Source organism: Siphateles boraxobius, unplaced genomic scaffold (assembly GCF_051911475.1).
Source record: "Siphateles boraxobius isolate OS27281-9 unplaced genomic scaffold, OSU_SipBor_1 41, whole genome shotgun sequence".
NCBI lineage: Eukaryota > Metazoa > Chordata > Actinopteri > Cypriniformes > Leuciscidae > Siphateles > Siphateles boraxobius.
Genome location: NW_027509042.1, coordinates 26,645,684 through 26,934,041, shown reverse-complemented (window position 1 = coordinate 26,934,041; position 288,358 = coordinate 26,645,684).

The following is a 288,358-nucleotide window of genomic DNA, read 5'->3' as shown; positions in this document are numbered from 1 at the left end:
GTCTACGAGGACATCATTTAGCTTTTAGACGTTCTGGGGACCCTCTGAGCAGAAATAATGTTAAATGGGTCCCACATGGACTAATGTCTGGAGGACCTGATTTGACTTTTTAACATCAGAAAGAGTCTATGAGGACATCATATAGCTTTTAGACCTTCTGGGGACCCTCTGAGCAGAAATAGTCCTATATGGACTACTGTCTGGAGGACCTGACTTGACTTTTTAACATCAGAAAGAGTCTATGAGGACATCATGTAGCTTTTAGACCTTCTGGGGACCCACTGAGGAGAAAAAAGTTCAAAAGGTCCCACATGGACCACTGTCTGGCGGACTTGACTTGACTTTTTAACATCAGAAAGAGTCTATGAGGACATCATGTAGCTTTTAGACCTTCTGGGGACCCTCTGAGCAGAAAAGGTCCCATATGGACTACTGTCTGGAGGACCTGACTTGACTTTTTAACATCAGAAAGAGTCTATGAGGACATCATGTAGCTTTTAGACCTTCTGGGGACCCTCTGAGGAGAAAAAAAGATCAAAAGTTCCCATATGGACTACTGTCCGGAGGACCTGACGACTTTTTAACATCAGAAAGAGTCTATGAGGCCATCATGTCACTTTTAGACCTTCTGTGGACCCTCTGAGCAGATAAAAAAGTTCAAAGGGTCCCATATGGACTACTGTCTGGAGGACCTGACTTGACTTTTTAACATCAGAAAGAGTCTATGAGGACATCATGTATCTTTTAGACCTTCTGGGGACCCTCTGAGCAGAAATAGTCCTATATGGACTACTGTCTGGAGGACCTGACTTGACTTTTTAACATCAGAAAGAGTCTATGAGGACATCATGTAGCTTTTAGACCTTCTGGGGACCCACTGAGGAGAAAAAAAGTTCAAAAGGTCCCACATGGACCACTGTCTGGCGGACTTGACTTGACTTGATTTTCTTATTAACATCAGAAAGAGTGTGTAAGGACATCATCTAGCTATTAGACCTTCTGGGGAACCTCTGAGCAGAAAAAAGTTCAAAAGGTCCCATATGGACTACTGTCTGGCGGACTTGAATTGACTTGAATTTTTAACATCAGAAAGAGTCTTTAAGGTCATCATGTAGCTTTTAGACTTTCTGGGGACCCTCTGAGGAGAAAAAAAGATCAAAAGGTCCCAAATGGACTATTGTCTGGAGGACCTGACTTGACTTTTTAACATCAGAAAGAGTCCATGAGGACATCAAGTTGCTTTTAGACCTTCTGGGGACCCTCTCAGCAGAAAAAAATTCAATGGGTCCCACATGGACCACTGTCTGGGGAACCTGACTTGACTTTTTTACATCAGAAAGAGTCTATGAGGACATCATGTAGGTTTTGGACCTTCTGGGCACCCTCTGAGGAGAAAAAAAGTTCAAAAGGCCCCACATGGAGGTCCTGACTTGACTTTTTAACATCAGAAAGAGTCTATGAAGACATAATGTAGCTTTTAGACCTTCTGTGGATCCTCTGAGGAGATAAAAAGTTCAAAGGGTCCCATATGGACTACTGTCTGGAGGACCTGACTTGACTTTTTAACATCAGAAAGAGTCTATGAGGACATCATGTAGCTTTTAGACCTTCTGTGGATCCTCTGAGGAGATAAAAAGTTCAAAGGGTCCCATATGGACTACTGTCTGGAGGACCTGACTTGACTTTTTAACATCAGAAAGAGTCTATGAGGACATCATGTAGCTTTTAGACCTTCTGTGGAACCTCTGAGCAGAAAAAAAGTTCAATAGGTCCCATATGGACTACAGGAGGACCTGATTTGACTTTATAACATCAGAAAGAGTCTATGAGGACATCATGTAGCTTTTAGACCTTCTGGGGACCCTCTGAGGAGATAAAAAGTTCAAAGGGTCCCATATGGACAACTGTCTGGATAACCTGACTTGACTTTTTAACATCAGTAAGAGTCTATGAGGACATCATGTAGCTTTTAGAACTTTTGGGGACCCTCTGAGCCGAAAAAAGTTCAATGGGTCCCACATGGACCACTGTCTGGCGAACTTGACTTGACTTGATTTGCTTATTAACATCAGAAAGAGTCTGGAAGGACATTATGCAGCTATTAGACTTTCTGGGGACCCTCTGAGCAGAAAAAAGTTCAAAAGGTCCGATATGGACTACTGTATGGCGGACTTGACTTGACTTTTTAACATCAGAAAGAGTCTTTAAGGACATCATGTAGCTTTTAGACCTTCTGGGGACCCTCTGAGGAGAAAAAAAGATCAAAATGTCCCATATGGACTACTCTCTGGAGGAACTGACGACTTTTTAACATCAGAAAGAGTCTATGAGGACATCATGTAGCTTTTAGACCTTCTGTGGACCCTCTGAGGAGATAAAAAGTTCAAAGGGTCCCATATGGACTACTGTCTGGAGGACCTGACTTGACTTTTTAACATCAGAAAGAGTCTATGAGGACATCATGTAGCTTTTAGACCTTCTGGGGACCCTCTGAGCAGAAAAGGTCCCATATGGACTACTGTCTGGAGGACCTGACTTGACTTTTTAACATCAGAAAGAGTCTATGAGGACATCATGTAGCTTTTAGACCTTCTGGGGACCCTCTGAGGAGAAAAATAGATCAAAAGGTCCCATATGGACTACTGTCCGGAGGACCTGACGACTTTTTAACATCAGAAAGAGTCTATGAGGACATCATGTAGCTTTTAGATCTTCTATGGACCCTCGGAGGAGAAAAAAAGTTCAAAAGGTCCCACATGGACCACTGTCTGTCGGAATTGACTTTACTTGATTTGCTTATTAACATCAGAAAGAGTCTGTAAGGACATCATGTAGCTATTAGACCTTCTGGTGACGCTCTGAGCAGAAAAAAGTTCAAAAGGTACCATATGGACTACTGTCTGGCAGACTTGACTTGACTTTTTAACATCAGAAAGAGTCTTTAAGGACATCATGTAGCTTTTAGACTTTCTGGGGACCCTCTGAGGAGAAAAAAAGATCAAAAGGTCCCATATGGACTACTGTCCGGAGGACCTGACGACTTTTTAACATCAGAAAGAGTCTACGAGGACATCATGTAGCTTAAAGACCTTCTGGGGACCCTCTGAGCAGATAAAAAGTTCAAAGGGTCCCATATGGACCACTTTCTGGAGGACCTGACTTGACTTTTTAACATCAGAAAGAGTCTATGAGGACATCATGTATCTTTTAGACCTTCTGGGGACCCTCTGAGCAGAAAAGGTCCCATATGGACTACTGTCTGGAGGACCTGACTTGACTTTTTAACATCAGAAAGAGTCTATGAGGACATCATGTATCTTTTAGACCTTCTGAGGACCCTCTGAGCAGAAAAAAGTTCAATGGGTCCCATATGGACTACTTTATGGGGACCTTCTGGGGACCCTCTGAAGAGAAAAAAAATTCAAAAGTGTCACGGGTCAGGGTGTGTCACCGGTCCCTCTCTGTTGTTTGTTTTGGTCCTGTCATTTCTGCAGCTTGTGACGGTGGCAATTAGCACAATCACAAGCTGATCTTCCCCACCTGTCTCTCGTTTCCTCTACCCTTTATATACCCAGCTGTGTCTACCAGTGTTTGTCAGTGGATTGTTTTATGTCGCGTGTGCTTTTTTCTGTCTGTGTGTGTTCGCTATTCTACTTACCAGTATCTTTGATTCAGGAAGCCTAGACGTGGGGATCGGTGTAGGTCTGTTCACCTGCTGGATCCTGTTCTCTTCTCTGGCTGGATATTCCTGGACTCTCCCTGTCAGTCGGTGGTCTCCTCCTCACTACACGTCCGTAAGAGTGCGGGCTGTCCTCACCGGAACCACCTATCAGAGAGGCTTCACCTTACTTCACTGTGTCACAAGGACTATACATTGTTCACAAAGTTTTGTAATAAACTTGATCCACTTCTCACCACTGCTTTTGAATCCTTCTCATCTCTATACCCCAGAGCTCACGACAGAATCCACTGACCACGATGGACTCAGCAGAGGAGACGGAACTTCTACTAGGACGACAGCAGGAGGAATTAGCAGCTTCTCGCCAGGCCATGTCAGAGATGTCACAGCAGCTAGCTGTGATTACTCACCGGCTCGAACAGTTGCAGACCAGTCCTCCTGTGGCGCCTACAGCACCTGTTCCACTTAACGCTGAGGTGGCAGCGCCTCGCCGGTCCGAACCTCGACTCAACCCACCTGCTTCCTACTCTGGTGAGCCTAATTTGTGTCGCTCATTCTTCTCGCAGTGCTCATTGACTTGTTCACTCCAGCCTTCCCGTTTTCCGACGGAGAGGTCCAGGGTTGCGTTTGTCATCATGCACCTAGCGGGGCTTGCGAGAGAGTGGGGAACAGCCATGTGGGACAATGAGAACGAGTGCTGCAGATCTTATGAGGAGTTTTCTCAGGAGCTTCGCAAGGTTTTTGATCGGTCAGCATTGGGTACCAAGGCCGCCCGAGCGTTGTCACTGTTGCAACAGGGGACTCGCTCCGTGTCGGAATATTCAATCGATTTCCGTACACTCGCGGCTTCCTGTGGGTGGAATCCCAAGGCACAGTGGGACCACTTTCTTCACGGTTTAGCGGAATACATCAAGGATGAGATTTATTCCTTGGAACTGCCCACATCACTCGACGGGTTGGTTGATCTCGCCATTCGGGTCGATAACCGGATCTCCCTTCGTGCTCAGACTCTGAGGAGGGGGTTTCCTCATGATGTCAGCAACAGCACACCAGTCATGAGAGGGGCTGCTTCACACCACGTGGGATCCTCGGAGGAGGAGCCCATGCAGATTGGGAGAGCTCATCTCACCGTTACAGAGCGCCGTCATCGCTTGACTAATAACTTGTGTCTCTACTGTGGAGAGGCGGGACACATGGCGGCTGATTGTCCTATAAAGAAAAGACGGCCTACGTTTAAGGGACAGAGGACGGTGAGCGCCACCACAACACAATTCTTCTGGCGTTTCTGCAGTTGGAGGGGGTTAACCACCAGGTGTCGGCACTTATTGATTCTGGAGAAGAGGGTGATTTTATGGACATTGAACTGGCTGAGCGCTTTGGCATCACACGTTCGTTCCTGGCCGAACCGATTGCAGCCAGAACTCTATGTGGTACCCTTCTCACTGAGATTACCCAGGCCACTAGGCTAGTCAACCTTACTATTTCGGGCAATCATACCGAGGAGATTCATTTCCTCCTCATACATTCCCCTTCAGCTCCAGTGGTGTTGGGGCACACCTGGTTGGTTAAACATAACCCGCATATTGACTGGACACTTAATTTAGTGTTGGTATGGAGTCCTTTCTGTCTGTCTCATTGTTTAATGTCGGCATCATCACCTTTAATGTATGTTTCTACCCTACAGGAGGAACCGGTGAACCTGGCGGGTGTACCGGAGGTTTACCATGACTTAAGAGCGGTGTTCAGTAAGTCACGAGCTGCATCCCTTCCTCCACACCGCCCATACGACTGTGCGATTGAATTATTTCCTGGCACTTCTCCGCCTAAGGGGCGCTTATACTCGCTCTCCGGTCCTGAGAGGGAGGCCATGGAAAGATACATCAATGATTCTCTGCGAGCCGGTATAATTCGACCCTCTTCCTCTCCTGCCGGGGCAGGGTTCTTCTTCGTGGGGAAGAAGGATGGGTCGCTGCGGCCCTGTATAGATTTTCGAGGGTTGAATGACATCACGGTAAAGAATAGCCACCCTTTGCCATTGATGTCTTCAGCGTTCGAACTCTTGCAGGGGGCGACTATCTTTACGAAGTTGGACCTACGCAATGCTTATCACCTGGTTCGGATTAGGGAGGGGGACGAATGGAAGACCGCTTTTAATACCCCCACAGGTCATTTCGACTATTTGGTCATGCCTTTTGGACTCTCAAACTCCCCGGCGGTCTTCCAGGCACTCGTTAATGACGTGCTCAGAGACATGGTCGACCGGTTTGTATTTGTGTATCTCGACGACGACCATGTCCAGCACGTCAGGCGAGTGTTACAGCGGCTGCTTGAGAATCGTTTATATGCCAAAGTGGAGAAGTGTGAGTTTCACGCACGGTCGGTTCCGTTCCTGGGTTTCGTTCTGTCGCCCAAAGGCATCCGAATGGATCCAGCCAAGGTAAAGGCGGTTGCGGATTGGCCCACCCCAGAGAATCGCAAGGCGGTCCAGCGTTTTCTGGGGTTCGCCAATTTTTACAGGCGTTTCATTCGAGGTTTAAGTCAGGTCGCTCTACCACTGACAGATCTCACCTCCACACGAATTCGATTCTGTTGGTCAACGCAGGCTCAAGAGGCATTCGAAACCTTAAAGAGACGCTTTGTTTCGGCTCCCATTCTCACCAACCCTGACCCGTCTCGTCAATTCGTTGTGGAGGTGGATGCGTCGGAGGTAGGCGTGGGGGCAATTTTGTCTCAGAGTTCCCCTTCGGACGACAGAATACACCCATGCGCTTTTTTTTCTCATCGTCTAACTCCTTCGGAACGGAATTACGACATCGGGAATAAGGAGTTACTGGCTGTTAAGTTGGCGCTGGAGGAGTGGCGTCACTGGTTGGAGGGCGCGGGGGTTCCATTCATAGTTTGGACCGACAATAAGAACTTAGAATACATCCGTTCCGCTAAGAGGCTAAATTCCCGGCAGGCTCGCTGGGCATTATTTTTCGGCCGATTTGATTTTAACATCTCGTATCGCCCCGGTAGTAAGAACGGTAAGCCCGATGCGCTCTCACGGTTGTTTGAAGTAGAAGCTGGATCCACCTCTCCAGTAACCATCGTGCCTCCCAATCGGGTGGTCGCGGCGGTTACTTGGGGGGCGGAGTCCAAGGTCCGTGAGGCGTTACGCGACATCACTATTCCCGCGGGGTGTCCAGCGAGTTGTTGCTTGTGCCGGAGCCGGTCCGAACTAGCGTACTTCAGTGGGGTCACTCATCCAGTCTAGCTTGCCACCCGGGAGCTACTCGAACACATTCGTTAATCAAGCAACGGTTCTGGTGGCCTTCGATGGCGCGGGACGCGCGGCTTGTCCGGTGTGTGCGGTGGGTAAGGGCTCGAATCGACCCTCAGCACTGTCTATCCCTTCGAGACCCTGGTCACACATAGCCATGGACTTTGTCACAGGTCTACCCCCATCTAGTGGCAATACCGTGGTCCTTACTGTGGTCGACAGGTTCTCGAAGGCGGCTCATTTCATTGCCCTCCCCAAATTACCTTCAGCGAGGGAGACAGCGGCCATTGTCTTAGACCACGTTTTTCGCATCCATGGCCTCCCGGTGGACGTGGTCTCTGACAGGGGTCCCCAATTTGTGTCTAGGTTTTGGACAGAATTCTGTCGACAGTTGGGGGAGACTGCGAGTTTATCTTCCAGTTACCATCCGCAGACTAACGGTCAGGCTGAGCGAGCAAATCAGGACTTGGAGAGAGTCCTGCGCTGTGTGGCGTCGGCAGAACCGTCGACTTGGAGTTCTAGATTAACCATGGTCGAGTACGCACATAACTCACTCCGGGTCTCGTCTACGGGTTTGTCGCCCTTCCAGTGCTGTTTAGGCTACCAGCCCCCATTATTTCCCTCCCAAGAAACCGACGCCATTGTTCCATCTGCGCAGACGTTCATTCAGAGATGCCTTCGTACGTGGAGGCTCGCCAGAGAAGCCCTTTCCCGGACTGGCAAAAGGAAAAGGGAGTCGGGGGACCGTCACCGGTCTAGGCCCCCACTTTACGTGTGTGGTCAAAAAGTTTGGTTGTCTACCAAGGACATTCCCCTCAGACTTCCCGCACGCAAACTGGGACCCAAATTCATTGGACCGTACATTATAACCAAAGTGCTTAACCCGGTGACGGTTCGGCTCAAATTACCCCCCCCAATTTAAGAGAATTCACCCGGTGTTTCACGTTTCCAAGGTCAAGCCCATTATTCGCTCTCCACTTCAGCCCCAGACCTCTGCTCCGCCGCCTCCCAGACTCGTCGAGGGGTTGCCCGCCTACACGGTGCGTAGACTTCTTGATGTGAGACGGAGGGGTAAAGGTCATCAGTATCTGGTAGACTGGGAGGGTTATGGTCCGGAGGAGAGATGCTGGATTCCGGCTCGGGACGTGCTGGACCGCGCTCTCATTGACCAATTCCATCGGCGTCATGGTGAGTCCTCCGGGGACGCCAGGAGGCGTCCCTGAGGGGGGGGGGGGGGTTCTGTCATGGGTCAGGGTGTGTCACCGGTCTTCCCCACCTGTAGACAAGCTGATCTTCCCCACCTGTCTCTCGTTTCCTCTACCCTTTATATACCCAGCTGTGTCTACCAGTGTTTGTCAGTGGATTGTTTTATGTCGCGTGTGCGTTTTCCTGTCTGTGTGTGTTCGCTATTCTACTTACCAGTATCTTTGATTCAGGAAGCCCAGACGTGGGGATTGGTGTAGGTCTGTTCACCTGCTGGATCCTGTTCTCTTCTCTGGCTGGAAATTCCTGGACTCTCCCTGTCAGTCGGTGGTCTCCTCCTCACTACACGTCCGTAAGAGTGCGGGCTGTCCTCAACGGAACCACCTATCAGAGAGGCTTCACCTTACTTCACTGTGTCACAAGGACTATACATTGTTCACAAAGTTTTGTAATAAACTTGATCCACTTCTCACCACTGCTTTTGAGTCCTTCTCATCTCTATACCCCAAAGCTCACGACACAAAAGTTCCCACAAGGACCACTGTCTGGAGGTCCCGAATTGACTTTTTAACATCAGAAAGAGTCTATGAGGACATCATGTAGCTCTTAGACCTTCTGGGGACCCTCTGAGGAGAAAATAAGTTCAAAAGTTCACACATGGACCACTGTCTGGAGGTCCTGACTTGACTTTTTAACATCAGAAAGAGTCTAAGAGGACATCATGTAGCTTTTAGACCTTCTGGGGACACTCTGAGGAGAAAAAACGTTCAAAAGGTCCCACATGGACCACTGTCTGGAGGTCCTGACTTGACTTTTTAACATCAGAAAGAGTCTAAGAGGACATCATGTAGCTTTCAGACCTTGTGGGGACCCTCTGAGGAGAAAAAAAGTTCAAAGGTCCCACATGGACCACTGTCTGGCGGACTTTACTTGACTTGATTTGCTTATTAACATCAGAAAGAGTCTCTGAGGACATCATGTAGCTATTAGATCTTCTGGAGATCCCTCTGAGCAGAAAAAAGTTCAAAAGGTCCCATATGGACTACTGTCTGGTGGACTTGACTTGACTTTTTAAAATCAGAAAGAGTATTTGAGGAGAGCATGTAGCTTTTAGACCTTCTGGGGACCCTATGAGGAGAAAAAAAGTTCAAAATTTCCCACATAGACCACTGTCTGGAGGTCTTGACTTGACTTTTTAACATCAGAAAGAGTCTATGAGGACATCATGTAGCTTTTAGACCTTCTGGGCACCCTCTGCGGAGAAAAAAAGTTCAAAAGGTCCCACATGGACCACTGTCTGGAGGACCTGACTTGACTTTTTAACATCAGAAAGAGTCTATGAGGACATCATGTAGCTTTTATACCTTCTGGGGACCCTCTGAGCAGAAAAAAAGTTCAAAAGGTCCCAGTTTGGCGGACTTGACTTGACTTTTTAACATCAGGAAGGGTCAATAAGGACATGTAGCATTTAGACCATCTGGGGACCCTCTGAGCAGAAAAAAAGATCAAAAGGTCCCATATGGACTACTGTCTGGCAGACCTGACGACTTTTTAACATCAGAAAGAGTCTGTGAGGACATCATGTAGCTTTTAGACCTTCTGGGGACCATCTGAGGAGAAAAAAAGATCAAAAGGTCCCATATGGACTACTCTCTGGAAGACCTGACGACTTTTTTAACATCAGAAAGAGTCTGTGAGGAAATCATGTAGCTTTAAGACCATCTGGGGACCCTATGGGCAGAAAAAAGTTCAATAGGTCCCATATGGACTACTGTCTGGAGGACCTTACTTGACTTTTTAACATCAGAAAGAGTCTATGAGGACATCATCTAGCTTTTAGACCTTCTGGGGACCCTCTGAGCAGAAATAGTCCTATATGGACTACTGTCTGGAGGACCTGACTTGACTTTTTAACATCAGAAAGAGTCTATGAGGACATCATGTAGCTCTTAGACCTTCTCGGGACCCTCTGAGGAGAAAAAAAGTTCAAAAGTTCCCACATGGACCACTGTTCTGAGGTCCTGACTTGACTTTTTAACATCAGAAAGAGTCTAAGAGGACATCATGTAGCTTTTAGACCTTGTGGGGACCCACTGAGAAGAAAAAAAGTTCAAAAGGTCCCAAATGGACCACTGTCTGGCGGCCTTGACTTGACTTGATTTGCTTATTAACATCAGAAAGAGTCTTTAAGGACATCATGTAGCTGTTAGACCTTCTGGGGACCCTCTGAGCAGAAAAAAGTTCAAAAGGTCCCATATGGACAATTGTCTGGTGGAATTGACTTGACTTTTTAACATCAGAAAGAGTCTTTGAGGACATCATGTAGCTTTTGGACCTTCTGGGGACCCTCTGAGGAGAAAAAAAGTTCAAAGTTTCCCACATAGACCACTGTCTGGAGGTCCTGACTTGACTTTTTAACATCAGAAAGAGTCTATGAGGACATCATGTAGCTTTTAGACCTTCTGGGCACCCTCTGCGGAGAAAAAGAGTTCAAAAGGTCCCACATGGACCACTGTCTGGAAGACCTGACTTGAATTTTTAACATCAGAAAGAGTCTATGAGGACATCATGTAGCTTTTAGACCTTCTGGGGTACCTCTGAGCAGAAAAAAAGTTCAAAAGGTCCTAGTTTGGCGGACTTGACTTGACTTTTTAACATCAGAAAGAGTCAATAAGGACATGTAGCATTTAGACTATCTGGGGACCCTCTGCGCAGAAAAAAAATTCAAAAACTCCCATATGGACTACTTTATGGCTGACTTGACTTGACTTTTTAACATCTGAAAGAGTCTTTGAGGACATCATGTGGCTTTTAGACCTTCTGGGGACCCTCTGAGGAGAAAAAAAGATCAAAAGGTCCCATATGGACTACTGTCTGGAAGACCTGACGACTTTTTTTAACATCAGAAAGAGTCTGTGAGGACATCATGTAGCTTTAAGACCTTCTGCGGACCTTCTCAGCAGAAAAAAATTCAATTGGTCCCACATGGACCACTGTCTGGAGGACCTGACTTGACTTTTTAACATCAGAAAGAGTCTATGAGGACATCATGTAGGTTTTAGACCTTATGGGGACCCTCTGAGGAGAAAAAAAGTTCAAAAGGTCCCACATGGACTACTGTCTGGAGGACCTGACTTGACTTTTTAACATCGGAAAGAGTCTATGAGGACATCATGTAGCTTTTAGACCTTCTGGGGACCCTCTCAGCAGAAAAAAATTCAATTGGTCCCACATGGACCACTGTCTGGAGGACCTGACTTGACTTTTTAACATCAGAAAGAGTCTATGAGGACATCATGTAGGTTTCAGACCTTCTGGGGACCCTCTGAGGAGAAAAAAAGTTCAAAAGGTCCCACATGGACCACTGTCTGGAGGTCCTGACTTGACTTTTTAACATCAGAAAGAGTCTAAGAGGACATCATGTAGCTTTTAGACCTTGTGGGGACCCTCTGAGGAGAAAAAAAGTTCAAAAGGTCCCACATGAACCACTGTCTGAAGGACCTGACTTGACTTTTTAACATCAGAAAGAGTCTTTAAGGACATCATGTAGCTTTTAGACCTTCTGGGGACCCTCTGAGCAGAAAAAAAGTTCAAAAAGTGCCACATGGACTACTGTCTGAAGGACCTGACGTGACTTTTTAACATCAGAAAGAGTCTATGAGGACATCGTGTACCTTTTAGACTTTCTGGGGACCCTCTGAGCAGAAAATAAGTTCAAAAGTTCCTACATGGACCACTGTCTGGAGGTCCTGACTTGACTTTTTAACATCAGAAAGAGTCTATGAGGACAACATGTAGCTTTTAGACCTTCTGTGGATCCTCTGAGGAGATAAAAAGTTCAAAGGGTCCCATATGGACTACTGTCTGGAGGACCATACTTGACTTTTTAACATCAGAAAGAGTCTACGAGGACATCATTTAGCTTTTAGACCTTCTGTGGACCCTCTGAGCAGAAATAATGTTAAATGGGTCCCACATGGACTAATGTCTGGAGGACCTGATTTGACTTTTTAACATCAGAAAGAGTCTATGAGGACATCATGTAGCTTTTAGACCTTCTGGGGACCCTCTGAGCAGAAATAGTCCTATATGGACTACTGTCTGGAGGACCTGACTTGACTTTTGAACATCAGAAAGAGTCTATGAGGACATCATGTAGCTTTTAGACCTTCTCGGGACCCACTGAGGAGAAAAAAAGTTCAAAAGGTCCCACATGGACCACTGTCTGGCGGACTTGACTTGACTTTTTAACATCAGAAAGAGTCTATGAGGACATCATGTAGCTTTTAGACCTTCTGGGGACCCTCTGAGCAGAAAAGGTCCCATATGGACTACTGTCTGGAGGACCTGACTTGACTTTTTAACATCAGAAAGAGTCTATGAGGACATCATGTAGCTTTTAGACCTTCTCTGAGGAGAAAAAAAGTTCAACAGGTCCCACATGGACCACTGTCTGGAGGTCCTCACTTGACTTTTTAACATCAGAAAGAGTCTTTGAGGACATCATGTGCCTTTTAGACCGTCTGGGGACCCTCTGAGCAGAAAAAAAGTTCAATAGGTCCCATATGGACTACTGTCTGGAGGACCTGACTTGACTTTTTAACATCAGAAAGAGTCTATGAGGACATCATGTAGCTTTTAGACATTCTGGGGACCCTCTCAGCAGAAAAAAATTCAATGGGTCCCACATGGACCACTGTCTGGAGGTCCTGACTTGACTTTTTAACATCAGAAAGAGCCTATGAGGACATCATGTAGCTCTTAGACCTTCTGGGGACCCTCTGAGGAGAAAAAAAGTTCAAAAGTTCCCACATAGACCACTGTCTGGAGGTCCTGACTTGACTTTTTAACATCATAAAGAGTCTAAGAGGACATCATGTAGCTTTTAGACCATCTTGGGACCCTCTGAGCAGATAGAAAGTTCAAAGGGTCCCATATGGACTACTGTCTGGAGGACCATACTTGACTTTTTAACATCAGAAAGAGTCTACGAGGACATCATTTAGCTTTTAGACCTTCTGGGGACCCTCTGAGCAGAAAAAAAGTTCAACGGGTCCCACATGCACCACTGTCTGGAGGACCCTACTTGACTTTTTAACATCAGAAAGAGTCTATGAGGACATCATGTAGCTTTTAGACCTTCTGGGGACCCTCTGAGCAGAAATAGTCCTATATGGACTACTGTCTGGAGGACCTGACTTGACTTTTTAACATCAGAAAGAGTCTATGAGGACATCATGTAGCTTTTAGACCTTCTGGGGACCCACTGAGGAGAAAAAAAGTTCAAAAGGTCCCACATGGCCCACTGTCTGGCGGACTTGACTTGACTTTTTAACATCAGAAAGAGTCTATGAGGACATCATGTAGCTTTTAGACCTTCTGGGGACCCTCTGAGCAGAAAAGGTCCCATTTGGACTACTGTCTGGAGGACCTGACTTGACTTTTTAACATCAGAAAGAGTCTATGCGGACATCATGTAGCTTTTAGACCTTCTGGGGACCCTCTGAGGAGAAAAAAAGATCAAAAGGTCCCATATGGACTACTGTCCGGAGGACCTGACGACTTTTTAACATCAGAAAGAGTCTATGAGGGCATCATGTCGCTTTTAGACCTTCTGTGGACCCTCTGAGCAGATAAAAAAGTTCAAAGGGTCCCATATGGACTACTGTCTGGAGGACCTGACTTGACTTTTTAACATCAGAAAGAGTCTATGAGGACATCATGTATCTTTTAGACCTTCTGGGGACCCTCTGAGCAGAAATAGTCCTATATGGACTACTGTCTGGAGGACCTGACTTGACTTTTTAACATCAGAAAGAGTCTATGAGGACATCATGTAGCTTTTAGACCTTCTGGGGACCCACTGAGGAGAAAAAAAGTTCAAAAGGTCCCACATGGACCACTGTCTGGCGGACTTGACTTGACTTGATTTTCTTATTAACATCAGAAAGAGTCTGTAAGGACATCATGTAGCTATTAGACCTTCTGGGGAACCTCTGAGCAGAAAAAAGTTCAAAAGGTCCCATATGGACTACTGTTTGGCGGACTTGAATTGACTTGACTTTTTAACATCAGAAAGAGTCTTTAAGGTCATCATGTAGCTTTTAGACTTTCTGGGGACCCTCTGAGGAGAAAAAAAGATCAAAAGGTCCCATATGGACTACTGTCTGGAGGACCTGACTTGACTTTTTAACATCAGAAAGAGTCCATGAGGACATCAAGTAGCTTTTAGACCTTCTGGTGACCCTCTCAGCAGAAAAAATTTCAATGGGTCCCACATGGACCACTGTCTGGGGAACCTGACTTGACTTTTTTACATCAGAAAGAGTCTATGAGGACATCATGTAGGTTTTAGACCTTCTGGGGACCCTCTGAGGAGAAAAAAAGTTCAAAAGGCCCCACATGGAGGTCCTGACTTGACTTTTTAACATCAGAAAGAGTCTATGAGGGCATCATATAGATGTTAGACCTTCTGGGGACCCTCTGAGGAGAAAAAAAGATCAAAAGGTCCCATATGGACTACTGTCTGGAGGACCTGACTTGACTTTTTAACATCAGAAAGAGTCTATGAGGACATCATGTAGCTTTTAGACCTTCTGTGGATCCTCTGAGGAGATAAAAAGTTCAAAGGGTCCCATATGAACTACTGTCTGGAGGACCTCACTTGACTTTTTAACATCAGAAAGAGTCTATGAGGACATCATGTAGCTTTTAGACCTTCTGGGGAACCTCTGAGCAGAAAAAAAGTTCAATAGGTCCCATATGGACTACAGGAGGACCTGATTTGACTTTATAACATCAGAAAGAGTCTATGAGGACATCATGTAGCTTTTAGACCTTCTGGGGACCCTCTGAGCAGAAAAAAAGATCAAAAGGTCCCATATGGACTAACTGTCTGGAGGACCTTACGACTTTTTAACATCAGTAAGAGTCTATGAGGACATCATGTAGCTTTTAGACCTTCTGTGGCCCCTCTGAGCAGAAAAAAGTTCAAAGGGTCCCATATGGACTACTGTCTGGATGACCTGACTTGACTTTTTAACATCAGAAAGAGTCTATGAGGACATCATGTAGCTTTTAGAACTTCTGGGGACCCTCTGAGCAGAAAAAAGTTCAATGGGTCCCACATGGACCACTGTCTGGCGAACTTGACTTGACTTGATTTGCTTATTAACATCAGAAAGAGTCTGTAAGGACATTATGCAGCTATTAGACTTTCTGGGGACCCTCTGAGCAGAAAAAAGTTCAAAAGGTCCCATATGGACTACTGTATGGCGGACTTGACTTGACTTTTTAACATCAGAAAGAGTCTTTAAGGACATCATGTTGCTTTTAGACCTTCTGGGGACCCTCTGAGGAGAAAAAAAGATCAAAATGTCCAATATGGACTACTCTCTGGAGGAACTGACGACTTATTAACATCAGAAAGAGTCTATGAGGACATCATGTAGCTTTTAGACCTTCTGTGGACCCTCTGAGGAGAAAAAAAGTACAAAAGGTCCCACATGGACCACTGTCTGGAGGTCCTGACTTGACTTTTTAACATCAGAAAGAGTCTATGAGGACATCATCTAGCTTTTAGACCGTCTGGGGACCCTCTGAGCAGAAAAAAAGTTCAACGGGTCCCACATGCACCACTGTCTGGAGGACCCTACTTGACTTTTTAACATCAGAAAGAGTCTATGAGGACATCATGTAGCTTTTAGACCGTCTGGGGACCCTCTGAGCAGAAAAAAAGTTCAACGGGTCCCACATGCACCACTGTCTGGAGGACCTGACTTGACTTTTTAACTTCATAAAGAGTCTATGAGGACATCATCTAGCTTTTAGACCTTCTGGGGACCCTCTGAGGAGAAAAAAAGTTCAATGGGTCCCACATGGACCACTGTCTGGAGGACCTGACTTGACTTTTTAACATCAGAAAGAGTCTATGAGGACATCATGTAGCTTTTAGACCTTCTCTGAGGAGAAAAAAAGTTCAACAGGTCCCACATGGACCACTGTCTGGAGGTCCTCACTTGACTTTTTAATATCAGAAAGAGTCTATGAGGACATCATCTAGCTTTTAGACCGTCTGGGGACCCTCTGAGCAGAAAAAAAGTTCAACGGGTCCCACATGCACCACTGTCTGGAGGACCCTACTTGACTTTTTAACATCAGAAAGAGTCTATGAGGACATCATGTAGCTTTTAGACCGTCTGGGGACCCTCTGAGCAGAAAAAAAGTTCAACGGGTCCCACATGCACCACTGTCTGGAGGACCTGACTTGACTTTTTAACATCAGAAAGAGTCTTTGAGGACATCATGTACCTTTTAGACCGTCTGGGGACCCTCTGAGCAGAAAAAAAGTTCAATAGGTCCCATATGGACTACTGTCTGGAGGACCTGACTTGACTTTTTAACATCAGAAAGAGTCTATGAGGACATCATGTAGCTTTTAGACCTTCTGGGGACCCTCTCAGCAGAATAAAATTCAATGGGTCCCACAGGGACCACTGTCTGGAGGTCCTGACTTGACTTTTTAACATCAGAAAGAGCCTATGAGGACATCATGTAGCTCTTAGACCTTCTGGGGACCCTCTGAGGAGAAAAAAAGTTCAAAAGTTCCCACATAAACCACTGTCTGGAGGTCCTGACTTGACTTTTTAACATCATAAAGAGTCTAAGAGGACATCATGTAGCTTTTAGACCATGTTGGGACCCTCTGAGCAGATAGAAAGTTCAAAGGGTCCCATATGGACTACTGTCTGGAGGACCATACTTGACTTCTTAACATCAGAAAGAGTCTACGAGGACATCATTTAGATTTTAGACCTTCTGGGGACCCTCTGAGCAGAAATAATGTTAAATGGGTCCCACATGGACTAATGTCTGGAGGACCTGATTTGACTTTTTAACATCAGAAAGAGTCTATGAGGACATCATGTAGCTTTTAGACCTTCTGGGGACCCTCTGAGCAGAAATAGTCCTATATGGACTACTGTCTGGAGGACCTGACTTGACTTTTTAACATCAGAAAGAGTCTATGAGGACATCATGTAGCTTTTAGACCTTCTGGGGACCCACTGAGGAGAAAAAAAGTTCAAAAGGTCCCACATGGACCACTGTCTGGCGGACTTGACTTGACTTTTTAACATCAGAAAGAGTCTATGAGGACATCATGTATCTTTTAGACCTTCTGGGGACCCTCTGAGCAGAAATAGTCCTATATGGACTACTGTCTGGAGGACCTGACTTGACTTTTTAACATCAGAAAGAGTGTATGAGGACATCATGTAGCTTTTAGACCTTTTGGGGACCCACTGAGGAGAAAAAAAGTTCAAAAGGTCCCACATGGACCACTGTCTGGCGGACTTCACTTGACTTGATTTTCTTATTAACATCAGAAAGAGTCTGTAAGGACATCATGTAGCTATTAGACCTTCTGGGGAACCTCTGAGCAGAAAAAAGTTCAAAAGGTCATATATGGACTACTGTCTGGCGGACTTGAATTGACTTGACTTTTTAACATCAGAAAGAGTCTTTAAGGTCATCATGTAGCTTTTAGACTTTCTGGGGACCCTCTGAGGAGAAAAAAAGATCAAAAGGTCCCATATGGACTACTGTCTGGAGGACCTGACTTGACTTTTTAACATCAGAAAGAGTCCATGAGGACATCAAGTAGCTTTTAGACCTTCTGGGGACCCTCTCAGCAGAAAAAATTTCAATGGGTCCCACATGGACCACTGTCTGGGGAACCTGACTTGACTTTTTTACATCAGAAAGAGTCTATGAGGACATCATATAGATGTTAGACCTTCTGGGGACCCTCTGAGGAGAAAAAAAGATCAAAAGGTCCCATATGGACTACTGTCTGGAGGACCTGACTTGACTTTTTAACATCAGAAAGAGTCTATGAGGACATCATGTAGCTTTTAGACCTTCTGTGGATCCTCTGAGGAGATAAAAAGTACAAAGGGTCCCATATGGACTACTGTCTGGAGGACCTCACTTGACTTTTTAACATCAGAAAGAGTCTATGAGGACATCATGTAGCTTTTAGACCTTCTGGGGAACCTCTGAGCAGAAAAAAAGTTCAATAGGTCCCATATGGACTACAGGAGGACCTGATTTGACTTTATAACATCAGAAAGAGTCTATGAGGACATCATGTAGCTTTTAGACCTTCTGGGGACCCTCTGAGCAGAAAAAAGATCAAAAGGTCCCATATGGACTAACTGTCTGGAGGACCTTACGACTTTTTAACATCAGTAAGAGTCTATGAGGACATCATGTAGCTTTTAGACCTTCTGTGGCCCCTCTGAGCAGATAAAAAGTTCAAAGGGTCCCATATGGACTACTGTCTGGATGACCTGACTTGACTTTTTAACATCAGAAAGAGTCTATGAGGACATCATGTAGCTTTTAGAACTTCTGGGGACCCTCTGAGCAGAAAAAAGTTCAATGGGTCCCACATGGACCACTGTCTAGCGAACTTGACTTGACTTGATTTGCTTATTAACATCAGAAAGAGTCTGTAAGGACATTATGCAGCTAGTAGACTTTCTGGGGACCCTCTGAGCAGAAAAAAGTTCAAAAGGTCCCATATGGATTACTGTATGGCGGACTTGACTTGACTTTTTACCATCAGAAAGAGTCTTTAAGGACATCATGTAGCTTTTAGACCTTCTGGGGACCCTCTGAGGAGAAAAAAAGATCAAAATGTCCAATATGGACTACTCTCTGGAGGAACTGACGACTTTTTAACATCAGAAAGAGTCTATGAGGACATCATGTAGCTTTTAGACCTTCTGTGGACCCTCTGAGGAGAAAAAAAGTACAAAAGGTCCCACATGGACCACTGTCTGGAGGTCCTGACTTGAATTTTTAACATCAGAAAGAGTCTATGAGGACATCATCTAGCTTTTAGACCGTCTGGGGACCCTCTGAGCAGATAAAAAGTTCAACGGGTCCCACATGCACCACTGTCTGGAGGATCCTACTTGACTTTTTAACATCAGAAAGAGTCTATGAGGACATCATGTAGCTTTTAGACCGTCTGGGGACCCTCTGAGCAGAAAAAAAGTTCAACGGGTCCCACATGCACCACTGTCTGGAGGACCTGACTTGACTTTTTAACATCAGAAAGAGTCTATGAGGACATCATGTAGCTTTTAGACCTTCTCTGAGGAGAAAAAAAGTTCAACAGGTCCCACATGGACCACTGTCTGGAGGTCCTCACTTGACTTTTTAACATCAGAAAGAGTCTTTGAGGACATCATGTACCTTTTAGACCGTCTGGGGACCCTCTGAGCAGAAAAAAAGTTCAATAGGTCCCATATGGACTACTGTCTGGAGGACCTGACTTGACTTTTTAACATCAGAAAGAGTCTATGAGGACATCATGTAGCTTTTAGACCTTCTGGGGACCCTCTAAGCAGAAAAAAATTCAATGGGTCCCACATGGACCACTGTCTGGAGGTCCTGACTTGACTTTTTAACATAAGAAAGAGCCTATGAGGACATCATGTAGCTCTTAGACCTTCTGGGGACCCTCTGAGCAGAAAAAAAGTTCAAAAGTTCCCACATAGACCACTGTCTGGAGGTCCTGACTTGACTTTTTAACATCATAAAGAGTCTAAGAGGACATCATGTAGCTTTTAGACCATGTTGGGACCCTCTGAGCAGATAGAAAGTTCAAAGGGTCCCATATGGACTACTGTCTGGAGGACCATACTTGACTTTTTAACATCAGAAAGAGTCTACGAGGACATCAATTAGCTTTTAGACCTTCTGAGGACCCTCTGAGCAGAAATAATGTTAAATGGGTCCCACATGGACTAATGTCTGGAAGACCTGATTTGACTTTTTAACATCAGAAAGAGTCTATGAGGACATCATGTAGCTTTTAGACCTTCTGGGGACCCTCTGAGCAGAAATAGTCCTATATGGACTACTGTCTGGAGGACCTGACTTGACTTTTTAACATCAGAAAGAGTCTATGAGGACATCATGTAGCTTTTAGACCTTCTGGGGACCCACTGAGGAGAAAAAAAGTTCAAAAGGTCCCACATGGACCACCGTCTGGCGGACTTGACTTGACTTTTTAAAATCAGAAAGAGTCTATGAGGACATCATGTAGCTTTTAGACCTTCTGGGGACTCTCTGAGCAGAAAAGGTCCCATATGGACTACTGTCTGGAGGACCTGACTTGACTTTTTAACATCAGAAAGAGTCTATGAGGACATCATGTAGCTTTTAGACCTTCTGGGGACTCTCTGAGGAGAAAAAAAGATCAAAAGGTCCCATATGGACTACTGTCCGGAGGACCTGACGACTTTTTAACATCAGAAAGAGTCTATGAGGACATCATGTCGCTTTTAGACCTTCTGTGGACCCTCTGAGCAGATAAAAAAGTTCAAAGGGTCCCATATGGACTACAGTCTGGAGGACCTGACTTGACTTTTTAACATCAGAAAGAGTCTATGAGGACATCATGTATCTTTTAGACCTTCTGGGGACCCTCTGAGCAGAAATAGTCCTATATGAACTACTGTCTGGAGGACCTGACTTGACTTTTTAACATCAGAAAGAGTCTATGAGGACATCATGTAGCTTTTAGACCTTCTGGGGACCCACTGAGGAGAAAAAATGTTCAAAAAGTCCCACATGGACCACTGTCTGGCGGACTTGACTCGACTTGATTTTCTTATTAACATCATAAAGAGTCTATGAGGACATCATGTAGGTTTTAGACCTTCTGGGGACCCTCTGAGGAGAAAAAAAGTTCAAAAGGCCCCACATGGAGGTCCTGACTTGACTTTTTAACATCAGAAAGAGTCCATGAGGACATCATATAGATGTTAGATCTTCTGGGGACCCTCTGAGGAGAAAAAAAGATCAAAAGGTCCCATATGGACTACTGCCTGGAGGACCTGACTTGACTTTTTAACATCAGAAAGAGTCTATGAGGACATCAAGTAGCTTTTAGACCTTCTGGGGACCCTCTCAGCAGAAAAAAATTCAATGGGTCCCACATGGACCACTTTCTGGGGAACCTGACTTGACTTTTTTACAACAGAAAGAGTCTATGAGGACATCATGTAGGTTTTAGACCTTCTGGGCACCCTCTGAGGAGAAAAAAAGTGCAAAAGGCCCCACATGGAGGTCCTGACTTGACTTTTTAACATCAGAAAGAGTCTATGAGGACATAATGTAGCTTTTAGACCTTCTGTGGATCCTCTGAGGAGATAAAAAGTTCAAAGGGTCCCATATGGACTACTGTCTGGAGGACCTGACTTGACTTTTTAACATCAGAAAGAGTCTATGAGGACATCATGTAGCTTTTAGACCTTCTGTGGATCCTCTGAGGAGATAAAAAGTTCAAAGGGTCCCATATGGACTACTGTCTGGAGGACCTGACTTGACTTTTTAACATCAGAAAGAGTCTATGAGGACATCATGTAGCTTTTAGACCTTCTGTGGAACCTCTGAGCAGAAAAAAAGTTCAATAGGTCCCATATGGACTACAGGAGGACCTGATTTGTCTTTACAACATCAGAAAGAGTCTATGAGGACATCATGTAGCTTTTAGACCTTCTGGGGACCCTCTGAGGAGAAAAAAAGATCAAAAGGTCCCATATGGACTAACTGTCTGGAGGACCTTACGACTTTTTAACATCAGTAAGAGTCTATGAGGACATCATGTACCTTTTAGACCGTCTGGGGACCCTCTGAGCAGAAAAAAAGTTCAATAGGTCCCATATGGACTACTGTCTGGAGGACCTGACTGGACTTTTTAACATCAGAAAGAGTCTATGAGGACATCATGTAGCTTTTAGACCTTCTGGGGACCCTCTGAGCCGAAAAAAGTTCAATGGGTCCCACATGGACCACTGTCTGGCGAACTTGACTTGACTTGATTTGCTTATTAACATCAGAAAGAGTCTGGAAGGACATTGTGCAGCTATTAGACTTTCTGGGGACCCTCTGAGCAGAAAAAAGTTCAAAAGGTCCGATATGGACTACTGTATGGCGGACTTGACTTGACTTTTTAACATCAGAAACAGTCTTTAAGGACATCATGTAGCTTTTAGACCTTCTGGGGACCCTCTGAGGAGAAAAAAAGATCAAAATGTCCCATATGGACTACTCTCTGGAGGAACTGACGACTTTTTAACATCAGAAAGAGTCTATGAGGACATCATGTAGCTTTTAGACCTTCTGTGGACCCTCTGAGGAGATAAAAAGTTCAAAGGGTCCCATATGGACTACTGTCTGGAGGACCTGACTTGACTTTTTAACATCAGAAAGAGTCTATGAGGACATCATGTATCTTTTAGACCTTCTGGGGACCCTCTGAGCAGAAAGGTCCCATATGGACTACTGTCTGGAGGACCTGACTTGACTTTTTAACATCAGAAAGAGTCTATGAGGACATCATGTAGCTTTTAGACCTTCTGGGGACCCTCTGAGGAGAAAAAAAGATCAAAAGGTCCCATATGGACTACTGTCCGGAGGACCTGACGACTTTTTAACATCAGAAAGAGTCTATGAGGACATCATGTCGCTTTTAGACCTTCTGTGGACCCTCTGAGCAGATAAAAAGTTCAATGGGTCCCATATGGACTACTGTCTGGAGGACCTGACTTGACTTTTTAACATCAGAAAGAGTCTATGAGGACATCATGTATCTTTTAGACCTTCTGGGGATCCTCTGAGCAGAAATAGTCCTATATGGACTACTCTCTGGAGGTCCTGACTTGACTTTTTAACATCAGAAAGAGTCTATGAGGACATCATGTAGCTTTTAGACCTTCTGGGGTCCTACTGAGGAGAAAAAAAGTTCAAAAGGTCCCACATGGACCATTGTCTGGCGGACTTGACTTGACTTGATTTGCTTATTAACATCAGAAAGAGTCTGTAAGGACATCATGTAGCTATTAGACCTTCTGGGGAACCTCTGAGCAGAAAAAAGTTCAAAAGGTCCCATATGGACCACTGTCTGGCGGACTTGAATTGACTTGACTTTTTAACATCAGAAAGAGTCTTTAAGGTCATCATGTAACTTTTAAACTTTCTGGGGACCCTCTGAGGAGAAAAAAAGATCAAAAGGTCCCATATGGACTACTGTCTGGAGGATCTGACTTGACTTTTTAACATCAGAAAGAGTCTATGAGGACATCATGTAGCTTTTAGACCTTCTGGGGACCCTCTCAGCAGAAAAAAATTCAATGGGTCCCACATGTACTACTGTCTGGAGGACCTGACTTGACTTTTTAACATCAGAAAGAGTCTATGAGGACATCATGTAGGTTTTAGACCTTCTGGGGACCCTCTGAGGAGAAAAAAAGCTCAAAAGGCCCCACATGGAGGTCCTGACTTGACTTTTTAACATCAGAAAGAGTCTATGAGGACATCATATAGATCTTAGACCTTGTGGGGACCCTCTGAGGAGAAAAAAAGATCAAAAGGTTCCATATGGACTACTGTCTGGAGGACCTGACTTGACTTTTTAACATCAGAAAGAGTCTATGAGGACATCATGTAGCTTTTAGACCTTCTGTGGACCCTCTGAGGAGATAAAAAGTTCAAAGGGTCCCATATGGACTACTGTCTGGAGGACCTGACTTGACTTTTTAACATCAGAAAGAGTCTATGAGGACATCATGTAGCTTTTAGACCCTCTGGGGAACCTCTGAGCAGAAAAAAAGTTCAATAGGTCCCATATGGACTACTGTCTGGAGGACCTGACGACTTTTTAACATCAGAAAGAGTCTATGAGGACATCATGTAGCTTTTAGATCTTCTATGGACCCTCGGAGGAGAAAAAAAGTTCAAAAGGTCCCACATGGACCACTGTCTGGCGGACTTGACTTTACTTGATTTGCTAATTAACATCATAAAGAGTCTGTAAGGACATCATGTAGCTATTAGACCTTCTGGTAACGCTCTGAGCAGAAAAAAGTTCAAAAGGTACCATATGGACTACTGTCTGGCGGACTTGACTTGACTTTTTAACATCAGAAAGAGTCTTTAAGGACATCATGTAGCTTTTAGACCTTCTGGGGACCCTCTGAGGAGAAAAAAAGATCAAAAGGTCCCATATGGACTACTGTCCGGAGGACCTGACGACTTTTTAACATCAGAAAGAGTCTACGAGGACATCATGTAGCTTAAAGACCTTCTGTGGACCCTCTGAGCAGATAAAAAGTTCAAAGGGTCCCATATGGACCACTGTCTGGAGGACCTGACTTGACTTTTTAACATCAGAAAGAGTCTATGAGGACATCATGTATCTTTAAGACCTTCTGGGGACCCTCTGAGCAGAAAAGGTCCCATATGGACTACTGTCTGGAGGACCTGACTTGACTTTTTAACATCAGAAAGAGTCTATGAGGACATCATGTATCTTTTAGACCTTCTGAGGACCCTCTGAGCAGAAAAAAGTTCAATGGGTCCCATATGGACTACTTTATGGGGACCTTCTGGGGACCCTCTGAAGAGAAAAAAAATTCAAAAGGTCCCACATGGACCACTGTCTGGAGTTCCTGACTTGAAATTTTTAACATCAGAAAGAGTCTATGAGGACATCATGTAGCTTTTAGACCTTCTGTGGACCCTCTGGGCAGAAAAAAAGTTCAATAGGTCCCATATGGACTAATGTCTGGAGGACCTTACTTGACTTTTTAACATCAGAAAGAGTCTATGAGGACATCATGTAGCTTTTAGACCTTCTGGGGACCCTCTGAGGAGAAAACAAGTTCAAAAGGTCCCACATGGACCACTGTCTGGAAGACCTGACTTGACTTTTTAACATCAGAAAGAGTCTATGAGGACATCATGTAGCTTTTAGACCTTCTGGGGTACCTCTGAGCAGAAAAAAAGTTCAAAAGGTCCCAGTTTGGCGGACTTGACTTGACTTTTTAGCATCAGAAAGATTCAATAAGGACATGTAGCATTTAGACCATCTGGGGACCCTCTGCGCAGAAAACAAATTCAAAAACTCCCCTATGGACTACTTTATGGCCGACTTGACTTGACTTTTTAACATCGGAAAGAGTCTTTGAGGACATCATGTGGCTTTTAGACCTTCTGGGGACCCTCTGAGGAGAAAAAAAGATCAAAAGGTCCCATATGGACTACTGTCTGGAAGACCTGACGACTTTTTTTAACATCAGAAAGAGTCTGTGAGGACATCATGTAGCTTTTTGACCTTCTGGGGACCCTCTGAGGAGAAAAAAGTTCAAAAGGTCCCACATGGAGTACTGTCTGGAGGACCTGACTTGACTTTTTAACATCAGAAAGAGTCTATGAGGATATCATGTAGCTTTTAGACCTTCTGGGGACCCTCTCAGCAGAAAAAAATTCAATTGGTCCCACATGGACCACTGTCTGGAGGAACTGACTTGACTTTTTAACATCAGAAAGAGTCTATGAGGACATCATGTAGGTTTCAGACCTTCTTGGGACCCTCTGAGGAGAAAAAAGTTCAAAAGGTCCCACATGGACCACTGTCTGGAGGTCCTGACTTGACTTTTTAACATCAGAAAGAGTCTAAGAGGACATCATGTAGCTTTAGACCTTGTGGGGACCCTCTGAGGAGAAAAAAAGTTCAAAAGGTCCCACATGGACCACTGTCTGAAGGACTTGACTTGACTTTTTAACATCAGAAAGAGTCTTTAAGGACATCATGTAGCTTTTAGACCTTCTGGGGACCCTCTGAGCAGAAAAAAAGATCCAAAGGTCCCATATGGACTACTGCCTGGAGGACCTGACTTGACTTTTTAACATCAGAAAGAGTCTATGAGGACATCATGTAGCTTTTAGACCTTCTGTGGATCCTCTGAGGAGATAAAAAGTTCAAAGGGTCCCATATGGACTACTGTCTGGAGGACCTGACTTGACTTTTTAACATCAGAAAGAGTCTATGAGGACATCATGTAGCTTTTAGACCTTCTGGGGAACCTCTGATCAGAAAAAAAGTTCAATAGGTCCCATATGGACTACAGGAGGACCTGATTTGACTTTATAACATCAGAAAGAGTCTATGAGTACATCATGTAGCTTTTAGACCTTCTGGGGACCCTCTGAGCAGAAAAAAAGATCAAAAGGTCCCATATGGACTAACTGTCTGGAGGACCTTACGACTTTTTAACATCAGTAAGAGTCTATGAGGACATCATGTAGCTTTTAGACCTTCTGTGGCCCCTCTGAGCAGATAAAAAGTTCAAAGGGTCCCATATGGACTACTGTCTGGATGACCTGACTTGAATTTTTAACATCAGAAAGAGTCTATGAGGACATCATGTAGCTTTTAGAACTTCTGGGGACCCTCTGAGCCGAAAAAAGTTCAATGGGTCCCACATGGACCACTGTCTGGCGAACTTGACTTGACTTGATTTGCTTATTAACATCAGAAAGAGTCTGGAAGGACATTATGCAGCTATTAGACTTTCTGGGGACCCTCTGAGCAGAAAAAAGTTCAAAAGGTCCCATATGGACTACTGTATGGCGGACTTGACTTGACTTTTTAACATCAGAAAGAGTCTTTAAGGACATCATGTAGCTTTTAGACCTTCTAGGGACCCTCTGAAGAGAAAAAAAGATCAAAATGTCCAATATGGACTACTCTCTGGAGGAACTGACGACTTTTTAACATCAGAAAGAGTCTATGAGGACATCATGTAGCTTTTAGACCTTCTGTGGACCCTCTGAGGAGAAAAAAAGTACAAAAGGTCCCACATGGACCACTGTCTGGAGGTCCTGACTTGACTTTTTAACATCAGAAAGAGTCTATGAGGACATCATCTAGCTTTTAGACTGTCTGGGGACCCTCTGAGCAGAAAAAAAGTTCAACGGGTCCCACATGCACCACTGTCTGGAGGACGCTACTTGACTTTTTAACATCAGAAAGAGTCTATGAGGACATCATGTAGCTTTTAGACCGTCTGGGGACCCTCTGAGCAGAAAAAAAGTTCAACGGGTCCCACATGCACCACTGTCTGGAGGACCTGACTTGACTTTTTAACATCAGAAAGAGTCTATGAGGACATCATCTAGCTTTTAGACCTTCTGGGGACCCTCTGAGGAGAAAAAAAGTTCAATGGGTCCCACATGGACCACTGTCTGGAGGACCTGACTTGACTTTTTAACATCAAAAAGAGTCTATGAGGACATCATGTAGCTTTTAGACCTTCTCTGAGGAGAAAAAAAGTTCAACAGGTCCCACATGGACCACTGTCTGGAGGTCCTCACTTGACTTTTTAACATCAGAAAGAGTCTTTGAGGACATCATGTACCTTTTAGACCGTCTGGGGACCCTCTGAGCAGAAAAAAAGTTCAATAGGTCCCATATGGACTACTGTTTGGAGGACCTGACTTGACTTTTTAACATCAGAAAGAGTCTATGAGGACATCATGTAGCTTTTAGACCTTCTGGGGACCCTCTCAGCAGAAAAAAATTCAATGGGTCCCACATGGACCACTGTCTGGAGGTCCTGACTTGACTTTTTAACATCAGAAAGAGCCTATGAGGACATCATGTAGCTCTTAGACCTTCTGGGGACCCACTGAGGAGAAAAAAAGTTCAAACGTTCCCACATAGACCACTGTCTGGAGGTCCTGACTTGACTTTTTAACATCATAAAGAGTCTAAGAGGACATCATGTAGCTTTTAGACCATGTTGGGACCCTCTGAGCAGATAGAAAGTTCAAAGGGTCCCATATGGACTACTGTCTGGAGGACCATACTTGACTTTTTAACATCAGAAAGAGTCTACGAGGACATCATTTAGCTTTTAGACCTTCTGGGGACCCTCTGAGCAGAAATAATGTTAAATGTGTCCCACATGGACTAACTGTCTGGAGGACCTGATTTGACTTTTTAACATCAGAAAGAGTCTATGAGGACATCATGTAGCTTTTAGACCTTCTGGGGACCCTCTGAGCAGAAATAATGTTAAATGGGTCCCACATGGACTAATGTCTGGAGGTCCTGACTTGACTTTTTAACATCAGAAAGAGTCTATGAGGACATCATGTAGCTTTTAGACCTTCTGGGGACCCACTGAGGAGAAAAAAAGTTCAAAAGGTCCCACATGGACCACTTTCTGGCGGACTTGACTTGACTTTTTAACATCAGAAAGAGTCTATGAGGACATCATGTAGCTTTTAGAACTTCTGGGGACCCTCTGAGCAGAAAAGGTCCCATATGGACTACTGTCTGGCGGACTTGAATTGACTTGACTTTTTAACATCAGAAAGAGTCTTTAAGGTCATCATGTAACTTTTACACTTTCTGGGGACCCTATGAGGAGAAAAAAAGATCAAAAGGTCCCATATGGACTATTGTCTGGAGGACCTGACTTGACTTTTTAACATCAGAAAGAGTCCATGAGGACATCAAGTAGCTTTTAGACCTTCTGGGGACCCTCTCAGCAGAAAAAAATTCAATGGGTCCCACATGGACCACTGTCTGGGGAACCTGACTTGACTTTTTTACATCAGAAAGAGTCTATGAGGACATCATGTAGGTTTTAGACCTTCTGGGCACCCTCTGAGGAGAAAAAAAGTTCAAAAGGCCCCACATGGAGGTCCTGACTTGACTTTTTAACATCAGAAAGAGTCTATGAGGACATAATGTAGCTTTTAGACCTTCTGTGGATCCTCTGAGGAGATAAAAAGTTCAAAGGGTCCCATATGGACTACTGTCTGGAGGACCTGACTTGACTTTTTAACATCAGAAAGAGTCTACGAGGACATCATGTAGCTTTTAGACCTTCTGTGGATCCTCTGAGGAGATAAAAAGTTCAAAGGGTCCCATATGGACTACTGTCTGGAGGACCTGACTTGACTTTTTAACATCAGAAAGAGTCTATGAGGACATCATGTAGCTTTTAGACCTTCTGTGGAACCTCTGAGCAAAAAAAAAGTTCAATAGGTCCCATATGGACTACAGAAGGACCTGATTTGTCTTTACAACATCAGAAAGAGTCTATGAGGACATCATGTAGCTTTTAGACCTTCTGGGGACCCTCTGAGGAGAAAAAAAGATCAAAAGGTCCCATATGGACTAACTGTCTGGAGGACCTTACAACTTTTTAACATCAGTAAGAGTCTATGAGGACATCATGTAGCTTTTAGACCTTCTGTGGCCCCTCTGAGCAGATAAAAAGTTCAAAGGGTCCCATATGGACTACTGTCTGGATGACCTGACTTGACTTTTTAACATCAGAAAGAGTCTATGAGGACATCATGTAGTTTTTAGAACTTCTGGGGACCCTCTGAGCCGAAAAAAGTTCAATGGGTCCCACATGGACCACTGTCTGGCGAACTTGACTTGACTTGATTTGCTTATTAACATCAGAAAGAGTCTGTAAGGACATTATGCAACTATTAGACTTTCTGGGGACCCTCTGAGCAGAAAAAAGTTCAAAAGGTCCGATATGGACTACTGTATGGCGGACTTGACTTGACTTTTTAACATCAGAAAGAGTCTTTAAGGACATCATGTAGCTTTTAGACCTTCTGGGGACCCTCTGAGGAGAAAAAAATATCAAAAGGTCCCATATGGACTACTGTCCGGAGGACCTGACGACTTTTTAACATCAGAAAGAGTCTATGAGGACATCATGTCGCTTTTAGACCTTCTGTGGACCCTCTGAGCAGATAAAAAGTTCAATGGGTCCCATATGGACTACTGTCTGGAGGACCTGACTTGACTTTTTAACATCAGAAAGAGTCTATGAGGACATCATGTATCTTTTAGACCTTCTGGGGACCCTCTGAGCAGAAATAGTCCTATATGGACTACTGTCTGGAGGTCCTGACTTGACTTTTTAACATCAGAAAGAGTCTATGAGGACATCATGTAGCTTTTAGACCTTCTGGGGTCCTACTGAGGAGGAAAAAAGTTCAAAAGGTCCCACATGGACCATTGTCTGGCGGACTTGACTTGACTTGATTTGCTTATTAACATCAGAAAGAGTCTGTAAGGACATCATGTAGCTATTAGACCTTCTGGGGAACCTCTGAGCAGAAAAAAGTTCAAAAGGTCCCATATGGACCACTCTCTGGCGGACTTGAATTGACTTGACTTTTTAACATCAGAAAGAGTCTTTGAGGACATCATGTACCTTTTAGACCGTCTGGGGACCCTCTGAGCAGAAAAAAAGTTCAATAGGTCCCATATGGACTACTGTTTGGAGGACCTGACTTGACTTTTTAACATCAGAAAGAGTCTATGAGGACATCATGTAGCTTTTAGACCTTCTGGGGACCCTCTCAGCAGAAAAAAATTCAATGGGTCCCACATGGACCACTGTCTGGAGGTCCTGACTTGACTTTTTAACATCAGAAAGAGTCTATGAGGACATAATGTAGCTTTTAGACCATGTTGGGACCCTCTGAGCAGATAGAAAGTTCAAAGGGTCCCATATGGACTACTGTCTGGAGGACCATACTTGACTTTTTAACATCAGAAAGAGTCTACGAGGACATCATTTAGCTTTTAGACCTTCTGGGGACCCTCTGAGCAGAAATAATGTTAAATGTGTCCCACATGGACTAATGTCTGGAGGACCTCATTTGACTTTTTAACATCAGAAAGAGTCTATGAGGACATCATGTAGCTTTTAGACCTTCTGGGGACCCTCTGAGCAGAAATAATGTTAAATGGGTCCCACATGGACTAATGTCTGGAGGTCCTGACTTGACTTTTTAACATCAGAAAGAGTCTATGAGGACATCATGTAGCTTTTAGACCTTCTGGGGACCCACTGAGGAGAAAAAAAGTTCAAAAGGTCCCACATGGACCACTTTCTGGCGGACTTGACTTGACTTTTTAACATCAGAAAGAGTCTATGAGGACATCATGTAGCTTTTAGACCTTCTGGGGACCCTCTGAGCAGAAAAGGTCCCATATGGACTACTGTCTGGCGGACTTGAATTGACTTGACTTTTTAACATCAGAAAGAGTCTTTAAGGTCATCATGTAACTTTTACACTTTCTGGGGACCCTATGAGGAGAAAAAAAGATCAAAAGGTCCCATATGGACTATTGTCTGGAGGACCTGACTTGACTTTTTAACATCAGAAAGAGTCCATGAGGACATCAAGTAGCTTTTAGACCTTCTGGGGACCCTCTCAGCAGAAAAAAATTCAATGGGTCCCACATGGACCACTGTCTGGGGAACCTGACTTGACTTTTTTACATCAGAAAGAGTCTATGAGGACATCATGTAGGTTTTAGACCTTCTGGGCACCCTCTGAGGAGAAAAAAAGTTCAAAAGGCCCCACATGGAGGTCCTGACTTGACTTTTTAACATCAGAAAGAGTCTATGAGGACATAATGTAGCTTTTAGACCTTCTGTGGATCCTCTGAGGAGATAAAAAGTTCAAAGGGTCCCATATGGACTACTGTCTGGAGGACCTGACTTGACTTTTTAACATCAGAAAGAGTCTATGAGGACATCATGTAGCTTTTAGACCTTCTGTGGATCCTCTGAGGAGATAAAAAGTTCAAAGGGTCCCATATGGACTACTGTCTGGAGGACCTGACTTGACTTTTTAACATCAGAAAGAGTCTATGAGGACATCATGTAGATTTTAGACCTTCTGTGGAACCTCTGAGCAAAAAAAAAGTTCAATAGGTCCCATATGGACTACAGGAGGACCTGATTTGTCTTTACAACATCAGAAAGAGTCTATGAGGACATCATGTAGCTTTTAGACCTTCTGGGGACCCTCTGAGGAGAAAAAAAGATCAAAAGGTCCCATATGGACTAACTGTCTGGAGGACCTTACGACTTTTTAACATCAGTAAGAGTCTATGAGGACATCATGTAGCTTTTAGACCTTCTGTGGCCCCTCTGAGCAGATAAAAAGTTCAAAGGGTCCCATATGGACTACTGTCTGGATGACCTGACTTGACTTTTTAACATCAGAAAGAGTCTATGAGGACATATTGTAGCTTTTAGAACTTCTGGGGACCCTCTGAGCCGAAAAAAGTTCAATGGGTCCCACATGGACCACTGTCTGGCGAACTTGACTTGACTTGATTTGCTTATTAACATCAGAAAGAGTCTGTAAGGACATTATGCAACTATTAGACTTTCTGGGGACCCTCTGAGCAGAAAAAAGTTCAAAAGGTCCGATATGGACTACTGTATGGCGGACTTGACTTGACTTTTTAACATCAGAAAGAGTCTTTAAGGACATCATGTAGCTTTTAGACCTTCTGGGGACCCTCTGAGGAGAAAAAAAGATCAAAAGGTCCCATATGGACTACTGTCCGGAGGACCTGACGACTTTTTAACATCAGAAAGAGTCTATGAGGACATCATGTCGCTTTTAGAACTTCTGTGGACCCTCTGAGCAGATAAAAAGTTCAATGGGTCCCATATGGACTACTGTCTGGAGGACCTGACTTGACTTTTTAACATCAGAAAGAGTCTATGAGGACATCATGTATCTTTTAGACCTTCTGGGGACCCTCTGAGCAGAAATAGTCCTATATGGACTACTGTCTGGAGGTCCTGACTTGACTTTTTAACATCAGAAAGAGTCTATGAGGACATCATGTAGCTTTTAGACCTTCTGGGGTCCTACTGAGGAGGAAAAAAGTTCAAAAGGTCCCACATGGACCATTGTCTGGCGGACTTGACTTGACTTGATTTGCTTATTAACATCAGAAAGAGTCTGTAAGGACATCATGTAGCTATTAGACCTTCTGGGGAACCTCTGAGCAGAAAAAAGTTCAAAAGGTCCCATATGGACCACTCTCTGGCGGACTTGAATTGACTTGACTTTTTAACATCAGAAAGAGTCTTTAAGGTCATCATGTAACTTTTAAACTTTCTGGGGACCCTCTGAGGAGAAAAAAAGATCAAAAGGTCCCATATGGACTACTGTCTGGAGGTCCTGACTTGACTTTTTAACATCAGAAAGAGTCTATGAGGACATCATGTATCTTTTAGACCTTCTGAGGACCCTCTGAGCAGAAAAAAGTTCAAGGGGTCCCATATGGACTACTTTATGGGGACCTTCTGGGGACCCTCTGAAGAGAAAAAAAATTCAAAAGGTCCCACATGGACCACTGTCTGGAGGTCCTGACTTGAATTTTTTAACATCAGAAAGAGTCTATGAGGACATCATGTAGCTTTTAGACCTTCTGTGGACCCTCTGGGCAGAAAAAAAGTTCAATAGGTCCCATATGGACTAATGTCTGGAGGACCTTACTTGACTTTTTAACATCAGAAAGAGTCTATGAGGACATCATGTAGCTTTTAGACCTTCTGGGGACCCTCTGAGGAGAAAAAAAGTTCAATAGGTCCCACATGGACCACTGTCTGGAAGACCTGACTTGACTTTTTAACATCAGAAAGAGTCTATGAGGACATCATGTAGCTTTTAGACCTTCTGGGGTACCTCTGAGCAGAAAAAAGTTCAAAAGGTCCCAGTTTGGCGGACTTGACTTGACTTTTTAGCATCAGAAAGAGTCAATAAGGACATGTAGCATTTAGACCATCTGGGGACCCTCTGTGCAGAAAAAAAATTCAAAAACTCCCCTATGGACTACTTTATGGCCGACTTGACTTGACTTTTTAACATCGGAAAGAGTCTTTGAGGACATCATGTGGCTTTTAGACCTTCTGGGGACCCTCTGAGGAGAAAAAAAGATCAAAGGTCCCATATGGACTACTGTCTGGAAGACCTGACGACTTTTTTTAACATCAGAAAGAGTCTGTGAGGACATCATGTAGCTTTTAGACCTTCTGGGGACCCTCTGAGGAGAAAAAAAGTTCAAAAGGTCCCACATGGACTACTGTCTGGAGGACCTGACTTGACTTTTTAACATCAGAAAGAGTCTATGAGGATATCATGTAGCTTTTAGACCTTCTGGGGACCCTCTCAGCAGAAAAAAATTCAATTGGTCCCACATGGACCACTGTCTGGAGGACCTGACTTGACTTTTTAACATCAGAAAGAGTCTATGAGGACATCATGTAGGTTTCAGACCTTCTGGGGACCCTCTGAGGAGAAAAAAAGTTCAAAAGGTCCCACATGGACCACTGTCTGGAGGTCCTGACTTGACTTTTTAACATCAGAAAGAGTCTGTGAAGACATCATGTAGCTTTTAGACCTTGTGGGGACCCTCTGAGGAGAAAAAAAGTTCAAAAGGTCCCACATGGACCACTGTCTGAAGGACCTGACTTGACTTTTTAACATCAGAAAGAGTCTTTAAGGACATCATGTAGCTTTTAGACCTTCTGGGGACCCTCTGAGCAGAAAAAAAGTTCAAAAGGTGCCACATGGACTACTGTCTGAAGGACCTGACGTGACTTTTTAACATCAGAAAGAGTCTATGAGGACATTGTGTACCTTTTAGACTTTCTGGGGACCCTCTGAGCAGAAAATAAGTTCAAAAGTTCCTACATGGACCACTGTGTGGAGGTCCTGAATTGACTTTTTAACATCAGAAAGAGTCTATGAGGACAACATGTAGATTTTAGACCTTGAGGGGACCCTCTCAGGAGAAAAAAAGTTAAAAAGGTCCCACGTGGACCATTGTCTGGAGGTCCTGACTCGACTGTTTAACATCAGAAAGAGTCTATGAGGACATCATGTAGCTTTTAGACCTTAAGGGGACCCTCTGAGGAGACAAAAGTTAAAAAGGTCCTACGTGGACGACTGTCTGGCGGACTTGACTTGACTTGATTTGCTTATTAACATCAGAAAGAGTCTGTAAGGACATCATGTAGCTTTTAGACCTTCTGGGGACCCTCTCAGCAGAAAAAAATTCAATGGGTCCCACATGGACTACTGTGTGGAGGACCTGACTTGACTTTTTAACATCAGAAAAAGTCTATGAGGACATCATGTAGCTTTTAGACCTTCTGAGGACCCTCTCAGCAGAAAAAAATTCAATGGGTCCCACATGGAGCACTGTCTAGAGAACCTGACTTGACTTTTTAACATCAAAAAGAGTCTATGAGGACATCATGTAGGTTTTAGACCTTCTGGGGACCCTCTGAGGAGAAAAAAAGTTCAAAAGGTCCCACATGGACCACTGTCTGGAGGTCCTGACTTGACTTTTTAACATCAGAAAGAGTCTATGAGGACATCATATAGATCTTAGACCTTCTGGGGACCCTCTGAGGAGAAAAAAAGTTCAAAAGTTCCCACATGGACCACTGTCTGGAGGTCCTAACTTGACTTTTTAACATCAGAAAGAGTCTAAGAGGACATCATGTAGCTTTTAGACCTTGTGGGGACCCTCTGAGGAGAAAAAAAGTTCAAAAGGTCCCACATGAACCACTGTCTGGAGGTCCTGACTTGACTTTTTAACATCAGAAAGAGTCTATGAGGACATCATATAGCTTTAAGACCTTGTGGGGACCCTTTGAGCAGAAAAATAAGTTCAAAAGTTCCCAAATGGACCACTGTGTGGAGGTCCTGACTTGACTTTTTAACATCAGAAAGAGTCTAAGAGGACATCATGTAGCTTTTAGACCTTGAGGGGACCCTCTGAGGAGAAATAAAGTTAAAAAGGTCCCACGTGGACCACTGTCTGGAGGTCCTGACTTGACTTTTTAACATCAGAAAGAGACTAAGAGGACATCATGTAGCTTTTAAACATTCTGGGGACCCTCTGAGGAGAAAAAAAGTTCATAAGGTCCCACATGGACCACTGTCTGGCGGACTTGACTTGACTTGATTTGCTTATTAACATCAGAACGAGTCTGTAAGGACATCATTTAGCTATTACACCTTCTGGGGACCCTCTGAGGAGAAAAAAAGATCAAAAGGTCCCATTTGGACCACTGTCTGGAGGACCTGACGACTTTTTAACATCAGAAAAAGTCTATGTGGACATCATGTAGCTCTTAGACCTTCTGGGGACCCTCTCAGCAGAAAAAAATTCAATTGGTCCCACATGAACCACTGTCTGGAGGACCTGACTTGACTTTTTAACATCAGAAACAGTCTATGAGGACATCATGTAGGTTTTAGACCTTGTGGGGACCCTCTGAGGAGAAAAAAAGTTCAAAAGGTCCCACTTGGACTACTGCCTGGAGGTCCTGACTTGACTTTTTAACATCAGAAAGAGTCTATGAGGACATCATGTAGCTCTTAGACCTTCTGGGGACCCTCTGAGGAGAAAAAAAGTTCAAAAGTTTCCACATGGATCATTGTCTGGCGGTTCTGACATGACTTTTTAACATCAGAAAGAGTCTAAGAGGACATCATGTAGCTTTTAGACCTTCTGGGGACCCTCTCAGCAGAAAAAAATTCAATTGGACCACTTCATGGACCACTGTCTGGAGGACCTGACTTGACTTTTTAACATCAGAAAGAGTCTATGAGAACAACATGTAGCTCTTAGACCTTCTGGGGACCCTCTGAGGAGAAACAAAGTTCAAAAGTTCCCACATGGACCACTGTCTGGAGGTCCTGACTTGACTTTTTAACATCAGAAAGAGTCTAAGAGGCGACATGTAGCTTTTAGACCTTGTGGGGACCCTCTGAGGAGAAAAAAAGTTCAAAGGTCCCAAATGGACCACTGTCTGGCGGACTTGACTTGACTTGATTTGCTTATTAACATCAGAAAGAGTCTGTAAGGACATCATGTAGCTATTAGACCTTCTGGGGACCCTCTGAGGAGAAAAAAAGTTCAAAAGGTCCAACATGGACCACTGTCTGGAGGTCCTGACTTCACTTTTTAACATCAGAAAGAGTCTATGATGACATCATGTAGCTTTTAGACCTTCTGGGGACCCTCTCAGCAGAAAAAAATTTCAAAAGGTCCCAGTTTGGCGATCTTGACTTGACTTTTTAACATCAGAAAGAGTCAATAAGGCCATGTAGCATTTAGACCATCTGGGGACCCTCTGCGCAGAAAAAAAAACTGTAGTGACAATGAGTCTTACATTAAACTAGCTCAAATTATATATAGGGAATTTAATAATTAATCATGAATGATTAATATATTGCATATTACAGTTAAATTATCGAAGCTGAAAATAGATCGATTGTATATATGAATGATCACCATAATGGGTTATGGTTCGTCATTAAAATATCAATAGTCTTATTACAGATCGATTATATGAGATAACCTTAAATTGAATTAATTTAGTTATCGAACAATCTGTTTGTCCAGCAAACGGCCGTAAGATTAACTTATCAATTTTCAACAAAAATTATCTCTTTCTTATAATTCCAAAAAAGCTATTTTCTGGCCATGAAAAATCACCTTCTTGTTATTATAAAATTTAGGTTCCTGAAATAGTAACGAATTGTAAAGCTTTGTAGCTAAAGACTTTGTAAAAATGAGCACTTTAGACAATTAGCAATCAAGAATATAATGGTTTTAATAAAATGAAACTACGGATACAGAATTCTACATTTAAACCCGGGATACATGTATGTACAATAAACAGTAAAACTAACTAGACAAACGAATAACAACGGGAGTGAGAGAGGGAGAGATTGAGTGAGAGAGAGAGAGAGTGAAATATTTATATATATATATATATATAGAGAGAGAGAGAGAGAGAGAGAGAGAGATAGATAGAGGATGAGAAAGTGAAACTAACGGTCAGGATGAGAGAGATCACCGGGGTGATCGCAGCATGGCAAAAATCACAGACAATAACCCTTAGAGAGGCAAAAAAAAATCACATCAATCAAATCAAATCAATAACCTATACTTGCATGGTTCTCTTTGTGTGAGCTGAAGAACGCAGAGTCGTATGCGTGTTTGTCCTTCGGCGCAATAGGCTTGTTCTCTCGTTTTCTTCCGGGGCGAGCAGACTCGCGGGAAGTTTTAAAGGTTCACCGAACATGAAGTTACCAAGGAAATAGTTCAGAGTTCATCTCCCTCCGGAGGGAGAGGCAAAAAATGAAAATAAAACTTAGTAAAGAAAGAAAAAGAAAAGAAACGCGGTGTAAAGCTCCCTAAGGAGCCATGGGACCGGAAACCTCTCACAGGGAAAGTGCTCTCTTGAGAAACTCCTGTGTCAGTCTCTTATAGAGAGGAGGGGTTCACGCCTGCTTTGCGTATGTGAACCAATCATCTTAGAGCATCTCGAGCGGGAAAAGTTCTTCTTTGTCTTGTCAGGATAATTTACGATGGTATAACATTTTGTCATTTCTAGCCAGAAAGATTGTACACACAGAACAATACATTTTACTGTAATATCCTATGTATATCTTGTTTAGTCCGAACAAGACGGTCAAACAGGTACCAAGAATGGCCGGAAAGAGTAGAAGAAACATAAAGTTACATTCATATGCAGAATTACACACATTTAATGTTCACTCACACGACTATAAAGCCATAATACCGGCTACCATGACCTAGGAAAGATCAAATTCATGTTTATACATTTCTTAAGTGGTTATACTTATAGAAAATATATAATTGCAGAGTCTATTCCTCTTTCTTTATCAGAATTCAAGTGGGAGCTGTGATTCCCTTGGAATTCCTTTTGGGGGTCATAAAGTTTTATGACCTAGCAAGAGGGAGAGTTACAGAAGATGATACTGTTAGGTAATCTTTCTTTAGAAATACACTTAAGATTTGAAGTTACAGACCAGTCTCCAATTACATCTATAGAATAAGACAAAACTAATTAGATATGCATGCATACAGGAAGGTTAGATACAATTCTGTGTTATATACATTAAGGACATTCCTATCCTGAGTTGCAGACAAAGGACGTTTGTGTGCGGGTATGTGTGGATATCCTTATTTTCAGCATCTGTCCATCCGTGGTGTGTACCACATGAGGGTTTCGAGAACAACGGGGACCTGTTTCTTGATTGCGCAATGCGTCATAAATGGAGTTAATCAATGACCTGCTGGCAGACATTGGGGCACCATTTCACATGATTCAAGGTTTTGTGAATTAAACATATATGTGTTCATATTTGTTCAGTAGTGAAAAGAAAACAGGATTCGGTCAGTCGCTAAAAGATCAAAAGGTCACATGTGGACTACTGTCTGGAAGACCTGACGACTTTTTTACATCAAAAAGAGTCTGTGAGAACATTGTGTAGCTTTTAGACCTTCTGGAGACCATCTTAGGAGAAAAAAAGATCAAAAGGTCCCATATGGACTACTGTCTGGAAGACCTGACGACTTTTTAACATCAGAAAGAGTCTCTGAGGACATCATGTAGCTTTTAGACATTCTGGGGACCCTCTGGGCAGAAAAAATTCAATAGGTCCCATATGGACTACTGTCTGGACGACCTTACTTGACTTTTTAACACCAGACAGAGTCTATGAGGATATCATCTAGCTTTTAGACCTTCTGGGGACCCTCTGAGCAGAAAAAAAGTTCAATAGGTCCCATATGGACTACTGTCTGGAGGACCTGACTTGACTTTTTAACATCAGAAAGAGTCTATGAGGACATCATGTAGCTTTTAGACCTTCTGGGGACCCTCTCAGCAGAAAAAAATTCAATGGGTCCCACATGGACCACTGTCTGGAGGTCCTGACTTGACTTTTTAACATCAGAAAGAGCCTATGAGGACATCGTGTAGCTCTTAGACCTTCTGGGGACCCTCTGAGGAGAAAAAAAGTTCAAAAGTTCCCACATAGACCACTGTCTGGAGGTCCTGACTTGACTTTTTAACATCATAAAGTGCCTAAGAGGACATCATGTAGCTTTTAGACCATCTTGGGACCCTCTGGGCAGAAAAAAAGTTCAAAAACCCCCATATGGACTACTGTATGGCCGACTTGACTTGACTTTTAAACATCGGAAAGAGTCTTTGAGGATATCAAGTGGCTTTTAGACCTTCTGGGGACCATCTGAGGAGGAAAAAAAGATCAATAGGTCCCATATGGACTACTGTCTGGAAGACCTGATGACTTTTTAACATCAGAAAGAGTCTGTGAGGACATTACATAGCTTTTAGACCTTCTGGGGACCCTCTGGGCAGAAAAAAAGTTCAATAGGTCCTATATGGACTACTGTCTGGAGGACCTTACTTGACTTTTTAACACCAGAAAGAGTCTATGAGGACATCATCTAGCTTTTAGACCATCTGGGGACCCTCTGAGCAGAAAAAAGTTCAATGTGTCCCATATGGACTACTGTCTGGAGGACCTGACTTGACTTTTTAACATCAGAAAGAGTCTATGAGGACATCATGTAGGTTTTAGACCTTCTGGGGACCCTCTGAGCAGAAAAAAATTCAATTGGTCCCACATGGACCACTGTCTGGAGGTCCTGACTTGACTTTTTAACATCAGAAAGAGCCTATGAGGACATCATGTAGCTTTTAGACCTTCTGGGGAACCTCTCAGCAGAAAAAATTTCAATGGGTCCCACATGGACCACTGTCTGGAGGACCTGACTTGACTTTTTAACATTAGAAAGAGTCTGTGATGACATCATGTATCTTTTAGACCTTCTGGGGACCCTCTGAGCAGAAAAGGTCCCATATGGACTACTGTCTGGAGTACCTCACTTGACTTTTTAACATCAGAAAGAGTCTATGAGGACATCATGTATCTTTTAGACCTTGTGGGGACCCTCTGAGGAGAAAAAAAGTTCAAAAGGTCCCACATGGACCACTGTCTGGCAGACTTGACTTGACTTGATTTGCTTATTAACATCAGAAAGAGTCTGTAAGGACATCATGTAGCTATTAGACCTTCTGGGGACCCTGTGAGCAAAAAAAGTTCAAAAGGTCCAACATGGACCACTGTCTGGAGGTCCTGACTTGACTTTTTAACATCAGAAAGTGTCTAAGAGGACATCATGTAGCTTTTAGACCTTCTGGGGACCCTCTGAGGAGAAAAAAAGTTCATAAGGTCCAACATGGACCACTGTCTGGCGGACTTGACTTGACTTGATTTTCTTATTAACATAAGAAAGAGTCTGTAAGGACATCATTTAGCTTTTAGACCTTCTGGGGACCCTCTGAGGAGAAAAAAGTTCAAAGTTTCCCACATAGACCACTGTCTGGAGGTCCTGACTTGACTTTTTAACATCAGAAATAGTCTATGAGGACATCTTGTAGCTTTTAGACCTTCTGGGCACCCTCTGCGGAGAAAAAAAGTTCAAAAGGTCCCACATGTGGACCACTGTCTGGAGGACCTGACGAGTTTTTAACATCAGAAAGAGTCTGTGAGGACATCATGTAGCTTTTAGACCTTCTGGGGACCCTCTGGGCAGAAACAAAGTTCAATAGGTCCCATATGGACTACTGTCTGGAGGACCTTACTTGACTTTTTAACACCAGAAAGAGTCTATGAGGACATCATCTAGCTTTTAGACCTTCTGGGGACCCTCTGAGCAGAAAAAAAGTTCAATAGGTCCCATATGGACAACTGTCTGGAGGACCTTACTTGACTTTTTAACACCAGAAAGAGTCTATGAGGACATCATCTAGCTTTTAGACCTTCTGGGGACCCTCTGAGCAGAAACAAAGTTCAATAGGTCCCATATGGACAACTGTCTGGAGGACCTTACTTGACTTTTTAACATCATAAAGAGTCTATGAGGACATGTAGGTTTTAGACCTTCTGGGGACCCTCTGAGCAGAAAAAAAGTTCAATGGGTCCCACATGGACCACTGTCTGAAGGACCTGACTTGACTTTTTAACATCACAAAGAGTCTATGAAGACATCATGTATCTTTTAGACCTTCTGGGGACCCTCTGAGCAGAAAAGGTCCCATATGGACTACTGTCTGGAGGTCCATCCTTGACTTTTTAACATCAGAAAGAGTCTATGAGGACATCATGAATCTTTTAGACCTTCTGGGGACCCTCTGAGCAGAAAAAAGTTCAATGGGTCCCATATGGACTACTTTATGGGGACCTTCTGGGGACCCTCTGAAGAGAAAAAAATTCAAAAGGTCCCACATGGACAACTGTCTGGAGGTCCTGACTTGAATTTTTAACATCAGAAAGAGTCTATTAGGACATCATGTAGCTTTTAGACCTTCTGTGGACCCTCTGGGCAGAAAAAAAGTTCAATAGGTCCCATATGGACTACTGTGTCGAGGACCTTACTTGACTTTTTAACATCAGAAAGAGTCTATGAGGACATCATGTAGCTTTTAGACCTTCTGGGGACCCTCTGAGTAGAAAATAAGTTCAAAAGTTCCGACATGGACCACTGTCTGGAGGTCCTGACTTGACTTTTTAACATCAGAAAGAGTCTATGAGGACACCATGTAGCTCTTAGACCTTCTGGGGACCCTCTGAGGAGAAAATAAGTTCAAAAGTTCACACATGGACGACTGTCTGGAGGTCCTAACTTGACTCTTTAAAATCAGAAAGAGTCTAAGAGGACATCATGTAGCTTTTAGACCTTCTGGGGACCCTCTGAGTAGAAAATAAGTTCAAAAGTTCCGACATGGACCACTGTCTGGAGGTCCTGACTTGACTTTTTAACATCAGAAAGAGTCTATGAGGACACCATGTAGCTCTTAGACCTTCTGGGGACCCTCTGAGGAGAAAATAAGTTCAAACGTTCACACATGGACGACTGTCTGGAGGTCCTAACTTGACTCTTTAAAATCAGAAAGAGTCTAAGAGGACATCATGTAGCTTTTAGACCTTCTGGGGACCCTCTGAGGAGAAAGAAAGTTCAAAAGGTCCCACATGGACCACTGTCTGGCGGACTTGACTTTTCTTGATTTGCTTATTAACATCAGAAAGAGTCTGGAAGGACATCATGTAGCTATTAGACCTTCTGGGGAACCTCTGAGCAGAAAAAAGTTCAAAAGGTCCCATATGGACTACTGTCTGGTGGACTTGACTTGACTTTTTAACATCCGAAAGAGTCTTTGAGGACATCATGTAGCTTTTAGACCTTCTGGGGACCCTTTGAGGAGAAAAAAAGTTCAAAGTTTCCCACATAGACCACTGTCTGGAGGTCCTGACTTGACTTTTTAACATCAAAAAGAGTCTATGAGGACATCGTGTAGCCTTTAGACCTTCTGGGCACCCTCTGCGGAGAAAAAAGTTCAAAAGGTCCCACATGGACCACTGTCTGGAGGTCCTGACTTGACTTTTTAACATCATAAAGAGTCTAAGAGGACATCATGTAGCTTTTAGACCTTGTGGGGTCCCTCTGGGAAGAAAAAAAGTTCAAAAGGTCCCACATGGACCACTGTCTGGCGGACTTGACTTGACTTGATTTGCTTATTAACATCAGAAAGAGTCTGTAAGGACATCATGTAGCTATTAGACCTTCTGGGGAACCTCTGAGCAGAAAAAAGTTCAAAAAGTCCCATGTGGACTACTGTCTGCCGGACTTAACTTGACTTTTTAACATCAGAAAGAGTATTTAAGGTCATCATGTAGCTTTTACACTTTCTGGGGACCCTCTGAGGAGAAAAAAAGATCAAAAGGTCCCATATGGACTACTGTCAGGAGGACCTGACTTGACTTTTTAACATCAGAAAGAGTCTATGAGGACATCATGTAGCTTTTAGACCTTCTGGGGACCCTCTGAGGAGAAAAAAAGTTCAAAATTTCCCACATGGACGACTGTCTGGAGGTCCTGACTTGACATTTTAACATCAGATAGAGTCTATGAGGACATCATGTAGCTTTTAGACCTTGTGGGGACCCTCTGAGGAGAAAAAAAGTTCAAAAGGTCCGACATGGACCACTGTCTGGCGGCATTGACTTGACTTGATTTGCTTATTAACATCAGAAAGAGTCTGTAAGGACATCATGTAGCTATTAGACCTTCTGGGGACCCTCTGAGCAGAAAAAAGTTCAAAAGGTCCCATATGGACTACTGTCTGGTGGACTTGACTTGACTTTTTAACATCAGAAAGAGTTTTTGAGGACATCATGTAGCTTTTAGACCTTCTGGGGACCCTCTGAGGAGAAAAAAAGTTCAAAGTTTCCCACATAGACCACTGTCTGTAGGTCCTGACTTGACTTTTTAACATCAGAAAGAGTCTATGAGGACATCATGTAGCTTTTGGACCTTCTGGGAACCCTCTGCTGAGAAAAAAAGTTCAAAAGGTCCCACATGGACCACTGTCTGGAGGACCTGACTTGACTTTTTAACATTAGAAAGAGTCTATGAGGACATCATGTAGCTTTTAGACCTTCTGGGGACCCTCTGAGCAGAAAAAAGTTCAAAAGGTCCCAGTCTGGCGGACTTGACTTGACTTTTTAACATCAGAAAGAGTCAATCAGGACATGTAGCATTTAGACCATCTGGGGACCCTCTGCGCAGAAAAAAAGTTCAAAAACTCCCAAATGGACTACTGTCTGGAAGACCTGACGATTTTTTTACATCATGTAGCTTTTAGACCTTCTGGGGACCCTCTGAGCAGAAAAAAGTTCAAAAGGTCCCAGTCTGGCGGACTTGACTTGACTTTTTAACATCAGAAAGAGTCAATCAGGACATGTAGCATTTAGACCATCTGGAGACCCTCTGCGCAGAAAAAAAGTTAAAATACTCCCAAATGGACTACTGTCTGGAAGACCTGACGATTTTTTTACATCATAAAGAGTGAGGTAGGACATCATGTAGCTTTTAGACCTTCTGGGGACCCTCTGGGCAGAAAAAAAAGTTCAATAGGTCCCATATGGACTACTGCCTGGAGGACCTTACTTGACTTTTTAACACCAGAAAGAGTCTATGATGATATCATCTAGATTTTAGACCTTCTGGGGACCCTCTGAGCAGAAAAAAAGTTCAATAGGTCCCATATGGACTACTGTCTGCAGGACCTGACAACTTTTTAACATCAGATAGAGTCTATGAGGACATCATGTAGGTTTTAGACCTTCTGGGGACCCTCTGAGCAGAAAAAAAGTTCAATGGGTCCCACATGGACCACTGTCTGGAAGACCTGACTTGACTTTTTAACATCAGAAAGAGCCTGTGAGGACATCATGTAGCTCTTAGACCTTCTGGGGAACCTCTGAGGAGAAAAAAAGGTCAAAAGGTCCCACATAGACCACTGTCTGGAGGTCCTGACTTGACTTTTTAACATCATGAAGAGTCTAAGAGGACATCATGTAGCTTTTAGAACCTTGTGGGGACCCTCTGAGGAGAAAAAAGTTCAAAAGGTCGCACATGGACCACTGTCTGGCAGACTTGACTTGACTTGATTTGCTTATTAACATCAGAAAGAGTCTGTAAGGACATCATGTAGCTATTAGACCTTCTGGGGACCCTGTGAGCAAAAAAAAGTTAAAAAGGTCCAACATGGACCACTGTCTGGAGATCCTGACTTGACTTTTTAACATCAGAAAGTGTCTAAGAGGACATCATGTAGCTTTTAGACCTTCTGGGGACCCTCTGAGGAGAAAAAAAGTTCATAAGGTCCCACATGGACCACTGTCTGGCGGACTTGACTTGACTTGATTTTCTTTTTAACATCAGAAAGAGTCTTTAAGGTCAACAGGTAGCTTTTAGACCTTCTGGGGACCCTCTGAGGAGAAAAAAAGGTCCAAAGGTCCCACATGGACCACTGTCTGGAGGTCCTGACTTGACTTTTTAACATCAGAAAGAGTCTATGAGGACATCATGTAGCTTATAGACCTTCTGGGGACCCTCTGAGCAGAAAAAAAGTTCAAAAGGTTCCAGTTTGGCGGACTTGACTTGACTTTTTATCATCAGAAAGAGTCAATAAGGACATGTAGCATTTAGACCATCTGAGGACCCCTGCGAAGAAAAAAAGTTTAAAAACTCCCTTATGGACTACTGTATGGCCGACTTGACTTTTTAACATCGGAAAGAGTCTTTGAGGACATCATGTAGCCTTTAGACCTTCTGGGGACCCTCTGAGGAAAAAAACAGTTAAAAAGGTCCTACATGGACCACTCTCTGGAGGTCCTGACTTGCCTTTTTAACATCAGAAATAGTCTATGAGGACATCATGTAGCTATTAGATCTTCTGGGGACCCTCTGAGGAGAAAAAAAGTTCAAAAGGTTCATATGGACTACTGTCTGGTGGTCTTAACATCATCATGTGACAAATGTATGAATAGTTTTGAAAATTTAATATAAATAAAGTTTATATTTATGAATGTAAGCATGTGTAGCCTACTCATTACACAAGAAAAGAAAGAGACAGAAAGGAGAGAAGCTAGAATCAGTGAACGTACACCAATACTGACTAAATTAGCAGGGCAATAGCAATGATTAAAATCATCTCGGTTTAAGAGTACGACATAGGCTACCTTAAAAAATGTTTTTAGTTTTATTATGAATAAAAAACGGAATGAGTTTTATTTCTTGAATCTTGAATGCATTGCAATGCAACAAAGTGTATATTACTTTTAAATGTTATTCTTCCATGCAAAACGCTTGTGCAATGCAACAGCACGCTGTTGCAATGTAATTAAACGCATTAGTTCTTAAATGCATTGCAATGCAACAGAGTGCATATTACATTTAAATGTTATTCTTCCATGCAAAACGCTTGTGCAATGCAACAGCATGCTGTTGCAATGTAATGAACGCATTAGTTCTTAAATGCATTGCAATGCAACAGAGTGCATATTACTTTTTAATGTTATTCTTCCATGCAAAACGCTTTTGCGATGCAACATCACGCTGTTGCAATGGAATGAAACGCATTAGTTCTTGAATGCATTGCAATGTAACAGAGTGCATATTACTTTTAAATGTTATTCTTTCATGCAAAACGCTTGTGTAATGCAAAAGCACGCTGCATTGCACATCTCTTCGTTGAACAATGGAAATAGTTAGTTATTGCATGCATTGGAAAGCGACAGCTTTGTGATGTTTTCTCGTGAGTACACAAATTAATGAGCTGTATGCAATGCGAAAAACAATATGCTGTGAGTTGTCTTTTCAACAGCTGATGCAATAATTTTCCTTCATTCCTTTGTGAATGATTATGGGTAGTTTGTTCATTTCACAAAGGAATAAGTTAGACCTGTTATGCGATGGAATGAATCAACAAAAGTGTTATTAAAACAGCAGATTTCTTTGCCCATCTCTTTAATGCACTACGGAATGGGCTATAGTTCTTGAATGAATTGCAATGCAAAAAAGTGCATATCGCTTATATGTTATTTTAACGCTTTATCATATGTGCAATGCAACAGCAGTTTTTTTAAGCGTTAGTTTTTTTTTCATTGCACAAAGGAATAAGTTAGTCCTTTTATGCAATGGAATGAAACAACAAAACATTTTTAAAACAGCAGATTGCGTTGCCCATCTTTCAATGAACTACAAAATGAGTTAGTTCTTGAATGCATTGCAATTGAAAAATAGTTCACAAGATCCCATATGGACTACTGTCTGGAGGACCTGAGTTGACTTTTTAAAATCAGAAAGAGTCAATGAGGACACCATGTAGTTCTTAGATCTTCTGGGGACCCTCTGAGAAGAAGGAAAAAATCTAAATATCCCATATGGACTACTGTCTGGCGGACTTGACTTGACTTTTTAACATCAGAAAGAGTCTTTAAGGACATCATGTAGCTTTTAGACCTTCTGGGGACCCTCTGAGCAGAAAAAAAGATAAAAAGCTCCCATTTGGACTACAGTATGACGGACTTGACTTGAATTTTTAACATCAGAAAGAGTCAATGAAGACATCACGTAGCTTTTAGACCTTCTGGAGACCCTCTGACCAGAAAAAAAGTTCAAAAGCCCCCTTATGGACTACTGTCTGGCGGACTTGACTTTTTAACATCAGAAAGAGTCTTTGAGGACATCATGTAGCTTTTAGACCTTCTGGGGACCCTCTGAGCAGAAAAAAAGTTTAAAAAGTCCCATATGGACTACTGTCTGGTTGACTTGATGACTTTTTTACATCAAAAAAGAGTCATTAGGGACATCGTGTAGCTTTTAGACCTTCTGGGGACTCTTTGAAGAGAAAAATGTTCAAAAGGTCCCATATGGACTACTGTCTGGCAGACTTGACTTGACTTTTTAACATCAGAAAGAGTCCATGAGGACATCATGTAGCTTTTAGATCTTCTGGGGACCCTCGGAGGAGAAAAAAAGTTCAAAAGGTCCCATAAGGATTACTCTCTGGTGGACTTGACTTGACTTTTTAACATCAGAAAGAGTCAATAAGGACATCACGTAGCTTTAAGACTTTCTGGGGACCCTCTGACCAGAAAAAAGTTCAAAAGCTCACATATGGACTACTGTCTGACTTGACTTGACTTTTTAACATCAGATAGAGCCTGTGAGGACATCATGTAGCTTTAAGACCTTGGGGACCCTCTGAGCAGAAAAAAAGTTCAACGGGTCCCACATGGACCACTGTCTGGAGGACTTGACTTGACTTTTTAACATCAGAAAGAGTCAATTAGGACATCACGTAGCTTTTAGACCTTCTGGGGACTCTCTGACCAGAAAAAAGTTCAAAAGCTCCCATATGGACTACTGTCTGACTTGACTTGACTTTTTAACATCAGAAAGAGTCTTTAAGGACATCATGTAGCTTTTAGACCTTCTGGGGACCCTCTGAGCAGAAAAAAAGATAAAAAGCTCCCATTTGGACTACAGTATGACGGACTTGACTTGAATTTTTAACATCAGAAAGAGTCAATGAAGACATCACGTAGCTTTTAGACCTTCTGGAGACCCTCTGACCAGAAAAAAAGTTCAAAAGCCCCCTTATGGACTACTGTCTGGCGGACTTGACTTTTTAACATCAGAAAGAGTCTTTGAGGACATCATGTAGCTTTTAGACCTTCTGGGGACCCTCTGAGCAGAAAAAAAGTTTAAAAAGTCCCATATGGACTACTGTCTGGTTGACTTGATGACTTTTTTACATCAAAAAAGAGTCATTAGGGACATCGTGTAGCTTTTAGACCTTCTGGGGACTCTTTGAAGAGAAAAATGTTCAAAAGGTCCCATATGGACTACTGTCTGGCAGACTTGACTTGACTTTTTAACATCAGAAAGAGTCCATGAGGACATCATGTAGCTTTTAGATCTTCTGGGGACCCTCGGAGGAGAAAAAAAGTTCAAAAGGTCCCATAAGGATTACTCTCTGGTGGACTTGACTTGACTTTTTAACATCAGAAAGAGTCAATAAGGACATCACGTAGCTTTAAGACTTTCTGGGGACCCTCTGACCAGAAAAAAGTTCAAAAGCTCACATATGGACTACTGTCTGACTTGACTTGACTTTTTAACATCAGATAGAGCCTGTGAGGACATCATGTAGCTTTAAGACCTTGGGGACCCTCTGAGCAGAAAAAAAGTTCAACGGGTCCCACATGGACCACTGTCTGGAGGACTTGACTTGACTTTTTAACATCAGAAAGAGTCAATTAGGACATCACGTAGCTTTTAGACCTTCTGGGGACTCTCTGACCAGAAAAAAGTTCAAAAGCTCCCATATGGACTACTGTCTGACTTGACTTGACTTTTTAACATCAGAAAGAGTCTATGAGGACATCATATAACTTTTAGAACTTCTGGCGACCCTCTGAGCAAAAAAAAAGTTCAAAAGGTGCCATATGGACTGCTGTCTGGCGGACTTGACGACTTTTTAACATCAGAAAGAGTCTATGAGGACATCATGTAGCTTTTAGACCTTCTGGGGTCCCTCTGAGCAGAAAAAAAGTTCAAAAGATCCCATTTGGACTACTGTCTGGAGGACCTGACTTGACTTTTTAACATCAGAAAGAGTCAATGAGGACATCATGAAAAAAGTTCTGGGGAACCTCTGAGCAGAAAAAAAGATCAAAAGATCCCATATGGATTACTGTCTTGCGGAGTTGACTTTTTAACATCAGAGAGAGTCTTTGAGGACATAATGTAGCTTTTAGACCTTCTGGGGACCCTTTGAGGAGGAAAAAGTTCAAAAGGTCCCATATGGACTACTGTATGACGGACTTGACTTGAATTTTTAACATCAGAAAGAGTCCATGAGGACATCATGTAGCTTTTAGATCTTCTGGGGACCCTCGGAGGAGAAAAAAAGTTCAAAAGGTCCCATAAGGATTACTCTCTGGCGGACTTGACTTGACTTTTTAACATCAGAAAGAGTCAATAAGGACATCACGTAGCTTTTAGACTTTCTGGGGACCCTCTGACCAGAAAAAAGTTCAAAAGCTCACATATAGACTACTGTCTGACTTGACTTGACTTTTTAACATCAGAAAGAGTCTATAAGGACATCATGTAGCTTTTAGAACTTCTGGCGACCCTCTGAGCAAAAAAAAAGTTCAAAAGGTGCCATATGGACTACTGTCTGGCGGACTTGACGACTTTTTAACATCATAAAGAGTCTATGAGGACATCATGTAGCTTTTAGACCTTCTGGGGTCCATCTGAGCAGAAAAAAAAGTTCAAAAGATCCCATTTGGACTACTGTCTGGAGGACCTGACTTGACTTTTTAACATCAGAAAGAGTCAATGAGGACATCATGTAGACTTTAGACCTTCTGGGGAACCTCTGAGCAGAAAAAAAGATCAAAAGATCCCATATGGACTACTCTCTTGCGGAGTTGACTTTTTAACATCAGAGAGTCTATGAGGACATCATGTAGCTTTTAGACCTTCTGGGGACCCTCTGAGGACAAAAAAAGATCAAAAGCTCCCATATGGACTACTGCATAGCAGACTTGACTTGACTTTTTAACATCAGAAGAAGTTTATGAGGACATCATGTAGCTTTTCGACCTTCTTGGGATCCTCTGAGCAGAAAAAAGTTAACAAGGTCCCATATTGACTACTGTCTGGAGGATTTGACTTGACTTTTTAACATTAGAAAGAGTCTTTAAGGGCATCATGTTGCCTTTAGACCTTCTGGGGACCCTCTGAGCAGAAAAAAAGATCAAACGCTCCCATATGAGCTACTCTCTGGCAGACTTGGCGACTTTTTAACATCAGAAAGAGTCTATGAGGACATCATGTAGCTTTTAGACCTTCTGGGGACCCTATGAGCAGAAAAAAAGGATCAAAAGCTCCCATATGAACAACCGTCTGGCGGACTTGACTTGACTTTTAACATCAGAAAGAGTCTATGAGGACATCATGTAGCTTTTAGACCTTCTGGGGGTCCTCTGAGGAGAAAAAAAGTTCAAAAGCTGCCATATGGACTACTGTCTGGAGGACCTGACTTGACTTTTTAACACAAGAAAGAGTCAATGAGGACATCATGTAGCTTTTAGACCTTTTGGGGACCCTTTGAGCTGAATAAAAGCTCCCATATGGACTACGGTCTCGCGGACTTTACTTTTTTAACATCAGAAAGAGTCTATGAGGACATCATGTAGCTTTTAGGGGGACCCTCTGAGGAGAAAAAAAGTTCAAAAGCTCCCATATGGACTACTGTCTGGCGGACTTGACTTGACTTTTTAACATCAGAAAGAGTCTATGAGGACATCATGTAGCTTTTAGACCTTCTGTGAACCCCCTGAACAGAAAAAAGTTCAAAAGGTCCCATATGGACTACTGTCTGGTGGTCTTGAATTGATTTTTAACATAAGAAAGAGTCTATGAGGACATCATTTAGCTTTTAGACCTTCTGGGGACCCTCTGAGTAGAAAAAAAGTTCAATGGGTCCCAAATGGACCACTGTCTGGAGGACCTGACTTGACTTTTTAACATCAGAAAGAGTCTATGAGGACATCATATAGCTTTTAGACCTTCTGGGGACCCTCTGAGCAGAAAAAAAGGTCAATAGGTTCAACATGGACAACTGTCTGGAGGTCCTGACTTGACTTTTTAACATCAGAAAGAGTCTATGAGGACATCATGTAGCTTTTAGACCTTCTGGGTACCCTCTGAGGAGAAAAAAAGTTCAAAATATCCCATATGGACTACTGTATGGCGGACTTGAGGACTTTTTAACATCAGAAAGATTCTTTAAGGACATCATGTAGCTTTTAGACCTTCAGGGGACCCTCGGAGCAGAAAAAAAGATCAAAAGCTCCTATGTGAACTACTGTCTGGTGGACTTGAATTGATTTTTAACATCAGAAAGAGTCTATGAGGACATCACGTAGCTTTTAGACCTTCTGGGTACACTCTGAGCAGAAAAAAAGTTAAATGGGTCCCATATGGACTACTGTCTGGAGGACCTGACTTGACTTTTTATCATCAGAAAGAGTCTATGAGGACATCATGTAGGTTTTAGACATTCTGGGGACCCTCTGAGTAGAAAAAAAGTTCAATGGGTCCCAAATGGACCACTGTCTGGAGGACCTGACTTGACTTTTTAACATCAGAAAGAGTCTATGAGGACATCATATAGTTTTTAGACCCTCTGAGGAGAAAAAAAGTTCAAAAGGTCCCACATGGAGCACTGTCTGGAGGTCCTGACTTGACTTTTTAACACCAGAAAGAGTCTATGAGGACATCATTTAGCTTTTAGACCTTCTGGGGACCCTCTGAGGAGAAAAAAAGGTCAATAGGTTCCACATGGACCACTGTCTGGAGGTCCTGACTTGACTTTTTAACATCAGAAAGAGTCTATGAGGACATCATGTAGCTTTTAGACCTTCTGGGGACCCTCTGAGGAGAAAAAAAGTTCAAAAGGTCCCATATGGACTACTGTCTGGCAGACTTGACGACTTTTTAGCATCAGATAGAGTCTATGAGGACATCATGTAGCTTTTAGACCTTCTGGGTACCCTCTGAGGAGAAAAAAAGTTCAATATGTCCCATATGGACTACTGTCTGGCGGACCTGACTTGACTTTTTAACATCAGAAAGAGTCTATGAGGACATCATATAGTTTTTAGACCCTCTGAGGAGAAAAAAAGTTCAAAAGGTCCCACATGGAGCACTGTCTGGAGGTCCTGACTTGACTTTTTAACACCAGAAAGAGTCTATGAGGACATCATTTAGCTTTTAGACCTTCTGGGGACCCTCTGAGGAGAAAAAAAGGTCAATAGGTTCCACATGGACCACTGTCTGGAGGTCCTGACTTGACTTTTTAACATCAGAAAGAGTCTATGAGGACATCATGTAGCTTTTAGACCTTCTGGGGACCCTCTGAGGAGAAAAAAAGTTCAAAAGGTCCCATATGGACTACTGTCTGGCAGACTTGACGACTTTTTAACATCAGATAGAGTCTATGAGGACATCATGTAGCTTTTAGACCTTCTGGGTACCCTCCGAGGAGAAAAAAAGTTCAAAATATCCCATATGGACTACTGTCTGGCGGACTTGACTTGACTTTTTAACATCAGAAACAGTCTTTAAGGACATCATATAGCTTTTAGACCTTCTGGGGACCCTCTGAGCAGAAAAAAAGATCAAAAGCTCCCATATGGACTACTGTCCGGTGGACTTGAATTGATTTTTAACATCAGAAAGAGTCTATGAGGACATCTTGTAGCCTTTAGACCTTCTGGGTACCCTCTGAGGAGAAAAAAAGTTCAATATGTCCCATATGGACTACTGTCTGGCGGACATGACTTGACTTTTTAACATCAGAAAGAGTCTTTAAGGACATCATGTAGCTTTTAGACCTTCTCGGGACCCTCTGAGCAGAAAAAAAGATCAAAAGCTCCCATATGAACTACTCTCTGCCTGACTTGACGACTTTTTAACATCAGATAGTCTATGAGGACATCATGTAGCTTTTAGACCTGCTGGGGACCCTCTGAGCAGAAAAAAGTTCAATGGGTCCCACATGGACCACTCTCTGGAGGTCCTGACTTGACTTTTTAACATCAGAAAGAGTCTTTGAGGACATCATGTAGCTTTTAGACCTTCTGGGGACCCTCTGAGGAGAAAAAAAGGTCAATAGGTCCCACATGGACCACTGTCTGGAGGTCCTGACTTGACTTTTTAACATCAGAAAGAGTCTCTGAGAACATCATGTACCTTTTAGACCTTCTGGGGACCCTCTGAGGAGAAAAAAAGGTCAAAAGGTCCCACATGGACCACTGTCTGGAGGTCCTAACTTGACTTTTTAACATCAGAAAGAGTCTATGAGGACATCATGTAGCTTTTAGACCTTCTGGGGACCCTCTGAGGAGAAAAAAAAGTTCAAAAGTTCCCACATGGACCACTGTCTGGAGGTCCTGACGACTTTTTAAAATCAGAAATAGACTAAGAGGACATCATGTAGCTTTTAGACCTTCTGGGGATCCTCTGAGGAGAAAAATAGTTAAACAGCACGCTGTTGCAATGTAATGAAACGCATTAGTTCTTAAATGCATTGCAATGCAACAGAGTGCATATTACTTTCAAATGTTATTCTTCCATGCAAAACGCTTGTGCAGTGTAATGAAACGCATTAGTGCTTGAATGCATTTTAATGCAAAAGAGTACATATTACTTTTAAATGTTATTCTTCCATGCAAAACGCTTGTGCAATGCTACAACACGCTATTGCTATGTAATTAAACACATTAGTTCTTAAATGCATTGCAATGCAAAAGAGTGCATATTACTTTTAAATGTTATTCTTCCATGCAAAACGCTTGTGCAATGCAACAGCACGCTGTTGCAATGTAATGAAACGCATTGGTTCTTAAATGCATTGCAATGCAACAGAGTGCATATTACTTTTTAATGTTATTCTTCCATGCAAAACGCTTGTGCAAAAGTTCCCATAAGGATTACTCTCTGGCGGACTTGACTTGACTTTTTAACATCAGAAAGAGTCAATAAGGACATCACGTAGCTTTTAGACTTTCTGGGGACCCTCTGACCAGAAAAAAGTTCAAAAGCTCACATATAGACTACTGTCTGACTTGACTTGACTTTTTAACATCAGAAAGAGTCTATGAGGACATCATGTAGCTTTTAGAACTTCTGGCGTCCCTCTGAGCAGAAAATAATGTTCAAAAGGTGCCATATGGACTACTGTCTGAAGGACCTGACTTGACTTTTTAACATCAGAAAGAGTCTAAGAGGACATCATGTAGCTTTTAGACCTTGGGGACCCTCTGAGCAGAAAAAAAGTTCAAAGGGTCCCACATGGACCACTGTCTGGAGGACTTGACTTGACTTTTTAACATCAGAAAGAGTCAATTAGGACATCATGTAGCTTTTAGACCTTCTGGGGTCCATCTGAGCAGAAAAAAAGTTCAAAAGATCCCATTTGGACTACTGTCTGGAGGACCTGACTTGACTTTTTAACATCAGAAAGAGTCAATGAGGACATCATGTAGACTTTAGACCTTCTGGGGAACCTCTGAGCAGAAAAAAAGATCAAAAGATCCCATATGGACTACTCTCTTGCGGAGTTGACTTTTTAACATCAGAGAGTCTATGAGGACATCATGTAGCTTTTAGACCTTCTGGGGACCCTCTGAGGAGAAAAAAAGATCAAAAGCTCCCATATGGACTACTGCATAGCGGACTTGACTTGACTTTTTAACATCAGAAGAAGTTTATGAGGACATCATGTAGCTTTTCGACCTTCTTGGGATCCTCTGAGCAGAAAAAAAGTTAACAAGGTCCCATATTGACTACTGTCTGGAGGATTTGACTTGACTTTTTAACATTAGAAAGAGTTTTTAAGGACATCATGTTGCCTTTAGACCTTCTGGGGACCCTCTGAGCAGAAAAAAAGATCAAACGCTCCCATATGAGCTACTCTCTGGCAGACTTGACAACTTTTTAACATCAGAAAGAGTCTATGAGGACATCATGTAGCTTTTAGACCTTCTGGGGACCCTATGAGCAGAAAAAAAGGATCAAAAGCTCCCATATGAACAACCGTCTGGCGGACTTGACTTGACTTTTAACATCAGAAAGAGTCTATGAGGACATCATGTAGCTTTTAGACCTTCTGGGGGTCCTCTGAGGAGAAAAAAAGTTCAAAAGCTGCCATATGGACTACTGTCTGGCTTCCTTGACGACTTTTTAACATCGGAAAGAGTCTTTGAGGATATCATGTAGCTTTTAGACCTTCTGGGGACCCTTTGAGCAGAAAAAAATCTCCCATATGGACTACGGTCTCGCGGACTTGACTTTTTTAACATCAGAAAGAGTCTATGAGGACATCATGTAGCTTTTAGGGGGACCCTCTGAGGAGAAAAAAAGTTCAAAAGCTCCCATATGGACTACTGTCTGGCGGACTTGACTTGACTTTTTAACATCAGAAAGAGTCTATGAGGACATCATGTAGCTTTTAGACCTTCTGTGAACCCCCTGAACAGAAAAAAGTTCAAAAGGTCCCATATGGACTACTGTCTGGTGGTCTTGAATTGATTTTTAACATAAGAAAGAGTCTATGAGGACATCATTTAGCTTTTAGACCTTCTGGGGACCCTCTGAGTAGAAAAAAAGTTCAATGGGTCCCAAATGGACCACTGTCTGGAGGACCTGACTTGACTTTTTAACATCAGAAAGAGTCTATGAGGACATCATGTAGCTTTTAGACCTTTTGGGGACCCTCTGAGCAGAAAAAAAGGTCAATAGGTTCAACATGGACCACTGTCTGGAGGTCCTGACTTGACTTTTTAACATCAGAAAGAGTCTATGAGGACATCATGTAGCTTTTAGACCTTCTGGGTACCCTCTGAGGAGAAAAAAAGTTCAAAATATCCCATATGGACTACTGTCTGGCGGATTTGACGACTTTTTAACATCAGAAAGAGTCTTCAAGGACATAATGTAGCTTTTAGACCTTCAGGGGACCCTCGGAGCAGAAAAAAAGATCAAAAGCTCCCATGTGGACTACTGTCTGGTGGACTTGAATTGATTTTTAACATCAGAAAGAGTCTATGAGGACATCACGTAGCTTTTAGACCTTCTGGGTACACTCTGAGCAGAAAAAAAGTTAAATGGGTCCCATATGGACTACTGTCTGGAGGACCTGACTTGACTTTTTATCATCAGAAAGAGTCTATCAGGACATCATGTAGGTTTTAGACATTCTGGGGACCCTCTGAGTAGAAAAAAAGTTCAATGGGTCCCAAATGGACCACTGTCTGGAGGACCTGACTTGACTTTTTAACATCAGAAAGAGTCTATGAGGACATCATATGGTTTTTAGACCCTCTGAGGAGAAAAAAAGTTCAAAAGGTCCCACATGGAGCACTATCTGGAGGTCCTGACTTGACTTTTTAACACCAGAAAGAGTCTATGAGGACATCATTTAGCTTTTAGACCTTCTGGGGACCCTCTGAGGAGAAAAAAAGGTCAATAGGTTCCACATGGACCACTGTATGGAGGTCCTGACTTGACTTTTTAACATCAGAAAGAGTCTATGAGGACATCATGTAGCTTTTAGACCTTCTGGGGACCCTCTGAGGAGAAAAAAAGTTCAAAAGGTCCCATATGGACTACTGTCTGGCAGACTTGACGACTTTTTAACATCAGATAGAGTCTATGAGGACATCATGTAGCTTTTAGACCTTCTGGGTACCCTCCGAGGAGAAAAAAAGTTCAAAATATCCCATATGGACTACTGTCTGGCGGACTTGACTTGACTTTTTAACATCAGAAACAGTCTTTAAGGACATCCTGTAGCTTTTAGACCTTCTGGGGACCCTCTGAGCAGAAAAAAAGATCAAAAGCTCCCATATGGACTACTGTCCGGTGGACTTGAATTGATTTTTAACATCAGAAAGAGTCTATGAGGACATCGTGTAGCCTTTAGACCTTCTGGGTACCCTCTGAAGAGAAAAAAAGTTCAAAATATCCCATATGGACTACTGTCTGGCGGACATGACTTGACTTTTTAACATCAGAAAGAGTCTTTAAGGACATCATGTAGCTTTTAGACCTTCTCGGGACCCTCTGAGCAGAAAAAAAGATCAAAAGCTCCCATATGAACTACTCTCTGCCTGACTTGACGACTTTTTAACATCAGATAGTCTATGAGGACATCATGTAGCTTTTAGAATTGCTGGGGACCCTATGAGCAGAAAAAAGTTCAATGGGTCCCACATGGACCACTCTCTGGAGGTCCTGACTTGACTTTTTAACATCAGAAAGAGTCTTTGAGGACATCATGTAGCTTTTAGACCTTCTGGGGACCCTCTGAGGAGAAAAAAAGGTCAATAGGTCCCACATGGACCACTGTCTGGAGGTCCTGACTTGACTTTTTAACATCAGAAAGAGTCTATGAGAACATCATGTAGCTTTTAGACCTTCTGGGGAGAAAGGTCTAAAAGACCTTTCTGGGGAGAAAGGTCAGAGAAAGGTTTTTCTCTGAGGAGAAAAAAAGGTCAAAAGGTCCCACAAGGACCACTGTCTGGAGGTCCTGACTTGACTTTTTAACATCAGAAAGAGTCTATGTGGACATCATGTAGCTTTTAGACCTTCTGGGGACCCTCTGAGGAGAAAAAAAAGTTCTAAAGTTCCCACATGGACCACTGTCTGGAGGTCCTGTCGACTTTTTAAAATCAGAAATAGTCTAAGAGGACATCATGTAGCTTTTAGACCTTCTGGGGATCCTCTGAGGAGAAAAATAGTTAAACCACGCTGTTGCAATGTAATGAAACGCATTAGTTCTTAAATGCATTGCAATGCAACAGAGTGCATATTACTTTCAAATGTTATTCTTCCATGCAAAACGCTTGTGCAGTGTAATGAAACGCATTAGTGCTTGAATGCATTTTAATGCAAAAGAGTACATATTACTTTTAAATGTTATTCTTCCATGCAAAACGCTTGTGCAATGCTACAACACGCTATTGCTATGTAATTAAACACATTAGTTCTTAAATGCATTGCAATGCAAAAGAGTGCATATTACTTTTAAATGTTATTCTTCCATGCAAAACGCTTGTGCAATGCAACAGCACGCTGTTGCAATGTAATGAAACACATTAGTTCTTAAATCCATTGCAATGCAACAGAGTGCATATTACTTTTTAATGTTATTCTTCCATGCAAAACGCTTGTGCAATGCAACAGCACGCTGTTGCAATGTAATGAAAAGCATTGGTTCTTAAATGCATTGCAATGCAACAGAGTGCATATTACTTTTTAATGTTATTCTTCCATGCAAAACGCTTGTGCAATGCAACAGCACGCTGTTGCAATGTAATGGAACGCATTGGTTCTTAAATGCATTGCAATGCAACAGAGTGCAAATTACTTTCAAATGTTATTCTTCCATGCAAAACGCTTTTGCAATGCAACAGCACGCTGTTGCAATGTAATGAAAAGCATTGGTTCCTAAAAGCGTTGCAATGCAAATGAGTGCATATTTCTTTTAAATGTTATTCTTCCATGCAAAACGCTTCTGCAATGTTGCAATGTAATGAAACGCATTAGTTCTTAAATGCATTGCAATGCAACAGGGTGCATATTACTTTCAAATGTTATTCTTTAATGCAAAACGCTGGTGCAATGTAATGAAACGCATTAGTGCTTGAATGCATTTTAATGCAAAAGAGTGCATATTACTTTTAAATGTTATTCTTCCATGCAAAACGCTTGTGCAATGCAACAACACGCTGTTGCTATGTAATTAAACGCATTAGTTCTTAAATGCATTGCAATGCAAGAGAAAGAATATTACTTTTAAATGTTATTCTTCCCTGCAAAACGCTTGTGCAATGCAACAGCACGCTGTTGCAATGTAATGAAAAGCATTGGTTCTTAAATGCATTGCAATGCAGCAGAGTGCATATTACTTTCAAATGTTATTCTTCCATGCAAAACGCTTTTGCAATTTAACAGCACGCTGTTGCAATGTAATGAAAAGCATTAGTTCTTAAATGCGTTGCAATGTAAAAGATTGCATATTACTTGTAAATGTTATTCTTCCATGCAAAACGCTTGTGCAATGTAAAGAAACGCATTAGTTCTTGAATGCATTGCAATGCAACAAAGTGCATCTTACTTTTAAATGTTATTCTTCCATGCAAAACGCTTGTGCAATGCGTTGTTGCAATGTAATGAAACGCATTAGCTCTTAAATGCCTTGCAATGCAACAGAGTGCATATTACTTTTAAATGTTATTATTCCATGCAAAACGCTTGTGCAAAGCAAAAGCTGTTGCAATGTCATGAAACGAATTAGTTCTTGAATGCATTGCAATGCAACAGAATGCATATTACTTTTAATGTTATTCTTCCATGCAAAACGCTTGTGCAATGCAACAGCACGCTGTTGCAATGTAATGAAACGCATTTTTTTCTTAAATGCATTGCAATGCAAAAGAGTGCATATTACTTTTAAATTTTATTCTTGCATGCAAAACGCTTGTGCAATGTAAAGAAACGCATTAGTTCTTGAATGCATTGCAATGCAAAATAGTGCATCTTACTTTTAAATGTTATTCTTCCATGCAAAACGCTTGTGCAATGCAACAGCACGCCGTTGCAATATAAAGAAACGCATTAGTTCTTGAATGCATTGCAATGCAAAAGAGTGCATCTTACTTTTAAATGTTATTCTTCCATGGAAAACGCTTGTGCAATGCAACAGCACGCCGTTGCAATGTAATGAAACGCATTAGCTCTTAAATGCCTTGCAATGCAACAGATTGCATATTACTTTTAAATGTTATTATTCCATGCAAAACGCTTGTGCAATGCAAACGCTGTTGCAATGTCATGAAACGAGTTAGTTCTTGAATGCATTGCAATGCAACAGAATGCATATTACTTTTAAATGTTATTCTTGCATGCAAAACGCTTGTGCAGTGCAAATAAACGCATTAGTACTTGAATGCATTGCAATGCAACAAAGTGCATCTTACTTTTAAATGTTATTCTTCCATGCAAAACGCTTGTGCAATGCAACAGCACGCCGTTGCAATGTAATGAAACGCATTAGCTCTTAAATTAGTTTTTAAATGCATTGCAATGCAAACAGATTGCATTTACTTGTAAATGTTTTTCTCCCATGCAAAACGCTTGTGCAATGAAACAGCACGCTGTTGCAATGTAATGAAACGAAATAGTTCTTAAATGCATTGCAATGCAATAGAGTGCATATTACTTTCAAATGTTATTCTTCCATGCAAAACGCTTTTGCAATGCAACAGCACGCTGTTGCAATGTAATGAAACGCATTAGTTCTTAAATGCATTGCAATGCAAAAGAGTGCATATTACTTTTAAATTTTATTCTTCCATGCAAAACGCTTGTGCAATGTAAAGAAACGCATTAGTTCTTGAATGCATTGCAATGCAACAAAGTGCATCTTACTTTTAAATGTTATTCTTCCATGCAAAACGCTTGTGCAATGCGTTGTTGCAATGTAATGAAACGCATTAGCTCTTAAATGCCTTGCAACGCAAAAGAGTGCATCTTACTTTTAAATGTTATTCTTCCATGGAAAACGCTTGTGCAATGCAACAGCACGCCGTTGCAATGTAATGAAAAGCATTAGCTCTTAAATGCCTTGCAATGCAACAGATTGCATATTACTTTTATGTGTTGTTATTCCATGCAAAACGCTTGTGCAATGCAAACGCTGTTGCAATGTCATGAAACGAGTTAGTTCTTGAATGCATTGCAATGCAACAGAATGCATATTACTTTCAAATGTTATTCTTCCATGCAAAACGCTTGTTCAATGTAATCAAATGCATTAGTTCTTGAATGTATTCTTATGCAACACAGTGCATATTACTTTTAAATGTTATTCTTGCATGCAAAACGCTTGTGCAGTGCAAAGAAACGCATTAGTACTTGAATGCATTGCAATGCAACAAAGTGCATCTTACTTTTAAATGTTATTCTTCCATGCAAAACGCTTGTGCAATGCAACAGCACGCCGTTGCAATGTAATGAAACGCATTAGCTCTTAAATTAGTTTTTAAATGCATTGCAATGCAAACAGATTGCATTTACTTGTAAATGTTTTTCTCCCATGCAAAACGCTTGTGCAATGCAACAGCACGCTGTTGCAATGTAATGAAACGAAATAGTTCTTAAATGCATTGCAATGCAATAGAGTGCATATTACTTTCAAATGTTATTCTTCCATGCAAAACGCTTTTGCAATGCAACAGCACGCTGTTGCAATGTAATGAAACGCATTAGTTCTTAAATGCATTGCAATGCAAAAGAGTGCATATTACTTTTAAATGTTATTCTTCCATGCAAAACGCTTGTGCAATGTAAAGAAACGCATTAGTTCTCGAATGCATTGCAATGCAACAAGTGCATATTACTTTTAAATGTTATTATTCCATGTAAAACGCTTGTGCAAAGCAAAAGCTGTTGCAATATCATGAAACGAATTAGTTCTTGAATGCATTGCAATGCAACAGAATGCATATTACTTTTAAATGTTATTCTTCCACGCAAAACGCTTGTGCAATGCAACATCACGCTGTTGCAATGTAATGAAACGCATTAGTTCTTAAATACATTGCAATGCAAAAGAGTGCATATTACTTTTAAATTTTATTCTTGCATGCAAAACGCTTGTGAAATGTAAAGAAACGCATTAGTTCTTGAATGCATTGCAATGCAACAAAGTGCATCTTACTTTTAAATGTTATTCTTCCATGCAAAACGCTTGTGCAATGCGTTGTTGCAATGTAATGAAACGCATTAGCTCTTAAATGCCTTGCAATGCAAAAGAGTGCATCTTACTTTTAAATGTTATTCTTCCATGGAAAACGCTTGTGCAATGCAACAGCACGCCGTTGCAATGTAATGAAAAGCATTAGCTCTTAAATGCCTTGCAATGCAACAGATTGCATATTACTTTTATGTGTTGTTATTCCATGCAAAACGCTTGTGCAATGCAAACGCTGTTGCAATGTCATGAAACGAGTTAGTTCTTGAATGCATTGCAATGCAACAGAATGCATATTACTTTCAAATGTTATTCTTCCATGCAAAACGCTTGTTCAATGTAATCAAATGCATTAGTTCTTGAATGTATTCTTATGCAACACAGTGCATATTACTTTTAAATGTTATTCTTGCATGCAAAACGCTTGTGCAGTGCAAAGAAACGCATTAGTACTTGAATGCATTGCAATGCAACAAAGTGCATCTTACTTTTAAATGTTATTCTTCCATGCAAAACGCTTGTGCAATGCAACAGCACGCCGTTGCAATGTAATGAAACGCATTAGCTCTTAAATTAGTTTTTAAATGCATTGCAATGCAAACAGATTGCATTTACTTGTAAATGTTTTTCTCCCATGCAAAACGCTTGTGCAATGCAACAGCACGCTGTTGCAATGTAATGAAACGAAATAGTTCTTAAATGCATTGCAATGCAATAGAGTGCATATTACTTTCAAATGTTATTCTTCCATGCAAAACGCTTTTGCAATGCAACAGCACGCTGTTGCAATGTAATGAAACGCATTAGTTCTTAAATGCATTGCAATGCAAAAGAGTGCATATTACTTTTAAATGTTATTCTTCCATGCAAAACGCTTGTGCAATGTAAAGAAACGCATTAGTTCTTGAATGCATTGCAATGCAACAAGTGCATCTTACTTTTAAATGTTATTCTTCCATGCAAAACGCTTGTGCAATGCGTTGTTGCAATGTAATGAAACGCATTAGCTCTTAAATGCCTTGCAATGCAACAGAGTGCATATTACTTTTAAATGTTATTATTCCATGTAAAACGCTTGTGCAAAGCAAAAGCTGTTGCAATATCATGAAACGAATTAGTTCTTGAATGCATTGCAATGCAACAGAATGCATATTACTTTTAAATGTTATTCTTCCACGCAAAACGCTTGTGCAATGCAACAGCACGCTGTTGCAATGTAATGAAACGCATTAGTTCTTAAATACATTGCAATGCAAAAGAGTGCATATTACTTTTAAATTTTATTCTTGCATGCAAAACGCTTGTGAAATGTAAAGAAACGCATTAGTTCTTGAATGCATTGCAATGCAAAATAGTGCATCTTACTTTTAAATGTTATTCTTCCATGCAAAACGCTTGTGCAATGCAACAGCACGCCGTTGCAATATAAAGAAACGCATTAGTTCTTGAATGCATTGCAATGCAAAAGAGTGCATCTTACTTTTAAATGTTATTCATCCATGCAAAACGCTTGTGCAATGCAAAGCACGCCGTTGCAATGTAATGAAACGCATTAGCTCTTAAATGCCTTGCAATGCAACAGATTGCATATTACTTTTAAATGTTATTATTCCATGCAAAACGCTTGTGCAATGCAAACGCTGTTGCAATGTCATGAAACGAGTTAGTTCTTGAATGCATTGCAATGCAACAGAATGCATATTACTTTCAAATGTTATTCTTCCATGCAAAACGAATTAGTTCTTGAATGCATTGCAATGCAACAGAATGCATGCAAATGTTTCAAATGTTATTCTTCCATGCAAAACGCTTATTCAATGTAATCAAATGCATTAGTTCTTGAATGTATTCTAATGCAACAGAGTGCATATTACTTTTAAATGTTATTCTTGCATGCAAAACGCTTGTGCAATGTAAAGAAACGCATTAGTTCTTGAATGCATTGCAATGTAACAAAGTGCATATTACTTTTAAATGTTATTCTTCCATGCAAAACGCTTGTTAAATGCAACATCACGCTATTGGAATGGAATGAAAAACATTAGTTTTGCAATGTAACAAAGTGCATATTACTTTTAAATATTATTCTTCCATGCAAAACGCTTTTACAATGCAACAAAACGCTGTTGCAATGGAAAGAAACGCATTCGTTCTTAAATGTATTGCAATGCAACAGAGTGCATATTACTTTTAAATGTTATTCTTCCATGCAAAACGCTTGTGCAATTGAATGAAACGCAATAGTTCTTGAATGCATTGCAATGCAACAGAGTGCACATTACTTTTAAATGTTATTCTTCCATACAAAACGCTGTTGCAATGGAATGAAACGCATTGGTTCTTGAATGCATTGCAATGCAACAAAGCACATATTGCTTTTAAATGTTATTCTTGCATGCAAAACGCTTGTGCAATGTAAAGAAACGCATTAGTTCTTGAATGCATGGCAACTTGACTTACTGTGCATATTACTTTCAAATGTTATTTTTTCATGCAAAACGCTTGAGAAATGCAACACACAAATGCAACACATTCCATTGCTGTTGCAATGGAATGAAACGCATTAGTTTTGGAATGCATTGCAATGCAACAAACCACATATTACTTTTAAATGTTATTCAAATGGACTAATGTCTGGTGGACTTCACTTAACTTTCTCACATCAGATAGAGTGTTTAAGGACATCATGTGGCTCTTAGACCATCTGGGGACCCTCTGAGTAGAAAAAAAGTTCAAAAGCTCCCATACGGACTACTGTCTGGCGGACTTGACTTACATCAGAAAGATTCTATGAGGACATTATGTAGCTTTTAGACCTTCTGGGGACCCTGTAAGCAGAAAAAAGTTCAAAAGGTCCCATATGGACTACTGTCTGGCGGACTTGACTTTTTAACATCAGAGAGAGTCTTTGAGGACATAATGTAGCTTTTAGACCTTATAGGGACCCTCTGAGAAGAAAAAAGGTTTAAAAAGTCCCATATGGACTACTGTCTGGTTGACGTCGACTTTTTAACATCAGAAAGAGTCATTAGGGACTCATGTAGCTTTTAGATCTTCTGGGGACCCTTTGAGGAGAAAAAAGTTCAAAAGGTCCCATATGGACTACTGTCTGGAGGACTTGACGACTTTTTAACATCAGAAAGAGTCCATGAGGACATCATGTAGCTTTTAGATCTTCTGGGGACCATCGGAGGAGAAAAAAAGTTTAAAAAGTCCCATATGGACTACTGTCTGGTTGACTTGTCGACTTTTTAACATCAGAAAGAGTCATTAGGGACATCATGTAGCTTTTAGACCTTCTGGGGACCCTCTGAGCAGAAAAAAAGTTTAAAAAGTACCATATGGACTACTGTCTGGCGGACTTGTCGACTTTTTAACATCAGAAAGAGTCATTAGTAACATCATGTAGCTTTTAGACCTTCTGGGGACCATTTGAGGAGAAAAAAGATCAAAAGGTTCCATATGGACTACTGTCTGGCGGACTTGACGACTTTTTTACATCAGAAAGAGTCCATGAGGACATCATGTAGCTTTTAGATCTTCTGGGGACCCTCGGAGGAGGAAAAAATTTCAAATGGTCCCATTCCATGCCAAACTGTCTGGCGGACTTGACTTGACTTTTTAACATCAGAAAGAGTCAATAAGGACATCACGTAGCTTTAAGACCTTCTGGGGACCCTCTGACCAGTAAAAAAGTTCAAAAGCTCCCATATGGACTACTGTCTGACTTGACCTGACTTGACTTTTTAACATCAGAAGGAGTCTATGAGGACATCATGTAGCTTTTAGAAATTCTGGCGACCCTCTGAGCAGAAAAAAAGTTCAAAAGGTGCCAATATGGACTACTGTCTGAAGGACCTGACTTGACTTTTTAACATCAGAAAGAGTCTATCAGGACATCATGTAGCATTTAGACCTTCTGGGGACCCTCTGAGCAGAAAAAAAGTTCAATGGGTCCCATATGGACTACTGTCTAGAAGAGGACCTGACTTGACTTTTTACTTACTATTTAATTACTATTTAAATACTTTTAAATTATATTCTTCCATGCAAAACGCTTGTGCAATATAACAGCACGCTGTTGCAATGGAATGAAACGCATTAGTTCTTAAAATGCATTTTCAATGCAACAGAGTGCATATTACTTTGAACTGTTATTCTTCCATGGAAAACGCTTATGCAATGTAATCAAACGCATTAGTTCTTGAATGTATTTTAATGCAACAGAGTGCATATTACTTTTAAATGTTATTATTTCATGCAAAACGCTTGTGCAATGTATAGAAAAGCACTAGTTCTTGAATGCATTGCAATGCAACAGAATGCATTTTACTTTCAAATGTTATTCTTCCATGCAAAACGCTTGTGCAATGCAACAGCACGCTGTTGCAATGGAATGAAACTTATTAGTTCTTAAATGCATTGCAATGGGACAGAGTGCATATTACTTTTAAATGTTATTCTTCCATGCAAAAGGCTTGTGCAATGCAATAGCACGCTGTTGCAATGGAATGAAACGCATTAGTTCTTAAATGCATTGCAATGCAATATATGCAAAAAATATTACTTTTAAATGTTATTCTTGCATGCAAAACGCTTGTGCAATGTAAAGAAACGCATTAGTTCTTGAATGCATTGCAATGTAACAAAGTGCATATTACTTTTAAATATTATTCTTCCATGCAAAACGCTTGTGCAATGGAATGAAACGCATTAGTTATTGAATGTATTTTAATGCAACAGAGTGCATATTACTTTTAAATGTTATTCTTCCATACAAAACGCTGTTACAATGGAATGAAACGCATTGGTTCTTGAATGCATTGCAATGCAACAAAGCATATATTACTTTTAAATTTTATTCTTGCATGCAAAACGCTTGTGCAATGTAAAGGAACGCATTAGTTCTTGAATGCATTGCAATGTAAAAGAGTGCTTATTACTTTTAAATGTTATTTTTTCATGCAAAACGCCTGTGAAATGCAACACACAAATGCAACATTGCTGTTGCAATTGAATGAAACGCATTAGTTTTGGAATGCATTGCAATGCAACAAACCACATTTAAATACTTTAAAACATTTAAAAACAAACATACTTTTAAATGTTATTCAAATGGACTACTGTCTGGCGGACTTGACTTAACTTTCTCACATCAGAAAGAGTCTTTAAGGACATCATGTAGCTTTTAGACCTTCTGTGGACCCTCTGAGCAGAAAAAAGTTCAATAGGTCCCATATGGACTACTGTTTGGCGGACTTGACTTGACTTTTTAACATCACAAAGAGTCAATAAGGACATCATGTAGCTTTTAGACCTTCTGTGGACCCTCTGAGCAGAAAAAAAGTTCAATGGGTCCCACATGGACCACTGTCTGAAGGACCTGACGACTTTTTAACACCAGAAATAGTCTATGAGGACATCATGTAGCTTTTAGACCTTCTGGGGACCCTCTGAGGAGAAAAGAAGTTCAATGGGTCCCACATGGACCACTGTCTGGAGGACCTGACTTGACTTTTTAACATCAGAAAGAGTCTATGAGGACATCGAGTAGCTTTTAGACCTTCTCTGAGGAGAAAAAAAGTTCAACAGGTCCCACATTGACCACTGTCTGGAGGTCCTGACTTGACTTTTTAACATCAGAAAGAGTCTAAGAGGACATCATGTAGCTTTTAGACCTTCTGGGGACCCTCTGAGGAGAAAAAAAGTTCAAAAGTTCACACAAGGAACCACTGTCTGGAGGTCCTGAGTTGACTTTTTAACATCAGAAACAGTCTAAGAGGACATCATGTAGTTTTAAGACCTTCTTGGGACCCTCTGAGGAGAAAAAAAGTACAAAAGGTCCCACATGGACTACTGTCTGGAGGTCCTGACTTGACTTTTTAACATCAGAAAGAGTCTATGAGGACATCATGTAGCTTTTAGACCTTCTGGGGACCCTCTCAGCAGAAAAAGAAAGGTCCCACATGGACCTTTGTCTGTCGGACTTGACTTGACTTGATTTGCTTATTAACATCAGAAAGAGTCTTTAAGGACATCATGTAGCTATTAAACCTTCTTGGGACCATCTGAGCAGAAAAAAAGTTCAAAAGGTCCCATTATGGCGGACTAGACTTGACTTTTTAACATCTGAACGAGTATTTAAGGTCATCATGTAGCTTTTAGACTTTCTGGGGACCCTCTGAGGAGAAAAAAAGTTCAAAAGGTCCCACATGGACTACTGTCTGGAGGTCCTGACTTGACTTTTTAACATCAGAAAGAGTCTATGAGGACATCATGTAGCTTTTAGACCTTCTGGGGACCCTCTCAGCAGAAAAAATTTCAAAGGTTCCCACATAGACCACTGTCACCCATTTTCCACCAAAAAAGAACGGGTTCGGAACTGGTGCTGGTTCAAAGTTGGTTCGGAGTTGGTTCAACTTGCGAACCTCCTCAGAACCTGTTTGTTTTTCCACTTCTAGAGCGCCCAGCGAACGACGTCGTTACGTCACTGTGTACGTCGCTTTACGTCTCAGCTAGAAACGCTTGCAAGTACAACATTACTTTGGGATTATCTCTTACTCGTGAACCAAGAAGGCTTTAAAAACAATTGAAATATGTAAGTCTTTTAATCTTTTCCTTTGATATGTAATCTTTTCTGATAAGTTATGTACACCTGTCTTGTCTTTTTTTTCTCTCCGTTTATTTGTTCTATTTTGTGACTGTTTTCTTCTTTGCTTACATAATGTTTTCAATAAAAAAAATTAAAAAAAAAGCTAGAAACGCTTGCGCCAACTTCAAGCATAACAATTACAATGCCGGACTACATCGTGTTTCTGCAAATGTTTCTCCTGGCTTTGCGGTCAGAAAAGATGTTTAGGACACATCTAAACCCGCCCCCAGCCCCCGACGTAAGCATGACGTGGTAAAAGAACGGTTCTCTGGTTCTAGTCCAGCAAAGAGTTGGTGCCGCTTTGGAACCAGTTTTCCTGGCCGAGAACCGGTTCTTTGGCTGTCGAAACACAAAGAACTAGTTCGCGCGCAGGCACCGGCTCCGAACCGGCTCTCAAAACGCTTTGGTGGAAAAGGGGTATGTCTGGAGGTCCTGACTTGAATTTTTAACATCAGAAAGAGTCTAAGAGGACATCATGTAGCTTTTAGACCTTCTGGGGACCCTCTGAGGAGAAAAAAAGTTCAAAAGGTCCCACATGGACCACTGTCCGGCAGTCTTGACTTGACTTGATTTGCCTATTAACATAAGAAAGAGTCTGTAAGGACATCATGTACCTATTAGACCTTCTGGGGACCCTGTGAGCAGAAAAAAAGTTCAAAAACCCCCATATGGACTACTGTATGGCCGACTTGAGTTGACTTTTTAACATCGGAAAGAGTCTTTGAGGATATCATGTTGCTTTTAGACCTTCTGTTGACCATCTGAGGATAAAAAAAGATCAAAAGGTACCATATGGACTACTGTCTGGAAGACCTGACGACTTTTTAACATCAGAAAGAGTCTGTGAGGACATCATGTAGCTTTTGGACCTTCTGGGGACCCTCTCAGCAGAAAAAAATTCAATGGATCCCACAAGGACCACTGTCTGGAGGATCTGACTTGACTTTTTAACATCAGAAAGAGTCTGTGATGACATCATGTAGGTTTTAGACCTTCTGGGGACCCTCTGAGGAGAAAAAAAGTTCAAAAGGTCCCACATGGACCACTGTCTGGAGGTCCTGACTTGACTTTTTAACATCAGAAAGAGTCTGTGATGACATCATGTAGGTTTTAGACCTTCTGGGGACCCTCTGAGGAGAAAAAAAGTTCAAAAGGTCTCACATGGACCACTGTCTGGAGGTCCTGACTTGACTTTTTAACATCAGAAAGAGTCTATGAGGACATCATGTAGCTTTTAGACCTTCTGGGGACCCTCTCAGCAGAAAAAAATTCAAAAGTTCCCACATAGACCACTGTCTGGAGGTCCTGACTTGACTTTTTAACATCAGAAAGAGTCTAAGAGGACATCATGTAGCTTTTAGACCTTCTGGTGACCCACTGAGGAGACAAAAAGTTCAAAAGGTCCCACATGGACCACTGTCTGGCGAACTTGACTTGACTTGATTTGCTTATTAACATCAGAAAGAGTCTGTAAGGACATCATGTAGCTATTAGACCTTCTGGGGAACCTCTGAGCAGAAAAAAAGTTCAAAAGGTCCCATATGGACTACTGTCTGGCGGATCTGACTTGACTTTTTAACATCAGAAAGAGTCTTTAAGGTCATCATGTAGCTTTTAGACTTTCTGGGGACCCTCTGAGGAGAAAAAAAGATCAAAATGTCCCATATGGACTACTGTCTGGAGGACCTGACTTGACCTTTTAACATCAGAAAGAGTCTATGAGGACATCCTGAAGCTTTTAGACCTTCGGGGGACCCTCTCAGCAGAAAAAAATTCAATGGGTCCCACATGGACTACTGTCTGCAGGTCCTGACTTGACTTTTTAACATCATAAAGAGTCTAAGAGGACATCATGTAGCTATTAGACCATCTTGGGACCCTCTGTGCAGAAAAAAAGTTCAAAAACCCCCATATAAACTACTGTTTGGCCGACTTGACTTGACTTTTTAACATCGGAAAGAGTCTTTGAGGATATCATGTAGCTTTTCGACCTTCTGGGGACCATCTGAGGAGAAAAAAAGATCAAAGGGTCCCATATGGACTACTGTCTGGAAGATCTGACGACGTTTTAACATCAGAAAGAGTCTATGAGGACATTGTGTAGCTTTTAGACCTTCTGGGGACCCTCTGAGCAGAAAAAAAGTTCAATGGGTCCCACATGGACCACTGTCTGGAGGACCTGACTTGATTTTTTAACATCTGAAACTGTCTATGAGGACATCATGTAGCTTTTAGACCTTCTGGGGACCATCTGAGGAGAAAAAAAGTTCAAAAGGTCCCAGTATGGCGGACTTGACTTGACTTTTTAACATTAGAAAGTTTTTACAAGGACATCATGTAGCATTTAGACCTTCTGTGGACCCTCTGAGGAGAAAAAAAGTTCAAAAGGTACCACATGGACAACTATATGGAGGTCCTGACTTGACTTTTTAACATCAGAAAGTGTCTATGAGGACATCATGTAGCTTTTAGACCTTCTAGGGACCCCCTGAGGAGAAAAAAAGTTCAAAAGGTCCCAGATGGACCACTTGCCCCTTTGACCAGAAAAAAAGTTCAAAAGGTCCCATATGGACAACTGTCTGGATGTCCTGACTCTACTTTTTAACATCAGAAAGAGTCAATGAGGACATCATGTAGCTATTAGACTTTCTGTGGACCCTCTGGGCAGAAAAAATGTTCAAAAGGTCCCATATGGACTACTGTCTGGAGGACCTTACTTGACCTTTTAACATCAGAAAGAGTCTATGAGGACATCATGTAGCTTTTAGACCTTCTGGGGACCCAATGAGGAGAAAAAAAGTTCAAAAGGTCCCACATGGACCACTGTCTGGCGGACTTGACTTGACTTGATTTGCTTTTTAACATCAGAAAGAGTGTATGAGGACATCATGTAGCTTTTAGACTTTCTGGGGAACCTCTGAGCAGAAAAAGTTCAAAAGGTCCCATATGGACTACTGTCTGGCGGACTTGACTTGACTTTTTAACATCAGAAAGAGTCTTTAAGGTCATCATGTAGTTTTTAGACTTTCTGGGGACCCTCTGAGGAGAAAAAAAGATCAAAATGTCCCATATGGACTACTGTCTGGAGGACCTGACTTGACTTTTTAACATCAGAAAGAGTCTATGAGGACATCATGTAGCTTTTAGACCTTCCGGGGACCCTCTCAGCAGAAAAAATTCAATGGGTCCCACATGGACCACTGTCTGGAGGTCCATACTTGACTTTTTAACATCAGAAGGAGCCTATGAGGACATCATGTAGCTCTTAGACCTTCTTGGGACCCTCTGAGGAGAAAAAAAGTTCAAAAGTTCCCACATAGACCACTGTCTCCAGGTCCTGACTTGACTTTTTAACATCATAAAGAGTCTAAGAAGACATCATGTAGCTATTAGACCATCTTGGGACCCTCTGTGCAGAAAAAAAGTTCAAAAGGTCCCATATGGACAACTGTGTGGATGTCCTGACTTGACTTTTTAACATCAGAAAGAGTCAATGAAGACATCATGTAGCTATTAGACTTTCTGTGGACCTTCTGGGCAGAAAAAATGTTCAAAAGGTCCCACATGGACTACTGTCTGGAGGACCTTACTTGACCTTTTAACATCAGAAAGAGTCTATGAGGACATCATGTAGCTTTTAGACCTTCTGGGGACCCAATGAGGAGAAAAAAAGTTCAAAAGGTCCCACATGGACCACTGTCTGGCGGACTTGAATTGACTTGATTTGCTTTTTAACATCAGAAAGAGTGTATGAGGACATCATGTAGCTTTTAGACCTTCTGGGGAACCTCTGAGCAGAAAAAAGTACAAAAGGTCCCATATGGACTACTGTCTGGCGGACTTGACTTGACTTTTTAACATCAGAAAGAGTCTTTAAGGTCATCATGTAGCTTTTAGACTTTCTGGGGACCCTCTGAGGAGAAAAAAAGATCAAAATGTCCCATTTTGACTACTGTCTGGAGGACCTGACTTGACTTTTTAACATCAGAAAGAGTCTATGAGGACATCATGTCGCTTTTAGACCTTCTGGGGACCCTCTCAGCAGAAAAAAATTCAATGGGTCCCACATGGACCACTGTCTGGAGGTCCATACTTGACTTTTTAACATCAGAAGGAGCCTATGAGGACATCATGTAGCTCTTAGAATTTCTGGGGACCTTCTAAGGAGAAAAAAAGTTCAAAAGTTCCCACATAGACCACTGTCTCCAGGTCCTGACTTGACTTTTTAACATCATAAAGAGTCTAAGAGGACATCATGTAGCTATTAGACCATCTTGGGACCCTCTGTGCAGAAAAAAAGTTCAAAAGGTCCCATATGGACTACTGTCTGGCGGACTTGACTTGACTTTTTAACATCAGAAAGAGTCTTTGAGGATGTCATGTGGCTTTTCGACCTTCTGGGGACCATCTGAGGAGAAAAAAAGATCATAAGGTCCCATATGGACTACTGTCTGGAAGACCTGACGACTTTTTAACATCAGAAAGAGTCTATGAGGACATCATGTAGCTTTTAGACCTTCTGGGGACCATCTGAGGAGAAAAAAAGTTCAAAAGGTCCCAGTATGGCGGACTTGACTTGACTTTTTAACATTAGAAAGTTTCTACAAGGACATCATGTAGCTTTTAGACCTTCTGTTGACCCTCTGAGGAGAAAAAAAGTTCAAAAGGTCCCACATGGACAACTATGTGGAGGTCCTGACTTGACCTTTTAACATCAGAAAGTGTCTATGAGGACATAATGTAGCTTTTAGACCTTCTGGGGACCCCCTGAGGAGAAAAAAAGTTCAAAAGGTCCCAGATGGACCACTTGACCCTCTGACCAGAAAAAAAGTTCAAAAGGTCCCATATGGACAACTGTCTGGAGGTCTTGACTTGACTTTTTAACATCAGAAAGAGTCTTTGAGGATGTCATGTGGCTTTTCGACCTTCTGGGGACCATCTGAGGAGAAAAAAAGATCATAAGGTCCCATATGGACTACTGTCTGGAAGACCTGACGACTTTTTAACATCAGAAAGAGTCTATGAGGACATCATGTAGCTTTTAGACCTTCTGGGGACCATCTGAGGAGAAAAAAAGTTCAAAAGGTCCCAGTATGGCGGACTTGACTTGACTTTTTAACATTAGAAAGTTTCTACAAGGACATCATGTAGCTTTTAGACCTTCTGTTGACCCTCTGAGGAGAAAAAAAGTTCAAAAGGTCCCACATGGACAACTATGTGGAGGTCCTGACTTGACCTTTTAACATCAGAAAGTGTCTATGAGGACATCATGTAGCTTTTAGACCTTCTGGGGACCCCCTGAGGAGAAAAAAAGTTCAAAAGGTCCCAGATGGACCACTTGACCCTCTGACCAGAAAAAAAGTTCAAAAGGTCCTATATGGACAACTGTCTGGAGGTCCTGACTTGACTTTTTAACATCAGAAAGAGTCTATGAGGACATCATGTAGCTTTTAGACCTTCTGGGGACCCTCTGAGCAGGAAAAAAGTTCAATGGGTCCCATATGGACTACTGTCTGGAGGACCTGACTTGACTTTTTAACATCAGAAAGAGTCTATGAGGACATCATGTAGGTTTTAGACCTTCTGGGCACCCTCTGAGCAGAAAAAAATTCAATTGGTCCCACCTGGACCACTGTCTGGCGGACTTGACTTGACTTGATTTGCTTATTAACATCAGAAAGAGTCTGTAAAGACATCATGTGGCTATTAGACCTTCTGGGGAACCTCTGAGCACAAAAAAGTTCAATGGGTCCCACATGGACCACTGTCTGGAGGTCCATACTTGACTTTTTAACATCAGAAGGAGCCTATGAGGAAACCAGGTAGCTCTTAGACCTTCTGTGGACCCTCTGAGGAGAAAAAAAGTTCAAAAGTTCCCACATAGACCACTGTCTGCAGGTCCTGACTTGACTTTTTAACATCATAAAGAGTCTAAGAGGACATCATGTAGCTAATAGACCATCTTGGGACCCTCTGTGCAGAAAAAAAGTTCAAAAGGTCCCAGATGGACCACTTGACCCTCTGACCAGAAAAAAAGTTCAAAAGGTCCCACATGGACAACTGTCTGGAGGTCCTGACTTGACTTTTTAACATCAGAAAGAGTCTATGAGGACATCATGTAGCTTTTAGACCTTCTGGGGACCCTCTGAGGAGAAAAAAAGTTCAAAAGGTCCCACAAGGACCACTGTCTGGCGGAATTGACTTTAAATGATTTGCTTATTACCATCAGAAAGAGTCTGTGAGGACATCATGTAGCTTTTAGACCTTCTGGGGACCCTCTGGGCAGAAAAAAAGTTCAAAAGGTCCTATATGACTACTGTCTGGAGGACCTTACTTGACTTTTGAACACCAGAAAGAGTCTATGAGGACATAATCTAGCTTTTAGACCATCTGGGGACCCTCTGAGCAGGAAAAAAGTTCAATGGGTCCCATATGGACTACTGTCTGGAGGACCTGACTTGACTTTTTAACATCAGAAAGAGTCTATGAGGACATCATGTAGGTTTTAGACCTTCTGGGCACCCTCTGAGCAGAAAAAAATTCAATTGGTCCCACCTGGACCACTGTCTGGCGGACTTGACTTGACTTGATTTGCTTATTAACATCAGAAAGAGTCTGTAAAGACATCATGTGGCTATTAGACCTTCTGGGGAACCTCTGAGCAGAAAAAATTTCAAAAGGTCCCATATGGACTACTGTCTGGCGGACTTGACTTGACTTTTTAACATCAGAAAGAGTCTATGAGGACATCATGTAGCTTTTAGACCTTCTGGGGACCCTCTCAGCAGAAAAAAATTCAATGGGTCCCACATGGACCACTGTCTGGAGGACCTGACTTGACTTTTTAACATCAGAAAGACTCTGTGACGACATCATGTAGGTTTTAGGCCTTCTGGGGACCCTCTGAGGAGAAAAAAAGTTCAAAAGGTCCCACATGGACCACTGTCTGGAGGTCCTGACTTGACTTTTTAACATCAGAAAGAGTCTATGAGGACATCATGTAGCTTTTAGACCTTCTGGGGACCCTCTCAGCAGAAAAAAATTCAAAAGTTCCCACATAGACCACTGTCTGGAGGCTCTGACTTGACTTTTTAACATCAGAAAGAGTCTATGAGGACATTGTGTAGCTTTTAGACCTTCTGGGGACCCTCTGAGCAGAAAAAAAGTTCAATGGGTCCCACATGGACCACTGTCTGGAGGACCTGACTTGATTTTTTAACATCTGAAACTGTCTATGAGGACATCATGTAGCTTTTAGACCTTCTGGGGACCATCTGAGGAGAAAAAAAGTTCAAAAGGTCCCAGTATGGCGGACTTGACTTGACTTTTTAACATTAGAAAGTTTTTACAAGGACATCATGTAGCATTTAGACCTTCTGTGGACCCTCTGAGGAGAAAAAAAGTTCAAAAGGTACCACATGGACAACTATATGGAGGTCCTGACTTGACTTTTTAACATCAGAAAGTGTCTATGAGGACATCATGTAGCTTTTAGACCTTCTAGGGACCCCCTGAGGAGAAAAACAGTTCAAAAGGTCCCAGATGGACCACTTGCCCCTTTGACCAGAAAAAAAGTTCAAAAGGTCCCATATGGACAACTGTCTGGATGTCCTGACTCTACTTTTTAACATCAGAAAGAGTCAATGAGGACATCATGTAGCTATTAGACTTTCTGTGGACCCTCTGGGCAGAAAAAATGTTCAAAAGGTCCCATATGGACTACTGTCTGGCGGACTTGACTTGACTTTTTAACATCAGAAAGAGTCTTTAAGGTCATCATGTAGCTTTTAGACTTTCTGGGGACCCTCTAAGGAGAAAAAAAGTTCAAAAGTTCCCACATAGACCACTGTCTCCAGGTCCTGACTTGACTTTTTAACATCATAAAGAGTCTAAGAGGACATCATGTAGCTATTAGACCATCTTGGGACCCTCTGTGCAGAAAAAAATTTCAAAAGGTCTACTTGGACTACTGTCTGGAGGACCTTACTTGACCTTTTAACATCAGAAAGAGTCTATGAGGACATCATGTAGCTTTTAGACCTTCTGGGGACCCAATGAGGAGAAAAAAAGTTCAAAAGGTCCCACATGGACCACTGTCTGGCGGACTTGACTTGACTTGATTTGCTTTTTAACATCAGAAAGAGTGTATGAGGACATCATGTTGCTTTTAGACTTTCTGGGGAACCTCTGAGCAGAAAAAGTTCAAAAGGTCCCATATGGACTACTGTCTGGCGGACTTGACTTGACTTTTTAACATCAGAAAGAGTCTTTAAGGTCATCATGTAGCTTTTAGACTTTCTGGGGACCCTCTGAGGAGAAAAAAAGATCAAAATGTCCCATATGGACTACTGTCTGGAGGACCTGACTTGACTTTTTAACATCAGAAAGAGTCTATGAGGACATCATGTAGCTTTTAGACCTTCTGGGGACCCTCTCAGCAGAAAAAAATTTAATGGGTCCCACATGGACCACTGTCTGGAGGTCCATACTTGACTTTTTAACATCTGAAGGAGCCTATGAGGACATCATGTAGCTCTTAGACCTTCTTGGGACCCTCTGAGGAGAAAAAAGTTCAAAAGTTCCCACATAGACCACTGTCTCCAGGTCCTGACTTGACTTTTTAACATCATAAAGAGTCTAAGAAGACATCATGTAGCTATTAGACCATCTTGGGACCCTCTGTGCAGAAAAAAAGTTCAAAAGGTCGCATATGGACTACTGTCTGGCGGACTTGACTTGACTTTTTAACATCAGAAAGAGTCTTTGAGGATGTCATGTGGCTTTTCGACCTTCTGGGGACCATCTGAGGAGAAAAAAAGATCATAAGGTCCCATATGGACTACTGTCTGGAAGATCTGACGATTTTTTAACATCAGTAAGAGTCTATGAGGACATTGTGTAGCTTTTAGACCTTCTGGGGACCCTCTGAGCAGAAAAAAAGTTCAATGGGTCCCACATGGACCACTGTCTGGAGGACATGACTTGATTTTTTAACATCTGAAACTGTCTATGAGGACATCATGTAGCTTTTAGACCTTCTGGGGACCATCTGAGGAGAAAAAAAGTTCAAAAGGTCCCAGTATGGCGGACTTGACTTGACTTTTTAACATTAGAAAGTTTCTACAAGGACATCATGTAGCATTTAGACCTTCTGTGGACCCTCTGAGGAGAAAAAAAGTTCAAAAGGTCCCACATGGACAACTATATGGAGGTCCTGACTTGACTTTTTAACATCAGAAAGTGTCTATGAGGACATCATGTAGCTTTTAGACCTTCTAGGGACCCCCTGAGGAGAAAAAAAGTTCAAAAGGTCCCAGATGGACCACTTGCCCCTTTGACCAGAAAAAAAGTTCAAAAGGTCCCATATGGACAACTGTGTGGATGTCCTGACTTGACTTTTTAACATCAGAAAGAGTCAATGAAGACATCATGTAGCTATTAGACTTTCTGTGGACCCTCTGGGTAGAAAAAATGTTCAAAAGGTCCCACATGGACTACTGTCTGGAGGACCTTACTTGACCTTTTAACATCAGAAAGAGTCTATGAGGACATCATGTAGCTTTTAGACCTTCTGGGGACCCAATGAGGAGAAAAAAAGTTCAAAAGGTCCCACATGGACCACTGTCTGGCGGACTTGACTTGACTTGATTTGCTTTTTAACATCAGAAAGAGTGTATGAGGACATCATGTTGCTTTTAGACTTTCTGGGGAACCTCTGAGCAGAAAAAGTTCAAAAGGTCCCATATGGACTACTGTCTGGCGGACTTGACTTGACTTTTTAACATCAGAAAGAGTCTTTAAGGTCATCATGTAGCTTTTAGACTTTCTGGGGACCCTCTGAGGAGAAAAAAAGATCAAAATGTCCCATATGGACTACTGTCTGGAGGACCTGACTTGACTTTTTAACATCAGAAAGAGTCTATGAGGACATCATGTAGCTTTTAGACCTTCTGGGGACCCTCTCAGCAGAAAAAAATTTAATGGGTCCCACATGGACCACTGTCTGGAGGTCCATACTTGACTTTTTAACATCTGAAGGAGCCTATGAGGACATCATGTAGCTCTTAGACCTTCTTGGGACCCTCTGAGGAGAAAAAAGTTCAAAAGTTCCCACATAGACCACTGTCTCCAGGTCCTGACTTGACTTTTTAACATCATAAAGAGTCTAAGAAGACATCATGTAGCTATTAGACCATCTTGGGACCCTCTGTGCAGAAAAAAAGTTCAAAAGGTCGCATATGGACTACTGTCTGGCGGACTTGACTTGACTTTTTAACATCAGAAAGAGTCTTTGAGGATGTCATGTGGCTTTTCGACCTTCTGGGGACCATCTGAGGAGAAAAAAAGATCATAAGGTCCCATATGGACTACTGTCTGGAAGATCTGACGATTTTTTAACATCAGTAAGAGTCTATGAGGACATTGTGTAGCTTTTAGACCTTCTGGGGACCCTCTGAGCAGAAAAAAAGTTCAATGGGTCCCACATGGACCACTGTCTGGAGGACATGACTTGATTTTTTAACATCTGAAACTGTCTATGAGGACATCATGTAGCTTTTAGACCTTCTGGGGACCATCTGAGGAGAAAAAAAGTTCAAAAGGTCCCAGTATGGCGGACTTGACTTGACTTTTTAACATTAGAAAGTTTCTACAAGGACATCATGTAGCATTTAGACCTTCTGTGGACCCTCTGAGGAGAAAAAAAGTTCAAAAGGTCCCACATGGACAACTATATGGAGGTCCTGACTTGACTTTTTAACATCAGAAAGTGTCTATGAGGACATCATGTAGCTTTTAGACCTTCTAGGGACCCCCTGAGGAGAAAAAAAGTTCAAAAGGTCCCAGATGGACCACTTGCCCCTTTGACCAGAAAAAAAGTTCAAAAGGTCCCATATGGACAACTGTGTGGATGTCCTGACTTGACTTTTTAACATCAGAAAGAGTCAATGAAGACATCATGTAGCTATTAGACTTTCTGTGGACCCTCTGGGTAGAAAAAATGTTCAAAAGGTCCCACATGGACTACTGTCTGGAGGACCTTACTTGACCTTTTAACATCAGAAAGAGTCTATGAGGACATCATGTAGCTTTTAGACCTTCTGGGGACCCAATGAGGAGAAAAAAAGTTCAAAAGGTCCCACATGGACCACTGTCTGGCGGACTTGAATTGACTTGATTTGCTTTTTAACATCAGAAAGAGTGTATGAGGACATCATGTAGCTTTTAGACCTTCTGGGGAACCTCTGAGCAGAAAAAAGTACAAAAGGTCCCATATGGACTACTGTCTGGCGGACTTGACTTGACTTTTTAACATCAGAAAGAGTCTTTAAGGTCATCATGTAGCTTTTAGACTTTCTGGGGACCCTCTGAGGAGAAAAAAAGATCAAATTGTCCCATTTGGACTACTGTCTGGAGGACCTGACTTGACTTTTTAACATCAGAAAGAGTCTATGAGGACATCATGTAGGTTTTAGACCTTCTGGGCACCCTCTGAGCAGAAAAAAATTCAATTGGTCCCACCTGGACCACTGTCTGGCGGACTTGACTTGACTTGATTTGCTTATTAACATCAGAAAGAGTCTGTAAAGACATCATGTGGCTATTAGACCTTCTGGGGAACCTCTGAGCACAAAAAAGTTCAATGGGTCCCACATGGACCACTGTCTGGAGGTCCATACTTGACTTTTTAACATCAGAAGGAGCCTATGAGGAAACCAGGTAGCTCTTAGACCTTCTGTGGACCCTCTGAGGAGAAAAAAAGTTCAAAAGTTCCCACATAGACCACTGTCTGCAGGTCCTGACTTGACTTTTTAACATCATAAAGAGTCTAAGAGGACATCATGTAGCTAATAGACCATCTTGGGACCCTCTGTGCAGAAAAAAAGTTCAAAAGGTCCCAGATGGACCACTTGACCCTCTGACCAGAAAAAAAGTTCAAAAGGTCCCACATGGACAACTGTCTGGAGGTCCTGACTTGACTTTTTAACATCAGAAAGAGTCTATGAGGACATCATGTAGCTTTTAGACCTTCTGGGGACCCTCTGAGGAGAAAAAAAGTTCAAAAGGTCCCACAAGGACCACTGTCTGGCGGAATTGACTTTAAATGATTTGCTTATTACCATCAGAAAGAGTCTGTGAGGACATCATGTAGCTTTTAGACCTTCTGGGGACCCTCTGGGCAGAAAAAAAGTTCAAAAGGTCCTATATGACTACTGTCTGGAGGACCTTACTTGACTTTTGAACACCAGAAAGAGTCTATGAGGACATCATCTAGCTTTTAGACCATCTGGGGACCCTCTGAGCAGGAAAAAAGTTCAATGGGTCCCATATGGACTACTGTCTGGAGGACCTGACTTGACTTTTTAACATCAGAAAGAGTCTATGAGGACATCATGTAGGTTTTAGACCTTCTGGGCACCCTCTGAGCAGAAAAAAATTCAATTGGTCCCACCTGGACCACTGTCTGGCGGACTTGACTTGACTTGATTTGCTTATTAACATCAGAAAGAGTCTGTAAAGACATCATGTGGCTATTAGACCTTCTGGGGAACCTCTGAGCAGAAAAAATTTCAAAAGGTCCCATATGGACTACTGTCTGGCGGACTTGACTTGACTTTTTAACATCAGAAAGAGTCTATGAGGACATCATGTAGCTTTTAGACCTTCTGGGGACCCTCTCAGCAGAAAAAAATTCAATGGGTCCCACATGGACCACTGTCTGGAGGACCTGACTTGACTTTTTAACATCAGAAAGACTCTGTGACGACATCATGTAGGTTTTAGACCTTCTGGGGACCCTCTGAGGAGAAAAAAAGTTCAAAAGGTCCCACATGGACCACTGTCTGGAGGTCCTGACTTGACTTTTTAACATCAGAAAGAGTCTATGAGGACATCATGTAGCTTTTAGACCTTCTGGGGACCCTCTCAGCAGAAAAAAATTCAAAAGTTCCCACATAGACCACTGTCTGGAGGCTCTGACTTGACTTTTTAACATCAGAAAGAGTCTATGAGGACATTGTGTAGCTTTTATACCTTCTGGGGACCCTCTGAGCAGAAAAAAAGTTCAATGGGTCCCACATGGACCACTGTCTGGAGGACCTGACTTGATTTTTTAACATCTGAAACTGTCTATGAGGACATCATGTAGCTTTTAGACCTTCTGGGGACCATCTGAGGAGAAAAAAAGTTCAAAAGGTCCCAGTATGGCGGACTTGACTTGACTTTTTAACATTAGAAAGTTTTTACAAGGACATCATGTAGCATTTAGACCTTCTGTGGACCCTCTGAGGAGAAAAAAAGTTCAAAAGGTACCACATGGACAACTATATGGAGGTCCTGACTTGACTTTTTAACATCAGAAAGTGTCTATGAGGACATCATGTAGCTTTTAGACCTTCTAGGGACCCCCTGAGGAGAAAAACAGTTCAAAAGGTCCCAGATGGACCACTTGCCCCTTTGACCAGAAAAAAAGTTCAAAAGGTCCCATATGGACAACTGTCTGGATGTCCTGACTCTACTTTTTAACATCAGAAAGAGTCAATGAGGACATCATGTAGCTATTAGACTTTCTGTGGACCCTCTGGGCAGAAAAAATGTTCAAAAGGTCCCATATGGACTACTGTCTGGCGGACTTGACTTGACTTTTTAACATCAGAAAGAGTCTTTAAGGTCATCATGTAGCTTTTAGACTTTCTGGGGACCCTCTAAGGAGAAAAAAAGTTCAAAAGTTCCCACATAGACCACTGTCTCCAGGTCCTGACTTGACTTTTTAACATCATAAAGAGTCTAAGAGGACATCATGTAGCTATTAGACCATCTTGGGACCCTCTGTGCAGAAAAAAATTTCAAAAGGTCTACTTGGACTACTGTCTGGAGGACCTTACTTGACCTTTTAACATCAGAAAGAGTCTATGAGGACATCATGTAGCTTTTAGACCTTCTGGGGACCCAATGAGGAGAAAAAAAGTTCAAAAGGTCCCACATGGACCACTGTCTGGCGGACTTGACTTGACTTGATTTGCTTTTTAACATCAGAAAGAGTGTATGAGGACATCATGTAGCTTTTAGACTTTCTGGGGAACCTCTGAGCAGAAAAAGTTCAAAAGGTCCCATATGGACTACTGTCTGGCGGACTTGACTTGACTTTTTAACATCAGAAAGAGTCTTTAAGGTCATCATGTAGCTTTTAGACTTTCTGGGGACCCTCTGAGGAGAAAAAAAGATCAAAATGTCCCATATGGACTACTGTCTGGAGGACCTGACTTGACTTTTTAACATCAGAAAGAGTCTATGAGGACATCATGTAGCTTTTAGACCTTCTGGGGACCCTCTCAGCAGAAAAAAATTTAATGGGTCCCACATGGACCACTGTCTGGAGGTCCATACTTGACTTTTTAACATCTGAAGGAGCCTATGAGGACATCATGTAGCTCTTAGACCTTCTTGGGACCCTCTGAGGAGAAAAAAGTTCAAAAGTTCCCACATAGACCACTGTCTCCAGGTCCTGACTTGACTTTTTAACATCATAAAGAGTCTAAGAAGACATCATGTAGCTATTAGACCATCTTGGGACCCTCTGTGCAGAAAAAAAGTTCAAAAGGTCGCATATGGACTACTGTCTGGCGGACTTGACTTGACTTTTTAACATCAGAAAGAGTCTTTGAGGATGTCATGTGGCTTTTCGACCTTCTGGGGACCATCTGAGGAGAAAAAAAGATCATAAGGTCCCATATGGACTACTGTCTGGAAGATCTGACGATTTTTTAACATCAGTAAGAGTCTATGAGGACATTGTGTAGCTTTTAGACCTTCTGGGGACCCTCTGAGCAGAAAAAAAGTTCAATGGGTCCCACATGGACCACTGTCTGGAGGACATGACTTGATTTTTTAACATCTGAAACTGTCTATGAGGACATCATGTAGCTTTTAGACCTTCTGGGGACCATCTGAGGAGAAAAAAAGTTCAAAAGGTCCCAGTATGGCGGACTTGACTTGACTTTTTAACATTAGAAAGTTTCTACAAGGACATCATGTAGCATTTAGACCTTCTGTGGACCCTCTGAGGAGAAAAAAAGTTCAAAAGGTCCCACATGGACAACTATATGGAGGTCCTGACTTGACTTTTTAACATCAGAAAGTGTCTATGAGGACATCATGTAGCTTTTAGACCTTCTAGGGACCCCCTGAGGAGAAAAAAAGTTCAAAAGGTCCCAGATGGACCACTTGCCCCTTTGACCAGAAAAAAAGTTCAAAAGGTCCCATATGGACAACTGTGTGGATGTCCTGACTTGACTTTTTAACATCAGAAAGAGTCAATGAAGACATCATGTAGCTATTAGACTTTCTGTGGACCCTCTGGGTAGAAAAAATGTTCAAAAGGTCCCACATGGACTACTGTCTGGAGGACCTTACTTGACCTTTTAACATCAGAAAGAGTCTATGAGGACATCATGTAGCTTTTAGACCTTCTGGGGACCCAATGAGGAGAAAAAAAGTTCAAAAGGTCCCACATGGACCACTGTCTGGCGGACTTGAATTGACTTGATTTGCTTTTTAACATCAGAAAGAGTGTATGAGGACATCATGTAGCTTTTAGACCTTCTGGGGAACCTCTGAGCAGAAAAAAGTACAAAAGGTCCCATATGGACTACTGTCTGGCGGACTTGACTTGACTTTTTAACATCAGAAAGAGTCTTTAAGGTCATCATGTAGCTTTTAGACTTTCTGGGGACCCTCTGAGGAGAAAAAAAGATCAAATTGTCCCATTTGGACTACTGTCTGGAGGACCTGACTTGACTTTTTAACATCAGAAAGAGTCTATGAGGACATCATGTAGGTTTTAGACCTTCTGGGCACCCTCTGAGCAGAAAAAAATTCAATTGGTCCCACCTGGACCACTGTCTGGCGGACTTGACTTGACTTGATTTGCTTATTAACATCAGAAAGAGTCTGTAAAGACATCATGTGGCTATTAGACCTTCTGGGGAACCTCTGAGCACAAAAAAGTTCAATGGGTCCCACATGGACCACTGTCTGGAGGTCCATACTTGACTTTTTAACATCAGAAGGAGCCTATGAGGAAACCAGGTAGCTCTTAGACCTTCTGTGGACCCTCTGAGGAGAAAAAAAGTTCAAAAGTTCCCACATAGACCACTGTCTGCAGGTCCTGACTTGACTTTTTAACATCATAAAGAGTCTAAGAGGACATCATGTAGCTAATAGACCATCTTGGGACCCTCTGTGCAGAAAAAAAGTTCAAAAGGTCCCAGATGGACCACTTGACCCTCTGACCAGAAAAAAAGTTCAAAAGGTCCCACATGGACAACTGTCTGGAGGTCCTGACTTGACTTTTTAACATCAGAAAGAGTCTATGAGGACATCATGTAGCTTTTAGACCTTCTGGGGACCCTCTGAGGAGAAAAAAAGTTCAAAAGGTCCCACAAGGACCACTGTCTGGCGGAATTGACTTTAAATGATTTGCTTATTACCATCAGAAAGAGTCTGTGAGGACATCATGTAGCTTTTAGACCTTCTGGGGACCCTCTGGGCAGAAAAAAAGTTCAAAAGGTCCTATATGACTACTGTCTGGAGGACCTTACTTGACTTTTGAACACCAGAAAGAGTCTATGAGGACATCATCTAGCTTTTAGACCATCTGGGGACCCTCTGAGCAGGAAAAAAGTTCAATGGGTCCCATATGGACTACTGTCTGGAGGACCTGACTTGACTTTTTAACATCAGAAAGAGTCTATGAGGACATCATGTAGGTTTTAGACCTTCTGGGCACCCTCTGAGCAGAAAAAAATTCAATTGGTCCCACCTGGACCACTGTCTGGCGGACTTGACTTGACTTGATTTGCTTATTAACATCAGAAAGAGTCTGTAAAGACATCATGTGGCTATTAGACCTTCTGGGGAACCTCTGAGCAGAAAAAATTTCAAAAGGTCCCATATGGACTACTGTCTGGCGGACTTGACTTGACTTTTTAACATCAGAAAGAGTCTATGAGGACATCATGTAGCTTTTAGACCTTCTGGGGACCCTCTCAGCAGAAAAAAATTCAATGGGTCCCACATGGACCACTGTCTGGAGGACCTGACTTGACTTTTTAACATCAGAAAGACTCTGTGACGACATCATGTAGGTTTTAGACCTTCTGGGGACCCTCTGAGGAGAAAAAAAGTTCAAAAGGTCCCACATGGACCACTGTCTGGAGGTCCTGACTTGACTTTTTAACATCAGAAAGAGTCTATGAGGACATCATGTAGCTTTTAGACCTTCTGGGGACCCTCTCAGCAGAAAAAAATTCAAAAGTTCCCACATAGACCACTGTCTGGAGGCTCTGACTTGACTTTTTAACATCAGAAAGAGTCTATGAGGACATTGTGTAGCTTTTAGACCTTCTGGGGACCCTCTGAGCAGAAAAAAAGTTCAATGGGTCCCACATGGACCACTGTCTGGAGGACCTGACTTGATTTTTTAACATCTGAAACTGTCTATGAGGACATCATGTAGCTTTTAGACCTTCTGGGGACCATCTGAGGAGAAAAAAAGTTCAAAAGGTCCCAGTATGGCGGACTTGACTTGACTTTTTAACATTAGAAAGTTTTTACAAGGACATCATGTAGCATTTAGACCTTCTGTGGACCCTCTGAGGAGAAAAAAAGTTCAAAAGGTACCACATGGACAACTATATGGAGGTCCTGACTTGACTTTTTAACATCAGAAAGTGTCTATGAGGACATCATGTAGCTTTTAGACCTTCTAGGGACCCCCTGAGGAGAAAAACAGTTCAAAAGGTCCCAGATGGACCACTTGCCCCTTTGACCAGAAAAAAAGTTCAAAAGGTCCCATATGGACAACTGTCTGGATGTCCTGACTCTACTTTTTAACATCAGAAAGAGTCAATGAGGACATCATGTAGCTATTAGACTTTCTGTGGACCCTCTGGGCAGAAAAAATGTTCAAAAGGTCCCATATGGACTACTGTCTGGCGGACTTGACTTGACTTTTTAACATCAGAAAGAGTCTTTAAGGTCATCATGTAGCTTTTAGACTTTCTGGGGACCCTCTAAGGAGAAAAAAAGTTCAAAAGTTCCCACATAGACCACTGTCTCCAGGTCCTGACTTGACTTTTTAACATCATAAAGAGTCTAAGAGGACATCATGTAGCTATTAGACCATCTTGGGACCCTCTGTGCAGAAAAAAATTTCAAAAGGTCTACTTGGACTACTGTCTGGAGGACCTTACTTGACCTTTTAACATCAGAAAGAGTCTATGAGGACATCATGTAGCTTTTAGACCTTCTGGGGACCCAATGAGGAGAAAAAAAGTTCAAAAGGTCCCACATGGACCACTGTCTGGCGGACTTGACTTGACTTGATTTGCTTTTTAACATCAGAAAGAGTGTATGAGGACATCATGTAGCTTTTAGACTTTCTGGGGAACCTCTGAGCAGAAAAAGTTCAAAAGGTCCCATATGGACTACTGTCTGGCGGACTTGACTTGACTTTTTAACATCAGAAAGAGTCTTTAAGGTCATCATGTAGCTTTTAGACTTTCTGGGGACCCTCTGAGGAGAAAAAAAGATCAAAATGTCCCATATGGACTACTGTCTGGAGGACCTGACTTGACTTTTTAACATCAGAAAGAGTCTATGAGGACATCATGTAGCTTTTAGACCTTCTGGGGACCCTCTCAGCAGAAAAAAATTTAATGGGTCCCACATGGACCACTGTCTGGAGGTCCATACTTGACTTTTTAACATCTGAAGGAGCCTATGAGGACATCATGTAGCTCTTAGACCTTCTTGGGACCCTCTGAGGAGAAAAAAGTTCAAAAGTTCCCACATAGACCACTGTCTCCAGGTCCTGACTTGACTTTTTAACATCATAAAGAGTCTAAGAAGACATCATGTAGCTATTAGACCATCTTGGGACCCTCTGTGCAGAAAAAAAGTTCAAAAGGTCGCATATGGACTACTGTCTGGCGGACTTGACTTGACTTTTTAACATCAGAAAGAGTCTTTGAGGATGTCATGTGGCTTTTCGACCTTCTGGGGACCATCTGAGGAGAAAAAAAGATCATAAGGTCCCATATGGACTACTGTCTGGAAGATCTGACGATTTTTTAACATCAGTAAGAGTCTATGAGGACATTGTGTAGCTTTTAGACCTTCTGGGGACCCTCTGAGCAGAAAAAAAGTTCAATGGGTCCCACATGGACCACTGTCTGGAGGACATGACTTGATTTTTTAACATCTGAAACTGTCTATGAGGACATCATGTAGCTTTTAGACCTTCTGGGGACCATCTGAGGAGAAAAAAAGTTCAAAAGGTCCCAGTATGGCGGACTTGACTTGACTTTTTAACATTAGAAAGTTTCTACAAGGACATCATGTAGCATTTAGACCTTCTGTGGACCCTCTGAGGAGAAAAAAAGTTCAAAAGGTCCCACATGGACAACTATATGGAGGTCCTGACTTGACTTTTTAACATCAGAAAGTGTCTATGAGGACATCATGTAGCTTTTAGACCTTCTAGGGACCCCCTGAGGAGAAAAAAAGTTCAAAAGGTCCCAGATGGACCACTTGCCCCTTTGACCAGAAAAAAAGTTCAAAAGGTCCCATATGGACAACTGTGTGGATGTCCTGACTTGACTTTTTAACATCAGAAAGAGTCAATGAAGACATCATGTAGCTATTAGACTTTCTGTGGACCCTCTGGGTAGAAAAAATGTTCAAAAGGTCCCACATGGACTACTGTCTGGAGGACCTTACTTGACCTTTTAACATCAGAAAGAGTCTATGAGGACATCATGTAGCTTTTAGACCTTCTGGGGACCCAATGAGGAGAAAAAAAGTTCAAAAGGTCCCACATGGACCACTGTCTGGCGGACTTGAATTGACTTGATTTGCTTTTTAACATCAGAAAGAGTGTATGAGGACATCATGTAGCTTTTAGACCTTCTGGGGAACCTCTGAGCAGAAAAAAGTACAAAAGGTCCCATATGGACTACTGTCTGGCGGACTTGACTTGACTTTTTAACATCAGAAAGAGTCTTTAAGGTCATCATGTAGCTTTTAGACTTTCTGGGGACCCTCTGAGGAGAAAAAAAGATCAAATTGTCCCATTTGGACTACTGTCTGGAGGACCTGACTTGACTTTTTAACATCAGAAAGAGTCTATGAGGACATCATGTAGGTTTTAGACCTTCTGGGCACCCTCTGAGCAGAAAAAAATTCAATTGGTCCCACCTGGACCACTGTCTGGCGGACTTGACTTGACTTGATTTGCTTATTAACATCAGAAAGAGTCTGTAAAGACATCATGTGGCTATTAGACCTTCTGGGGAACCTCTGAGCACAAAAAAGTTCAATGGGTCCCACATGGACCACTGTCTGGAGGTCCATACTTGACTTTTTAACATCAGAAGGAGCCTATGAGGAAACCAGGTAGCTCTTAGACCTTCTGTGGACCCTCTGAGGAGAAAAAAAGTTCAAAAGTTCCCACATAGACCACTGTCTGCAGGTCCTGACTTGACTTTTTAACATCATAAAGAGTCTAAGAGGACATCATGTAGCTAATAGACCATCTTGGGACCCTCTGTGCAGAAAAAAAGTTCAAAAGGTCCCAGATGGACCACTTGACCCTCTGACCAGAAAAAAAGTTCAAAAGGTCCCACATGGACAACTGTCTGGAGGTCCTGACTTGACTTTTTAACATCAGAAAGAGTCTATGAGGACATCATGTAGCTTTTAGACCTTCTGGGGACCCTCTGAGGAGAAAAAAAGTTCAAAAGGTCCCACAAGGACCACTGTCTGGCGGAATTGACTTTAAATGATTTGCTTATTACCATCAGAAAGAGTCTGTGAGGACATCATGTAGCTTTTAGACCTTCTGGGGACCCTCTGGGCAGAAAAAAAGTTCAAAAGGTCCTATATGACTACTGTCTGGAGGACCTTACTTGACTTTTGAACACCAGAAAGAGTCTATGAGGACATCATCTAGCTTTTAGACCATCTGGGGACCCTCTGAGCAGGAAAAAAGTTCAATGGGTCCCATATGGACTACTGTCTGGAGGACCTGACTTGACTTTTTAACATCAGAAAGAGTCTATGAGGACATCATGTAGGTTTTAGACCTTCTGGGCACCCTCTGAGCAGAAAAAAATTCAATTGGTCCCACCTGGACCACTGTCTGGCGGACTTGACTTGACTTGATTTGCTTATTAACATCAGAAAGAGTCTGTAAAGACATCATGTGGCTATTAGACCTTCTGGGGAACCTCTGAGCAGAAAAAATTTCAAAAGGTCCCATATGGACTACTGTCTGGCGGACTTGACTTGACTTTTTAACATCAGAAAGAGTCTATGAGGACATCATGTAGCTTTTAGACCTTCTGGGGACCCTCTCAGCAGAAAAAAATTCAATGGGTCCCACATGGACCACTGTCTGGAGGACCTGACTTGACTTTTTAACATCAGAAAGACTCTGTGACGACATCATGTAGGTTTTAGACCTTCTGGGGACCCTCTGAGGAGAAAAAAAGTTCAAAAGGTCCCACATGGACCACTGTCTGGAGGTCCTGACTTGACTTTTTAACATCAGAAAGAGTCTATGAGGACATCATGTAGCTTTTAGACCTTCTGGGGACCCTCTCAGCAGAAAAAAATTCAAAAGTTCCCACATAGACCACTGTCTGGAGGCTCTGACTTGACTTTTTAACATCAGAAAGAGTCTATGAGGACATTGTGTAGCTTTTAGACCTTCTGGGGACCCTCTGAGCAGAAAAAAAGTTCAATGGGTCCCACATGGACCACTGTCTGGAGGACCTGACTTGATTTTTTAACATCTGAAACTGTCTATGAGGACATCATGTAGCTTTTAGACCTTCTGGGGACCATCTGAGGAGAAAAAAAGTTCAAAAGGTCCCAGTATGGCGGACTTGACTTGACTTTTTAACATTAGAAAGTTTTTACAAGGACATCATGTAGCATTTAGACCTTCTGTGGACCCTCTGAGGAGAAAAAAAGTTCAAAAGGTACCACATGGACAACTATATGGAGGTCCTGACTTGACTTTTTAACATCAGAAAGTGTCTATGAGGACATCATGTAGCTTTTAGACCTTCTAGGGACCCCCTGAGGAGAAAAACAGTTCAAAAGGTCCCAGATGGACCACTTGCCCCTTTGACCAGAAAAAAAGTTCAAAAGGTCCCATATGGACAACTGTCTGGATGTCCTGACTCTACTTTTTAACATCAGAAAGAGTCAATGAGGACATCATGTAGCTATTAGACTTTCTGTGGACCCTCTGGGCAGAAAAAATGTTCAAAAGGTCCCATATGGACTACTGTCTGGCGGACTTGACTTGACTTTTTAACATCAGAAAGAGTCTTTAAGGTCATCATGTAGCTTTTAGACTTTCTGGGGACCCTCTAAGGAGAAAAAAAGTTCAAAAGTTCCCACATAGACCACTGTCTCCAGGTCCTGACTTGACTTTTTAACATCATAAAGAGTCTAAGAGGACATCATGTAGCTATTAGACCATCTTGGGACCCTCTGTGCAGAAAAAAATTTCAAAAGGTCTATTTGGACTACTGTCTGGAGGACCTTACTTGACCTTTTAACATCAGAAAGAGTCTATGAGGACATCATGTAGCTTTTAGACCTTCTGGGGACCCAATGAGGAGAAAAAAAGTTCAAAAGGTCCCACATGGACCACTGTCTGGCGGACTTGACTTGACTTGATTTGCTTTTTAACATCAGAAAGAGTGTATGAGGACATCATGTTGCTTTTAGACTTTCTGGGGAACCTCTGAGCAGAAAAAGTTCAAAAGGTCCCATATGGACTACTGTCTGGCGGACTTGACTTGACTTTTTAACATCAGAAAGAGTCTTTAAGGTCATCATGTAGCTTTTAGACTTTCTGGGGACCCTCTGAGGAGAAAAAAAGATCAAAATGTCCCATATGGACTACTGTCTGGAGGACCTGACTTGACTTTTTAACATCAGAAAGAGTCTATGAGGACATCATGTAGCTTTTAGACCTTCTGGGGACCCTCTCAGCAGAAAAAAATTTAATGGGTCCCACATGGACCACTGTCTGGAGGTCCATACTTGACTTTTTAACATCTGAAGGAGCCTATGAGGACATCATGTAGCTCTTAGACCTTCTTGGGACCCTCTGAGGAGAAAAAAGTTCAAAAGTTCCCACATAGACCACTGTCTCCAGGTCCTGACTTGACTTTTTAACATCATAAAGAGTCTAAGAAGACATCATGTAGCTATTAGACCATCTTGGGACCCTCTGTGCAGAAAAAAAGTTCAAAAGGTCGCATATGGACTACTGTCTGGCGGACTTGACTTGACTTTTTAACATCAGAAAGAGTCTTTGAGGATGTCATGTGGCTTTTCGACCTTCTGGGGACCATCTGAGGAGAAAAAAAGATCATAAGGTCCCATATGGACTACTGTCTGGAAGATCTGACGATTTTTTAACATCAGTAAGAGTCTATGAGGACATTGTGTAGCTTTTAGACCTTCTGGGGACCCTCTGAGCAGAAAAAAAGTTCAATGGGTCCCACATGGACCACTGTCTGGAGGACATGACTTGATTTTTTAACATCTGAAACTGTCTATGAGGACATCATGTAGCTTTTAGACCTTCTGGGGACCATCTGAGGAGAAAAAAAGTTCAAAAGGTCCCAGTATGGCGGACTTGACTTGACTTTTTAACATTAGAAAGTTTCTACAAGGACATCATGTAGCATTTAGACCTTCTGTGGACCCTCTGAGGAGAAAAAAAGTTCAAAAGGTCCCACATGGACAACTATATGGAGGTCCTGACTTGACTTTTTAACATCAGAAAGTGTCTATGAGGACATCATGTAGCTTTTAGACCTTCTAGGGACCCCCTGAGGAGAAAAAAAGTTCAAAAGGTCCCAGATGGACCACTTGCCCCTTTGACCAGAAAAAAAGTTCAAAAGGTCCCATATGGACAACTGTGTGGATGTCCTGACTTGACTTTTTAACATCAGAAAGAGTCAATGAAGACATCATGTAGCTATTAGACTTTCTGTGGACCCTCTGGGTAGAAAAAATGTTCAAAAGGTCCCACATGGACTACTGTCTGGAGGACCTTACTTGACCTTTTAACATCAGAAAGAGTCTATGAGGACATCATGTAGCTTTTAGACCTTCTGGGGACCCAATGAGGAGAAAAAAAGTTCAAAAGGTCCCACATGGACCACTGTCTGGCGGACTTGAATTGACTTGATTTGCTTTTTAACATCAGAAAGAGTGTATGAGGACATCATGTAGCTTTTAGACCTTCTGGGGAACCTCTGAGCAGAAAAAAGTACAAAAGGTCCCATATGGACTACTGTCTGGCGGACTTGACTTGACTTTTTAACATCAGAAAGAGTCTTTAAGGTCATCATGTAGCTTTTAGACTTTCTGGGGACCCTCTGAGGAGAAAAAAAGATCAAATTGTCCCATTTGGACTACTGTCTGGAGGACCTGACTTGACTTTTTAACATCAGAAAGAGTCTATGAGGACATCATGTAGGTTTTAGACCTTCTGGGCACCCTCTGAGCAGAAAAAAATTCAATTGGTCCCACCTGGACCACTGTCTGGCGGACTTGACTTGACTTGATTTGCTTATTAACATCAGAAAGAGTCTGTAAAGACATCATGTGGCTATTAGACCTTCTGGGGAACCTCTGAGCACAAAAAAGTTCAATGGGTCCCACATGGACCACTGTCTGGAGGTCCATACTTGACTTTTTAACATCAGAAGGAGCCTATGAGGAAACCAGGTAGCTCTTAGACCTTCTGTGGACCCTCTGAGGAGAAAAAAAGTTCAAAAGTTCCCACATAGACCACTGTCTGCAGGTCCTGACTTGACTTTTTAACATCATAAAGAGTCTAAGAGGACATCATGTAGCTAATAGACCATCTTGGGACCCTCTGTGCAGAAAAAAAGTTCAAAAGGTCCCAGATGGACCACTTGACCCTCTGACCAGAAAAAAAGTTCAAAAGGTCCCACATGGACAACTGTCTGGAGGTCCTGACTTGACTTTTTAACATCAGAAAGAGTCTATGAGGACATCATGTAGCTTTTAGACCTTCTGGGGACCCTCTGAGGAGAAAAAAAGTTCAAAAGGTCCCACAAGGACCACTGTCTGGCGGAATTGACTTTAAATGATTTGCTTATTACCATCAGAAAGAGTCTGTGAGGACATCATGTAGCTTTTAGACCTTCTGGGGACCCTCTGGGCAGAAAAAAAGTTCAAAAGGTCCTATATGACTACTGTCTGGAGGACCTTACTTGACTTTTGAACACCAGAAAGAGTCTATGAGGACATCATCTAGCTTTTAGACCATCTGGGGACCCTCTGAGCAGGAAAAAAGTTCAATGGGTCCCATATGGACTACTGTCTGGAGGACCTGACTTGACTTTTTAACATCAGAAAGAGTCTATGAGGACATCATGTAGGTTTTAGACCTTCTGGGCACCCTCTGAGCAGAAAAAAATTCAATTGGTCCCACCTGGACCACTGTCTGGCGGACTTGACTTGACTTGATTTGCTTATTAACATCAGAAAGAGTCTGTAAAGACATCATGTGGCTATTAGACCTTCTGGGGAACCTCTGAGCAGAAAAAATTTCAAAAGGTCCCATATGGACTACTGTCTGGCGGACTTGACTTGACTTTTTAACATCAGAAAGAGTCTATGAGGACATCATGTAGCTTTTAGACCTTCTGGGGACCCTCTCAGCAGAAAAAAATTCAATGGGTCCCACATGGACCACTGTCTGGAGGACCTGACTTGACTTTTTAACATCAGAAAGACTCTGTGACGACATCATGTAGGTTTTAGACCTTCTGGGGACCCTCTGAGGAGAAAAAAAGTTCAAAAGGTCCCACATGGACCACTGTCTGGAGGTCCTGACTTGACTTTTTAACATCAGAAAGAGTCTATGAGGACATCATGTAGCTTTTAGACCTTCTGGGGACCCTCTCAGCAGAAAAAAATTCAAAAGTTCCCACATAGACCACTGTCTGGAGGCTCTGACTTGACTTTTTAACATCAGAAAGAGTCTATGAGGACATTGTGTAGCTTTTATACCTTCTGGGGACCCTCTGAGCAGAAAAAAAGTTCAATGGGTCCCACATGGACCACTGTCTGGAGGACCTGACTTGATTTTTTAACATCTGAAACTGTCTATGAGGACATCATGTAGCTTTTAGACCTTCTGGGGACCATCTGAGGAGAAAAAAAGTTCAAAAGGTCCCAGTATGGCGGACTTGACTTGACTTTTTAACATTAGAAAGTTTTTACAAGGACATCATGTAGCATTTAGACCTTCTGTGGACCCTCTGAGGAGAAAAAAAGTTCAAAAGGTACCACATGGACAACTATATGGAGGTCCTGACTTGACTTTTTAACATCAGAAAGTGTCTATGAGGACATCATGTAGCTTTTAGACCTTCTAGGGACCCCCTGAGGAGAAAAACAGTTCAAAAGGTCCCAGATGGACCACTTGCCCCTTTGACCAGAAAAAAAGTTCAAAAGGTCCCATATGGACAACTGTCTGGATGTCCTGACTCTACTTTTTAACATCAGAAAGAGTCAATGAGGACATCATGTAGCTATTAGACTTTCTGTGGACCCTCTGGGCAGAAAAAATGTTCAAAAGGTCCCATATGGACTACTGTCTGGCGGACTTGACTTGACTTTTTAACATCAGAAAGAGTCTTTAAGGTCATCATGTAGCTTTTAGACTTTCTGGGGACCCTCTAAGGAGAAAAAAAGTTCAAAAGTTCCCACATAGACCACTGTCTCCAGGTCCTGACTTGACTTTTTAACATCATAAAGAGTCTAAGAGGACATCATGTAGCTATTAGACCATCTTGGGACCCTCTGTGCAGAAAAAAATTTCAAAAGGTCTACTTGGACTACTGTCTGGAGGACCTTACTTGACCTTTTAACATCAGAAAGAGTCTATGAGGACATCATGTAGCTTTTAGACCTTCTGGGGACCCAATGAGGAGAAAAAAAGTTCAAAAGGTCCCACATGGACCACTGTCTGGCGGACTTGACTTGACTTGATTTGCTTTTTAACATCAGAAAGAGTGTATGAGGACATCATGTAGCTTTTAGACTTTCTGGGGAACCTCTGAGCAGAAAAAGTTCAAAAGGTCCCATATGGACTACTGTCTGGCGGACTTGACTTGACTTTTTAACATCAGAAAGAGTCTTTAAGGTCATCATGTAGCTTTTAGACTTTCTGGGGACCCTCTGAGGAGAAAAAAAGATCAAAATGTCCCATATGGACTACTGTCTGGAGGACCTGACTTGACTTTTTAACATCAGAAAGAGTCTATGAGGACATCATGTAGCTTTTAGACCTTCTGGGGACCCTCTCAGCAGAAAAAAATTTAATGGGTCCCACATGGACCACTGTCTGGAGGTCCATACTTGACTTTTTAACATCTGAAGGAGCCTATGAGGACATCATGTAGCTCTTAGACCTTCTTGGGACCCTCTGAGGAGAAAAAAGTTCAAAAGTTCCCACATAGACCACTGTCTCCAGGTCCTGACTTGACTTTTTAACATCATAAAGAGTCTAAGAAGACATCATGTAGCTATTAGACCATCTTGGGACCCTCTGTGCAGAAAAAAAGTTCAAAAGGTCGCATATGGACTACTGTCTGGCGGACTTGACTTGACTTTTTAACATCAGAAAGAGTCTTTGAGGATGTCATGTGGCTTTTCGACCTTCTGGGGACCATCTGAGGAGAAAAAAAGATCATAAGGTCCCATATGGACTACTGTCTGGAAGATCTGACGATTTTTTAACATCAGTAAGAGTCTATGAGGACATTGTGTAGCTTTTAGACCTTCTGGGGACCCTCTGAGCAGAAAAAAAGTTCAATGGGTCCCACATGGACCACTGTCTGGAGGACATGACTTGATTTTTTAACATCTGAAACTGTCTATGAGGACATCATGTAGCTTTTAGACCTTCTGGGGACCATCTGAGGAGAAAAAAAGTTCAAAAGGTCCCAGTATGGCGGACTTGACTTGACTTTTTAACATTAGAAAGTTTCTACAAGGACATCATGTAGCATTTAGACCTTCTGTGGACCCTCTGAGGAGAAAAAAAGTTCAAAAGGTCCCACATGGACAACTATATGGAGGTCCTGACTTGACTTTTTAACATCAGAAAGTGTCTATGAGGACATCATGTAGCTTTTAGACCTTCTAGGGACCCCCTGAGGAGAAAAAAAGTTCAAAAGGTCCCAGATGGACCACTTGCCCCTTTGACCAGAAAAAAAGTTCAAAAGGTCCCATATGGACAACTGTGTGGATGTCCTGACTTGACTTTTTAACATCAGAAAGAGTCAATGAAGACATCATGTAGCTATTAGACTTTCTGTGGACCCTCTGGGTAGAAAAAATGTTCAAAAGGTCCCACATGGACTACTGTCTGGAGGACCTTACTTGACCTTTTAACATCAGAAAGAGTCTATGAGGACATCATGTAGCTTTTAGACCTTCTGGGGACCCAATGAGGAGAAAAAAAGTTCAAAAGGTCCCACATGGACCACTGTCTGGCGGACTTGAATTGACTTGATTTGCTTTTTAACATCAGAAAGAGTGTATGAGGACATCATGTAGCTTTTAGACCTTCTGGGGAACCTCTGAGCAGAAAAAAGTACAAAAGGTCCCATATGGACTACTGTCTGGCGGACTTGACTTGACTTTTTAACATCAGAAAGAGTCTTTAAGGTCATCATGTAGCTTTTAGACTTTCTGGGGACCCTCTGAGGAGAAAAAAAGATCAAATTGTCCCATTTGGACTACTGTCTGGAGGACCTGACTTGACTTTTTAACATCAGAAAGAGTCTATGAGGACATCATGTAGGTTTTAGACCTTCTGGGCACCCTCTGAGCAGAAAAAAATTCAATTGGTCCCACCTGGACCACTGTCTGGCGGACTTGACTTGACTTGATTTGCTTATTAACATCAGAAAGAGTCTGTAAAGACATCATGTGGCTATTAGACCTTCTGGGGAACCTCTGAGCACAAAAAAGTTCAATGGGTCCCACATGGACCACTGTCTGGAGGTCCATACTTGACTTTTTAACATCAGAAGGAGCCTATGAGGAAACCAGGTAGCTCTTAGACCTTCTGTGGACCCTCTGAGGAGAAAAAAAGTTCAAAAGTTCCCACATAGACCACTGTCTGCAGGTCCTGACTTGACTTTTTAACATCATAAAGAGTCTAAGAGGACATCATGTAGCTAATAGACCATCTTGGGACCCTCTGTGCAGAAAAAAAGTTCAAAAGGTCCCAGATGGACCACTTGACCCTCTGACCAGAAAAAAAGTTCAAAAGGTCCCACATGGACAACTGTCTGGAGGTCCTGACTTGACTTTTTAACATCAGAAAGAGTCTATGAGGACATCATGTAGCTTTTAGACCTTCTGGGGACCCTCTGAGGAGAAAAAAAGTTCAAAAGGTCCCACAAGGACCACTGTCTGGCGGAATTGACTTTAAATGATTTGCTTATTACCATCAGAAAGAGTCTGTGAGGACATCATGTAGCTTTTAGACCTTCTGGGGACCCTCTGGGCAGAAAAAAAGTTCAAAAGGTCCTATATGACTACTGTCTGGAGGACCTTACTTGACTTTTGAACACCAGAAAGAGTCTATGAGGACATCATCTAGCTTTTAGACCATCTGGGGACCCTCTGAGCAGGAAAAAAGTTCAATGGGTCCCATATGGACTACTGTCTGGAGGACCTGACTTGACTTTTTAACATCAGAAAGAGTCTATGAGGACATCATGTAGGTTTTAGACCTTCTGGGCACCCTCTGAGCAGAAAAAAATTCAATTGGTCCCACCTGGACCACTGTCTGGCGGACTTGACTTGACTTGATTTGCTTATTAACATCAGAAAGAGTCTGTAAAGACATCATGTGGCTATTAGACCTTCTGGGGAACCTCTGAGCAGAAAAAATTTCAAAAGGTCCCATATGGACTACTGTCTGGCGGACTTGACTTGACTTTTTAACATCAGAAAGAGTCTATGAGGACATCATGTAGCTTTTAGACCTTCTGGGGACCCTCTCAGCAGAAAAAAATTCAATGGGTCCCACATGGACCACTGTCTGGAGGACCTGACTTGACTTTTTAACATCAGAAAGACTCTGTGACGACATCATGTAGGTTTTAGACCTTCTGGGGACCCTCTGAGGAGAAAAAAAGTTCAAAAGGTCCCACATGGACCACTGTCTGGAGGTCCTGACTTGACTTTTTAACATCAGAAAGAGTCTATGAGGACATCATGTAGCTTTTAGACCTTCTGGGGACCCTCTCAGCAGAAAAAAATTCAAAAGTTCCCACATAGACCACTGTCTGGAGGCTCTGACTTGACTTTTTAACATCAGAAAGAGTCTATGAGGACATTGTGTAGCTTTTAGACCTTCTGGGGACCCTCTGAGCAGAAAAAAAGTTCAATGGGTCCCACATGGACCACTGTCTGGAGGACCTGACTTGATTTTTTAACATCTGAAACTGTCTATGAGGACATCATGTAGCTTTTAGACCTTCTGGGGACCATCTGAGGAGAAAAAAAGTTCAAAAGGTCCCAGTATGGCGGACTTGACTTGACTTTTTAACATTAGAAAGTTTTTACAAGGACATCATGTAGCATTTAGACCTTCTGTGGACCCTCTGAGGAGAAAAAAAGTTCAAAAGGTACCACATGGACAACTATATGGAGGTCCTGACTTGACTTTTTAACATCAGAAAGTGTCTATGAGGACATCATGTAGCTTTTAGACCTTCTAGGGACCCCCTGAGGAGAAAAACAGTTCAAAAGGTCCCAGATGGACCACTTGCCCCTTTGACCAGAAAAAAAGTTCAAAAGGTCCCATATGGACAACTGTCTGGATGTCCTGACTCTACTTTTTAACATCAGAAAGAGTCAATGAGGACATCATGTAGCTATTAGACTTTCTGTGGACCCTCTGGGCAGAAAAAATGTTCAAAAGGTCCCATATGGACTACTGTCTGGCGGACTTGACTTGACTTTTTAACATCAGAAAGAGTCTTTAAGGTCATCATATAGCTTTTAGACTTTCTGGGGACCCTCTAAGGAGAAAAAAAGTTCAAAAGTTCCCACATAGACCACTGTCTCCAGGTCCTGACTTGACTTTTTAACATCATAAAGAGTCTAAGAGGACATCATGTAGCTATTAGACCATCTTGGGACCCTCTGTGCAGAAAAAAATTTCAAAAGGTCTACTTGGACTACTGTCTGGAGGACCTTACTTGACCTTTTAACATCAGAAAGAGTCTATGAGGACATCATGTAGCTTTTAGACCTTCTGGGGACCCAATGAGGAGAAAAAAAGTTCAAAAGGTCCCACATGGACCACTGTCTGGCGGACTTGACTTGACTTGATTTGCTTTTTAACATCAGAAAGAGTGTATGAGGACATCATGTAGCTTTTAGACTTTCTGGGGAACCTCTGAGCAGAAAAAGTTCAAAAGGTCCCATATGGACTACTGTCTGGCGGACTTGACTTGACTTTTTAACATCAGAAAGAGTCTTTAAGGTCATCATGTAGCTTTTAGACTTTCTGGGGACCCTCTGAGGAGAAAAAAAGATCAAAATGTCCCATATGGACTACTGTCTGGAGGACCTGACTTGACTTTTTAACATCAGAAAGAGTCTATGAGGACATCATGTAGCTTTTAGACCTTCTGGGGACCCTCTCAGCAGAAAAAAATTTAATGGGTCCCACATGGACCACTGTCTGGAGGTCCATACTTGACTTTTTAACATCTGAAGGAGCCTATGAGGACATCATGTAGCTCTTAGACCTTCTTGGGACCCTCTGAGGAGAAAAAAGTTCAAAAGTTCCCACATAGACCACTGTCTCCAGGTCCTGACTTGACTTTTTAACATCATAAAGAGTCTAAGAAGACATCATGTAGCTATTAGACCATCTTGGGACCCTCTGTGCAGAAAAAAAGTTCAAAAGGTCGCATATGGACTACTGTCTGGCGGACTTGACTTGACTTTTTAACATCAGAAAGAGTCTTTGAGGATGTCATGTGGCTTTTCGACCTTCTGGGGACCATCTGAGGAGAAAAAAAGATCATAAGGTCCCATATGGACTACTGTCTGGAAGATCTGACGATTTTTTAACATCAGTAAGAGTCTATGAGGACATTGTGTAGCTTTTAGACCTTCTGGGGACCCTCTGAGCAGAAAAAAAGTTCAATGGGTCCCACATGGACCACTGTCTGGAGGACATGACTTGATTTTTTAACATCTGAAACTGTCTATGAGGACATCATGTAGCTTTTAGACCTTCTGGGGACCATCTGAGGAGAAAAAAAGTTCAAAAGGTCCCAGTATGGCGGACTTGACTTGACTTTTTAACATTAGAAAGTTTCTACAAGGACATCATGTAGCATTTAGACCTTCTGTGGACCCTCTGAGGAGAAAAAAAGTTCAAAAGGTCCCACATGGACAACTATATGGAGGTCCTGACTTGACTTTTTAACATCAGAAAGTGTCTATGAGGACATCATGTAGCTTTTAGACCTTCTAGGGACCCCCTGAGGAGAAAAAAAGTTCAAAAGGTCCCAGATGGACCACTTGCCCCTTTGACCAGAAAAAAAGTTCAAAAGGTCCCATATGGACAACTGTGTGGATGTCCTGACTTGACTTTTTAACATCAGAAAGAGTCAATGAAGACATCATGTAGCTATTAGACTTTCTGTGGACCCTCTGGGTAGAAAAAATGTTCAAAAGGTCCCACATGGACTACTGTCTGGAGGACCTTACTTGACCTTTTAACATCAGAAAGAGTCTATGAGGACATCATGTAGCTTTTAGACCTTCTGGGGACCCAATGAGGAGAAAAAAAGTTCAAAAGGTCCCACATGGACCACTGTCTGGCGGACTTGAATTGACTTGATTTGCTTTTTAACATCAGAAAGAGTGTATGAGGACATCATGTAGCTTTTAGACCTTCTGGGGAACCTCTGAGCAGAAAAAAGTACAAAAGGTCCCATATGGACTACTGTCTGGCGGACTTGACTTGACTTTTTAACATCAGAAAGAGTCTTTAAGGTCATCATGTAGCTTTTAGACTTTCTGGGGACCCTCTGAGGAGAAAAAAAGATCAAATTGTCCCATTTGGACTACTGTCTGGAGGACCTGACTTGACTTTTTAACATCAGAAAGAGTCTATGAGGACATCATGTAGGTTTTAGACCTTCTGGGCACCCTCTGAGCAGAAAAAAATTCAATTGGTCCCACCTGGACCACTGTCTGGCGGACTTGACTTGACTTGATTTGCTTATTAACATCAGAAAGAGTCTGTAAAGACATCATGTGGCTATTAGACCTTCTGGGGAACCTCTGAGCACAAAAAAGTTCAATGGGTCCCACATGGACCACTGTCTGGAGGTCCATACTTGACTTTTTAACATCAGAAGGAGCCTATGAGGAAACCAGGTAGCTCTTAGACCTTCTGTGGACCCTCTGAGGAGAAAAAAAGTTCAAAAGTTCCCACATAGACCACTGTCTGCAGGTCCTGACTTGACTTTTTAACATCATAAAGAGTCTAAGAGGACATCATGTAGCTAATAGACCATCTTGGGACCCTCTGTGCAGAAAAAAAGTTCAAAAGGTCCCAGATGGACCACTTGACCCTCTGACCAGAAAAAAAGTTCAAAAGGTCCCACATGGACAACTGTCTGGAGGTCCTGACTTGACTTTTTAACATCAGAAAGAGTCTATGAGGACATCATGTAGCTTTTAGACCTTCTGGGGACCCTCTGAGGAGAAAAAAAGTTCAAAAGGTCCCACAAGGACCACTGTCTGGCGGAATTGACTTTAAATGATTTGCTTATTACCATCAGAAAGAGTCTGTGAGGACATCATGTAGCTTTTAGACCTTCTGGGGACCCTCTGGGCAGAAAAAAAGTTCAAAAGGTCCTATATGACTACTGTCTGGAGGACCTTACTTGACTTTTGAACACCAGAAAGAGTCTATGAGGACATCATCTAGCTTTTAGACCATCTGGGGACCCTCTGAGCAGGAAAAAAGTTCAATGGGTCCCATATGGACTACTGTCTGGAGGACCTGACTTGACTTTTTAACATCAGAAAGAGTCTATGAGGACATCATGTAGGTTTTAGACCTTCTGGGCACCCTCTGAGCAGAAAAAAATTCAATTGGTCCCACCTGGACCACTGTCTGGCGGACTTGACTTGACTTGATTTGCTTATTAACATCAGAAAGAGTCTGTAAAGACATCATGTGGCTATTAGACCTTCTGGGGAACCTCTGAGCAGAAAAAATTTCAAAAGGTCCCATATGGACTACTGTCTGGCGGACTTGACTTGACTTTTTAACATCAGAAAGAGTCTATGAGGACATCATGTAGCTTTTAGACCTTCTGGGGACCCTCTCAGCAGAAAAAAATTCAATGGGTCCCACATGGACCACTGTCTGGAGGACCTGACTTGACTTTTTAACATCAGAAAGACTCTGTGACGACATCATGTAGGTTTTAGACCTTCTGGGGACCCTCTGAGGAGAAAAAAAGTTCAAAAGGTCCCACATGGACCACTGTCTGGAGGTCCTGACTTGACTTTTTAACATCAGAAAGAGTCTATGAGGACATCATGTAGCTTTTAGACCTTCTGGGGACCCTCTCAGCAGAAAAAAATTCAAAAGTTCCCACATAGACCACTGTCTGGAGGCTCTGACTTGACTTTTTAACATCAGAAAGAGTCTATGAGGACATTGTGTAGCTTTTAGACCTTCTGGGGACCCTCTGAGCAGAAAAAAAGTTCAATGGGTCCCACATGGACCACTGTCTGGAGGACCTGACTTGATTTTTTAACATCTGAAACTGTCTATGAGGACATCATGTAGCTTTTAGACCTTCTGGGGACCATCTGAGGAGAAAAAAAGTTCAAAAGGTCCCAGTATGGCGGACTTGACTTGACTTTTTAACATTAGAAAGTTTTTACAAGGACATCATGTAGCATTTAGACCTTCTGTGGACCCTCTGAGGAGAAAAAAAGTTCAAAAGGTACCACATGGACAACTATATGGAGGTCCTGACTTGACTTTTTAACATCAGAAAGAGTCAATGAAGACATCATGTAGCTATTAGACTTTCTGTGGACCCTCTGGGTAGAAAAAATGTTCAAAAGGTCCCACATGGACTACTGTCTGGAGGACCTTACTTGACCTTTTAACATCAGAAAGAGTCTATGAGGACATCATGTAGCTTTTAGACCTTCTGGGGACCCAATGAGGAGAAAAAAAGTTCAAAAGGTCCCACATGGACCACTGTCTGGCGGACTTGAATTGACTTGATTTGCTTTTTAACATCAGAAAGAGTGTATGAGGACATCATGTAGCTTTTAGACCTTCTGGGGAACCTCTGAGCAGAAAAAAGTACAAAAGGTCCCATATGGACTACTGTCTGGCGGACTTGACTTGACTTTTTAACATCAGAAAGAGTCTTTAAGGTCATCATGTAGCTTTTAGACTTTCTGGGGACCCTCTGAGGAGAAAAAAAGATCAAATTGTCCCATTTGGACTACTGTCTGGAGGACCTGACTTGACTTTTTAACATCAGAAAGAGTCTATGAGGACATCATGTAGGTTTTAGACCTTCTGGGCACCCTCTGAGCAGAAAAAAATTCAATTGGTCCCACCTGGACCACTGTCTGGCGGACTTGACTTGACTTGATTTGCTTATTAACATCAGAAAGAGTCTGTAAAGACATCATGTGGCTATTAGACCTTCTGGGGAACCTCTGAGCACAAAAAAGTTCAATGGGTCCCACATGGACCACTGTCTGGAGGTCCATACTTGACTTTTTAACATCAGAAGGAGCCTATGAGGAAACCAGGTAGCTCTTAGACCTTCTGTGGACCCTCTGAGGAGAAAAAAAGTTCAAAAGTTCCCACATAGACCACTGTCTGCAGGTCCTGACTTGACTTTTTAACATCATAAAGAGTCTAAGAGGACATCATGTAGCTAATAGACCATCTTGGGACCCTCTGTGCAGAAAAAAAGTTCAAAAGGTCCCAGATGGACCACTTGACCCTCTGACCAGAAAAAAAGTTCAAAAGGTCCCACATGGACAACTGTCTGGAGGTCCTGACTTGACTTTTTAACATCAGAAAGAGTCTATGAGGACATCATGTAGCTTTTAGACCTTCTGGGGACCCTCTGAGGAGAAAAAAAGTTCAAAAGGTCCCACAAGGACCACTGTCTGGCGGAATTGACTTTAAATGATTTGCTTATTACCATCAGAAAGAGTCTGTGAGGACATCATGTAGCTTTTAGACCTTCTGGGGACCCTCTGGGCAGAAAAAAAGTTCAAAAGGTCCTATATGACTACTGTCTGGAGGACCTTACTTGACTTTTGAACACCAGAAAGAGTCTATGAGGACATCATCTAGCTTTTAGACCATCTGGGGACCCTCTGAGCAGGAAAAAAGTTCAATGGGTCCCATATGGACTACTGTCTGGAGGACCTGACTTGACTTTTTAACATCAGAAAGAGTCTATGAGGACATCATGTAGGTTTTAGACCTTCTGGGCACCCTCTGAGCAGAAAAAAATTCAATTGGTCCCACCTGGACCACTGTCTGGCGGACTTGACTTGACTTGATTTGCTTATTAACATCAGAAAGAGTCTGTAAAGACATCATGTGGCTATTAGACCTTCTGGGGAACCTCTGAGCAGAAAAAATTTCAAAAGGTCCCATATGGACTACTGTCTGGCGGACTTGACTTGACTTTTTAACATCAGAAAGAGTCTATGAGGACATCATGTAGCTTTTAGACCTTCTGGGGACCCTCTCAGCAGAAAAAAATTCAATGGGTCCCACATGGACCACTGTCTGGAGGACCTGACTTGACTTTTTAACATCAGAAAGACTCTGTGACGACATCATGTAGGTTTTAGACCTTCTGGGGACCCTCTGAGGAGAAAAAAAGTTCAAAAGGTCCCACATGGACCACTGTCTGGAGGTCCTGACTTGACTTTTTAACATCAGAAAGAGTCTATGAGGACATCATGTAGCTTTTAGACCTTCTGGGGACCCTCTCAGCAGAAAAAAATTCAAAAGTTCCCACATAGACCACTGTCTGGAGGCTCTGACTTGACTTTTTAACATCAGAAAGAGTCTATGAGGACATTGTGTAGCTTTTAGACCTTCTGGGGACCCTCTGAGCAGAAAAAAAGTTCAATGGGTCCCACATGGACCACTGTCTGGAGGACCTGACTTGATTTTTTAACATCTGAAACTGTCTATGAGGACATCATGTAGCTTTTAGACCTTCTGGGGACCATCTGAGGAGAAAAAAAGTTCAAAAGGTCCCAGTATGGCGGACTTGACTTGACTTTTTAACATTAGAAAGTTTTTACAAGGACATCATGTAGCATTTAGACCTTCTGTGGACCCTCTGAGGAGAAAAAAAGTTCAAAAGGTACCACATGGACAACTATATGGAGGTCCTGACTTGACTTTTTAACATCAGAAAGTGTCTATGAGGACATCATGTAGCTTTTAGACCTTCTAGGGACCCCCTGAGGAGAAAAACAGTTCAAAAGGTCCCAGATGGACCACTTGCCCCTTTGACCAGAAAAAAAGTTCAAAAGGTCCCATATGGACAACTGTCTGGATGTCCTGACTCTACTTTTTAACATCAGAAAGAGTCAATGAGGACATCATGTAGCTATTAGACTTTCTGTGGACCCTCTGGGCAGAAAAAATGTTCAAAAGGTCCCATATGGACTACTGTCTGGCGGACTTGACTTGACTTTTTAACATCAGAAAGAGTCTTTAAGGTCATCATGTAGCTTTTAGACTTTCTGGGGACCCTCTAAGGAGAAAAAAAGTTCAAAAGTTCCCACATAGACCACTGTCTCCAGGTCCTGACTTGACTTTTTAACATCATAAAGAGTCTAAGAGGACATCATGTAGCTATTAGACCATCTTGGGACCCTCTGTGCAGAAAAAAATTTCAAAAGGTCTACTTGGACTACTGTCTGGAGGACCTTACTTGACCTTTTAACATCAGAAAGAGTCTATGAGGACATCATGTAGCTTTTAGACCTTCTGGGGACCCAATGAGGAGAAAAAAAGTTCAAAAGGTCCCACATGGACCACTGTCTGGCGGACTTGACTTGACTTGATTTGCTTTTTAACATCAGAAAGAGTGTATGAGGACATCATGTAGCTTTTAGACTTTCTGGGGAACCTCTGAGCAGAAAAAGTTCAAAAGGTCCCATATGGACTACTGTCTGGCGGACTTGACTTGACTTTTTAACATCAGAAAGAGTCTTTAAGGTCATCATGTAGCTTTTAGACTTTCTGGGGACCCTCTGAGGAGAAAAAAAGATCAAAATGTCCCATATGGACTACTGTCTGGAGGACCTGACTTGACTTTTTAACATCAGAAAGAGTCTATGAGGACATCATGTAGCTTTTAGACCTTCTGGGGACCCTCTCAGCAGAAAAAAATTTAATGGGTCCCACATGGACCACTGTCTGGAGGTCCATACTTGACTTTTTAACATCTGAAGGAGCCTATGAGGACATCATGTAGCTCTTAGACCTTCTTGGGACCCTCTGAGGAGAAAAAAGTTCAAAAGTTCCCACATAGACCACTGTCTCCAGGTCCTGACTTGACTTTTTAACATCATAAAGAGTCTAAGAAGACATCATGTAGCTATTAGACCATCTTGGGACCCTCTGTGCAGAAAAAAAGTTCAAAAGGTCGCATATGGACTACTGTCTGGCGGACTTGACTTGACTTTTTAACATCAGAAAGAGTCTTTGAGGATGTCATGTGGCTTTTCGACCTTCTGGGGACCATCTGAGGAGAAAAAAAGATCATAAGGTCCCATATGGACTACTGTCTGGAAGATCTGACGATTTTTTAACATCAGTAAGAGTCTATGAGGACATTGTGTAGCTTTTAGACCTTCTGGGGACCCTCTGAGCAGAAAAAAAGTTCAATGGGTCCCACATGGACCACTGTCTGGAGGACATGACTTGATTTTTTAACATCTGAAACTGTCTATGAGGACATCATGTAGCTTTTAGACCTTCTGGGGACCATCTGAGGAGAAAAAAAGTTCAAAAGGTCCCAGTATGGCGGACTTGACTTGACTTTTTAACATTAGAAAGTTTCTACAAGGACATCATGTAGCATTTAGACCTTCTGTGGACCCTCTGAGGAGAAAAAAAGTTCAAAAGGTCCCACATGGACAACTATATGGAGGTCCTGACTTGACTTTTTAACATCAGAAAGTGTCTATGAGGACATCATGTAGCTTTTAGACCTTCTAGGGACCCCCTGAGGAGAAAAAAAGTTCAAAAGGTCCCAGATGGACCACTTGCCCCTTTGACCAGAAAAAAAGTTCAAAAGGTCCCATATGGACAACTGTGTGGATGTCCTGACTTGACTTTTTAACATCAGAAAGAGTCAATGAAGACATCATGTAGCTATTAGACTTTCTGTGGACCCTCTGGGTAGAAAAAATGTTCAAAAGGTCCCACATGGACTACTGTCTGGAGGACCTTACTTGACCTTTTAACATCAGAAAGAGTGTATGAGGACATCATGTAGCTTTTAGACCTTCTGGGGAACCTCTGAGCAGAAAAAAGTACAAAAGGTCCCATATGGACTACTGTCTGGCGGACTTGACTTGACTTTTTAACATCAGAAAGAGTCTTTAAGGTCATCATGTAGCTTTTAGACTTTCTGGGGACCCTCTGAGGAGAAAAAAAGATCAAATTGTCCCATTTGGACTACTGTCTGGAGGACCTGACTTGACTTTTTAACATCAGAAAGAGTCTATGAGGACATCATGTCGCTTTTAGACCTTCTGGGGACCCTCTCAGCAGAAAAAAATTCAATGGGTCCCACATGGACCACTGTCTGGAGGTCCATACTTGACTTTTTAACATCAGAAGGAGCCTATGAGGACATCATGTAGCTCTTAGAATTTCTGGGGACCCTCTAAGGAGAAAAAAAGTTCAAAAGTTCCCACATAGACCACTGTCTCCAGGTCCTGACTTGACTTTTTAACATCATAAAGAGTCTAAGAGGACATCATGTAGCTATTAGACCATCTTGGGACCCTCTGTGCAGAAAAAAAGTTCAAAAGGTCCCATATGGACTACTGTCTGGCGGACTTGACTTGACTTTTTAACATCAGAAAGAGTCTTTGAGGATGTCATGTGGCTTTTCGACCTTCTGGGGACCATCTGAGGAGAAAAAAAGATCATAAGGTCCCATATGGACTACTGTCTGGAAGACCTGACGACTTTTTAACATCAGAAAGAGTCTATGAGGACATCATGTAGCTTTTAGACCTTCTGGGGACCATCTGAGGAGAAAAAAAGTTCAAAAGGTCCCAGTATGGTGGACTTGACTTGACTTTTTAACATTAGAAAGTTTCTACAAGGACATCATGTAGCTTTTAGACCTTCTGTTGACCCTCTGAGGAGAAAAAAAGTTCAAAAGGTCCCACATGGACAACTATGTGGAGGTCCTGACTTGACCTTTTAACATCAGAAAGTGTCTATGAGGACATAATGTAGCTTTTAGACCTTCTGGGGACCCCCTGAGGAGAAAAAAAGTTCAAAAGGTCCCAGATGGACCACTTGACCCTCTGACCAGAAAAAAGTTCAAAAGGTCCCATATGGACAACTGTCTGGAGGTCCTGACTTGACTTTTTAACATCAGAAAGAGTCTATGAGGACATCATGTAGCTTTTAGACCTTCTGGGGACCCTCTGAGGAGAAAAAAAGTTCAAAAGGTCCCACAAGGACCACTGTCTGGCGGAATTGACTTTAAATGATTTGCTTATTAACATCAGAAAGAGTCTGTGAGGACATCATGTAGCTTTTAGACCTTCTGGGGACCCTCTGGGCAGAAAAAAAGTTCAAAAGGTCCTATATGGACTACTGTCTGGAGGACCTTACTTGACTTTTGAACACCAGAAAGAGTCTATGAGGACATCATCTAGCTTTTAGACCATCTGGGGACCCTCTGAGCAGGAAAAAAGTTCAATGGGTCCCATATGGACTACTGTCTGGAGGACCTGACTTGACTTTTTAACATCAGAAAGAGTCTATGAGGACATCATGTAGGTTTTAGACCTTCTGGGCACCCTCTGAGCAGAAAAAAATTCAATTGGTCCCACCTGGACCACTGTCTGGCGGACTTGACTTGACTTGATATGCTTATTAACATCAGAAAGAGTCTGTAAAGACATCATGTGGCTATTAGACCTTCTGGGGAACCTCTGAGCACAAAAAAGTTCAATGGGTCCCACATGGACCACTGTCTGGGGGTCCATACTTGACTTTTTAACATCAGAGGGAGCCTATGAGGAAATCAGGTAGCTCTTAGACCTTCTGTGGACCCTCTGAGGAGAAAAAAAGTTCAAAAGTTCCCACATAGACCACTGTCTGCAGGTCCTGACTTGACTTTTTAACATCATAAAGAGTCTAAGAGGACATCATGTAGCTATTAGACCATCTTGGGACCCTCTGTGCAGAAAAAAAGTTCAAAAGGTCCCAGATGGACCACTTGACCCTCTGACCAGAAAAAAAGTTCAAAAGGTCCCATATGTACAACTGTCTGGAGGTCCTGACTTGACTTTTTAACATCAGAAAGAGTCTATGAGGACATCATGTAGCTTTTAGACCTTCTGGGGACCCTCTGAGGAGAAAAAAAGTTCAAAAGGTCCCACAAGGACCACTGTCTGGCGGAATTGACTTTAAATGATTTGCTTATTAACATCAGAAAGAGTCTGTGAGGACATCATGTAGCTTTTAGACCTTCTGGGGACCCTCTGGGCAGAAAAAAAAGTTCAAAAGGTCCTATATGGACTACTGTCTGGAGGACCTTACTTGACTTTTGAACACCAGAAAGAGTCTATGAGGACATCATCTAGCTTTTAGACCATCTGGGGACCCTCTGAGCAGGAAAAAAGTTCAATGGGTCCCATATGGACTACTGTCTGGAGGACCTGACTTGACTTTTTAACATCAGAAAGAGTCTATGAGGACATCATGTAGGTTTTAGACCTTCTGGGCACCCTCTGAGCAGAAAAAAATTCAATTGGTCCCACCTGGACCACTGTCTGGCGGACTTGACTTGACTTGATTTGCTTATTGACATCAGAAAGAGTCTGTAAAGACATCATGTGGCTATTAGACCTTCTGGGGAACCTCTGAGCAGAAAAAAGTTCAAAAGGTCCCATATGGACTACTGTCTGGCGGACTTGACTTGACTTTTTAACATCAGAAAGAGTCTTTAAGGTCATCATGTAGCTTTCAGACGTTCTGGGGACCCTCTGAGGAGAAAACGAAGATCAAAAGGTCCCATATGGACTACTGTCTGGAGGATCTGACTTGACCTTTTAACATCAGAAAGAGTCTATGAGGACATCATGTAGCTTTTAGACCTTCTGGGGACCCTCTCAGCAGAAAAAAAATTCAATGGGTCCCACATGGACCACTGTCTGGAGGACCTGACTTGACTTTTTAACATCAGAAAGACTCTGTGACGACATCATGTAGGTTTTAGACCTTCTGGGGACCCTCTGAGGAGAAAAAAAGTTCAAAAGGTCCCACATGGACCACTGTCTGGAGGTCCTGACTTGACTTTTTAACATCAGAAAGAGTCTATGAGGACATCATGTAGCTTTTAGACCTTCTGGGGACCCTCTCAGCAGAAAAAATTTCAAAAGTTCCCACATAGACAACTGTCTGGAGGCTCTGACTTGACTTTTTAACATCAGAAAGAGTCTAAGAGGACATCATGTAGCTTTTAGACCTTGTGGGGACCCTCTGAGGAGAAAAAAAGTTCAAAAGGTCCCACATGGACCGCTGTCTGGCAGTCTTGACTTGACTTGATTTGCTTATTAACATCAGAAAGAGTCTGTAAGGACATCATGTACCTATTAGACCTTCTGGGGACCCTGTGAGCAGAAAAAACGTTCAAAAACCCCCATATGGACTACTGTATGGCCGACTTGACTTGACTTTTTTAACATCGGAAACAGTCTTTGAGGATATCATGTGGCTTTTAGACCTTCTGTTGACCATCTGAGGAGAAAAAAAGATCAAAAGGTCCCATATGGACTACTGTCTGGAAGACCTGACGACTTTTTAACATCAGAAAGAGTCTGTGAGGACATCATGTAGCTTTTGGACATTCTGGGGACCATCTGGGCAGAAAAAAAGTTCAATAGGTCCTATATGACTACTGTCTGGAGGACCTTACTTGACTTTTTAACACCAGAAAGAGTCTATGAGGACATCATCTAGCTTTTAGACCATCTGGGGACCCTCTGAGCAGAAAAAAAGTTCAATGGGTCCCACATGGACCACCGTCTGGAGGTCCTGACTTGATTTTTTAACATCAGAAAGAGTCTGTGATGACATCATGTAGGTTTTAGACCTTCTGGGGACCCTCTGAGGAGAAAAAAAGTTCAAAAGGTCCCACATGGACCACTGTCTGGAGGTCCTGACTTGACTTTTTAACATCAGAAAGAGTCTAAGAGGACATCATGTCGCTTTTAGACCTTGTGGGGACCCTCTGAGGAGAAAAAAAGTTCAAAAGGTCCCACATGGACCACTGTCTGGCGGACTTGACTTGATTTGCTTATTAACATCAGAAAGAGTCTGTAAGGACATCATGTAGCTATTAGACCTTCTGGGGAACCTCTGAGCAGAAAAAAGTTCAAAAGGTCCCATATGGACTACTGTCTGGCGGACTTGACTTGACTTTTTAACATCAGAAAGAGTCTTTAAGGTCATCATGTAGCTTTTAGACTTTTTGGGGACCCTCTGAGGAGAAAAAAAGATCAAAAGCTCCCATATGGACTACTGTCTGGAGGACCTGACTTGACTTTTTAACATCATAAAGAGTCTATGAGGACATCATGTAGCTTTTAGACCTTCTGGGGAACCTCTGAGCAGAAAAAAATTCAATTGGTCCCACATGGACCACTGTCTGGCGGACTTGACTTGACTTGATTTGCTTATTAACATCAGAAAGAGTCTGTAAGGACATCGTGTGGCTATTAGACCTTCTGGGGAACCTCTGAGCAGAAAAAGTTCAAAAGGTCCCATATGGACTACTGTCTGGCGGCCTTGACTTGACTTTTTAACATCAGAAAGAGTCTTTAAGGTCATCATGTAGCTTTCAGACTTTCTGGGGACCCTCTGAGGAGAAAAAAAGATCAAAAGGTCCCATATGGACTACTGTCTTGAGGATCTGACTTGACTTTTTAACATCAGAAAGAGTGTATGAGGACATCATGTAGCTTTTAGACCTTCTGGGGACCCTCTCAGCAGAAAAAAATTCAATGGGTCCCACATGGACCACTGTCTGGAGGACCTGACTTGACTTTTTAACATCAGAAAGAGTCTGTGATGACATCATGTAGGTTTTAGACCTTGTGGGGACCCTCTGAGGAGAAAAAAAGTTCAAAAGGTCCCACATGGACCACTGTCTGGAGGACCTGACTTGACTTTTTAACATCAGAAAGAGTCTAGGAGGACATCATGTAGCTTTTAGACCTTGTGGGGACCCTCTGAGGAGAAAAAAAGTTCAAAAGTTCCCACATGGACCACTGTCTGGAGGTCCTGACTTGACTTTTTAACATCAGAAAGAGTCTGTGAGGACATCATGTAGCTTTTAGACCTTGTGGGTACCCTCTGAGGAGAAAAAAAGTTCAAAAGGTCCCACATGGACCACTGTATGGAGGACCTGACTTGACTTTTTAACATCAGAAAGAGTCTAGGAGGACATCATGTAGCTTTTAGACCTTCTGGGGACCCTCTGAGGAGAAAAAAAGTTCAAAAGGTCCCACATGGACCACTGTCTGGCGGACTTGACTTGATTTGCTTATTAACATCAGAAAGAGTCTGTAAGGACATCATGTAGCTATTAGACCTTCTGGGGAACCTCTGAGCAGAAAAAAGTTCAAAAGGTCCCATATGGACTACTGTCTGGCGGACTTGACTTGACTTTTTAACATCAGAAAGAGTCTTTAAGGTCATCATGTAGCTTTTAGACTTTTTGGGGACCCTCTGAGGAGAAAAAAAGATCAAAAGCTCCCATATGGACTACTGTCTGGAGGACCTGACTTGACTTTTTAACATCATAAAGAGTCTATGAGGACATCATGTAGCTTTTAGACCTTCTGAGGAACCTCTGAGCAGAAAAAAATTCAATTGGTCCCACATGGACCACTGTCTGGCGGACTTGACTTGACTTGATTTGCTTATTAACATCAGAAAGAGTCTGTAAGGACATCGTGTGGCTATTAGACCTTCTGGGGAACCTCTGAGCAGAAAAAGTTCAAAAGGTCCCATATGGACTACTGTCTGGCGGCCTTGACTTGACTTTTAACATCAGAAAGAGTCTTTAAGGTCATCATGTAGCTTTCAGACTTTCTGGGGACCCTCTGAGGAGAAAAAAAGATCAAAAGGTCCCATATGGACTACTGTCTTGAGGATCTGACTTGACTTTTTAACATCAGAAAGAGTGTATGAGGACATCATGTAGCTTTTAGACCTTCTGGGGACCCTCTCAGCAGAAAAAAATTCAATGGGTCCCACATGGACCACTGTCTGGAGGACCTGACTTGACTTTTTAACATCAGAAAGAGTCTGTGATGACATCATGTAGGTTTTAGACCTTGTGGGGACCCTCTGAGGAGAAAAAAAGTTCAAAAGGTCCCACATGGACCACTGTCTGGAGGACCTGACTTGACTTTTTAACATCAGAAAGAGTCTAGGAGGACATCATGTAGCTTTTAGACCTTGTGGGGACCCTCTGAGGAGAAAAAAAGTTCAAAAGTTCCCACATGGACCACTGTCTGGAGGTCCTGACTTGACTTTTTAACATCAGAAAGAGTCTGTGAGGACATCATGTAGCTTTTAGACCTTGTGGGTACCCTCTGAGGAGAAAAAAAGTTCAAAAGGTCCCACATGGACCACTGTATGGAGGACCTGACTTGACTTTTTAACATCAGAAAGAGTCTAGGAGGACATCATGTAGCTTTTAGACCTTCTGGGGACCCTCTGAGCAGAAAAAAAGTTCAAATGATCCTTTTTGGACTACTGTCTGGAGGACCTGACTTGACTTTTTAACACAAGAAAGAGTCAATGAGGACATCATGTAGCTTTTAGACCTTTTGGGGACCCTTTGAGTTGAATAAAAGCTCCCATATGGACTACGGTCTCGCGGACTTGACTTTTTTAACATCAGAAAGAGTCTATGAGGACATCATGTAGCTTTTAGGGGGACCCTCTGAGGAGAAAAAAAGTTCAAAAGCTCCCATATGGACTACTGTCTGGCGGACTTCACTTGACTTTTTAGCATCAGAAAGAGTCTATGAGGACATCATGTAGCTTTTAGACCTTCTGTGAACCCCCTGAACAGAAAAAGTTCAAAAGGTCCCATATGGACTACTGTCTGGTGGTCTTGAATTGATTTTTAACATAAGAAAGAGTCTATGAGGACATCATCTAGCTTTTAGACCTTCTGGGGACCCTCTGAGTAGAAAAAAAGTTCAATGGGTCCCAAATGGACCACTGTCTAGAGGACCTGACTTGACTTTTTAACATTAGAAAGAGTCTATGAGGACATCATGTAGCTTTTAGACCTTCTGGGGACCCTCTGAGCAGAAAAAAAGGTCAATAGGTTCAACATGGACCACTGTCTGGAGGTCCTGACTTGACTTTTTAACATCAGAAAGAGTCTATGAGGACATCATGTAGCTTTTAGACCTTCTGGGTACCCTCTGAGGAGAAAAAAAGTTCAAAATATCCCATATGGACTACTGTCTGGCGGACTTGACGACTTTTTAACATCAGAAAGAGTCTTTAAGGACATCATTTAGCTTTTAGACCTTCAGGGGACCCTCGGAGCAGAAAAAAAGATCAAAAGCTCCCATGTGGACTACTGTCTGGTGGGCTTGAATTGATTTTTAACATCAGAAAGAGTCTATGAGGATATCACGTAGCTTTTAGACCTTCTGGGTACACTCTGAGCAGAAAAAAAGTTAAATGGGTCCCATATGGACTACTGTCTGTAGGACCTGACTTGACTTTTTATCATCAGAAAGAGTCTATGAGGACATCATGTAGGTTTTAGACATTCTGGGGACCCTCTGAGTAGAAAAAAAGTTCAATGGGTCCCAAATGGACCACTGTCTGGAGGACCTGACTTGACTTTTTAACATCAGAAAGACTCTATGAGGACATCATATAGTTTTTAGACCCTCTGAGGAGAAAAAAAGTGCAAAAGGTCCCACATGGAGCACTGTCTGGAGGTCCTGACTTGACTTTTTAACACCAGAAAGAGTCTATGAGGACATCATTTAGCTTTTAGACCTTCTGGGGACCCTCTGAGGAGAAAAAAAGGTCAATAGGTTCCACATGGACCACTGTATGTAGGTCCTGACTTGACTTTTTAACATCAGAAAGAGTCTATGAGGACATCATGTAGCTTTTAGACCTTCTGGGGACCCTCTGAGGAGAAAATAAGTTCAAAAGGTCCCACATTGACTACTGTCTGGAGGTCCTCACTTGACTTTTTAACATCAGAAAGAGTCTAAGAGGACATCATGTAGCTTTTAGACCTTCTGGGGACCCTCTGAGGAGAAAAAAAGTTCAAAAGGTCCCACATGGACCACTGTCTGGCGGACTTGACTTTTCTTGATTTGCTTATTAACATCAGAAAGAGTCTGTAAGGACATCATGTAGCTATTAGACCTTCTGGGGAACCTCTGAGCAGAAAAAAGTTCAAAAGGTCCCATATGGACTACTGTCTGGCGGACTTGACTTGACTTTTTAACATCAGAAAGAGTCTTTAAGGTCATCATGTAGCTTTCAGACTTTCTGGGGACCCTCTGAGGAGAAAAAAAGATCAAAAGGTCCCATATGGACTACTGTCTTGAGGATCTGACTTGACTTTTTAACATCAGAAAGAGTGTATGAGGACATCCTGAAGCTTTTAGACCTACTGGGGACCCTCTCAGCAGAAAAAAAGTTCAATGGGTCCAACATGGACCACTGTCTGGAGGACCTGACTTGACTTTTTAACATCAGAAAGAGTCTGTGATGACATCATGTAGGTTTTAGACCTTCTGGGGACCCTCTGAGGAGAAAAAAAGTTCAAAAGGTCCCACATGGACCACTGTCTGGAGGTCCTGACTTGACTTTTTAACATCAGAAAGAGTCTGTGATGACATCATGTAGGTTTTAGACCTTCTGGGGACCCTCTGAGGAGAAAAAAAGTTCAAAAGGTCCCACATGGACCACTGTCTGGAGGTCCTGACTTGACTCTTTAACATTAGAAAGAGTCTATGAGGACATCATGTAGCTTTTTGCATGTAGCATGTAGCATGTAGGATTTTTAACATAAGAAAGAGTCTATGAGGACATCATTTAGCTTTTAGACCTTCTGGTGACCCACTGAGGAGAAAAAAAGTTCAAAAGGTCCCACATGGACCACTGTCTGGCGGACTTGACTTGACTTGATTTGCTTATTAACATCAGAAAGAGTCTGTAAGGACATCGTGTGGCTATTAGACCTTCTGGGGAACCTCTGAGCAGAAAAAGTTCAAAAGGTCCCATATGGACTACTGTCTGGCGGCCTTGACTTGACTTTTTAACATCAGAAAGAGTCTTTAAGGTCATCATGTAGCTTTCAGACTTTCTGGGGACCCTCTGAGGAGAAAAAAAGATCAAAAGGTCCCATATGGACTACTGTCTTGAGGATCTGACTTGACTTTTTAACATCAGAAAGAGTGTATGAGGACATCATGTAGCTTTTAGACCTTCTGGGGACCCTCTCAGCAGAAAAAAATTCAATGGGTCCCACATGGACCACTGTCTGGAGGACCTGACTTGACTTTTTAACATCAGAAAGAGTCTGTGATGACATCATGTAGGTTTTAGACCTTGTGGGGACCCTCTGAGGAGAAAAAAAGTTCAAAAGGTCCCACATGGACCACTGTCTGGAGGACCTGACTTGACTTTTTAACATCAGAAAGAGTCTAGGAGGACATCATGTAGCTTTTAGACCTTGTGGGGACCCTCTGAGGAGAAAAAAAGTTCAAAAGTTCCCACATGGACCACTGTCTGGAGGTCCTGACTTGACTTTTTAACATCAGAAAGAGTCTGTGAGGACATCATGTAGCTTTTAGACCTTGTGGGGACCCTCTGAGGAGAAAAAAAGTTCAAAAGGTCCCACATGGACCACTGTCTGGAGGACCTGACTTGACTTTTTAACAAAAGAAAGAGTCAATGAGGACATCATGTAGCTTTTAGACCTTCTGGGTACCCTCTGAGGAGAAAAAAAGTTCAAAATATCCCATATGGACTACTGTCTGGCGGACTTGACGACTTTTTAACATCAGAAAGAGTCTTTAAGGACATCATTTAGCTTTTAGACCTTCAGGGGACCCTCGGAGCAGAAAAAAAGATCAAAAGCTCCCATGTGGACTACTGTCTGGTGGGCTTGAATTGATTTTTAACATCAGAAAGAGTCTATGAGGATATCACGTAGCTTTTAGACCTTCTGGGTACACTCTGAGCAGAAAAAAAGTTAAATGGGTCCCATATGGACTACTGTCTGTAGGACCTGACTTGACTTTTTATCATCAGAAAGAGTCTATGAGGACATCATGTAGGTTTTAGACATTCTGGGGACCCTCTGAGTAGAAAAAATGTTCAATGGGTCCCAAATGGACCACTGTCTGGAGGACCTGACTTGACTTTTTAACATCAGAAAGACTCTATGAGGACATCATATAGTTTTTAGACCCTCTGAGGAGAAAAAAAGTGCAAAAGGTCCCACTTTGAGCACTGTCTGGAGGTCCTGACTTGACTTTTTAACACCAGAAAGAGTCTATGAGGACATCATTTAGCTTTTAGACCTTCTGGGGACCCTCTGAGGAGAAAAAAAGGTCAATAGGTTCCACATGGACCACTGTATGTAGGTCCTGACTTGACTTTTTAACATCAGAAAGAGTCTATGAGGACATCATGTAGCTTTTAGACCTTCTGGGGACCCTCTGAGGAGAAAAAAAGTTCAAAAGGTCCCATATGGACTACTGTCTGGCAGACTTGACGAATTTTTAACATCAGATAGAGTCTATGAGGACATCATGTAGCTTTTAGACCTTCTGGGTACCCTCCGAGGAGAAAAAAAGTTCAAAATATCCCATATGGACTACTGTCTGGCGGACTTGACTTGACTTTTTAACATCAGAAACAGTCTTTAAGGACATCCTGTAGCTTTTAGACCTTCTGGGGACCCTCTGAGCAGAAAAAAAGATCAAAAGCTCCCATATGGACTACTGTCCGGTGGACTTGAATTGATTTTTAACATCAGAAAGAGTCTATGAGGACATCGTGTAGCCTTTAGACCTTCTGGGTACCCTCTGAGGAGAAAAAAAGTTCAATATGTCCCATATGGACTACTGTCTGGCGGACATGACTTGACTTTTTAACATCAGAAAGAGTCTTTAAGGACATCATGTAGCTTTTAGACCTTCTCGGGACCCTCTGAGCAGAAAAAAAGATCAAAAACTCCCATATGAACTAATCTCTGCCTGACTTGACGACTTTTTAACATCAGATAGTCTATGAGGACATCATGTAGCTTTTAGACCTGCTGGGGAACCTCTGAGCAGAAAAAAGTTCAATGGGTCCCACATGGACCACTCTCTGGAGGTCCTGACTTGACTTTTTAACATCAGAAAGAGTCTTTGAGGACATCATGTAGCTTTTAGACCTTCTGGGGACCCTCTGAGGAGAAAAAAAGGTCAAAAGGTCCCACAAGGACCACTGTCTGGAGGTCCTGACTTGACTTTTTAACATCAGAAAGAGTCTATGAGGACATCATGTAGCTTTTAGACCTTCTGAGGACCCTCTGAGGAGAAAAAAAAGTTCTAAAGTTCCCACATGGACCACTGTCTGGAGGTCCTGACGACTTTTAAAAATCAGAAATAGTCTAAGAGGACATCATGTAGCTTTTAGACCTTCTGGGGATCCTCTGAGGAGAAAAATAGTTAAACAGCACGCTGTTGCAATGTAATGAAACGCATTAGTTCTTAAATGCATTGCAATGCAACAGAGTGCATATTACTTTCAAATGTTATTCTTCCATGCAAAACGCTTGTGCAGTGTAATGAAACGCATTAGTGCTTGAATGCATTTTAATGCAAAAGAGTACATATTACTTTTAAATGTTATTCTTCCATGCAAAACGCTTGTGCAATGCTACAACACGCTATTGCTATGTAATTAAACACATTAGTTCTTAAATGCATTGCAATGCAAAAGAGTGCATATTACTTTTAAATGTTATTCTTCCATGCAAAATGCTTGTGCAATGCAACAGCACGCTGTTGCAATGTAATGAAACACATTAGTTCTTAAATCCATTGCAATACAACAGAGTGCATATTACTTTTTAATGTTATTCTTCCATGCAAAACGCTTGTGCAATGCAACAGCACGCTGTTGCAATGTAATGTAACGCATTGGTTCTTAAATTCATTGCAATGCAACAGAGTGCATGTTACTTTTTAATGTTATTCTTCCATGCAGAACGCTTGTGCAATGCAACAGCACGCTGTTGCAATGTAATGGAACGCATTGGTTCTTAAATGCATTGCAATGCAACAGAGTGCAAATTACTTTCAAATGTTATTCTTCCATGCAAAACGCTTTTGCAATGCAACAGCACGCTGTTGCAATGTAATGAAAAGCATTAGTTCCTAAAAGCGTTGCAATGCAAATGAGTGCATATTACTTTTAAATGTTATTCTTCCATGCAAAACGCTTCTGCAATGCAACAGCACGCTGTTGCAATGTAATGAAACGCATTAGTGCTTGAATGCATTTTAATGCAAAAGAGTGCATATTACTTTTAAATGTTATTCTTCCATGCAAAACGCTTGTGCAATATAAAGAAACGCTTTAGTTATTGAATGCATTGCAATGCAAAAGAGTGCATCTTACTTTTAAATGTTATTCTTCCATGCAAATCGCTTGTGCAATGCAACAGCACGCCGTTGCAATGTAATGAAACGCATTAGCTCTTAAATGCCTTGCAATGCAACAGATTGCGTATTACTTTTATGTGTTATTATTCCATGCAAAACGCTTGTGCAATGCAAACGCTGTTGCAATGTCATGAAACGAGTTAGTTCTTGAATGCATTGCAATGCAACAGAATGCATATTACTTTCAAATGTTATTCTTCCATGCAAAACGCTTGTTCAATGTAATCAAATGCATTAGTTCTTGAATGTATTCTTATGCAACACAGTGCATATTACTTTTAAATGTTATTCTTGCATGCAAAACGCTTGTGCAGTGCAAAGAAACGCATTAGTACTTGAATGCATTGCAATGCAAATTAGTGCATCTTACTTTTAAATGTTATTCTTCCATGCAAAACGCTTGTGCAATGCAACAGCACGCCGTTGCAATGTTATGAAACGCATTAGCTCTTAAATTAGTTTTTAAATGCATTGCAATGCAAACAGATTGCATTTACTTGTAAATGTTTTTCTCCCATGCAAAACGCTTGTGCAATGCAACAGCACGCTGTTGCAATGTAATGAAACGAAATAGTTCTTAAATGCATTGCAATGCAATAGAGTGCATATTACTTTCAAATGTTATTCTTCCATGCAAAACGCTTTTGCAATGCAACAGCACGCTGTTGCAATGTATTGAAACGCATTAGTTCTTAAATGCATTGCAATGCAAAAGAGTGCATGTTACTTTTAAATATTATTCTTCCATGCAAAACGCTTGTGCAATGTATGGAAACGCATTAGTTCTTGAATGCATTGCAATGCAACAAAGTGCATCTTACTTTTAAATGTTATTCTTCCATGCAAAACGCTTGTGCAATGCGTTGTTGCAATGTAATGAAACGCATTAGCTCTTAAATGCCTTGCAATGCAACAGAGTGCATATTACTTTTAAATGTTATTATTCCATGCAAAACGCTTGTGCAAAGCAAAAGCTGTTGCAATATCATGAAACGAATTAGTTCTTGAATGCTTTGCAATGCAACAGAATGCATATTACTTTTAAATGTTATTCTTCCATGCAAAACGCTTGTGCAATGCAACAGCACGCTGTTGCAATGTAATGAAATGCATTAGTTCTTAAATGCCTTGCAATGCAACAGATTGCATATTACTTTTAAATGTTATTATTCCATGCAAAACGCTTGTGCAATGCAAACGCTGTTGCAGTCATGAAACGAGTTAGTTCTTGAATGCATTGCAATGCAACAGAATGCATATTACTTTCAAATGTTATTCTTCCATGCAAAACGAATTAGTTCTTGAATGCATTGCAATGCAACAGAATGCATATTACTTTCAAATGTTATTCTTCCATGCAAAACGCTTATTCAATGTAATCAAATGCATTAGTTCTTGAATGTATTCTAATGCAACAGAGTGCATATTACTTTTAAATGTTATTATTGCATGCAAAACGCTTGTGCAATGTAAAGAAACGCATTAGTTTTGCAATGTAACAAAGTGCATATTACTTTGGAATGTTATTCTTCCATGCAAAACGCTTGTGCAATTGAATGAAACGCAATAGTTCTTGAATGCATTGCAATGCAACAGAGTGCACATTACTTTTAAATGTTATTCTTCCATACAAAACGCTGTTGCAAAGGAATGAAACGCATTGGTTCTTGAATGCATTGCAATGCAACTAAGCACATATTGCTTTTAAATGTTATTCTTGCATGCAAAACGCTTGTGCAATGTAAAGAAACGCATTAGTTCTTGAATGCATGGCAACTTGACTTACTGTGCATATTACTTTCAAATGTTATTTTTTCATGCAAAACGCTTGAAAAATGCAACACACAAATGCAACACATTCCATTGCTGTTGCAATGGAATGAAACGCATTAGTTTTGGAATGCATTGCAATGCAACAAAACGCTGTTGCAATGGAAAGAAACGCATTCGTTCTTAAATGTATTGCAATGCAACAGAGTGTATATTACTTTTAAATGTTATTCTTCCATGCAAAACGCTTGTGCAATTGAATGAAACACAATCGTTCTTGAATGCATTGCAATGCAACAGAGTGCACATTACTTTTAAATGTTATTCTTCCATACAAAACGATGTTGCAAAGGAATGAAACGCATTGGTTCTTGAATGCATTGCAATGCAACAAAGCACATATTGCTTTTAAATGTTATTCTTGCATGCAAAACGCTTGTGCAATGTAAAAAACGCATTAGTTCTTGAATGCATGGCAATGTAAGTCAAGTCAAAGACTTGACTTACTGTGCATATTACTTTCAAATGTTATTTTTTCATGCAAAACGCTTGAGAAATGCAACACACAAATGCAACAAACCACATATTACTTTTAAATGTTATTCAAATGGACTAATGTCTGGCGGACTTCACTTAACTTTCTCACATCAGAAAGAGTCTATGAGGACATCATGTAGCTTTTAGACCTTCAGGGGACAATCTGAGCAGAAAAAAAGGTTCAATGGGTGGACCACTGTCTGAGGGACCTGACTTGACTTTTTAACATCAGAAAGATTCTATGAGGACATTATGTAGCTTTTAAACCTTCTGGGGACCCTGTAAGCAGAAAAAAGTTCAAAAGGTCCCATATGGACTACTGTCTGGCGGACTTGACTTTTTAACATCAGAGAGAGTCTTTGAGGACATAATGTAGCTTTTAGACCTTATGGGGACCCTCTGAGCAGAAAAAAAGTTTAAAAAGTCCCATATGGACTACTGTCTGGTTGACGTCGACTTTTTAACATCAGAAAGAGTCATGAGGGACTCATGTAGCTTTTAGATCTTCTGGGGACCCTTTGAGGAGAAAAAAGTTCAAAAGGTCCCATATGGACTACTGTCTGGAGGACTTGACGACTTTTTAACATCAGAAATAGTCCATGAGGACATCATGTAGCTTTTAGATCTTCTGGGGACCTTCGGAGGAGAAAAAAAGTTTAAAAAGTCCCATATGGACTACTGTCTGGTTGACTTGTCGACTTTTTAACATCAGAAAGAGTCATTAGGGACATCATGTAGCTTTTAGACCTTCTGGGCACCCTCTGAGCAGAAAAAAAGTTTAAAAAGTACCATATGGACTACTGTCTGGCGGACTTGTCGACTTTTTAACATCAGAAAGAGTCATTAGTAACATCATGTAGCTTTTAGACCTTCTGGGGACCATTTGAGGAGAAAAAAGATCAAAAGGTTCCATATGGACTACTGTCTGGCGGACTTGACGACTTTTTTACATCAGAAAGAGTCCATGAGGACATCATGTAGCTTTTAGATCTTCTGGGGACCCTCGGAGGAGGAAAAAATTTCAAATGGTCCCATTCCATGCCAAACTGTCTGGCGGACTTGACTTGACTTTTTAACATCAGAAAGAGTCAATAAGGACATCACGTAGCTTTTAGACCTTCTGGGGACCCTCTGAACAGAAAAAAAGTTCAAAAGCTCCCATATGGACTAATGTCTGACTTGACTTGACTTTTTAACATCAGAAGGAGTCTATGAGGACATCATGTAGCTTTTAGAAATTCTGGCGACCCTCTGAGCAGAAAAAAAGTTCAAAGGGTGCCAATATGGACTACTGTCTGAAGGACCTGACTTGACTTTTTAACATCAGAAAGAGTGTATCAGGACATCATGTAGCATTTAGACCTTCTGGGGACCCTCTGAGCAGAAAAAAAGTTCTAGAAGAGGACCTGACTTGACTTTTTACTTACTATTTAATTACTATTTAAATACTTTTAAATTATATTCTTCCATGCAAAACGCTTGTGCAATATAACAACACGCTGTTGCACTGGAATGAAACGCATTAGTTCTTAAAATGCATTTTCAATGCAACAGAGTGCATATTACTTTGAAATGTTATTCTTCCATGCAAAACGCTTATGCAATGTAATCAAACGCATTAGTTCTTGAATGTATTTTAATGCAACAGAGTGCATATTACTTTTAAATGTTATTATTTCATGCAAAACGCTTGTGCAATGTATAGAAAAGCATTAGTTCTTGAATGCATTGCAATGCAACAGAATGCATTTTACTTTCAAATGTTATTCTTCCATGCAAAACGCTTATGCAATGCAACAGCACGCTGTTGCAATGGAATGAAACGCATTAGTTCTTAAATGCATTGCAATGCAATAGAGTGCATATTACTTTTAAATGTTATTCTTGCATGCAAAACGCTTGTGCAATGTAAAGAAACGCATTAGTTCTTGAATGCATTGCAATGCAACAGAGTGCACATTACTTTTAAATGTTATTCTTCCATACAAAACGCTTGTGCAATGGAATGAAACGCATTAGTTATTGAATGTATTTTAATGCAACAGAGTGCATATTACTTTTAAATGTTATTCTTCCATACAAAACGCTGTTACAATGGAATGAAACGCATTGGTTCTTGAATGCATTGCAATGCAACAAAGCATATATTACTTTTAAATTTTATTCTTGCATGCAAAACGCTTGTGCAATGTAAAGGAACGCATTAGTTCTTGAATGCATTGAAATGTAAAAGAGTGCTTATTACTTTTAAATGTTATTTTTTCATGCAAAACGCCTGTGAAATGAAACACACAAATGCAACATTGCTGTTGCAATTGAATGAAACGCATTAGTTTTGGAATGCATTGCAATGCAACAAACCACATTTAAATACTTTAAAACATTTAAAAACAAACATACTTTTAAATGTTATTCAAATGGACTACTGTCTGGCGGACTTGACTTAACTTTCTCACATCAGAAAGAGTCTTTAAGGACATCATGTAGCTTTTAGACCTTCTGTGGACCCTCTGAGCAGAAAAAAGTTCAATAGGTCCCATATGGACTACTGTTTGGCGGACTTGACTTGACTTTTTAACATCAGAAAGAGTCAATAAGGACATCATGTAGCTTTTAGACCTTCTGTGGACCCTCTGAGCAGAAAAAAAGTTCAATGGGTCCCACATGGACCACTGTCTGAAGGACCTGACTTGACTTTTTAACACCAGAAATAGTCTATGAGGACATCATGTAGCTTTTAGACCTTCTGAGGACCCTCTGAAGAGAAAAGAAGTTCAATGGGTCCCACATGGACCACTGTCTGGAGGACCTGACTTGACTTTTTAACATCAGAAAGAGTCTATGAGGACATCGAGTAGCTTTTAGACCTTCTCTGAGGAGAAAAAAAGTTCAACAGGTCCCACATTGACCACTGTCTGGAGGTCCTGACTTGACTTTTTAACATCAGAAAGAGTCTAAGAGGACATCATGTAGCTTTTAGACCTTCTGGGGACCCTCTGAGGAGAAAAAAAGTTCAAAAGTTCACACAAGGAACCACTGTCTGGAGGTCCTGAGTTGACTTTTTAACATCAGAAAGAGTCTATGAGGATATCATGTAGCTATTAAACCTTCTTGGGACCATCTGAGCAGAAAAAAAGTTCAATGGGTCCCACATGGACCACTGTCTGGAGGACCTGACTTGACTTTTTAACATCAGAAAGAGTATTTAAGGTCATCATGTAGCTTTTAGACTTTCTGGGGACCCTCTGAGGAGAAAAAAAGTTCAAAAGGTTCCACATGGACTACTGTCTGGAGGTCCTGACTTGACTTTTTAACATCAGAAAGAGTCTATGAGGACATCATGTAGCTTTTAGACCTTCTGGGGACCCTCTCAGCAGAAAAAATTTCAAAGGTTCCCACATAGACCACTGTCTGGAGGTCCTGACTTGAATTTTTAACATCAGAAAGAGTCTAAGAGGACATCATGTAGCTTTTAGACCTTGTGGGGACCCTCTGAGGAGAAAAAAAGTTCAAAAGGTCCCACATGGACCACTGTCTGGCAGTCTTGACTTGACTTGATTTGCCTATTAACATCAGAAAGAGTCTGTAAGGACATCATGTACCTATTAGACCTTCTGGGGACCCTGTGAGCAGAAAAAAAGTTCAAAAACCCCCATATGGACTACTGTATGGCCGACATGACTTGACTTTTTAACATCGGAAAGAGTCTTTGAGGATATCATGTGGCTTTTAGACCTTCTGTTGACCATCTGAGGAGAAAAAAAGATCAAAAGGTACCATATGGACTACTGTCTGGAAGACCTGACGACTTTTTAACATCAGAAAGAGTCTGTGAGGACATCATGTAGCTTTTGGACCTTCTGGGGACCCTCTCAGCAGAAAAAAATTCAATGGATCCCACAAGGACCACTGTCTGGAGGATCTGACTTGACTTTTTAACATCAGAAAGAGTCTGTGATGACATCATGTAGGTTTTAGACCTTCTGGGGACCCTCTGAGGAGAAAAAAAGTTCAAAAGGTCCCACATGGACCACTGTCTGGAGGTCCTGACTTGACTTTTTAACATCAGAAAGAGTCTGTGATGACATCATGTAGGTTTTAGACCTTCTGGGGACCCTCTGAGGAGAAAAAAAGTTCAAAAGGTCTCACATGGACCACTGTCTGGAGGTCCTGACTTGACTTTTTAACATCAGAAAGAGTCTATGAGGACATCATGTAGCTTTTAGACCTTCTGGGGACCCTCTCAGCAGAAAAAAATTCAAAAGTTCCCACATAGACCACTGTCTGGAGGTCCTGACTTGACTTTTTAACATCAGAAAGAGTCTAAGAGGACATCATGTAGCTTTTAGACCTTCTGGTGACCCACTGAGGAGACAAAAAGTTCAAAAGGTCCCACATGGACCACTGTCTGGCGAACTTGACTTGACTTGATTTGCTTATTAACATCAGAAAGAGTCTTTAAGGTCATCAAGTAGCTTTTAGACTTTCTGGGGACCCTCTGAGGAGAAAAAAAGATCAAAATGTCCCATATGGACTACTGTCTGGAGGACCTGACTTGACTTTTTAACATCAGAAAGAGTCTATGAGGACATCATGTAGCTTTTAGACCTTCTGGGGACCCTCTCAGCAGAAAAAAATTCAATGGGTCCCACATGGACCACTGTCTGGAGGTCCATACTTGACTTTTTAACATCAGAAGGAGCCTATGAGGACATCATGTAGCTCTTAGACCTTCTGGGGACCCTCTGAGGAGAAAAAAAGTTCAAAAGTTCCCACATAGACCACTGTCTGCAGGTCCTGACTTGACTTTTTAACATCATAAAGAGTCTAAGAAGACATCATGTAGCTATTAGACCATCTTGGGACCCTCTGTGCAGAAAAAAAGTTCAAAATGTCCCATATGGACTACTGTCTGGCGGACTTGACTTGACTTTTTAACATCAGAAAGAGTCTTTGAGGATGTCATGTGGCTTTTCGACCTTCTAGGGACCATCTGAGGAGAAAAAAAGATCATAAGGTCCCATATGGACTACTGTCTGGAAGATCTGACGACTTTTTAACATCAGTAAGAGTCTATGAGGAAATTGTGTAGCTTTTAGACCTTCTGGGGACCCTCTGAGCAGAAAAAAAGTTCAATGGGTCCCACATGGACCACTGTCTGGAGGACCTGACTTGATTTTTTAACATCTGAAACTGTCTATGAGGACATCATGTAGCTTTTAGACCTTCTGGGGACCGTCTGAGGAGAAAAAAAGTTCAAAAGGTCCCAGTATGGCGGATTTGACTTGACTTTTTAACATTAGAAAGTTTCTACAAGGACATCATGTAGCATTTAGACCTTCTGTGGACCCTCTGAGGAGAAAAAAAGTTCAAAAGGTCCCACATGGACAACTATATGGAGGTCCTGACTTGACTTTTTAACATCAGAAAGTGTCTATGAGGACATCATGTAGCTTTTAGACCTTCTAGGGACCCCCTGAGGAGAAAAAAAGTTCAAAAGGTCCCAGATGGACCACTTGCCCCTTTGACCAGAAAAAAAGTTCAAAAGGTCCCATATGGACAACGTCTGGATGTCCTGACTTGACTTTTTAACATCAGAAAGAGTCAATGAGGACATCATGTAGCTATTAGACTTTCTGTGGACCCTCTGGGCAGAAAAAATGTTCAAAAGGTCCCATATGGACTACTGTCTGGAGGACCTTACTTGACCTTTTAACATCAGAAAGAGTCTATGAGGACATCATGTAGCTTTTAGACCTTCTGGGGACCCAATGAGGAGAAAAAAAGTTCAAAAGGTCCCACATGGACCACTGTCTGGCGGACTTGACTTGACTTGATTTGCTTTTTAACATCAGAAAGAGTGTATGAGGACATCATGTAGCTTTTAGACTTTCTGGGGAACCTCTGAGCAGAAAAAAGTTCAAAAGGTCCCATATGGACTACTGTCTGGCGGACTTGACTTGACTTTTTAACATCAGAAAGAGTATTTAAGGTCATCATGTAGCTTTTAGACTTTCTGGGGACCCTCTGAGGAGAAAAAAAGATCAAAATGTCCCATATGGACTACTGTCTGGAGGACCTGACTTGACTTTTAACATCAGAAAGAGTCTATGAGGACATCATGTAGCTTTTAGACCTTCTGGGGACCCTCTCAGCAGAAAAAAATTCAATGGGCCCCACATGGACCACTGTCTGGAGGTCCATACTTGACTTTTTAACATCAGAAGGAGCCTATGAGGACATCATGTAGCTCTTAGACCTTCTGGGGACCCTCTGAGGAGAAAAAAAGTTCAAAAGTTCCCACATAGACCACTGTCTGCAGGTCCTGACTTGACTTTTTAACATCATAAAGAGTCTAAGAAGACATCATGTAGCTATTAGACCATCTTGGGACCCTCTGTGCAGAAAAAAAGTTCAAAAGGTCCCATATGGACTACTGTCTGGCGGACTTGACTTGACTTTTTAACATCAGAAAGAGTCTTTGAGGATGTCATGTGGCTTTTCGACCTTCTGGGGACCATCTGAGGAGAAAAAAAGATCATAAGGTCCCATATGGACTACTGTCTGGAAGATCTGACGACTTTTTAACATCAGTAAGAGTCTATGAGGACATTGTGTAGCTTTTAGACCTTCTGGGGACCCTCTGACCAGAAAAAAAGTTCAGTGGGTCCCACATGGACCACTGTCTGGAGGACATGACTTGATTTTTTAACATCTGAAACTGTCTATGAGGACATCATGTAGCTTTTAGACCTTCTGGGGACCATCTGAGGAGAAAAAAAGTTCAAAAGGTCCCAGTATGGCGGACTTTACTTGACTTTTTAACATTAGAAAGTTTCTACAAGGACATCATGTAGCATTTCGACCTTCTGTGGACCCTCTGAGGAGAAAAAAAGTTCAAAAGGTCCCACATGGACAACTATATGGAGGTCCTGACTTGACTTTTTAACATCAGAAAGTGTCTATGAGGACATCATGTAGCTTTTAGACCTTCTAGGGACCCCCTGAGGAGAAAAAAAGTTCAAAAGGTCCCAGATGGACCACTTGCCCCTTTGACCAGAAAAAAAGTTCAAAAGGTCCCATATGGACAACTGTGTGGATGTCCTGACTTGACTTTTTAACATCAGAAAGAGTCAATGAGGACATCATGTAGCTATTAGACTTTCTGTGGACCCTCTGGGCAGAAAAAATGTTCAATAGTTCCCACATGGACTACTGTCTGGAGGACCTTACTTGACCTTTTAACATCAGAAAGAGTCTATGAGGACATCATGTAGCTTTTAGACCTTCTGGGGACCCAATGAGGAGAAAAAAAGTTCAAAAGGTCCCACATGGACCACTGTCTGGCAGACTTGAATTGACTTGATTTGCTTTTTAACATCAGAAAGAGTGTATGAAGACATCATGTAGCTTTTAGACCTTCTGGGGAACCTCTGAGCAGAAAAAAGTACAAAAGGTCCCATATGGACTACTGTCTGGCGGACTTGACTTGACTTTTTAACATCAGAAAGAGTCTTTAAGGTCATCATGTAGCTTTTAGACTTTCTGGGGACCCTCTGAGGAGAAAAAAAGATCAAAATGTCCCATTTGGACTACTGTCTGGAGGACCTGACTTGACTTTTTAACATCAGAAAGAGTCTATGAGGACATCATGTCGCTTTTAGACCTTCTGGGGACCCTCTCAGCAGAAAAAAATTCAATGGGTCCCACATGGACCACTGTCTGGAGGTCCTGGCTTGACTTTTTAACATCATAAAGAGTCTAAGAGGACATCATGTAGCTATTAGACCATCTTGGGACCCTCTGTGCAGAAAAAAAGTTCAAAAGGTCCCATATGGACTACTGTCTGGCGGACTTGACTTGACTTTTTAACATCAGAAAGAGTCTTTGAGGATGTCATGTGGCTTTTCGACCTTCTGGGGACCATCTGAGGAGAAAAAAAGATCATAAGGTCCCATATGGACTACTGTCTGGAAGACCTGACGACTTTTTAACATCAGAAAGAGTCTATGAGGACATCATGTAGCTTTTAGACCTTCTGGGGACCATCTGAGGAGAAAAAAAGTTCAAAAGGTCCCAGTATGGCGGACTTGACTTGACTTTTTAACATTAGAACGTTTCTACAAGGACATCATGTAGCTTTTAGACCTTCTGTTGACCCTCTGAGGAGTAAAAAAGTTCAAAAGGTCCCACATGGACAACTATGTGGAGGTCCTGACTTGACCTTTTAACATCAGAAAGTGTCTATGAGGACATAATGTAGCTTTTAGACCTTCTGGGGACCCCCTGAGGAGAAAAAAAGTTCAAAAGGTCCCAGATGGACCACTTGACCCTCTGACCAGAAAAAAGTTCAAAAGGTCCCATATGGACAACTGTCTGGAGGTCCTGACTTGACTTTTTAACATCAGAAGGAGCCTATGAGGACATCAGGTAGCTCTTAGACCTTCTGGGGACCCTCTGAGGAGAAAAAAAGTTCAAAAGTTCCCACATAGACCACTGTCTGCAGGTCCTGACTTGACTTTTTAACATCATAAAGAGTCTAAGAGGACATCATGTAGCTATTAGACCATCTTGGGACCCTCTGTGCAGAAAAAAAGTTCAAAAGGTCCCAGATGGACCACTTGACCCTCTGACCAGAAAAAAAGTTCAAAAGGTCCCACAAGGACCACTGTCTGGCGGAATTGACTTTAAATGATTTGCTTATTAACATCAGAAAGAGTCTGTGAGGACATCATGTAGCTTTTAGACCTTCTGGGGACCCTCTGGGCAGAAAAAAAAGTTCAAAAGGTCCTATATGGACTACTGTCTGGAGGACCTTACTTGACTTTTGAACACCAGAAAGAGTCTATGAGGACATCATCTAGCTTTTAGACCATCTGGGGACCCTCTGAGCAGGAAAAAAGTTCAATGGGTCCCATATGGACTACTGTCTGGAGGACCTGACTTGACTTTTTAACATCAGAAAGAGTCTATGAGGACATCATGTAGGTTTTAGACCTTCTGGGCACCCTCTGAGCAGAAAAAAATTCAATTGGTCCCACCTGGACCACTGTCTGGCAGTCTTGACTTGACTCGATTTGCCTATTAACATCAGAAAGAGTCTGTAAGGACATCATGTACCTATTAGACCTTCTGGGGACCCTGTGAGCAGAAAAAAAGTTCAAAAACCCCCATATGGACTACTGTATGGCCGACTTGACTTGACTTTTTAACATCGGAAAGAGTCTTTGAGGATATCATGTGGCTTTTAGACCTTCTGTTGACCATCTGAGGAGAAAAAAGATCAAAAGGTACCATATGGACTACTGTCTGGAAGACCTGACGACTTTTTAACATCAGAAAGAGTCTGTGAACGACATCATGGTTTTAGACCTTCTGGGGACCCTCTGAGGAGAAAAAAAGTTCAAAAGGTCCCACATGGACCACTTGACCCTCTGACCAGAAAAAAAGTTCAAAAGGTCCCACAAGGACCACTGTCTGGCGGAATTGACTTTAAATGATTTGCTTATTAACATCAGAAAGAGTCTGTGAGGACATCATGTAGCTTTTAGACCTTCTGGGGACCCTCTGGGCAGCAAAAAAAAAATTCAAAAGGTCCTATATGGACTACTGTCTGGAGGACCTTACTTGACTTTTGAACACCAGAAAGAGTCTATGAGGACATCATCTAGCTTTTAGACCATCTGGGGACCCTCTGAGCAGGAAAAAAGTTCAATGGGTCCCATATGGACTACTGTCTGGAGGACCTGACTTGACTTTTTAACATCAGAAAGAGTCTATGAGGACATCATGTAGGTTTTAGACCTTCTGGGCACCCTCTGAGCAGAAAAAAATTCAATTGGTCCCACCTGGACCACTGTCTGGCAGTCTTGACTTGACTTGATTTGCCTATTAACATCAGAAAGAGTCTGTAAGGACATCATGTACCTATTAGACCTTCTGGGGACCCTGTGAGCAGAAAAAAAGTTCAAAAACCCCCATATGGACTACTGTATGGCCGACTTGACTTGACTTTTTAACATCGGAAAGAGTCTTTGAGGATATCATGTGGCTTTTAGACCTTCTGTTGACCATCTGAGGAGAAAAAAGATCAAAAGGTACCATATGGACTACTGTCTGGAAGACCTGACGACTTTTTAACATCAGAAAGAGTCTGTGAACGACATCATGGTTTTAGACCTTCTGGGGACCCTCTGAGGAGAAAAAAAGTTCAAAAGGTCCCACATGGACCACTGTCTGGAGGTCCTGACTTGACTTTTTAACATCATAAAGAGTCTGTGATGACATCATGTAGGTTTTAGACCTTCTGGGGACCCTCTGAGGAGAAAAAAAGTTCAAAAGGTCTCACATGGACCACTGTCTGGAGGTCCTGACTTGACTTTTTAACATCAGAAAGAGTCTATGAGGACATCATGTAGCTTTTAGACCTTCTGGGGACCCTCTCAGCAGAAAAAAATTCAAAAGTTCCCACATAGACCACTGTGTGGAGGTCCTGACTTGACTTTTTAACATCAGAAAGAGTTTAAGAGGACATCATGTAGCTTTTAGACCTTCTGGTGACCCACTGAGCAGAAAAAAAGTTCAAAAGGTCCCACATGGACCACTGTCTGCCGAACTTGACTTGACTTTTAAACATCAGAAAGAGTCTTTAAGGTCATCATGTAGCTTTTACACTTTCTGGGGACCCTCTGAGGAGAAAAAAAGATCAAAATGTCCCATATGGACTACTGTCTGGAGGACCTGACTTGACCTTTTAACATCAGAAAGAGTATATGAGGACATCATGTAGCTTTTAGACCTTCTGGGGACCCTCTCAGCAGAAAAAAATTCAATGGGCCCCACATGGACCACTGTCTGGAGGTCCATACTTGACTTTTTAACATCAGAAAGAGTCTAAGAAGACATCATGTAGCTATTAGACCATCTTGGGACCCTCTGTGCAGAAAAAAAGTTCAAAAGGTCCCATATGGACTACTGTTTGCGGACTTGACTTGACTTTTTAACATCAGAAAGAGTCTTTGAGGATGTCATATGGCTTTTCGACCTTCTGGGGACCATCTGAGGAGAAAAAAAGATCATAAGGTCCCATATGGACTACTGTCTGGAAGATCTGACGACTTTTTAACATCAGTAAGAGTCTATGAGGACATTGTGTAGCTTTTAGACCTTCTGGGGACCCTCTGAGCAGAAAAAAAGTTCAATGGGTCCCACATGGACCACTGTCTGGAGGACATGACTTGATTTTTTAACATCTGAAACTGTCTATGAGGACATCATGTAGCTTTTAGACCTTCTGGGGACCATCTGAGGAGAAAAAAAGTTCAAAAGGTCCCAGTATGGCGGACTTGACTTGACTTTTTAACATTAGAAAGTTTCTACAAGGACATCATGTAGCATTTAGACCTTCTGTGGACCCTCTGAGGAGAAAAAAAGTTCAAAAGGTCCCACATGGACAACTATATGGAGGTCCTGACTTGACTTTTTAACATCAGAAAGTGTCTATGAGGACATCATGTAGCTTTTAGACCTTCTAGGGACCCCCTGAGGAGAAAAAAAGTTCAAAAGGTCCCAGATGGACCACTTGCCCCTTTGACCAGAAAAAAAGTTCAAAAGGTCCCATATGGACAACTGTGTGGATGTCCTGACTTGACTTTTTAACATCAGAAAGAGTCAATGAGGACATCATGTAGCTATTAGACTTTCTGTGGACCCTCTGGGCAGAAAAAATGTTCAAAAGGTCCCACATGGACTACTGTCTGGAGGACCTTACTTGACCTTTTAACATCAGAAAGAGTCTATGAGGACATCATGTAGCTTTTAGACCTTCTGGGGACCCAATGAGGAGAAAAAAAGTTCAAAAGGTCCCACATGGACCACTGTCTGGCGGACTTGAATTGACTTGATTTGCTTTTTAACATCAGAAAGAGTGTATGAGGACATCATGTAGCTTTTAGACCTTCTGGGGAACCTCTGAGCAGAAAAAAGTACAAAAGGTCCCATATGGACTACTGTCTGGCGGACTTGACTTGACTTTTTAACATCAGAAAGAGTCTTTAAGGTCATCATGTAGCTTTTAGACTTTCTGGGGACCCTCTGAGGAGAAAAAAAGATCAAAATGTCCCATTTGGACTACTGTCTGGAGGACCTGACTTGACTTTTTAACATCAGAAAGAGTCTATGAGGACATCATGTCGCTTTTAGACCTTCTGGGGACCCTCTCAGCAGAAAAAAATTCAATGGGTCCCACATGGACCACTGTCTGGAGGTCCATACTTGACTTTTTAACATCAGAAGGAGCCTATGAGGACATCATGTAGCTCTTAGAATTTCTGGGGACCCTCTAAGGAGAAAAAAAGTTCAAAAGTTCCCAAATAGACCACTGTCTCCAGGTCCTGACTTGACTTTTTAACATCATAAAGAGTCTAAGAGGACATCATGTAGCTATTAGACCATCTTGGGACCCTCTGTGCAGAAAAAAAGTTCAAAAGGTCCCATATGGACTACTGTCTGGCGGACTTGACTTGACTTTTTAACATCAGAAAGAGTCTTTGAGGATGTCATGTGGCTTTTCGACCTTCTGGGGACCATCTGAGGAGAAAAAAAGATCATAAGGTCCCATATGGACTACTGTCTGGAAGACCTGACGACTTTTTAACATCAGAAAGAGTCTATGAGGACATCATGTAGCTTTTAGACCTTCTGGGGACCATCTGAGGAGAAAAAAAGTTCAAAAGGTCCCAGTATGGCGGACTTGACTTGACTTTTTAACAATAGAAAGTTTCTACAAGGACATCATGTAGCTTTTAGACCTTCTGTTGACCCTCTGAGGAGAAAAAAAGTTCAAAAGGTCCCACATGGACAACTATGTGGAGGTCCTGACTTGACCTTTTAACATCAGAAAGTGTCTATGAGGACATAATGTAGCTTTTAGACCTTCTGGGGACCCCCTGAGGAGAAAAAAAGTTCAAAAGGTCCCAGATGGACCACTTGACCCTCTGACCAGAAAAAAAGTTCAAAAGGTCCCATATGGACAACTGTCTGGAGGTCCTGACTTGACTTTTTAACATCAGAAGGAGCCTATGATGACATCAGGTAGCTCTTAGACCTTCTGGGGACCCTCTGAGGAGAAAAAAAGTTCAAAAGTTCCCACATAGACCACTGTCTGCAGGTCCTGACTTGACTTTTTAACATCATAAAGAGTCTAAGAGGACATCATGTAGCTATTAGACCATCTTGGGACCCTCTGTGCAGAAAAAAAGTTCAAAAGGTCCCAGATGGACCACTTGACCCTCTGACCAGAAAAAAAGTTCAAAAGGTCCCACAAGGACCACTGTCTGGCGGAATTGACTTTAAATGATTTGCTTATTAACATCAGAAAGAGTCTGTGAGGACATCATGTAGCTTTTAGACCTTCTGGGGACCCTCTGGGCAGAAAAAAAAGTTCAAAAGGTCCTATATGGACTACTGTCTGGAGGACCTTACTTGACTTTTGAACACCAGAAAGAGTCTATGAGGACATCATCTAGCTTTTAGACCATCTGGGGACCCTCTGAGCAGGAAAAAAGTTCAATGGGTCCCATATGGACTACTGTCTGGAGGACCTGACTTGACTTTTTAACATCAGAAAGAGTCTATGAGGACATCATGAAGGTTTTAGACCTTCTGGGCACCCTCTGAGCAGAAAAAAATTCAGTTGGTCCCACCTGGACCACTGTGTGGCAGTCTTGACTTGACTTGATTTGCCTATTAACATCAGAAAGAGTCTGTAAGGACATCATGTACCTATTAGACCTTCTGGGGACCCTGTGAGCAGGAAAAAAGTTCAAAAACCCCCATATGGACTACTGTATGGCCGACTTGACTTGACTTTTTAACATCGGAAAGAGTCTTTGAGGATATCATGTGGCTTTTAGACCTTCAGTTGACCATCTGAGGAGAAAAAAAGATCAAAAGGTACCATATGGACTACTGTCTGGAAGACCTGACGACTTTTTAACATCAGAAAGAGTCTGTGAGGACATCATGTAGCTTTTGGACCTTCTGGGGACCCTCTCAGCAGAAAAAATTTCAATGGATCCCACATGGACCACTGTCTGGAGGATCTGACTTGACTTTTTAACATCAGAAAGAGTCTGTGATGACATCATGTAGGTTTTAGACCTTCTGGGGACCCTCTGAGGAGAAAAAAAGTTCAAAAGGTCCCACATGGACCACTGTCTGGAGGTCCTGACTTGACTTTTTAACATCATAAAGAGTCTGTGATGACATCATGTAGGTTTTAGACCTTCTGGGGACCCTCTGAGGAGAAAAAAAGTTCAAAAGGTCTCACATGGACCACTGTCTGGAGGTCCTGACTTGACTTTTTAACATCAGAAAGAGTCTAAGAGGACATCATGTAGCTTTTAGACCTTCTGGTGACCCACTGAGCAGAAAAAAAGTTCAAAAGGTCCCACATGGACCACTGTCTGCCGAACTTGACTTGACTTGATTTGCTTATTAACATCAGAAAGAGTCTGTAAGGACATCATGTAGCTATTAGACCTTCTGGGGAACCTCTGAGCAGAAAAAAAGTTCAAAAGGTCCCATATGGACTACTGTCTGGCGGACTTGACTTGACTTTTTAACATCAGAAAGAGTCTTTAAGGTCATCATGTAGCTTTTAGACTTTCTGGGGACCCTCTGAGGAGAAAAAAAGATCAAAATGTCCCATATGGACTACTGTCTGGAGGACCTGACTTGACCTTTTAACATCAGAAAGAGTCTATGAGGACATCCTGAAGCTTTTAGACCTTCGGGGGACCCTCTCAGCAGAAAAAAATTCAATGGGTCCCACATGGACTACTGTCTGCAGGTCCTGACTTGACTTTTTAACATCAGAAAGAGTCTGTGGTGACATCATGTAGGTTTTAGACCTTGTGGGGACCCCCTGAGGAGAAAAAAAGTTCAAAAGGTCCCACATGGACCACTGTCTGGAGGACCTGACTTGACTTTTTAACATCAGAAAGAGTCTAGGAGGACATCATGTAGCTTTTAGACCTTGTGTGGACCCTCTGAGGAGAAAAAAAAGGAGCCTATGAGGACATCATGTAGCTCTTAGACCTTCTGGGGACCCTCTGAAGAGAAAAAAAGTTCAAAAGTTCCCACATAGACCACTGTCTGCAGGTCCTGACTTGACTTTTTAACATCATAAAGAGTCTAAGACGACATCATGTAGCTATTAGACCATCTTGGGACCCTCTGTGCAGAAAAAAAGTTCAAAAGGTCCCATATGGACTACTGTCTGGCGGACTTGACTTGACTTTTTAACATCAGAAAGAGTCTTTGAGGATGTCATGTGGCTTTTCGACCTTCTAGGGACCATCTGAGGAGAAAAAAAGATCATAAGGTCCCATATGGACTACTGTCTGGAAGATCTGACGACTTTTTAACATCAGTAAGAGTCTATGAGGACATTGTGTAGCTTTTAGACCTTCTGGGGACCCTCTGAGCAGAAAAAAAGTTCAATAGGTCCCACATGAACCACTGTCTGGAGGACATGACTTGATTTTTTAACATCTGTAACTGTCTATGAGGACATCGTGTAGCTTTTAGACCTTCTGGGGACCATCTGAGGAGAAAAAAAGTTCAAAAGGTCCCAGTATGGCGGACTTGACTTGACTTTTTAACATTAGAAAGTTTCTACAAGGACATCATGTAGCATTTAGACCTTCTGTGGACCCTCTGAGGAGAAAAAAAGTTCAAAAGGTCCCACATGGACAACTATATGGAGGTCCTGACTTGACTTTTTAACATCAGAAAGTGTCTATGAGGACATCATGTAGCTTTTAGACCTTCTAGGGACCCCCTGAGGAGAAAAAAAGTTCAAAAGGTCCCAGATGGACCACTTGCCCCTTTGACCAGAAAAAAAGTTCAAAAGGTCCCATATGGACTACTGTGTGGATGTCCTGACTTGACTTTTTAACATCAGAAAGAGTCTATGAGGACATCATGTAGCTTTTAGACCTTCTGGGGACCCTCTGAGGAGAAAAAAAGTTCAAAAGTTCCCACATGGACCACTGTCTGGAGGTCCTGACGACTTTTTAAAATCAGAAATAGTCTAAGAGGACATCATGTAGCTTTTAGACCTTCTGGGGATCCTCTGAGGAGAAAAATAGTTAAACAGCACGCTGTTGCAATGTAATGAAACGCATTAGTTCTTAAATGCATTGCAATGCAACAGAGTGCATATTACTTTCAAATGTTATTCTTAGGACATCAAGTAGCTATTAGACTTTCTGTGGACCCTCTGGGCAGAACAAATGTTCAAAAGGTCCCACATGGACTACTGTCTGGAGGACCTTACTTGACCTTTTAACATCAGAAAGAGTCTATGAGGACATCATGTAGCTTTTAGACCTTCTGGGGACCCAATGAGGAGAAAAAAAGTTCAAAAGGTCCCACATGGACCACTGTCTGGCGGACTTGAATTGACTTGATTTGCTTTTTAACATCAGAAAGAGTGTATGAGGACATCATGTAGCTTTTAGACCTTCTGGGGAACCTCTGAGCAGAAAAAAGTACAAAAGGTCCCATATGGACTACTGTCTGGCGGACTTGACTTTTTAACATCAGAAAGAGTCTTTAAGGTCATCATGTAGCTTTTAGACTTTCTGGGGACCCTCTGAGGAGAAAAAAAGATCAAAATGTCCCATTTGGACTACTTTCTGGAGGACCTGACTTAACTTTTTAACATCAGAAAGAGTCTATGAGGACATCATGTCGCTTTTAGACCTTCTGGGGACCCTCTCAGCAGAAAAAAATTCAATGGGTCCCACATGGACCACTGTTTGGAGGTCCATACTTGACTTTTTAACATCAGAAGGAGCCTATGAGGACATCATGTAGCTCTTAGAATTTCTGGGGACCCTCTAAGGAGAAAAAAAGTTCAAAAGTTCCCACATAGACCACTGTCTCCAGGTCCTGACTTGACTTTTTAACATCATAAAGAGTCTAAGAGGACATCATGTAGCTATTAGACCATCTTGGGACCCTCTGTGCAGAAAAAAAGTTCAAAAGGTCCCATATGGACAACTGTGTGGAGGTCCTGACTTGACTTTTTAACATCAGAAAGAGTCTAAGAGGACATCATGTAGCTTTTAGACCTTGTGGGGACCCTCTGAGGAGAAAAAAGTTCAAAAGGTCCCACATGGACCACTGTCTGGCGGACTTGACTTGATTTGCTTATTAACATCAGAAAGAGTCTGTAAGGACATCATGTAGCTATTAGACCTTCTGGGGAACCTCTGAGCAGAAAAAAGTTCAAAAGGTCCCATATGGACTACTGTCTGGCGGACTTGACTTGACTTTTTAACATCAGAAAGAGTCTTTAAGGTCATCATGTAGCTTTTAGACTTTCTGGGGACCCTCTGAGGAGAAAAAAAGATCAAAAGCTCCCATATGGACTACTGTCTGGAGGACCTGACTTGACTTTTTAACATCATAAAGAGTCTATGAGGACATCATGTAGCTTTGAGACCTTCTGGGGAACCTCTGAGCAGAAAAAAATTCAATTGGTCCCACATGGACCACTGTCTGGCGGACTTGACTTGACTTTTTAACATCGGAAAGAGTCTTTGAGGATATCATGTGGCTTTTAGAACTTCTGTTGACCATCTGAGGAGAAAAAAAGATCAAAAGGTCCCATATGGACTACTGTCTGGAAGACCTGACGACTTTTTAACATCAGAAAGAGTCTGTGAGGACATCATGTAGCTTTTGGACCTATTGGGGACCATCTGGGCAGAAAAAAGTTCAATAGGTCCTATATGGACTACTGTCTGGAGGACCTTACTTGACTTTTTAACACCAGAAAGAGTCTATGAGGACATCATCTAGCTTTTAGACCGTCCGGGGACCCTCTGAGCAGAAAAAAAGTTCAATGGGTCCCATATGGACTATTGTGTGGCTATTAGACCTTCTGGGGAACCTCTGAGCAGAAAAAAGTGCAAAAGGTCCCATATGGACTACTGTCTGGCGGCCTTGACTTCACTTTTTAACATCAGAAAGAGTCTTTAAGGTCATCATGTAGCTTTCAGACTTTCTGGGGACCCTATGAGGAGAAAAAAAGATCAAAAGGTCCCATATGGACTACTGTCTTGAGGATCTGACTTGACTTTTTAACATCAGAAAGAGTGTATGAGGACATCATGTAGCTTTTAGACCTTCTGGGGACCCTCTCAGCAGAAAAAAATTCAATGGGTCCCACATGGACCACTGTCTGGAGGACCTGACTTGACTTTTTAACAACAGAAAGAGTCTGTGATGACATCATGTAGGTTTTAGACCTTCTGGGGACCCTCTGAGGAGAAAAAAAGTTCAAAAGGTCCCACATGGACCACTGTCTGGAGGTCCTGACTTGACTCTTTAACATTAGAAAGAGTCTATGAGGACATCATGTAGCTTTTAGACCTTCTGGGGACCCTCTCAGCAGAAAAAAATTCAAAAGTTCCCACATAGACCACTGTCTGGAGGTCCTGACTTGACTTTTTAACATCAGAAAGAGTCTAAGAGGACATCATGTAGCTTTTAGACCTTCTGGTGACCCACTGAGGAGACAAAAAGTTCAAAAGGTCCCACATGGACCACTGTCTGGCGAACTTGACTTGACTTGATTTGCTTATTAACATCAGAAAGAGTCTGTAAGGACATCATGTAGCTATTAGACCTTCTGGGGAACCTCTGAGCAGAAAAAAAGTTCAAAAGGTCCCATATGGACTACTGTCTGGCGGACTTGACTTGACTTTTTAACATCAGAAAAAGTCTTTAAGGTCATCATGTAGCTTTTAGACTTTCTGGGGACCCTCTGAGGAGAAAAAAAGATCAAAATGTCCCATATGGACTACTGTCTGGAGGACCTGACTTGACCTTTTAACATCAGAAAGAGTCTATGAGGACATCCTGAAGCTTTTAGACCTTCGGGGGACACTCTCAGCAGAAAAAAATTCAATGGGTCCCACATGGACTACTGTCTGCAGGTCCTTACTTGACTTTTTAACATCAGAAAGAGTCTGTGATGACATCATGTAGGTTTTAGACCTTGTGGGGACCCCCTGAGGAGAAAAAAAGTTCAAAAGGTCCCACATGGACCACTGTCTGGAGGACCTGACTTGACTTTTTAACATCAGAAAGAGTCTAGGAGGACATCATGTAGCTTTTAGACCTTGTGGGGACCCCCTGAGGAGAAAAAAAGTTCAAAAGGTCCCACATGGACCACTGTCTGGAGGACCTGACTTGACTTTTTAACATCAGAAAGAGTCTAGGAGGACATCATGTAGCTTTTAGACCTTGTGGGGACCCTCTGAGGAGAAAAAAAAGGAGCCTATGAGGACATCATGTAGCTCTTAGACCTTCTGGGGACCCTCTGAGGAGAAAAAAAGTTCAAAAGTTCCCACATAGACCACTGTCTGCAGGTCCTGACTTGACTTTTTAACATCATAAAGAGTCTAAGAAGACATCATGTAGCTATTAGACCATCTTGGGACCCTCTGTGCAGAAAAAAAGTTCAAAAGGTCCCATATGGACTACTGTCTGGCGGACTTGACTTGACTTTTTAACATCATAAAGAGTCTAAGAGGACATCATGTAGCTATTAGACCATCTTGGGACCCTCTGTGCAGAAAAAAAGTTCAAAAGGTCCCATATGGACTACTGTCTGGCGGACTTGACTTGACTTTTTAACATCAGAAAGAGTCTTTGAGGATGTCATGTGGCTTTTCGACCTTCTGGGGACCATCTGAGGAGAAAAAAAGATCATAAGGTCCCATATGGACTACTGTCTGGAAGACCGGACGACTTTTTAACATCAGAAAGAGTCTATGAGGACATCATGTAGCTTTTAGACCTTCTGGGGACCATCTGAGGAGAAAAAAAGTTCAAAAGGTCCCAGTATGGCGGACTTGACTTGACTTTTTAACATTAGAAAGTTTCTACAAGGACATCGTGTAGCTTTTAGACCTTCTGTTGACCCTCTGAGGAGAAAAAAAGTTCAAAAGGTCCCACATGGACAACTATGTGGAGGTCCTGACTTGACCTTTTAACATCAGAAAGTGTCTATGAGGACATAATGTAGCTTTTAGACCTTCTGGGGACCCCCTGAGGAGAAAAAAAGTTCAAAATGTCCCAGATGGACCACTTGACCCTCTGACCAGAAAAAAAGTTCAAAAGGTCCCATATGGACAACTGTCTGGAGGTCCTGACTTGACTTTTTAACATCAGAAGGAGCCTATGAGGACATCAGGTAGCTCTTAGACCTTCTGGGGACCCTCTGAGGAGAAAAAAAGTTCAAAAGTTCCCACATAGACCACTGTCTGCAGGTCCTGACTTGACTTTTTAACATCATAAAGAGTCTAAGAGGACATCATGTAGCTATTAGACCATCTTGGGACCCTCTGTGCAGAAAAAAAGTTCAAAAGGTCCCAGATGGACCACTTGACCCTCTGACCAGAAAAAAAGTTCAAAAGGTCCCACAAGGACAACTGTCTGGCGGAATTGACTTTAAATGATTTGCTTATTAACATCAGAAAGAGTCTGTGAGGACATCATGTAGCTTTTAGACCTTCTGGGGACCCTCTGGGCAGAAAAAAAAGTTCAAAAGGTCCTAAATGGACTACTGTCTGGAGGACCTTACTTGACTTTTGAACACCAGAAAGAGTCTATGAGGACATCATCTAGCTTTTAGACCATCTGGGGACCCTCTGAGCAGGAAAAAAGTTCAATGGGTCCCATATGGACTACTGTCTGGAGGACCTGACTTGACTTTTTAACATCAGAAAGAGTCTATGAGGACATCATGTAGGTTTTAGATCTTCTGGGCACCCTCTGAGCAGAAAAAAATTCAATTGGTCCCACCTGGACCACTGTCTGGCAGTCTTGACTTGACTTGATTTGCCTATTAACATCAGAAAGAGTCTGTAAGGACATCATGTACCTATTAGACCTTCTGGGGACCCTGTGAGCAGAAAAAATAGTTCAAAAACCCCCATATGGACTACTGTATGGCCGACTTGACTTGACTTTTTAACATCGGAAAGAGTCTTTGAGGATATCATGTGGCTTTTAGACCTTCTGTTGACCATCTGAGGAGAAAAAAAGATCAAAAGGTACCATATGGACTACTGTCTGGAAGACCTGACGACTTTTTAACATCAGAAAGAGTCTGTGAGGACATCATGTAGCTTTTGGACCTTCTGGGGACCCTCTCAGCAGAAAAAAATTCAATGGATCCCACATGGACCACTGTCTGGAGGATCTGACTTGACTTTTTAACATCAGAAAGAGTCTGTGATGACATCATGTAGGTTTTAGACCTTCTGGGGACCCTCGGAGGAGAAAAAAAGTTCAAAAGGTCCCACATGGACCACTGTCTGGAGGTCCTGACTTGACTTTTTAACATCAGAAAGAGTCTATGAGGACATCATGTAGCTTTTAGACCTTCTGGGGACCCTCTCAGCAGAAAAAAATTCAAAAGTTCCCACATAGACCACTGTCTGGAGGTCCTGACTTGACTTTTTAACATCAGAAAGAGTCTAAGAGGACATCATGTAGCTTTTAGACCTTCTGGTGACCCACTGAGGAGACAAAAAGTTCAAAAGGTCCCACATGGACCACTGTCTGCCGAACTTGACTTGACTTGTTTTTCTTATTAACATCAGAAAGAGTCTGTAAGGACATCATGTAGCTATTAGACCTTCTGGGGAACCTCTGAGCAGAAAAAAAGTTCAAAAGGTCCCATATGGACTACTGTCTGGCGGACTTGACTTGACTTTTTAACATCAGAAAGAGTCTTTAAGGTCATCATGTAGCTTTTAGACTTTCTGGGGACCCTCTGAGGAGAAAAAAAGATCAAAATGTCCCATATGGACTACTGTCTGGAGGACCTGACTTGACCTTTTAACATCAGAAAGAGTCTATGAGGACATCCTGAAGCTTTTAGACCTTCGGGGGACACTCTCAGCAGAAAAAAATTCAATGGGTCCCACATGGACTACTGTCTGCAGGTCCTTACTTGACTTTTTAACATCAGAAAGAGTCTGTGATGACATCATGTAGGTTTTAGACCTTGTGGGGACCCCCTGAGGAGAAAAAAAGTTCAAAAGGTCCCACATGGACCACTGTCTGGAGGACCTGACTTGACTTTTTAACATCAGAAAGAGTCTAGGAGGACATCATGTAGCTTTTAGACCTTGTGGGGACCCCCTGAGGAGAAAAAAAGTTCAAAAGGTCCCACATGGACCACTGTCTGGAGGACCTGACTTGACTTTTTAACATCAGAAAGAGTCTAGGAGGACATCATGTAGCTTTTAGACCTTGTGGGGACCCTCTGAGGAGAAAAAAAAGGAGCCTATGAGGACATCATGTAGCTCTTAGACCTTCTGGGGACCCTCTGAGGAGAAAAAAAGTTCAAAAGTTCCCACATAGACCACTGTCTGCAGGTCCTGACTTGACTTTTTAACATCATAAAGAGTCTAAGAAGACATCATGTAGCTATTAGACCATCTTGGGACCCTCTGTGCAGAAAAAAAGTTCAAAAGGTCCCATATGGACTACTGTCTGGCGGACTTGACTTGACTTTTTAACATCATAAAGAGTCTAAGAGGACATCATGTAGCTATTAGACCATCTTGGGACCCTCTGTGCAGAAAAAAAGTTCAAAAGGTCCCATATGGACTACTGTCTGGCGGACTTGACTTGACTTTTTAACATCAGAAAGAGTCTTTGAGGATGTCATGTGGCTTTTCGACCTTCTGGGGACCATCTGAGGAGAAAAAAAGATCATAAGGTCCCATATGGACTACTGTCTGGAAGACCGGACGACTTTTTAACATCAGAAAGAGTCTATGAGGACATCATGTAGCTTTTAGACCTTCTGGGGACCATCTGAGGAGAAAAAAAGTTCAAAAGGTCCCAGTATGGCGGACTTGACTTGACTTTTTAACATTAGAAAGTTTCTACAAGGACATCGTGTAGCTTTTAGACCTTCTGTTGACCCTCTGAGGAGAAAAAAAGTTCAAAAGGTCCCACATGGACAACTATGTGGAGGTCCTGACTTGACCTTTTAACATCAGAAAGTGTCTATGAGGACATAATGTAGCTTTTAGACCTTCTGGGGACCCCCTGAGGAGAAAAAAAGTTCAAAATGTCCCAGATGGACCACTTGACCCTCTGACCAGAAAAAAAGTTCAAAAGGTCCCATATGGACAACTGTCTGGAGGTCCTGACTTGACTTTTTAACATCAGAAGGAGCCTATGAGGACATCAGGTAGCTCTTAGACCTTCTGGGGACCCTCTGAGGAGAAAAAAAGTTCAAAAGTTCCCACATAGACCACTGTCTGCAGGTCCTGACTTGACTTTTTAACATCATAAAGAGTCTAAGAGGACATCATGTAGCTATTAGACCATCTTGGGACCCTCTGTGCAGAAAAAAAGTTCAAAAGGTCCCAGATGGACCACTTGACCCTCTGACCAGAAAAAAAGTTCAAAAGGTCCCACAAGGACAACTGTCTGGCGGAATTGACTTTAAATGATTTGCTTATTAACATCAGAAAGAGTCTGTGAGGACATCATGTAGCTTTTAGACCTTCTGGGGACCCTCTGGGCAGAAAAAAAAGTTCAAAAGGTCCTAAATGGACTACTGTCTGGAGGACCTTACTTGACTTTTGAACACCAGAAAGAGTCTATGAGGACATCATCTAGCTTTTAGACCATCTGGGGACCCTCTGAGCAGGAAAAAAGTTCAATGGGTCCCATATGGACTACTGTCTGGAGGACCTGACTTGACTTTTTAACATCAGAAAGAGTCTATGAGGACATCATGTAGGTTTTAGATCTTCTGGGCACCCTCTGAGCAGAAAAAAATTCAATTGGTCCCACCTGGACCACTGTCTGGCAGTCTTGACTTGACTTGATTTGCCTATTAACATCAGAAAGAGTCTGTAAGGACATCATGTACCTATTAGACCTTCTGGGGACCCTGTGAGCAGAAAAAATAGTTCAAAAACCCCCATATGGACTACTGTATGGCCGACTTGACTTGACTTTTTAACATCGGAAAGAGTCTTTGAGGATATCATGTGGCTTTTAGACCTTCTGTTGACCATCTGAGGAGAAAAAAAGATCAAAAGGTACCATATGGACTACTGTCTGGAAGACCTGACGACTTTTTAACATCAGAAAGAGTCTGTGAGGACATCATGTAGCTTTTGGACCTTCTGGGGACCCTCTCAGCAGAAAAAAATTCAATGGATCCCACATGGACCACTGTCTGGAGGATCTGACTTGACTTTTTAACATCAGAAAGAGTCTGTGATGACATCATGTAGGTTTTAGACCTTCTGGGGACCCTCGGAGGAGAAAAAAAGTTCAAAAGGTCCCACATGGACCACTGTCTGGAGGTCCTGACTTGACTTTTTAACATCAGAAAGAGTCTATGAGGACATCATGTAGCTTTTAGACCTTCTGGGGACCCTCTCAGCAGAAAAAAATTCAAAAGTTCCCACATAGACCACTGTCTGGAGGTCCTGACTTGACTTTTTAACATCAGAAAGAGTCTAAGAGGACATCATGTAGCTTTTAGACCTTCTGGTGACCCACTGAGGAGACAAAAAGTTCAAAAGGTCCCACATGGACCACTGTCTGCCGAACTTGACTTGACTTGTTTTTCTTATTAACATCAGAAAGAGTCTGTAAGGACATCATGTAGCTATTAGACCTTCTGGGGAACCTCTGAGCAGAAAAAAAGTTCAAAAGGTCCCATATGGACTACTGTCTGGCGGACTTGACTTGACTTTTTAACATCAGAAAGAGTCTTTAAGGTCATCATGTAGCTTTTAGACTTTCTGGGGACCCTCTGAGGAGAAAAAAAGATCAAAATGTCCCATATGGACTACTGTCTGCAGGTCCTGACTTGACTTTTTAACATCAGAAAGAGTCTGTGATGACATCATGTAGGTTTTAGACCTTGTGGGGACCCCCTGAGGAGAAAAAAAGTTCAAAAGGTCCCACATGGACCACTGTCTGGAGGACCTGACTTGACTTTTTAACATCAGAAAGAGTCTAGGAGGACATCATGTAGCTTTTAGACCTTGTGGGGACCCTCTGAGGAGAAAAAAAAGGAGCCTATGAGGACATCATGTAGCTCTTAGACCTTCTGGGGACCCTCTGAGGAGAAAAAAAGTTCAAAAGTTCCCACATAGACCACTGTCTGCAGGTCCTGACTTGACTTTTTAACATCATAAAGAGTCTAAGAAGACATCATGTAGCTATTAGACCATCTTGGGACCCTCTGTGCAGAAAAAAAGTTCAAAAGGTCCCATATGGACTACTGTCTGGCGGACTTGACTTGACTTTTTAACATCATAAAGAGTCTAAGAGGACATCATGTAGCTATTAGACCATCTTGGGACCCTCTGTGCAGAAAAAAAGTTCAAAAGGTCCCATATGGACTACTGTCTGGCGGACTTGACTTGACTTTTTAACATCAGAAAGAGTCTTTGAGGATGTCATGTGGCTTTTCGACCTTCTGGGGACCATCTGAGGAGAAAAAAGATCATAAGGTCCCATATGGACTACTGTCTGGAAGACCTGACGACTTTTTAACATCAGAAAGAGTCTATGAGGACATCATGTAGCTTTTAGACCTTCTGGGGACCATCTGAGGAGAAAAAAAGTTCAAAAGGTCCCAGTATGGCGGACTTGACTTGACTTTTTAACATTAGAAAGTTTCTACAAGGACATCGTGTAGCTTTTAGACCTTCTGTTGACCCTCTGAGGAGAAAAAAAGTTCAAAAGGTCCCACATGGACAACTATGTGGAGGTCCTGACTTGACCTTTTAACATCAGAAAGTGTCTATGAGGACATAATGTAGCTTTTAGACCTTCTGGGGACCCCCTGAGGAGAAAAAAAGTTCAAAAGGTCCCAGATGGACCACTTGACCCTCTGACCAGAAAAAAGTTCAAAAGGTCCCATATGGACAACTGTCTGGAGGTCCTGACTTGACTTTTTAACATCAGAAAGAGTCAATGAGGACATCATGTAGCTATTAGACTTTCTGTGGACCCTCTGGGCAGAAAAAATGTTCAAAAGGTCCCACATGGACTACTGTCTGGAGGACCTTACTTGACCTTTTAACATCAGAAAGAGTCTATGAGGACATCATGTAGCTTTTAGACCTTCTGGGGACCCAATGAGGAGAAAAAAAGTTCAAAAGGTCCCACATGGACCACTGTCTGGCGGACTTGAATGGACTTGATTTGCTTTTTAACATCAGAAAGAGTGTATGAGGACATCATGTAGCTTTTAGACCTTCTGGGGAACCTCTGAGCAGAAAAAAGTACAAAAGGTCCCATATGGACTACTGTCTGGCGGACTTGACTTGACTTTTTAACATCAGAAAGAGTCTTTAAGGTCATCATGTAGCTTTTAGACTTTCTGGGGACCCTCTGAGGAGAAAAAAAGATCAAAATGTCCCATTTGGACTACTGTCTGGAGGACCTGACTTGACTTTTTAACATCAGAAAGAGTCTATGAGGACATCATGTCGCTTTTAGACCTTCTGGGGACCCTCTCAGCAGAAAAAAATTCAATGGGTCCCACATGGACCACTGTCTGGAGGTCCATACTTGACTTTTTAACATCAGAAGGAGCCTATGAGGACATCATGTAGCTCTTAGAATTTCTGGGGACCCTCTAAGGAGAAAAAAAGTTCAAAAGTTCCCACATAGACCACTGTCTCCAGGTCCTGACTTGACTTTTTAACATCATAAAGAGTCTAAGAGGACATCATGTAGCTATTAGACCATCTTGGGACCCTCTGTGCAGAAAAAAAGTTCAAAAGGTCCCATATGGACTACTGTCTGGCGGACTTGACTTGACTTTTTAACATCAGAAAGAGTCTTTGAGGATGTCATGTGGCTTTTCGACCTTCTGGGGACCATCTGAGGAGAAAAAAAGATCATAAGGTCCCATATGGACTACTGTCTGGAAGACCTGACGACTTTTTAACATCAGAAAGAGTCTATGAGGACATCATGTAGCTTTTAGACCTTCTGGGGACCATCTGAGGAGAAAAAAAGTTCAAAAGGTCCCAGTATGGCGGACTTGACTTGACTTTTTAACATTAGAAAGTTTCTACAAGGACATCGTGTAGCTTTTAGACCTTCTGTTGACCCTCTGAGGAGAAAAAAAGTTCAAAAGGTCCCACAAGGACCACTGTCTGGCGGAATTGACTTTAAATGATTTGCTTATTAACATCAGAAAGAGTCTGTGAGGACATCATGTAGCTTTTAGACCTTCTGGGGACCCTCTGGGCAGAAAAAAAAGTTCAAAAGGTCCTAAATGGACTACTGTCTGGAGGACCTTACTTGACTTTTGAACACCAGAAAGAGTCTATGAGGACATCATCTAGATTTTAGACCATCTGGGGACCCTCTGAGCAGGAAAAAAGTTCAATGGGTCCCATATGGACTACTGTCTGGAGGACCTGACTTGACTTTTTAACATCAGAAAGAGTCTATGAGGACATCATGTAGGTTTTAGACCTTCTGGGCACCCTCTGAGCAGAAAAAAATTCAATTGGTCCCACCTGGACCACTGTCTGGCAGTCTTGACTTGACTTGATTTGCCTATTAACATCAGAAAGAGTCTGTAAGGACATCATGTACCTATTAGACCTTTTGGGGACCCTGTGAGCAGAAAAAAAGTTCAAAAACCCCCATATGGACTACTGTATGGCCGACTTGACTTGACTTTTTAACATCGGAAAGAGTCTTTGAGGATATCATGTGGCTTTTAGACCTTCTGTTGACCATCTGAGGAGAAAAAAAGATCAAAAGGTACCATATGGACTACTGTCTGGAAGACCTGACGACTTTTTAACATCAGAAAGAGTCTGTGATGACATCATGTAGGTTTTAGACTTTCTGGGGACCCTCTGAGGAGAAAAAAAGTTCAAAAGGTCCCACATGGACCACTGTCTGGAGGTCCTGACTTGACTTTTTAATATCAGAAAGAGTCTATGAGGACATCATGTAGCTTTTAGACCTTCTGGGGACCCTCTCAGCAGAAAAAAATTCAAAAGTTCCCACATAGACCACTGTCTGGAGGTCCTGACTTGACTTTTTAACATCAGAAAGAGTCTAAGAGGACATCATGTAGCTTTTAGACCTTCTGGTGACCCACTGAGGAGACAAAAAGTTCAAAAGGTCCCACATGGACCACTGTCTGCCGAACTTGACTTGACTTGATTTGCTTATTAACATCAGAAAGAGTCTGTAAGGACATCATGTAGCTATTAGACCTTCTGGGGAACCTCTGAGCAGAAAAAAAGTTCAAAAGGTCCCATATGGACTACTGTCTGGCGGACTTGACTTGACTTTTTAACATCAGAAAGAGTCTTTAAGGTCATCATGTAGCTTTTAGACTTTCTGGGGACCCTCTGAGGAGAAAAAAAGATCAAAATGTCCCATATGGACTACTGTCTGGAGGACCTGACTTGACCTTTTAACATCAGAAAGAGTCTATGAGGACATCCTGAAGCTTTTAGACCTTCGGGGGACACTCTCAGCAGAAAAAAATTCAATGGGTCCCACATGGACTACTGTCTGCAGGTCCTTACTTGACTTTTTAACATCAGAAAGAGTCTGTGATGACATCATGTAGGTTTTAGACCTTGTGGGGACCCCCTGAGGAGAAAAAAAGTTCAAAAGGTCCCACATGGACCACTGTCTGGAGGACCTGACTTGACTTTTTAACATCAGAAAGAGTCTAGGAGGACATCATGTAGCTTTTAGACCTTGTGGGGACCCTCTGAGGAGAAAAAAAAGGAGCCTATGAGGACATCATGTAGCTCTTAGACCTTCTGGGGACCCTCTGAGGAGAAAAAAAGTTCAAAAGTTCCCACATAGACCACTGTCTGCAGGTCCTGACTTGACTTTTTAACATCATAAAGAGTCTAAGAAGACATCATGTAGCTATTAGACCATCTTGGGACCCTCTGTGCAGAAAAAAAGTTCAAAAGGTCCCATATGGACTACTGTCTGGCGGACTTGACTTGACTTTTTAACATCATAAAGAGTCTAAGAGGACATCATGTAGCTATTAGACCATCTTGGGACCCTCTGTGCAGAAAAAAAGTTCAAAAGGTCCCATATGGACTACTGTCTGGCGGACTTGACTTGACTTTTTAACATCAGAAAGAGTCTTTGAGGATGTCATGTGGCTTTTCGACCTTCTGGGGACCATCTGAGGAGAAAAAAAGATCATAAGGTCCCATATGGACTACTGTCTGGAAGACCTGACGACTTTTTAACATCAGAAAGAGTCTATGAGGACATCATGTAGCTTTTAGACCTTCTGGGGACCATCTGAGGAGAAAAAAAGTTCAAAAGGTCCCAGTATGGCGGACTTGACTTGACTTTTTAACATTAGAAAGTTTCTACAAGGACATCGTGTAGCTTTTAGACCTTCTGTTGACCCTCTGAGGAGAAAAAAAGTTCAAAAGGTCCCACATGGACAACTATGTGGAGGTCCTGACTTGACCTTTTAACATCAGAAAGTGTCTATGAGGACATAATGTAGCTTTTAGACCTTCTGGGGACCCCCTGAGGAGAAAAAAAGTTCAAAATGTCCCAGATGGACCACTTGACCCTCTGACCAGAAAAAAAGTTCAAAAGGTCCCATATGGACAACTGTCTGGAGGTCCTGACTTGACTTTTTAACATCAGAAGGAGCCTATGAGGACATCAGGTAGCTCTTAGACCTTCTGGGGACCCTCTGAGGAGAAAAAAAGTTCAAAAGTTCCCACATAGACCACTGTCTGCAGGTCCTGACTTGACTTTTTAACATCATAAAGAGTCTAAGAGGACATCATGTAGCTATTAGACCATCTTGGGACCCTCTGTGCAGAAAAAAAGTTCAAAAGGTCCCAGATGGACCACTTGACCCTCTGACCAGAAAAAAAGTTCAAAAGGTCCCACAAGGACAACTGTCTGGCGGAATTGACTTTAAATGATTTGCTTATTAACATCAGAAAGAGTCTGTGAGGACATCATGTAGCTTTTAGACCTTCTGGGGACCCTCTGGGCAGAAAAAAAAGTTCAAAAGGTCCTAAATGGACTACTGTCTGGAGGACCTTACTTGACTTTTGAACACCAGAAAGAGTCTATGAGGACATCATCTAGCTTTTAGACCATCTGGGGACCCTCTGAGCAGGAAAAAAGTTCAATGGGTCCCATATGGACTACTGTCTGGAGGACCTGACTTGACTTTTTAACATCAGAAAGAGTCTATGAGGACATCATGTAGGTTTTAGACCTTCTGGGCACCCTCTGAGCAGAAAAAAATTCAATTGGTCCCACCTGGACCACTGTCTGGCAGTCTTGACTTGACTTGATTTGCCTATTAACATCAGAAAGAGTCTGTAAGGACATCATGTACCTATTAGACCTTCTGGGGACCATCTGAGGAGAAAAACAGTTCAAAAGGTCCCAGTATGGCGGACTTGACTTGACTTTTTAACATTAGAAAGTTTCTACAAGGACATCGTGTAGCTTTTAGACCTTCTGTTGACCCTCTGAGGAGAAAAAAAGTTCAAAAGGTCCCACATGGACAACTATGTGGAGGTCCTGACTTGACCTTTTAACATCAGAAAGTGTCTATGAGGACATAATGTAGCTTTTAGACCTTCTGGGGACCCCCTGAGGAGAAAAAAAGTTCAAAATGTCCCAGATGGACCACTTGACCCTCTGACCAGAAAAAAAGTTCAAAAGGTCCCATATGGACAACTGTCTGGAGGTCCTGACTTGACTTTTTAACATCAGAAGGAGCCTATGAGGACATCAGGTAGCTCTTAGACCTTCTGGGGACCCTCTGAGGAGAAAAAAAGTTCAAAAGTTCCCACATAGACCACTGTCTGCAGGTCCTGACTTGACTTTTTAACATCATAAAGAGTCTAAGAGGACATCATGTAGCTATTAGACCATCTTGGGACCCTCTGTGCAGAAAAAAAGTTCAAAAGGTCCCAGATGGACCACTTGACCCTCTGACCAGAAAAAAAGTTCAAAAGGTCCCACAAGGACAACTGTCTGGCGGAATTGACTTTAAATGATTTGCTTATTAACATCAGAAAGAGTCTGTGAGGACATCATGTAGCTTTTAGACCTTCTGGGGACCCTCTGGGCAGAAAAAAAAGTTCAAAAGGTCCTAAATGGACTACTGTCTGGAGGACCTTACTTGACTTTTGAACACCAGAAAGAGTCTATGAGGACATCATCTAGCTTTTAGACCATCTGGGGACCCTCTGAGCAGGAAAAAAGTTCAATGGGTCCCATATGGACTACTGTCTGGAGGACCTGACTTGACTTTTTAACATCAGAAAGAGTCTATGAGGACATCATGTAGGTTTTAGACCTTCTGGGCACCCTCTGAGCAGAAAAAAATTCAATTGGTCCCACCTGGACCACTGTCTGGCAGTCTTGACTTGACTTGATTTGCCTATTAACATCAGAAAGAGTCTGTAAGGACATCATGTACCTATTAGACCTTCTGGGGACCCTGTGAGCAGAAAAAATAGTTCAAAAACCCCCATATGGACTACTGTATGGCCGACTTGACTTGACTTTTTAACATCGGAAAGAGTCTTTGAGGATATCATGTGGCTTTTAGACCTTCTGTTGACCATCTGAGGAGAAAAAAAGATCAAAAGGTACCATATGGACTACTGTCTGGAAGACCTGACGACTTTTTAACATCAGAAAGAGTCTGTGAGGACATCATGTAGCTTTTGGACCTTCTGGGGACCCTCTCAGCAGAAAAAAATTCAATGGATCCCACATGGACCACTGTCTGGAGGATCTGACTTGACTTTTTAACATCAGAAAGAGTCTGTGATGACATCATGTAGGTTTTAGACCTTCTGGGGACCCTCTGAGGAGAAAAAAAGTTCAAAAGGTCCCACATGGACCACTGTCTGGAGGTCCTGACTTGACTTTTTAACATCAGAAAGAGTCTATGAGGACATCATGTAGCTTTTAGACCTTCTGGGGACCCTCTCAGCAGAAAAAAATTCAAAAGTTCCCACATAGACCACTGTCTGGAGGTCCTGACTTGACTTTTTAACATCAGAAAGAGTCTAAGAGGACATCATGTAGCTTTTAGACCTTCTGGTGACCCACTGAGGAGACAAAAAGTTCAAAAGGTCCCACATGGACCACTGTCTGCCGAACTTGACTTGACTTGTTTTTCTTATTAACATCAGAAAGAGTCTGTAAGGACATCATGTAGCTATTAGACCTTCTGGGGAACCTCTGAGCAGAAAAAAAGTTCAAAAGGTCCCATATGGACTACTGTCTGGCGGACTTGACTTGACTTTTTAACATCAGAAAGAGTCTTTAAGGTCATCATGTAGCTTTTAGACTTTCTGGGGACCCTCTGAGGAGAAAAAAAGATCAAAATGTCCCATATGGACTACTGTCTGCAGGTCCTGACTTGACTTTTTAACATCAGAAAGAGTCTGTGATGACATCATGTAGGTTTTAGACCTTGTGGGGACCCCCTGAGGAGAAAAAAAGTTCAAAAGGTCCCACATGGACCACTGTCTGGAGGACCTGACTTGACTTTTTAACATCAGAAAGAGTCTAGGAGGACATCATGTAGCTTTTAGACCTTGTGGGGACCCTCTGAGGAGAAAAAAAAGGAGCCTATGAGGACATCATGTAGCTCTTAGACCTTCTGGGGACCCTCTGAGGAGAAAAAAAGTTCAAAAGTTCCCACATAGACCACTGTCTGCAGGTCCTGACTTGACTTTTTAACATCATAAAGAGTCTAAGAAGACATCATGTAGCTATTAGACCATCTTGGGACCCTCTGTGCAGAAAAAAAGTTCAAAAGGTCCCATATGGACTACTGTCTGGCGGACTTGACTTGACTTTTTAACATCATAAAGAGTCTAAGAGGACATCATGTAGCTATTAGACCATCTTGGGACCCTCTGTGCAGAAAAAAAGTTCAAAAGGTCCCATATGGACTACTGTCTGGCGGACTTGACTTGACTTTTTAACATCAGAAAGAGTCTTTGAGGATGTCATGTGGCTTTTCGACCTTCTGGGGACCATCTGAGGAGAAAAAAGATCATAAGGTCCCATATGGACTACTGTCTGGAAGACCTGACGACTTTTTAACATCAGAAAGAGTCTATGAGGACATCATGTAGCTTTTAGACCTTCTGGGGACCATCTGAGGAGAAAAAAAGTTCAAAAGGTCCCAGTATGGCGGACTTGACTTGACTTTTTAACATTAGAAAGTTTCTACAAGGACATCGTGTAGCTTTTAGACCTTCTGTTGACCCTCTGAGGAGAAAAAAAGTTCAAAAGGTCCCACATGGACAACTATGTGGAGGTCCTGACTTGACCTTTTAACATCAGAAAGTGTCTATGAGGACATAATGTAGCTTTTAGACCTTCTGGGGACCCCCTGAGGAGAAAAAAAGTTCAAAAGGTCCCAGATGGACCACTTGACCCTCTGACCAGAAAAAAGTTCAAAAGGTCCCATATGGACAACTGTCTGGAGGTCCTGACTTGACTTTTTAACATCAGAAAGAGTCAATGAGGACATCATGTAGCTATTAGACTTTCTGTGGACCCTCTGGGCAGAAAAAATGTTCAAAAGGTCCCACATGGACTACTGTCTGGAGGACCTTACTTGACCTTTTAACATCAGAAAGAGTCTATGAGGACATCATGTAGCTTTTAGACCTTCTGGGGACCCAATGAGGAGAAAAAAAGTTCAAAAGGTCCCACATGGACCACTGTCTGGCGGACTTGAATGGACTTGATTTGCTTTTTAACATCAGAAAGAGTGTATGAGGACATCATGTAGCTTTTAGACCTTCTGGGGAACCTCTGAGCAGAAAAAAGTACAAAAGGTCCCATATGGACTACTGTCTGGCGGACTTGACTTGACTTTTTAACATCAGAAAGAGTCTTTAAGGTCATCATGTAGCTTTTAGACTTTCTGGGGACCCTCTGAGGAGAAAAAAAGATCAAAATGTCCCATTTGGACTACTGTCTGGAGGACCTGACTTGACTTTTTAACATCAGAAAGAGTCTATGAGGACATCATGTCGCTTTTAGACCTTCTGGGGACCCTCTCAGCAGAAAAAAATTCAATGGGTCCCACATGGACCACTGTCTGGAGGTCCATACTTGACTTTTTAACATCAGAAGGAGCCTATGAGGACATCATGTAGCTCTTAGAATTTCTGGGGACCCTCTAAGGAGAAAAAAAGTTCAAAAGTTCCCACATAGACCACTGTCTCCAGGTCCTGACTTGACTTTTTAACATCATAAAGAGTCTAAGAGGACATCATGTAGCTATTAGACCATCTTGGGACCCTCTGTGCAGAAAAAAAGTTCAAAAGGTCCCATATGGACTACTGTCTGGCGGACTTGACTTGACTTTTTAACATCAGAAAGAGTCTTTGAGGATGTCATGTGGCTTTTCGACCTTCTGGGGACCATCTGAGGAGAAAAAAAGATCATAAGGTCCCATATGGACTACTGTCTGGAAGACCTGACGACTTTTTAACATCAGAAAGAGTCTATGAGGACATCATGTAGCTTTTAGACCTTCTGGGGACCATCTGAGGAGAAAAAAAGTTCAAAAGGTCCCAGTATGGCGGACTTGACTTGACTTTTTAACATTAGAAAGTTTCTACAAGGACATCGTGTAGCTTTTAGACCTTCTGTTGACCCTCTGAGGAGAAAAAAAGTTCAAAAGGTCCCACAAGGACCACTGTCTGGCGGAATTGACTTTAAATGATTTGCTTATTAACATCAGAAAGAGTCTGTGAGGACATCATGTAGCTTTTAGACCTTCTGGGGACCCTCTGGGCAGAAAAAAAAGTTCAAAAGGTCCTAAATGGACTACTGTCTGGAGGACCTTACTTGACTTTTGAACACCAGAAAGAGTCTATGAGGACATCATCTAGATTTTAGACCATCTGGGGACCCTCTGAGCAGGAAAAAAGTTCAATGGGTCCCATATGGACTACTGTCTGGAGGACCTGACTTGACTTTTTAACATCAGAAAGAGTCTATGAGGACATCATGTAGGTTTTAGACCTTCTGGGCACCCTCTGAGCAGAAAAAAATTCAATTGGTCCCACCTGGACCACTGTCTGGCAGTCTTGACTTGACTTGATTTGCCTATTAACATCAGAAAGAGTCTGTAAGGACATCATGTACCTATTAGACCTTTTGGGGACCCTGTGAGCAGAAAAAAAGTTCAAAAACCCCCATATGGACTACTGTATGGCCGACTTGACTTGACTTTTTAACATCGGAAAGAGTCTTTGAGGATATCATGTGGCTTTTAGACCTTCTGTTGACCATCTGAGGAGAAAAAAAGATCAAAAGGTACCATATGGACTACTGTCTGGAAGACCTGACGACTTTTTAACATCAGAAAGAGTCTGTGATGACATCATGTAGGTTTTAGACTTTCTGGGGACCCTCTGAGGAGAAAAAAAGTTCAAAAGGTCCCACATGGACCACTGTCTGGAGGTCCTGACTTGACTTTTTAATATCAGAAAGAGTCTATGAGGACATCATGTAGCTTTTAGACCTTCTGGGGACCCTCTCAGCAGAAAAAAATTCAAAAGTTCCCACATAGACCACTGTCTGGAGGTCCTGACTTGACTTTTTAACATCAGAAAGAGTCTAAGAGGACATCATGTAGCTTTTAGACCTTCTGGTGACCCACTGAGGAGACAAAAAGTTCAAAAGGTCCCACATGGACCACTGTCTGCCGAACTTGACTTGACTTGATTTGCTTATTAACATCAGAAAGAGTCTGTAAGGACATCATGTAGCTATTAGACCTTCTGGGGAACCTCTGAGCAGAAGAAAAGTTCAAAAGGTCCCATATGGACTACTGTCTGGCGGACTTGACTTGACTTTTTAACATCAGAAAGAGTCTTTAAGGTCATCATGTAGCTTTTAGACTTTCTGGGGACCCTCTGAGGAGAAAAAAAGATCAAAATGTCCCATATGGACTACTGTCTGGAGGACCTGACTTGACCTTTTAACATCAGAAAGAGTCTATGAGGACATCCTGAAGCTTTTAGACCTTCGGGGGACACTCTCAGCAGAAAAAAATTCAATGGGTCCCACATGGACTACTGTCTGCAGGTCCTTACTTGACTTTTTAACATCAGAAAGAGTCTGTGATGACATCATGTAGGTTTTAGACCTTGTGGGGACCCCCTGAGGAGAAAAAAAGTTCAAAAGGTCCCACATGGACCACTGTCTGGAGGACCTGACTTGACTTTTTAACATCAGAAAGAGTCTAGGAGGACATCATGTAGCTTTTAGACCTTGTGGGGACCCTCTGAGGAGAAAAAAAAGGAGCCTATGAGGACATCATGTAGCTCTTAGACCTTCTGGGGACCCTCTGAGGAGAAAAAAAGTTCAAAAGTTCCCACATAGACCACTGTCTGCAGGTCCTGACTTGACTTTTTAACATCATAAAGAGTCTAAGAAGACATCATGTAGCTATTAGACCATCTTGGGACCCTCTGTGCAGAAAAAAAGTTCAAAAGGTCCCATATGGACTACTGTCTGGCGGACTTGACTTGACTTTTTAACATCAGAAAGAGTCTTTGAGGATGTCATGTGGCTTTTCGACCTTCTGGGGACCATCTGAGGAGAAAAAAAGATCATAAGGTCCCATATGGACTACTGTCTGGAAGACCTGACGACTTTTTAACATCAGAAAGAGTCTATGAGGACATCATGTAGCTTTTAGACCTTCTGGGGACCATCTGAGGAGAAAAAAAGTTCAAAAGGTCCCAGTATGGCGGACTTGACTTGACTTTTTAACATTAGAAAGTTTCTACAAGGACATCGTGTAGCTTTTAGACCTTCTGTTGACCCTCTGAGGAGAAAAAAAGTTCTGGGGACCCCCTGAGGAGAAAAAAAGTTCAAAATGTCCCAGATGGACCACTTGACCCTCTGACCAGAAAAAAAGTTCAAAAGGTCCCATATGGACAACTGTCTGGAGGTCCTGACTTGACTTTTTAACATCAGAAGGAGCCTATGAGGACATCAGGTAGCTCTTAGACCTTCTGGGGACCCTCTGAGGAGAAAAAAAGTTCAAAAGTTCCCACATAGACCACTGTCTGCAGGTCCTGACTTGACTTTTTAACATCATAAAGAGTCTAAGAGGACATCATGTAGCTATTAGACCATCTTGGGACCCTCTGTGCAGAAAAAAAGTTCAAAAGGTCCCAGATGGACCACTTGACCCTCTGACCAGAAAAAAAGTTCAAAAGGTCCCACAAGGACAACTGTCTGGCGGAATTGACTTTAAATGATTTGCTTATTAACATCAGAAAGAGTCTGTGAGGACATCATGTAGCTTTTAGACCTTCTGGGGACCCTCTGGGCAGAAAAAAAAGTTCAAAAGGTCCTAAATGGACTACTGTCTGGAGGACCTTACTTGACTTTTGAACACCAGAAAGAGTCTATGAGGACATCATCTAGCTTTTAGACCATCTGGGGACCCTCTGAGCAGGAAAAAAGTTCAATGGGTCCCATATGGACTACTGTCTGGAGGACCTGACTTGACTTTTTAACATCAGAAAGAGTCTATGAGGACATCATGTAGGTTTTAGACCTTCTGGGCACCCTCTGAGCAGAAAAAAATTCAATTGGTCCCACCTGGACCACTGTCTGGCAGTCTTGACTTGACTTGATTTGCCTATTAACATCAGAAAGAGTCTGTAAGGACATCATGTACCTATTAGACCTTCTGGGGACCATCTGAGGAGAAAAAAAGTTCAAAAGGTCCAAGTATGGCGGACTTGACTTGACTTTTTAACATTAGAAAGTTTCTACAAGGACATCGTGTAGCTTTTAGACCTTCTGTTGACCCTCTGAGGAGAAAAAAAGTTCAAAAGGTCCCACATGGACAACTATGTGGAGGTCCTGACTTGACCTTTTAACATCAGAAAGTGTCTATGAGGACATAATGTAGCTTTTAGACCTTCTGGGGACCCCCTGAGGAGAAAAAAAGTTCAAAATGTCCCAGATGGACCACTTGACCCTCTGACCAGAAAAAAAGTTCAAAAGGTCCCATATGGACAACTGTCTGGAGGTCCTGACTTGACTTTTTAACATCAGAAGGAGCCTATGAGGACATCAGGTAGCTCTTAGACCTTCTGGGGACCCTCTGAGGAGAAAAAAAGTTCAAAAGTTCCCACATAGACCACTGTCTGCAGGTCCTGACTTGACTTTTTAACATCATAAAGAGTCTAAGAGGACATCATGTAGCTATTAGACCATCTTGGGACCCTCTTTGCAGAAAAAAAGTTCAAAAGGTCCCAGATGGACCACTTGACCCTCTGACCAGAAAAAAAGTTCAAAAGGTCCCACAAGGACAACTGTCTGGCGGAATTGACTTTAAATGATTTGCTTATTAACATCAGAAAGAGTCTGTGAGGACATCATGTAGCTATTAGACCTTCTGGGGACCCTCTGGGCAGAAAAAAAAGTTCAAAAGGTCCTAAATGGACTACTGTCTGGAGGACCTTACTTGACTTTTGAACACCAGAAAGAGTCTATGAGGACATCATCTAGCTTTTAGACCATCTGGGGACCCTCTGAGCAGGAAAAAAGTTCAATGGGTCCCATATGGACTACTGTCTGGAGGACCTGACTTGACTTTTTAACATCAGAAAGAGTCTATGAGGACATCATGTAGGTTTTAGACCTTCTGGGCACCCTCTGAGCAGAAAAAAATTCAATTGGTCCCACCTGGACCACTGTCTGGCAGTCTTGACTTGACTTGATTTGCCTATTAACATCAGAAAGAGTCTGTAAGGACATCATGTACCTATTAGACCTTCTGGGGACCATCTGAGGAGAAAAAAAGTTCAAAAGGTCCCAGTATGGCGGACTTGACTTGACTTTTTAACATTAGAAAGTTTCTACAAGGACATCGTGTAGCTTTTAGACCTTCTGTTGACCCTCTGAGGAGAAAAAAAGTTCAAAAGGTCCCACATGGACAACTATGTGGAGGTCCTGACTTGACCTTTTAACATCAGAAAGTGTCTATGAGGACATAATGTAGCTTTTAGACCTTCTGGGGACCCCCTGAGGAGAAAAAAAGTTAAAAATGTCCCAGATGGACCACTTGACCCTCTGACCAGAAAAAAAGTTCAAAAGGTCCCATATGGACAACTGTCTGGAGGTCCTGACTTGACTTTTTAACATCAGAAGGAGCCTATGAGGACATCAGGTAGCTCTTAGACCTTCTGGGGACCCTCTGAGGAGAAAAAAAGTTCAAAAGTTCCCACATAGACCACTGTCTGCAGGTCCTGACTTGACTTTTTAACATCATAAAGAGTCTAAGAGGACATCATGTAGCTATTAGACCATCTTGGGACCCTCTGTGCAGAAAAAAAGTTCAAAAGGTCCCAGATGGACCACTTGACCCTCTGACCAGAAAAAAAGTTCAAAAGGTCCCACAAGGACAACTGTCTGGCGGAATTGACTTTAAATGATTTGCTTATTAACATCAGAAAGAGTCTGTGAGGACATCATGTAGCTTTTAGACCTTCTGGGGACCCTCTGGGCAGAAAAAAAAGTTCAAAAGGTCCTAAATGGACTACTGTCTGGAGGACCTTACTTGACTTTTGAACACCAGAAAGAGTCTATGAGGACATCATCTAGCTTTTAGACCATCTGGGGACCCTCTGAGCAGGAAAAAAGTTCAATGGGTCCCATATGGACTACTGTATGGCCGACTTGACTTGACTTTTTAACATCGGAAAGAGTCTTTGAGGATATCATGTGGCTTTTAGACCTTCTGTTGACCATCTGAGGAGAAAAAAAGATCAAAAGGTACCATATGGACTACTGTCTGGAAGACCTGACGACTTTTTAACATCAGAAAGAGTCTGTGAGGACATCATGTAGCTTTTGGACCTTCTGGGGACCCTCTCAGCAGAAAAAAATTCAATGGATCCCACATGGACCACTGTCTGGAGGATCTGACTTGACTTTTTAACATCAGAAAGAGTCTGTGATGACATCATGTAGGTTTTAGACCTTCTGGGGACCCTCTGAGGAGAAAAAAAGTTCAAAAGGTCCCACATGGACCACTGTCTGGAGGTCCTGACTTGACTTTTTAACATCAGAAAGAGTCTATGAGGACATCATGTAGCTTTTAGACCTTCTGGGGACCCTCTCAGCAGAAAAAAATTCAAAAGTTCCCACATAGACCACTGTCTGGAGGTCCTGACTTGACTTTTTAACATCAGAAAGAGTCTAAGAGGACATCATGTAGCTTTTAGACCTTCTGGTGACCCACTGAGGAGACAAAAAGTTCAAAAGGTCCCACATGGACCACTGTCTGCCGAACTTGACTTGACTTGTTTTTCTTATTAACATCAGAAAGAGTCTGTAAGGACATCATGTAGCTATTAGACCTTCTGGGGAACCTCTGAGCAGAAAAAAAGTTCAAAAGGTCCCATATGGACTACTGTCTGGCGGACTTGACTTGACTTTTTAACATCAGAAAGAGTCTTTAAGGTCATCATGTAGCTTTTAGACTTTCTGGGGACCCTCTGAGGAGAAAAAAAGATCAAAATGTCCCATATGGACTACTGTCTGCAGGTCCTGACTTGACTTTTTAACATCAGAAAGAGTCTGTGATGACATCATGTAGGTTTTAGACCTTGTGGGGACCCCCTGAGGAGAAAAAAAGTTCAAAAGGTCCCACATGGACCACTGTCTGGAGGACCTGACTTGACTTTTTAACATCAGAAAGAGTCTAGGAGGACATCATGTAGCTTTTAGACCTTGTGGGGACCCTCTGAGGAGAAAAAAAAGGAGCCTATGAGGACATCATGTAGCTCTTAGACCTTCTGGGGACCCTCTGAGGAGAAAAAAAGTTCAAAAGTTCCCACATAGACCACTGTCTGCAGGTCCTGACTTGACTTTTTAATATCATAAAGAGTCTAAGAAGACATCATGTAGCTATTAGACCATCTTGGGACCCTCTGTGCAGAAAAAAAGTTCAAAAGGTCCCATATGGACTACTGTCTGGCGGACTTGACTTGACTTTTTAACATCATAAAGAGTCTAAGAGGACATCATGTAGCTATTAGACCATCTTGGGACCCTCTGTGCAGAAAAAAAGTTCAAAAGGTCCCATATGGACTACTGTCTGGCGGACTTGACTTGACTTTTTAACATCAGAAAGAGTCTTTGAGGATGTCATGTGGCTTTTCGACCTTCTGGGGACCATCTGAGGAGAAAAAAGATCATAAGGTCCCATATGGACTACTGTCTGGAAGACCTGACGACTTTTTAACATCAGAAAGAGTCTATGAGGACATCATGTAGCTTTTAGACCTTCTGGGGACCATCTGAGGAGAAAAAAAGTTCAAAAGGTCCCAGTATGGCGGACTTGACTTGACTTTTTAACATTAGAAAGTTTCTACAAGGACATCGTGTAGCTTTTAGACCTTCTGTTGACCCTCTGAGGAGAAAAAAAGTTCAAAAGGTCCCACATGGACAACTATGTGGAGGTCCTGACTTGACCTTTTAACATCAGAAAGTGTCTATGAGGACATAATGTAGCTTTTAGACCTTCTGGGGACCCCCTGAGGAGAAAAAAAGTTCAAAAGGTCCCAGATGGACCACTTGACCCTCTGACCAGAAAAAAGTTCAAAAGGTCCCATATGGACAACTGTCTGGAGGTCCTGACTTGACTTTTTAACATCAGAAGGAGCCTATGAGGACATCAGGTAGCTCTTAGACCTTCTGGGGACCCTCTGAGGAGAAAAAAAGTTCAAAAGTTCCCACATAGACCACTGTCTGCAGGTCCTGACTTGACTTTTTAACATCATAAAGAGTCTAAGAGGACATCATGTAGCTATTAGACCATCTTGGGACCCTCTGTGCAGAAAAAAAGTTCAAAAGGTCCCAGATGGACCATTTGACCCTCTGACCAGAAAAAAAGTTCAAAAGGTCCCACAAGGACCACTGTCTGGCGGAATTGACTTTAAATGATTTGCTTATTAACATCAGAAAGAGTCTGTGAGGACATCATGTAGCTTTTAGACCTTCTGGGGACCCTCTGGGCAGAAAAAAAAGTTCAAAAGGTCCTATATGGACTACTGTCTGGAGGACCTTACTTGACTTTTGAACACCAGAAAGAGTCTATGAGGACATCATCTAGCTTTTAGACCATCTGGGGACCCTCTGAGCAGGAAAAAAGTTCAATGGGTCCCATATGGACTACTGTCTGGAGGACCTGACTTGACTTTTTAACATCAGAAAGAGTCTATGAGGACATCATGTAGGTTTTAGACCTTCTGGGCACCCTCTGAGCAGAAAAAAATTCAATTGGTCCCACCTGGACCACTGTCTGGCAGTCTTGACTTGACTTGATTTGCCTATTAACATCAGAAAGAGTCTGTAAGGACATCATGTACCTATTAGACCTTCTGGGGACCCTGTGAGCAGAAAAAAAGTTCAAAAACCCCCATATGGACTACTGTATGGCCGACTTTTTAACATCGGAAAGAGTCTTTGAGGATATCATGTGGCTTTTAGACCTTCTGTTGACCATCTGAGGAGAAAAAAAGATCAAAAGGTACCATATGGACTACTGTCTGGAAGACCTGACGACTTTTTAACATCAGAAAGAGTCTGTGAGGACATCATGTAGCTTTTGGACCTTCTGGGGACCCTCTCAGCAGAAAAAAATTCAATGGATCCCACATGGACCACTGTCTGGAGGATCTGACTTGACTTTTTAACATCAGAAAGAGTCTGTGATGACATCATGTAGGTTTTAGACCTTCTGGGGACCCTCTGAGGAGAAAAAAAGTTCAAAAGGTCCCACATGGACCACTGTCTGGAGGTCCTGACTTGACTTTTTAACTTCATAAAGAGTCTGTGATGACATCATGTAGGTTTTAGACCTTCTGGGGACCCTCTGAGGAGAAAAAAAGTTCAAAAGGTCTCAAATGGACCACTGTCTGGAGGTCCTGACTTGACTTTTTAACATCAGAAAGAGTCTATGAGGACATCATGTAGCTTTTAGACCTTCCGGGGACCCTCTCAGCAGAAAAAAATTCAAAAGGTCCCACATAGACCACTGTCTGGAGGTCCTGACTTGACTTTTTAACATCAGAAAGAGTCTAAGAGGACATCATGTAGCTTTTAGACCTTCTGGTGACCCACTGAGGAGACAAAAAGTTCAAAAGGTCCCACATGGACCATTGTCTGCCGAACTTGACTTGACTTGATTTGCTTATTAACATCAGAAAGAGTCTGTAAGGACATCATGTAGCTATTAGACCTTCTGGGGAACCTCTGAGCAGAAAAAAAGTTCAAAAGGTCCCACATGGACTACTGTCTGGCGGACTTGACTTGACTTTTTAACATCAGAAAGAGTCTTTGAGGTCATCATGTAGCTTTTAGACTTTCTGGGGACCCTCTGAGGAGAAAAAAAGATCAAAATGTCCCATATGGACTACTGTCTGGAGGACCTGACTTGACCTTTTAACATCAGAAAGAGTCTATGAGGACATCCTGAAGCTTTTAGACCTTCGGGGGACACTCTCAGCAGAAAAAAATTCAATGGGTCCCACATGGACTACTGTCTGCAGGTCCTGACTTGACTTTTTAACATCAGAAAGAGTCTGTGATGACATCATGTAGGTTTTAGACCTTGTGGGGACCCCCTGAGGAGAAAAAAAGTTCAAAAGGTCCCACATGGACCACTGTCTGGAGGACCTGACTTGACTTTTTAACATCAGAAAGAGTCTAGGAGGACATCATGTAGCTTTTAGACCTTGTGGGGACCCTCTGAGGAGAAAAAAAAGGAGCCTATGAGGACATCATGTAGCTCTTAGACCTTCTGGGGACCCTCTGAGGAGAAAAAAAGTTCAAAAGTTCCCACATAGACCACTGTCTGCAGGTCCTGACTTGACTTTTTAACACCAGTAAGAGTCTATGAGGACATTGTGTAGCTTTTAGACCTTCTGGGGACCCTCTGAGCAGAAAAAAAGTTCAATAGGTCCCACATGAACCACTGTCTGGAGGACATGACTTGATTTTTTAACATCTGAAACTGTCTATGAGGACATTGTGTAGCTTTTAGACCTTCTGGGGACCATCTGAGGAGAAAAAAAGTTCAAAAGGTCCCAGTATGGCGGACTTGACTTGACTTTTTAACATTAGAAAGTTTCTACAAGGACATCATGTAGCATTTAGACCTTCTGTGGACACTCTGAGGAGAAAAAAAGTTCAAAAGGTCCCACATGGACAACTATATGGAGGTCCTGACTTGACTTTTTAACATCAGAAAGTGTCTATGAGGACATCATGTAGCTTTTAGACCTTCTAGGGACCCCCTGAGGAGAAAAAAAGTTCAAAAGGTCCCAGATGGACCACTTGCCCCTTTGACCAGAAAAAAAGTTCAAAAGGTCCCATATGGACAACTGTGTGGATGTCCTGACTTGACTTTTTAACATTTGAAAGAGTCTATGAGGACATCATGTAGCTTTTAGACCTTCTGGGGACCCTCTGAGGAGAAAAAAAAGTTCAAAAGTTCCCACATGGACCACTGTCTGGAGGTCCTGACGACTTTTTAAAATCAGAAATAGTCTAAGAGGACATCATGTAGCTTTTAGACCTTCTGGGGATCCTCTGAGGAGAAAAATAGTTAAACAGCACGCTGTTGCAATGTAATGAAACGCATTAGTTCTTAAATGCATTGCAATGCAACAGAGTGCATATTACTTTCAAATGTTATTCTTAGGACATCATGTAGCTATTAGACTTTCTGTGGACTCTCTGGGCAGAACAAATGTTCAAAAGGTCCCACATGGACTACAGTCTGGAGGACCTTACTTGACCTTTTAACATCAGAAAGAGTCTATGAGGACATCATGTAGCTTTTAGACCTTCTGGGGACCCAATGAGGAGAAAAAAAGTTCAAAAGGTCCCACATGGACCACTGTCTGGCGGACTTGAATTGACTTGATTTGCTTTTTAACATCAGAAAGAGTGTATGAGGACATCATGTAGCTTTTAGACCTTCTGGGGAACCTCTGAGCAGAAAAAAGTACAAAAGGTCCCATATGGACTACTGTCTGGCGGACTTGACTTGACTTTTTAACATCAGAAAGAGTCTTTAAGGTCATCATGTAGCTTTTAGACTTTCTGGGGACAATCTGAGGAGAAAAAAAGATCAAAATGTCCCATTTGGACTACTTTCTGGAGGACCTGACTTGACTTTTTAACATCAGAAAGAGTCTATGAGGACATCATGTCGCTTTTAGACTTTCTGGGGACCCTCTCAGCAGAAAAAAATTCAATGGGTCCCACATGGACCACTGTCTGGAGGTCCATACTTGACTTTTTAACATCAGAAGGAGCCTATGAGGACATCATGTAGCTCTTAGAATTTCTGGAGACCCTCTAAGGAGAAAAAAAGTTCAAAAGTTCCCACATAGACCACTGTCTCCAGGTCCTGACTTGACTTTTTAACATCATAAAGAGTCTAAGAGGACATCATGTAGCTATTAGACCATCTTGGGACCCTCTGTGCAGAAAAAAAGTTCAAAAGGTCCCATATGGACTACTGTCTGGCGGACTTGACTTGACATTTTAACATCAGAAAGAGTCTATGAGGACATCATGTAGCTTTTAGACCTTCTGGGGACCCAATGAGGAGAAAAAAAGTTCAAAATGTCCCACATGGACCACTGTCTGGCGGACTTGACTTGACTTGATTTGCTTTTTAACATCAGAAAGAGTCTATGAGGACATCATGTAGCTTTTAGACCTTCTGGGCACCCTCTGAGCAGAAAAAAATTCAATTGGTCCGACCTGGACCACTGTCTGGCGGACTTGACTTGACTTGATTTGCTTATTAACATCAGAAAGAGTCTGTAAAGACATCATGTGGCTATTAGACCTTCTGGGGAACCTCTGAGCACAAAAAAGTTCAATGGGTCCCACATGGACCACTGTCTGGAGGTCCATACTTGACTTTTTAACATCAGAAGGAGCCTATGAGGACATCAGGTAGCTCTTAGACCTTCTGGGGACCCTCTGAGGAGAAAAAAAGTTCAAAAGTTCCCACATAGACCACTGTCTGCAGGTCCTGACTTGACTTTTTAACATCATAAAGAGTCTAAGAGGACATCATGTAGCTATTAGACCATCTTGGGACCCTCTGTGCAGAAAAAAAGTTCAAAAGGTCCCAGATGGACCACTTGACCCTCTGACCAGAAAAAAAGTTCAAAAGGTCCCATATGGACAACTGTCTGGAGGTCCTGACTTGACTTTTTAACATCAGAAAGAGTCTATGAGGACATCATGTAGCTTTTAGACCTTCTGGGGACCCTCTGAGGAGAAAAAAAGTTCAAAAGGTCCCACAAGGACCACTGTCTGGCGGAATTGACTTTAAATGATTTGCTTATTAACATCAGAAAGAGTCTGTGAGGACATCGTGTAGCTTTTAGACCTTCTGGGGACCCTCTGGGCAGAAAAAAAAGTTCAAAAGGTCCTATATGGACTACTGTCTGGAGGACCTTAGTTGACTTTTGAACACCAGAAAGAGTCTATGAGGACATCATCTAGCTTTTAGACCATCTGGGGACCCTCTGAGCAGGAAAAAAGTTCAATGGGTCCCATATAGACTACTGTCTGGAGGACCTGACTTGGCTTTTTAACATCAGAAAGAGTCTATGAGGACATCATGTAGGTTTTAGACCTTCTGGGCACCCTCTGAGCAGAAAAAAATTCAATTGGTCCCACCTGGACCACTGTCTGGCGGACTTGACTTGACTTGATTTGCTTATTAACATCAGAAAGAGTCTGTAAAGACATCATGTGGCTTTTAGACCTTCTGGGGAACCTCTGAGCAGAAAAAAGTTCAAAAGGTCCCATATGGACTACTGTCTGGCGGACTTGACTTGACTTTTTAACATCAGAAAGAGTCTTTGAGGTCATCATGTGGCTTTTAGACCTTCTGTTGACCATCTGAGGAGAAAAAAAGATCAAAAGGTCCCATATGGACTACTGTCTGGAAGACCTGACGACTTTTTAACATCAGAAAGAGTCTGTGAGGACATCATGTAGCTTTTGGACCTTCTGGGGACCATCTGGGCAGAAAAAAAGTTCAATAGGTCCTATATGGACTACTGTCTGGAGGACCTTACTTGACTTTTTAACACCAGAAAGAGTCTATGAGGACATCATCTAGCTTTTAGACCATCTGGGGACCCTCTGAGCAGAAAAAAAGTTCAATGGGTCCCACATGGACCACCGTCTGGAGGTCCTGACTTGACTTTTTAACATCAGAAAGAGTCTGTGATGACATCATGTAGGTTTTAGACCTTCTGGGGACCCTCTGAGGAGAAAAAAAGTTCAAAAGGTCCCACATGGACCACTGTCTGGAGGTCCTGGCTTGACTTTTTAACATCAGAAAGAGTCTAGGAGGACATCATGTAGGTTTTAGACCTTCTGGGGACCCTCTGAGGAGAAAAAAAGTTCAAAAGTTCCCACATAGACCACTGTCTGCAGGTCCTGACTTGACTTTTTAACATCATAAAGAGTCTAAGAGGACATCATGTAGCTATTAGACCATCTTGGGACCCTCTGTGCAGAAAAAAAGTTCAAAAGGTCCCAGATGGACCACTTGACCCTCTGACCAGAAAAAAAGTTCAAAAGGTCCCATATGGACAACTGTCTGGAGGTCCTGACTTGACTTTTTAACATCAGAAAGAGTCTATGAGGACATCATGTAGCTTTTAGACCTTCTGGGGACCCTCTGAGGAGAAAAAAAGTTCAAAAGGTCCCACAAGGACCACTGTCTGGCGGAATTGACTTTAAATGATTTGCTTATTAACATCAGAAAGAGTCTGTGAGGACATCGTGTAGCTTTTAGACCTTCTGGGGACCCTCTGGGCAGAAAAAAAAGTTCAAAAGGTCCTATATGGACTACTGTCTGGAGGACCTTAGTTGACTTTTGAACACCAGAAAGAGTCTATGAGGACATCATCTAGCTTTTAGACCATCTGGGGACCCTCTGAGCAGGAAAAAAGTTCAATGGGTCCCATATGGACTACTGTCTGGAGGACCTGACTTGGCTTTTTAACATCAGAAAGAGTCTATGAGGACATCATGTAGGTTTTAGACCTTCTGGGCACCCTCTGAGCAGAAAAAAATTCAATTGGTCCCACCTGGACCACTGTCTGGCGGACTTGACTTGACTTGATTTGCTTATTAACATCAGAAAGAGTCTGTAAAGACATCATGTGGCTTTTAGACCTTCTGGGGAACCTCTGAGCAGAAAAAAGTTCAAAAGGTCCCATATGGACTACTGTCTGGCGGACTTGACTTGACTTTTTAACATCAGAAAGAGTCTTTGAGGTCATCATGTGGCTTTTAGACCTTCTGTTGACCATCTGAGGAGAAAAAAAGATCAAAAGGTCCCATATGGACTACTGTCTGGAAGACCTGACGACTTTTTAACATCAGAAAGAGTCTGTGAGGACATCATGTAGCTTTTGGACCTTCTGGGGACCATCTGGGCAGAAAAAAAGTTCAATAGGTCCTATATGGACTACTGTCTGGAGGACCTTACTTGACTTTTTAACACCAGAAAGAGTCTATGAGGACATCATCTAGCTTTTAGACCATCTGGGGACCCTCTGAGCAGAAAAAAAGTTCAATGGGTCCCACATGGACCACCGTCTGGAGGTCCTGACTTGACTTTTTAACATCAGAAAGAGTCTGTGATGACATCATGTAGGTTTTAGACCTTCTGGGGACCCTCTGAGGAGAAAAAAAGTTCAAAAGGTCCCACATGGACCACTGTCTGGAGGTCCTGGCTTGACTTTTTAACATCAGAAAGAGTCTAGGAGGACATCATGTAGGTTTTAGACCTTCTGGGGACCCTCTGAGGAGAAAAAAAGTTCAAAAGTTCCCACATGCACCACTGTCTGGAGGTCCTGACTTGACTTTTTAACATCAGAAAGAGTCTAAGAGGACATCATGTAGCTTTTAGACCTTTTGGGGACCCTCTGAGGAGAAAAAAAGTTCAAAAGGTCCCACATGGACCACTGTCTGGCGGACTTGACTTGATTTGCTTATTAACATCAGAAAGAGTCTGTAAGGACATCATGTAGCTATTAGACCTTCTGGGGAACCTCTGAGCAGAAAAAAGTTCAAAAGGTCCCATATGGACTACTGTCTGGCGGACTTGACTTGACTTTTTAACATCAGAAAGAGTCTTTAAGGTCATAATGTAGCTTTCAGACTTTCTGGGGACCCTCTGAGGAAAAAAAAGATCAAAAGGTCCCATATGGACTACTGTCTGGAGGATCTGACTTGACTTTTTAACATCAGAAAGAGTCTATGATGACATCATGTAGGTTTTAGACCTTCTGGGGACCCTCTGAGCAGAAAAAAAGTTCAATGGTTCCACATGGACCACTGTCTGGAGATCCTGACTTCTCTTTTTAACATCAGAAAGAGTCTATGAGGACATCATGTAGATTTTAGACCTTCTGGGAACCCTCTGAGCAGAAAATAAGTTCAAAAGTTCCCACATGGACCACTGTCTGGAGGTCCGAACTTGACTTTTTAACATCAGAAAGAGTCTTTTAGGTCTTCATATAGCTTTTAGACTTTCTTGGGACCCTCTGAGGAGAAAAAAAGATCAAAAGGTACCATATGGACTACTCTCTGGAGAACCTGACTTGAATTTTAACATCAGAAAGAGTCTATGAGGACATCTTGAAGCTTTTAGACCATCGGGGGACCCTCTCAGCAGAAACAATTTCAATGGGTCCCACATGGACCACTGTCTGGAGGACCTGACTTGACTTTTTAACATCAAAAAGAGTCTATGAGGACATCATGTAGCTCTTAGACCTTCTGGGGACCCTATGAATAGAAAAGGTCCCTTATGGACTACTGTCTGGAGGATCCGACTTGACTTTATAACATCAGAAAGAGTCTATGAGGACATCATGTAGCTTTTAGACCTTCTGGGGACGCTCTGAGCAGAAAATAAGTTCAAAAGGACCCATATGGACTACTGTCTGGCGGACTTGACTTGACTTTTTAACATCAGAAAGAGTCTATGAGGACATCCTGAAGCTTTTAGACCTTCGGGGGACCCTCTCAGCAGAAACAATTTCAATGGGTCCCACATGGACCACTGTCTGGAGGACCTGACTTGACTTTTTAACATCAGAAAGAGTCTAGGAGGACATCATGTAGCTTTTAGACCTTGTGGGGACCCTCTGAGGAGAAAAAAAAGGAGCCTATGAGGACAACATGTAGCTCTTAGACCTTCTGGGGACCCTCTGAGGAGAAAAAAAGTTCAAAAGTTCCCACATAGACCACTGTCTGCAGGTCCTGACTTGACTTTTTAACATCAGTAAGAGTCTATGAGGACATTGTGTAGCTTTTAGACCTTCTGGGGACCCTCTGAGCAGAAAAAAAGTTCAATAGGTCCCACATGAACCACTGTCTGGAGGACATGACTTGATTTTTTAACATCTGAAACTGTCTATGAGGACATCGTGTAGCTTTTAGACCTTCTGGGGACCATCTGAGGAGAAAAAAAGTTCAAAAGGTCCCAGTATGGCGGACTTGACTTGACTTTTTAACATTAGAAAGTTTCTACAAGGACATCATGTAGCATTTAGACCTTCTGTGGACACTCTGAGGAGAAAAAAAGTTCAAAAGGTCCCACATGGACAACTATATGGAGGTCCTGACTTGACTTTTTAACATCAGAAAGTGTCTATGAGGACATCATGTAGCTTTTAGACCTTCTAGGGACCCCCTGAGGAGAAAAAAAGTTCAAAAGGTCCCAGATGGACCACTTGCCCCTTTGACCAGAAAAAAAGTTCAAAAGGTCCCATATGGACAACTGTGTGGATGTCCTGACTTGACTTTTTAACATTTGAAAGAGTCTATGAGGACATCATGTAGCTTTTAGACCTTCTGGGGACCCTCTGAGGAGAAAAAAAAGTTCAAAAGTTCCCACATGGACCACTGTCTGGAGGTCCTGACGACTTTTTAAAATCAGAAATAGTCTAAGAGGACATCATGTAGCTTTTAGACCTTCTGGGGATCCTCTGAGGAGAAAAATAGTTAAACAGCACGCTGTTGCAATGTAATGAAACGCATTAGTTCTTAAATGCATTGCAATGCAACAGAGTGCATATTACTTTCAAATGTTATTCTTAGGACATCATGTAGCTATTAGACTTTCTGTGGACTCTCTGGGCAGAACAAATGTTCAAAAGGTCCCACATGGACTACAGTCTGGAGGACCTTACTTGACCTTTTAACATCAGAAAGAGTCTATGAGGACATCATGTAGCTTTTAGACCTTCTGGGGACCCAATGAGGAGAAAAAAAGTTCAAAAGGTCCCACATGGACCACTGTCTGGCGGACTTGAATTGACTTGATTTGCTTTTTAACATCAGAAAGAGTGTATGAGGACATCATGTAGCTTTTAGACCTTCTGGGGAACCTCTGAGCAGAAAAAAGTACAAAAGGTCCCATATGGACTACTGTCTGGCGGACTTGACTTGACTTTTTAACATCAGAAAGAGTCTTTAAGGTCATCATGTAGCTTTTAGACTTTCTGGGGACAATCTGAGGAGAAAAAAAGATCAAAATGTCCCATTTGGACTACTTTCTGGAGGACCTGACTTGACTTTTTAACATCAGAAAGAGTCTATGAGGACATCATGTCGCTTTTAGACTTTCTGGGGACCCTCTCAGCAGAAAAAAATTCAATGGGTCCCACATGGACCACTGTCTGGAGGTCCATACTTGACTTTTTAACATCAGAAGGAGCCTATGAGGACATCATGTAGCTCTTAGAATTTCTGGGGACCCTCTAAGGAGAAAAAAAGTTCAAAAGTTCCCACATAGACCACTGTCTCCAGGTCCTGACTTGACTTTTTAACATCATAAAGAGTCTAAGAGGACATCATGTAGCTATTAGACCATCTTGGGACCCTCTGTGCAGAAAAAAAGTTCAAAAGGTCCCATATGGACTACTGTCTGGCGGACTTGACTTGACATTTTAACATCAGAAAGAGTCTATGAGGACATCATGTAGCTTTTAGACCTTCTGGGGACCCAATGAGGAGAAAAAAAGTTCAAAATGTCCCACATGGACCACTGTCTGGCGGACTTGACTTGACTTGATTTGCTTTTTAACATCAGAAAGAGTCTATGAGGACATCATGTAGCTTTTAGACCTTCTGGGCACCCTCTGAGCAGAAAAAAATTCAATTGGTCCGACCTGGACCACTGTCTGGCGGACTTGACTTGACTTGATTTGCTTATTAACATCAGAAAGAGTCTGTAAAGACATCATGTGGCTATTAGACCTTCTGGGGAACCTCTGAGCACAAAAAAGTTCAATGGGTCCCACATGGACCACTGTCTGGAGGTCCATACTTGACTTTTTAACATCAGAAGGAGCCTATGAGGACATCAGGTAGCTCTTAGACCTTCTGGGGACCCTCTGAGGAGAAAAAAAGTTCAAAAGTTCCCACATAGACCACTGTCTGCAGGTCCTGACTTGACTTTTTAACATCATAAAGAGTCTAAGAGGACATCATGTAGCTATTAGACCATCTTGGGACCCTCTGTGCAGAAAAAAAGTTCAAAAGGTCCCAGATGGACCACTTGACCCTCTGACCAGAAAAAAATTTCAAAAGGTCCCATATGGACAACTGTCTGGAGGTCCTGACTTGACTTTTTAACATCAGAAAGAGTCTATGAGGACATCATGTAGCTTTTAGACCTTCTGGGGACCCTCTGAGGAGAAAAAAAGTTCAAAAGGTCCCACAAGGACCACTGTCTGGCGGAATTGACTTTAAATGATTTGCTTATTAACATCAGAAAGAGTCTGTGAGGACATCGTGTAGCTTTTAGACCTTCTGGGGACCCTCTGGGCAGAAAAAAAAAGTTCAAAAGGTCCTATATGGACTACTGTCTGGAGGACCTTAGTTGACTTTTGAACACCAGAAAGAGTCTATGAGGACATCATCTAGCTTTTAGACCATCTGGGGACCCTCTGAGCAGGAAAAAAGTTCAATGGGTCCCATATGGACTACTGTCTGGAGGACCTGACTTGGCTTTTTAACATCAGAAAGAGTCTATGAGGACATCATGTAGGTTTTAGACCTTCTGGGCACCCTCTGAGCAGAAAAAAATTCAATTGGTCCCACCTGGACCACTGTCTGGCGGACTTGACTTGACTTGATTTGCTTATTAACATCAGAAAGCGTCTGTAAAGACATCATGTGGCTTTTAGACCTTCTGGGGAACCTCTGAGCAGAAAAAAGTTCAAAAGGTCCCATATGGACTACTGTCTGGCGGACTTGACTTGACTTTTTAACATCAGAAAGAGTCTTTGAGGTCATCATGTGGCTTTTAGACCTTCTGTTGACCATCTGAGGAGAAAAAAAGATCAAAAGGTCCCATATGGACTACTGTCTGGAAGACCTGACGACTTTTTAACATCAGAAAGAGTCTGTGAGGACATCATGTAGCTTTTGGACCTTCTGGGGACCATCTGGGCAGAAAAAAAGTTCAATAGGTCCTATATGGACTACTGTCTGGAGGACCTTACTTGACTTTTTAACACCAGAAAGAGTCTATGAGGACATCATCTAGCTTTTAGACCATCTGGGGACCCTCTGAGCAGAAAAAAAGTTCAATGGGTCCCACATGGACCACCGTCTGGAGGTCCTGACTTGACTTTTTAACATCAGAAAGAGTCTGTGATGACATCATGTAGGTTTTAGACCTTCTGGGGACCCTCTGAGGAGAAAAAAAGTTCAAAAGGTCCCACATGGACCACTGTCTGGAGGTCCTGGCTTGACTTTTTAACATCAGAAAGAGTCTAGGAGGACATCATGTAGGTTTTAGACCTTCTGGGGACCCTCTGAGGAGAAAAAAATTTCAAAAGTTCCCACATGCACCACTGTCTGGAGGTCCTGACTTGACTTTTTAACATCAGAAAGAGTCTAAGAGGACATCATGTAGCTTTTAGACCTTGTGGGGACCCTCTGAGGAGAAAAAAAGTTCAAAAGGTCCCACATGGACCACTGTCTGGCGGACTTGACTTGATTTGCTTATTAACATCAGAAAGAGTCTGTAAGGACATCATGTAGCTATTAGACCTTCTGGGGAACCTCTGAGCAGAAAAAAGTTCAAAAGGTCCCATATGGACTACTGTCTGGCGGACTTGACTTGACTTTTTAACATCAGAAAGAGTCTTTAAGGTCATAATGTAGCTTTCAGACTTTCTGGGGACCCTCTCAGCAGAAAAAAAGTTCAAAAGTTCCCACATAGACCACTGTCTGGAGGTCCTGACTTGACTTTTTAATATCATAAAGAGTCTAAGAGGACATAATGTAGCTTTTAGACCATCTTGGGACCCTCTGGGCAGAAAAAAAGTTCAAAAACCCCCATATGGACTACTGTATGCCCGACTTGACTTGACTTTTTAACATCAGAAAGAGTCTTTAAGGTCATCATGTGGCTTTTAGACCTTCTGGGGACCATCTGAGTAGAAAAAAAGATCAAAAGGTCCTATATGGACTACTGTCTGGAAGACCTGACGACTTTTTAACATCAGAAAGAGTCTTCGAGGACATCATGTAGCTGTTAGACCTTCTGGGGACCCTCGGGGCAGAAAAAAAGTTCAATAGGTCCTATATGGACTACTGTCTGGAGGACCTGACTTGACTTTTTAACATCAGAAAGAGTCTATGAGGACATCATGTAGGTTTTAGACCTTTTGGGCACCCTCTGAGCAGAAAAAAATTGTATTGGTCCCACATGGACCACTTTCTGGCGGACTTGACTTGACTTGATTTGCTTATTAACATCAGAAAGAGTCTGTAAGGACATCATGTGGCTATTAGACCTTCTGGGAAACCTCTGAGCAGAAAAAAATTCAAAAGGTCCCATATGGACTACTGTCTGGCGGACTTGACTTGACTTTTTAACATCAGAAAGAGTCTTTAAGGTCATCATGTAGCTTTCAGACTTTTTGGGGACCCTCTGAGGAAAAAAAAGATCAAAAGGTCCCATATGGACTACTGTCTGGAGGATCTGACTTGACTTTTTAACATCAGAAAGAGTCTATGATGACATCATGTAGGTTTTAGACCTTCTGGGGACCCTGTGAGCAGAAAAAAAGTTCAGTGGTTCCACATGGACCACTGTCTGGAGATCCTGACTTCTCTTTTTAACATCAGAAAGAGTCTATGAGGACATCATGTAGATTTTAGACCTTCTGGGGACCCTCTGAGCAGAAAATAAGTTCAAAAGTTCCCACATGGACCACTGTCTGGAGGTCCGAACTTGACTTTTTAACATCAGAAAGAGTCTTTTAGGTCTTCATGTAGCTTTTAGACTTTCTTGGTACCCTCTGAGGAGAAAAAAAGATCAAAAGGTACCATATGGACTACTCTCTGGAGGACCTGACTTGAATTTTTAACATCAGAAAGAGTCTATGAGGACATCCTGAAGCTTTTAGACCATCGGGGGACCCTCTCAGCAGAAACAATTTCAATGGGTACCACATGGACCACTGTCTGGAGGACCTGACTTGACTTTTTAACATCAAAAAGAGTCTATGAGGACATCATGTAGGTTTTAGACCTTCTGGGGACCCTCTGAGGAGAAAAAAAGTACAAAAGGTCCCACATGGACCACTGTCTGGCGGACTTGATTTGACTAGATTTGCTTATTAACATCAGAAAGAGTCTGTAAGGACATCATGTTGGCTTTAGACCTTCTGGGAAACCTCTGAGCAGAAAAAAGTTCAAAAGGTCCCATATGGACTACTGTCTGGCGGACTTGACTTGACTTTTTAACATCATAAAGAGTCTAAGAGGACATCATGTAGCTTTTAGACCTTGTGGGGACCCTCTGAGGAGAAAAAAAGTTAAAAAGGTCCCACATGGACCACTGTCTGGCGGACTTGATTTAACTTGATTTGCTTATTAACATCAGAAAGAGTCTGTAAGGACATCATGTAGCTATTAGACCTTCTGGGGAACCTCTGAGCAGAAAAAAGTTCAAAAGGTCCCATATGGACTACTGTCTGGCGGACTTGACTTTTTAACATCAGAAAGAGTCTGTGAGGACATCATTTAGCTGTTAGACCTTCTGGGGACCCTCGGGGCAGAAAAAAAGTTCAATGGGTCCTATACGGACTACTGTCTGGAGGACTTGACTTGACTTTTTAACATCAGAAAGAGTCTATGAGGACATCATGTAGGTTTTAGACCTTCTGGGGACCCTCTAAGGAGAAAAAAAGTACAAAAGGTCCCACGTGGACCACTTTATGGCGGACTTGACTTGACTTGATTTGCTTATTAACATCAGAAAGAGTCTGTAAGGACATCATATGGCTATTAGACCTTCTGGGGAACCTCTGAGCAGAAAAAAGTTCAAAAGGTCCCATATGGACTACTGTCTGGCGGGCTTGACTTTACTTTTTAACATCAGAAAGAGTCTTTAAGGTCATCATGTAGCTTTCAGGTCCCATATGGACTACTGTCTGGCGGACTTGACTTTTTAACATCAGAAAGAGTCTGTGAGGACATCATTTAACTGTAAGACCTTCTGGGGACCCTCGGGGCAGAAAAAAAGTTAAATAGGTCCTATATGGATAACTGTCTGGAGGACCTGACTTGACTTTTTAACATCAGAAAGAGTCTATGAGGACATCATGTAGCTTTTAGACCTTCTGGGCACCCTCTGAGCAGAAAAAAATTCAATTGGTACCACATGGGCCACTTTCTGGCGGACTTGACTAGACTTGATTTGCTTATTAACACCAGAAAGAGTCTGCAAGGACATCATGTGGCTATTAGACCTTCTGAGCAGAAAAAAGTTCAAAAGGTCCCATATGGACTACTGTCTGGCGGACTTGACTTGACTTTTTAACATCAGAAAGAGTCTTTAAGGTCATCATGTAGCTTTAAGACTTTCTGGGGACCTTCTGAGGAGAAAAAAAGATCAAAAGGTCCCATATGGACTCCTGTCTGGAGGATCTGACTTGACTTTCTAACATCAGAAAGAGCCTATAAGGACATCATGTAGGTTTTAGACCTTCAGGGGACCCTCTGAGGAGAAAAAAAGTTCAAAAGGTCCCACATGGACCACTGTCTGGAGGTCCTGACTTGACTTTTTAACATCAGAAAGAGCCTATGAGGACATCATGTAGCTTTAAAACCTTCTGGGGACCCTCTCAGCAGAAAACATTTCAATGGGTCCCACATGGACCACTGTCTGGAGGACCTGACTTGACTTTTTAACATCAGAAAGAGTCTGTGATGACATCATGTATGTTTTAGACCTTCTGGGGACCCTCTGAGGAGAAAAAAAGTACAAAAGGTCCCACATGGACCACTGTCTAGAGGTCCTGACTTGACTTTTTAACATCAGAAGGAGTCTATGAGGACATCATGTAGCTTTTAGACCTTCTGGGGACCCTCTCAGCAGAAAAAAATTCAAATGTTTCCACATAGACCACTGTCTGGAGGTCTTGACTTGACTTTTTAACATCAGAAAGAGTCTAAGAGGACATCATGTAGCTTTTAGACCTTGTGGGGACCCTATGAGGAGAAATAAAGTTCAAAGGGTCCCATATGGACCACTGTCTGGCAGACTTGACTTGATTTGATTTGCTTATTAACATCAGAAAGAGTCTATGAGGACATCATGTAGCTTTTAGACCTTCTGGGGACCCTGTCAGCAGAAAAAAATTCAATGGGTCCCACATGGACCTCTGTCTGGTTGTCCTGACTTTACTTTTTAACATCAGAAAGAGCCTATGAGGACATCATGTAGCTTTTAGACCATCTTGGGACCCTCTGGGCAGAAAAAAAGTTCAAAAACCCCCATATGGACTACTGTATGGCCGACTTGACTTGACTTTTTAACATCGTTAAAAAGTCTTTGAGGATATCATGTGGCTTTTAGACTTTCTGGGGACCCTCTAAGGAGAAAAAAAGATGAAAAGTTCCCATATGGACTACTGTCTGGAGGACCTGAATTGACTTTTTAACATCATAAAGAGTCTAAGAGGACATCATGTAGCTTTTAGACCATCTTGGGACCCTCTGGGCAGAAAAAAAGTTCAAATGGTCCCACATGGACCACTGTCTAGAGGTCCTGACTTGACTTTTTAACATCAGAAAGAGTCTATGAGGACAGCATGTAGCTTTTAGACCTTCTGGGGACCCTCTCAGCAGAAAACATTTCAATGGGTCCCACATGGACCACTGTCTGGAGGACCTGACTTGACTTTTTAACATCAGAAAGAGTCTGTGATGACATCATGTATGTTTTAGACCTTCTGGGGACCCTCTGAGGAGAAAAAAAGTACAAAAGGTCCCACATGGACCACTGTCTAGAGGTCCTGACTTGACTTTTTAACATCAGAAGGAGTCTATGAGGACATCATGTAGCTTTTAGACCTTCTGGGGACCCTCTCAGCAGAAAAAAATTCAAATGTTTCCACATAGACCACTGTCTGGAGGTCTTGACTTGACTTTTTAACATCAGAAAGAGTCTAAGAGGACATCATGTAGCTTTTAGACCTTGTGGGGACCCTATGAGGAGAAAAAAAATTCAAAGGGTCCCATATGGACCACTGTCTGGCAGACTTGACTTGATTTGATTTGCTTATTAACATCAGAAAGAGTCTATGAGGACATCATGTAGCTTTTAGACCTTCTGGGGACCCTGTCAGCAGAAAAAAATTCAATGGGTCCCATTTGGACCTCTGTCTGGTTGTCCTGACTTTACTTTTTAACATCAGAAAGAGCCTATGAGGACATCATGTAGCTTTTAGACCATCTTGGGACCCTCTGGGCAGAAAAAAAGTTCAAAAACCCCCATATGGACTACTGTCTGGAGGTCCTGACTTGACTTTTTAACATCATAAAGAGTATAAGAGGACATCATGTAGCTTTTAGACCATCTTGAGACCCTCTGGATAGAAAAAAAGTTCAAAAACCCCCATATGGACTACTGTATGGCCGACTTGACTTGACTTTTTAACATCAGAAAGAGTCTTTAAGGTCATCATGTGGCTTTTAGACCTTCTGGGGACCATCTGAGGAGAAAAAAAGATCAAAAGCTCCCATATGGACTATTGTCTGGAGGACCTGACTTGACTTTTTAACATCAGAAAGAGTCTATGAGGACATCATATAGCTTTTAGACCTTCGGGGGACCCTCTCAGCACAAAAAATTTCAATGGGTCCCACATGGACCACTGTTTGGAGGACCTGACTTGACTTTTTAACATCAGAAATAGTCTATGAGGACATCATGTAGGCTTTAGACCTTCTGGGGACCCTCTGAGGAGAAAAAAAGTTCAAAAGTTCCCACATGGACCACTGTCTGGAGGTCCTGACTTGACTTTTTAACATCAGAAAGAGTCTAAGAGGACATCATGTAGCTTTTAGACCTTGTGGGGACCCTCTGAGGAGAAAAAAAGTTCAAAAGGTCCCACATGGACCACTGTCTCGCGGACTTGACTTGACTTGATTTGCTTATTAACATCAGAAAGAGTTTGTAAGGACATCATGTAGCTATTAGACCAGGAGGTCCTGACTTGACTTTTTAACATCATAAAGAGTATAAGAGGACATCATGTAGCTTTTAGACCATCTTGGGACCCTCTGGATAGAAAAAAAGTTCAAAAACCCCCATATGGCTGACTTGACTTGACTTTTTAACATCAGAAAGAGTCTTAAAGGTCATCATGTGGCTTTTAGACCTTCTGGGGACCATCTGAGGAGAAAAAAAGATCAAAAGCTCCCATATGGACTACTGTCTGGAGGACCTGATTTGACTTTTTAACATCAGAAAGAGTCTATGAGGACATCATGTAGCTTTTAGACCTTCTGGGGACCCTCTCAGCAGAAAAAAAGTTCAAAAGTTCCCACATAGACCACTGTCTGGAGGTCCTGACTTGACTTTTTAATATCATAAAGAGTCTAAGAGGACATAATGTAGCTTTTAGACCATCTTGGGACCCTCTGGGCAGAAAAAAAGTTCAAAAACCCCCATATGGACTACTGTATGGCCGACTTGACTTGACTTTTTAACATCAGAAAGAGTCTTTAAGGTCATCATGTGGCTTTTAGACCTTCTGGGGACCATCTGAGTAGAAAAAAAGATCAAAAGGTCCTATATGGACTACTGTCTGGAAGACCTGACGACTTTTTAACATCAGAAAGAGTCTTCGAGGACATCATGTAGCTGTTAGACCTTCTGGGGACCCTCTGAGGAAAAAAAAGATCAAAAGGTCCCATATGGACTACTGTCTGGAGGATCTGACTTGACTTTTTAACATCAGAAAGAGTCTATGATGACATCATGTAGGTTTTAGACCTTCTGGGGACCCTGTGAGCAGAAAAAAAGTTCAGTGGTTCCACATGGACCACTGTCTGGAGATCCTGACTTCTCTTTTTAACATCAGAAAGAGTCTATGAGGACATCATGTAGATTTTAGACCTTCTGGGGACCCTCTGAGCAGAAAATAAGTTCAAAAGTTCCCACATGGACCACTGTCTGGAGGTCCGAACTTGACTTTTTAACATCAGAAAGAGTCTTTTAGGTCTTCATGTAGCTTTTAGACTTTCTTGGTACCCTCTGAGGAGAAAAAAAGATCAAAAGGTACCATATGGACTACTCTCTGGAGGACCTGACTTGAATTTTTAACATCAGAAAGAGTCTATGAGGACATCCTGAAGCTTTTAGACCATCGGGGGACCCTCTCAGCAGAAACAATTTCAATGGGTACCACATGGACCACTGTCTGGAGGACCTGACTTGACTTTTTAACATCAAAAAGAGTCTATGAGGACATCATGTAGGTTTTAGACCTTCTGGGGACCCTCTGAGGAGAAAAAAAGTACAAAAGGTCCCACATGGACCACTGTCTGGCGGACTTGATTTGACTAGATTTGCTTATTAACATCAGAAAGAGTCTGTAAGGACATCATGTTGGCTTTAGACCTTCTGGGAAACCTCTGAGCAGAAAAAAGTTCAAAAGGTCCCATATGGACTACTGTCTGGCGGACTTGACTTGACTTTTTAACATCATAAAGAGTCTAAGAGGACATCATGTAGCTTTTAGACCTTGTGGGGACCCTCTGAGGAGAAAAAAAGTTAAAAAGGTCCCACATGGACCACTGTCTGGCGGACTTGATTTAACTTGATTTGCTTATTAACATCAGAAAGAGTCTGTAAGGACATCATGTAGCTATTAGACCTTCTGGGGAACCTCTGAGCAGAAAAAAGTTCAAAAGGTCCCATATGGACTACTGTCTGGCGGACTTGACTTTTTAACATCAGAAAGAGTCTGTGAGGACATCATTTAGCTGTTAGACCTTCTGGGGACCCTCGGGGCAGAAAAAAAGTTCAATGGGTCCTATACGGACTACTGTCTGGAGGACTTGACTTGACTTTTTAACATCAGAAAGAGTCTATGAGGACATCATGTAGGTTTTAGACCTTCTGGGGACCCTCTAAGGAGAAAAAAAGTACAAAAGGTCCCACGTGGACCACTTTATGGCGGACTTGACTTGACTTGATTTGCTTATTAACATCAGAAAGAGTCTGTAAGGACATCATATGGCTATTAGACCTTCTGGGGAACCTCTGAGCAGAAAAAAGTTCAAAAGGTCCCATATGGACTACTGTCTGGCGGGCTTGACTTTACTTTTTAACATCAGAAAGAGTCTTTAAGGTCATCATGTAGCTTTCAGGTCCCATATGGACTACTGTCTGGCGGACTTGACTTTTTAACATCAGAAAGAGTCTGTGAGGACATCATTTAACTGTAAGACCTTCTGGGGACCCTCGGGGCAGAAAAAAAGTTAAATAGGTCCTATATGGATAACTGTCTGGAGGACCTGACTTGACTTTTTAACATCAGAAAGAGTCTATGAGGACATCATGTAGCTTTTAGACCTTCTGGGCACCCTCTGAGCAGAAAAAAATTCAATTGGTACCACATGGGCCACTTTCTGGCGGACTTGACTAGACTTGATTTGCTTATTAACATCAGAAAGAGTCTGCAAGGACATCATGTGGCTATTAGACCTTCTGAGCAGAAAAAAGTTCAAAAGGTCCCATATGGACTACTGTCTGGCGGACTTGACTTGACTTTTTAACATCAGAAAGAGTCTTTAAGGTCATCATGTAGCTTTAAGACTTTCTGGGGACCTTCTGAGGAGAAAAAAAGATCAAAAGGTCCCATATGGACTCCTGTCTGGAGGATCTGACTTGACTTTCTAACATCAGAAAGAGCCTATAAGGACATCATGTAGGTTTTAGACCTTCAGGGGACCCTCTGAGGAGAAAAAAAGTTCAAAAGGTCCCACATGGACCACTGTCTGGAGGTCCTGACTTGACTTTTTAACATCAGAAAGAGCCTATGAGGACATCATGTAGCTTTAAAACCTTCTGGGGACCCTCTCAGCAGAAAACATTTCAATGGGTCCCACATGGACCACTGTCTGGAGGACCTGACTTGACTTTTTAACATCAGAAAGAGTCTGTGATGACATCATGTATGTTTTAGACCTTCTGGGGACCCTCTGAGGAGAAAAAAAGTACAAAAGGTCCCACATGGACCACTGTCTAGAGGTCCTGACTTGACTTTTTAACATCAGAAGGAGTCTATGAGGACATCATGTAGCTTTTAGACCTTCTGGGGACCCTCTCAGCAGAAAAAAATTCAAATGTTTCCACATAGACCACTGTCTGGAGGTCTTGACTTGACTTTTTAACATCAGAAAGAGTCTAAGAGGACATCATGTAGCTTTTAGACCTTGTGGGGACCCTATGAGGAGAAAAAAAGTTCAAAGGGTCCCATATGGACCACTGTCTGGCAGACTTGACTTGATTTGATTTGCTTATTAACATCAGAAAGAGTCTATGAGGACATCATGTAGCTTTTAGACCTTCTGGGGACCCTGTCAGCAGAAAAAAATTCAATGGGTCCCACATGGACCTCTGTCTGGTTGTCCTGACTTTACTTTTTAACATCAGAAAGAGCCTATGAGGACATCATGTAGCTTTTAGACCATCTTGGGACCCTCTGGGCAGAAAAAAAGTTCAAAAACCCCCATATGGACTACTGTATGGCCGACTTGACTTGACTTTTTAACATCGTTAAAAAGTCTTTGAGGATATCATGTGGCTTTTAGACTTTCTGGGGACCCTCTAAGGAGAAAAAAAGATGAAAAGTTCCCATATGGACTACTGTCTGGAGGACCTGAATTGACTTTTTAACATCATAAAGAGTCTAAGAGGACATCATGTAGCTTTTAGACCATCTTGGGACCCTCTGGGCAGAAAAAAAGTTCAAATGGTCCCACATGGACCACTGTCTAGAGGTCCTGACTTGACTTTTTAACATCAGAAAGAGTCTATGAGGACAGCATGTAGCTTTTAGACCTTCTGGGGACCCTCTCAGCAGAAAACATTTCAATGGGTCCCACATGGACCACTGTCTGGAGGACCTGACTTGACTTTTTAACATCAGAAAGAGTCTGTGATGACATCATGTATGTTTTAGACCTTCTGGGGACCCTCTGAGGAGAAAAAAAGTACAAAAGGTCCCACATGGACCACTGTCTAGAGGTCCTGACTTGACTTTTTAACATCAGAAGGAGTCTATGAGGACATCATGTAGCTTTTAGACCTTCTGCGGACCCTCTCAGCAGAAAAAAATTCAAATGTTTCCACATAGACCACTGTCTGGAGGTCTTGACTTGACTTTTTAACATCAGAAAGAGTCTAAGAGGACATCATGTAGCTTTTAGACCTTGTGGGGACCCTATGAGGAGAAAAAAAGTTCAAAGGGTCCCATATGGACCACTGTCTGGCAGACTTGACTTGATTTGATTTGCTTATTAACATCAGAAAGAGTCTATGAGGACATCATGTAGCTTTTAGACCTTCTGGGGACCCTGTCAGCAGAAAAAAATTCAATGGGTCCCACATGGACCTCTGTCTGGTTGTCCTGACTTTACTTTTTAACATCAGAAAGAGCCTATGAGGACATCATGTAGCTTTTAGACCATCTTGGGACCCTCTGGGCAGAAAAAAAGTTCAAAAACCCCCATATGGACTACTGTATGGCCGACTTGACTTGACTTTTTAACATCGGAAAGAGTCTTTGAGGATATCATGTGGCTTTTAGACTTTCTGGGGACCCTCTAAGGAGAAAAAAAGATGAAAAGTTCCCATATGGACTACTGTCTGGAGGACCTGAATTGACTTTTTAACATCATAAAGAGTCTAAGAGGACATCATGTAGCTTTTAGACCATCTTGGGACCCTCTGGGCAGAAAAAAAGTTCAAATGGTCCCACATGGACCACTGTCTAGAGGTCCTGACTTGACTTTTTAACATCAGAAAGAGTCTATGAGGACAGCATGTAGCTTTTAGACCTTCTGGGGACCCTCTCAGCAGAAAAAAGTTCAAAAGGTCCCACATGGACCACTGTCTGGAGGTCCTGACTTGACCTTTTAACATCAGAAAGAGTCTAAGAGGACATCATGTAGCTTTTAGACCTTGTGGGGACCCTCTGAGGAGAAAAAAAGTTCAAAAGGTCCCACATGGACCACTGTCTGGCAGACTTGACTTGACTTGATTTGCTTATTAACATCAGAAAGAGTCTGTGAGGACATCATGTAGCTTTTAGACCTTCTGGGGACCCTCACAGCAGAAAAAATTTCAATGGGTCCCACATGGACCACTGTCTGGAGGACCTGACTTGACTTTTTAACATCAGAAAGAGTCTGTGACGACATCATGTAGGTTTTAGACCTTCTGGGGACCCTATGTGGAGAAAAAAAGTTCAAAAATTCCCACTTGGACCACTGTCTGGAGGTCCTGACTTGACTTTTTAACATCAGAAAGAGTCTAAGAGGACATCATGTAGCTTTTAGACCTTGTGGGGACCCTCTGAGGAGAAAAAAAGTTCAACGTTTCCCACATAGACTACTGTCTGGAGGTCCTGACGACTTTTTAACATCAGAAAGAGCCTAAGAGGACATCATGTAGCTTTTAGACCTTCTGGGGACCCTCTGAGTAGAAAAAAAGTTCAATGGGTCCCACATGGACCAGTGTCTCGAGGTCCTGACTTGACTTTTTAACATCAGAAAGAGTCTATGAGTACATCATGTTGCTTTTAGATTTTCTGGGGACCCTCTGACCAGAAAAAAGTTCAAAAGGTCCCATAGGGACTACTGTCTGGTGGACTCGAGTTGACTTTTGAACATCAGAAAGAATTTATTAGGTCTTAATGTAGCTTTTAGATCTTCTGGGGACCCTCTGAGGAGAAAAAAAGTTCAAAATGTTCATACGGACTACTGTCTGGTGGTCTTAACATCATCATGTGACACATGTATGAATAGTTTTGAAAATTTAATATAAATAAAGTTTATATTTATGAATGTAAGCATGTGTAGCCTACTCATTTCACAAGAAAAGAAAGAGACAGAAAGGAGAGAAGCTACAATCAGTGAACGTACACCAATACTGACTAAATTAGCAGGGCAATAGCAATGATTAAAATCATCTCGGTTTAAGAGTACGACATAGGCTACCTTAAAAAAATGTTTTTAGTTTTATTATGAATAAAAAACGGAATGAGTTTTATTTCTTGAATCTTGAATGCATTGCAATGCAACAGAGTGCATATTACTTTTAAATGTTATTCTTCCATGCAAAACGCTTGTGCAAAACGCTTGTGCAATGCAACAGCACGCTGTTGCAATGTAATGAAACGCATTAGTTCTTAAATGCATTGCAATGCAACAGAGTGCATATTACTTTCAAATGTTATTCTTCCGTGCAAAACGCTTGTGCAATGCAACAGCACGCTGTTGCAAAGTATTGAAACGCATTAGTTCTTAAATGCATTGCAATGCAAAAGAGTGCATATTACTTTCAAATGTTATTCTTCCGTGCAAAACGCTTTTGCAATGCAACAGCACGCTGTTGCAAAGTATTGAAACGCATTAGTTCTTAAATGCATTGCAATGCAAAAGAGTGCATATTACTTTCAAATGTTATTCTTCCATGCAAAACGCTTGTGCAATGCAACAGCAGGCTGTTGCAATGTAATGAAACGCATTAGTTTTTAAATGCATTGCAATGCAACAGAGTTGCATATTACTTTTAAATGTTTTTCACCCATGCAAAACGCTTGTGCAATGCAACAGCACGCTGTTGCAATGTAATGAAACGCATTAGTTCTTGAATGCATTGCAATGTAACAGTGTGCATATTACTTTTAAATGTTATGCTTCCATGCAACACGCTTGTGCCGTGTAAAGAAACGCATTAGTTCTTGAATGCATTGCAATGTAACAGTGTGCATATTACTTTTAAATGTTATTCTTCCATGCAAAGCGCTTGTGAAAAGTAAAGAAACGCATTAGTTCTTGAATGCATTGCAATGTAACAGAGTGCATATTACTTTCTAAATTGTATTTTTCCATGCAAAACGCTTGTGTAATGCAACAGTACGCTGCATTTCACATCTCTTCGTTGAACAATGGAAATAGTTAGTTATTGCATGCATTGGAAAGCGACAGCTTTGTGATGTTTTCTCGTGAGTAAACAATTTAATGAGCTGTATGCAATGCGAAAAACAATATGCTGTGAGTTGTCTTTTCAACAGCTTATGCAATGATTTTCCTTCATACACAAATGATTATGGGTAGTTTGTTCATTTTACAAAGGAATAAGTTAGACCTGTTATGCAATGGAATGAAACAACAAAAGTGTTATTAAAACAGCAGATTGCTTTGCCCATCTCTTTAATGCACTACGGAATGAGCTAGTTCTTGAATGCATTGCAATGCAAAAAAGTGCATATCGCTTATATGTTATTTTAACGCTTTATCATATGTGCAATGCAACAGCAGTTTTTTTAAAGTTAGTTTTTTTTTCATTGCACAAAGGAATAAGTTAGTCATTTTATGCAATGGAATGAAACAACAAAACGTTTTTAAAACAACAGATTGCTTTGCCCATCTTTCAATGAACTACAAAATGAGTTAGTTCTCGAATGCATTGTAATTTAATAATTCCTTTTGACTTTTTAACATCAGAAAGAGTCTGTAGGGACATCATGTAGCTATTAGATCTTCTGGGGAACCTCTGAGCAGAAAAAAGTTCAAAAGGTCCCATATGGACTACTGTCTGGCGGACTTGACTTGACGTTTTAACATCAGAAGGGTCTTTAAGGTCATCATGTAGCTTTTAGACTTTCTATGAGGACATAGTGTAGCTTTTAGACCTTCAGGGGACCCTCTGAGCAGAAAAAAAAACAATGCGTCCCACATGGACCACTGTCTGGAGAACCTGACTTGACTTTTTAACATCAGAAAGAGTCTATGAGGACATCATGTAGCTTTTAGACCTTCTGGGGACCCTCTGAGGAGAAAAAAATATCAAAAGGTCCCATATGAACTACTGTCCGGAGGACCTGACGACTTTTTAACATCAGAAAGAGTCTTTAAGGTCATCATGTAGCTTTTAGACTTTCTGGGGACCCTCTGAGGAGAAAAAAAGATCAAAAGCTCCTATATGGACTACTGTCTGGAGGACCTGACTTGACTTTTAAACATCAAAAAGAGTCTATGAGGACATCATGTAGCTTTTAGACCTTCTGGGGACCCTCTCAGCAGAAAAAAATTCAATGGGTCCCACATGAACCACTGTCTGGAGGTCCTGACTTGACTTTTTAACATCAGAAGGAGCCTATGAGGACATCATGTAGCGCTTAGACCTTCTGGGGACCCTCTGAGGAGAAAAAAAGTTCAAAAGTTCCCACATAGACCACTGTCTGCAGGTCCTGACTTGACTTTATAACATTATAAAGAGTCAAAGAGGAAATCTTGTAGCTTTTAGACCATCTTGGGACCCTCTTGGCAGAAAAAAAGTTCAAAAACACCCATATGGACTACTGTTTGGCCGACTTGACTTGACTTTTTAACTTCGGAAAGAGTCTTTGAGGATATCATGTGGCTTTTAGACCTTCTGGGGACCATCTGAGGAAAAAAAAAAGATCAAAAGGTCCCATATGGTCTACTGTCTGGAAGACCTGACGACTTTTTAACATCAGAAAGAGTGTATGAGGACATCATGTAGCTTTTAGACCTTCTGGGGACCCAGATGGACCCAGATGGACCACTTGACCCTCTGACCAGAAAAAAAGTTCAAAAGGTCCCATATGGACAACAGTTTGGAGGTCCTGACTTGACTTTTTAACATCAGAAGGAGCCTATGAGGACATCATGTAGCTTTTAGACTTTCTGGGGACCCTCTGAGGAGAAAAAAAGTTCAAAAGGTCCCATATGGACAACTGTCTGGCGGACTTGACTTTACTTTTTAACATCAGAAAGAGTCTATGAGGACACAATGTAGCTTTTAGACCTTCTGGGGATCCACTGAGGAGTAAAAAAGTTCAAAAGGTCCCACATGGACCACTCTCTGGCGGACTTGACTTTACTTGATTTGCTTTTTAACATCAGAAAGAGTCTATGAGGACATCATTTAGTTTTTAGACCTTCTGGGGAACCTCTGAGCAGAAAAAAGTTCAAAAGGTCCCATATGGACTACTGTCTGGCGGACTTGACTTGACATTTTAACATCAGAAAGAGCCTCTGAGGACATCATATAGCATCTTAGTTCTGGGGACCCTCTGAGCAGAAAAAAGTTCAAAAGGTCCCATATGGACTACTGTCTGGCGGACTTGACTTGACTTTTTAACATCAGAAAGAGTCTTTACGGTCATCATGTAGCTTTTAGACTTTCTGGGGACCCTCTGAGGAGAAAAAAAGATCAAAAGCTCCCATATGGACTACTGTCTGGAGGACCTGACTTGACTTTTTAACATCAGAAAGAGTCTATGAGGACATCATGTAGCTCTTAGACCTTCTGGGGACCCTCTCAGCAGAAAAAAATTCAATGGGTCCCACATGGACCACTGTCTGTAGGTCCTGACTTGACTTTTTAACATCAGAAAGAGCCTATGAGGACATCATATAGCTCTTAGACCTTCTGGGGACCCTCTGAGGAGAAAAAAAGTTCAAAAGTTCCCACAGAGACCACTGTCTGGAGGTCCTGACTTGACTTTTTAACATCATAAAGAGTCTAAGAGGACATCATGTAGCTTTTAGACCATCTTGGGACCCTCTGGGCAGAAAAAACGTTCAAAAACCCCCATATGGACTACTGTATGGCCGACTTGACTTGACTATTTAACATCGGAAAGAGTCTTTGAGGATAGACCATATCGACTAATATCTGGAGGACCTGACTTGACTTTTTAACATCAGAAAGAGTCTATGAGGACATCATGTATCTTTTAGACCTTCTGGGGACCCTCTGAGCAGAAATTGTCCTATATGGACTACTGTCTGGAGGACCTGACTTGACTTTTTAACATCAGAAAGAGTCTATGAGGACATCATGTAGCTTTTAGACCTTCTGGGGACCCTCTCAGCAGAAAAAAATTCAATGGGTCCCACATGGACCACTGTCTGGAGGTCCTGACTTGACTTTTTAACATCAGAAAGATGTTCTGAAAGCCCCGAAAGGGCGAAGGCCCTATTGTTTTCCTAAGGATTATTTATTATTAGGGCCCAAGCCCTGAAAGGGCGAAGGCCCTATTGTTTTCCTAAGGATTATTTATTATTATTATTCTTCTTCTTTTTATTATTTTACTACCTTTTGGGCACTTTTGGGGGCCTTAACGTGCTCAAAAACTCTTGAAACTTTGCACACGCGTCAGAACCCGCGGCCATCAGGGCCGGGCTGAAGATGGTACCCGGGCGTGGCAGGGGGGCTCGACAGCGCCCCCTGGAACGGGGTTTGAACACTTGTCCATATATCAAACACGCTTGCATGTAATAATCTGAAACTCGGTACACTTATAGATCTCATGTAGGCCAAACAACTTTTGTGCTCTAAGTTTTACGTCAGCCCAACAGGAAGTCGGTTATTATGGGTTGTTTGGAAACTCATTTTCTATATTTTTCTTACGACTATTCGGGCACTTTTGGGGCCCTTAACGTGCTCGAAAACTCTTGAAACTTTGCACACGGGTCAGAACCCGCGGCCATCAGGGCCGGGCTGAAGATGGTACCCGGGCGTGGCAGGGGGGCTCGACAGCGCCCCCTGGAACGGGGTCCGAAAACTTGGTCCACAAATCAAACACGCTTGCATGTAATAATATGAAACTCGGTACACATATAGATCTCATCGGTTCATATATACTTCATGCTCTTACTTTTTACCCCAGCCCAACAGGAAGTCGGCTATTTAGGGTTGTTTGTAAAACGCATGCAATGGAATTTAAAGTACTTCTCCTAGAGAATTCAAAGAAATGCCACGAAACTCGGTCAGCATGAAGTCAAGACATTGAGGATGAAAAATTGCCAGGGGATTTTTGATATCTCGAACGGTTTGGCCGTGGCGAGGAAACGAATTTATGGCGAGAAACGTGAAACAGGAAGTTTGTTATAACTTCAGCATACATTAGCGGATCTTAATGAAACTTCAGCAGTGTGTTCGTTGTAAGAGGCCGATCACATGGATGTGACTATTGTGAGTCAAAGTTATAGCGCCACCAACTGGCAGCAGGAAGTGTGTCACTTTCAAAATGCTTTGAAATCACCCTCTTATTTTTACCCGATTTGCTTCAAACTTCATCAGTATAATGTAAATACACGGCAGATGTAGACCTGTGAAAGGATTATTGATATCTTTGATACTGTTGCCGTGGCAACGCATCAAACTTTAAAATTCTTTTTGGATGCTTTTGAGACTCTTAGGAGAAAAAAAGTTCAAAGTTTCCCACATAGACCACTGTCTGGAGGTCCTGACTCGACTTTTTAACATCAGAAAGAGTCTGTGAGGACATCATGTAGTTTTTAGACCTTCTGGGGACCCTCTGGGCAGAAAAAAAGTTCAATAGGTCCCATATGGACTACTGTCTGGAGGACCTTACTTGACTTTTTAACACCAGAAAGAGTCTATGAGGACATCATGTAGCTTTTAGACCTTCTGGGGACCCTCTGAGCAGAAAAAAAGTTCAATAAGTCCCATATGGACTACTGTCTGGAGGACCTGATGACTTTTTAACATCAGAAAGAGTCTATGAGGACATCATGTAGGTTTTAGACCTTGTGGGGACCCTCTGACCAGAAAAAAAGTTCAATAGGTCCCATATAGACTACTGTCTGGAGGACCTTACTTGACTTTTTAACACCAGAAAGAGTCTATGAGGACATCATCTAGCTTTCAGACCTTCTGGGGACCCTCTGAGCAGAAAAATGTTCAATGGGTCCCATATGGACTACTTTATGGGGACCTTCTGGGGACCCTCTGAAGAGAAAAAAATTCAAAAGGTCCCACATGGACCACTGTCTGGAGGTCCTGACTTGTCTTTTTAACACCAGAAAGAGTCTATGAGGACATCGTGTACCTTTTAGACCTTTGGGGACCCTCTGAGGAGAAATTAAGTTCAAAAGTTCCCACATGGACCACTGTCTGGAGGTCCTGACTTGAGTTTTTAACATCAGAAAGAGCCTATGAGGACATCATATAGCTCTTAGACCTTCTGGGGACCCTCTGAGGAGAAAAAAAGTTCAAAAGTTCCCACAGAGACCACTGTCTGGAGGTCCTGACTTGACTTTTTAACATCATAAAGAGTCTAAGAGGACATCATGTAGCTTTTAGACCATCTTGGGACCCTCTGGGCAGAAAAAACGTTCAAAAACCCCCATATGGACTACTGTATGGCCGACTTGACTTGACTATTTAACATCGGAAAGAGTCTTTGAGGTTATCATGTGGCTTTTAGACCTTCTGGGGACCATCTGAGGAGAAAAAAAGTTCAAAGGGTCCCATATCGACTAATATCTGGAGGACCTGACTTGACTTTTTAACATCAGAAAGAGTCTATGAGGACATCATGTATCTTTTAGACCTTCTGGGGACCCTCTGAGCAGAAATTGTCCTATATGGACTACTGTCTGGAGGACCTGACTTGACTTTTTAACATCAGAAAGAGTCTATGAGGACATCATGTAGCTTTTAGACCTTCTGGGGACCCTCTCAGCAGAAAAAAATTCAATGGGTCCCACATGGACCACTGTCTGGAGGTCCTGACTTGACTTTTTAACATCAGAAAGATGTTCTGAAAGCCCTGAAAGGGCGAAGGCCCTATTGTTTTCCTAAGGATTATTTATTATTAGGGCCCAAGCCCTGAAAGGGCGAAGGCCCTATTGTTTTCCTAAGGATTATTTATTATTATTATTCTTCTTCTTTTTATTATTTTACTATCTTTTGGGCACTTTTGGGGGCCTTAACGTGCTCAAAAACTCTTGAAACTTTGCACACGCGTCAGAACCCGCGGCCATCAGGGCCGGGCTGAAGATGGTACCCGACAGCGCCCCCTGGAACGGGGTTTGAACACTTGTCCATATATCAAACACGCTTGCATGTAATAATCTGAAACTCGGTACACTTATAGATCTCATGTAGGCCAAACAACTTTTGTGCTCTAAGTTTTACGTCAGCCCAACAGGAAGTCGGTTATTATGGGTTGTTTGGAAACTCATTTTCTATATTTTTCTTACGACTATTCGGGCACTTTTGGGGTCCTTAACGTGCTCGAAAACTCTTGAAACTTTGCACACGGGTCAGAACCCGCGGCCATCAGGGCCGGGCTGAAGATGGTACCCGGGCGTGGCAGGGGGGCTCGACAGCGCCCCCTGGAACGGGGTCCGAAAACTTGGTCCATAAATCAAACACGCTTGCATGTAATAATATGAAACTCGGTACACATATAGATCTCATCGGTTCATATATACTTCATGCTCTTACTTTTTACCCCAGCCCAACAGGAAGTCGGCTATTTAGGGTTGTTTGTAAAACGCATGCAATGGAATTTAAAGTACTTCTCCTAGAGAATTCAAAGAAATGCCACGAAACTCGGTCAGCATGAAGTCAAGACATTGAGGATGAAAAATTGCCAGGGGATTTTTGATATCTCGAACGGTTTGGCCGTGGCGAGGAAACGAATTTATGGCGAGAAACGTGAAACAGGAAGTGTGTTATAACTTCAGCATACATTAGCGGATATTAATGAAACTTCAGCAGTGTGTTCGTTGTAAGAGGCCGATCACATGGATGTGACTATTGTGAGTCAAAGTTATAGCGCCACCAACTGGCAGCAGGAAGTGTGTCACTTTCAAAATGCTTTGAAATCACCCTCTTATTTTTACCCGATTTGCTTCAAATTTCATCAGTATAATGTAAATACACGGCAGATGTAGACCTGTGAAAGGATTATTGATATCTTTGATACTGTTGCCGTGGCAACGCATCAAACTTTAAAATTCTTTTTGGATGCTTTTGAGACTCTTAGGAGAAAAAAAGTTCAAAGTTTCCCACATAGACCACTGTCTGGAGGTCCTGACTCGACTTTTTAACATCAGAAAGAGTCTGTGAGGACATCATGTAGTTTTTAGACCTTCTGGGGACCCTCTGGGCAGAAAAAAAGTTCAATAGGTGCCATATGGACTACTGTCTGGAGGACCTTACTTGACTTTTTAACACCAGAAAGAGTCTATGAGGACATCATGTAGCTTTTAGACCTTCTGGGGACCCTCTGAGCAGAAAAAAAGTTCAAAAAGTCCCATATGGACTACTGTCTGGAGGACCTGATGACTTTTTAACATCAGAAAGAGTCTATGAGGACATCATGTAGGTTTTAGACCTTGTGGGGACCCTCTGACCAGAAAAAAAGTTCAATAGGTCCCATATAGACTACTGTCTGGAGGACCTTACTTGACTTTTTAACACCAGAAAGAGTCTATGAGGACATCATCTAGCTTTCAGACCTTCTGGGGACCCTCTGAGCAGAAAAATGTTCAATGGGTCCCATATGGACTACTTTATGGGGACCTTCTGGGGACCCTCTGAAGAGAAAAAAATTCAAAAGGTCCCACATGGACCACTGTCTGGAGGTCCTGACTTGTCTTTTTTACACCAGAAAGAGTCTATGAGGACATCGTGTACCTTTTAGACCTTCTGGGGACCCTCTGAGGAGAAATTAAGTTCAAAAGTTCCCACATGGACCACTGTCTGGAGGTCCTGACTTGACTTTTTAACATCAGAAAGAGTCTATGAGGACACCATATAGCTCTTAGACCTTCTGGGGACCCTCTGAGGAAAAAATAAGTTCAAAAGTTCACACATGGACGACTGTCTGGAGGTCCTGACTTGACTTTTTAACATCAGAAAGTCTCTAAGAGGACATCATGTAGCTTTTAGACCTTCTGGGGACCCTCTGAGGAGAAAAAAAGTTCAAAAGGTCCCACATGGACCACTCTCTGGCGGACTTGACTTTTCTTGATTTGCTTATTAACATCAGAGTCTGTAAGGACATCATGTAGCTTTTAGACCTTCTGGGGAACCTCTGAGCAGAAAAAAGTTCAAAAGGTCCCATATGGACTACTGTCTTGCGGACTTGACTTGACGTTTTAACATCAGAAAGAGTCTTTGAGGACATCATGTAGCTTTTAGACTTTCTGGGGACCCTCTGAGGAGAATAAAAGATCAAAAGGTCCCATATGGACTACTGTCTGGAGGACCTGACTTGACTTTTTAACATCAGAAAGAGTCTATGAGGACATCATGTAGCTTTTAGACCTTCTGGGGACACTCTGAGCAGAAAAAAAGTTCAATAGGTCCCATATGGACTACTGTCTAGAGGACCTGACTTGACTTTTTAACTTCAGAAAGAGTCTATGAGGACATCATGTAGCTTTTAGACCTTCTGGGGACCCTCTGAGGAGAAAAAAAGATCAGAAGGTCCCATATGGACTACTGTCTGGAGGACCTGACTTGACTTTTTAACATCTGAAAGACTCTGTGAGGACCACATGTAGCTTTTAGACCTTCTGGGAACCCTCTGAGCAGAAAAAAGTTCAATGGGTCCCATATGGACTACTTTATGGGGACCTTCTGGGGACCCTCTGAAGAGAAAAAAAATTCAAAAGGTTCCACATGGACCACTGTCTGGAGGTCCTGACTTGAATTTTTAACATCAGAAAGAGTCTAAAAGGACATCATGTAGCTTTTAGACCTTCTGTGGACCCTCTGGGCAGAAAAAAAGTTCAATAGGTCCCATATGGACTACTGTCTGTAGGACCTTACTTGACTTTTTAACATCAGAAAGAATCTATGAGGACATCGTGTACCTTTTACACCTTCTGGGGACCCTCTGAGGAGAAAAAAAGTTCAAAAGGTCCCACATGGACCACTGTCTGGAGGTCCTGACTTGTCTTTTTAACATCAGAAAGAGTCTATGAGGACATCATGTAGCTTTTAGACCTTCTGGGGACCCTCTGAGTAGAAAATAAGTTCAAAAGTTCCCACATGGACCACTGTCTGGAGGTCCTGACTTGACTTTTTAACATCAGAAAGAGTCTAAGTGGACATCATGTAGCTTTTAGACCTTCTGGGGACCCTCTGAGGAGAAAAAAAGTTCAAAAGGTCCCATATGGACTACTGTCTGGCGGACTTGACTTGACTTTTTAACATCAGAAAGAGTCTATGAGGACATCATGTAGCTTTTAGACCTTCTGGGGACACTCTGAGCAGAAAAAAAGTTCAATAGGTCCCATATGGACTACTGTCTAGAGGACCTGACTTGACTTTTTAACATCAGAAAGAGTCTATGAGGACATCATGTAGCTTTTAGACCTTCTGGGGACCCTCTGAGGAGAAAAAAAGACCAAAAGGTCCCATATTGACTACTGTCTGGAGGACCTTACTTGACTTTTTAACATCAGAAAGAGTCTATGAGGATATCATGTAGCTTTTAGACCTTCTGGGGACCCTCTGAGGAGAAAAAATGATCAAAAGGTCCCATATGGACTACTGTCTGGAGGACCTGACTTGACTTTAATATCAGAAAGAGTCTATGAGGACATCATGTAGCTCTTAGACCTTCTGGGGACCCTCTGAGGAGAAAAAAAGTTCAAAAGTTCCCACAAGGACGACTGTCTGGAGGTCCTGACTAAACTTTTTAACACCAGAAAGAGTCTATGAGGACATCATCTAGCTTTTAGACCTTCTGGGGACCCTCTGAGCAGAAAAAAAGTTCAATAGGTCCCATATGGACTACTGTCTGGAGGACCTGACGAATTTTTAAAATGAGAAAGAGTCTATGAGGACATCATGTAGGGTTTAGACCTTCTGGGGACCCTCTGAGCAGAAAAAAAGTTCAATGGATCCCACATAGACCACTGTCTGAAGGACCTGACTTGACTTTTTAACATCAGAAAGAGTCTATGAGGACATCATGTAGCCTTTAGACCTTCTGGGGACACTCAGAGCAGAAAAAAAGTTCAATAGGTCCCATATGGACTACTGTCTGGAGGACCTGAGTTGACTTTTTAACATCAGAAAGAGTCTATGAGGACATCATGTAGCTTTTAGACCTTCTGGGTACCCTCTCGGCAGAAAAAAATTCAATGGGTCCCACATGGACCTCTGTCTGGAGGTCCTGACTTGACTTTTTAAAATCAGAAAGAGCATATGAGGACATCATGTAGCTCTTAGACCTTCTGGGGACCCTCTGAGGAGAAAAAAAGTTCAAAAGTTCCCATATAGACCACTGTCTGGAGGTCCTGACTTGAATTTTTAACATCACAAAGAGTCTAAAAGGACATCATGTAGCTTTTAGACCATCTGGGGACCCTCTGAGGAGAAAAAAAGTTCAAAAGTTCCCACAAGGACGACTGTCTGGAGGTCCTGACTAAACTTTTTAACACCAGAAAGAGTCTATGAGGACATCATCTAGCTTTTAGACCTTCTGGGGACCCTCTGAGCAGAAAAAAAGTTCAATAGGTCCCATATGGACTACTGTCTGGAGGACCTGACGAATTTTTAACATGAGAAAGAGTCTATGAGGACATCATGTAGGGTTTAGACCTTCTGGGGACCCTCTGAGCAGAAAAAAAGTTCAATTGGTCCCACATGGACCACTGTCTTGATTTTTTAACATCAGAAAGAGTCTATGAGGACATCATGTAGCTTTTAGACCTTCTGGGGACCATCTGAGCAGAAAAAAAGTTCAAAAGGTCCCAGTATGGCGGACTTGACTTGACTTTTTAACATTAGAAAGTTTCTACAAGGACATCATGTAGCTTTTAGACCTTCTGTGGATCCTCTGAGGAGAAATAAAGTTCAAAAGGTCCCACATGGACCACTATGTGGAGGTCCTGACTTGACTTTTTAACATCAGAAAGTGACTATGAGGACATCATGTAGCTTTTAGACCTTCTGGGGACCCCCTGAGGAGAAAAAAAGTTCAAAAGGTCCCAGATGGACCACTTGACCATTTGACTAGAAAAAAAGTTCAAAAGGTCCCATATGTTGGGTCCCATACAACTGTCTGGAGGTCCTGACTTGACTTTCTAACATCAGAAAGAGTCATGTAGCTTTTAGACCTTCTGGGGACCCTCTGAGGAGAAAAAAGTTCAAAAGGTCCCACAAGGACCACTGTCTGGCGGAATTGACTTTACGAGATTTGCTTATTAACATCAGAAAGAGTCTGTTAGGACATCATGTAGCTATTAGACCTTCTGGGGACGCTCTGAGCAGAAAAAAGTTCAAAAGGTCCCATATGGACTACTGTCTGGCGGACTTGAGTTGACTTTTTAACATCAGAAAGAGTCTTTAAGGACATCATGTAGCTTTTACACCTTCTGGGGACCCTCTGAGGAGATAAAAAAATTAAAAGGTCCCATATGGACTACTGTCCGGAGGACCTGGCGACTTTTTAACATCAGAAAGAGTCTAGGAGGACATCATGTAGCTTTTAGACCTTCTGTGGACCCTCTGAGCAGATAAAAAGTTCAAAGGGTCCCATATAGACTACTGTCTGGAGGACCTGACTTGACTTTTTAACATAAGAAAGAGTCTATGAGGACATCATGTATCTTTTAGACCTTCTGGGGACCCTCTGAGCAGAAAAAAAGTTCAATGGGTCCAACTTGGACTACTCTCTGGAGGACCTGACTTGACTTTTAACATCAGAAAGAGTCTATGAGGACATCATGTAGCTTTTAGACCTTGTGGGGACCCTCTGACCAGAAAATAAGTTCAAAAGTTCCCACATGGATCACTGTCTGGAGGTCCTAACTTGACTTTTTAACATCAGAAAGAGTCTATGAGGACATACTGTAGGTCTTAGACCTTCTGGGGACCCTCTGAGCAGAAATGGTCCTATATGGACTACTGTCTGGAGGACCTGACTTGACTTTTTAACATCAGGAAGAGTCTATGGGGACATCCTGAAGCTTTTAGACCTTCGGGGGACCCTCTCAGCAGAAAAAAATTCAATCGGTCCCACATTGACCACTGTCTGGAGGACCTGACTTGACTTTTTAACATCAGAAAGAGTCTATGAGGACATCATGTAGGTTTTAGACCTTCTGGGGATCCTCTGAGGAGAAAAAAAGTTCAAAAGTTCCCACATGGACCACTGTCTGGAGGTCCTGACTTGACTTTTTAACATCAGAAAGAGTCTAAGAGGACATCATGTGGCTTTTAGACCTTCTGGGGACCATCTGAGGAGAAAAAAAGATCAAAAGGTCCCATATATGGACTACTGTCTGGAAGACCTGACGACTTTTTAACATCAGAAAGAGTCTGTGATGACATCATGTATGTTTTAGACCTTCTGGGGACCCTCTGAGGAGAAAAAAAGTTCAAAAGGTCCCACATGGACCACTGTCTAGAGGTCCTGACTTGACTTTTTAACATCAGAAAGAGTCTATGAGGACATCATGTAGCTTTTAGACCTTCTGGGGACCCTCTCAGCAGAAAAAAATTCAAAAGTTCCCACATAGACCACTGTCTGGAGGTCCTGACTTGACTTTTTAACATCAGAAAGAGTCTAAGAGGTCATGTAGCTTTTAGACCTTGTGGGGTCCCTATGAGGAGAAAAAAGTTCAAAAGGTCCCATATGGACCACTGTCTGGCAGACTTGACTTGATTTGATTTGCTTATTAACATCAAAAAGAGTATGTAAGGACATCATGTAGCTATTAGATCTTCTGGGGACCCTCTGAGGAGAAAAAAAGTTCAAAAGGTCCCATATGGACTACTGTCTGGAGGACCTGACTTGACTTTTTAACATCAGAAAGAGTCTATGAGGACATCATGTATCTTTTAGACTTTCTGGGGACCCTCTGAGGAGAAAAAAAGATCAAAAGCTCCCAAATGGACTACTGTCTGGAGGACCTGACTTGACTTTTTAACATCAGAAAGAGTCTATGAGGACATCATGTAGCTTTTAGACCTTCTGGGGACCCTGTCAGCAGAAAAAAATTCAATGGGTCCCACATGGACCTCTGTCTGGTTGTCCTGACTTTACTTTTTAACATCAGAAAGAGCCTATGAGGACATCATGTAGCTTTTAGACCATCTTGGGACCCTCTGGGCAGAAAAAAAGTTCAAAAACCCCCATATGGACTACTGTATGGCCGACTTGACTTGACTTTTTAACATCAGAAAGAGTCTTTGAGGATATCATGTGGCTTTTAGACTTTCTGGGGACCCTCTAAGGAGAAAAAAAGATTGAAAGCTCCCATATGGACTACTGTCTGGAGGACCTGACTTGACTTTTTAACATCATAAAGAGTCTAAGAGGACATCATGTAGCTTTTAGACCATCTTGGGACCCTCTGAGCAGAAAAAAAGTTCAATGGGTCCCACATGGACCACTGTCTGGAGGACCTGACTTGATTTTTTAACATCAGAAAGAGTCTATGAGGACATCATGTAGCTTTTAGACCTTCTGGGGACCCTCTCAGCAGAAAAAAATTAAAAAATTCCCACATAAACCACTGTCTGGAGGTCCTGACTTGACCTTTTAACATCAGAAAGAGTCTAAGAGGACATCATGTAGCTTTTAGACCTTGTGGGGACCCTCTGAGGAGAAAAAAAGTTCAAAAGGTCCCACATGGACCACTCTCTGGCAGACTTGACTTGACTTGATTTGCTTATTAACATTAGAACGAGTCTGTAAGGACATCATGTAGCTATTAGACCTTCGGGGTACCCTGTGAGCAGAAAAAAGTTCAAAAGGTCCCATATGGACTACTGTCTGATGACTTGACTTGACTTTTTAACATCAGAAAGAGTCTATGAGGACATCATGTAGCTCTTAGACCTTCTGGGGACCCTCTGAGGAGAAAAAAAGTTCAACGTTTCCCACATAGACCACTGTCTGGAGGTCCTGACTTGACTTTTTAACATCAGAAAGAGTCTATGAGGACATCATGTAGCTTTTAGACCTTCTGGGGACCCTCTGAGGAGAAAAAAAGTTCAAAAGGTCCCTCAAGGACCACTGTCTGGCGGAATTGACTTTACTTGATTTGCTTTTTAACATCAGAAAGAGTCTGTGAGGACATCATGTAGCTTTTAGACCTTCTGGGGACCCTCACAGCAGAAAAAATTTCAATGGGTCCCACATGGACCACTGTCTGGAGGACCTGATTTGACTTTTTAACATCAGAAAGAGTCTGTGACGACATCATGTAGGTTTTAGACCTTCTGGGGACCCTATGTGGAGAAAAAAAGTTCAAAAATCCCCACTTGGACCACTGTCTGGAGGTCCTGACTTGACTTTTTAACATCATAAAGAGTCTAAGAGGACATCATGTAGCTTTTAGACCATCTTGGGACCCTCTGAGCAGAAAAAAAGTTCAATGGGTCCCACATGGACCACTGTCTGGAGAGTCTATGACATCATCATGAAAGACAACATCAGACGTTTCCCACATAGACTACATAGACTACACATAGACTCAACGTTTCCCACATAGACTACTGTCTGGAGGTCCTGACGACTTTTTAACATCAGAAAGAGCCTATGAGGACATCATGTAGCTTTTAGACCTTCTGGGGACCCTCTGAGGAGAAAAAAAGTTCAAAAGGTCCCAAAAGGACCACTTTCTGGCGGAATTGACTTGACTTTTTAAAATCAGAAAGAGTCTATGATGACATCATGTAGGTTTTAGACCTTCTGGGGACCCTCTGAGGAGAAAAAAAGTTCAAAAGGTCCCTCATGGACCACTGTCTGGAGGTCCTGACTTTACTTTTTAACATCAGAATGAGTCTATGAGTACATCATGTAGCTTTTAGACCTTCTGGGGACCCTCTGAGCAGAAAAAAGTTCAAAAGGTCCCTCATGGACCACTGTCTGGAGGTCCTGACTTGACTTTTGAGCATCAGAAAGAGTCTTTAAGGACATCATGTAGCTTTTAGACCTTCTGGGGACCCTCTGAGCAGAAAAAAAGTTCAATGGGTCCCACATGGACCAGTGTCTGGAGGTCCTGACTTGACTTTTTAACATCAGAAAGCGTCTATGAGTACATCATGTTGCTTTTAGATTTTCTGGGGACCCTCTGACCAGAAAAAAGTTCAAAAGGTCCCATAGGGACTACTGTCTGGTGGACTCGACTTGACTTTTGAATATCAGAAAGAATTTATTAGGTCTTAATGTAGCTTTTAGATCTTCTGGGGACCCTCTGAGGAGAAAAAAAGTTCAAAAGGTTCATATGGACTACTGTCTGGTGGTCTTAACATCATCATGTGACACATGTATGAATAGTTTTGAAAATTTAATATAAATAAAGTTTATATTTATGAATGTAAGCACGTGTAGCCTACTCATTTCACAAGAAAAGAAAGAGACAGAAAGGAGAGAAGCTACAATCAGTGAACGTAACACCAATACTGACTAAATTAGCAGGGCAATAGCAATGATTAAAATCATCTCGGTTTAAGAGTACGACATAGGCTACCTTAAAAAATGTTTTTAGTTTTATTATGAATAAAAAACGGAATGAGTTTTATTTCTTGAATCTTGAATGCATTGCAATGCAACAGAGTGCATATTACTTTTAAATGTTATTCTTCCATGCAAAACGCTTGTGCAATGCAACAGCACGCTGTTGCAATGTAATGAAACGCATTAGTTCTTAAATGCATTGCAATGGAACAGAGTGCATATTACTTTTTAATGTTATTCTTCCATGCAAAACGCTTGTGCAAAACGCTTGTGCAATGCAACAGCACGCTGTTGCAATGTAATGAAACGCATTAGTTCTTAAATGCATTGCAACGCAACAGAGTGTATATTACTTTCAAATGTTATTCTTCCGTGCAAAACGCTTGTGCAATGCAACAGCACGCTGTTGCAAAGTATTGAAACGCATTAGTTCTTAAATGCATTGCAATGCAAAAGAGTGCATATTACTTTCAAATGTTATTCTTCCGTGCAAAACGCTTTTGCAATGCAACAGCACGCTGTTGCAAAGTATTGAAACGCATTAGTTCTTAAATGCATTGCAATGCAAAAGAGTGCATATTACTTTCAAATGTTATTCTTCCATGCAAAACGCGTGTGCAATGCAACAGCAGGCTGTTGCAATGTAATGAAACGCATTAGTTTTTAAATGCATTGCAATGCAACAGAGTGCATATTACTTTTAAATGTTTTTCACCCATGCAAAACGCTTGTGCAATGCAACAGCACGCTGTTGCAATGTAATGAAACGCATTAGTTCTTGAATTCATTGCAATGTAACAGTGTGCATATTACTTTTAAATGTTATGCTTCCATGCAACACGCTTGTGCCGTGTAAAGAAACGCATTAGTTCTTGAATGCATTGCAATGTAACAGTGTGCATATTACTTTTAAATGTTATTCTTCCATGCAAAACGGAATGTTTTCTCGTGAGTACACAATTTAATGAGGTGTATGCAATGCGAAAAACAATATGCTGTGAGTTGTCTTTTCAACAGCTTATTCAATGATTTTCCTTCATACACAAATGATTATGGGTAGTTTGTTCATTTTACAAAGGAATAAGTTAGACCTGTTATGCAATGGAATGAAACAACAAAAGTGTTATTAAAACAGCAGATTGCTTTGCCCATCTCTTTAATGCACTACGGAATGAGCTAGTTCTTGAATGCATTGCAATGCAAAAAAGTGCATATCGCTTATATGTTATTTTAACGCTTTATCATATGTGCAATGCAACAGCAGTTTTTTTAAAGTTAGTTTTTTTTCATTGCACAAAGGAATAAGTTAGTCATTTTATGCAATGGAATGAAACAAAAAAACGTTTTTAAAACAACAGATTGCTTTGCCAATCTTTCAATGAACTACAAAATGAGTTAGTTCTTGAATGCATTGCAATTTAATAATGCCTTTTGACTTTTTAACATCAGAAAGAGTCTGTAAGGACATCATGTAGCTATTAGATCTTCTGGGGAACCTCTGAGCAGAAAAAAGTTCAAAAGGTCCCATATGGACTACTGTCTGGCGGACTTGACTTGACGTTTTAACATCAGAAGGGTCTTTAAGGTCATCATGTAGCTTCTAGACTTTCTATGAGGACATAGTGTAGCTTTTAGACCTTCAGGGGACCCTCTGAGCAGAAAAAAAAACAATGCGTCCCACATGGACCACTGTCTGGAGAACCTGACTTGACTTTTTAACATCAGAAAGAGTCTATGAGGACATCATGTAGCTTTTAGACCTTCTGGGGACCCTCTGAGGAGAAAAAAAGATCAAAAGGTCCCATATGAACTACTGTCCGGAGGACCTGACGACTTTTTAACATCAGAAAGAGTCTTTAAGGTCATCATGTAGCTTTTAGACTTTCTGGGGACCCTCTGAGGAGAAAAAAAGATCAAAAGCTCCTATATGGACTACTGTCTGGAGGACCTGACTTGACTTTTTAACATCAAAAAGAGTCTATGAGGACATCATGTAGCTTTTAGACCTTCTGGGGACCCTCTCAGCAGAAAAATATTCAATGAGTCCCACATGAACCACTGTCTGGAGGTCCTGACTTGACTTTTTAACATCAGAAGGAGCCTATGAGGACATCATGTAGCGCTTAGACCTTCTGGGGACCCTCTGAGGAGAAAAAAAGTTCAAAAGTTCCCACATAGACCACTGTCTGCAGGTCCTGACTTGACTTTTAACATTATAAAGAGTCAAAGAGGAAATCATGTAGCTTTTAGACCATCTTGGGACCCTCTTGGCAGAAAAAAAGTTCAAAAACACCCATATGGACTACTGTTTGGCCGACTTGACTTGACTTTTTAACTTCGGAAAGAGTCTTTGAGGATATCATGTGGCTTTTAGACCTTCTGGGGACCATCTGAGGAGAAAAAAAAGATCAAAAGGTCCCATATGGACTACTCTCTGGAAGACCTAACGACTTTTTAACATCAGAAAGAGTCTATGAGGACATCATGTAGCCTTTAGACCTTCTGGGGACCCTCTCAGCAGAAAAAAATTCAAAAATTCCCACATAGACCACTGTCTGGAGGTCCTGACTTGACCTTTTAACATCAGAAAGAGTCTAAGAGGACATCATGTAGCTTTTAGACCTTGTGGGGACCCTCTGAGGAGAAAAAAAGTTCAAAAGGTCCCACATGGACCACTGTCTGGCAGACTTGACTTCACTTGATTTGCTTATTAACATCATAAAGAGTCTGTAAGGACATCATGTAGCTATTAGACCTTCTGGGGACCCTGTGAGCAGAAAAAAGTTCAAAGTGTCCCATATCGACTACTGTCTGGTGGACTTGACTTGACTTTTTAACATCAGAAAGAGTCTATGAGGACATCATGTAGCTTTTAGACCTTCTGGGGACCCTCTGAGGAGAAAAACAGTTCTTAAGGTCCCACATGGCCCACTCTCTGGAGGTCCTGACTTGACTTTTTAACATCAGAAAGTGACTATGAGGACATCATGTAGCTTTTAGACCTTCTGGGGACCCCCTGAGGAGAAAAAAAGTTCAAAAGGTCCCAGATGGACCACTTGACCATTTGACTAGAAAAAAAGTTCAAAAGGTCCCATATGTTGGGTCCCATACAACTGTCTGGAGGTCCTGACTTGACTTTCTAACATCAGAAAGAGTCATGTAGCTTTTAGACCTTCTGGGGACCCTCTGAGGAGAAAAAAGTTCAAAAGGTCCCACAAGGACCACTGTCTGGCGGAATTGACTTTACGAGATTTGCTTATTAACATCAGAAAGAGTCTGTTAGGACATCATGTAGCTATTAGACCTTCTGGGGACGCTCTGAGCAGAAAAAAGTTCAAAAGGTCCCATATGGACTACTGTCTGGCGGACTTGAGTTGACTTTTTAACATCAGAAAGAGTCTTTAAGGACATCATGTAGCTTTTACACCTTCTGGGGACCCTCTGAGGAGATAAAAAAATTAAAAGGTCCCATATGGACTACTGTCCGGAGGACCTGGCGACTTTTTAACATCAGAAAGAGTCTAGGAGGACATCATGTAGCTTTTAGACCTTCTGTGGACCCTCTGAGCAGATAAAAAGTTCAAAGGGTCCCATATAGACTACTGTCTGGAGGACCTGACTTGACTTTTTAACATAAGAAAGAGTCTATGAGGACATCATGTATCTTTTAGACCTTCTGGGGACCCTCTGAGCAGAAAAAAAGTTCAATGGGTCCAACTTGGACTACTCTCTGGAGGACCTGACTTGACTTTTAACATCAGAAAGAGTCTATGAGGACATCATGTAGCTTTTAGACCTTGTGGGGACCCTCTGACCAGAAAATAAGTTCAAAAGTTCCCACATGGATCACTGTCTGGAGGTCCTAACTTGACTTTTTAACATCAGAAAGAGTCTATGAGGACATACTGTAGGTCTTAGACCTTCTGGGGACCCTCTGAGCAGAAATGGTCCTATATGGACTACTGTCTGGAGGACCTGACTTGACTTTTTAACATCAGGAAGAGTCTATGGGGACATCCTGAAGCTTTTAGACCTTCGGGGGACCCTCTCAGCAGAAAAAAATTCAATCGGTCCCACATTGACCACTGTCTGGAGGACCTGACTTGACTTTTTAACATCAGAAAGAGTCTATGAGGACATCATGTAGGTTTTAGACCTTCTGGGGATCCTCTGAGGAGAAAAAAAGTTCAAAAGTTCCCACATGGACCACTGTCTGGAGGTCCTGACTTGACTTTTTAACATCAGAAAGAGTCTAAGAGGACATCATGTGGCTTTTAGACCTTCTGGGGACCATCTGAGGAGAAAAAAAGATCAAAAGGTCCCATATATGGACTACTGTCTGGAAGACCTGACGACTTTTTAACATCAGAAAGAGTCTGTGATGACATCATGTATGTTTTAGACCTTCTGGGGACCCTCTGAGGAGAAAAAAAGTTCAAAAGGTCCCACATGGACCACTGTCTAGAGGTCCTGACTTGACTTTTTAACATCAGAAAGAGTCTATGAGGACATCATGTAGCTTTTAGACCTTCTGGGGACCCTCTCAGCAGAAAAAAATTCAAAAGTTCCCACATAGACCACTGTCTGGAGGTCCTGACTTGACTTTTTAACATCAGAAAGAGTCTAAGAGGTCATGTAGCTTTTAGACCTTGTGGGGTCCCTATGAGGAGAAAAAAGTTCAAAAGGTCCCATATGGACCACTGTCTGGCAGACTTGACTTGATTTGATTTGCTTATTAACATCAAAAAGAGTATGTAAGGACATCATGTAGCTATTAGATCTTCTGGGGACCCTCTGAGGAGAAAAAAAGTTCAAAAGGTCCCATATGGACTACTGTCTGGAGGACCTGACTTGACTTTTTAACATCAGAAAGAGTCTATGAGGACATCATGTATCTTTTAGACTTTCTGGGGACCCTCTGAGGAGAAAAAAAGATCAAAAGCTCCCAAATGGACTACTGTCTGGAGGACCTGACTTGACTTTTTAACATCAGAAAGAGTCTATGAGGACATCATGTAGCTTTTAGACCTTCTGGGGACCCTGTCAGCAGAAAAAAATTCAATGGGTCCCACATGGACCTCTGTCTGGTTGTCCTGACTTTACTTTTTAACATCAGAAAGAGCCTATGAGGACATCATGTAGCTTTTAGACCATCTTGGGACCCTCTGGGCAGAAAAAAAGTTCAAAAACCCCCATATGGACTACTGTATGGCCGACTTGACTTGACTTTTTAACATCAGAAAGAGTCTTTGAGGATATCATGTGGCTTTTAGACTTTCTGGGGACCCTCTAAGGAGAAAAAAAGATTGAAAGCTCCCATATGGACTACTGTCTGGAGGACCTGACTTGACTTTTTAACATCATAAAGAGTCTAAGAGGACATCATGTAGCTTTTAGACCATCTTGGGACCCTCTGAGCAGAAAAAAAGTTCAATGGGTCCCACATGGACCACTGTCTGGAGGACCTGACTTGATTTTTTAACATCAGAAAGAGTCTATGAGGACATCATGTAGCTTTTAGACCTTCTGGGGACCCTCTCAGCAGAAAAAAATTAAAAAATTCCCACATAAACCACTGTCTGGAGGTCCTGACTTGACCTTTTAACATCAGAAAGAGTCTAAGAGGACATCATGTAGCTTTTAGACCTTGTGGGGACCCTCTGAGGAGAAAAAAAGTTCAAAAGGTCCCACATGGACCACTCTCTGGCAGACTTGACTTGACTTGATTTGCTTATTAACATTAGAACGAGTCTGTAAGGACATCATGTAGCTATTAGACCTTCGGGGTACCCTGTGAGCAGAAAAAAGTTCAAAAGGTCCCATATGGACTACTGTCTGATGACTTGACTTGACTTTTTAACATCAGAAAGAGTCTATGAGGACATCATGTAGCTCTTAGACCTTCTGGGGACCCTCTGAGGAGAAAAAAAGTTCAACGTTTCCCACATAGACCACTGTCTGGAGGTCCTGACTTGACTTTTTAACATCAGAAAGAGTCTATGAGGACATCATGTAGCTTTTAGACCTTCTGGGGACCCTCTGAGGAGAAAAAAAGTTCAAAAGGTCCCTCAAGGACCACTGTCTGGCGGAATTGACTTTACTTGATTTGCTTTTTAACATCAGAAAGAGTCTGTGAGGACATCATGTAGCTTTTAGACCTTCTGGGGACCCTCACAGCAGAAAAAATTTCAATGGGTCCCACATGGACCACTGTCTGGAGGACCTGATTTGACTTTTTAACATCAGAAAGAGTCTGTGACGACATCATGTAGGTTTTAGACCTTCTGGGGACCCTATGTGGAGAAAAAAAGTTCAAAAATCCCCACTTGGACCACTGTCTGGAGGTCCTGACTTGACTTTTTAACATCATAAAGAGTCTAAGAGGACATCATGTAGCTTTTAGACCATCTTGGGACCCTCTGAGCAGAAAAAAAGTTCAATGGGTCGCACATGGACCACTGTCTGGAGAGTCTATGACATCATCATGAAAGACAACATCAGACGTTTCCCACATAGACTACATAGACTACACATAGACTCAACGTTTCCCACATAGACTACTGTCTGGAGGTCCTGACGACTTTTTAACATCAGAAAGAGCCTATGAGGACATCATGTAGCTTTTAGACCTTCTGGGGACCCTCTGAGGAGAAAAAAAGTTCAAAAGGTCCCAAAAGGACCACTTTCTGGCGGAATTGACTTGACTTTTTAAAATCAGAAAGAGTCTATGATGACATCATGTAGGTTTTAGACCTTCTGGGGACCCTCTGAGGAGAAAAAAAGTTCAAAAGGTCCCTCATGGACCACTGTCTGGAGGTCCTGACTTTACTTTTTAACATCAGAATGAGTCTATGAGTACATCATGTAGCTTTTAGACCTTCTGGGGACCCTCTGAGCAGAAAAAAGTTCAAAAGGTCCCTCATGGACCACTGTCTGGAGGTCCTGACTTGACTTTTGAGCATCAGAAAGAGTCTTTAAGGACATCATGTAGCTTTTAGACCTTCTGGGGACCCTCTGAGCAGAAAAAAAGTTCAATGGGTCCCACATGGACCAGTGTCTGGAGGTCCTGACTTGACTTTTTAACATCAGAAAGCGTCTATGAGTACATCATGTTGCTTTTAGATTTTCTGGGGACCCTCTGACCAGAAAAAAGTTCAAAAGGTCCCATAGGGACTACTGTCTGGTGGACTCGACTTGACTTTTGAATATCAGAAAGAATTTATTAGGTCTTAATGTAGCTTTTAGATCTTCTGGGGACCCTCTGAGGAGAAAAAAAGTTCAAAAGGTTCATATGGACTACTGTCTGGTGGTCTTAACATCATCATGTGACACATGTATGAATAGTTTTGAAAATTTAATATAAATAAAGTTTATATTTATGAATGTAAGCACGTGTAGCCTACTCATTTCACAAGAAAAGAAAGAGACAGAAAGGAGAGAAGCTACAATCAGTGAACGTAACACCAATACTGACTAAATTAGCAGGGCAATAGCAATGATTAAAATCATCTCGGTTTAAGAGTACGACATAGGCTACCTTAAAAAATGTTTTTAGTTTTATTATGAATAAAAAACGGAATGAGTTTTATTTCTTGAATCTTGAATGCATTGCAATGCAACAGAGTGCATATTACTTTTAAATGTTATTCTTCCATGCAAAACGCTTGTGCAATGCAACAGCACGCTGTTGCAATGTAATGAAACGCATTAGTTCTTAAATGCATTGCAATGGAACAGAGTGCATATTACTTTTTAATGTTATTCTTCCATGCAAAACGCTTGTGCAAAACGCTTGTGCAATGCAACAGCACGCTGTTGCAATGTAATGAAACGCATTAGTTCTTAAATGCATTGCAACGCAACAGAGTGTATATTACTTTCAAATGTTATTCTTCCGTGCAAAACGCTTGTGCAATGCAACAGCACGCTGTTGCAAAGTATTGAAACGCATTAGTTCTTAAATGCATTGCAATGCAAAAGAGTGCATATTACTTTCAAATGTTATTCTTCCGTGCAAAACGCTTTTGCAATGCAACAGCACGCTGTTGCAAAGTATTGAAACGCATTAGTTCTTAAATGCATTGCAATGCAAAAGAGTGCATATTACTTTCAAATGTTATTCTTCCATGCAAAACGCGTGTGCAATGCAACAGCAGGCTGTTGCAATGTAATGAAACGCATTAGTTTTTAAATTCATTGCAATGCAACAGAGTGCATATTACTTTTAAATGTTTTTCACCCATGCAAAACGCTTGTGCAATGCAACAGCACGCTGTTGCAATGTAATGAAACGCATTAGTTCTTGAATTCATTGCAATGTAACAGTGTGCATATTACTTTTAAATGTTATGCTTCCATGCAACACGCTTGTGCCGTGTAAAGAAACGCATTAGTTCTTGAATGCATTGCAATGTAACAGTGTGCATATTACTTTTAAATGTTATTCTTCCATGCAAAACGGAATGTTTTCTCGTGAGTACACAATTTAATGAGGTGTATGCAATGCGAAAAACAATATGCTGTGAGTTGTCTTTTCAACAGCTTATTTAATGATTTTCCTTCATACACAAATGATTATGGGTAGTTTGTTCATTTTACAAAGGAATAAGTTAGACCTGTTATGCAATGGAATGAAACAACAAAAGTGTTATTAAAACAGCAGATTGCTTTGCCCATCTCTTTAATGCACTACGGAATGAGCTAGTTCTTGAATGCATTGCAATGCAAAAAAGTGCATATCGCTTATATGTTATTTTAACGCTTTATCATATGTGCAATGCAACAGCAGTTTTTTTAAAGTTAGTTTTTTTTCATTGCACAAAGGAATAAGTTAGTCATTTTATGCAATGGAATGAAACAAAAAAACGTTTTTAAAACAACAGATTGCTTTGCCAATCTTTCAATGAACTACAAAATGAGTTAGTTCTTGAATGCATTGCAATTTAATAATGCCTTTTGACTTTTTAACATCAGAAAGAGTCTGTAAGGACATCATGTAGCTATTAGATCTTCTGGGGAACCTCTGAGCAGAAAAAAGTTCAAAAGGTCCCATATGGACTACTGTCTGGCGGACTTGACTTGACGTTTTAACATCAGAAGGGTCTTTAAGGTCATCATGTAGCTTCTAGACTTTCTATGAGGACATAGTGTAGCTTTTAGACCTTCAGGGGACCCTCTGAGCAGAAAAAAAAACAATGCGTCCCACATGGACCACTGTCTGGAGAACCTGACTTGACTTTTTAACATCAGAAAGAGTCTATGAGGACATCATGTAGCTTTTAGACCTTCTGGGGACCCTCTGAGGAGAAAAAAAGATCAAAAGGTCCCATATGAACTACTGTCCGGAGGACCTGACGACTTTTTAACATCAGAAAGAGTCTTTAAGGTCATCATGTAGCGCTTAGACCTTCTGGGGACCCTCTGAGGAGAAAAAAAGTTCAAAAGTTCCCACATAGACCACTGTCTGCAGGTCCTGACTTGACTTTTAACATTATAAAGAGTCAAAGAGGAAATCATGTAGCTTTTAGACCATCTTGGGACCCTCTTGGCAGAAAAAAAGTTCAAAAACACCCATATGGACTACTGTTTGGCCGACTTGACTTGACTTTTTAACTTCGGAAAGAGTCTTTGAGGATATCATGTGGCTTTTAGACCTTCTGGGGACCATCTGAGGAGAAAAAAAAGATCAAAAGGTCCCATATGGACTACTCTCTGGAAGACCTAACGACTTTTTAACATCAGAAAGAGTCTATGAGGACATCATGTAGCCTTTAGACCTTCTGGGGACCCTCTCAGCAGAAAAAAATTCAAAAATTCCCACATAGACCACTGTCTGGAGGTCCTGACTTGACCTTTTAACATCAGAAAGAGTCTAAGAGGACATCATGTAGCTTTTAGACCTTGTGGGGACCCTCTGAGGAGAAAAAAAGTTCAAAAGGTCCCACATGGACCACTGTCTGGCAGACTTGACTTCACTTGATTTGCTTATTAACATCATAAAGAGTCTGTAAGGACATCATGTAGCTATTAGACCTTCTGGGGACCCTGTGAGCAGAAAAAAGTTCAAAGTGTCCCATATCGACTACTGTCTGGTGGACTTGACTTGACTTTTTAACATCAGAAAGAGTCTATGAGGACATCATGTAGCTTTTAGACCTTCTGGGGACCCTCTGAGGAGAAAAACAGTTCTTAAGGTCCCACATGGCCCACTCTCTGGAGGTCCTGACTTGCCTTTTTAACATCAGAAATAGTCTGTAAGGACATCATGTAGCTTTTAGACCTTCTGGGGACCCTCTCAGCAGAAAAAATTTCAATGGGTCCCACATGGACCACTGATTTGCCTTTTTAACATCAAAAATAGTCTTTGAGGAAAGGTCCTGACTTGCATTTTTAACATCAGAAATAGTCTGTAAGGACATCATGTAGCTATTAGACCTTCTGGGGACCCTGTGAGCAGAAAAAAGTTTAAAAGGTCCCATATGGACTACTGTCTGGTGGACTTGACTTGACTTTTTAACATCAGAAAGAGTCTATGAGGACATCATGTAGCTTTTAGACCTTCTGGGGACACTCTGAGCAGAAAAAAAGTTCAATAGGTCCCATATGGACTACTGTCTAGAGGACCTGACTTGACTTTTTAACATCAGAAAGAGTCTATGAGGACATCATGTAGCTTTTAGACCTTCTGGGGACCCTCTGAAGAGAAAAAAAGTTCAAAGTTTCCCACATAGACCACTGTCTGGAGGTCCTGACTTGACTTTTTAACATCAGAATGAGTCTATGAGGACATCATGTAGCTTTTAGACCTTCTGGGGACCCTCTGAGCAGAAAAAAAGTTCAATGGGTCCCACATGAACCACTGTCTGGAGGTCCTGAATTGACTTTTTAACATCAGAAGGAGCCTATGAGGACATCATGTAGCTCTTAGACCTTCTGGGGACCCTCTGAGGAGAAAAAAAGTTCAAAAGGTCCCTCAAGGACCACTGTCTGGCGGAATTGACTTTACTTGATTTGCTTATTAACATCAGAAAGAGTCTGTGAGGACATCATTTAGCTTTTAGACCTTCTGGGGACCCTCACAGCAGAAAAAATTTCAATGGGTCCTACATGGACCACTGTCTGGAGGACCTGACTTGACTTTTTAACATCAGAAAGAGTCTGTGACGACATCATGTAGGTTTTAGACCTTCTGGGGACCCTTATGTGGAGAAAAAAAGTTCAAAAATTCCCACTTGGACCACTGTCTGGAGGTCCTGACTTGACTTTTTAACATCAGAAAGAGTCTATGAGGACATCATGTAGCTTTTAGACCTTCTGGGGACCCTCTCAGCAGAAAAATATTCAATGGGTCCCACATGAACCACTGTCTGGAGGTCCTGACTTGACTTTTTAACATCAGAAGGAGCCTATGAGGACATCATGTAGCGCTTAGACCTTCTGGGGAACCTCTGAGGAGAAAAAAAGTTCAAAAGTTCCCACATAGACCACTGTCTGCAGGTCCTGACTTGACTTTTTAACATTATAAAGAGTCAAAGAGGAAATCATGTAGCTTTTAGACCATCTTGGGACCCTCTTGGCAGAAAAAAAGTTCAAAAACACCCATATGGACTACTGTTTGGCCGACTTGACTTGACTTTTTAACTTCGGAAAGAGTCTTTGAGGATATCATGTGGCTTTTAGACCTTCTGGGGACCCTCTGAGGAGAAAAAAAAGATCAAAAGGTCCCATATGGACTACTGTCTGGAAGACCTGACGACTTTTTAACATCAGAAAGAGTGTATGAGGACATCATGTAGCTTTTAGACCTTCTGGGGACCCAGATGGACCCAGATGGACCATTTGACCCTCTGACCAGAAAAAAAGTTCAAAAGGTCCCATATGGACAACTGTGTGGAGGTCCTGACTTGACTTTTTAACATCAGAAAGAGTCTCTGAGGACATCATGTAGCTTTTAGACCTTCTGGGGACCCTCTGAGGAGAAAAAAAGTTCAAAAGGTCCCACAAGTACCACTGTCTGGCGGAATTGACTTTACTTGATTTGCTTATTAACATCAGAAAGAGTCTGTGAGGACATCATGTAGCTTCTAGACCTTCTGGGGATCCTCTGGGCAGAAAAAAAGTTCAATAGGTCCTATATGGACTACTGTCTGGAGGACCTTACTTGACTTTTTAACATCAGAAAGAGTCTATGAGGACATCATGTAGCTTTTAGACCTTCTGGGGACCCTCTGAGGAGAAAAAAAGTTCAAAAGGTCCCAAAAGGACCACTGTCTGGCGGAATTGACTTGACTTTTTAACATCAGAAAGAGCCTATGAGGACATCATGTAGTTTTTAGACCTTCTGGGGACCCTCTCAGCAGAAAAAATTTCAATGGGTCCCACATGGACCACTGTCTGGAGGATCTGACTTGACTTTTTGACATCAGAGAGAGTCTATGAGGACATCATGTAGCTTTTAGACCTTCTGGGGACCCTCTGAGCAGAAATGGTCCTATATGGACTACTGTCTGGAGGTCCTGACTTGACTTTCTAACATCAGAAAGAGCCTATGAGGACATCATGTAGCTTTTAGACCTTCTGGGGACCCTCTCAGCAGAAAAAAATTCAATGGGTCCCACATGGACCACTGTCTGGAGGACCTGACTTGACTTTTTAACATCAGAAAGAGTCTATAAGGACACCATGTAGCTCTTAGACCTTCTTGGGACCCTCTGAGGAGAAAAAAAGTTCAACGTTTCCCACATAGACTACTGTCTGGAGGTCCTGACTTGACTTTTTAACATCAGAAAGAGCCTATGAGGACATCATATAGCTTTTAGACCTTCTGGGGACCCTCTGAGGAGAAAAAAAGTTCAAAAGGTCCCAAAAGGACCACTGTCTGGCGGAATTGACTTGACTTTTTAACATCAGAAAGAGTCTATGATGACAGAATGTAGGTTTTAGACCTTCTGGGGACCCTCTGAGGAGAAAAAAAGTTCAAAAGGTCCCTCATGGACCACTGTCTGGAGGTCCTGACTTGACTTTTTAACATCAGAAAGAGTCTATGAGGACATCATGTAGCTTTTAGACCTTCTGGGGACCCTCTGAGGAGAAAAAAAGTTCAAAAGGTCCCTCAAGGACCACTGTCTGGCGGAATTGACTTTACTTGATTTGCTTTTTAACATCAGAAAGAGTCTGTGAGGACATCATGTAGCTTTTAGACCTTCTGGGGACCCTCACAGCAGAAAAAATTTCAATGGGTCCCACATGGACCACTGTCTGGAGGACCTGATTTGACTTTTTAACATCAGAAAGAGTCTGTGACGACATCATGTAGGTTTTAGACCTTCTGGGGACCCTATGTGGAGAAAAAAAGTTCAAAAATCCCCACTTGGACCACTGTCTGGAGGTCCTGACTTGACTTTTTAACATCATAAAGAGTCTAAGAGGACATCATGTAGCTTTTAGACCATCTTGGGACCCTCTGAGCAGAAAAAAAGTTCAATGGGTCCCACATGGACCACTGTCTGGAGAGTCTATGACATCATCATGAAAGACAACATCAGACGTTTCCCACATAGACTACATAGACTACACATAGACTCAACGTTTCCCACATAGACTACTGTCTGGAGGTCCTGACGACTTTTTAACATCAGAAAGAGCCTATGAGGACATCATGTAGCTTTTAGACCTTCTGGGGACCCTCTGAGGAGAAAAAAAGTTCAAAAGGTCCCAAAAGGACCACTTTCTGGCGGAATTGACTTGACTTTTTAAAATCAGAAAGAGTCTATGATGACATCATGTAGGTTTTAGACCTTCTGGGGACCCTCTGAGGAGAAAAAAAGTTCAAAAGGTCCCTCATGGACCACTGTCTGGAGGTCCTGACTTTACTTTTTAACATCAGAATGAGTCTATGAGTACATCATGTAGCTTTTAGACCTTCTGGGGACCCTCTGAGCAGAAAAAAGTTCAAAAGGTCCCTCATGGACCACTGTCTGGAGGTCCTGACTTGACTTTTGAGCATCAGAAAGAGTCTTTAAGGACATCATGTAGCTTTTAGACCTTCTGGGGACCCTCTGAGCAGAAAAAAAGTTCAATGGGTCCCACATGGACCAGTGTCTGGAGGTCCTGACTTGACTTTTTAACATCAGAAAGCGTCTATGAGTACATCATGTTGCTTTTAGATTTTCTGGGGACCCTCTGACCAGAAAAAAGTTCAAAAGGTCCCATAGGGACTACTGTCTGGTGGACTCGACTTGACTTTTGAATATCAGAAAGAATTTATTAGGTCTTAATGTAGCTTTTAGATCTTCTGGGGACCCTCTGAGGAGAAAAAAAGTTCAAAAGGTTCATATGGACTACTGTCTGGTGGTCTTAACATCATCATGTGACACATGTATGAATAGTTTTGAAAATTTAATATAAATAAAGTTTATATTTATGAATGTAAGCACGTGTAGCCTACTCATTTCACAAGAAAAGAAAGAGACAGAAAGGAGAGAAGCTACAATCAGTGAACGTAACACCAATACTGACTAAATTAGCAGGGCAATAGCAATGATTAAAATCATCTCGGTTTAAGAGTACGACATAGGCTACCTTAAAAAATGTTTTTAGTTTTATTATGAATAAAAAACGGAATGAGTTTTATTTCTTGAATCTTGAATGCATTGCAATGCAACAGAGTGCATATTACTTTTAAATGTTATTCTTCCATGCAAAACGCTTGTGCAATGCAACAGCACGCTGTTGCAATGTAATGAAACGCATTAGTTCTTAAATGCATTGCAATGGAACAGAGTGCATATTACTTTTTAATGTTATTCTTCCATGCAAAACGCTTGTGCAAAACGCTTGTGCAATGCAACAGCACGCTGTTGCAATGTAATGAAACGCATTAGTTCTTAAATGCATTGCAACGCAACAGAGTGCATATTACTTTCAAATGTTATTCTTCCGTGCAAAACGCTTGTGCAATGCAACAGCACGCTGTTGCAAAGTATTGAAACGCATTAGTTCTTAAATGCATTGCAATGCAAAAGAGTGCATATTACTTTCAAATGTTATTCTTCCGTGCAAAACGCTTTTGCAATGCAACAGCACGCTGTTGCAAAGTATTGAAACGCATTAGTTCTTAAATGCATTGCAATGCAAAAGAGTGCATATTACTTTCAAATGTTATTCTTCCATGCAAAACGCGTGTGCAATGCAACAGCAGGCTGTTGCAATGTAATGAAACGCATTAGTTTTTAAATGCATTGCAATGCAACAGAGTGCATATTACTTTTAAATGTTTTTCACCCATGCAAAACGCTTGTGCAATGCAACAGCACGCTGTTGCAATGTAATGAAACGCATTAGTTCTTGAATTCATTGCAATGTAACAGTGTGCATATTACTTTTAAATGTTATGCTTCCATGCAACACGCTTGTGCCGTGTAAAGAAACGCATTAGTTCTTGAATGCATTGCAATGTAACAGTGTGCATATTACTTTTAAATGTTATTCTTCCATGCAAAACGGAATGTTTTCTCGTGAGTACACAATTTAATGAGGTGTATGCAATGCGAAAAACAATATGCTGTGAGTTGTCTTTTCAACAGCTTATTCAATGATTTTCCTTCATACACAAATGATTATGGGTAGTTTGTTCATTTTACAAAGGAATAAGTTAGACCTGTTATGCAATGGAATGAAACAACAAAAGTGTTATTAAAACAGCAGATTGCTTTGCCCATCTCTTTAATGCACTACGGAATGAGCTAGTTCTTGAATGCATTGCAATGCAAAAAAGTGCATATCGCTTATATGTTATTTTAACGCTTTATCATATGTGCAATGCAACAGCAGTTTTTTTAAAGTTAGTTTTTTTTCATTGCACAAAGGAATAAGTTAGTCATTTTATGCAATGGAATGAAACAAAAAAACGTTTTTAAAACAACAGATTGCTTTGCCAATCTTTCAATGAACTACAAAATGAGTTAGTTCTTGAATGCATTGCAATTTAATAATGCCTTTTGACTTTTTAACATCAGAAAGAGTCTGTAAGGACATCATGTAGCTATTAGATCTTCTGGGGAACCTCTGAGCAGAAAAAAGTTCAAAAGGTCCCATATGGACTACTGTCTGGCGGACTTGACTTGACGTTTTAACATCAGAAGGGTCTTTAAGGTCATCATGTAGCTTCTAGACTTTCTATGAGGACATAGTGTAGCTTTTAGACCTTCAGGGGACCCTCTGAGCAGAAAAAAAAACAATGCGTCCCACATGGACCACTGTCTGGAGAACCTGACTTGACTTTTTAACATCAGAAAGAGTCTATGAGGACATCATGTAGCTTTTAGACCTTCTGGGGACCCTCTGAGGAGAAAAAAAGATCAAAAGGTCCCATATGAACTACTGTCCGGAGGACCTGACGACTTTTTAACATCAGAAAGAGTCTTTAAGGTCATCATGTAGCTTTTAGACTTTCTGGGGACCCTCTGAGGAGAAAAAAAGATCAAAAGCTCCTATATGGACTACTGTCTGGAGGACCTGACTTGACTTTTTAACATCAAAAAGAGTCTATGAGGACATCATGTAGCTTTTAGACCTTCTGGGGACCCTCTCAGCAGAAAAATATTCAATGAGTCCCACATGAACCACTGTCTGGAGGTCCTGACTTGACTTTTTAACATCAGAAGGAGCCTATGAGGACATCATGTAGCGCTTAGACCTTCTGGGGACCCTCTGAGGAGAAAAAAAGTTCAAAAGTTCCCACATAGACCACTGTCTGCAGGTCCTGACTTGACTTTTAACATTATAAAGAGTCAAAGAGGAAATCATGTAGCTTTTAGACCATCTTGGGACCCTCTTGGCAGAAAAAAAGTTCAAAAACACCCATATGGACTACTGTTTGGCCGACTTGACTTGACTTTTTAACTTCGGAAAGAGTCTTTGAGGATATCATGTGGCTTTTAGACCTTCTGGGGACCATCTGAGGAGAAAAAAAAGATCAAAAGGTCCCATATGGACTACTCTCTGGAAGACCTAACGACTTTTTAACATCAGAAAGAGTCTATGAGGACATCATGTAGCCTTTAGACCTTCTGGGGACCCTCTCAGCAGAAAAAAATTCAAAAATTCCCACATAGACCACTGTCTGGAGGTCCTGACTTGACCTTTTAACATCAGAAAGAGTCTAAGAGGACATCATGTAGCTTTTAGACCTTGTGGGGACCCTCTGAGGAGAAAAAAAGTTCAAAAGGTCCCACATGGACCACTGTCTGGCAGACTTGACTTCACTTGATTTGCTTATTAACATCATAAAGAGTCTGTAAGGACATCATGTAGCTATTAGACCTTCTGGGGACCCTGTGAGCAGAAAAAAGTTCAAAGTGTCCCATATCGACTACTGTCTGGTGGACTTGACTTGACTTTTTAACATCAGAAAGAGTCTATGAGGACATCATGTAGCTTTTAGACCTTCTGGGGACCCTCTGAGGAGAAAAACAGTTCTTAAGGTCCCACATGGCCCACTCTCTGGAGGTCCTGACTTGCCTTTTTAACATCAGAAATAGTCTGTAAGGACATCATGTAGCTTTTAGACCTTCTGGGGACCCTCTCAGCAGAAAAAATTTCAATGGGTCCCACATGGACCACTGATTTGCCTTTTTAACATCAAAAATAGTCTTTGAGGAAAGGTCCTGACTTGCATTTTTAACATCAGAAATAGTCTGTAAGGACATCATGTAGCTATTAGACCTTCTGGGGACCCTGTGAGCAGAAAAAAGTTTAAAAGGTCCCATATGGACTACTGTCTGGTGGACTTGACTTGACTTTTTAACATCAGAAAGAGTCTATGAGGACATCATGTAGCTTTTAGACCTTCTGGGGACACTCTGAGCAGAAAAAAAGTTCAATAGGTCCCATATGGACTACTGTCTAGAGGACCTGACTTGACTTTTTAACATCAGAAAGAGTCTATGAGGACATCATGTAGCTTTTAGACCTTCTGGGGACCCTCTGAAGAGAAAAAAAGTTCAAAGTTTCCCACATAGACCACTGTCTGGAGGTCCTGACTTGACTTTTTAACATCAGAATGAGTCTATGAGGACATCATGTAGCTTTTAGACCTTCTGGGGACCCTCTGAGCAGAAAAAAAGTTCAATGGGTCCCACATGAACCACTGTCTGGAGGTCCTGAATTGACTTTTTAACATCAGAAGGAGCCTATGAGGACATCATGTAGCTCTTAGACCTTCTGGGGACCCTCTGAGGAGAAAAAAAGTTCAAAAGGTCCCTCAAGGACCACTGTCTGGCGGAATTGACTTTACTTGATTTGCTTATTAACATCAGAAAGAGTCTGTGAGGACATCATTTAGCTTTTAGACCTTCTGGGGACCCTCACAGCAGAAAAAATTTCAATGGGTCCTACATGGACCACTGTCTGGAGGACCTGACTTGACTTTTTAACATCAGAAAGAGTCTGTGACGACATCATGTAGGTTTTAGACCTTCTGGGGACCCTTATGTGGAGAAAAAAAGTTCAAAAATTCCCACTTGGACCACTGTCTGGAGGTCCTGACTTGACTTTTTAACATCAGAAAGAGTCTATGAGGACATCATGTAGCTTTTAGACCTTCTGGGGACCCTCTCAGCAGAAAAATATTCAATGGGTCCCACATGAACCACTGTCTGGAGGTCCTGACTTGACTTTTTAACATCAGAAGGAGCCTATGAGGACATCATGTAGCGCTTAGACCTTCTGGGGACCCTCTGAGGAGAAAAAAAGTTCAAAAGTTCCCACATAGACCACTGTCTGCAGGTCCTGACTTGACTTTTTAACATTATAAAGAGTCAAAGAGGAAATCATGTAGCTTTTAGACCATCTTGGGACCCTCTTGGCAGAAAAAAAGTTCAAAAACACCCATATGGACTACTGTTTGGCCGACTTGACTTGACTTTTTAACTTCGGAAAGAGTCTTTGAGGATATCATGTGGCTTTTAGACCTTCTGGGGACCATCTGAGGAGAAAAAAAAGATCAAAAGGTCCCATATGGACTACTGTCTGGAAGACCTGACGACTTTTTAACATCAGAAAGAGTGTATGAGGACATCATGTAGCTTTTAGACCTTCTGGGGACCCAGATGGACCCAGATGGACCATTTGACCCTCTGACCAGAAAAAAAGTTCAAAAGGTCCCATATGGACAACTGTGTGGAGGTCCTGACTTGACTTTTTAACATCAGAAAGAGTCTCTGAGGACATCATGTAGCTTTTAGACCTTCTGGGGACCCTCTGAGGAGAAAAAAAGTTCAAAAGGTCCCACAAGTACCACTGTCTGGCGGAATTGACTTTACTTGATTTGCTTATTAACATCAGAAAGAGTCTGTGAGGACATCATGTAGCTTCTAGACCTTCTGGGGATCCTCTGGGCAGAAAAAAAGTTCAATAGGTCCTATATGGACTACTGTCTGGAGGACCTTACTTGACTTTTTAACATCAGAAAGAGTCTATGAGGACATCATGTAGCTTTTAGACCTTCTGGGGACCCTCTGAGGAGAAAAAAAGTTCAAAAGGTCCCAAAAGGACCACTGTCTGGCGGAATTGACTTGACTTTTTAACATCAGAAAGAGCCTATGAGGACATCATGTAGTTTTTAGACCTTCTGGGGACCCTCTCAGCAGAAAAAATTTCAATGGGTCCCACATGGACCACTGTCTGGAGGATCTGACTTGACTTTTTGACATCAGAGAGAGTCTATGAGGACATCATGTAGCTTTTAGACCTTCTGGGGACCCTCTGAGCAGAAATGGTCCTATATGGACTACTGTCTGGAGGTCCTGACTTGACTTTCTAACATCAGAAAGAGCCTATGAGGACATCATGTAGCTTTTAGACCTTCTGGGGACCCTCTCAGCAGAAAAAAATTCAATGGGTCCCACATGGACCACTGTCTGGAGGACCTGACTTGACTTTTTAACATCAGAAAGAGTCTATAAGGACACCATGTAGCTCTTAGACCTTCTTGGGACCCTCTGAGGAGAAAAAAAGTTCAACGTTTCCCACATAGACTACTGTCTGGAGGTCCTGACTTGACTTTTTAACATCAGAAAGAGCCTATGAGGACATCATATAGCTTTTAGACCTTCTGGGGACCCTCTGAGGAGAAAAAAAGTTCAAAAGGTCCCAAAAGGACCACTGTCTGGCGGAATTGACTTGACTTTTTAACATCAGAAAGAGTCTATGATGACAGAATGTAGGTTTTAGACCTTCTGGGTCTGGGTCTCTGAGGAGAAAAAAAGTTCAAAAGGTCCCTCATGGACCACTGTCTGGAGGTCCTGACTTGACTTTTTAACATCAGAAAGAGTCTATGAGGACATCATGTAGCCTTTAGACCTTCTGGGGACCCTCTCAGCAGAAAAAAATTCAAAAATTCCCACATAGACCACTGTCTGGAGGTCCTGACTTGACCTTTTAACATCAGAAAGAGTCTAAGAGGACATCATGTAGCTTTTAGACCTTGTGGGGACCCTCTGAGGAGAAAAAAAGTTCAAAAGGTCCCAAAAGGACCACTGTCTGGCGGAATTGACTTGACTTTTTAACATCAGAAAGAGTCTATGAGGACATCATATAGGTTTTAGACCATCTTGGGACCCTCTGGGCAGAAAAAAAGTTCAAATGGTCCCACATGGACCACTGTCTAGAGGTCCTGACTTGACTTTTTAACATCAGAAAGAGTCTATGAGGACAGCATGTAGCTTTTAGACCTTCTGGGGACCCTCTCAGCAGAAAAAAGTTCAAAAGGTCCCACATGGACCACTGTCTGGAGGTCCTGACTTGACCTTTTAACATCAGAAAGAGTCTAAGAGGACATCATGTAGCTTTTAGACCTTGTGGGGACCCTCTGAGGAGAAAAAAAGTTCAAAAGGTCCCACATGGACCACTGTCTGGCAGACTTGACTTGACTTGATTTGCTTATTAACATCAGAAAGAGTCTGTGAGGACATCATGTAGCTTTTAGACCTTCTGGGGACCCTCACAGCAGAAAAAATTTCAATGGGTCCCACATGGACCACTGTCTGGAGGACCTGACTTGACTTTTTAACATCAGAAAGAGTCTGTGACGACATCATGTAGGTTTTAGACCTTCTGGGGACCCTATGTGGAGAAAAAAAGTTCAAAAATTCCCACTTGGACCACTGTCTGGAGGTCCTGACTTGACTTTTTAACATCAGAAAGAGTCTAAGAGGACATCATGTAGCTTTTAGACCTTGTGGGGACCCTCTGAGGAGAAAAAAAGTTCAACGTTTCCCACATAGACTACTGTCTGGAGGTCCTGACGACTTTTTAACATCAGAAAGAGCCTAAGAGGACATCATGTAGCTTTTAGACCTTCTGGGGACCCTCTGAGTAGAAAAAAAGTTCAATGGGTCCCACATGGACCAGTGTCTCGAGGTCCTGACTTGACTTTTTAACATCAGAAAGAGTCTATGAGTACATCATGTTGCTTTTAGATTTTCTGGGGACCCTCTGACCAGAAAAAAGTTCAAAAGGTCCCATAGGGACTACTGTCTGGTGGACTCCAGTTGACTTTTGAACATCAGAAAGAATTTATTAGGTCTTAATGTAGCTTTTAGATCTTCTGGGGACCCTCTGAGGAGAAAAAAAGTTCAAAATGTTCATACGGACTACTGTCTGGTGGTCTTAACATCATCATGTGACACATGTATGAATAGTTTTGAAAATTTAATATAAATAAAGTTTATATTTATGAATGTAAGCATGTGTAGCCTACTCATTTCACAAGAAAAGAAAGAGACAGAAAGGAGAGAAGCTACAATCAGTGAACGTACACCAATACTGACTAAATTAGCAGGGCAATAGCAATGATTAAAATCATCTCGGTTTAAGAGTACGACATAGGCTACCTTAAAAAAATGTTTTTAGTTTTATTATGAATAAAAAACGGAATGAGTTTTATTTCTTGAATCTTGAATGCATTGCAATGCAACAGAGTGCATATTACTTTTAAATGTTATTCTTCCATGCAAAACGCTTGTGCAAAACGCTTGTGCAATGCAACAGCACGCTGTTGCAATGTAATGAAACGCATTAGTTCTTAAATGCATTGCAATGCAACAGAGTGCATATTACTTTCAAATGTTATTCTTCCGTGCAAAACGCTTGTGCAATGCAACAGCACGCTGTTGCAAAGTATTGAAACGCATTAGTTCTTAAATGCATTGCAATGCAAAAGAGTGCATATTACTTTCAAATGTTATTCTTCCGTGCAAAACGCTTTTGCAATGCAACAGCACGCTGTTGCAAAGTATTGAAACGCATTAGTTCTTAAATGCATTGCAATGCAAAAGAGTGCATATTACTTTCAAATGTTATTCTTCCATGCAAAACGCTTGTGCAATGCAACAGCAGGCTGTTGCAATGTAATGAAACGCATTAGTTTTTAAATGCATTGCAATGCAACAGAGTTGCATATTACTTTTAAATGTTTTTCACCCATGCAAAACGCTTGTGCAATGCAACAGCACGCTGTTGCAATGTAATGAAACGCATTAGTTCTTGAATGCATTGCAATGTAACAGTGTGCATATTACTTTTAAATGTTATGCTTCCATGCAACACGCTTGTGCCGTGTAAAGAAACGCATTAGTTCTTGAATGCATTGCAATGTAACAGTGTGCATATTACTTTTAAATGTTATTCTTCCATGCAAAACGGAATGTTTTCTCGTGAGTACACAATTTAATGAGGTGTATGCAATGCGAAAAACAATATGCTGTGAGTTGTCTTTTCAACAGCTTATTCAATGATTTTCCTTCATACACAAATGATTATGGGTAGTTTGTTCATTTTACAAAGGAATAAGTTAGACCTGTTATGCAATGGAATGAAACAACAAAAGTGTTATTAAAACAGCAGATTGCTTTGCCCATCTCTTTAATGCACTACGGAATGAGCTAGTTCTTGAATGCATTGCAATGCAAAAAAGTGCATATCGCTTATATGTTATTTTAACGCTTTATCATATGTGCAATGCAACAGCAGTTTTTTTAAAGTTAGTTTTTTTTTCATTGCACAAAGGAATAAGTTAGTCATTTTATGCAATGGAATGAAACAAAAAAACGTTTTTAAAACAACAGATTGCTTTGCCAATCTTTCAATGAACTACAAAATGAGTTAGTTCTTGAATGCATTGCAATTTAATAATGCCTTTTGACTTTTTAACATCAGAAAGAGTCTGTAAGGACATCATGTAGCTATTAGATCTTCTGGGGAACCTCTGAGCAGAAAAAAGTTCAAAAGGTCCCATATGGACTACTGTCTGGCGGACTTGACTTGACGTTTTAACATCAGAAGGGTCTTTAAGGTCATCATGTAGCTTTTAGACTTTCTATGAGGACATAGTGTAGCTTTTAGACCTTCAGGGGACCCTCTGAGCAGAAAAAAAAACAATGCGTCCCACATGGACCACTGTCTGGAGAACCTGACTTGACTTTTTAACATCAGAAAGAGTCTATGAGGACATCATGTAGCTTTTAGACCTTCTGGGGACCCTCTGAGGAGAAAAAAAGATCAAAAGGTCCCATATGAACTACTGTCCGGAGGACCTGACGACTTTTTAACATCAGAAAGAGTCTTTAAGGTCATCATGTAGCTTTTAGACTTTCTGGGGACCCTCTGAGGAGAAAAAAAGATCAAAAGCTCCTATATGGACTACTGTCTGGAGGACCTGACTTGACTTTTTAACATCAAAAAGAGTCTATGAGGACATCATGTAGCTTTTAGACCTTCTGGGGACCCTCTCAGCAGAAAAATATTCAATGAGTCCCACATGAACCACTGTCTGGAGGTCCTGACTTGACTTTTTAACATCAGAAGGAGCCTATGAGGACATCATGTAGCGCTTAGACCTTCTGGGGACCCTCTGAGGAGAAAAAAAGTTCAAAAGTTCCCACATAGACCACTGTCTGCAGGTCCTGACTTGACTTTTAACATTATAAAGAGTCAAAGAGGAAATCATGTAGCTTTTAGACCATCTTGGGACCCTCTTGGCAGAAAAAAAGTTCAAAAACACCCATATGGACTACTGTTTGGCCGACTTGACTTGACTTTTTAACTTCGGAAAGAGTCTTTGAGGATATCATGTGGCTTTTAGACCTTCTGGGGACCATCTGAGGAGAAAAAAAAGATCAAAAGGTCCCATATGGACTACTCTCTGGAAGACCTAACGACTTTTTAACATCAGAAAGAGTCTATGAGGACATCATGTAGCCTTTAGACCTTCTGGGGACCCTCTCAGCAGAAAAAAATTCAAAAATTCCCACATAGACCACTGTCTGGAGGTCCTGACTTGACCTTTTAACATCAGAAAGAGTCTAAGAGGACATCATGTAGCTTTTAGACCTTGTGGGGACCCTCTGAGGAGAAAAAAAGTTCAAAAGGTCCCACATGGACCACTGTCTGGCAGACTTGACTTCACTTGATTTGCTTATTAACATCATAAAGAGTCTGTAAGGACATCATGTAGCTATTAGACCTTCTGGGGACCCTGTGAGCAGAAAAAAGTTCAAAGTGTCCCATATCGACTACTGTCTGGTGGACTTGACTTGACTTTTTAACATCAGAAAGAGTCTATGAGGACATCATGTAGCTTTTAGACCTTCTGGGGACCCTCTGAGGAGAAAAACAGTTCTTAAGGTCCCACATGGCCCACTCTCTGGAGGTCCTGACTTGCCTTTTTAACATCAGAAATAGTCTGTAAGGACATCATGTAGCTTTTAGACCTTCTGGGGACCCTCTCAGCAGAAAAAATTTCAATGGGTCCCACATGGACCACTGATTTGCCTTTTTAACATCAAAAATAGTCTTTGAGGAAAGGTCCTGACTTGCATTTTTAACATCAGAAATAGTCTGTAAGGACATCATGTAGCTATTAGACCTTCTGGGGACCCTGTGAGCAGAAAAAAGTTTAAAAGGTCCCATATGGACTACTGTCTGGTGGACTTGACTTGACTTTTTAACATCAGAAAGAGTCTATGAGGACATCATGTAGCTTTTAGACCTTCTGGGGACACTCTGAGCAGAAAAAAAGTTCAATAGGTCCCATATGGACTACTGTCTAGAGGACCTGACTTGACTTTTTAACATCAGAAAGAGTCTATGAGGACATCATGTAGCTTTTAGACCTTCTGGGGACCCTCTGAAGAGAAAAAAAGTTCAAAGTTTCCCACATAGACCACTGTCTGGAGGTCCTGACTTGACTTTTTAACATCAGAATGAGTCTATGAGGACATCATGTAGCTTTTAGACCTTCTGGGGACCCTCTGAGCAGAAAAAAAGTTCAATGGGTCCCACATGAACCACTGTCTGGAGGTCCTGAATTGACTTTTTAACATCAGAAGGAGCCTATGAGGACATCATGTAGCTCTTAGACCTTCTGGGGACCCTCTGAGGAGAAAAAAAGTTCAAAAGGTCCCTCAAGGACCACTGTCTGGCGTAATTGACTTTACTTGATTTGCTTATTAACATCAGAAAGAGTCTGTGAGGACATCATTTAGCTTTTAGACCTTCTGGGGACCCTCACAGCAGAAAAAATTTCAATGGGTCCTACATGGACCACTGTCTGGAGGACCTGACTTGACTTTTTAACATCAGAAAGAGTCTGTGACGACATCATGTAGGTTTTAGACCTTCTGGGGACCCTTATGTGGAGAAAAAAAGTTCAAAAATTCCCACTTGGACCACTGTCTGGAGGTCCTGACTTGACTTTTTAACATCAGAAAGAGTCTATGAGGACATCATGTAGCTTTTAGACCTTCTGGGGACCCTCTCAGCAGAAAAATATTCAATGGGTCCCACATGAACCACTGTCTGGAGGTCCTGACTTGACTTTTTAACATCAGAAAGAGCCTAAGAGGACATCATGTAGCTTTTAGACCTTCTGGGGACCCTCTGAGTAGAAAAAAAGTTCAATGGGTCCCACATGGACCAGTGTCTCGAGGTCCTGACTTGACTTTTTAACATCAGAAAGAGTCTATGAGTACATCATGTTGCTTTTAGATTTTCTGGGGACCCTCTGACCAGAAAAAAGTTCAAAAGGTCCCATAGGGACTACTGTCTGGTGGACTCCAGTTGACTTTTGAACATCAGAAAGAATTTATTAGGTCTTAATGTAGCTTTTAGATCTTCTGGGGACCCTCTGAGGAGAAAAAAAGTTCAAAATGTTCATACGGACTACTGTCTGGTGGTCTTAACATCATCATGTGACACATGTATGAATAGTTTTGAAAATTTAATATAAATAAAGTTTATATTTATGAATGTAAGCATGTGTAGCCTACTCATTTCACAAGAAAAGAAAGAGACAGAAAGGAGAGAAGCTACAATCAGTGAACGTACACCAATACTGACTAAATTAGCAGGGCAATAGCAATGATTAAAATCATCTCGGTTTAAGAGTACGACATAGGCTACCTTAAAAAAATGTTTTTAGTTTTATTATGAATAAAAAACGGAATGAGTTTTATTTCTTGAATCTTGAATGCATTGCAATGCAACAGAGTGCATATTACTTTTAAATGTTATTCTTCCATGCAAAACGCTTGTGCAAAACGCTTGTGCAATGCAACAGCACGCTGTTGCAATGTAATGAAACGCATTAGTTCTTAAATGCATTGCAATGCAACAGAGTGCATATTACTTTCAAATGTTATTCTTCCGTGCAAAACGCTTGTGCAATGCAACAGCACGCTGTTGCAAAGTATTGAAACGCATTAGTTCTTAAATGCATTGCAATGCAAAAGAGTGCATATTACTTTCAAATGTTATTCTTCCGTGCAAAACGCTTTTGCAATGCAACAGCACGCTGTTGCAAAGTATTGAAACGCATTAGTTCTTAAATGCATTGCAATGCAAAAGAGTGCATATTACTTTCAAATGTTATTCTTCCATGCAAAACGCTTGTGCAATGCAACAGCAGGCTGTTGCAATGTAATGAAACGCATTAGTTTTTAAATGCATTGCAATGCAACAGAGTTGCATATTACTTTTAAATGTTTTTCACCCATGCAAAACGCTTGTGCAATGCAACAGCACGCTGTTGCAATGTAATGAAACGCATTAGTTCTTGAATGCATTGCAATGTAACAGTGTGCATATTACTTTTAAATGTTATGCTTCCATGCAACACGCTTGTGCCGTGTAAAGAAACGCATTAGTTCTTGAATGCATTGCAATGTAACAGTGTGCATATTACTTTTAAATGTTATTCTTCCATGCAAAACGGAATGTTTTCTCGTGAGTACACAATTTAATGAGGTGTATGCAATGCGAAAAACAATATGCTGTGAGTTGTCTTTTCAACAGCTTATTCAATGATTTTCCTTCATACACAAATGATTATGGGTAGTTTGTTCATTTTACAAAGGAATAAGTTAGACCTGTTATGCAATGGAATGAAACAACAAAAGTGTTATTAAAACAGCAGATTGCTTTGCCCATCTCTTTAATGCACTACGGAATGAGCTAGTTCTTGAATGCATTGCAATGCAAAAAAGTGCATATCGCTTATATGTTATTTTAACGCTTTATCATATGTGCAATGCAACAGCAGTTTTTTTAAAGTTAGTTTTTTTTTCATTGCACAAAGGAATAAGTTAGTCATTTTATGCAATGGAATGAAACAAAAAAACGTTTTTAAAACAACAGATTGCTTTGCCAATCTTTCAATGAACTACAAAATGAGTTAGTTCTTGAATGCATTGCAATTTAATAATGCCTTTTGACTTTTTAACATCAGAAAGAGTCTGTAAGGACATCATGTAGCTATTAGATCTTCTGGGGAACCTCTGAGCAGAAAAAAGTTCAAAAGGTCCCATATGGACTACTGTCTGGCGGACTTGACTTGACGTTTTAACATCAGAAGGGTCTTTAAGGTCATCATGTAGCTTTTAGACTTTCTATGAGGACATAGTGTAGCTTTTAGACCTTCAGGGGACCCTCTGAGCAGAAAAAAAAACAATGCGTCCCACATGGACCACTGTCTGGAGAACCTGACTTGACTTTTTAACATCAGAAAGAGTCTATGAGGACATCATGTAGCTTTTAGACCTTCTGGGGACCCTCTGAGGAGAAAAAAAGATCAAAAGGTCCCATATGAACTACTGTCCGGAGGACCTGACGACTTTTTAACATCAGAAAGAGTCTTTAAGGTCATCATGTAGCTTTTAGACTTTCTGGGGACCCTCTGAGGAGAAAAAAAGATCAAAAGCTCCTATATGGACTACTGTCTGGAGGACCTGACTTGACTTTTTAACATCAAAAAGAGTCTATGAGGACATCATGTAGCTTTTAGACCTTCTGGGGACCCTCTCAGCAGAAAAATATTCAATGAGTCCCACATGAACCACTGTCTGGAGGTCCTGACTTGACTTTTTAACATCAGAAGGAGCCTATGAGGACATCATGTAGCGCTTAGACCTTCTGGGGACCCTCTGAGGAGAAAAAAAGTTCAAAAGTTCCCACATAGACCACTGTCTGCAGGTCCTGACTTGACTTTTAACATTATAAAGAGTCAAAGAGGAAATCATGTAGCTTTTAGACCATCTTGGGACCCTCTTGGCAGAAAAAAAGTTCAAAAACACCCATATGGACTACTGTTTGGCCGACTTGACTTGACTTTTTAACTTCGGAAAGAGTCTTTGAGGATATCATGTGGCTTTTAGACCTTCTGGGGACCATCTGAGGAGAAAAAAAAGATCAAAAGGTCCCATATGGACTACTCTCTGGAAGACCTAACGACTTTTTAACATCAGAAAGAGTCTATGAGGACATCATGTAGCCTTTAGACCTTCTGGGGACCCTCTCAGCAGAAAAAAATTCAAAAATTCCCACATAGACCACTGTCTGGAGGTCCTGACTTGACCTTTTAACATCAGAAAGAGTCTAAGAGGACATCATGTAGCTTTTAGACCTTGTGGGGACCCTCTGAGGAGAAAAAAAGTTCAAAAGGTCCCACATGGACCACTGTCTGGCAGACTTGACTTCACTTGATTTGCTTATTAACATCATAAAGAGTCTGTAAGGACATCATGTAGCTATTAGACCTTCTGGGGACCCTGTGAGCAGAAAAAAGTTCAAAGTGTCCCATATCGACTACTGTCTGGTGGACTTGACTTGACTTTTTAACATCAGAAAGAGTCTATGAGGACATCATGTAGCTTTTAGACCTTCTGGGGACCCTCTGAGGAGAAAAACAGTTCTTAAGGTCCCACATGGCCCACTCTCTGGAGGTCCTGACTTGCCTTTTTAACATCAGAAATAGTCTGTAAGGACATCATGTAGCTTTTAGACCTTCTGGGGACCCTCTCAGCAGAAAAAATTTCAATGGGTCCCACATGGACCACTGATTTGCCTTTTTAACATCAAAAATAGTCTTTGAGGAAAGGTCCTGACTTGCATTTTTAACATCAGAAATAGTCTGTAAGGACATCATGTAGCTATTAGACCTTCTGGGGACCCTGTGAGCAGAAAAAAGTTTAAAAGGTCCCATATGGACTACTGTCTGGTGGACTTGACTTGACTTTTTAACATCAGAAAGAGTCTATGAGGACATCATGTAGCTTTTAGACCTTCTGGGGACACTCTGAGCAGAAAAAAAGTTCAATAGGTCCCATATGGACTACTGTCTAGAGGACCTGACTTGACTTTTTAACATCAGAAAGAGTCTATGAGGACATCATGTAGCTTTTAGACCTTCTGGGGACCCTCTGAAGAGAAAAAAAGTTCAAAGTTTCCCACATAGACCACTGTCTGGAGGTCCTGACTTGACTTTTTAACATCAGAATGAGTCTATGAGGACATCATGTAGCTTTTAGACCTTCTGGGGACCCTCTGAGCAGAAAAAAAGTTCAATGGGTCCCACATGAACCACTGTCTGGAGGTCCTGAATTGACTTTTTAACATCAGAAGGAGCCTATGAGGACATCATGTAGCTCTTAGACCTTCTGGGGACCCTCTGAGGAGAAAAAAAGTTCAAAAGGTCCCTCAAGGACCACTGTCTGGCGTAATTGACTTTACTTGATTTGCTTATTAACATCAGAAAGAGTCTGTGAGGACATCATTTAGCTTTTAGACCTTCTGGGGACCCTCACAGCAGAAAAAATTTCAATGGGTCCTACATGGACCACTGTCTGGAGGACCTGACTTGACTTTTTAACATCAGAAAGAGTCTGTGACGACATCATGTAGGTTTTAGACCTTCTGGGGACCCTTATGTGGAGAAAAAAAGTTCAAAAATTCCCACTTGGACCACTGTCTGGAGGTCCTGACTTGACTTTTTAACATCAGAAAGAGTCTATGAGGACATCATGTAGCTTTTAGACCTTCTGGGGACCCTCTCAGCAGAAAAATATTCAATGGGTCCCACATGAACCACTGTCTGGAGGTCCTGACTTGACTTTTTAACATCAGAAGGAGCCTATGAGGACATCATGTAGCGCTTAGACCTTCTGGGGACCCTCTGAGGAGAAAAAAAGTTCAAAAGTTCCCACATAGACCACTGTCTGCAGGTCCTGACTTGACTTTTTAACATTATAAAGAGTCAAAGAGGAAATCATGTAGCTTTTAGACCATCTTGGGACCCTCTTGGTAGAAAAAAAGTTCAAAAACACCCATATGGACTACTGTTTGGCCGACTTGACTTGACTTTTTAACTTCGGAAAGAGTCTTTGAGGATATCATGTGGCTTTTAGACCTTCTGGGGACCATCTGAGGAGAAAAAAAAGATCAAAAGGTCCCATATGGACTACTGTCTGGAAGACCTGACGACTTTTTAACATCAGAAAGAGTGTATGAGGACATCATGTAGCTTTTAGACCTTCTGGGGACCCAGATGGACCCAGATGGACCATTTGACCCTCTGACCAGAAAAAAAGTTCAAAAGGTCCCATATGGACAACTGTGTGGAGGTCCTGACTTGACTTTTTAACATCAGAAAGAGTCTCTGAGGACATCATGTAGCTTTTAGACCTTCTGGGGACCCTCTGAGGAGAAAAAAAGTTCAAAAGGTCCCACAAGTACCACTGTCTGGCGGAATTGACTTTACTTGATTTGCTTATTAACATCAGAAAGAGTCTGTGAGGACATCATGTAGCTTCTAGACCTTCTGGGGATCCTCTGGGCAGAAAAAAAGTTCAATAGGTCCTATATGGACTACTGTCTGGAGGACCTTACTTGACTTTTTAACATCAGAAAGAGTCTATGAGGACATCATGTAGCTTTTAGACCTTCTGGGGACCCTCTGAGGAGAAAAAAAGTTCAAAAGGTCCCAAAAGGACCACTGTCTGGCGGAATTGACTTGACTTTTTAACATCAGAAAGAGCCTATGAGGACATCATGTAGTTTTTAGACCTTCTGGGGACCCTCTCAGCAGAAAAAATTTCAATGGGTCCCACATGGACCACTGTCTGGAGGATCTGACTTGACTTTTTGACATCAGAGAGAGTCTATGAGGACATCATGTATTTTTTAGACCTTCTGGGGACCCTCTGAGCAGAAATGGTCCTATATGGACTACTGTCTGGAGGTCCTGACTTGACTTTCTAACATCAGAAAGAGCCTATGAGGACATCATGTAGCTTTTAGACCTTCTGGGGACCCTCTCAGCAGAAAAAAATTCAAAGGGTCCCACATGGACCACTGTCTGGAGGACCTGACTTGACTTTTTAACATCAGAAAGAGTCTATAAGGACACCATGTAGCTCTTAGACCTTCTTGGGACCCTCTGAGGAGAAAAAAAGTTCAACGTTTCCCACATAGACTACTGTCTGGAGGTCCTGACTTGACTTTTTAACATCAGAAAGAGCCTATGAGGACATCATATAGCTTTTAGACCTTCTGGGGACCCTCTGAGGAGAAAAAAAGTTCAAAAGGTCCCAAAAGGACCACTGTCTGGCGGAATTGACTTGACTTTTTAACATCAGAAAGAGTCTATGATGACAGAATGTAGGTTTTAGACCTTCTGGGTCTGGGTCTCTGAGGAGAAAAAAAGTTCAAAAGGTCCCTCATGGACCACTGTCTGGAGGTCCTGACTTGACTTTTTAACATCAGAAAGAGTCTATGAGGACATCATGTAGCCTTTAGACCTTCTGGGGACCCTCTCAGCAGAAAAAAATTCAAAAATTCCCACATAGACCACTGTCTGGAGGTCCTGACTTGACCTTTTAACATCAGAAAGAGTCTAAGAGGACATCATGTAGCTTTTAGACCTTGTGGGGACCCTCTGAGGAGAAAAAAAGTTCAAAAGGTCCCAAAAGGACCACTGTCTGGCGGAATTGACTTGACTTTTTAACATCAGAAAGAGTCTATGAGGACATCATATAGGTTTTAGACCTTCTGGGGACCCTTTGAGGAGAAAAAAAGTTCAAAAGGTCCCTCATGGACCACTGTCTGGAGGTCCTGACTTGACTTTTTAACATCAGAAAGAGCCTATGAGGACATCATGTAGCTTTTATACCTTCTGGGGACCCTCTCAGCAGAAAAAATTTCAATGGGTCCCACATGGACCACTGTCTGGAGGATCTGACTTGACTTTTTGACATCAGAGAGAGTCTATGAGGACATCATGTAGCTTTTAGACCTTCTGGGGACCCTCTGAGCAGAAATGGTCCTATATGGACTACTGTCTGGAGGTCCTGACTTGACTTTCTAACATCAGAAAGAGCCTATGAGGACATCATGTAGCTTTTAGACCTTCTGGGGACCCTCTCTGCAGAAAAAATTTCAATGGGTCCCACATGGACCACTGTCTGGAGGACCTGACTTGACTTTTTAACATCAGAAAGAGTCTATAAGGACACCATGTAGATCTTAGACCTTCTTGGGACCCTCTGAGGAGAAAAAAAGTTCAACGTTTCCCACATAGACTACTGTCTGGAGGTCCTGACTTGACTTTTTAACATCAGAAAGAGCCTATGAGGACATCATATAGCTTTTAGACCTTCTGGGGACCCTCTGAGGAGAAAAAAATTTCAAAAGGTCCCAAAAGGACCACTGTCTGGCGGAATTGACTTGACTTTTTAACATCAGAAAGAGTCTATGATGACAGAATGTAGGTTTTAGACCTTCTGGGGACCCTCTGAGGAGAAAAAAAGTTCAAAAGGTCCCTCATGGACCACTGTCTGGAGGTCCTGACTTGACTTTTTAACATCAGAAAGAGTCTATGAGGACATCATGTAGCCATTAGACCTTCTGGGGACCCTCTCAGCAGAAAAAAATTCAAAAATTCCCACATAGACCACTGTCTGGAGGTCCTGACTTGACCTTTTAACATCAGAAAGAGTCTAAGAGGACATCATGTAGCTTTTAGACCTTGTGGGGACCCTCTGAGGAGAAAAAAAGTTCAAAAGGTCCCACATGGACCACTGTCTGGCAGACTTGACTTCACTTGATTTGCTTATTAACATCATAAAGAGTCTGTAAGGACATCATGTAGCTATTAGACCTTCTGGGGACCCTGTGAGCAGAAAAAAGTTCAAAGTGTCCCATATCGACTACTGTCTGGTGGACTTGACTTGACTTTTTAACATCAGAAAGAGTCTATGAGGACATCATGTAACTTTTAGACCTTCTGGGGACCCTCTGAGGAGAAAAACAGTTCAAAAGGTCCCACATGGCCCACTCTCTGGAGGTCCTGACTTGCCTTTTTAACATCAGAAATAGTCTGTAAGGACATCATGTAGCTTTTAGACCTTCTGGGGACCCTCTCAGCAGAAAAAATTTCAATGGGTCCCACATGGACCACTGATTTGCCTTTTTAACATCAAAAATAGTCTTTGAGGAAAGGTCCTGACTTGCCTTTTTAACATCAGAAATAGTCTGTAAGGACATCATGTAGCTATTAGACCTTCTGGGGACCCTGTGAGCAGAAAAAAGTTTAAAAGGTCCCATATGGACTACTGTCTGGTGGACTTGACTTGACTTTTTAACATCAGAAAGAGTCTATGAGGACATCATGTAGCTTTTAGACCTTCTGGGGACACTCTGAGCAGAAAAAAAGTTCAATAGGTCCCATATGGACTACTGTCTAGAGGACCTGACTTGACTTTTTAACATCAGAAAGAGTCTATGAGGACATCATGTAGCTTTTAGACCTTCTGGGGACCCTCTGAGGAGAAAAAAAGTTCAAAGTTTCCCACATAGACCACTGTCTGGAGGTCCTGACTTGACTTTTTAACATCAGAATGAGTCTATGAGGACATCATGTAGCTTTTAGACCTTCTGGGGACCCTCTGAGCAGAAAAAAAGTTCAATGGGTCCCACATGAACCACTATCTGGACGTCCTGAATTGACTTTTTAACATCAGAAGGAGCCTATGAGGACATCATGTAGCTCTTAGACCTTCTGGGGACCCTCTGAGGAGAAAAAAAGTTCAAAAGGTCCCTCAAGGACCACTGTCTGGCGGAATTGACTTTACTTGATTTGCTTATTAACATCAGAAAGAGTCTGTGAGGACATCATGTAGCTTTTAGACCTTCTGGGGACCCTCACAGCAGAAAAAATTTCAATGGGTCCCACATGAATCACTGTCTGGAGGACCTGACTTGACTTTTTAACATAAGAAAGAGTCTGTGACGACATCATGTAGGTTTTAGACCTTCTGGGGACCCTATGTGGAGAAAATAAGTTCAAAAAATCCCACTTGGACTACTGTCTGGAGGTCCTGACTTGACTTTTTAACATCAGAAAGAGTCTATGAGGACATCATGTAGCTTTTAGACCTTCTGGGGACCCTCTCAGCAGAAAAATATTCAATGGGTCCCACATGAACCACTGTCTGGAGGTCCTGACTTGACTTTTTAACATCAGAAGGAGCCTATGAGGACATCATGTAGCGCTTAGACCTTCTGGGGACCCTCTGAGGAGAAAAAAAGTTCAAAAGGTCCCACATAGACCACTGTCTGCAGGTCCTGACTTGACTTTTTAACATTATAAAGAGTCAAAGAGGAAATCATGCAGCTTTTAGACCATCTTGGGACCCTCTTGGCAGAAAAAAAGTTCAAAAACACCCATATGGACTACTGTTTGGCCGACTTGACTTGACTTTTTAACTTCGGAAAGAGTCTTTGAGGATATCATGTGGCTTTTAGACCTTCTGGGGACCATCTGAGGAGAAAAAAAGATCAAAAGGTCCCATATGGACTACTGTCTGGAAGACCTGACGAATTTTTAACATCAGAAAGAGTGTATGAGGACATCATGTAGCTTTTAGACCTTCTGGGGACCCAGATGGACCCAGATGGACCACTTGACCCTCTGACCAGAAAAAAAGTTCAAAAGGTCCCATATGGACAACTGTGTGGAGGTCCTGACTTGACTTTTTAACATCAGAAAGAGTCTCTGAGGACATCATGTAGCTTTTAGACCTTCTGGGGACCCTCTGAGGAGAAAAAAAGTTCAAAAGGTCCCACAAGGACCACTGTCTGGCGGAATTGACTTTACTTGATTTGCTTATTAACATCAGAAAGAGTTTGTGAGGACATCATGTAGCTTTTAGACCTTCTGGGGATCCTCTGGGCAGAAAAAAAGTTCAATAGGTCCTATATGGACTACTGTCTGGAGGACCTTACTTGACTTTTTAACATCAGAAAGAGTCTATGAGGACATCATGTAGCTTTTAGACCTTCTGGGGACCCTCTGAGGAGAAAAAAAGTTCAAAAGGTCCCAAAAGGACCACTGTCTGGCGGAATTGACTTGACTTTTTAACATCAGAAAGAGTCTATGAGGACATCATGTAGGTTTTAGACCTTCTGGGGACCCTCTGAGGAGAAAAAAAGTTCAAAAGGTCCCTCATGGACCACTGTCTGGAGGTCCTGACTTGACTTTTTAACATCAGAAAGAGCCTATGAGGACATCATGTAGCTTTTAGACCTTCTGGGGACCCTCTCAGCAGAAAAAATTTCAATGGGTCCCACATGGACCACTGTCTGGAGGATCTGACTTGACTTTTTGACATCAGAGAGAGTCTATGAGGACATCATGTAGCTTTTAGACCTTCTGGGGACCCTCTGAGCAGAAATGGTCCTATATGGACTACTGTCTGGAGGTCCTGACTTGACTTTCTAACATCAGAAAGAGCCTATGAGGACATCATGTAGCTTTTAGACCTTCTGGGGACCCTCTCAGCAGAAAAAATTTCAATGGGTCCCACATGGACCACTGTCTGGAGGACCTGACTTGACTTTTTAACATCAGAAAAAGTCTATAAGGACACCATGTAGCTCTTAGACCTTCTTGGGACCCTCTGAGGAGAAAAAAAGTTCAACGTTTCCCACATAGACTACTGTCTGGAGGTCCTGACGACTTTTTAACATCAGAAAGAGCCTATGAGGACATCATATAGCTTTTAGACCTTCTGGGGACCCTCTGAGGAGAAAAAAAGTTCAAAAGGTCCCAAAAGGACCACTGTCTGGCGGAATTGACTTGACTTTTTAACATCAGAAAGAGTCTATGATGACAGAATGTAGGTTTTAGACCTTCTGGGGACCCTCTGAGGAGAAAAAAAGTTCAAAAGGTCCCTCATGGACCACTGTCTGGAGGTCCTGACTTGACTTTTTAACATCAGAAAGAGTCTATGAGGACATCATGTAGCCTTTAGACCTTCTGGGGACCCTCTCAGCAGAAAAAAATTCAAAAATTTCCACATAGACCACTGTCTGGAGGTCCTGACTTGACCTTTTAACATCAGAAAGAGTCTAAGAGGACATCATGTAGCTTTTAGACCTTGTGGGGACCCTCTGAGGAGAAAAAAAGTTCAAAAGGTCCCACATGGACCACTGTCTGGCAGACTTGACTTCACTTGATTTGCTTATTAACATCATAAAGAGTCTGTAAGGACATCATGTAGCTATTAGACCTTCTGGGGACCCTGTGAGCAGAAAAAAGTTCAAAGTGTCCCATATCGACTACTGTCTGGTGGACTTGACTTGACTTTTTAACATCAGAAAGAGTCTATGAGGACATCATGTAGCTTTTAGACCTTCTGGGGACCCTCTGAGGAGAAAAACAGTTCAAAAGGTCCCACATGGCCCACTCTCTGGAGGTCTTGACTTGCCTTTTTAACATCAGAAATAGTCTGTAAGGACATCATGTAGCTTTTAGACCTTCTGGGGACCCTCTCAGCAGAAAAAATTTCAATGGGTCCCACATGGACCACTGATTTGCCTTTTTAACATCAAAAATAGTCTTTGAGGAAAGGTCCTGACTTGCCTTTTTAACATCAGAAATAGTCTGTAAGGACATCATGTAGCTATTAGACCTTCTGGGGACCCTGTGAGCAGAAAAAAGTTTAAAAGGTCCCATATGGACTACTGTCTGGTGGACTTGACTTGACTTTTTAACATCAGAAAGAGTCTATGAGGACATCATGTAGCTTTTAGACCTTCTGGGGACACTCTGAGCAGAAAAAAAGTTCAATAGGTCCCATATGGACTACTGTCCAGAGGACCTGACTTGACTTTTTAACATCAGAAAGAGTCTATGAGGACATCATGTAGCTTTTAGACCTTCTGGGGACCCTCTGAGGAGAAAAAAAGTTCAAAGTTTCCCACATAGACCACTGTCTGGAGGTCCTGACTTGACTTTTTAACATCAGAATGAGTCTATGAGGACATCATGTAGCTTTTAGACCTTCTGGGGACCCTCTGAGCAGAAAAAAAGTTCAATGGGTCCCACATGAACCACTGTCTGGAGGTCCTGAATTGACTTTTTAACATCAGAAGGAGCCTATGAGGACATCATGTAGCTTTTAGACCTTCTGGGGACCCTCTGAGCAGAAAAAAAGTTCAATGGGTCCCACATGAACCACTGTCTGGAGGTCCTGAATTGACTTTTTAACATCAGAAGGAGCCTATGAGGACATCATGTAGCTCTTAGACCTTCTGGGGACCCTCTGAGGAGAAAAAAAGTTCAAAAGGTCCCTCAAGGACCACTGTCTGGCGGAATTGACTTTACTTGATTTGCTTATTAACATCAGAAAGAGTCTGTGAGGACATCATGTAGCTTTTAGACCTTCTGGGGACCCTCACAGCAGAAAAAATTTCAATGGGTCCCACATGGACCACTGTCTGGAGGACCTGACTTGACTTTTTAACATCACAAAGAGTCTGTGACGACATCATGTAGGTTTTAGACCTTCTGGGGACCCTATGTGGAGAAAAAAAGTTCAAAAATTCCCACTTGGACCACTGTCTGGAGGTCCTGACTTGACTTTTTAACATCAGAAAGAGTATATGAGGACATCATGTAGCTTTTAGACCTTCTGGGGACCCTCTCAGCAGAAAAAAATTCAAAAGTTCCCATATAGACCACTCTCTTGAGGTCCTGACTTGACTTTTTAACATCAGAAAGAGCCTATGAGGACATCATATAGCTTTTAGACCTTCTGGGGACCCTCTGAGGAGAAAAAAAGTTCAAAAGGTCCCAAAAGGACCACTGTCTGGCGGAATTGACTTGACTTTTTAACATCAGAAAGAGTCTATGATGACAGAATGTAGGTTTTAGACCTTCTGGGTCTGGGTCTCTGAGGAGAAAAAAAGTTCAAAAGGTCCCTCATGGACCACTGTCTGGAGTTCCTGACTTGACTTTTTAACATCAGAAAGAGTCTATGAGGACATCATGTAGCCTTTAGACCTTCTGGGGACCCTCTCAGCAGAAAAAAATTCAAAAATTCCCACATAGACCACTGTCTGGAGGTCCTGACTTGACCTTTTAACATCAGAAAGAGTCTAAGAGGACATCATGTAGCTTTTAGACCTTGTGGGGACCCTCTGAGGAGAAAAAAAGTTCAAAAGGTCCCAAAAGGACCACTGTCTGGCGGAATTGACTTGACTTTTTAACATCAGAAAGAGTCTATGAGGACATCATATAGGTTTTAGACCTTCTGGGGACCCTTTGAGGAGAAAAAAAGTTCAAAAGGTCCCTCATGGACCACTGTCTGGAGGTCCTGACTTGACTTTTTAACATCAGAAAGAGCCTATGAGGACATCATGTAGCTTTTATACCTTCTGGGGACCCTCTCAGCAGAAAAAATTTCAATGGGTCCCACATGGACCACTGTCTGGAGGATCTGACTTGACTTTTTGACATCAGAGAGAGTCTATGAGGACATCATGTAGCTTTTAGACCTTCTGGGGACCCTCTGAGCAGAAATGGTCCTATATGGACTACTGTCTGGAGGTCCTGACTTGACTTTCTAACATCAGAAAGAGCCTATGAGGACATCATGTAGCTTTTAGACCTTCTGGGGACCCTCTCTGCAGAAAAAATTTCAATGGGTCCCACATGGACCACTGTCTGGAGGACCTGACTTGACTTTTTAACATCAGAAAGAGTCTATAAGGACACCATGTAGATCTTAGACCTTCTTGGGACCCTCTGAGGAGAAAAAAAGTTCAACGTTTCCCACATAGACTACTGTCTGGAGGTCCTGACTTGACTTTTTAACATCAGAAAGAGCCTATGAGGACATCATATAGCTTTTAGACCTTCTGGGGACCCTCTGAGGAGAAAAAAATTTCAAAAGGTCCCAAAAGGACCACTGTCTGGCGGAATTGACTTGACTTTTTAACATCAGAAAGAGTCTATGATGACAGAATGTAGGTTTTAGACCTTCTGGGGACCCTCTGAGGAGAAAAAAAGTTCAAAAGGTCCCTCATGGACCACTGTCTGGAGGTCCTGACTTGACTTTTTAACATCAGAAAGAGTCTATGAGGACATCATGTAGCCATTAGACCTTCTGGGGACCCTCTCAGCAGAAAAAAATTCAAAAATTCCCACATAGACCACTGTCTGGAGGTCCTGACTTGACCTTTTAACATCAGAAAGAGTCTAAGAGGACATCATGTAGCTTTTAGACCTTGTGGGGACCCTCTGAGGAGAAAAAAAGTTCAAAAGGTCCCACATGGACCACTGTCTGGCAGACTTGACTTCACTTGATTTGCTTATTAACATCATAAAGAGTCTGTAAGGACATCATGTAGCTATTAGACCTTCTGGGGACCCTGTGAGCAGAAAAAAGTTCAAAGTGTCCCATATCGACTACTGTCTGGTGGACTTGACTTGACTTTTTAACATCAGAAAGAGTCTATGAGGACATCATGTAACTTTTAGACCTTCTGGGGACCCTCTGAGGAGAAAAACAGTTCAAAAGGTCCCACATGGCCCACTCTCTGGAGGTCCTGACTTGCCTTTTTAACATCAGAAATAGTCTGTAAGGACATCATGTAGCTTTTAGACCTTCTGGGGACCCTCTCAGCAGAAAAAATTTCAATGGGTCCCACATGGACCACTGATTTGCCTTTTTAACATCAAAAATAGTCTTTGAGGAAAGGTCCTGACTTGCCTTTTTAACATCAGAAATAGTCTGTAAGGACATCATGTAGCTATTAGACCTTCTGGGGACCCTGTGAGCAGAAAAAAGTTTAAAAGGTCCCATATGGACTACTGTCTGGTGGACTTGACTTGACTTTTTAACATCAGAAAGAGTCTATGAGGACATCATGTAGCTTTTAGACCTTCTGGGGACACTCTGAGCAGAAAAAAAGTTCAATAGGTCCCATATGGACTACTGTCTAGAGGACCTGACTTGACTTTTTAACATCAGAAAGAGTCTATGAGGACATCATGTAGCTTTTAGACCTTCTGGGGACCCTCTGAGGAGAAAAAAAGTTCAAAGTTTCCCACATAGACCACTGTCTGGAGGTCCTGACTTGACTTTTTAACATCAGAATGAGTCTATGAGGACATCATGTAGCTTTTAGACCTTCTGGGGACCCTCTGAGCAGAAAAAAAGTTCAATGGGTCCCACATGAACCACTATCTGGAGGTCCTGAATTGACTTTTTAACATCAGAAGGAGCCTATGAGGACATCATGTAGCTCTTAGACCTTCTGGGGACCCTCTGAGGAGAAAAAAAGTTCAAAAGGTCCCTCAAGGACCACTGTCTGGCGGAATTGACTTTACTTGATTTGCTTATTAACATCAGAAAGAGTCTGTGAGGACATCATGTAGCTTTTAGACCTTCTGGGGACCCTCACAGCAGAAAAAATTTCAATGGGTCCCACATGAATCACTGTCTGGAGGACCTGACTTGACTTTTTAACATAAGAAAGAGTCTGTGACGACATCATGTAGGTTTTAGACCTTCTGGGGACCCTATGTGGAGAAAATAAGTTCAAAAAATCCCACTTGGACTACTGTCTGGAGGTCCTGACTTGACTTTTTAACATCAGAAAGAGTCTATGAGGACATCATGTAGCTTTTAGACCTTCTGGGGACCCTCTCAGCAGAAAAATATTCAATGGGTCCCACATGAACCACTGTCTGGAGGTCCTGACTTGACTTTTTAACATCAGAAGGAGCCTATGAGGACATCATGTAGCGCTTAGACCTTCTGGGGACCCTCTGAGGAGAAAAAAAGTTCAAAAGGTCCCACATAGACCACTGTCTGCAGGTCCTGACTTGACTTTTTAACATTATAAAGAGTCAAAGAGGAAATCATGCAGCTTTTAGACCATCTTGGGACCCTCTTGGCAGAAAAAAAGTTCAAAAACACCCATATGGACTACTGTTTGGCCGACTTGACTTGACTTTTTAACTTCGGAAAGAGTCTTTGAGGATATCATGTGGCTTTTAGACCTTCTGGGGACCATCTGAGGAGAAAAAAAGATCAAAAGGTCCCATATGGACTACTGTCTGGAAGACCTGACGACTTTTTAACATCAGAAAGAGTGTATGAGGACATCATGTAGCTTTTAGACCTTCTGGGGACCCAGATGGACCCAGATGGACCACTTGACCCTCTGACCAGAAAAAAAGTTCAAAAGGTCCCATATGGACAACTGTGTGGAGGTCCTGACTTGACTTTTTAACATCAGAAAGAGTCTCTGAGGACATCATGTAGCTTTTAGACCTTCTGGGGACCCTCTGAGGAGAAAAAAAGTTCAAAAGGTCCCACAAGGACCACTGTCTGGCGGAATTGACTTTACTTGATTTGCTTATTAACTTCAGAAAGAGTCTGTGAGGACATCATGTAGCTTTTAGACCTTCTGGGGATCCTCTGGGCAGAAAAAAAGTTCAATAGGTCCTATATGGACTACTGTCTGGAGGACCTTACTTGACTTTTTAACATCAGAAAGAGTCTATGAGGACATCATGTAGCTTTTAGACCTTCTGGGGACCCTCTGAGGAGAAAAAAAGTTCAAAAGGTCCCAAAAGGACCACTGTCTGGCGGAATTGACTTGACTTTTTAACATCAGAAAGAGTCTATGAGGACATCATGTAGGTTTTAGACCTTCTGGGGACCCTCTGAGGAGAAAAAAAGTTCAAAAGGTCCCTCATGGACCACTGTCTGGAGGTCCTGACTTGACTTTTTAACATCAGAAAGAGCCTATGAGGACATCATGTAGCTTTTAGACCTTCTGGGGACCCTCTCAGCAGAAAAAATTTCAATGGGTCCCACATGGACCACTGTCTGGAGGATCTGACTTGACTTTTTGACATCAGAGAGAGTCTATGAGGACATCATGTAGCTTTTAGACCTTCTGGGGACCCTCTGAGCAGAAATGGTCCTATATGGACTACTGTCTGGAGGTCCTGACTTGACTTTCTAACATCAGAAAGAGCCTATGAGGACATCATGTAGCTTTTAGACCTTCTGGGGACCCTCTCAGCAGAAAAAATTTCAATGGGTCCCACATGGACCACTGTCTGGAGGACCTGACTTGACTTTTTAACATCAGAAAAAGTCTATAAGGACACCATGTAGCTCTTAGACCTTCTTGGGACCCTCTGAGGAGAAAAAAAGTTCAACGTTTCCCACATAGACTACTGTCTGGAGGTCCTGACTTGACTTTTTAACATCAGAAAGAGCCTATGAGGACATCATATAGCTTTTAGACCTTCTGGGGACCCTCTGAGGAGAAAAAAAGTTCAAAAGGTCCCAAAAGGACCACTGTCTGGCGGAATTGACTTGACTTTTTAACATCAGAAAGAGTCTATGATGACAGAATGTAGGTTTTAGACCTTCTGGGGACCCTCTGAGGAGAAAAAAAGTTCAAAAGGTCCCTCATGGACCACTGTCTGGAGGTCCTGACTTGACTTTTTAACATCAGAAAGAGTCTATGAGGACATCATGTAGCCTTTAGACCTTCTGGGGACCCTCTCAGCAGAAAAAAATTCAAAAATTTCCACATAGACCACTGTCTGGAGGTCCTGACTTGACCTTTTAACATCAGAAAGAGTCTAAGAGGACATCATGTAGCTTTTAGACCTTGTGGGGACCCTCTGAGGAGAAAAAAAGTTCAAAAGGTCCCACATGGACCACTGTCTGGCAGACTTGACTTCACTTGATTTGCTTATTAACATCATAAAGAGTCTGTAAGGACATCATGTAGCTATTAGACCTTCTGGGGACCCTGTGAGCAGAAAAAAGTTCAAAGTGTCCCATATCGACTACTGTCTGGTGGACTTGACTTGACTTTTTAACATCAGAAAGAGTCTATGAGGACATCATGTAGCTTTTAGACCTTCTGGGGACCCTCTGAGGAGAAAAACAGTTCAAAAGGTCCCACATGGCCCACTCTCTGGAGGTCCTGACTTGCCTTTTTAACATCAGAAATAGTCTGTAAGGACATCATGTAGCTTTTAGACCTTCTGGGGACCCTCTCAGCAGAAAAAATTTCAATGGGTCCCACATGGACCACTGATTTGCCTTTTTAACATCAAAAATAGTCTTTGAGGAAAGGTCCTGACTTGCCTTTTTAACATCAGAAATAGTCTGTAAGAACATCATGTAGCTATTAGACCTTCTGGGGACCCTGTGAGCAGAAAAAAGTTTAAAAGGTCCCATATGGACTACTGTCTGGTGGACTTGACTTGACTTTTTAACATCAGAAAGAGTCTATGAGGACATCATGTAGCTTTTAGACCTTCTGGGGACACTCTGAGCAGAAAAAAAGTTCAATAGGTCCCATATGGACTACTGTCCAGAGGACCTGACTTGACTTTTTAACATCAGAAAGAGTCTATGAGGACATCATGTAGCTTTTAGACCTTCTGGGGACCCTCTGAGGAGAAAAAAAGTTCAAAGTTTCCCACATAGACCACTGTCTGGAGGTCCTGACTTGACTTTTTAACATCAGAATGAGTCTATGAGGACATCATGTAGCTTTTAGACCTTCTGGGGACCCTCTGAGCAGAAAAAAAGTTCAATGGGTCCCACATGAACCACTGTCTGGAGGTCCTGAATTGACTTTTTAACATCAGAAGGAGCCTATGAGGACATCATGTAGCTTTTAGACCTTCTGGGGACCCTCTGAGCAGAAAAAAAGTTCAATGGGTCCCACATGAACCACTGTCTGGAGGTCCTGAATTGACTTTTTAACATCAGAAGGAGCCTATGAGGACATCATGTAGCTCTTAGACCTTCTGGGGACCCTCTGAGGAGAAAAAAAGTTCAAAAGGTCCCTCAAGGACCACTGTCTGGCGGAATTGACTTTACTTGATTTGCTTATTAACATCAGAAAGAGTCTGTGAGGACATCATGTAGCTTTTAGACCTTCTGGGGACCCTCACAGCAGAAAAAATTTCAATGGGTCCCACATGGACCACTGTCTGGAGGACCTGACTTGACTTTTTAACATCACAAAGAGTCTGTGACGACATCATGTAGGTTTTAGACCTTCTGGGGACCCTATGTGGAGAAAAAAAGTTCAAAAATTCCCACTTGGACCACTGTCTGGAGGTCCTGACTTGACTTTTTAACATCAGAAAGAGTATATGAGGACATCATGTAGCTTTTAGACCTTCTGGGGACCCTCTCAGCAGAAAAAAATTCAAAAGTTCCCATATAGACCACTCTCTTGAGGTCCTGACTTGACTTTTTAACATCAGAAAGAGTCTAAGAGGACATCATGTAGCTTTTAGACCTTGTGGGGACCCTCTGAGGAGAAAAAAAGTTCAACGTTTCCCACATAGACTACTGTGTGGAGGTCCTGACGACTTTTTAACATCAGAAAGAGCCTATGAGGACATCATGTAGCTTTTAGACCTTCTGGGGACCCTCTGAGGAGAAAAAAAGTTCAAAAGGTCCCAAAAGGACCACTGCCTGGCGGAATTGACTTGACTTTTTAAAATCAGAAAGAGTCTATGATGACATCATGTAGGTTTTAGACCTTCTGGGGACCCTCTGAGGAGAAAAAAAGTTCAAAAGGTCCCTCATGGACCACTGTCTGGAGGTCCTGACTTGACTTTTTAACATCAGAATGAGTCTATGAGTACATAATGTAGCTTTTAGACCTTCTGGGGACCCTCTGAGCAGAAAAAAGTTCAAAAGGTCCCATATAGACTACTGTCTGGTTGACTTGACTTGACTTTTGAGCATCAGAAAGAGTCTTTAAGGACATCATGTAGCTTTTTAGACCTTCTGGGGACCCTCTGAGCAGAAAAAAAGTTCAATGGGTCCCACATGGACCAGTGTCTGGAGGTCCTGACTTGACTTTTTAACATCAGAAAGAGTCTATGAGTACATCATGTTGCTTTTAGATTTTCTGGGGACCCTTTGACCAGAAAAAAGTTCCCATAGGGACTACTGTCTGGTGGACTCGACTTGACTTTTGAACATCAGAAAGAATTTATTAGGTCTTAATGTAGCTTTTAGATCTTCTGGGGACCCTCTGAGGAGAAAAAAAGTTCGAAAGGTTCATATGGACTACTGTCTGGTGGTCTTAACATCATCATGTGACACATGTATGAATAGTTTTGAAAATTTAATATAAATAAAGTTTATATTTATGAATGTAAGCATGTGTAGCCTACTCATTTCACAAGAAAAGAAAGAGACAGAAAGGAGAGAAGCTACAATCAGTGAACGTACACCAATACTGACTAAATTAGCAGGGCAATAGCAATGATTAAAATCATCTCGGTTTAAGAGTACGACATAGGCTACTTTAAAAAATTTTTTTAGTTTTATTGTGAATAAAAAACGGAATGAGTTTTATTTCTTGAATCTTGAATGCATTGCAATGCAACAGAGTGCATATTACTTTTAAATGTTATTCTTCCATGCAAAACGCTTGTGCAATGCAACAGCACGCTGTTGCAATGTAATGAAACGCATTAGTTCTTAAATGCATTGCAATGCAACAGAGTGCATATTACTTTTTAATGTTATTCTTCCATGCAAAACGCTTGTGCAAAACGCTTGTGCAATGCAACAGCACGCTGTTGCAATGTAATGAAACGCATTAGTTCTTAAATGCATTGCAATGCAACAGAGTGCATATTACTTTCAAATGTTATTCTTCCGTGCAAAACGCTTGTGCAATGCAACAGCACGCTGTTGCAAAGTATTGAAACGCATTAGTTCTTAAATGCATTGCAATGCAAAAGAGTGCATATTACTTTCAAATGTTATTCTTCCGTGCAAAACGCTTTTGCAATGCAACAGCACGCTGTTGCAAGGTATTGAAACGCATTAGTTCTTAAATGCCTTGCAATGCAAAAGAGTGCATATTACTTTCAAATGTTATTCTTCCATGCAAAACGCTTGTGCAATGCAACAGCAGGCTGTTGCAATGTAATGAAACGCATTAGTTTTTAAATGCATTGCAATGCAACAGAGTGCATATTACTTTTAAATGTTTTTCACCCATGCAAAACGCTTGTGCAATGCAACAGCACGCTGTTGCAATGTAATGAAACGCATTAGTTCTTGAATTCATTGCAATGTAACAGTGTGCATATTACTTTTAAATGTTATGCTTCCATGCAACAAGCTTGTGCCGTGTAAAGAAACGCATTAGTTCTTGAATGCATTGCAATGTAACAGTGTGCATATTACTTTTAAATGTTATTCTTCCATGCAAAGCGCTTGTGAAAAGTAAAGAAACGCATTAGTTCTTGAATGCATTGCAATGTAACAGAGTGCATATTACTTTTAAATTGTATTTTTCCATGCAAAACGCTTGTTCAATGCAACAGCACGCTGTTGCAATGGAATGAAACGCATTAGTTCTTTAATGCATTGCAATGTAACAGAGTGCATATTACTTTTAAATGGTATTCTTTCATGCAAAACACTTGTGTAATGCAACAGTACGCTGCATTTCACATCTCTTCGTTGAACAATGGAAATAGTTAGTTATTGCATGCATTGGAAAGCGACAGCTTTGTGATGTTTTCTCGTGAGTACACAATTTAATGAGCTGTATGCAATGCGAAAAACAATATGCTGTGAGTTGTCTTTTCAACAGCTTATGCAATGATTTTCCTTCATACACAAATGATTATGGGTAGTTTGTTCATTTTACAAAGGAATAAGTTAGACCTGTTATGCAATGGAATGAGACAACAAAAGTGTTATTAAAACAGCAGATTGCTTTGCCCATCTCTTTAATGCACTACGGAATGAGCTAGTTCTTGAATGCATTGCAATGCAAAAAAGTGCATATCGCTTATATGTTATTTTAACGCTTTATCATATGTGCAATGCAACAGCAGTTTTTTTAAAGTTAGTTTTTTTTTCATTGCACAAAGGAATAAGTTAGTCATTTTATGCAATGGAATGAAACAACAAAACGTTTTTAAAACAACAGATTGCTTTGCCCATCTTTCAATGAACTACAAAATGAGTTAGTTCTTGAATGCATTGCAATTTAATAATGCCTTTTGACTTTTTAACATCAGAAAGAGTCTGTAAGGACATCATGTAGCTATTAGATCTTCTGGGGAACCTCTGAGCAGAAAAAAGTTCAAAAGGTCCCATATGGACTACTGTCTGGCGGACTTGACGTTTTAACATCAGAAGGGTCTTTAAGGTCATCATGTAGCTTTTAGACTTTCTATGAGGACATAGTGTAGCTTTTAGACCTTCAGGGGACCCTCTGAGCAGAAAAAAAAACAATGCGTCCCACATGGACCACTGTCTGGAGAACCTGACTTGACTTTTTAACATCAGAAAGAGTCTATGAGGACATCATGTAGCTTTTAGACCTTCTGGGGACCCTCTGAGGAGAAAAAAAGATCAAAAGGTCCCATATGAACTACTGTCCGGAGGACCTGACGACTTTTTAACATCAGAAAGAGTCTTTAAGGTCATCATGTAGCTTTTAGACTTTCTGGGGACCCTCTGAGGAGAAAAAAAGATCAAAAGCTCCTATATGGACTACTGTCTGGAGGACCTGACTTGACTTTTTAACATCAAAAAGAGTCTATGAGGACATCGTGTAGCTTTTAGACCTTCTGGGGACCCTCTCAGCAGAAAAAAAATTCAATGGGTCCCACATGAACCACTGTCTGGAGGTCCTGACTTGACTTTTTAACATAAGAAGGAGCCTATGAGGACATCATGTAGCGCTTAGACCTTCTGGGGACCCTCTGAGGAGAAAAAAAGTTCAAAAGTTCCCACATAGACCACTGTCTGCAGGTCCTGACTTGACTTTTTAACATTATAAAGAGTCAAAGAGTAAATCATGTAGCTTTTAGACCATCTTGGGACCCTCTTGGCAGAAAAAAAGTTCAAAAACACCCATATGGACTACTGTTTGGCCGACTTGACTTGACTTTTTAACTTCGGAAAGAGTCTTTGAGGATATTATGTGGCTTTTAGACTTTCTGGGGACCCTCTCAGCAGAAAAAATTTCAATGGGTCCCACATGGACCACTGATTTGCCTTTTTAACATCAAAAATAGTCTTTGAGGAAAGGTCCTGACTTGCCTTTTTAACATCAGAAATAGTCTGTAAGGACATCATGTAGCTATTAGACCTTCTGGGGACCCTGTGAGCAGAAAAAAGTTTAAAAGGTCCCATATGGACTACTGTCTGGTGGACTTGACTTGACTTTTTAACATCAGAAAGAGTCTATGAGGACATCATGTAGCTTTTAGACCTTCTGGGGACACTCTGAGCAGAAACAAAGTTCAATAGGTCCCATATGGACTACTGTCTAGAGGACCTGACTTGACTTTTTAACATCAGAAAGAGTCTATGAGGACATCATGTAGCTTTTAGACCTTCTGGGGACCCTCTGAGGACAAAAAAAGTTCAAAGTTTCCCACATAGACCATTGTCTGGAGGTCCTGACTTGACTTTTTAACATCAGAAAGAGTCTATGAGGACATCATGTAGCTTTTAGACCTTCTGGGGACCCTCTGAGGAGAAAAAAAGTTCAAAAGGTCCCACAAGGACCACTGTCTGGCGGAATTGACTTTACTTGATTTGCTTATTAACATCAGAAAGAGTCTGTGAGGACATCATGTAGCTTTTAGACCTTCTGGGGATCCTCTGGGCAGAAAAAAAGTTCAATAGGTCCTATATGGACTACTATCTGGAGGACCTTACTTGACTTTTTAACATCAGAAAGAGTCTATGAGGACATCATGTAGCTTTTAGACCTTCTGGGGACCCTCTGAGGAGAAAAAAAGTTCAAAAGGTCCCAAAAGGACCACTGTCTGGCGTAATTGACTTGACTTTTTAACATCAGAAAGAGTCTATGAGGACATCATGTAGGTTTTAGACCTTCTGGGGACCCTCTGAGGAGAAAAAAAGTTCAAAAGGTCCCTCATGGACCACTGTCTGGAGGTCCTGACTTGACTTTTTAACATCAGAAAGAGCCTATGAGGACATCATGTAGCTTTTAGACCTTCTGGGGACCCTCTCAGCAGAAAAAATTTCAATGGGTCCCACATGGACCACTGTCTGGAGGATCTGACTTGACTTTTTGACATCAGAGAGAGTCTATGAGGACATCATGTAGCTTTTAGACCTTCTGGAGACCCTCTGAGCAGAAATGGTCCTATATGGACTACTGTCTGGAGGTCCTGACTTGACTTTCTAACATCAGAAAGAGCCTATGAGGACATCATGTAGCTTTTAGACCTTCTGGGGACCCTCTCAGCAGAAAAAATTTCAATTGGTCCCACATGGACCACTGTCTGGAGGACCTGACTTGACTTTTTAACATCAGAAAGAGTCTATAAGGACACCATGTAGCTCTTAGACCTTCTTGGGACCCTCTGAGGAGAAAAAAAGTTCAACGTTTCCCACATAGACTACTGTCTGGAGGTCCTGACTTGACTTTTTAACATCAGAAAGAGCCTATGAGGACATCATATAGCTTTTAGACCTTCTGGGGACCCTCTGAGGAGAAAAAAAGTTCAAAAGGTCCCAAAAGGACCACTGTCTGGCGGAATTGACTTGACTTTTTAACATCAGAAAGAGTCTATGATGACAGAATGTAGGTTTTAGACCTTCTGGGGACCCTCTGAGGAGAAAAAAAGTTCAAAAGGTCCCTCATGGACCACTGTCTGGAGGTCCTGACTTGACTTTTTAACATCAGAAAGAGTCTATGAGGACATCATGTAGCCTTTAGACCTTCTGGGGACCCTCTCAGCAGAAAAAAATTCAAAAATTCCCACATAGACCACTGTCTGGAGGTCCTGACTTGACCTTTTAACATCAGAAAGAGTCTAAGAGGACATCATGTAGCTTTTAGACCTTGTGGGGACCCTCTGAGGAGAAAAAAAGTTCAAAAGGTCCCACATGGACCACTGTCTGGCAGACTTGACTTCACTTGATTTGCTTATTAACATCATAAAGAGTCTGTAAGGACATCATGTAGCTATTAGACCTTCTGGGGACCCTGTGAGCAGAAAAAAGTTCAAAGTGTCCCATATCGACTACTGTCTGGTGGACTTGACTTGACTTTTTAACATCAGAAAGAGTCTATGAGGACATCATGTAGCTTTTAGACCTTCTGGGGACCCTCTGAGGAGAAAAACAGTTCAAAAGGTCCCACATGGCCCACTCTCTGGGGGTCCTGACTTGCCTTTTTAACATCAGAAATAGTCTGTAAGGACATCATGTAGCTTTTAGACCTTCTGGGGACCCTCTCAGCAGAAAAAAATTCAATGGGTCCCACATGGACCACTGATTTGCCTTTTTAACATCAAAAATAGTCTTTGAGGAAAGGTCCTGACTTGCCTTTTTAACATCAGAAATAGTCTGTAAGGACATCATGTAGCTATTAGACCTTCTGGGGACCCTGTGGGCAGAAAAAAGTTTAAAAGGTCCCATATGGACTACTGTCTGGTGGACTTGACTTGACTTTTTAACATCAGAAAGAGTCTATGAGGACATCATGTAGCTTTTAGACCTTCTGGGGACACTCTGAGCAGAAAAAAAGTTCAATAGTTCCCATATGGACTACTGTCTAGAGGACCTGACTTGAATTTTTAACATCAGAAAGAGTCTATGAGGACATCATGTAGCTTTTAGACCTTCTGGGGACCCTCTGAGGAGAAAAAAAGTTCAAAGTTTCCCACATAGACCACTGTCTGGAGGTCCTGACTTGACTTTTTAACATCAGAATGAGTCTATGAGGACATCATGTAGCTTTTAGACCTTCTGTGGACCCTCTAAGCAGATAAAAAGTTCAAAGGGTCCCATATCGACTAATGTCTGGAGGACCTGACTTGACTTTTTAACATCAGAAAGAGTCTATGAGGACATCATGTATCTTTTAGACCTTCTGGGGACCCTCTGAGCAGAAATGGTCCTATATGGACTACTGTCTGGAGGACCTGACTTGACTTTTTAACATCAGAAAGAGTCTATGAGGACACAATGTAGCTTTTAGACCTTCTGGGGATCCACTGAGGAGTAAAAAAGTTCAAAAGGTCCCACATGGACCACTCTCTGGCGGACTTGACTTTACTTGATTTGCTTTTTAACATCAGAAAGAGTCTATGAGGACATCATTTAGTTTTTAGACCTTCTGGGGAACCTCTGAGCAGAAAAAAGTTCAATAAGTCCCATATGGACTACTGTCTGGAGGACCTGATGACTTTTTAACATCAGAAAGAGTCTATGAGGACATCATGTAGGTTTTAGACCTTGTGGGGACCCTCTGACCAGAAAAAAAGTTCAATAGGTCCCATATAGACTACTGTCTGGAGGACCTTACTTGACTTTTTAACACCAGAAAGAGTCTATGAGGACATCATCTAGCTTTCAGACCTTCTGGGGACCCTCTGAGCAGAAAAATGTTCAATGGGTCCCATATGGACTACTTTATGGGGACCTTCTGGGGACCCTCTGAAGAGAAAAAAATTCAAAAGGTCCCACATGGACCACTGTCTGGAGGTCCTGACTTGTCTTTTTAACACCAGAAAGAGTCTATGAGGACATCGTGTACCTTTTAGACCTTTGGGGACCCTCTGAGGAGAAATTAAGTTCAAAAGTTCCCACATGGACCACTGTCTGGAGGTCCTGACTTGAGTTTTTAACATCAGAAAGAGCCTATGAGGACATCATATAGCTCTTAGACCTTCTGGGGACCCTCTGAGGAGAAAAAAAGTTCAAAAGTTCCCACAGAGACCACTGTCTGGAGGTCCTGACTTGACTTTTTAACATCATAAAGAGTCTAAGAGGACATCATGTAGCTTTTAGACCATCTTGGGACCCTCTGGGCAGAAAAAACGTTCAAAAACCCCCATATGGACTACTGTATGGCCGACTTGACTTGACTATTTAACATCGGAAAGAGTCTTTGAGGTTATCATGTGGCTTTTAGACCTTCTGGGGACCATCTGAGGAGAAAAAAAGTTCAAAGGGTCCCATATCGACTAATATCTGGAGGACCTGACTTGACTTTTTAACATCAGAAAGAGTCTATGAGGACATCATGTATCTTTTAGACCTTCTGGGGACCCTCTGAGCAGAAATTGTCCTATATGGACTACTGTCTGGAGGACCTGACTTGACTTTTTAACATCAGAAAGAGTCTATGAGGACATCATGTAGCTTTTAGACCTTCTGGGGACCCTCTCAGCAGAAAAAAATTCAATGGGTCCCACATGGACCACTGTCTGGAGGTCCTGACTTGACTTTTTAACATCAGAAAGATGTTCTGAAAGCCCTGAAAGGGCGAAGGCCCTATTGTTTTCCTAAGGATTATTTATTATTAGGGCCCAAGCCCTGAAAGGGCGAAGGCCCTATTGTTTTCCTAAGGATTATTTATTATTATTATTCTTCTTCTTTTTATTATTTTACTATCTTTTGGGCACTTTTGGGGGCCTTAACGTGCTCAAAAACTCTTGAAACTTTGCACACGCGTCAGAACCCGCGGCCATCAGGGCCGGGCTGAAGATGGTACCCGGGCGTGGCAGGGGGGCTCGACAGCGCCCCCTGGAACGGGGTTTGAACACTTGTCCATATATCAAACACGCTTGCATGTAATAATCTGAAACTCGGTACACTTATAGATCTCATGTAGGCCAAACAACTTTTGTGCTCTAAGTTTTACGTCAGCCCAACAGGAAGTCGGTTATTATGGGTTGTTTGGAAACTCATTTTCTATATTTTTCTTACGACTATTCGGGCACTTTTGGGGCCCTTAACGTGCTCGAAAACTCTTGAAACTTTGCACACGGGTCAGAACCCGCGGCCATCAGGGCCGGGCTGAAGATGGTACCCGGGCGTGGCAGGGGGGCTCGACAGCGCCCCCTGGAACGGGGTCCGAAAACTTGGTCCATAAATCAAACACGCTTGCATGTAATAATATGAAACTCGGTACACATATAGATCTCATCGGTTCATATATACTTCATGCTCTTACTTTTTACCCCAGCCCAACAGGAAGTCGGCTATTTAGGGTTGTTTGTAAAACGCATGCAATGGAATTTAAAGTACTTCTCCTAGAGAATTCAAAGAAATGCCACGAAACTCGGTCAGCATGAAGTCAAGACATTGAGGATGAAAAATTGCCAGGGGATTTTTGATATCTCGAACGGTTTGGCCGTGGCGAGGAAACGAATTTATGGCGAGAAACGTGAAACAGGAAGTGTGTTATAACTTCAGCATACATTAGCGGATCTTAATGAAACTTCAGCAGTGTGTTCGTTGTAAGAGGCCGATCACATGGATGTGACTATTGTGAGTCAAAGTTATAGCGCCACCAACTGGCAGCAGGAAGTGTGTCACTTTCAAAATGCTTTGAAATCACCCTCTTATTTTTACCCGATTTGCTTCAAATTTCATCAGCATAATGTAAATACACGGCAGATGTAGACCTGTGAAAGGATTATTGATATCTTTGATACTGTTGCCGTGGCAACGCATCAAACTTTAAAATTCTTTTTGGATGCTTTTGAGACTCTTAGGAGAAAAAAAGTTCAAAGTTTCCCACATAGACCACTGTCTGGAGGTCCTGACTCGACTTTTTAACATCAGAAAGAGTCTGTGAGGACATCATGTAGTTTTTAGACCTTCTGGGGACCCTCTGGGCAGAAAAAAAGTTCAATAGGTCCCATATGGACTACTGTCTGGAGGACCTTACTTGACTTTTTAACACCAGAAAGAGTCTATGAGGACATCATGTAGCTTTTAGACCTTCTGGGGACCCTCTGAGCAGAAAAAAAGTTCAAAAAGTCCCATATGGACTACTGTCTGGAGGACCTGATGACTTTTTAACATCAGAAAGAGTCTATGAGGACATCATGTAGGTTTTAGACCTTGTGGGGACCCTCTGACCAGAAAAAAAGTTCAATAGGTCCCATATAGACTACTGTCTGGAGGACCTTACTTGACTTTTTAACACCAGAAAGAGTCTATGAGGACATCATCTAGCTTTCAGACCTTCTGGGGACCCTCTGAGCAGAAAAATGTTCAATGGGTCCCATATGGACTACTTTATGGGGACCTTCTGGGGACCCTCTGAAGAGAAAAAAATTCAAAAGGTCCCACATGGACCACTGTCTGGAGGTCCTGACTTGTCTTTTTTACACCAGAAAGAGTCTATGAGGACATCGTGTACCTTTTAGACCTTCTGGGGACCCTCTGAGGAGAAATTAAGTTCAAAAGTTCCCACATGGACCACTGTCTGGAGGTCCTGACTTGACTTTTTAACATCAGAAAGAGTCTATGAGGACACCATATAGCTCTTAGACCTTCTGGGGACCCTCTGAGGAAAAAATAAGTTCAAAAGTTCACACATGGACGACTGTCTGGAGGTCCTGACTTGACTTTTTAACATCAGAAAGTCTCTAAGAGGACATCATGTAGCTTTTAGACCTTCTGGGGACCCTCTGAGGAGAAAAAAAGTTCAAAAGGTCCCACATGGACCACTCTCTGGCGGACTTGACTTTTCTTGATTTGCTTATTAACATCAGAGTCTGTAAGGACATCATGTAGCTTTTAGACCTTCTGGGGAACCTCTGAGCAGAAAAAAGTTCAAAAGGTCCCATATGGACTACTGTCTTGCGGACTTGACTTGACGTTTTAACATCAGAAAGAGTCTTTGAGGACATCATGTAGCTTTTAGACTTTCTGGGGACCCTCTGAGGAGAATAAAAGATCAAAAGGTCCCATATGGACTACTGTCTGGAGGACCTGACTTGACTTTTTAACATCAGAAAGAGTCTATGAGGACATCATGTAGCTTTTAGACCTTCTGGGGACACTCTGAGCAGAAAAAAAGTTCAATAGGTCCCATATGGACTACTGTCTAGAGGACCTGACTTGACTTTTTAACTTCAGAAAGAGTCTATGAGGACATCATGTAGCTTTTAGACCTTCTGGGGACCCTCTGAGGAGAAAAAAAGATCAGAAGGTCCCATATGGACTACTGTCTGGAGGACCTGACTTGACTTTTTAACATCTGAAAGACTCTGTGAGGACCACATGTAGCTTTTAGACCTTCTGGGAACCCTCTGAGCAGAAAAAAGTTCAATGGGTCCCATATGGACTACTTTATGGGGACCTTCTGGGGACCCTCTGAAGAGAAAAAAAATTCAAAAGGTTCCACATGGACCACTGTCTGGAGGTCCTGACTTGAATTTTTAACATCAGAAAGAGTCTAAAAGGACATCATGTAGCTTTTAGACCTTCTGTGGACCCTCTGGGCAGAAAAAAAGTTCAATAGGTCCCATATGGACTACTGTCTGGAGGACCTTACTTGACTTTTTAACATCAGAAAGAATCTATGAGGACATCGTGTACCTTTTACACCTTCTGGGGACCCTCTGAGGAGAAAAAAAGTTCAAAAGGTCCCACATGGACCACTGTCTGGAGGTCCTGACTTGTCTTTTTAACATCAGAAAGAGTCTATGAGGACATCATGTAGCTTTTAGACCTTCTGGGGACCCTCTGAGTAGAAAATAAGTTCAAAAGTTCCCACATGGACCACTGTCTGGAGGTCCTGACTTGACTTTTTAACATCAGAAAGAGTCTAAGTGGACATCATGTAGCTTTTAGACCTTCTGGGGACCCTCTGAGGAGAAAAAAAGTTCAAAAGGTCCCATATGGACTACTGTCTGGCGGACTTGACTTGACTTTTTAACATCAGAAAGAGTCTATGAGGACATCATGTAGCTTTTAGACCTTCTGGGGACACTCTGAGCAGAAAAAAAGTTCAATAGGTCCCATATGGACTACTGTCTAGAGGACCTGACTTGACTTTTTAACATCAGAAAGAGTCTAAGAGGACATCATGTAGCTTTTAGACCTTCTGGGGACCCTCTGAGGAGAAAAAAAGACCAAAAGGTCCCATATTGACTACTGTCTGGAGGACCTTACTTGACTTTTTAACATCAGAAAGAGTCTATGAGGATATCATGTAGCTTTTAGACCTTCTGGGGACCCTCTGAGGAGAAAAAATGATCAAAAGGTCCCATATGGACTACTGTCTGGAGGACCTGACTTGACTTTAATATCAGAAAGAGTCTATGAGGACATCATGTAGCTCTTAGACCTTCTGGGGACCCTCTGAGGAGAAAAAAAGTTCAAAAGTTCCCACAAGGACGACTGTCTGGAGGTCCTGACTAAACTTTTTAACACCAGAAAGAGTCTATGAGGACATCATCTAGCTTTTAGACCTTCTGGGGACCCTCTGAGCAGAAAAAAAGTTCAATAGGTCCCATATGGACTACTGTCTGGAGGACCTGACGAATTTTTAACATGAGAAAGAGTCTATGAGGACATCATGTAGGGTTTAGACCTTCTGGGGACCCTCTGAGCAGAAAAAAAGTTCAATGGATCCCACATAGACCACTGTCTGAAGGACCTGACTTGACTTTTTAACATCAGAAAGAGTCTATGAGGACATCATGTAGCCTTTAGACCTTCTGGGGACACTCAGAGCAGAAAAAAAGTTCAATAGGTCCCATATGGACTACTGTCTGGAGGACCTGAGTTGACTTTTTAACATCAGAAAGAGTCTATGAGGACATCAAGTAGCTTTTAGACCTTCTGGGTACCCTCTCGGCAGAAAAAAATTCAATGGGTCCCACATGGACCTCTGTCTGGAGGTCCTGACTTGACTTTTTAAAATCAGAAAGAGCATATGAGGACATCATGTAGCTCTTAGACCTTCTGGGGACCCTCTGAGGAGAAAAAAAGTTCAAAAGTTCCCATATAGACCACTGTCTGGAGGTCCTGACTTGAATTTTTAACATCACAAAGAGTCTAAGAGGACATCATGTAGCTTTTAGACCATCTGGGGACCCTCTGAGGAGAAAAAAAGTTCAAAAGTTCCCACAAGGACGACTGTCTGGAGGTCCTGACTAAACTTTTTAACACCAGAAAGAGTCTATGAGGACATCATCTAGCTTTTAGACCTTCTGGGGACCCTCTGAGCAGAAAAAAAGTTCAATAGGTCCCATATGGACTACTGTCTGGAGGACCTGACGAATTTTTAACATGAGAAAGAGTCTATGAGGACATCATGTAGGGTTTAGACCTTCTGGGGACCCTCTGAGCAGAAAAAAAGTTCAATTGGTCCCACATGGACCACTGTCTTGATTTTTTAACATCAGAAAGAGTCTATGAGGACATCATGTAGCTTTTAGACCTTCTGGGGACCATCTGAGCAGAAAAAAAGTTCAAAAGGTCCCAGTATGGCGGACTTGACTTGACTTTTTAACATTAGAAAGTTTCTACAAGGACATCATGTAGCTTTTAGACCTTCTGTGGATCCTCTGAGGAGAAATAAAGTTCAAAAGGTCCCACATGGACCACTATGTGGAGGTCCTGACTTGACTTTTTAACATCAGAAAGTGACTATGAGGACATCATGTAGCTTTTAGACCTTCTGGGGACCCCCTGAGGAGAAAAAAAGTTCAAAAGGTCCCAGATGGACCACTTGACCATTTGACTAGAAAAAAAGTTCAAAAGGTCCCATATGTTGGGTCCCATACAACTGTCTGGAGGTCCTGACTTGACTTTCTAACATCAGAAAGAGTCATGTAGCTTTTAGACCTTCTGGGGACCCTCTGAGGAGAAAAAAGTTCAAAAGGTCCCACAAGGACCACTGTCTGGCGGAATTGACTTTACGAGATTTGCTTATTAACATCAGAAAGAGTCTGTTAGGACATCATGTAGCTATTAGACCTTCTGGGGACGCTCTGAGCAGAAAAAAGTTCAAAAGGTCCAATATATAGACTACTGTCTGGCGGACTTGAGTTGACTTTTTAACATCAGAAAGAGTCTTTAAGGACATCATGTAGCTTTTACACCTTCTGGGGACCCTCTGAGGAGATAAAAAAATTAAAAGGTCCCATATGGACTACTGTCCGGAGGACCTGGCGACTTTTTAACATCAGAAAGAGTCTAGGAGGACATCATGTAGCTTTTAGACCTTCTGTGGACCCTCTGAGCAGATAAAAAGTTCAAAGGGTCCCATATAGACTACTGTCTGGAGGACCTGACTTGACTTTTTAACATAAGAAAGAGTCTATGAGGACATCATGTATCTTTTAGACCTTCTGGGGACCCTCTGAGCAGAAAAAAAGTTCAATGGGTCCAACTTGGAATACTCTCTGGAGGACCTGACTTGACTTTTAACATCAGAAAGAGTCTATGAGGACATCATGTAGCTTTTAGACCTTGTGGGGACCCTCTGACCAGAAAATAAGTTCAAAAGTTCCCACATGGATCACTGTCTGGAGGTCCTAACTTGACTTTTTAACATCAGAAAGAGTCTATGAGGACATACTGTAGGTCTTAGACCTTCTGGGGACCCTCTGAGCAGAAATGGTCCTATATGGACTACTGTCTGGAGGACCTGACTTGACTTTTTAACATCAGAAAGAGTCTATGGGGACATCCTGAAGCTTTTAGACCTTCGGGGGACCCTCTCAGCAGAAAAAAATTCAATCGGTCCCACATTGACCACTGTCTGGAGGACCTGACTTGACTTTTTAACATCAGAAAGAGTCTATGAGGACATCATGTAGGTTTTAGACCTTCTGGGGATCCTCTGAGGAGAAAAAAAAGTTCAAAAGTTCCCACATGGACCACTGTCTGGAGGTCCTGACTTGACTTTTTAACATCAGAAAGAGTCTAAGAGGACATCATGTGGCTTTTAGACCTTCTGGGGACCATCTGAGGAGAAAAAAAGATCAAAAGGTCCCATATATGGACTACTGTCTGGAAGACCTGACGACTTTTTAACATCAGAAAGAGTCTGTGATGACATCATGTATGTTTTAGACCTTCTGGGGACCCTCTGAGGAGAAAAAAAGTTCAAAAGGTCCCACATGGACCACTGTCTAGAGGTCCTGACTTGACTTTTTAACATCAGAAAGAGTCTATGAGGACATCATGTAGCTTTTAGACCTTCTGGGGACCCTCTCAGCAGAAAAAAATTCAAAAGTTCCCACATAGACCACTGTCTGGAGGTCCTGACTTGACTTTTTAACATCAGAAAGAGTCTAAGAGGTCATGTAGCTTTTAGACCTTGTGGGGTCCCTATGAGGAGAAAAAAGTTCAAAAGGTCCCATATGGACCACTGTCTGGCAGACTTGACTTGATTTGATTTGCTTATTAACATCAAAAAGAGTATGTAAGGACATCATGTAGCTATTAGATCTTCTGGGGACCCTCTGAGGAGAAAAAAAGTTCAAAAGGTCCCATATGGACTACTGTCTGGAGGACCTGACTTGACTTTTTAACATCAGAAAGAGTCTATGAGGACATCATGTATCTTTTAGACTTTCTGGGGACCCTCTGAGGAGAAAAAAAGATCAAAAGCTCCCAAATGGACTACTGTCTGGAGGACCTGACTTGACTTTTTAACATCAGAAAGAGTCTATGAGGACATCATGTAGCTTTTAGACCTTCTGGGGACCCTGTCAGCAGAAAAAAATTCAATGGGTCCCACATGGACCTCTGTCTGGTTGTCCTGACTTTACTTTTTAACATCAGAAAGAGCCTATGAGGACATCATGTAGCTTTTAGACCATCTTGGGACCCTCTGGGCAGAAAAAAAGTTCAAAAACCCCCATATGGACTACTGTATGGCCGACTTGACTTGACTTTTTAACATCAGAAAGAGTCTTTGAGGATATCATGTGGCTTTTAGACTTTCTGGGGACCCTCTAAGGAGAAAAAAAGATTGAAAGCTCCCATATCGACTACTGTCTGGAGGACCTGACTTGACTTTTTAACATCATAAAGAGTCTAAGAGGACATCATGTAGCTTTTAGACCATCTTGGGACCCTCTGAGCAGAAAAAAAGTTCAATGGGTCCCACATGGACCACTGTCTGGAGGACCTGACTTGATTTTTTAACATCAGAAAGAGTCTATGAGGACATCATGTAGCTTTTAGACCTTCTGGGGACCCTCTCAGCAGAAAAAAATTAAAAAATTCCCACATAAACCACTGTCTGGAGGTCCTGACTTGACCTTTTAACATCAGAAAGAGTCTAAGAGGACATCATGTAGCTTTTAGACCTTGTGGGGACCCTCTGAGGAGAAAAAAAGTTCAAAAGGTCCCACATGGACCACTCTCTGGCAGACTTGACTTGACTTGATTTGCTTATTAACATTAGAACGAGTCTGTAAGGACATCATGTAGCTATTAGACCTTCGGGGTACCCTGTGAGCAGAAAAAAGTTCAAAAGGTCCCATATGGACTACTGTCTGATGACTTGACTTGACTTTTTAACATCAGAAAGAGTCTATGAGGACATCATGTAGCTCTTAGACCTTCTGGGGACCCTCTGAGGAGAAAAAAAGTTCAACGTTTCCCACATAGACCACTGTCTGGAGGTCCTGACTTGACTTTTTAACATCAGAAAGAGTCTATGAGGACATCATGTAGCTTTTAGACCTTCTGGGGACCCTCTGAGGAGAAAAAAAGTTCAAAAGGTCCCTCAAGGACCACTGTCTGGCGGAATTGACTTTACTTGATTTGCTTTTTAACATCAGAAAGAGTCTGTGAGGACATCATGTAGCTTTTAGACCTTCTGGGGACCCTCACAGCAGAAAAAATTTCAATGGGTCCCACATGGACCACTGTCTGGAGGACCTGATTTGACTTTTTAACATCAGAAAGAGTCTGTGACGACATCATGTAGGTTTTAGACCTTCTGGGGACCCTATGTGGAGAAAAAAAGTTCAAAAATTCCCACTTGGACCACTGTCTGGAGGTCCTGACTTGACTTTTTAACATCAGAAAGAGTATATGAGGACATCATGTAGCTTTTAGACCTTCTGGGGACCCTCTCAGCAGAAAAAAATTCAAAAGTTCCCACATAGACCACTGTGTGGAGGTCCTGACATGACTTTTTAACATCAGAAAGAGTCTAAGAGGACATCATGTAGCTTTTAGACCTTGTGGGGACCCTCTGAGGAGAAAAAAAGAAAACTTGACTTTTTAACATCAGAAAGAGTCTTTGAGGATATCATGTGGCTTTTAGACTTTCTGGGGACCCTCTAAGGAGAAAAAAAGATTGAAAGCTCCCATATGGACTACTGTCTGGAGGACCTGACTTGACTTTTTAACATCATAAAGAGTCTAAGAGGACATCATGTAGCTTTTAGACCATCTTGGGACCCTCTGAGCAGAAAAAAAGTTCAATGGGTCCCACATGGACCACTGTCTGGAGAGTCTATGACATCATCATGAAAGACAACATCAGACGTTTCCCACATAGACTACATAGACTACACATAGACTCAACGTTTCCCACATAGACTACTGTCTGGAGGTCCTGACGACTTTTTAACATCAGAAAGAGCCTATGAGGACATCATGTAGCTTTTAGACCTTCTGGGGACCCTCTGAGGAGAAAAAAAGTTCAAAAGGTCCCAAAAGGACCACTTTCTGGCGGAATTGACTTGACTTTTTAAAATCAGAAAGAGTCTATGATGACATCATGTAGGTTTTAGACCTTCTGGGGACCCTCTGAGGAGAAAAAAAGTTCAAAAGGTCCCTCATGGACCACTGTCTGGAGGTCCTGACTTGACTTTTTAACATCAGAATGAGTCTATGAGTACATCATGTAGCTTTTAGACCTTCTGGGGACCCTCTGAGCAGAAAAAAGTTCAAAAGGTCCCTCATGGACCACTGTCTGGAGGTCCTGACTTGACTTTTGAGCATCAGAAAGAGTCTTTAAGGACATCATGTAGCTTTTAGACCTTCTGGGGACCCTCTGAGCAGAAAAAAAGTTCAATGGGTCCCACATGGACCAGTGTCTGGAGGTCCTGACTTGACTTTTTAACATCAGAAAGCGTCTATGAGTACATCATGTTGCTTTTAGATTTTCTGGGGACCCTCTGACCAGAAAAAAGTTCAAAAGGTCCCATAGGGACTACTGTCTGGTGGACTCGACTTGACTTTTGAATATCAGAAAGAATTTATTAGGTCTTAATGTAGCTTTTAGATCTTCTGGGGACCCTCTGAGGAGAAAAAAAGTTCAAAAGGTTCATATGGACTACTGTCTGGTGGTCTTAACATCATCATGTGACACATGTATGAATAGTTTTGAAAATTTAATATAAATAAAGTTTATATTTATGAATGTAAGCACGTGTAGCCTACTCATTTCACAAGAAAAGAAAGAGACAGAAAGGAGAGAAGCTACAATCAGTGAACGTAACACCAATACTGACTAAATTAGCAGGGCAATAGCAATGATTAAAATCATCTCGGTTTAAGAGTACGACATAGGCTACCTTAAAAAATGTTTTTAGTTTTATTATGAATAAAAAACGGAATGAGTTTTATTTCTTGAATCTTGAATGCATTGCAATGCAACAGAGTGCATATTACTTTTAAATGTTATTCTTCCATGCAAAACGCTTGTGCAATGCAACAGCACGCTGTTGCAATGTAATGAAACGCATTAGTTCTTAAATGCATTGCAATGGAACAGAGTGCATATTACTTTTTAATGTTATTCTTCCATGCAAAACGCTTGTGCAAAACGCTTGTGCAATGCAACAGCACGCTGTTGCAATGTAATGAAACGCATTAGTTCTTAAATGCATTGCAACGCAACAGAGTGCATATTACTTTCAAATGTTATTCTTCCGTGCAAAACGCTGTTGCAAAGTATTGAAACGCATTAGTTCTTAAATGCATTGCAATGCAAAAGAGTGCATATTACTTTCAAATGTTATTCTTCCGTGCAAAACGCTTTTGCAATGCAACAGCACGCTGTTGCAAAGTATTGAAACGCATTAGTTCTTAAATGCATTGCAATGCAAAAGAGTGCATATTACTTTCAAATGTTATTCTTCCATGCAAAACGCGTGTGCAATGCAACAGCAGGCTGTTGCAATGTAATGAAACGCATTAGTTTTTAAATGCATTGCAATGCAACAGAGTGCATATTACTTTTAAATGTTTTTCACCCATGCAAAACCCTTGTGCAATGCAACAGCACGCTGTTGCAATGTAATGAAACGCATTAGTTCTTGAATTCATTGCAATGTAACAGTGTGCATATTACTTTTAAATGTTATGCTTCCATGCAACACGCTTGTGCCGTGTAAAGAAACGCATTAGTTCTTGAATGCATTGCAATGTAACAGTGTGCATATTACTTTTAAATGTTATTCTTCCATGCAAAACGGAATGTTTTCTCGTGAGTACACAATTTAATGAGGTGTATGCAATGCGAAAAACAATATGCTGTGAGTTGTCTTTTCAACAGCTTATTCAATGATTTTCCTTCATACACAAATGATTATGGGTAGTTTGTTCATTTTACAAAGGAATAAGTTAGACCTGTTATGCAATGGAATGAAACAACAAAAGTGTTATTAAAACAGCAGATTGCTTTGCCCATCTCTTTAATGCACTACGGAATGAGCTAGTTCTTGAATGCATTGCAATGCAAAAAAGTGCATATCGCTTATATGTTATTTTAACGCTTTATCATATGTGCAATGCAACAGCAGTTTTTTTAAAGTTAGTTTTTTTTTCATTGCACAAAGGAATAAGTTAGTCATTTTATGCAATGGAATGAAACAAAAAAACGTTTTTAAAAAAACAGATTGCTTTGCCAATCTTTCAATGAACTACAAAATGAGTTAGTTCTTGAATGCATTGCAATTTAATAATGCCTTTTGACTTTTTAACATCAGAAAGAGTCTGTAAGGACATCATGTAGCTATTAGATCTTCTGGGGAACCTCTGAGCAGAAAAAAGTTCAAAAGGTCCCATATGGACTACTGTCTGGCGGACTTGACTTGACGTTTTAACATCAGAAGGGTCTTTAAGGTCATCATGTAGCTTTTAGACTTTCTATGAGGACATAGTGTAGCTTTTAGACCTTCAGGGGACCCTCTGAGCAGAAAAAAAAACAATGCGTCCCACATGGACCACTGTCTGGAGAACCTGACTTGACTTTTTAACATCAGAAAGAGTCTATGAGGACATCATGTAGCTTTTAGACCTTCTGGGGACCCTCTGAGGAGAAAAAAAGATCAAAAGGTCCCATATGAACTACTGTCCGGAGGACCTGACGACTTTTTAACATCAGAAAGAGTCTTTAAGGTCATCATGTAGCTTTTAGACTTTCTGGGGACCCTCTGAGGAGAAAAAAAGATCAAAAGCTCCTATATGGACTACTGTCTGGAGGACCTGACTTGACTTTTTAACATCAAAAAGAGTCTATGAGGACATCATGTAGCTTTTAGACCTTCTGGGGACCCTCTCAGCAGAAAAATATTCAATGAGTCCCACATGAACCACTGTCTGGAGGTCCTGACTTGACTTTTTAACATCAGAAGGAGCCTATGAGGACATCATGTAGCGCTTAGACCTTCTGGGGACCCTCTGAGGAGAAAAAAAGTTCAAAAGTTCCCACATAGACCACTGTCTGCAGGTCCTGACTTGACTTTTAACACTATAAAGAGTCAAAGAGGAAATCATGTAGCTTTTAGACCATCTTGGGACCCTCTTGGCAGAAAAAAAGTTCAAAAACACCCATATGGACTACTGTTTGGCCGACTTGACTTGACTTTTTAACATCAGAAAGAGTGTATGAGGACATCATGTAGCTTTTAGACCTTCTGGGGACCCAGATGGACCCAGATGGACCACTTGACCCTCTGACCAGAAAAAAAGTTCAAAAGGTCCCATATGGACAACTGTGTGGAGGTCCTGACTTGACTTTTTAACATCAGAAAGAGTCTATGAGGACATCATGTAGCCTTTAGACCTTCTGGGGACCCTCTCAGCAGAAAAAAATTCAAAAATTCCCACATAGACCACTGTCTGGAGGTCCTGACTTGACCTTTTAACATCAGAAAGAGTCTAAGAGGACATCATGTAGCTTTTAGACCTTGTGGGGACCCTCTGAGGAGAAAAAAAGTTCAAAAGGTCCCACATGGACCACTGTCTGGCAGACTTGACTTCACTTGATTTGCTTATTAACATCATAAAGAATCTCTAAGGACATCATGTAGCTATTAGACCTTCTGGGGACCCTGTGAGCAGAAAAAAGTTCAAAGTGTCCCATATCGACTACTGTCTGGTGGACTTGACTTGACTTTTTAACATCAGAAAGTGTCTATGAGGACATCATGTAGCTTTTAGACCTTCTGGGGACCCTCTGAGGAGAAAAACAGTTCTTAAGGTCCCACATGGCCCACTCTCTGGAGGTCCTGACTTGCCTTTTTAACATCAGAAATAGTCTGTAAGGACATCATGTAGCTTTTAGACCTTCTGGGGACCCTCTCAGCAGAAAAAATTTCAATGGGTCCCACATGGACCACTGATTTGCCTTTTTAACATCAAAAATAGTCTTTGAGGAAAGGTCCTGACTTGCATTTTTAACATCAGAAATAGTCTGTAAGGACATCATGTAGCTATTAGACCTTCTGGGGACCCTGTGAGCAGAAAAAAGTTTAAAAGGTCCCATATGGACTACTGTCTGGTGGACTTGACTTGACTTTTTAACATCAGAAAGAGTCTATGAGGACATCATGTAGCTTTTAGACCTTCTGGGGACACTCTGAGCAGAAAAAAAGTTCAATAGGTCCCATATGGACTACTGTCTAGAGGACCTGACTTGACTTTTTAACATCAGAAAGAGTCTATGAGGACATCATGTAGCTTTTAGACCTTCTGGGGACCCTCTGAAGAGAAAAAAAGTTCAAAGTTTCCCACATAGACCACTGTCTGGAGGTCCTGACTTGACTTTTTAACATCAGAATGAGTCTATGAGGACATCATGTAGCTTTTAGACCTTCTGGGGACCCTCTGAGCAGAAAAAAAGTTCAATGGGTCCCACATGAACCACTGTCTGGAGGTCCTGAATTGACTTTTTAACATCAGAAGGAGCCTATGAGGACATCATGTAGCTCTTAGACCTTCTGGGGACCCTCTGAGGAGAAAAAAAGTTCAAAAGGTCCCTCAAGGACCACTGTCTGGCGGAATTGACTTTACTTGATTTGCTTATTAACATCAGAAAGAGTCTGTGAGGACATCATTTAGCTTTTAGACCTTCTAGGGACCCTCACAGCAGAAAAAATTTCAATGGGTCCTACATGGACCACTGTCTGGAGGACCTGACTTGACTTTTTAACATCAGAAAGAGTCTGTGACGACATCATGTAGGTTTTAGACCTTCTGGGGACCCTTATGTGGAGAAAAAAAGTTCAAAAATTCCCACTTGGACCACTGTCTGGAGGTCCTGACTTGACTTTTTAACATCAGAAAGAGTCTATGAGGACATCATGTAGCTTTTAGACCTTCTGGGGACCCTCTCAGCAGAAAAATATTCAACTGGTCCCACATGAACCACTGTCTGGAGGTCCTGACTTGACTTTTTAACATCAGAAGGAGCCTATGAGGACATCATGTAGCGCTTAGACCTTCTGGGGACCCTCTGAGGAGAAAAAAAGTTCAAAAGTTCCCACATAGACCACTGTCTGCAGGTCCTGACTTGACTTTTTAACATTATAAAGAGTCAAAGAGGAAATCATGTAGCTTTTAGACCATCTTGGGACCCTCTTGGCAGAAAAAAAGTTCAAAAACACCCATATGGACTACTGTTTGGCCGACTTGACTTGACTTTTTAACTTCGGAAAGAGTCTTTGAGGATATCATGTGGCTTTTAGACCTTCTGGGGACCATCTGAGGAGAAAAAAAAGATCAAAAGGTCCCATATGGACTACTGTCTGGAAGACCTGACGACTTTTTAACATCAGAAAGAGTGTATGAGGACATCATGTAGCTTTTAGACCTTCTGGGGACCCAGATGGACCCAGATGGACCATTTGACCCTCTGACCAGAAAAAAAGTTCAAAAGGTCCCATATGGACAACTGTGTGGAGGTCCTGACTTGACTTTTTAACATCAGAAAGAGTCTCTGAGGACATCATGTAGCTTTTAGACCTTCTGGGGACCCTCTGAGGAGAAAAAAAGTTCAAAAGGTCCCACAAGTACCACTGTCTGGCGGAATTGACTTTACTTGATTTGCTTATTAACATCAGAAAGAGTCTGTGAGGACATCATGTAGCTTTTAGACCTTCTGGGGATCCTCTGGGGAGAAAAAAAGTTCAAAAGGTCCCAAAAGGACCACTGTCTGGCGGAATTGACTTGACTTTTTAACATCAGAAAGAGCCTATGAGGACATCATGTAGTTTTTAGACCTTCTGGGGACCCTCTCAGCAGAAAAAATTTCAATGGGTCCCACATGGACCACTGTCTGGAGGATCTGACTTGACTTTTTGACATCAGAGAGAGTCTATGAGGACATCATGTAGCTTTTAGACCTTCTGGGGACCCTCTGAGGAGAAAAAAAGTTCAAAAGGTCCCAAAAGGACCACTGTCTGGCGGAATTGACTTGACTTTTTAACATCAGAAAGAGCCTATGAGGACATCATGTAGTTTTTAGACCTTCTGGGGACCCTCTCAGCAGAAAAAATTTCAATGGGTCCCACATGGACCACTGTCTGGAGGATCTGACTTGACTTTTTGACATCAGAGAGAGTCTATGAGGACATCATGTAGCTTTTAGACCTTCTGGGGACCCTCTGAGCAGAAATGGTCCTATATGGACTACTGTCTGGAGGTCCTGACTTGACTTTCTAACATCAGAAAGAGCCTATGAGGACATCATGTAGCTTTTAGACCTTCTGGGGACCCTCTCAGCAGAAAAAAATTCAATGGGTCCCACATGGACCACTGTCTGGAGGACCTGACTTGACTTTTTAACATCAGAAAGAGTCTATAAGGACACCATGTAGCTCTTAGACCTTCTTGGGACCCTCTGAGGAGAAAAAAAGTTCAACGTTTCCCACATAGACTACTGTCTGGAGGTCCTGACTTGACTTTTTAACATCAGAAAGAGCCTATGAGGACATCATATAGCTTTTAGACCTTCTGGGGACCCTCTGAGGAGAAAAAAAGTTCAAAAGGTCCCAAAAGGACCACTGTCTGGCGGAATTGACTTGACTTTTTAACATCAGAAGGAGTCTATGAGGACATCATATAGGTTTTAGACCTTCTGGGGACCCTTTGAGGAGAAAAAAAGTTCAAAAGGTCCCTCATGGACCACTGTCTGGAGGTCCTGACTTGACTTTTTAACATCAGAAAGAGCCTATGAGGACATCATGTAGCTTTTATACCTTCTGGGGACCCTCTCAGCAGAAAAAATTTCAATGGGTCCCACATGGACCACTGTCTGGAGGATCTGACTTGACTTTTTGACATCAGAAAGAGTCTATGAGGACATCATGTAGCCATTAGACCTTCTGGGGACCCTCTCAGCAGAAAAAAATTCAAAAATTCCCACATAGACCACTGTCTGGAGGTCCTGACTTGACCTTTTAACATCAGAAAGAGTCTAAGAGGACATCATGTAGCTTTTAGACCTTGTGGGGACCCTCTGAGGAGAAAAAAAGTTCAAAAGGTCCCACATGGACCACTGTCTGGCAGACTTGACTTCACTTGATTTGCTTATTAACATCATAAAGAGTCTGTAAGGACATCATGTAGCTATTAGACCTTCTGGGGACCCTGTGAGCAGAAAAAAGTTCAAAGTGTCCCATATCGACTACTGTCTGGTGGACTTGACTTGACTTTTTAACATCAGAAAGAGTCTATGAGGACATCATGTAGCTTTTAGACCTTCTGGGGACCCTCTGAGGAGAAAAACAGTTCAAAAGGTCCCACATGGCCCACTCTCTGGAGGTCCTGACTTGCCTTTTTAACATCAGAAATAGTCTGTAAGGACATCATGTAGCTTTTAGACCTTCTGGGGACCCTCTCAGCAGAAAAAATTTCAATGGGTCCCACATGGACCACTGATTTGCCTTTTTAACATCAAAAATAGTCTTTGAGGAAAGGTCCTGACTTGCCTTTTTAACATCAGAAATAGTCTGTAAGGACATCATGTAGCTATTAGACCTTCTGGGGACCCTGAGAGCAGAAAAAAGTTTAAAAGGTCCCATATGGACTACTGTCTGGTGGACTTGACTTGACTTTTTAACATCAGAAAGAGTCTATGAGGACATCATGTAGCTTTTAGACCTTCTGGGGACACTCTGAGCAGAAAAAAAGTTCAATAGGTCCCATATGGACTACTGTCTAGAGGACCTGACTTGACTTTTTAACATCAGAAAGAGTCTATGAGGACATCATGTAGCTTTTAGACCTTCTGGGGACCCTCTGAGGAGAAAAAAAGTTCAAAGTTTCCCACATAGACCACTGTCTGGAGGTCCTGACTTGACTTTTTAACATCAGAATGAGTCTATGAGGACATCATGTAGCTTTTAGACCTTCTGGGGACCCTCTGAGCAGAAAAAAAGTTCAATGGGTCCCACATGAACCACTATCTGGAGGTCCTGAATTGACTTTTTAACATCAGAAGGAGCCTATGAGGACATCATGTAGCTCTTAGACCTTCTTGGGGACCCTCTGAGGAGAAAAAAAGTTCAAAAGTTCCCTCAAGGACCACTGTCTGGCGGAATTGACTTTACTTGATTTGCTTATTAACATCAGAAAGAGTCTGTGAGGACATCATGTAGCTTTTAGACCTTCTGGGGACCCTCACAGCAGAAAAAATTTCAATGGGTCCCACATGAATCACTGTCTGGAGGACCTGACTTGACTTTTTAACATAAGAAAGAGTCTGTGACGACATCATGTAGGTTTTAGACCTTCTGGGGACCCTATGTGGAGAAAATAAGTTCAAAAATTCCCACTTGGACTACTGTCTGGAGGTCCTGACTTGACTTTTTAACATCAGAAAGAGTCTATGAGGACATCATGTAGCTTTTAGACCTTCTGGGGACCCTCTCAGCAGAAAAATATTCAATGGGTCCCACATGAACCACTGTCTGGAGGTCCTGACTTGACTTTTTAACATCAGAAGGAGCCTATGAGGACATCATGTAGCGCTTAGACCTTCTGGGGACCCTCTGAGGAGAAAAAAAGTTCAAAAGGTCCCACATAGACCACTGTCTGCAGGTCCTGACTTGACTTTTTAACATTATAAAGAGTCAAAGAGGAAATCATGCAGCTTTTAGACCATCTTGGGACCCTCTTGGCAGAAAAAAAGTTCAAAAACACCCATATGGACTACTGTTTGGCCGACTTGACTTGACTTTTTAACTTCGGAAAGAGTCTTTGAGGATATCATGTGGCTTTTAGACCTTCTGGGGACCATCTGAGGAGAAAAAAAGATCAAAAGGTCCCATATGGACTACTGTCTGGAAGACCTGACGACTTTTTAACATCAGAAAGAGTGTATGAGGACATCATGTAGCTTTTAGACCTTCTGGGGACCCAGATGGACCCAGATGGACCACTTGACCCTCTGACCAGAAAAAAAGTTCAAAAGGTCCCATATGGACAACTGTGTGGAGGTCCTGACTTGACTTTTTAACATCAGAAAGAGTCTCTGAGGACATCATGTAGCTTTTAGACCTTCTGGGGACCCTCTGAGGAGAAAAAAAGTTCAAAAGGTCCCACAAGGACCACTGTCTGGCGGAATTGACTTTACTTGATTTGCTTATTAACATCAGAAAGAGTCTGTGAGGACATCATGTAGCTTTTAGACCTTCTGGGGATCCTCTGGGCAGAAAAAAAGTTCAATAGGTCCTATATGGACTACTGTCTGGAGGACCTTACTTGACTTTTTAACATCAGAAAGAGTCTATGAGGACATCATGTAGCTTTTAGACCTTCTGGGGACCCTCTGAGGAGAAAAAAAGTTCAAAAGGTCCCAAAAGGACCACTGTCTGGCGGAATTGACTTGACTTTTTAACATCAGAAAGAGTCTATGAGGACATCATGTAGGTTTTAGACCTTCTGGGGACCCTCTGAGGAGAAAAAAAGTTCAAAAGGTCCCTCATGGACCACTGTCTGGAGGTCCTGACTTGACTTTTTAACATCAGAAAGAGCCTATGAGGACATCATGTAGCTTTTAGACCTTCTGGGGACCCTCTCAGCAGAAAAAATTTCAATGGGTCCCACATGGACCACTGTCTGGAGGATCTGACTTGACTTTTTGACATCAGAGAGAGTCTATGAGGACATCATGTAGCTTTTAGACCTTCTGGGGACCCTCTGAGCAGAAATGGTCCTATATGGACTACTGTCTGGAGGTCCTGACTTGACTTTCTAACATCAGAAAGAGCCTATGAGGACATCATGTAGCTTTTAGACCTTCTGGGGACCCTCTCAGCAGAAAAAATTTCAATGGGTCCCACATGGACCACTGTCTGGAGGACCTGACTTGACTTTTTAACATCAGAAAAAGTCTATAAGGACACCATGTAGCTCTTAGACCTTCTTGGGACCCTCTGAGGAGAAAAAAAGTTCAACGTTTCCCACATAGACTACTGTCTGGAGGTCCTGACTTGACTTTTTAACATCAGAAAGAGCCTATGAGGACATCATATAGCTTTTAGACCTTCTGGGGACCCTCTGAGGAGAAAAAAAGTTCAAAAGGTCCCAAAAGGACCACTGTCTGGCGGAATTGACTTGACTTTTTAACATCAGAAAGAGTCTATGATGACAGAATGTAGGTTTTAGACCTTCTGGGGACCCTCTGAGGAGAAAAAAAGTTCAAAAGGTCCCTCATGGACCACTGTCTGGAGGTCCTGACTTGACTTTTTAACATCAGAAAGAGTCTATGAGGACATCATGTAGCCTTTAGACCTTCTGGGGACCCTCTCAGCAGAAAAAAATTCAAAAATTTCCACATAGACCACTGTCTGGAGGTCCTGACTTGACCTTTTAACATCAGAAAGAGTCTAAGAGGACATCATGTAGCTTTTAGACCTTGTGGGGACCCTCTGAGGAGAAAAAAAGTTCAAAAGGTCCCACATGGACCACTGTCTGGCAGACTTGACTTCACTTGATTTGCTTATTAACATCATAAAGAGTCTGTAAGGACATCATGTAGCTATTAGACCTTCTGGGGACCCTGTGAGCAGAAAAAAGTTCAAAGTGTCCCATATCGACTACTGTCTGGTGGACTTGACTTGACTTTTTAACATCAGAAAGAGTCTATGAGGACATCATGTAGCTTTTAGACCTTCTGGGGACCCTCTGAGGAGAAAAACAGTTCAAAAGGTCCCACATGGCCCACTCTCTGGAGGTCCTGACTTGCCTTTTTAACATCAGAAATAGTCTGTAAGGACATCATGTAGCTTTTAGACCTTCTGGGGACCCTCTCAGCAGAAAAAATTTCAATGGGTCCCACATGGACCACTGATTTGCCTTTTTAACATCAAAAATAGTCTTTGAGGAAAGGTCCTGACTTGCCTTTTTAACATCAGAAATAGTCTGTAAGGACATCATGTAGCTATTAGACCTTCTGGGGACCCTGTGAGCAGAAAAAAGTTTAAAAGGTCCCATATGGACTACTGTCTGGTGGACTTGACTTGACTTTTTAACATCAGAAAGAGTCTATGAGGACATCATGTAGCTTTTAGACCTTCTGGGGACACTCTGAGCAGAAAAAAAGTTCAATAGGTCCCATATGGACTACTGTCCAGAGGACCTGACTTGACTTTTTAACATCAGAAAGAGTCTATGAGGACATCATGTAGCTTTTAGACCTTCTGGGGACCCTCTGAGGAGAAAAAAAGTTCAAAGTTTCCCACATAGACCACTGTCTGGAGGTCCTGACTTGACTTTTTAACATCAGAATGAGTCTATGAGGACATCATGTAGCTTTTAGACCTTCTGGGGACCCTCTGAGCAGAAAAAAAGTTCAATGGGTCCCACATGAACCACTGTCTGGAGGTCCTGAATTGACTTTTTAACATCAGAATGAGTCTATGAGGACATCATGTAGCTTTTAGACCTTCTGGGGACCCTCTGAGCAGAAAAAAAGTTCAATGGGTCCCACATGAACCACTGTCTGGAGGTCCTGAATTGACTTTTTAACATCAGAAGGAGCCTATGAGGACATCATGTAGCTTTTAGACCTTCTGGGGACCCTCTGAGCAGAAAAAAAGTTCAATGGGTCCCACATGAACCACTGTCTGGAGGTCCTGAATTGACTTTTTAACATCAGAAGGAGCCTATGAGGACATCATGTAGCTCTTAGACCTTCTGGGGACCCTCTGAGGAGAAAAAAAGTTCAAAAGGTCCCTCAAGGACCACTGTCTGGCGGAATTGACTTTACTTGATTTGCTTATTAACATCAGAAAGAGTCTGTGAGGACATCATGTAGCTTTTAGATCTTCTGGGGACCCTCACAGCAGAAAAAATTTCAATGGGTCCCGTATGGACCACTGTCTGGAGGACCTGACTTGACTTTTTAACATCACAAAGAGTCTGTGACGACATCATGTAGGTTTTAGACCTTCTGGGGACCCTATGTGGAGAAAAAAAGTTCAAAAATTCCCACTTGGACCACTGTCTGGAGGTCCTGACTTGACTTTTTAACATCAGAAAGAGTATATGAGGACATCATGTAGCTTTTAGACCTTCTGGGGACCCTCTCAGCAGAAAAAAATTCAAAAGTTCCCATATAGACCACTCTCTTGAGGTCCTGACTTGACTTTTTAACATCAGAAAGAGTCTAAGAGGACATCATGTCTATGCTTTTAGACCTTGTGGGGACCCTCTGAGGAGAAAAAAAGTTCAACGTTTCCCACATAGACTACTGTGTGGAGGTCCTGACGACTTTTTAACATCAGAAAGAGCCTATGAGGACATCATGTAGCTTTTAGACCTTCTGGGGACCCTCTGAGGAGAAAAAAAGTTCAAAAGGTCCCAAAAGGACCACTGTCTGGCGGAATTGACTTGACTTTTTAAAATCAGAAAGAGTCTATGATGACATCATGTAGGTTTTAGACCTTCTGGGGACCCTCTGAGGAGAAAAAAAGTTCAAAAGGTCCCTCATGGACCACTGTCTGGAGGTCCTGACTTGACTTTTTAACATCAGAATGAGTCTATGAGTACATAATGTAGCTTTTAGACCTTCTGGGGACCCTCTGAGCAGAAAAAAGTTCAAAAGGTCCCATATAGACTACTGTCTGGTGGACTTGACTTGACTTTTGAGCATCAGAAAGAGTCTTTAAGGACATCATGTAGCTTTTAGACCTTCTGGGGACCCTCTGAGCAGAAAAAAAGTTCAATGGGTCCCACATGGACCAGTGTCTGGAGGTCCTGACTTGACTTTTTAACATCAGAAAGAGTCTATGAGTACATCATGTTGCTTTTAGATTTTCTGGGGACCCTTTGACCAGAAAAAAGTTCCCATAGGGACTACTGTCTGGTGGACTCGACTTGACTTTTGAACATCAGAAAGAATTTATTAGGTCTTAATGTAGCTTTTAGATCTTCTGGGGACCCTCTGAGGAGAAAAAAAGTTCGAAAGGTTCATATGGACTACTGTCTGGTGGTCTTAACATCATCATGTGACACATGTATGAATAGTTTTGAAAATTTAATATAAATAAAGTTTATATTTATGAATGTAAGCATGTGTAGCCTACTCATTTCACAAGAAAAGAAAGAGACAGAAAGGAGAGAAGCTACAATCAGTGAACGTACACCAATACTGACTAAATTAGCAGGGCAATAGCAATGATTAAAATCATCTCGGTTTAAGAGTACGACATAGGCTACCTTAAAAATTTTTTTTAGTTTTATTATGAATAAAAAACGGAATGAGTTTTATTTCTTGAATCTTGAATGCATTGCAATGCAACAGAGTGCATATTACTTTTAAATGTTATTCTTCCATGCAAAACGCTTGTGCAATGCAACAGCACGCTGTTGCAATGTAATGAAACGCATTAGTTCTTAAATGCATTGCAATGCAACAGAGTGCATATTACTTTTTAATGTTATTCTTCCATGCAAAACGCTTGTGCAAAACGCTTGTGCAATGCAACAGCACGCTGTTGCAATGTAATGAAACGCATTAGTTCTTAAATGCATTGCAATGCAACAGAGTGCATATTACTTTCAAATGTTATTCTTCCGTGCAAAACGCTTGTGCAATGCAACAGCACGCTGTTGCAAAGTATTGAAACGCATTAGTTCTTAAATGCATTGCAATGCAAAAGAGTGCATATTACTTTCAAATGTTATTCTTCCGTGCAAAACGCTTGTGCAATGCAACAGCACGCTGTTGCAAAGTATTGAAACGCATTAGTTCTTAAATGCATTGCAATGCAAAAGAGTGCATATTACTTTCAAATGTTATTCTTCCGTGCAAAACGCTTTTGCAATGCAACAGCACGCTGTTGCAAGGTATTGAAACGCATTAGTTCTTAAATGCCTTGCAATGCAAAAGAGTGCATATTACTTTCAAATGTTATTCTTCCATGCAAAACGCTTGTGCAATGCAACAGCAGGCTGTTGCAATGTAATGAAACGCATTAGTTTTTAAATGCATTGCAATGCAACAGAGTGCATATTACTTTTAAATGTTTTTCACCCATGCAAAACGCTTGTGCAATGCAACAGCACGCTGTTGCAATGTAATGAAACGCATTAGTTCTTGAATTCATTGCAATGTAACAGTGTGCATATTACTTTTAAATGTTATGCTTCCATGCAACAAGCTTGTGCCGTGTAAAGAAACGCATTAGTTCTTGAATGCATTGCAATGTAACAGTGTGCATATTACTTTTAAATGTTATTCTTCCATGCAAAGCGCTTGTGAAAAGTAAAGAAACGCATTAGTTCTTGAATGCATTGCAATGTAACAGAGTGCATATTACTTTTAAATTGTATTTTTCCATGCAAAACGCTTGTTCAATGCAACAGCACGCTGTTGCAATGGAATGAAACGCATTAGTTCTTTAATGCATTGCAATGTAACAGAGTGCATATTACTTTTAAATGGTATTCTTTCATGCAAAACACTTGTGTAATGCAACAGTACGCTGCATTTCACATCTCTTCGTTGAACAATGGAAATAGTTAGTTATTGCATGCATTGGAAAGCGACAGCTTTGTGATGTTTTCTCGTGAGTACACAATTTAATGAGCTGTATGCAATGCGAAAAACAATATGCTGTGAGTTGTCTTTTCAACAGCTTATGCAATGATTTTCCTTCATACACAAATGATTATGGGTAGTTTGTTCATTTTACAAAGGAATAAGTTAGACCTGTTATGCAATGGAATGAGACAACAAAAGTGTTATTAAAACAGCAGATTGCTTTGCCCATCTCTTTAATGCACTACGGAATGAGCTAGTTCTTGAATGCATTGCAATGCAAAAAAGTGCATATCGCTTATATGTTATTTTAACGCTTTATCATATGTGCAATGCAACAGCAGTTTTTTTAAAGTTAGTTTTTTTTTCATTGCACAAAGGAATAAGTTAGTCATTTTATGCAATGGAATGAAACAACAAAACGTTTTTAAAACAACAGATTGCTCTGCCCATCTTTCAATGAACTACAAAATGAGTTAGTTCTTGAATGCATTGCAATTTAATAATGCCTTTTGACTTTTTAACATCAGAAAGAGTCTGTAAGGACATCATGTAGCTATTAGATCTTCTGGGGAACCTCTGAGCAGAAAAAAGTTCAAAAGGTCCCATATGGACTACTGTCTGGCGGACTTGACGTTTTAACATCAGAAGGGTCTTTAAGGTCATCATGTAGCTTTTAGACTTTCTATGAGGACATAGTGTAGCTTTTAGACCTTCAGGGGACCCTCTGAGCAGAAAAAAAAAACAATGCGTCCCACATGGACCACTGTCTGGAGAACCTGACTTGACTTTTTAACATCAGAAAGAGTCTATGAGGACATCATGTAGCTTTTAGACCTTCTGGGGACCCTCTGAGGAGAAAAAAAGATCAAAAGGTCCCATATGAACTACTGTCCGGAGGACCTGACGACTTTTTAACATCAGAAAGAGTCTTTAAGGTCATCATGTAGCTTTTAGACTTTCTGGGGACCCTCTGAGGAGAAAAAAAGATCAAAAGCTCCTATATGGACTACTGTCTGGAGGACCTGACTTGACTTTTTAACATCAAAAAGAGTCTATGAGGACATCGTGTAGCTTTTAGACCTTCTGGGGACCCTCTCAGCAGAAAAAAAATTCAATGGGTCCCACATGAACCACTGTCTGGAGGTCCTGACTTGACTTTTTAACATAAGAAGGAGCCTATGAGGACATCATGTAGCGCTTAGACCTTCTGGGGACCCTCTGAGGAGAAAAAAAGTTCAAAAGTTCCCACATAGACCACTGTCTGCAGGTCCTGACTTGACTTTTTAACATTATAAAGAGTCAAAGAGTAAATCATGTAGCTTTTAGACCATCTTGGGACCCTCTTGGCAGAAAAAAAGTTCAAAAACACCCATATGGACTACTGTTTGGCCGACTTGACTTGACTTTTTAACTTCGGAAAGAGTCTTTGAGGATATCATGTGGCTTTTAGACCTTCTGGGGACCCTCTCAGCAGAAAAAATTTCAATGGGTCCCACATGGACCACTGATTTGCCTTTTTAACATCAAAAATAGTCTTTGAGGAAAGGTCCTGACTTGCCTTTTTAACATCAGAAATAGTCTGTAAGGACATCATGTAGCTATTAGACCTTCTGGGGACCCTGTGAGCAGAAAAAAGTTTAAAAGGTCCCATATGGACTACTGTCTGGTGGACTTGACTTGACTTTTTAACATCAGAAAGAGTCTATGAGGACATCATGTAGCTTTTAGACCTTCTGGGGACACTCTGAGCAGAAACAAAGTTCAATAGGTCCCATATGGACTACTGTCTAGAGGACCTGACTTGACTTTTTAACATCAGAAAGAGTCTATGAGGACATCATGTAGCTTTTAGACCTTCTGGGGACCCTCTGAGGACAAAAAAAGTTCAAAGTTTCCCACATAGACCATTGTCTGGAGGTCCTGACTTGACTTTTTAACATCAGAAAGAGTCTATGAGGACATCATGTAGCTTTTAGACCTTCTGGGGACCCTCTGAGGAGAAAAAAAGTTCAAAAGGTCCCACAAGGACCACTGTCTGGCGGAATTGACTTTACTTGATTTGCTTATTATCATCAGAAAGAGTCTGTGAGGACATCATGTAGCTTTTAGACCTTCTGGGGATCCTCTGGGCAGAAAAAAAGTTCAATAGGTCCTATATGGACTACTATCTGGAGGACCTTACTTGACTTTTTAACATCAGAAAGAGTCTATGAGGACATCATGTAGCTTTTAGACCTTCTGGGGACCCTCTGAGGAGAAAAAAAGTTCAAAAGGTCCCAAAAGGACCACTGTCTGGCGTAATTGACTTGACTTTTTAACATCAGAAAGAGTCTATGAGGACATCATGTAGGTTTTAGACCTTCTGGGGACCCTCTGAGGAGAAAAAAAGTTCAAAAGGTCCCTCATGGACCACTGTCTGGAGGTCCTGACTTGACTTTTTAACATCAGAAAGAGCCTATGAGGACATCATGTAGCTTTTAGAACTTCTGGGGACCCTCTCAGCAGAAAAAATTTCAATGGGTCCCACATGGACCACTGTCTGGAGGATCTGACTTGACTTTTTGACATCAGAGAGAGTCTATGATGACATCATGTAGCTTTTAGACCTTCTGGAGACCCTCTGAGCAGAAATGGTCCTATATGGACTACTGTCTGGAGGTCCTGACTTGACTTTTTAACATCAGAAAGAGTCTATAAGGACACCATGTAGCTCTTAGACCTTCTTGGGACCCTCTGAGGAGAAAAAAAGTTCAACGTTTCCCACATAGACTACTGTCTGGAGGTCCTGACTTGACTTTTTAACATCAGAAAGAGCCTATGAGGACATCATATAGCTTTTAGACCTTCTGGGGACCCTCTGAGGAGAAAAAAAGTTCAAAAGGTCCCAAAAGGACCACTGTCTGGCGGAATTGACTTGACTTTTTAACATCAGAAAGAGTCTATGATGACAGAATGTAGGTTTTAGACCTTCTGGGGACCCTCTGAGGAGAAAAAAAGTTCAAAAGGTCCCTCATGGACCACTGTCTGGAGGTCCTGACTTGACTTTTTAACATCAGAAAGAGTCTATGAGGACATCATGTAGCCTTTAGACCTTCTGGGGACCCTCTCAGCAGAAAAAAATTCAAAAATTCCCACATAGACCACTGTCTGGAGGTCCTGACTTGACCTTTTAACATCAGAAAGAGTCTAAGAGGACATCATGTAGCTTTTAGACCTTGTGGGGACCCTCTGAGGAGAAAAAAAGTTCAAAAGGTCCCACATGGACCACTGTCTGGCAGACTTGACTTCACTTGATTTGCTTATTAACATCATAAAGAGTCTGTAAGGACATCATGTAGCTATTAGACCTTCTGGGGACCCTGTGAGCAGAAAAAAGTTCAAAGTGTCCCATATCGACTACTGTCTGGTGGACTTGACTTGACTTTTTAACATCAGAAAGAGTCTATGAGGACATCATGTAGCTTTTAGACCTTCTGGGGACCCTCTGAGGAGAAAAACAGTTCAAAAGGTCCCACATGGCCCACTCTCTGGGGGTCCTGACTTGCCTTTTTAACATCAGAAATAGTCTGTAAGGACATCATGTAGCTTTTAGACCTTCTGGGGACCCTCTCAGCAGAAAAAATTTCAATGGGTCCCACATGGACCACTGATTTGCCTTTTTAACATCAAAAATAGTCTTTGAGGAAAGGTCCTGACTTGCCTTTTTAACATCAGAAATAGTCTGTAAGGACATCATGTAGCTATTAGACCTTCTGGGGACCCTGTGGGCAGAAAAAAGTTTAAAAGGTCCCATATGGACTACTGTCTGGTGGACTTGACTTGACTTTTTAACATCAGAAAGAGTCTATGAGGACATCATGTAGCTTTTAGACCTTCTGGGGACACTCTGAGGAGAAAAAAAGTTCAAAGTTTCCCACATAGACCACTGTCTGGAGGTCCTGACTTGACTTTTTAACATCAGAAAGAGTCTATGAGGACATCATGTAGCTTTTAGACCTGCTGGGGACCCTCTGAGGAGAAAAAAAGTTCAAAGTTTCCCACATAGACCACTGTCTGGAGGTCCTGACTTGACTTTTTAACATCAGAATGAGTCTATGAGGACATCATGTAGCTTTTAGACCTTCTGTGGACCCTCTAAGCAGATAAAAAGTTCAAAGGGTCCCATATCGACTAATGTCTGGAGGACCTGACTTGACTTTTTAACATCAGAAAGAGTCTATGAGGACATCATGTATCTTTTAGACCTTCTGGGGACCCTCTGAGCAGAAATGGTCCTATATGGACTACTGTCTGGAGGACCTGACTTGACTTTTTAACATCAGAAAGAGTCTATGAGGACACAATGTAGCTTTTAGACCTTCTGGGGATCCACTGAGGAGTAAAAAAGTTCAAAAGGTCCCACATGGACCACTCTCTGGCGGACTTGACTTTACTTGATTTGCTTTTTAACATCAGAAAGAGTCTATGAGGACACAATGTAGTTTTTAGACCTTCTGGGGAACCTCTGAGCAGAAAAAAGTTCAAAAGGTCCCATATGCACTACTGTCTGGCGGACTTGACTTGACATTTTAACATCAGAAAGAGCCTCTGAGGACATCATATAGCATCTTAGTTCTGGGGACCCTCTGAGCAGAAAAAAGTTCAAAAGGTCCCATATGGACTACTGTCTGGAGGACCTGACTTGACTTTTTAACATCAGAAAGAGTCTTTACGGTCATCATGTAGCTTTTAGACTTTCTGGGGACCCTCTGAGGAGAAAAAAAGATCAAAAGCTCCCATATGGACTACTGTCTGGAGGACCTGACTTGACTTTTTAACATCAGAAAGATTCTATGAGGACATCACGTAGCTCTTAGACCTTCTGGGGACCCTCTCAGCAGAAAAAAATTCAATGGGTCCCACATGGACCACTGTCTGGAGGTCCTGACTTGACTTTTTAACATCAGAAAGAGCCTATGAGGACATCATATAGCTCTTAGACCTTCTGGGGACCCTCTGAGGAGAAAAAAAGTTCAAAAGTTCCCACAGAGACCACTGTCTGGAGGTCCTGACTTGACTTTTTAACATCATAAAGAGTCTAAGAGGACATCATGTAGCTTTTAGACCATCTTGGGACCCTCTGGGCAGAAAAAACGTTCAAAAACCCCCATATGGACTACTGTATGGCCGACTTGACTTGACTATTTAACATCGGAAAGAGTCTTTGAGGATATCATGTGGCTTTTAGACCTTCTGGGGACCATCTGAGGAGAAAAAAAGTTCAAAGGGTCCCATATCGACTAATGTCTGGAGGACCTGACTTGACTTTTTAACATCAGAAAGAGTCTATGAGGACATCATGTATCTTTTAGACCTTCTGGGGACCCTCTGAGCAGAAATTGTCCTATATGGACTACTGTCTGGAGGACCTGACTTGACTTTTTAACATCAGAAAGAGTCTATGAGGACATCATGTAGCTTTTAGACCTTCTGGGGACCCTCTCAGCAGAAAAAAATTCAATGGGTCCCACATGGACCACTGTCTGGAGGTCCTGACTTGACTTTTTAACATCAGAAAGATGTTCTGAAAGCCCTGAAAGGGCGAAGGCCCTATTGTTTTCCTAAGGATTATTTATTATTAGGGCCCAAGCCCTGAAAGGGCGAAGGCCCTATCGTTTTCCTAAGGATTATTTATTCTTCTTCTTCTTCTTCTTTTTATTATTTTACCACCTTTTGGGCACTTTTGGGGGCCTTAACGTGCTCAAAAACTCTTGAAACTTTGCACACGCGTCAGAACCCGCGGCCATCAGGGCCGGGCTGAAGATGGTACCCGGGCGTGGCAGGGGGGCTCGACAGCGCCCCCTGGAACGGGGTTTGAACACTTGTCCATATATCAAACACGCTGGCATGTAATAATCTGAAACTCGGTACACTTATAGATCTCATCGGGCCAAACAACTTTCGTGCTCTAAGTTTTACGTCAGCCCA